The sequence below is a fragment of the Bos grunniens genome, chromosome 14 (genome assembly GCF_055505025.1).
Source record: "Bos grunniens cultivar Pamir isolate PY7600 chromosome 14, Bosgru_T2T1.0, whole genome shotgun sequence".
Taxonomy (NCBI): Eukaryota; Metazoa; Chordata; class Mammalia; order Artiodactyla; family Bovidae; genus Bos; species Bos grunniens.
The window spans coordinates 80,785,268-81,063,227 of NC_141178.1; the positions used below are offsets into that span (position 1 = coordinate 80,785,268).

General features: G+C 57.8%; 5 protein-coding genes and 1 long non-coding RNA gene across 32 annotated transcripts in view; 3 read left to right on the forward strand and 3 right to left on the reverse strand.

The window, feature by feature from the left end:
- The first annotated feature begins 742 nt into the window (after window positions 1-742).
- Window positions 743-51,214, forward strand: DENND3 (DENN domain containing 3). Of its 5 annotated transcripts, none has more exons than XM_086337512.1 (23): window positions 744-1,015; window positions 7,905-8,184; window positions 8,693-8,808; window positions 10,629-10,771; window positions 10,947-11,058; window positions 16,628-16,747; window positions 16,990-17,208; window positions 20,032-20,147; window positions 23,011-23,166; window positions 24,900-24,996; window positions 25,728-25,831; window positions 26,350-26,549; window positions 28,270-28,791; window positions 30,421-30,680; window positions 30,786-30,956; window positions 34,064-34,193; window positions 36,901-37,008; window positions 38,735-38,874; window positions 42,791-42,951; window positions 44,168-44,301; window positions 49,180-49,298; window positions 49,380-49,517; window positions 49,618-51,214. In XM_086337512.1, exons 1-23 carry the CDS (start codon window positions 770-772, stop codon window positions 49,816-49,818), a joined length of 3,993 nt encoding a protein of 1,330 aa, XP_086193638.1. In that variant the 5' UTR covers window positions 744-769; the 3' UTR covers window positions 49,819-51,214. The 5 variants fall into 5 exon arrangements, 3 of the variants coding, with proteins under 3 accessions (XP_086193638.1, XP_086193639.1, XP_086193640.1); XM_086337513.1 differs by having other exon boundaries at window positions 49,383-49,517; XM_086337514.1 differs by lacking the exon at window positions 744-1,015 and adding an exon at window positions 1,893-2,530.
- Window positions 51,215-56,613: 5,399 nt separating this feature from the next.
- Window positions 56,614-123,704, reverse strand: SLC45A4 (solute carrier family 45 member 4). Of its 13 annotated transcripts, none has more exons than XM_086337524.1 (11): window positions 123,458-123,703; window positions 122,635-122,696; window positions 120,188-120,294; window positions 88,035-88,674; window positions 70,391-70,704; window positions 67,249-67,437; window positions 65,818-65,997; window positions 64,288-65,321; window positions 63,461-63,560; window positions 61,978-62,189; window positions 56,614-61,095 (listed from the first exon to the last, which is right to left on the reverse strand). In XM_086337524.1, the coding sequence occupies exons 5-11, from the start codon at window positions 70,410-70,412 to the stop codon at window positions 60,733-60,735; spliced, it is 2,100 nt and encodes a 699-aa protein (XP_086193650.1). In that variant the 5' UTR covers window positions 70,413-70,704; window positions 88,035-88,674; window positions 120,188-120,294; window positions 122,635-122,696; window positions 123,458-123,703; the 3' UTR covers window positions 56,614-60,732. The 13 variants fall into 13 exon arrangements, with proteins under 13 accessions (XP_086193650.1, XP_086193644.1, XP_086193641.1 ...); XM_086337518.1 differs by lacking the exon at window positions 70,391-70,704 and adding an exon at window positions 102,013-102,089; XM_086337515.1 differs by lacking the exon at window positions 70,391-70,704.
- On the forward strand, window positions 122,717-127,324 carry LOC147359732 (uncharacterized). Its single transcript, XR_015141170.1, has 3 exons — window positions 122,717-122,909; window positions 125,742-125,873; window positions 126,373-127,324. It is a non-coding gene; the product is annotated as an uncharacterized LOC147359732 (long non-coding RNA).
- A 28,596-nt stretch (window positions 127,325-155,920) lies between these two features.
- Window positions 155,921-168,994, reverse strand: GPR20 (G protein-coupled receptor 20). The gene is made up of 2 exons (XM_086337528.1): window positions 168,877-168,994; window positions 155,921-160,327 (listed from the first exon to the last, which is right to left on the reverse strand). Exon 2 carries the CDS (start codon window positions 160,301-160,303, stop codon window positions 159,218-159,220), a length of 1,086 nt encoding a protein of 361 aa, XP_086193654.1. The 5' UTR covers window positions 160,304-160,327; window positions 168,877-168,994; the 3' UTR covers window positions 155,921-159,217.
- Window positions 168,995-189,677: 20,683 nt separating this feature from the next.
- Window positions 189,678-221,988, forward strand: PTP4A3 (protein tyrosine phosphatase 4A3). Of its 8 annotated transcripts, XM_086337537.1 has the most exons (7): window positions 211,654-211,763; window positions 212,939-213,285; window positions 214,230-215,171; window positions 217,695-217,787; window positions 218,939-219,069; window positions 219,607-219,681; window positions 221,355-221,988. In XM_086337537.1, exons 3-7 carry the CDS (start codon window positions 215,067-215,069, stop codon window positions 221,470-221,472), a joined length of 522 nt encoding a protein of 173 aa, XP_086193663.1. In that variant the 5' UTR covers window positions 211,654-211,763; window positions 212,939-213,285; window positions 214,230-215,066; the 3' UTR covers window positions 221,473-221,988. The 8 variants fall into 8 exon arrangements, with proteins under 8 accessions (XP_086193662.1, XP_086193665.1, XP_086193660.1 ...); XM_086337536.1 differs by lacking the exons at window positions 211,654-211,763; window positions 212,939-213,285 and adding an exon at window positions 189,678-189,786; XM_086337539.1 differs by lacking the exons at window positions 211,654-211,763; window positions 212,939-213,285 and adding an exon at window positions 204,385-204,450.
- A 2,287-nt stretch (window positions 221,989-224,275) lies between these two features.
- The window catches only part of LOC147359735 (maestro heat-like repeat family member 5), a 60,008-nt gene continuing 6,323 nt past the window's right edge, over window positions 224,276-277,960 (reverse strand). Inside the window, exons 3-30 of one of the 4 annotated variants that reach the window (XM_086337532.1) lie at window positions 277,316-277,461; window positions 276,579-276,707; window positions 274,131-274,290; window positions 272,614-272,666; window positions 265,069-265,176; window positions 264,671-264,787; window positions 263,715-263,834; window positions 262,588-262,734; window positions 261,061-261,183; window positions 259,919-259,998; window positions 259,573-259,708; window positions 257,919-258,014; window positions 256,345-256,449; window positions 254,723-254,858; window positions 254,245-254,417; window positions 248,890-249,039; window positions 247,850-248,004; window positions 236,838-236,994; window positions 235,443-235,624; window positions 229,486-229,626; window positions 228,933-229,047; window positions 228,118-228,261; window positions 226,997-227,173; window positions 226,004-226,159; window positions 225,336-225,458; window positions 225,135-225,237; window positions 224,741-224,815; window positions 224,276-224,507 (exon numbers count right to left, since the gene is read on the reverse strand). In XM_086337532.1, coding sequence (XP_086193658.1) covers window positions 224,410-224,507; window positions 224,741-224,815; window positions 225,135-225,237; window positions 225,336-225,458; window positions 226,004-226,159; window positions 226,997-227,173; window positions 228,118-228,261; window positions 228,933-229,047; window positions 229,486-229,626; window positions 235,443-235,624; window positions 236,838-236,994; window positions 247,850-248,004; window positions 248,890-249,039; window positions 254,245-254,417; window positions 254,723-254,858; window positions 256,345-256,449; window positions 257,919-258,014; window positions 259,573-259,708; window positions 259,919-259,998; window positions 261,061-261,183; window positions 262,588-262,734; window positions 263,715-263,834; window positions 264,671-264,787; window positions 265,069-265,176; window positions 272,614-272,666; window positions 274,131-274,290; window positions 276,579-276,707; window positions 277,316-277,461 — 3,605 coding nt within the window. In that variant the 3' untranslated portion in view covers window positions 224,276-224,409. Of the gene's footprint in view, window positions 224,508-224,740; window positions 225,238-225,335; window positions 225,459-226,003; window positions 226,160-226,996; window positions 227,174-228,117; window positions 228,262-228,932; window positions 229,048-229,485; window positions 229,627-235,442; window positions 235,625-236,837; window positions 240,024-246,159; window positions 247,418-247,849; window positions 248,005-248,883; window positions 249,040-254,244; window positions 254,418-254,722; window positions 254,859-256,344; window positions 256,450-257,918; window positions 258,015-259,572; window positions 259,709-259,918; window positions 259,999-261,060; window positions 261,184-262,587; window positions 262,735-263,714; window positions 263,835-264,670; window positions 264,788-265,068; window positions 265,177-272,613; window positions 272,667-274,130; window positions 274,291-276,578; window positions 276,885-277,315; window positions 277,462-277,726; window positions 277,829-277,960 lie in introns of those variants that run through there. The other 3 variants (XM_086337531.1, XM_086337529.1, XM_086337530.1) reach the window with 3 other exon arrangements.

The following is a 277,960-nucleotide window of genomic DNA, read 5'->3' on the forward strand; positions in this document are numbered from 1 at the left end:
GGGGAGGCTCACGGTCCACTGGGAACAAGCCAGGCCTGCAGCTGGTCGGGGAAGAACTCTGTCCATCCCCCGACTCTCCTCAGTCCTGCGCTCCCTGGATTCTATTCTAGCACCGCCCACCCCGCCCCCTTTCCTGCTGAATTTTACTCAATCTCATAGCGGATTTGGGCAGCTTTAGGTTAAGCAGGCAAAGTTATTAACCGGGCGCCCTTGGCTCGCTGGCCTTTCCTGCCATCCAACGCCCGGCCAGGCCAACTCCACGGCCCTGCTTGCAGGAGGGCTTCCTGGAGTCGGCGGCGGCACGAGGTGGCCCTGGCCTTTTACTCCTTCCAGGGTTGGGCTCAGGGACTTGCAGGAGACTCCCGCACCCTCGGCCCTCGTGGGCTGGTCCGAGCCCACCTGGCGACCCCGCCACCCCTTCCGGGTTTCCCGGCAGCGGAGGCGGCCGGCTGGGAGAGGATAGGCTGACGGATTGGGGAGCTGGGCTCGCAGACGCCGCGCACGCGCGGGAGCCCGCGGAGCCGTTTAGGAAATGACTAGCTCGCGCGCCCGGCCCCGGGCCAGTCCCGCAGGCCCCGCCCCTCTCCGACAGGCCCCGCCCTGCCCGCTTCGCCTCTCCAGGCCCCGCCCCCCTCCGATAGGCTCCAACCTCCCTGCCCCGCCTCTACAGGCCCCGCCCCTTTCCGATAGGCCCCGACCTCCCCTCCCCGCCTCTCCAGGCCACGCCCCCACACCTGGCCCCGCCCCGCGCCCCGCCCAGCGGACAGCGATGTCCGAGGACCAGCCGGCTGCCGCTAGCGCGGGTGCTGGGCAGAGCGGCGGGCGGGGTTGCGGCCCGAAGTCCGGGCCGGGTGGCCCGAGGCGCCCGAGCCCGGTGTGCCCAGTCGGCCTCGGCCGCGGCGGCGGGGCAGCCATGGCGGAGGCCGCGCCGCATCACCCGGCGCTGCCCTCGGGGTTGCTGGAGCTGTGCGCGCTGCTGGGGGCCCCTCGGGACAGCCTTCGCTGCTCGGAGCAGGTGAGGGCGCGGCGCGGTCACGGCGCGGGCGGGGCGGGGCAGCGGCGACGGGCCTGTGCGCACGGAGCCCCAGGCGTCCGCGGGGCTGGGGCGCTGCGCCCAGGTCCGGCGCGGCGGCCGCCTCAAGCCGCCGGTGTGGGAGCAGCTGCCGGCCGGCCCCCCAGCCGCGGTGGAATCGTGAGCGGCTGCGGGCTAGGGGCTCCCGCCCGCTCCCCTCCTTCCGGAAGACAGCTCCGGCGGGACCCGGTGCAGGCGCACCGCGGAGAGCCGGCTGGAGACAGCGCGCGTCCGTCGGCCTGCTTCTTAAGCGCTTCGGCCGCTCGGCTTCTCCGTCTCAGGACGCCCATCTGGGCCAGGTGGAGACGCGGCCGGGCCGCCTGCACTTCCGAGGCGTCCAGGACCAAATCTTTGTCCGCTGTTAAGTGATTTTACTCATTCCACAGATTCTGTGTCTCCTAGGTGCCGGGGCTCTTCTAGGCAGGTCATAAGGATGTTTTTGGTAGATTTAAGGACCGCCTTAATGTATTTTGCATTTAGATGGTAAGCGATGAAAGGAGCTGTTTTTCTCTGTAAAACACTTTACAATCCGCCTCCCCCTGTTCTCCGCTCTGCACCCTGGTAGCCGAAGTGTCAAGCTCCTATCCCTTTCTCTGGGAGGGCAGCTTGGGACATTCTTGTTTCTTCCCTGTGTTCTCACTTTTTCTTAGTTCCGGAGCCCTGGCTCTCTCTGGAGTGGGTCTGCGGCCCTCCCCCTTGTCCCAGATGCCTGTGACGCTGTCATTTTTCTCTTGGTAGTGGCGATGCCCGGTGTGTTCAGAGTCCCTGACCCTGCTGCCCTTACGCCAGCAGGTCCTTTCCTCTGGTTCCAGATGACATTAAGGAAAGGCAGAGAAAGGCATTTGAGTATTTAAGGCAGCCGGGTTGAATGGACATTACCCAGAGGCACTAAATGTTGTAAAATGATCCTGATATATGTCTGGTAATGGCTTAGTGGTCTCTACTCCTTGGCTTTATATAAGGCCAATTTCCACGATTTCTGCATTTCCCTCCTCCTCTCTGTCAACCCTCTCAGTCTGGGTCCCTCTTTGATCTATTGTGTCCTCTGACCCTTGTGGATTGAGTCAAGCCATCTCCCTGCCTCTCAGTGCCAAGTGGCATTCCCCCCTTTTTCTTCTGACGGGAAATGACCTGGTTTCGGTTGTGGTCTTCTCTGCAGTTAGGCTGTCTTGTGTCTCTAGTGATTACAACACTGTCTCTTAGTTGCCATGATGTGAAGGGATGAATCAACTGGAGTAGTTACAGTGGTACTTTCCTGAGCTAAACAGACTACAGCGTTTCCCAAGGCAAGTGGGCAGTCGGCCATTCTGCATTTGAGTCTTCATCCTCTTTTTATACTTTGCTTCTGTTAGGGCTTGGGCAGACGGTGGAAGGAACAGTGGTTGAAGGAGCAGGAGAAAAAGCATTGTGGTGGGATGGAGTAACATCCTCCTTCTAAGACCAACATTAATGTTACAGGTAACCGAACGTAGGATATCATTCATTCAGTTCTATTTTCAGCTGTTATATTATTTTGAATGTTCAAGTCTTTTCAGTTCAGATCACTTGCTCAGTCGTGTCCGACTCTTTGCAACCCCGTGGACTGCAGCACACGAGGCCTCCCTGTCCATCACCAACTCCCAGAGCTTACTCCAACCTATGTCCGCCGAGTTGGTGATGCCATCCAACCATCTCATCCTCTGTCGTCCCCTTCTCCTCCTGCCCTCAATCTATCCCAGCATAGGGTTTTTTCAAATGAGTCAGCTCTTCACATCAGGTGGCCAAAGTATTGGAGTTTCAGCTTCAACATCAGTCCTTCCAATGAATATTCAGGACTGATTTCCTTTAGGATGGACTGGTTGGATCTCCTTGCAGTCCAAGGGACTCTCAAGAGTCTTCTCCAACACCACAGTTCAAAAGCATCAATTCTTCACCACTCAGCTTTCTTTATAGTCCAACTCTCACGTCCAAACATGACTACTGGAAAAACCACAGCTTTAACTAGATGGACCTTTGTTGGCAAAGTAACATCTCTGCTTTTTAATATGCCGTCTAGGTTGGTCATAACTTTCTTTCCAAGGAGTAAGCATCTTTTCATATCATGGCTGCAGTCACCACCTGCAGTGATTTTGGAGCCCCCCAAAAATAAAGTCTGCCACTGTTTCCACTGTTTTCCAAGTCTTTTAAATGAGGTTTAGGTTTTACTTCTTAAAAATCATCGTTTGTCTCTGATTCAGTCATTCCTATTTGGTGACACATGAAAACAGAAACCCAGAGATATGAGCCAGGACCAGTTTGATGTTAGGCTAGTGTAGTGTCCTAACTTTTTGTTTTATTTATTCCTTAGATAGGGTGCTGTTTGTTTTATTGAGGTTAGTGACAAAGAATTCAAGCATGCAGTTCAATCCCTAGTGAGTTATTGTGGTCAGTTACATTTCCCTCCACTCATTGGTTGCTATGGAGACTAGACGCAGAGATGCGAAGGCATCCATCATAAATCCGTCACAGGATGATGGAAAAGTGCTCAGAGCCCCTTTCATAGTGTAGGTGACTGGCGTAAATCTTGTGTATGGAAGCACATTTTTATGTGTTTTTTTTTTTAGAGGTAAGCCTTCTGGCTTTCAATTTCTAGAGCAGCACCATCTGACAGAACTTTCTAGATGATGACAACCAGTACTGTTCACCTTCACCACACAGTGTGGTAGCCACTGGCCGCAGGTGGCTACTGGCTGCCTGAAGTGTGGCTAGTGCCACTGAGGAACCAAATTTTATATTTCACTTAATTTTAATTAATTTAAGTAGTCAGATGTGGCTACTGGTGACTGTGTTGGACTTTCCTGGAGCATTAAAAAAAACAACAACTCTATTTCTGTTTTATTTCACAAATGACAGCCAGTCCCATAGTGAAAATCAATGCCTTTATATCATCTAATGAATTTAGAGTGTTGTGGTTTTTACTTTTTAGTAAGTTCTTGTCTGGGAGACGAGAGCAGGAAACTACCCTGGGTGGAGTCTGTGAAAAAGGACCTCGTCTTCCTCCTGGGGCTGGGGCGGGTGAAGGGCGGTTGCAATATGTATCAGAGAGTAACATGAACCCTTTGGGGTCAAAGGTTGAACTTTCAGGAGTTTAGTGTAATTACAGAGTCGGGGATGCCCGAGCATGTACAGGTAACTGCCCGTTGTTTAGCGTGATGCAGACTTGAGAGCAGCCCAGCTGTCTGTCAGAAGGGGACTGGGCAAAAGCAGTGCTAAACTGTCCACAGTGGGACACCCCAGAGGGTCCACATGGGCTTCCCTGGTGGCGCTGGTGCTAAAGATCCCACCTGCCAGTGCAGGAGATGTAACAGATGCGGGCTTGATCCCTGGGTCGAGCAGATTCCCTGGAGGAGGGCATGCAGCCCACTCCAGTGCTCTTGCCTGGAGACGCGCATGGACAGAGGAGCTTGGTAGGCTCCAGTCTGTGGGGTCACAAAGAGACAGGACTTAGCACAAAGTGTCAACAGGGGAGTCAGCACACTGTATGGTTACATGGGGAAAGGCTAATGAAGTCATTTAAATATGGTGATTGCGTTTATGAAAAATCGTTTATACGTTTAGGAAAGGATCAGCCTGTGTCCCATGCGATGTGGAGCATGGCTTTAGAGGCGTGGGATTGTGGGGGAGGCATTCCCTTCCTGTTGTTATTGTTACTATTTTTTTTTAAATGAGACTGTATTGCTTATCTAATCAGAGAAGACAACAGGGATTTCCATTTTGGGGACAACAAAGACAGATGTGTGAGGAACGGCCAAGTCCAGGTTGGCTGCGTTGTGGCCACATGACTTTCACTGACTGAAGGGAACTAGTGGGAGTTCATGGGCTTGAGCATAATTTTCCGTGCAGACTGAGCACGCCTCCAGAGATCACGAGTGCCAGGGGACTGGATGAACAGCACCCCCACAGGGCCATCCTGTGTGCTGACCGTGGGGCCAGAAAGAGGAGGGCAGCACATCCCCACCCCACCCTTCTGAGGGTGACACAGGACCACTGTGTCGGCAGCGACGCTCTGGGGGTGCTGTGAGAGGGGAGGTGGACTCTGGATGGTGACATTCCAGGAGGTGGTGAGCCAGGCGTGAGGCCGGAGGGGGCGTGCGGCCCTGGCTGCAGGATGAGGAAAGGCCCCCTCCAGTGAGTGTGAGAGAAGAGCAGTCGCTGGTGAGGAGGGGGGCTGAAGCATGAGCTGGGCACTGTCCCACAGAGCAAAGAGCAGGAAGAAGCACAGCATTGTGACAGGCGCGTGTATCGAGGCGACTGAGGACTTGAGCATGACTGAGACATGAGCAGCTTGGGCACCCTGGCTTTGGAAGCGGGCCGGCTGCTGCCTGGGTGCACAAGCAGTGCGGGGCCTGTCTGACCCGGGATACGTGCGCTGTGGGATCCCTGCATGGAGTATGTAGTGAGGATGGTAATGAGTAGAAACAGAGACCTTTTTTTAGGTCTGGCTTCCCAGGCGGTGCTAGTGGTGAAGAACCAGCTTGCCAATGCGCAAGACGTAAGAGGTGCAGGTTCGATCCCTGAGTCGGGACAATCCCCTGGAGAAGGGCATGGCAACCCACTCCAGTATTCTGGCCTGGAAAATTCCATGGACTGTATAGTCCCTGGGGTGGCAAAGAGTCAGACACGACTGAGCAACTTTCACTTTCACTTTTCTAACGACGACGACAACAAAAGCTGTCTCATGCCGTGTGGAGAGGGCCTGTCTATTCCTCTGGCTGTGGACTGTGATCTGCTCCAGGAGCTGTTGCACCCTGAGGGGAGGCGCTCCCCAGTCTCTGTGGATGCAGCATCTCACACGAGGAGGAAGTAGACCAGCACGTGTTCATAGTGGATTGGTCTAAACTGCTGGAGTTTGATAGGAAGGTTTTAGAGAAGGTTTCACGTGTGTGAAGACAAGGTTTCCTTTCATACACGAAGATTTTAAATTATACAGTAAGGATTTCCCATGTTTGGTCTTGGTTCCTACTGATCAAGGACCTACTGGTCCTTGGCATTAACTTTTCCCCCTAAGAATAAGCAAACTTTATCTGAATTCAGATTACATCTCATGAACATGAGCCTGTTGAGCTCAGAGTGTATTTCCTGACTGAAAATGCTGTTATTATAGAAGTCCTTTGAAGTCTAGGTGTCCCCTGTTATACCTCTGATTCTTACTGAAATGTTGTTGCTGGCTGTTCTTCTTTGCCAATCAAGGTCACATTTTTCTGGTGACAGTGGTGTTCTTCCTCATGCCATTTCTAGGCTCCCTCAAAGGCCCTAGGATACCCACTCCCCACCGTGCCCCAGGCCACCTCTTTCCTTCCCTACCTTTTATACCCAGAGAGTCCTGTTTTAAACTTGGCTATCTTTAGCTGGCTCAGCACCCCCACCTCCTCACTCACAGACTGAGGTTCATATGCCTTCCTTGGAAGATCTGACATCAACCTGGTGCCTGTGTTTGTTTAGTCGTAACTCACCAGAAAGAACTCCCTTAGGTATTTAGTTTGATAGGAAAGAGTTAGAAGATGCCTTATGTTATATGGGGGAAGGGTGAAAAGATAAAAGCTTAACAAAATCTTGGACCAAGTTAGAGCTGAAAAGAATTGAGGCTAAAAGAGCCCCTTTTGTGGATGCTGGGATGGCCATGCAGATGGGGGAGGAGGCAGCTGCTCTCTGTGTCCAGCAGGGCCTCCCTCACTCCCCTTTGCGTCCCTCTACGTCAGAGGCGACACAAGCAGCATGCGTGCTGGGCCGGCTGGCATGGCAGTCTTGTTGTTCAGTTGCTAAGTCATGTCCGACTCTTTGTGAGCCCATGGTCTGCAGCACGCCAGGCTACCCTGTCCTTCACTATCTCCTGGAGCTTGCTCATACTCATGACCATTGAGTCAGTGATGCCATCCAACCATCTCATCCTCTGTCGTCCCCTTCTCCTCCTGCCTTCAATCTTTCCCAGCATCAGGGTCTTTTCTTAATGAGTCAGTTCTTTGCATCAGGTGGCCAAAGTATTAGAGCTTCAGCTTTAGCATCAGTCCTTCCAATGAACATTCAGGGTTTATTTCCTTTGGGATTGACTGGTTTGATATCCTTGCAGTCCAAGGGACTCTCAAGAGTCTTCTCCAGCACCACAGTTTGAAAGCATCAATTCTTTGGCACTCAGTCTTCTTTATAGTCCAACTCTCACATCCATACCCGGATACTACTGGAAAAAAGCATCCTACTGGAAAAAGCATAGCTTTGACTCTATGGACCTTTGTCAGCAAAGTGATATATTTGCTTTTAATATGCTGTCTAGGTTTGTCATAGCTTTTCTTCCAAGGAGCAGGCATCAGGCACATGTCAGTAAATGTGTCTGTGTGGATCTGATAAGATGCAGAGCCCTTCTCGGGGCTCACCCTCTGCACCAGCCTCTGAGGGGGCTCAGGAGCTTCCTGGGGGCCCACGGGGGTTGAGCACTTGAACTGGGTCCCTTCTCTTAGTCCCTGAACTCACCTCTTGAAAGGGAAGCTCAGAGGGGCCAAGTAATCTGCTGTGGTTCTCATAGTGCTGGGATCTGAACTCTGGTCTCTATCGTGGTGCCGGAGCCTTGGAGCCGAGGGACCAGTTTGGTGTCCCTGTCAGCAGCTGAACGACCAGGCTCTGAGAGGGTCTGTTGCTCGCCTGAGAGTCCCTAAAAGCAGGTCTTATCATCTTGAGCTGCTGGTGGGAAAAGCCAGGCACAAGCTGCTGAACTCGCCTGGGGTTTGGGGGCTGGAGAGGCCAGAAGACAGGCCATGGATGCTCCCATGAGGGCTGGACAGCAACAGGCCTCGGTGCTGACTCTCATTTCCACCTGCCCCAGGTTGCCCAGAGGAAGGGAGTCAAGGGCCCGTCTTTTCTGGATCCAGAGGTGCTGTCGGTCTTCGTGCCTCCTTTTGTCATGAAGGAGGACAGTCAGCCGGCTGCCTCGAACTGCACGACACCGGGTAAGAACAGGAAGCGCTCCTTCCGGAAGAAGAGAGAGAGGCCCAGAGTGGAGCTGGGGAAGGGCGTCCCCGGTGGCCCCAGGGGCCCAGACCCTGAGGACGTGAACATCCCCAACGGCGTGGACCTGCTTGCTCTGCCGCAACTCTGCTTCCCAGGTACGCATGGGCCGGCCTTTTCCTCCATGAGCCAGTTCCTGCTGATGAGCGGGCTTCTGTTCTGGCTTCACTTTCTCCCCGGTTGTAGAGAACTTGGGTCAGAGGACTTGACAGAAGGGCCTGTCTGGAGGCTCTGCCAAGAAGTTGATGGGGTTTCCTGGTCTTCGGGATTAAAACCGGCAGAGGCAGGGACACCCGTTCCCCGCTGGGCTTGGGACCCAGTCTCTACTCCAGGTGCAGCCTGAAGGTTCTGCCTGGGGTCCTGTCCCCCTGACCCTTCACGAAGGCTTCAGAGCACAGAGCACCCGCAGAGACACTGCTGCTGTGGGGGGTGGGGCACTGAGGAAGGCGCTGCACGGCTGGAGGAGTTAGCATGACTGGCCATCAAAGAGCCACATGTGACCGTGAGGTGGGGGGCACATGTCCTGTAGCTTATGGTTAGCCCAGGCCTCAGGGCAGACCCCACATGGCTGGAGTAAAGCTCCTTCTTCCTTTTCTCTGCCTACAGGGGGCTTGTGTGTGGCCTCTGAGCCCAGAGAGGACTGTGTCCACTTTCTGGTGCTGACCGACATCTGCGGCAACAGAACCTACGGCGTGGTGGCGCAGTACTACCGGCCCCTGCACGTACGTGGTTCACACAGCTTCCTTCTGAAGCCGGGTCTAGGTTGTGGGGTTATTTTGCAGTGAAATACACACTACGTGGCAATCACCATTTTAACCGTTAAAAACGTGTAGTTCAATGGCATCCAGTACGTTCGCCGTGCAGAGCCACCATCCCCACCGTCTAGTTCCGGGACATGTGTGTCACCCCAGAAGGTGGCGGGGTCTCACTGGCAGCACTCGCCAGTCCCTGCTGCCCCAGCCTGGGCCACTGCTCGTCTGCTCTCTGCCTCTGTGGCTTTGCCTGCTCTGGACATTGCATGTCGGTGGAACCATGCGACACGCGTCCTTCTGTATCTGGCTTTTTCCCACTTAGTGTGATGTCTTCAGAGCTCATCCATGTTGGAGCACATGTCAGGGCTTCCCTCCTTTGCACGGCTGTGGGATATTCCACGGTGTATATAAACCACATCCTGCTCCTCCACTCCTCAGCTGAGGGAACTTGGGGTTGTTTTGCCATGTGTCAGGTGCCTGGGCTTAGGTTTTGAGAAGACGACTCAGCCATCAAGCATTTGGGGGGTGTTTTCTGGGCAGGGCCACTGTGTATGACCCAGCTGGCCTTGGGGAGTTTGTAGGGACCATGATGGACTGGAATGTACAGGGTAATCGGCTGCCTACTTCCAACCCTGAAGAATACTCCCCTAAGGCCCAGATGAGAGGTCCCTGATATTTTTTACATAGTTAAAAAAAATTTTTTATTGAGATGTAGTTGATTTACAATATTGTATTAGTTTCAGTGTGTGGCAAAGTGATTCAGTTATATATGTATATATACATACAGTTTTTAAGATCTTTTCCTTTATAGGTTATTATAAGAGGTTGAGTAAAGTTCCCTGTGCTATACAGCAGGTCCTTGCTGTTTATTTTATATGTAGAAGTATATATATTTTAATCCACAAATCCTAACTTATCCCTCCCCCTTTACCCTTTGGGTCACCATAAATTTGTCTTCTGTGAATTTATTTCTGTTTGTAAATGAGTTCAGTGTCTCATCATTTTAGATCCTACATAGAAGCAGTGTCACATGATATTTGTCTTTCTCTGGCTTACTTCGCTTAGTGCGATAACCTCTAGATCCATCCATGTTACTGCAAATGCCATTATTCCATTCTTTTTTATGGCTGAGTGATATTCCACTGTGCATATTCACCGCCTCTTCTTCATCCGTTCATCTGTCGAGGGACACAGCTTGTTTCCGTGTCCTGGCTACTGTAAACAGTGCTGCTGTGGACCTTGGAGGGCATGTATCTTTTGGAATTATGTTTTCTCCACACACATGGTGGGCCCTCCGATATTGTGCCCTTTGTGAGCTGTGCAGAGAGCTGTGCCTTTAGGAATCCCGCTGCTGTGTTCTTTTCTGGCGGACATCCCCCCATCATGGGCCGAGGCCTCTCCTGCCCCCTCCTCAGTCCACGATGCCCACCTGGCTCCCAGCCCTCTTGAATATGGCCTTTTGCCTAAGTGGGGCCCCCTTCTTGTGTCTCACTGTATTCTGACTGTGCACCCCTCTCACTGAAGGCAGCGAGCTTCTCCCAGGCAGGGTCCAGTCTTACTGTCTCTGTAGCCCCAGCACCTCACTCAGAGTGAGCTCCCCACGGGCTTCGTCAGTGTTGGTGGAAAGGTTGGTGCTCTCTCTCGTGAGGCGGTGACGCAGGCGGGACCAGCCAGATGTGCTGTCCAGCCCCCGTCCAGGCTTCTCTCTGGAGATGCAGGCACCATTGAAGATGGAGACCGGGATTTGCCAGGGTTTGACGGGAAGTGACGGTGCGGTTGCTTTTCTCCAGGATGAGTACTGCTTCTACAACGGCAAGACGCACTGGGAGGCGCTGGGGCCGGGCGGGAGCGCGGCCCGCTGCTTCGTGCCCTTCGCGGTGTGCGTGGTCTCCAGGTTCCCCTATTACAACGCCCTCAAGGACTGTCTCTCCTGGTGAGTCTGCACCCTGGGCAGCCGGGCTTCTGGGCTCCCACACCCAGAGGACTCCCCTGGTGGTGAGAAGTCCTGCAACTCCTGGAGCAGAGATTTCAGCTCTAATTAGCAACACAGAAGACGATGATTGGATGCTTGTATTTATTTTGTGATTTGATTTTTCTTTCAATTTCAGTTTATTGACTCATCTGAAGTTCTGTAAAGATTTCGAAGTTGACAATCACATAAAAGATTTTGCTGCAAAACTATCTTTAATACCTAGCCCACCACCTGGACCACTCCATTTGGTAATGAAATCCGAATTATCTTGTTTTTTTTTCTTTGCAAATAGTAAAAGTAAGATGATGAAGATGGTTTATTTATTTTTAATTGACATATAGTTGATTTACAATGTGTTAATTTCTGCTATATAGCAAAGTGATTCAGTTATACATATACATACATTCTTTATATTCTCTTCCATTCTGATTTATCATAGGATAGTGAATATAGTTCTCTATGCTGTACTGTTGGATCCTGTTTATCCATTCTGTATCTGATAGCATCTGATAGTCCCAAATTCCCACTCCAGCCCTCCCCAGTCACTCCCCTTTCGCATCCACCAGTCTGTTCTTACATCCGTGAGTCTGTCTCTGTCACGATAGCTTCATTTGTGTCATATTTTAGGTTTCACATATAACTGATACCATATGGTGTTTGTCTCTCTCTTTCTGACTTAGTCTGACGATCTCTAGTTGCATTCATGTTGCTGCAGAGCACATTATTTCATTCTGTTTTTATGGCTGAGTAGTAGTCCATTATATATAGGTACCACATCAGTGAAGATGGCTTACTCTTTTAAATGCTTTTAAGTTCTAGCTTTGTTTAAATTTTGCTTCTCAAGTTCCTTACAGAAGCATTTTATGCGTTGTGTCCAAAGGTTAGGAAACTAGAAGTAAATTAGAAAATTTGTCTTCTAAAAATTTAAAAATAAAATTTCAGTTTAAAGTCAAATATTTAGGCCTGAGTTTTGCTGAGTGGCTCATGATTAACAGATATTGAGCTAGTAATAGGCCCCTTTGGTGGTTAACATGTTAATTCATTACTGGCTATTCAGAAAACACATCAAATTTACTTACATTACAAATCCCCCCCCTTTTTTTTTGGTCTTGAATATGAGGTTTATATTTAACTTATTGATCTTTTTTCTTGTCCAGTGTAGTTAGTAAAAAGCAAGTGGTTTGGTTTTTTTGTTATTCATAGTGCCCTTGTGTTATTTAATTGATAGACAAGGGTTCCCAAACCGGGCTCTGTGAAACATGCCAGACTGCTAAGCTGTGTGATGAAACCTGTTTGAGTCAACGATTTCCAAACTAATTTAACTGCGGGATGCTTCCTTTTTTTGAAAACAAACATGTATTAAATAAATGTCTTGAAGTACATAGTAAATGTTAATTTCACTCTGGTAGTTCCTTCTGGAAGATTTTACCTATACATCTTGTTTTTTCTATGTTTTGATTATTATGGACAGTTGAGAAATTATTAGGATATTTGTGATTATTATTTATTATTAAAGTATATACATTTTTGTATTACCCTAAACCCAGCAGTCTGCTTGCGAGGGACATCCCACCAAGTACATTTCCCGGCGCAAGGCGGGCAGGATGTCTGTCTGTCTAGGTTCCAGTCTCAGAACCCTTGTGGGGAACGCTTGTTGGATTTCCGTATCAGGCAGTCACCTTTACTATGTGGATAACTGGTACTTTCTTTACATAAACATAAACAAGAACATAGTTTATGTTCTTGTTCTAGAAACTCAACCCCTGCACACTGAGGCCCTGCTACAGCAGTGAACCAAACTCCCTGAGTTCAGAACAGTGTTAGGGTTACTAATTTGTAGTAGTCTGTCTCTGAGCATAGGTCATGTGTAAATAGTACTTAACACCAGTTTTCTGTATCTTCGACTCTTGGAGTAACTAATACTTTGTTCCTACATTTCTACCACCTGGAGTGGGAAAGCTTCCTGGGGAAGTTGTTTTGGGGCAGGTTCGCGGGCATCTTCTGGACGCCTCTTTGCCCCACGTCCACCTCTCAGTCACACCTGGGTCCACCTCCAGCAGCTCTTTGTAGTTCCCCTGCTTCCACTGCCGCCGAGGTTCTGGGCCACCAGCTTCTCCCACCTGCATGACTTAGGGAACCACTGGCCTGTCCACTTCATTTGTTTTTTAAAGTTTTTATTTATGTTCGTGTCTATTTTTGGTTGTGCTGGGTCTCCGTTGCTGCAAGCAGGCTTTAGTTGCGGTCGGCAGAGTTGCCGTGCATGGCCTTCTCTGGTTGTGGAGCGTGGGCTCGCGGCGCTCAGGCTCGGTACTTGTGGCTCCTGGGCTCCAGAGCACAGGCTTGGCAGTTGTGATGCGTGGGTTTTCGTTGCCCCGTGGCATATGGAATCTTCCCAGACCAGGGACTGAACCCATGTCCCATTGACAGTGGATTCTTAACCACTGAAGCACCGGAAAAACCCTCCACTTCCAGTCCTGACCTTGCATTCAGCCTGTCCTTTGCTCAGTGGATAGAGAGATCCTTAAACTCTGTACTTTCCTTTTGGACTTACGACCCCCCACTGGTTTCTCCCTGGCCCCTGCACCCAGCCCTGCCTCTCCGTGTTACCATCCGGCTCCGTCTGTGCCATGAAGTCCTGGCTTGCTGTCGTCCAGCTGCACCGGGCCCCTGTCGTCCCTTGCACAGGACCTTCGCACGTGCTGGCCCCCCTCCAGCTCCTGCCGCTCTCTCAGGCCTGGCTCGGGTGCCAGGTCTCAGCGCTGCCCCTCTCACACTGTCCAGCACGGCCTCTCGCTCTCCTGCAGAGCTCAGCACAGCGGCAGTGTGGGCTTGAGTGTGCCTGTTTTCTGTTTAACATCCACTTCCTCCATCGGACTCTGGGCCACAGGAGCATAGAGGCCGTGCTCAGAGCTGCATTTCCAGCACTTGGCTGCTGCCCCGCAGAGCACTGTTCAGTGAGTGAACGAAAGGATGTTCTGGCATCACCAGCAGTGCTGAGTCAGGGCCTGCGTGCTGGGGCTCGTGGTTTGTCATGGGCTACGTTTGGATCAGACTTGTCCCTGGGCTCCTCCACTAACAAGTCTAATTAGCTGTGGGGTCCCAGTTGGTGTGGTGGCCATCATCTGTTGTAGTGCGAGTTGTAGAACTGTGGCTGTTAACTTGTGAAGAAACCTAAGAGGTCAGTTTCATCTGATGCAGGAGCTGATTAAGCAGTGTTTTCCAGAACCCACTGCAAACCAGTGTCAGACACCCCATCTGCCCATGTAAGAGCCCTTGCTGAGTGTGCCTGTGTGCCTGAGGCCAGGGCAGGCTTAACCCTGCTGTTCCCAGCTCTCCACCTCTTCAGAGGGACCCTGTCTTCCTCCTTCACATCTGCCTTCTGCTTCAACCTTTAACACATAATAAGCATCTTGTGAATGTGGGATTTGAATTTGAAGCATCATTTTAAAATAATATCATTTACTAAGATAAAGTGTCCTTAAAATTTTTTTGAATTCTGTATCTTTAAGGAGCTCTGGGGAGTCCCCGGTGGCTCGGTGGTAAAGAACCCACCTGTGGTGCAGGAGCCATGGGAGACTCAGGTTGAATCCCTGGGTTAGAAAGACCCCCTGGAGGAGAACTTGGCAACACACTCCAGTATTCTTACCTGGGAAATCCCACAGACAGAGGAGCCTGGTGGGCTGTAGTCCATGGGGTTGCAGAGTCGGGCATGAGTAAAGTGACTTAGCACGCTCGCAAGGAACTTTGTTAAATTGCAAATATAAGCAAATATATAGTAAGTAGTAACCACAAATAATGTATACTGGTTAAGATTGGTTTGAACATGCTCGATTAAGAATTTGTGCTAATCAAACTGGATATTTGGGAGGCAGTTTATCTTTGTTTTGTCAATGAACAATTTGCTGTTTAAAGAGTTTAAGGGAGTCTGGGTGAGAAAGACATTCAGTTCAGTTCAGTCGCTCAGTTGTGTCTAACTCTTTGGACCCCATGGACTGCATCACGCCAGGCCTCCCTGTCCATCACCAACTCTGGAGCTTCCTCAAACTCATGTCCATTGAGTTGGTGATGCCATCCAACCATCTCATCCTCTGTCATCCCCTTCCCCTCCCACCTTCAATCTTTCCCAGCAACAGGGTCTTTTTGAATGAGTCAGTTCTTCACATCAGGTAGCCAAAGTGTTGGAGTTTCAGCTTCGGCATCAGTCCTTCCAATGAATGTTCAGGACTGATTTCCTTTAGAATGGACTGGTTGGATCTCCCTGCAGTCCAAGGGGCTCTGAAGAGTCTTCTTCAACACCACAGTTCAAAAGCATCAATTCTTCTGCTTTCTTTATAGTCCATCTCTCACCCCCATACATGACTATTGGAAAAACCACAGCTTTGACTAGACAGACCTTTGTTGGCAAAGTAATGTCTCTGCTTTTTAATATGCTGTCTAGGTTGGTCATAGATTTTCTTCCATGGAGCAAGTGTCTCTCAATTTCGCGGCTGCAGTGATTTTGGAGCTCCAAAAAATAAAGTCTGTCACTGTTTCCACTGTTTCCCCATCTATTTGCCATGAAATGATGGGACCAGATGCCATGATCTTAGTTTTCTGAATGTTGAGTTTTTTTTTTTTTGGCTGCACAGGGTCTTTTGTGGCATATGGGATCTAGTTCCCCCACCAGGGATCAAACCAAGGGCCTCAGCATTGAGAGCTCAGAGTCTTAGCCACTGGACCACCAGGGGAGTCCCTGAATATTGAGTTTTAAGTCAACTTTTTCACTCTTCTCTTTCACTTTCATCAAGAGGCTCTTTAGTGTAGGGAATATGCTATGCATAGGCCTGTACTGTAATTAACAGGGCTTCTTTGAAAAATAAGAACTACTTTCTCATAGCGCCCAAGCAAAGGGCTGGGAGCAATAAAAAGTACATCGTAGAAAAACATCTTGAAAACGAGATGTTGAATTACTGATGCGACTGATGGAAAACCGTTAGTGACTCTTCTCCTTACTGGAGCCTTGAGGGAGTTGCTGAGAAAGGTTGTCACTAGCTGAGGGGCTAAACAGAGTCATGAAAGGCCTGAAGGTTTGATATTGAGGACTGTACGTTGTATGTCTTTATCCCCAATCTGAGATTGTAAAAAACAGATATCTCTAGAGCACCTACAAGGAAGTAGATGTTAGCAATAAAAAGCACGCAAGTATTAGGATCTGGGCTTTTGCCTGCGAGGGGCATCAGCCCCCTGATCCCCACCTTATTTCTGAGTCTTGTTTTCCTTATTCTTCTGCGGTACCACTCCCTCAGGTCGATTCATTGTTGGGCTGGTCCCAACACTTCAGTTCTTCACTTTCTACCATAAGGGTGGTGTCATCTGCATATCTGAGGCTATTGATATTTCTCCTGGCAATCTTGATTCCAGCTTGTGCTTCTTCCAGCCCAGTGTTTCTCATGACGCACTCTGCATATAAGTTAAATAAGCAGGGTGACAATATACAGCCTTGACGTACTCCTTTTCCTATTTGGAACCAGTCTGTTGTTCCATGTCCAGTTCTAACTGTTGCTTCTTGACCTGCATACAGATTTCTCAGGAGGCAGGTCAGGTGGTTGGTCTGGTATTCCCAAAAGACGTTAGGTCCTCAATTTGTCATGAAACGTTCCTGGGAGTTCTGTTTATCTCTAGATGGTTTTATTTCTGTGACATTGGAGGTGACAACATGAGTCTTCGAAAGTGTCTTCTAACTCAGATGCTTTCTGAGCCCAAATGGTGAATTTCAGTGCCTTTCGGCCTCTGCTGGAAGCAGCTCCCTGAGCCAATGATGGAAACTGGTTGTTGCAGATATTTAACATGAAACCACTACAGATCGTGTTTCCCTCGAGAGCGGACCCCGAAAGCCCCCTCATCGACCTGGACCTTCACCTGCCCTTGCTGTGCTTCAGACCTGAGAAGGTGCTACAGGTATGCGCCCTCCACACCTGTGAGCACCTCATGCTAACTGACCTAACGGGACGTCAAAGAGAGGTTCTGCCTTTTTTTGCTTAAAACCAACTTTCACCGCAGAGCACACTGTTGGGGTCAGGGTGGTCTGGGTTCTGGCCCACGGATCGGGGGAGCCAGCGGGGAGCTGCCCTGCGTCCGGCCTCCCTGGGTGGCACCCTCACGACGCTTCAGGCTTGTGCTGTCCCCCGCCTGCCCCCCAGATCCTCAGCTGCCTCCTGACGGAGCAGCGCATCGTCTTCTTCTCGTCCAGCTGGGCTCTGCTGACGCTTGTGGCCGAGTGCTTCATGGCCTACCTGCACCCGCTGCAGTGGCAGCACACCTTCGTGCCCATCCTGTCCGGACAGATGCTGGACTTCCTCATGGCGCCGACCTCCTTCCTCATGGGCTGCCACCTCGACCACTTTGAGGAGGTCAGCAAGGTGAGCACCTGCTGCTGGATTCAGAGCGCTGAGTCACACGACTTTGAGAGGATGCGTGGGGAGCTGCTGGGCGGCGAGGGCGGGCACAGAGGACTGGGGCAGCTCCAGCACAGGGCACCGGCGTGCCCTCTTTGTCCTCGGGGTGTGCTCAGGGCCCGTGCTCTGAGCGTCACACCTGACACCGTGTCTCAGGTTTGCAGGGAGGTGAGGGCAGGCGTCAGAGTCGAGGTCACCTCTGCTGCGTACTAGTTATGAGACCCTGAGTGGCTTACTGGCCTTTGCTAAGCCTCAGTCTCCTCATCTGTGAAGTGGGCACGGCTGCAGCCTCCTGGCAGGGTTCTGGCTCAGGAATATCCCCCCCCTCATGGCCAGGGTTCTGGCTCAGGAATATCTCCCATTCCTCCTGACAGGTTTCTGGCTCAGGAATGTCCCCTATTCCTCCTGGCAGGGTTCTGGCTCAGGAATATCTCCCGTTCCTCCTGGCAGGGTTCTGGCTCAGGAATGTCCCCTGTCCCTCCTGGCAGGGTACTGGACTTGGTGGATGGAAGCCACCATGATGCTGTTCCGTATTTTCCATTTTCACTTTTATTGATTAAGCCTCTGCTGTTCATTAGTACTGTGAACTTACTTCCTAGATGAATGAAGGTGCATGCTTGGTGTCCGAGGGGTCTGTGGGCCTTGCTGAATCCAGTGGCATTTACTCGCTCGGGGGCAGACCTGGGTCCTGATGGGACGCTGCTGGCTGCAGCGTCAGGCTGCATCGGGGCACACAGTAGGTGCTTGATAAGAGCAGCTGTTTTTGCTGCTGTGCCAACGGGATGCATTTCAAACTGGAGCTCAGGCCATGGACATCGCCACCAGTAAGAGCAGATTGGGTTTTCTTAAAATGGTTTTCTTTTCAGATACTATTTACATACCTCAGAGTTTCCTGGACTAAAATGTACAACTCAATGGCTTTTAGTAACTTGGTGGAGCTGTGGTGACTAATTTTAGACTTTTCGGTCAGCCCACAGAGAAACCCTGCCTGTGTCAGCAGCCACCCCACCACAACCGTACCCCCCAGACCCTGGCCACCGCTGCCTGCTCTGTGCTGCTTTAACTTAGTGGTGTGTTTTTGAGGCTCATCCATGTAGCAGCGCTTTATTTTTATTGCCCAGTAGGGTTGCCCTGAATGAGGAGACCACAGTTGTTTATCCATTCATGAGTTGAGGACGTTTGCGGATGTTTCTATGCTTTGACTGTTGTGAACGGCGCGGCTGTGAACACACGTACAGGTCTTCGTGTGGACGTGCGTTCATTTATTTACCTTGGTACACAGCTGGGGGCGAAATCGCAGGGTCCAGTGCTAGGACTGTGTTTAGCCACTGGAGAGATGTCCAGGCTGTTGCCCTCCGCAGCTACCTGGCTCACTGTCCCTCCAGCACGGGGAGGGCTCCGGGTTCCTGCCTCCCCCAGCGCGTGTCACCGGCCTTTCTGCTTCAGCCTCCTGCTGGCCGGTTTGGATGACTGGCGTCGTGGAGGTCTTTTTCTTGTGCTTACTGGTAGTTGGTCCAGGGTGGGTTCTCATGTAACTGTTTCATTTTAATTTTAATTAACATGTAGTTGACTTACAGTGTTGTGTTTGCTATTTCAAAAATGTCTCAGTGTGCGCAGAACCCGAGAGGAGTGGGTTGCTGCGCGGCCCGCTCTGTCCTCGGAGGTCGTCCGGGTCTTCCTGGCGGTCGCAGCACAGCGCAGCTGAGCACAGTGCCCCTCCTGGGGGCGGAGCCGGCATGTCTGTGTTCTTGGCAGACTCGGTGACTCACTCACCGGGGACAAACACGCTGGGAAAAGGCCATTCAGACCTCCTGGAAAGAACGGAAAAACGTCACTCTTGCAAATGAGGAAAAAATAGGCATGCTCTGGAGTTAAAACTGGGTTTCTTTTTTTAGTCGTTAGGGGAAAAACCGCCTTTGTTCGGTCCCTTCAGGAGGGACGCTTGCAGGCACAGGCACTTGACTCTGGTCTGCAGCCGTGAAGGAAGTCCTCCTAGCGGCTGCCTGCTCTGGGAGGCGTCAGGCCAAGGCAGCAGGTCTTGACTGAACGTGTTTGGGGTTTGGATGTTTTCTTGATGGTGCTGGGCATGTGGACAGGGTCCTTGTAAAAGCTGGGTGTTCTCGCCCTGAGGAAGCCTGTCCCCTCCAGCGTAGTTCTCTGCTCTGGGGCACGTGTTTCTGCATACTCCACGTGACACGGAACACGCGCTGAGAGGCCGGCCCGGCAGGAAAGCCAGGGAGAGTTTGGCGGCGTGTTCCCGGGACAGTTGAAGTGCAGAACTTAGGTGTGTGACTCAGTATTTGTATGTTCCGTCACAGATAAGACTTCACAAGTAAGCCACACACATGTCTCAAGAACGCTTGAGTGTGTTGGCTCCCTGAGCCCAGGGCCCACCTGTGCTGTGGTCCTTGGGGCTGGGGAGCTAGCTGGGCAGCCCAGCAGGCACCCTGAGTGTTGAATGTCAGGGTGCTCTGGCTGGAGCTCTGGAATGTCCTCTCCAGGCTCCCTGAAGTAGTCCCCAGAGTGTTTGTACCAGGGTGGGGGAGGCCTGACCTCCTGTGTTGGAATCTTGACTCAAGGCATGTTTAATCACCTTAGCTTATTAACCTGACTCATGGTAGCATTGCATTTTGGAGCAGACAATATAAGGCTTTGTGTGCATATTAAATATACAATAATTTAATTAATGATGATTTGATCTTAATGAATGCAAAATGTAGCTTTGTGTTTTCAAAGATGTATACAAATTCAGATTCTTCCTTTGATCTTTACAAACTTATTTTATAGGAAGCTGATGGTTTAATTCTGATAAACATCGACAGTGGGAACATCACCTACTCCAACGATGAAGAGGTTGATGTTCCCGACATCCCTCTCCTGGCCGCACAGACGTTCATTCAGAGGTAAGGGGAGAGATCGTCTGTGTTTGGGAAGGTCTTGCTCAGGTCTGTACTTGCCACGTTTGAGTATCTTTTCCAACCTTATATTAACAGATGGCTTATGTATTTAATGGGGCTTCCCTGGTGTCTCAGACAGTAAAGAATCTGCCTGCAATGCTGGGTTCCATCCCTGGGTGGGAAAGATCCCCTGGAGAAGGGAATGACTTCCTACTCCAGTATTCTTGCCTGGAGAATTCCATGGACAGAGGAACCTGGCAGGCTACAGTCCAAGGGGTTGCAAAGAGTCGGACACGACTGAGCAACTAACACTTTTACTTTTTTACTTTTTTTTAAAATGTATTTAATAGTTTGGAAATTATTTGTGAATGCTTAAATATAAAAGTTGGTTGTCTTTATTCTGATCCTGTCTAAACACTGAGTGGCCCCTGAACCAGGGGACAGTCACAGCCCCAGGACACCTCCCAGCCCCCTTCTGGATTCATGGTCTCTGAGGTCCTTTCTCCTTCATTCCCTCATTCCTTCATCCATTCACTCACCAGATGTGTGTCCAGTGCGTCGGGCAGAGTATTGTATAGTGAGCAAGCCGACGCGGCCCCCGCCCCGAGGACTGTCAGCTGGGGGACCCTGACGGCGTGACCCCCTGCCCTTCCCTGGGCGGGCAGCTGTCTTCCCCTTTTGGCCCCGCCCCTCCTCCCCCACAGAGCTCTCTCTTAGTGCTGTTATTTTTCCATAACTGTGTTGTGGCCATCTCTGTGACTAAACCTTACTGGCTGAGCTCAGACCTGACACGCTTTTCCCAAAGAGGGCAGGTGATAACTGGTGAGGCTCCGCAGGTCCCATGGCCTCTGTCGTGGTGGGAGAGGCGTGGCAGCGAGGGGCCCCCCCACGAGTGTCTTCGGGGACTAGTGAGGGGAGGTGTGGTCACTACTTATGCCAGGATGAAGGTGGATCCAGGGCGGGCGAGGACAGAGCCGGGCCCCCTCGGGGGGGTCCTGCAGAGGGACGTTCCCCTCTTTGGAACCTGATAAGGTGGTGGTGGGAGAGATCCTGCTTTTGTATTCCAGCCCAGGTGTGGACCGCAGACAGGCCGGGTGTGGAACTCGGGGGCAGACCCTTGCAGGGTGAGGGGCAGGGGTGAGCGTGGCAGCTGCTACTGGCTGTCTCCCATCTGTGCTCACTGGCCCCCTTTATCTTGGCTGCTGTCGGGAGGTCAGACACAGGCAGAGCCGAAGCCTGAGAGCAGGGGAGGGAGCGGGTGGTCCTCCGCTGGCTCCCTAACTTGGCTGTTCTCATCTGTGCCTTGTACTGTGTATCTGTCAGCGGGGGCTGCTGTAACAAACACCTCCTAAGAACAGATATCTACTGCCTCCCAGTCCTGGAGGCTGGAAGTTCAAGGTTCAAGGTCAGCCAGTAGGGCTAGTTCCTCCCTGTGTCCTCACGTGGTCGTGCCCCTGGGGGCGTCGTGTTTTAATCTCCCCTTATGAGGACACCCGTCATACTGGAGTAGGTCCAGCCTCATGACCTCATTTTAACTTAATTGCCTCTTTGAAGGCCCCAACTCCAAACATAGTCACGCTGTGAGGTGTTGGGGGTCAGGACTCCGACATGGGAATTTGGGGAACAAATCGTTCAGCATTGATTATTCCCTCTCCCTGGATGGTCTCCGCAGAGTCGATGGGAGTGCCACCTTTATCAGTGGTCCTCCCATCCTAAACAGTCTTACAGCACCCAGAGCCTGGGCTGCGGGTGTGGAGGCCTGCGTGGCTGCTGGGTCGTGCTCACGGGGCCCGGCCAGGTGGCCCGGTGGAGTGTCTCCCTGTATGAACTCAGAAGGCGAAACCCACATTCCTCACCGTCTGGGTTTCTGATAAGCAAAGTCCGCATTCCCCGATTTTTGAGGACTGATCTTGGCCAGCGTTTGACGAAGCTTCTCAAGTGTTTGCTTGGGTGGAGCATATCCAATAAGATGAGATCTCGCCTCTGCCCACGTGTTACTGTGAGAATTCTAGAACATTCCCAGGGTTCTTGCTTGGTCAGACCCCCAGAGTTGGGATGTGGCATCTCAGGCTCACCACGAGGGGCTGTTTATAAACGTGAACTAACCTGTGCGTGGTTGGTGGCATGTCTGTGAAGGACCCTGGGACCGTCATCCAAGCCATGGCCGTGGGCCTCCTCTCGGGGGCCAGGTGCGTGAGCACACACCCACCGTATTTGGTGGGAAGACGCCCCTGTGCCTGGCCGCCCTGTGCATGCTGTCTTCCTCGCTTTGAGCGGAGTGTGTGTTTGCCGTGTCCCCTTGCCCCGCCGGATCTCTAGACACGTGTCACGTGGGTTTATTTGCATATTTAAAGCCTCCGACTCTCTCCTTGGTGTCCAGGGTTTCATCTAGAAGTGCAGCCGTGGCTGGTGCTGGGGAGGTGGGGGTCCTGTGTGATGAAGACCTCTGGGAGCCCCCATCCCCGAGAACCGCCCCCGAACGAGTGGCCACACCTCGAGCCCCCGCACCTTCCAGGGCAGGGCCTTCCCGCCCAGGCCCACTGGGAACCCTTCGGCCATCGTGGAAGAGGGAGTGTTTAAAAGAGGGGCGGGATGACTCAGCTTGGACAAAAACACCTGTGATCCAAAGACAAGGCCTTTGTGGGTTCCGCGCCAATGAGCTGTTTGTGTTGGGACATGAATAGACTCTCAACCGGAATGTGTTTTTAATGACATCCCCTCTCCACCCCCTACCCCGGTATCGATAGGTGTTCCGAGCATCCTAGGAAGGTCAGTTGAGCTCTCCCTGGAGGATTCTCTCTCCTGCCCATGAGCTGTGGTCATGTGCTGTGGGCTGAGCTGTGGTCACTGTTCCTCTGTTCCTTTCCAGGGTCCAGAGCCTTCAGCTGCACCACGAGCTGGACCTGGCTCACCTCTGCGCCAGCACAGACGTGAACGAGGGCCGGGCCTCCAGGCGGGCCTGGCAGCAGCAGCTCAACTGCCAGATCCAGCAGATGACCCTGCAGCTGCTCGTCAGCATCTTCAGGTATTTAAAGCCCCTCCAAGGTCGTCACCCGGTCCCCAGCCTGCTCCCAGTTCCACGCCGGCCGCAGCCACAGAGCTCAGGAACTGAAATCCAGGACTGACGCGGGAGAGACCCCTGCACCCAGGAGGATCCCTGGGAGTGTGTCGGCCCTGCCCGGGGCCTTCCCACCCACTCCTCTCTCCTGCAAAGGACCACTTTGGGCGGTCGGCCCCGGGTCGAGGGACAAATGGATTGTTTCGGGATCGCAGCCCACCCGAAGGAGAGCCCAGGCTGGTTAGCACCCAGGACTGGCCCCTGTTAGAAGCTTTTCTTCTTTCCCTGCATTGCTGTCACCTCCAGCATCGGAGTCCGTTGTGTGTTGCTGGGACCCAGCTCTGAGCCCAGTCGGTCAAGTGGACGGGGCAGCGTGTTTGCTGCCCCGGGATGTAGAGCAGGATCCAGTGGTTGTTCTGGCCTAGATGTGCAGTGCTTTAAGGGAGGTCCGATAGATCCATGCCGACATTCACGTTAACTGTGTGGCGAAGTTATCGGTAGGAAAGCCTTCAAGCCTTTTTTTCCTTCCAACTCTCTCTTCTCTGCTTTGTCTTGCAGCCTCTCTCTCCCCTGCCTCACCCACTGCTCCTCCTCCCACCCTTGGGTCGTGTGGCAGGGAGGGTGGCAGCTCCAGGTATTCTCCTGATCTGGACGGACCCAGCCTGGGAAGGGTTTAGACCAGAGCTGGCCGACTTGACAACACTGTGTGATTCGACATTTTAATGGTTGTATTTTTTAGCCGTCTTTCCTTACATAAAGCAAATAATCTATTAGGGAAAAAGGGGATGTTACATTATAGATGGGTTGCATTAGCTCTCTGCTTAAGGCACTATAATTTGTGTGGTCGTAGAAACGTTGTCTTCCTTTTGTTCTTTTAATGTGACTTCCCAGGGGCACTAGTGGTAAAGAACCTGCCTGCCAACGCAGGAGACGTAAGGGACGCGCAAGGCTTCAGTCCCTGGGTCGGGAAGATCCCCTGGAGTAGGAAACGGCAGCCCACTCCAGTGTTGTTGCCTGGAGAATCCCCATGGACAGAGGAGCCCGGTGGGCTACAGTTCACGGGTTCACAGTTGGACACAACTGAGCATAAACGTGGAAGCTTGCTGAGTTCAGTTCATTAAAAAGGCACAGTATGATTCTAAAAGTTGACTTCCCCTAGATGAAGTCATGTCTGTCCTCACAGGAGAAGGAAAACATTGAACATGCTGTGTCCTGAATACGTTCTGTGCGGTTATTGATTCTGTTGGTAGCTATCACGTGAGATCTGGGGCGTCGTGTGGCCAAGTCCCCACGGAATGCAGATTTGGAGGTGGCTGGTGGGGGTCCAGCTGGCAGCCAAGCTGGGCTAATACCCAGGGTCTGTCTGCCCTTCCTGTGTCACCACCCTGAACTCAGTCTTATTAGTATGAACAATTATGGACGATCGCATCTTCTGCCTTTGAATAAGGAGCTAAGGGGCTCAACACAGACCCCTTCCCTCCTGCCGGCCCCCAGAGTTTCATTCCAGTTGGAAGAAAGCTATATTGAAGTGGCAGGATAGCCTGACCACAGGTTACACCCAAACCCTCGGGGCTCAATAATCCTTGTGCAGACAGGGCTTTTCAAACTGTGTATTTCTTGCCATCGTTTTTCTGCTAACAGCAATGTGTTGTTCATGTGTTCAAAAACATTTCAACAGTTAGACTGTCTTTCTTCATCAGGGAAGTAAAGAATCACTTGAATTATGAACACAGAGTGTTCAATAGTGAAGAGTTTCTCAAAACAAGAGCTCTGGGGGACCAGCAGTTTTATAAACAGGTGAGAGGCGCATGGGCGTGTGTGCGTGTGTGTACTCCATCCTTTGCACTCTTCTGTGCTTCAGATACTTTTCACATCAGGGTTTCCAGCATCTGTGAGTACTTTATTCTGTGTTTTAGCTTTTCTAGAAGTTTGAGCCTGGGTCCTGCTGATCCTTTGCCCAGCTCTTATTTTCTTAATTGGCTTTTTAGAGTGATATACGTGTAACTCAGTGCACCCACCTTAAGTGTAGAGTGTGCTGAGTTGCGACCAAGGCCCGGGCCCAGTAGCCCCTTCCTCAGCCTGGATCTGGACGCATCCTATCAGCCCGCACAATTCCATGCCCTTGCCATCACCGCCTCCTTCCCTGGGCTGGGCCATGACCGCTCTCCCTGGGAGCTGACTGGGAGGTTGTTCTGTGTGAGTCTGTGGATGGGTGGGCTGGCTGTGAGGTGGGCATGTGGGGGAGGCTGCCATCCCCAGGAGATCCCAGAATTGATGACTCAGCTGCCGTTGTCCTGGGGGGCAGGGTGGTTTGGGCTTTCGAATATTTTGTGATTTTTCAAACGTAAAGAGTGATTCTTTGAGGTTGGTTGGTGAGGGATTGAGGAGGATCTTACTTTAGATTCTGATGAACTAAGAAAGCTGCCTGTGTTGGGAACTTGGGTCTAGACGTGCTGGCCAGAGGCCTCGGTGGGTCGGGGAAGGACAGTGGAGCAGGTGCAGTGACCGCCCCTCGGGGTCTCTTCCAGGTCCTGGATACATACATGTTTCATGCCTTCCTCAAGGCCCGGCTCAGCAGAAGGATGGACGCCTTTGCCCAGATGGACCTCCACACGCAGTCCGAGGAGGACAGGTGTGCATGTTAGGTTCTGAAGGATGCGCCGCTCCCTTGGGGTCTGTCTCTGGACGGATGAACGATAAATCAAATCAGAGGAGTCTGACATTTCGACGTGAGGGAGCTGGCTGGCGGGCCTGGCTCCTCTCATGCAGCCCTGTTTCTGGGGGGTGGGGACACCGAAGTGCCCACAGTGCAGCTCTGGGTCTGCGTTCGGGCTGTTCTTTCCCCGTCTTCCTTCTCACGCTCTCCCTACATCTTCGCCGTTTCCTGCCTCCTCTGTGTTGCTTTTCCTGAACTCCTCAAACATGCATCACCGTCAACGAGGCCCTCGTTTATCCTGTGTGTGAGACCTCTCCTGGGGGGCGTGGCCTGCACTCAGCCTTCACTACACGAGGGAGAGCCAGGCAAGCTCCCGCCACTTCTCCCTTGACAGGGGGATACTGGACACTGGTCACCACACTTGGGAAAATGCCCAGTTGAGCCTGTTCTTGGATCATTATTGTACATGTCAGATGTTGGGATTTTCCACCCAGGATAAACGGGATGCTCCTGAGTCCGAGGAGACCCACGATCGAGAAGATGGCCAGCCGGAAGTCCTCGGCCTCGCACACGGCCCACCGGCGCATGGTGGTCAGCATGCCCAACCTGCAGGACATCACGGTGCCTGAGCTGCCGCCCCGGAACTCATCACTTCGGAAGATACAGACCACGGAGTATGGGAGCAGCCACACAGGTGCGCCGGCCACGCCCCTTCCGTGACCTTTCCCAGTCACGTGATTCTAACGCCGCCAGTTGCTGAAAGAAGTCAGCTCATTCCAGGAGAAGGGAATGGGCTTTTTTTTGGGGGGGGGGCGGTGGGGAGGTTCTAGTAGTTTGATTATTTGAAATATTTTTAGAATATTTATTTTGCAAACTATGTTCATTATAGAAAATGATTTCTTGTCTGCGTGTTCCATCACCTGGTTCCCAACTGCTGAAGACCACAGCTGTTCACGGTTTTCACGTCTGTCGAAAATGTGTGGGTGTGCGTGTATATGCGCATGTGCCTAGGAGACACATGTTTATGTGTGTCAGTGTCTAACGAGGTGCAGCGACTATTAAGCCTTCAGTGATTGCCGACCTTCCTAGGTGTTGGGGTACACAGGCAGCCATTGCCCCCGCCCCCATGGACGGGAAGGAAGGCCGACGATAGAAATGCGTAACACCGGTGGGGGTTGGTCGAGATGTTCAGTGTGGTGACATGGTCGGGGTGGTGACGGGCAGGGCCGTGCCATGGGGGTGGGGAGCAGCGCTGTGGTCTCAGGAGGTGGACGCTGGGGGAGGGGCGTGCCGTGGGAGGCAGCGGCTGCATCCCCACCCACGTGCAGAGCATCTGCTTAGGGTCCCCTTGCTGGTGAGTTGCTGTAAAACCCGTTTGGACGTGTGTGAGCCCACGTGTCCTTCCCACGTGAGCCGCAGCGAAGCCGGTCACATGTGATGCTGCTTGTGGGTGCTTGGGGCTTCTCCTCGCAGCCCCAGGGAGGGGTCTCTGCCTATCCTCAGTGGATGGAGAAGTGGTGGGGAGACGGTGCTGTGGGTGGAGGCGCCAGGTACCAGCTGGCGTCTCCTGTGCATTGCCGAGAGCCAGAGGCTGAGGGAGGAGCATGTCCTCGATGCCGGGAGGGGCTGTGTGTGCAAACGAGCAAGTTTCTGGAGGGCCCTGGTGGGTCTGAGTCCCCCGCGCAGCTGCTGCCGGCTGTGTGACCCTGGGCAGGTCGCTCTGCCTCTCTGGGCCTGCACGCCCTCTCTCGTAGAGCATCGTGGGGCTCCACGCTCTGCACTGGGCCCGCGCGCTGTAGGCAGATGTTCCGCTCCCTCTGCCCCTCCCCCAGGCTCCTCCGCCATCCTCCAGGCTTTGTCACTGAGACCCCACCTCCTTGGGGTGAGCTACATCCTGTGGCCTGGCCTTGTCCACTGGCGCTGCCTGGGAGCCATGGGGGTGAGGTTGTGGAAGGCACTGGTGTGACACACAGCTGGTTAGGCGTGACGTTCAGCAGCTGGTGCGGGGGACCAGTGGAAACCTCGGCCCCCGCACCTGTGAGATGAGCGTGGCAACAGCACCCACGCATGGAGCTGCTGCTGAGGTAAAAGAAGCGGCTGCTTAACAGGGCCTGCCTGCCCGGCAGCTACGGCTCAGCCTAGGTCATTAGCTTAATCCTCCAGTGAAGACTCAGCATCACGTGTTTCAATTTAGCCATCAGCAGTTTTAGCAAATAAAATAATGCCATACTCTCAGGGTGCCACGGGAGGCCGCTGGGGCCCCCCTCAGCACGGGGTTCGTGGAACTTCCTGGAAGATACACCTGGTTCCTGCTCCATGCTGCACCCAGGGCCCAGAAACAGCAGAGTGCTGGGGCGGGAATGCGCGTCGCCTCTAAGGTCTGCGCTTACCACTCACTTCCCCTTCACCCCCAGTTCTGGACGTGCCCCCCAAGTCGACACACACCTTCAAGATCCCAGAAATCCACTTCCCGCTGGTGGCCCAGTGCGTGCAGGCATTCTACGCGGACTGCGTGGCCCAGCTGAGTAAAGCCATGGGCTCGCTGGCCCCCGAGAACTCGGTGCTGCTGGCCAGGTACTTCTACCTGAGGGGGCTGGTGCAGCTGATGCAGGGCCAGCTGCTGGATGCTCTGCTGGATTTCCAGAGCCTGTACAAGACCGATGTGCGTGTCTTCCCCACCGACCTCGTCCAGACGACCGTGGAGTCCCTGTCGGCACCCGAGCGCACGCAGGCTGAGCGCATGCCTGAGCTGCGCCGGCTCATCAGCGAGGTCATGGACAGGCCCGCGGACGTCCCCAAGGCCGACGACCGCGTCAAGAACTTCGAGCTGCCCAAGAAGCACATGCAGCTGGACGATTTCGTGAAGAGGGTGCAGGAGTCGGGCATCGTGAAGGACACCGTCATCATACACCGGCTGTTCGAGGCGCTGACTGTAGGTAGGAGGATGCCCGCGGCCGGGGGCACCCTGCCAGCCAGGGAGAGCCTCGTGTGTGTGGGGGTCACTCAGTTGTGGAGCCCGCCAGGCTCCTTTGTCTATGGGATTCTCCAGGCCAGAATGCTGGAGTGGGTTGCCATGCCCTCCTCCAGGGGATCTTCCCGACCCAGGGATCAAACCTGGGTCTCCTACACTGAAGGTGGATTCTTTACTGTCTGAGCCACCTTTGCCTTCCAGAAAGCCTCATGGGTGGGGGCTTTACCTGCTGACGGACCCAGCAGCTGGCCGAGAGAGGTGGAGGGTCTGGGGAAGCTTGGTGACATCGGTCCTGGGGGACCTGCTCACGGTGTGATGATCCCTCCCTCTGACATGGGGACCCATGGCTGGGATGGGAAGGTTCCTGCATGAGGAGCAGGAGCCCAGCGGATCATACAGACCCACGAACACATAGAGCAGCACAGCGTTGGTGGGGCCATCTGCCTGGCACCTGCCCACCAGCCAGCAGGGCTTTTTCTTCCAGGCCTCAGACTCCCTGTGACAGGGTCCCACGGTGGTTGGGCCTGTGTGGAGGGTAGAGCACAGGAAGTGTTATTAGATGCTGTGAGGAAAGAGCATGCCAGCTCAGGGGGTGTCCAGCCAGGATGACCGCCTTGTCCAGGAAGGCTGCCCATGGGCCCTGTATCTGGGTTTTGAAGGATGGGTAGGAGTTTTCTGGTCTGGGCACTGCAGACCAGTGTGTACAGAGGCATGTTACCGCACGTTGTCACTGTGCTGGGAGGCTAGAGCGTGACCGGAGGAGGGGCCTGACCTTGGAGGAGTCGGCCTCATGAACACGGGGAGCCTCACCCTGGGAATGAAGTGAAGCAGGCCTGCTGGGGGGCACTCCCTGTGCAGGGTGTGAGGGGCCCGCTAAGGATGGAGGGCAGACGGGTCCACGACATGGAATAGAGCCACAGGAGCCAGACACGGGGAAGCGTCAGAATTCAGACGAGCCATTTTTCGCAGCAGCTGAGTGGGAGCTGGGGGTGGTCCCAGCTCCGTGTTATAGATAGGGAAGCAGATTCGCTCCGTATCTTGCCTGTGATCACACTGCGGAATATCAGTGAAGCTGGAGTTTGGACTTGGGTCTTTCTCCAGCTCTAGAGCCCCTGAATACTGGACGTTTGGGAAGGTTACTGAATCAATTAAGATCATCATGCTTAGAAATAATGATGCATTTGTTCACGTAACTAGAGTATGGAGATAAAGATCAAGGCTTCAGGCCAGGCTTGATCCAGCACTGCGGGAGGGTCCGAGGATCTGTAGTGCCAGCTACACCCTCGGACTGGCCCCAGGACGGCTGCCCACCAGTTCCAGAGGTGACACAGCACTCTATCCTTGTCCCAGGGTCCCCACCCGGCGCCCCGGGAGGCACTGAGACTGCCTGCCTAGGTAGGGGCTAGGAGGACAGACAGACTCAGCCCAGATCAGGTGCCCACCCGGGGAACTGGGTGAGACGGGGACTCTTTCCCAGGTGGGTCCTGTCCAGGTAGACTTGGGTGCTGGCGCCACCTGCTGCCTCCTGTGGGTAATGCGCAGCGTCCTGGTGTGCGTGGCTTTAAGAACCTCTTTTTATCTTTATGAAACTAAGGACACGAGAAACAGATTGACCCAGAAACATTCAAAGATTTCTACAACTGCTGGAAGGAGGCAGAAGCAGAGGCGCAGGAGGTCAGCCTGCCTTTGTCGGTGATGGAGCAGCTGGACAAAAGTGAGTGTGTGTACAAGCTGTCGCGCTCCGTCAAGACAAATCGCGGGGTGGGCAAGATCGCCATGACCCAGAAGCGCCTGTTCCTTCTCACGGAGGGGCGGCCAGGCTACGTGGAGATCTCCACCTTCAGGAACATAGAGGTGAGGCCAGGCCTGGGGCCGCCAGCCGTGGGCCCGCCCCACTCGCAGCTGCTGTTCACCCCAGGCCGTCATTTCACTTTCCCTCCTCTCTCGCTGCCTCTGCAGGATGTCAGAAGCACCATGGCCACTTTTCTGCTCCTGAGAATTCCCACTTTAAAAATCAAAACGACGTCCAAGAAAGAAGTCTTTGAAGCTAACCTAAAGACGGAGTGTGACCTCTGGCACCTGATGGTGAAGGAGATGTGGGCCGGGAGGAAGCTGGCCGACGACCACAAGGTCCGTTCTCACCCGCGGCTCCCGTCTCTCGGTGATGCTTAGCACAGGGCCCAGGCACAGCGTCTCGTCAGAGGCACTGAGGAGGCTGTGCTCTGCGTGACTCGGTGCGAGGCCCTGGGGGCAAACACGGGCCAGCCCGCGGGGTGGTATGTGTGGACCTGGGCTTGGCCTCTGCATTCCGCCTCCTCTGCTCCAGGTGGCACCCAGGAGGGCAGCGTCGGGGCTGGACTCTGGCAGGCGTGAGCTCGACTCTCACCTCTTTCCCTTTCCGGGATCAGGGTTCTGGGCGGGGGTGTATTAGGTCCTTTCCACAGGGCTGTGTTTAAAATCCCAGGGGATTTTGTAGCTTCACTGACTTTGGGCCAGACTGATGGCTTTGATTGCAGCAAGTTAAGATTTCCTAGTCACGAAGGGTACCCTGGACAGAGGTAAGACATGAGGGGCAATGTTTGTCTTGTCCGAATGGCAAGATGAGACAGGAAACCCACAACAGAGTGAGCAAAGGGTCCAAATTGGGAACTCATATGGGGAGCAGTTTCTAAGGTTCTCGAGAGCTGCAGCTCACTGGTCACCGGGGAGACGCAGGTCGGGGCGGCAGCCCACCCAGGGGCAAACTTGAGGGGAACGTACGTCCAGGGTGGAAGAGCTGCCCTCTGTGATGGACGTTCTGTCCCTGGAAGAGCCTGAGATCAAGGAAGTGGAAGGAGGCTTCTGTTTAAAATAGGAAAGGGAGGACTAGGTCCTAAGATTCCAATGTTCTGTGACTTTTGGACTCTCTGATTTTACGCCCACTTGGTTATTTAGCACAACGCAGGTGGCTCCATGGTGAAAACTGCCTGCCAATGCAGGAGATGTGGGTTTGATCCCTGGGCCGGGAAGCTTGGAGAAGGAAATGGTAACCCACTGCAGTACTCTTGCCTGGAAAATTCCATGGACAGAGGAGCCTGGTGGGCTGCAGCCCATGGGGTCGCGAAGAGTGGACAAGACTGAGCGACCGAACAACAGCAACAAAGTGGACCACGGCTGCAGGCGCCCGGGACGGCCGCACAGGGGCTGCAGCACGCTGGGCCTCCCCGTCCATCACCAGCTCCCGGAGTTTACTCAAACCCGTGTCCATCGAGTCAGCGATGCCATCCAGCCATCTCATCCTCTGTCGTCCCTTTCTCCTCCTGCCTTCAATCTTTCCCAGCATCAGGGTCTTTCCCAGTGAGTCACTTCTTCGCATCAGGTGGCCACAGTATTGGAGCTTCCCATCAGTCGTTCCAATGAATATTCAGGACTGATTTCCTTTAGGATGGACTGGTTGGATCTCCTTGTTGTCCAAGGGACTCTCAAGAATTTCCCCCAACACCACAGTTCAAAAGCATCAATTGCTTTCTTTATTGTCCAACTTTTCTTTATTGTCCAACTCTCACATCCATACATGACCACTGGAAAAACCATAGCCTTGACTAGACGGACCTTTGTCGGCAAAGTAGTGTCTCTGCTTTTTAATATGCTGTCTAGGTGGGTCATAACTTTTCTACCAAGGAGCAAGTATCTCTCAATTTCACGGCTGCAGTCACCATCTGCAGTGATTTTGGAGCCCCCAAATTAAAGTCTGTCACCATTTCCACTGTTTGCCCATCTATTTCCCATGAAGTGATAGGACCAGATGCCATGATCTTAGTTTTCTGAATGTTGAGTTTTAAACCAACTTTTTCACTCTCTTCTTTCACTTTCATCAAGAGGCTTTTTAGTTCTTCGCTTTCTGCCATACAGGTGGTGTCATCTGCATATCTGAGGTTATTGATATTTCTCCTGGCAATCTTGATTCCAGCTTGTGCTTCATCCAGCCCAGCATTTCTCATGATGTACTCTGCATATAAGTTAAATAAGCAGGGTGACAATATACAGCCTTGATGTACTCCTTTGCCAATTTGGAAGCAGTCTGTTGTTCCATGTCCAGTTCTAACTGTTGCTTCTTGACCTGCATACAGATCAAGAGGCAGGTGAGGTGGTCTGGTATTCCCATCTCTTTAAGAATTTTCCACAGTTTGTTGTGATCCACACAGTCAAAGGCTTTGGCATAGTCAATAAAGCAGATGTTTTTCTGGAACTCTCTTCCTTTTTTGATGATCCAACAAATGTTGGCAATTTGATCTCTGGTTCCTCTGGCTTTTCTAAATCCAGCTTGAACATCTGGAAGTTCACGGTTCACGTACTGTTGAAGCCTGCCTTAGAGAATTTTGAGCATTACTTTGCTAGCATGTGAAATGAGTGCAATTTTGTGGTAGTTTGAGCATTCTTTGGTATTGCTTTTCTTTGGGATTGGAATGAAAACTGACCTTTTCCAGTCCTGTGGCCATTGCTGAGTTTTCCGTATTTGCTGGCATACTGAGTGCAGCACTTTCACAGCATCATCTTTCAGGATTTGAAGTAGCTCAGCTGGAATTCCATCCCCTCCACTCGCTTTGTTGGTAGTGAGTTGTTGTTGTTCAGTTGGTAAGTTGTGTCTGACTCTTTGCAGCCCCGTGGACCGCAGCACACCAGGCTTCCCTGTCATCACTGTCTCCCGGAGTTTGCTCAAACTCATGTGCGTTGAGTCAAATGATGCCATCCAATCACCTCATCCTCTGTTATGCCCTTCTCCTCCCACCGTCTATCTTTCCCAGCATCAGGGTCTTTTCCAGCTGGCTCTTCACATTGGGTGACCAAGGTATTGGCACGTTAGCTTCAGCATCAGTCCTTCCAATGAATATTCAGGATTGATTTCCTTGAGGATTGACTGGTTTCATCTCCTTGTGGTCCAAGGGACTCTCAAGAGTCTTCTCTAACACCACAGTTCAAGAGCATCAGTTCTTTGGTTGTTAGCTTTTATGGGCTGGGTAATTTCATAGGCTAGTAAGTGGGAGGATTAATCCAACTATTTTGAGGAAGGGGTGGAGACAACCAGTATTTGTCTCAACTAAGAGAGCATAAGTATGTGACATGAAATCCAAGTTTAAACTCTGCAGGTGGCTTTGAAAACCACACATTTTTAAAAGCATTGCTGTGTGTAATGGGACAGAGTCTTAGCGGGCCATGATTTCAGAGACGCTGTGCTGAGATGACTGTGCCTCCCACAGGACCCCCAGTACGTACAGCAGGCGCTGACCCACATTCTCTTGATGGACGCGGTCGTAGGCACGCTGCAGTCACCGGGAGCCATCTATGCGGCCTCCAAGTTGTCCTACTTTGATAGGATGAAGAATGAAAGTAAGGTTTTTATCTGGTTGCCTTTTGTCTTATCAGCTGGAACCAACCCACATGTCTCGAACTTCTTTATTCTGCACTTTTCCCTTTTGAACACCACACCGCCCTCTGCGTCTTTCCTTTTCTCACTTGGCCATCCCCTGGAGCTCTCTGCTCCTCAGGATGCACACTGAGGCACCTCAGCATTTCACTGTCTGAGTAACAGTCCACTTTACCCCGTTCGGTGTTGGTCCTGAATCTGAATTACCAATGACACCACAACGGGGTTTCCGTTGAGTGGCTCACAGAATCGCCGTCGCAGTCTCTGGAGCTCTGTGATCAGACACGCCCGCTGCAGAGCCGCAGGGACCCCCGTGCGTGGCTGTCCTTGACTGCTGGACCACACCGCTCGGGCGTGGGGAGACCCCCGACGGCCGTCTCACTTTTCCCCCTTGATTCGGTCAGTTCCTTGCCCCTAGGAATTCTCTGAAGCCATAGAGGTCAGTGGTTAGCTCAGGTTTTTATTTTTAGAAGATTTTTCAAGTCCAGGAAATAGTGAGAAGATAAGAATAGGTTTATGCCACGTTTTTAGCTACTTCTGTTTTGTGTCCACTTTTAAATGATCTCCTAAAAGCAGCTGTCCTGCGCTTTGCGTAAAGAAGCAGAGACTCTAGAGGACCACTTACTCTGTCAGCCGTGCTGCGTGCGGGAAGTCACACGTGCTCGATTAACCCCACCCCGTGAAGCTAATTCATGAAACACAGACGAGCACGTTGTAGGGATTTTTAAAAAATTATTTTGCCGTGCTGGGTCTTTGCTGCGGTGCGGGTGTTCTCCAGTTGTGGCGAGCAGGGACGACTGCTGCGGCGGGCGGGCTTCTCGGTGGTGGCGGCTCTGTGCAGCGCAGGCCCTAGGGCGTGCGGGCTTCAGTAGCTGCAGCGCGCAGGCTCAGTAGCTGTGGCTCCCAGGCTTAGGTGCTCTGGGACACATGGGATAGTCCTGACCAGGGGTTGAGCCTGTGACCCCTGCATTCCTATCCACTGTACCACCAGGGAAGTCCTGTAGGGATGTTTTTCGGATGACAACTAGTTTTGCTTGTATGCATTTTAAAAAACGTAGCAGTCTTATTGAGATATAGTTCACACACCATTCTCTTTCACAGCGTACACCTTACTGGTTTGAGTGTATCCAGAGCTTTACAGCCGTGGGCACAGTGGGTTTCAAACATTTTCCTCACCCCAGTGAGAAGCCCCATACGTTTCGCAGCTGCCTCTCAGCTGCTGAGCAACCCTGAACCTACTTCCTGTCGCTGGGGCTATGCCCCGTTTCTGCCTAGTCAGAGCTCGTCCTACACGTGAGCTCACAGCAGTAGCTGTCCCGCGTGTCTGGCGTCCTTCATGTGGTGTCGCGCTCCAGAGTGCGTCCGTGTGGCAGGGTCACTGCTTCATCCCTCTTGTGGCTGAATGTACTCCGCTGGGTGGATACAGTATAGTTTATCCCTCCCTCCATTGACCGTTTGAGGTTCCCTGCTTCCTGCCTGTTGCACACAGCACGTCTATGAATATTTCCTGTACAAGTTTTTATTTGGACATGTTTTTATTCCTCTTGAGTCAATAGCCAGGAAGAGTCTGTTTAAAATGTCATCCCAGAATAAGCGGAAACAAACCCCGGTTTTGTGTTCATTGCCCTCGGGGCGATTTGCTCTTTGCCGTGTCTTTCACTAACCGTGACATCACTGGTGCTTCCTGGTGCCAGGAGCCCCTCTCCTGTATCCTTGGAACCCACCCCCCAACTGCTGCCACATCCCAGGACCCCACTCTCGGGGAGCAGCCAGGATGCTCCAGTTGCTGGAGGGACTCGGAGGAGCTCTTGTCAACAGTCCTGGAGCCAGATGTTGATGGCAGGGTTTTTTCTCCCCTTTAATTAGGACCCAAATCACATACACACTATACTCGAGCTGTGGCGACCACTCCATGCTCAAGCCCGATCTTTGTCAAGAGTTTGCAGAAAAGGCTTCTCACTCTGGACACCGCGTCCGCAGTCTCCACGGAGGGACCCAGCACATGACACTCACTCTTGATCCCACACTGCAGGGGCGGTCCCCCAAGCTCAGGGTCCCGGATCCCTTGTTCCCAATCAAGGACCGTTTGCTCTGTGTGAAGCGTAACGAGGCAGCGATACGTGATCCCGGGCTTCAGTGATAGCTTGTGGGCCATTCGTGATGGAAGGTCTAAAAATGAAACTTTCTGAAGTTTGCACCCCGTCCCTGGAGGGAGGCACTTGGCAAGCACTGGAGATACCTGTCGTGTGTGTGTCAGAGGGTAGGGGGCGGGCGTTGTTACTGGCACTGACCAGGTGAGGCCCGGAGTGCTGCTGAAGCTTTTGCAGTGCACAGGACTCCCCCGTGGCAGCAGCGCCACGGGCCAGCGTGAGAAGCTGCTCGTGGCTTGGATTGATGAAGTATTCAAGGGCTTCTCCCTGCTGGAGCATCCCTAACAGCTGAGTGTTAGATCATTTAGCCTGACAGCTGTGTTTAGATGACAGGCAGTGTGAGACCTTGGCAGACACTCACCCTCTGGCTGAAACGCTTGGCTTTACTTATGTCCAGTTTAAAGAGAGCTTCATCTTCGCAAATCCCGGCTTTACCCTGGGACTAATATTCTAAGGGAAGCAGCGTGTGTGAGTATGTCCTGGAGTCTGGGGACCTGACCCCCACGTGTCTGCGTTTCAGTGCCCATGGCCGTTCCGAAGACGACCTCGGAAACCCTGAAACACAAGATCAACCCCTCGGAGGGGGAGACCACCCCACGAGCCGTCGACGTGCTGCTCTACACCCCAGGTGAGGCCGAGCCCGGCTGTGTGGCTGCGGGGTTTTGTGGCTTTATTGATGTCTACCTGATTTACAGCATTGTGTTCATTTCTGCTGTGTGGCGAGGTGATCCAGTCAACGCGTATACACATCCTTCTTCATGTTCTTTTCCGTTGTGCTTCATCACGGGACACTGGTTACGGCTCCCTAGCTGTCCAGCAGGGCCATGTTTGTGTCGCTGCTGTTCTTTTCAGCAATCTGGGAGCTGAGACTTGTGTTCAAGGTCAGCACTGAAGTGGAAGGGCAGTGGAAGGATGAGGGTGGACAGGCCCAGGGGGTTTTCTGCCGTTGGAGGCAGAACTCTGGGTGACCAGGTGCAGCTGCTCTGTGGACTCGGAGGCCACAAGGGGCCGTGCATGGCTGAGTCCCCATTCAGCCTCGCCGTCCTCACGTCCAGCGGATAAAGCCCCTGCACGCACATCTTTGGTCGGGGCGAGCTTGTTGTCACTGGGATGGGATGACGGCCCCTCCTGGGCTGATGCGCACGTCTGATGACACGGCTGGCTGTTCCCACCGGTCAGGGACCAGGGGAACACCAGTCAACCCCTCCGAGAACTCTGGGAGCCAGGGAGCCAGGACCCGGGCACTGAGCCTGGCTTTGGAGCATCTCGGGCTCTGGGGGACTGCAGACAGCATCTCAGTGGGCAGATCACCCCAACAGGGCCAGGAGACCAAGGCATGAACACCCCAGAAAGACTGGCAGATTCACACTTCTTGGACTAGGACTGAGGTGGTGCTAGAGCAGGGGTGGGGGAAAGACAGTCTCCATTGTAGGACGTGCTGGGACACTGTGGGTCCATGTGGAGAAGATGGAGCTTAAGCACACCTCAGATCACACATAGCCATCAGCTCCAAGGATGAAGATCTGAACATGAAAGGCAAAAGCAAACATAAGCAAATGAAGCCTGGAGATGATAATATAGATGATAATCGTGACCTTAAGATAAGGACACAAGTCACAAAGCACGTAAAAACTACGGGCCGTAAAGGAACAGGTTGGCGAATTTGACCATATAAAGGATTTTTTAAAGAAACTTTCAAGTGCGTGAAAGTGATGGTCGCAGACTTGGAAAGGATGTCCGTAAGAGGATAGACTTGACTTGGGATGTTTGAAGTCGGTGGTATTTAAAGGGCGGCTACAAGTCAAGGAGAGTAAGAGCCCGATTCAGAAGCGGGCAGGAGGCCTAAACACTTCCCCACGGAGGAGATCCAGACACCCGACTAAAGCCAGCAGCCTCATGAGCGCCAGGGACATGCAGACAAACCACAAGTGAAAAAGCAAAATCTTCTGGAGTCAGAGCGGCCACGACGGGAAAGACCAGTGGTGCTCAGTGCGGTGGCCACGTGGAGACAGCAGGAGCCCGCTGTGCTCGTTGCGGGGGGGCCGCAGACCCTCCCCCTGTCCCTGAGCCCCCTCCCCACTGCCTGAAGCACTGCCCCCAAGAGAACGCTCAGGCCTCCTGCCATCCTGCCTGGGGGAGGGCTCTGTGTGTGTTATTCTCTGGCTGAACCAGCCGGTCCGCTACGCTGAGCTCCAAGGGGCTTGGTGGTTCAGGCTGTGCTCACCTTTGGAGCCTGGGCACCCAGGGTGGCACCTGGCACTGAGCAGGACCTGAGTCTTGGCACAAATCACGAATCCCGTGCTGATGCAGCAGGGGGGTTTTCTTTCAACATGTCGGGTTGCTTTCCTCTTCAGGGCATCTTGACCCAGCAGAAAAAGTGGAGGATGCTCACCCCAAATTATGGTGCGCACTGAACGAGGGCAAGGTGATCGTATTTGACGCTTCCTCCTGGACGATTCACCAGCACTGCTTTAGAGTGGGCACTTCTAAGCTGGTGAGTAAAGTGTGCTGTCCAGTGTGGACAGTTTTCATCAGCTTCTGGGTTAAGTCGCGAACATGTCCACCTGCATAGGCAGCGGATGCTTGAACCCCACGGCGTGATCACTGAGTCCTGTTGAGTTGGGGTCAGGGCTTTCCTTTTTTAAGAGCTTTGTGTTTCTGTCTGTCTACTTTGGGCTGTGTGTGTCTCTGTCGCTGTGCGGGCTTTTCTGTAGGTGTGGTGAGCAGGGGCCGCTCTCTAGTCTCGGTGCTTCTCACTGCAGTGGCTTCTCCTGTTGGGGAGCACAGGTTCTAGAACATTGAGGCTTCAGGAGCTGTGATTCCCGGGCACCAGGGCACAGGCTCAGCAGTTGTGGCACATGGGCCTAGCCGCTCCACAGCATGTGGGATCTTCCCGGATCAGGGATCGAACCTGTGTCTCCTGCATTCGCAGGCAGAGTCTTTATCACTGAGCCACCAAGGAAGCCTGAGGGGTTTTCATTTATCTCGAGCTTTTAAATTGAATGTAAACCTGTTCTTTCACTTAAATAGTCTTATTTAAGTGAGCAGATAATGGATTTAACCACTCCCACACTCTGAAAACTATTATAAAACTGGGTTTCAGTCCTGTCAAGGGCAGGGTGGTATTTTCACATTTCCATTTCCAGTCACCAAAAGTGGACACTGGAATTATTTTAACATATTTGGGGTTGAGACTGAGAACCACTTAAATAAAATTTGCATCATATTACAGTTATCGCGTGCTTGAGAAACCTGAATTGTTTGAGCTTTTAGACTGATAACTTAGTCAGCTTTACTGTATTAAAAGAAAGTTCAGTCCAGGTCAATGGCTCAGTCGAGTCCGACTCTTTGTGACCCCATGGACTTTAGCACTCCAGGCTTCCCTGTCCGTCACCAACTCCCAGAGTTTACTAAAACTCATGTCCGTTGAGTCGGTGATACCATCCAACCATCTCATCCTCTGTTGTCCCCTTCTCCTCCCGCCTTCAATCTTTCCCAGTATCAGGGTCTTTTCAGATGAGTCAGTTCTTCACATCAGGTGGCCAAAGTATTGGAGTTTCAGCTTCAGCATCAGTCCTTCCAATGAATATTTAGGACTGATTTCCTTTAGGATGGACTGGTTGGATCTCCTTGCAGTCCAAGGGACTGTCAAACATCTTCTCCAACACCACAGTTCAAAAGCATCTTCAGCACTCAGCTTTCTTTATAGTCCAACTCTCACATCCATACACGACCACTGGAAAAACCATAGCTTTGAATAGACAGACCTTAGTTGGCAAAGTAACGTCTCTGCTTTTTAATATGCTATCTAGGTTGGTCATAGCTTTTCTTCCAAGGAGCAAGCGTCTTTTAATTTCATGCAAAAAACCACCTCACCCCACCCGCTAGAAACCCAGGGTCAGTGTTAGGTCTGTAGCCGTCAGTGCTACCAGGATCAGCCCACTGGTTTTTGGAGGTTTCTCAAGGCCCCTTACGGCTCTTTGAAAATCATCTGTTTCTGTGTGATGTCACCCACATTCCCCAGGGCCTAACACAACCACACCAGGAACGGGCCTTGTGAATTCTGGTGTTTCCAGGAGAGGGGTGATCGGTGCTTTCTTTCTGGTGGGGTTCAAGTGTCTTTGGTGACACTACCCTGCTGTTCAAAATGCTGTCACACCTGCTCTCTGGTGGGCTTCATCCTGTTCAAGACCCTCAGAGGGTACAAAAGAAGCCACTGTCCCAAGGGGTCTTGCTAGGAAAATTTTCATGCCAACTCCTTTAACATGAAACAACTTTTTTTTTTCCATGTGAAAAGCAAGGTGAAGTGAAGTCTGCATACCTAAGTGTTCAGCTTATCTCCACTTTGATGGTCACGTTCCATCATCTAAAAACAAGGGGACAATCTGTGGCACGGTCTATGCTTCCAAAACTGGGGTGAGACAGAAACACTGTGATTCAAGTCCATGTTGCCAAAGGGTGGGGATCATTCTTAAAGCTGCTAAAAACCATCCCCCTCCACGTTCAAGTAATGAGCTTCGGATGATAAAGGAACGGGATCCAAGACACATTAGAGCAAAATATTTATAGAAGTCTAATAATGCTTTAGATCAAACAAAAAACAAGAAGGAAAAATTAAGGACATCATTCTTACTCTAAAATTTAATTTTTTCCTGTTACAAGTTCTTAGTTACAAGTATTTCAAAGACTGTTTAATAACAGAATAACTTTAAAATCCTCCTGAAAATGAAATCAAATTGCACTTTGTATCAATCTCTATTGATCACCAATTAGGCCAGGTAACATTACTGTGGTGTTGGAGAAGACTCTTTAGAGTCCCTTGGACTGCAAGGAGATCCAGCCAGTCCATTCTGAAGGAGATCAGCCCTGGGATTTCTTTGGAAGGAATGATGCTAAAGCTGAAATTCCAGTACTTTGGCCACCTCATGCGAAAAGTTGACTCATTGGAAAAGACTCTGATGCTGGGAGGGATTGGGGGCAGGAGAAGGGGACGACAGAGGATGAGATGGCTGGATGGCATCACTGACTCGATGGACGTGAGTCTGAGTGAACTCCGGGAGTTGGTGATGGACAGGGAGGCCTGGCGTGCTGCGATTCATGGGGTCACAAAGAGTCGGACACGACTGAGCGACTGAATTGAACATTTAATTAAAGCAGAAAGTTAACAAATTATGTGAAAATATCTTCCCACTAGTTTCATAGGGACATTTTGTATCATTTGACAAGGCAGTAACTTGGGCAATTATCTCTAGAAAATGCTGCCTTCTCTGAAATTTGACGTTCAAAGTGGTTTATCTGAGATATCCTTGGGCCACTAAAGAAAGACATTTTACTAAAATTATAATAATCCTCTGGTAGATGCCACAAAAGAAAGGGCTTTTTTAAATAATTCTGAAATTAGCAAAGTAGCATCTTTCGAGAATACTTATTAGTAAAATTGAAACTATCGGTTTTTATAAGCTCTTTCATGTGGCAACGATAAGTAAAAGTTAAACACCAGATAAGTAATGGTAACCACTAGATAAAGTAACAGTAACCACCATTGATAATGATTTACTGTATTAGATCTAGCCTCAGCCCCTCCAACATGATGTAACTGTTATTCTTATATTTGAAAACCTGAGACATCTGTTCAGTTTCAGTAAAAAGTTGCTAGCGTCATGAAGTCCGACACCAGCTCAGGAAATTTTTAGGGAGGCAGTCGGGTTGGTTGAGACGTACCAGCAGACACACTTACGGTTCACACGTTTACGTGGCTTTTATAACTCTTCAGCGTTTTGGCCCTTAATTTCTAATTTCGGAAACTCTACAGATGGCTGTTGTCGTTCTTGCCACGCCGGCATCCCTGAGCGCTGTCTCCAGCAGCAGGAGCGCGGGCGGTGTCGTTTCTTGCCAGTGTGCAGTCAGTCATCACTGTTTGCAGATTTGCCTCATCGCTCATTGGTTTGTGGCCCCAGAACAAACACTGATGGAGCTTTCGTGGTTGTCCCGTCGTGCTCGTGGCCAGGGCCCGGGAGCTGAGTGCAGGGTCTATCCGAGGCCGGGCGAGGCGACTCTGCCTCTGGGGTCAGCTCAGACTGCGCACAGGTGTCCTTGTCACGGCCTATTTAGCACCACGTCTTTCTCGTTTTTGTGCTTTGTGTGTGTGTGTGATTTTGCTGTTTAAAATGGTGCCCTAGTGTAGAGCTGAAGAGCCTTATGGAGAAGGTGTGGACGCAGTTTGGACCTGTGTCGTTCAAGGATCAAAGGTGTCCTTAAACAGAAACGCACATCAGTGATGACGTGTTGATCGCGTGACAGTGGTGTGACCTGAGGCCAGCGGGAACCTGAGCCTGTGGGTCCCCAGGAGCAGCAGCTCAGCGCAGGACACACGAGCCTCTGACCGCGCTGCTGTCTCCTTGGCTCGACAGAACTGCATGGTGATGGCGGAGCAGAGCCAGGTGTGGGTCGGCTCGGAGGACTCGGTCATCTACATCATTAATGTCCACAGCATGTCCTGCAACAAGCAGCTCACTGACCACCGCTCCAGCATCACAGGCCTGGCTGTGCAGGACGGGGTGCAGGCGCCCAGGTGCGGTGGGCTTTACTGGGTGGGGCGCTGCCTGGCTCGTGGGCCGGTCGGGGTCCCAGACGGCAGGGTCCTGGTGGCCGTGGGTGACGGCTGGCAGGGCCTGGGCTGGGCAGGTGGAGCGAAGCAGGTCTGGCAGGCGAGCCAGGGGACATCCCTGTGTGGCTCTGGTTGTGGGTACAGAGAAGTGATCTGAAGACATGGTCAGAGAAGATGCCCTCCGGGGTGAGCATGGTGGGCACACAGCGGGCCCCTGGCCTCCCGGCCCGTTCCCTGGCTCTGGGGTTGGCCTGCTGTCCTTGGCCTGTGGAGGCATCACCAAAGTCCTCCGTTTTCGCATGGGACCCCCTTGTGCCTGTGTCCAGCTGTGCCCTTCTTATCAGGACGCTGGTTAGTAGCTGGATTAGGATCCACCCTCTTAGCGTCATTTAACTACTTCTGTGAAGACGCTGCTGTGAACTAAGGTGGCATTTGAAGTGCGGGAGGGTAAGGGCATCAACATATCTTTCTTCGGGACCACAGTTCAGCCCGTCAGCTGTTGAACCTCACCTCATTCCTCACTGTCCTTACTTCACTGAGATTGTCAGGCCCTGAGGGCAGCCCCCATCTGTCCTCTCGCTGTGGCCTGGGCCTGGATCAGGGCCTGGCACACAGCAGGTGAGGGGTGGGGGCACTGAGGCGGAGCCCGCTTCCCGCTGTGGCCTGGGAGCAAGTGGACACAGTGACCGTGGTTCCTTTTTGATGGCTCCCTTGGAGCCACCCCCACCCTCCTGTCCCCCGAGTTTCAGGGGTGCCATGTGTCCTCAGTTGAAGGTGACACGCCATCAGAAGGTGAAGGGCACACACAGCACTAGCTGAGCCCGCCCCCTGCAGCTGCCAGTCCCTGAGCCCTGCTGACCCTTGACCTCACGTGTGCAGGGGTGCAGGGAGCACTGGGTTTCTGGCCCCTTGCTGGGGGAGGTAGATTTTAGTGAGGTTCTGCTCACAGTCCCTGATGGAGGGATGGCGAACCATACTGGGAGGTGCTGGGGGCAGGCGTGGGCACTGAGCTTACGCCCACCACCCTGACGTCCCCTTGGGCGGGTCGTGGGTGCTGTGCCTGGTGGCAGCTTTGTTCTTTCTGGATGGAAGGGCCAACTTTCCATCATCAGCGTCATCATCACCGTCATGTGGTCTCCTTGGGACCGCAGTTGAGTGTGTGTGTGTGTTCACCCCCCAGCACCGTGTACTCGTGCAGCACCGACGGGACTGTCCTGGCGTGGAACGCAAGCTCCCTGCGGGTGACCAGCAGGTTCCAGGTGCCCGGTGGAGGGCTCTCGGCCATCAGACTGCACGGCGGCCGCCTCTGGTGCTGTAAGTGCCCCGGCCCTGGCCCCTGCCCCCACCAGGCCAGGAAGAGGCCAGGCCCTTTCTTCCGCTTCGCATTCCAACTGGGGCTTCAGAATGCAGGTTCCTTCTTTGGGCATCTGGTCCCCACATCCCTCAGGAGTGTGCAGCTGCCCGCTGCCCCACCCACTCCCGTGCCCCTCCCCTTCCCAGTGCCCCTCCCCTTCCCAGTGCCCCTCCCCTCCCTGTGACCCCTCCCCCTCTCACTGCCCCTCCCCCTCCCTGTTTCCCCTCCTCCTTCTGCTGCCCCACCCCCTCCCGTGCCCCTTCCTGCCCGTGCCTCTCCCCCTCCCAGTGCCCCTCCCCTCCCGCTGCCCCGCCCCCTCTCGCTGCCCCTCCCCTCCCTGTGTCCCCTCCTCCTCCCAGTGTCCCACCCCCTCCCATGCCCCTCCCCTTCCTGCTGCCTCCCTCCCTCTGCCCTCCTCCTCCCAGTGCCCCACCCCTCCCTTGCCCCTCCCCTCCCTGTGCTCCCTCCTCCTCCCGGTGCCCCTCCCCTCCCAGTGCGCCTCCCTCCTGCTCTGCTGAGCCCTTGGGGCCATGGCCTGAGCCCTTGGGGCCATGGCCGCTCCTCCCGCAGCCCTCCTGGCCCCATCCTCTGTGTGTGGTCCTAAGCAGGCACTTCGCCGAGGGGGGCGGGTTGTGATGGGGAGGTGCAGACGCCTGAGGCGTGGCTTCTGTAGTTAAGGACGTCACAGCACAAAGGTGGCCTGCACTTTGAAGGCTTCGCTAGCGTGTGCCAGATACCACGGATCGTGGTCATGGATACTTTTTAAATCGAAGCTTGTTTTACCCGTGATGAGATGCAGTGTGTGTGTAGTTCACCGTGTGTTGAAAGCGCACACCACGAAACACCTGACACGGGAGGCACAGAACGCTTCCACCAGGGCCGCTGGTCCCGCCGAGCCCCTCTCCAGGGAAACGCCTGTTCTGAATTCTCCCGTGGGTTTGTTTTCCCGGTTCCTGAACTTGCTGCAGATGGGCTCTACAGCGTGCGTTGTTTTCATCTGCTTAGGACAGGCAAGGTGATGTTTTTAGGGTTCATCATCAGTTTGAGTGAACTCCAGGAGTTGGTGATGGACAGGGAGGCCTGGCGTGCTGCGATTCATGGGGTCGCAAAGAGTCGGACAGGACTGAACCGAACTGAACTGAACTGATCCACGGTGTTTGAGGAGCGACAGTGCGTTCGTTCCACTGTGTGGATGCTACAGCTCGGTCACTGGTCCCCCCGTGGGTGGACCTGGGTTAACCATGTTTCACCACCTGAGAAACTGTCGTCTTTTCTGAAGCTGCCACGTCATTTTATATCCCCACCAGTGGTATATGAGGCTTCCAGTTCCTCCCTGTCCTCACCAAACCTCTATTTTTTATTATAACTGTCCTGGTGGGTGTGAAGTGGTATCTCACTGTGACTTTGGTTGCGTTTCCCCTGATGACTCATGGACTGTTGCTTCAGTCGTGTCCGACTCTGTGCGACCCCATATACGGCAGCCCACCAGACTCCCCCGTCCCTGGGATTCTCCAGGCAAGAACACTGAGTGGGTTGCCATTTCCTTCTCCAATGCATGAAAGTGGAAAGTGAAGTGAAGCTGCCCAGTTGTGTCATGGCTGGGTGTAACCCTTTTTTTTTCCCCTCCATTTTCCCATCTGTACTTCTTTTGTTACTCCTTACCTGTCTCCTTTTGGGCTTTTAATATTCAATTTAATCTTCTTTATTGTCTCTTTAGTTTTTTAGGCTTTGTTCTACTTTTTAGCACTGGCTCTAAGGATTTCAATATGCAACCTTAACTTCTCACTACATACCTTCAATAACTATTACACCACTTCATGTTTAATGGACACAGTGCACAGCAGTAAAATTAATTCCATTTACCTTTCTTTCCCCTTCCTGTTGTTGTTAAACGCCATATTTTGTTGCTATGATTGTGATAAACTTCATATTTTAGAAAACTTTGCCTAAGTTCTCAATGGTCTTGCAAAAAAATTAAGAAAAAAATTTACTTTTGTCCATATATTTATCATTTCTGGTAAGCTTCGTCCCTTAAAATTCAGGTTTCTGTCTTGCGTCACACTGCCTCTTAGCCTTCGGATTTCCAGTGGCCTGTGTCTGCTGTAAACGGGGTCCAGGTGTAGTTTCCCTGCACATTAGAAATGCCGTTCCATCGTCTCGCAGCTCTTCTTGCTCCTGATGAGCAGTCGGCCGTCGTTCCCACTGTTCTGCGGAACAGAGTACGTCTGGGGTCAGTGGCTGCTTTTAGGGTCCTGTCTCTGGTTTGCAGGACTTGGAATAGTGTGCTTGGGTGTGAAGGGCTTTGTGCTGATCTTGCTTGCGGCTTACTTTCTTGAATTGAGGGGAACCCCCGGAACTGTGCTGCTCACTGAGTTTTGTTCTTCCCAAGACTATATCCTTCAGCTTTGGTTGGTCTCCGGTGACTGTCAGACGTGTGTGTTCATTCATGGATGCATTTGGGACTAAAAGGTCCCTGTTAAATACGGGGAGGGATATAACAGATTAGAATAAGGATAAAAAACCTCGTTTTCAGGGTGGAATTCCTCATAGTTTTCAAGTTAATGAGTACAGTAAGTAGTTTTCCTATTTAACTATGAGAAAAGCACAAGAGAAAAGCAGGGTTTCTTTGGGTAAAGAGCAGCGTTTCCTGTGAGGTGCTGTTCCAAGTCTTTAAGCAAGGTTAACAAGCTAAAACCTCGATCACTCAGCCGATGCGGTCTGTGGGCACCGAGGTACAGCCTGAAAGGGTGTGAGTGTGGAGGGACCGGGCGACGCCTCTGACTCCCCCACAGGCCCGGGTGAGGCGGGCCTGGGGGCCCCGCCTTCCCTCTCTGGTCTGGCCAGTGTCTCGGACCCTCTGCGCCTCCCCTAAGTCTGCATCTGCTGTAGCACCACCACCCCCCGCAGGCCTGAGCGCCCCTTACAGGACGCGGCTCCAGCGGTTACTGGGAGGGAGTGACCCGGTCCTGCTCCCTGTGGTCGGAGGTGGGCACCGGGAGAGGCATGTGTAGTCCAGGCTGCAGCCTCTGTGTGCATTCAGTGTCAGATCTGGGGTCGTCACACAAGACTGGTCACTTTGGGCTGGTCCCTGGCACCTCAGTCTCTCTGCTCCTCTGAAAAGTGAAGTGGAAATGCCATCATCTTTCCCCTGGAGAGCAGGCTGGCAGCTGGGAGATGCTAGAGGCAGAACGTGGGCCTTGGAGCGTCAGTGACTGTGAAGGTCACTGACAGTTACCCCAGAAGGCGGCCCTGATGGGCTGGGCACCTTGAGGCCGGTGATCAGTTCACCCGCATCTGTGGCCCCACCCCCTGCTCCATGTGCAGCAGGCCCCTGCACGCTCACATAGGCTGGGTGGCTGTGAAGTCTGCCTGCCGCCCTCTGCAGTGTTGGTGGGCAGTGAGCGTGCTGGTTGGCACTAAGCAGGGGGGGTCCCTGGGGGCATTAGCACCTCTTGGCAGGATGTCCTGCTGCCCTGGCATTCCTAACAAGTTGAAGCATCTGAAAGGACCTTCTTAATTAGGCCGAGTGGACGATGGCATCTCGGGATGAAAGCCTTCCTAGAGGGATGCTGGGGTTTCTATTAGGTCTCGGGCAGGAAGGAGAGGCTCTCACCTCCTGTGACTGAGAACCCAGCTGAGCTCCCGAGTCCTGAGCACTGCCAAGTCCTCAGGAGTTGGAGTCCACCCACTGTGACAGGAAGCCGGAGCCGTTTTGGGGGCTTGCACCTCGTCCCTCTGCAACCAGATGGTGCTGCCCGTGGGGCGGGGCTGCGTCCTCCTGTCCCTGTGGCTTCATGAAGGGTGGGAGGCAGAGGGAGCAGGCAATAAAAACCCTGAGAGGACAGCCCTGCAGCTCCTCACCTTATCTTGAACCTGACTCTGTCTCCCCTGGAGCCTTGATCTGATGACGTCGCTGCTGGATAATTTTCATGACCTGTAGCTCTCATGATGTGGAGACTTGGTTTGCTTGAGTGATTAATAGAAGCAGAGAGGAGCTTCAACAGAGAGATGTGTCCCACAAGGCTGGGAACCATTACCTAGAGCTCTGATCTTTACCCACGGGGGTAGCACATGGCGTGGCTGCAAATAACCATGGCAGGAGGAATTCCACCCACTTCCTCGTCGGTAGTGCTAACCGCCCAAGGGTCTCTGAGGGAAGACGAGAAAGCACCATGTGGAGGTTCAGTTCAGCCACTCAGTCATGTCTGACTCTGCGACCCTGTGGACTGCAGCCCGCCAGGCCTCCCTGTCCATCACCAACTCCTAGAGTTTGCTCAAACTCATGTCCATCGAGTCAGTGATGCCATCCAATCATTTCATCCTCTGTTATCCCCTTCTCCTCCCGCCGTCAATCTTTCCCAGCATCAGGGTCTTTTCCAGTGAGTCAGTTCTTCTCATCGGGTGGCCAAAGTATTGGAGTTTCAGCTTCAGTATCAGTCTTTCCAGTGAATATTCAGGACTGATTTCCTTTAGGATGGACTGGTTGGCTCTCCTTGAAGTCCAAGGGACTCTCAAGAGTCTTCTTCAACACCAGAGTTCAAAAGCATCAATTTTTCTGTGCTCAGCTTTCTTTACAGTCCAACTCTCACATCCATACATGACCACTGGAAAAACCATAGCTTTGACTAGATGGACCTTTGTTGGCAAAGTAATGTCTCTGCTTTTTAACATGCTGTCTAGGCCTGTAACACGGCGGCTACAGTTAGAGTGTCTCATGCCGCACTCAGATGTGGGGAAGGGGCTGTGGTCTGCCGGTCACCCCGATCCCTCATGGCCCTTTCGTCCCTGTGCTTCACGTTCACTGTGCCCGCCCCTCATCCTGCTCTTCGGTCCTGCAGGCACTGGAGACAGCATCCTGATGGTGAACATGAATGGATCTTCTTGTCAAAAGCTGAAGATCACTGGGAGCTTTAAAGAGACAGGCACCTCCTTCCTGGGATTCCAGCTCATGCCTGAGGTACTCTGGCGCGTTGGGCTGGGCTAGTGCCCCTGAGCCCTGGGACTGCCACTGTGCTCGCCCTGACCCGTTTCACTTTAGCAGGAGCAGCTCTGGGCGGCCTGTGCTGGGTACCCCGATGTCTATGTCTGGAGCCTGCAGGACCTAGCCCAGCCCCCGCAGAGGATCCACCTCCAGGACTGCTCTGAGATCAACTGCATGATCAGGGTGAAGAAGCAGGTGAGAGGATGCGGGCCTGGGGGTGCCCCTTGCTGCCTGCCCAGGGGCCCCACACGCCTCCCAGCTGGGCTACACATGCGATGCCCACTTCTCCTGGCAGATCTGGGTAGGCACCACGGGGCTGTCGCAGGGGCAGCTGAAGGGGAAGATCTATGTGATGGATGCGGAGAGGAGGACGGTGGAGAAGGAGCTGGTGGCCCACGCGGACACGGTGAAGACACTGTGCTCCGCGGAGGACAGATACGTGCTGAGCGGCGCTGGCCCTGAGGAGGGGAAGATCGCCATCTGGAAGGTCGAGTGACCGAGGGGGTGTGTGCCCTGTGAGCCAGGGACGCGCTTTCGGCCAGCTGCTGGTGCTTCCCAGGGGAGGCAGTCCGAGCCGGATGGGGCCGTCCACCCAGCGTTGGGGGCGGCCCACTGCAGGGCCTCCTGGGCTCTCTGACCGCCATTGTCACACTTCCCCTCCTGGACGTTGGCTGATGAAACTGGACCGTTTCGGCAGGGGGTGGGGTTTCTCAGGCAGCCTCTGCCGAGAAGCCCTCCCGTGCTGTCTGGATGGTTCCAGAATCTATGCCCTGGGCCAGCACCAGGCCAGCCGGGAGCCGTTGAGTCAAAGCACCCATGAGCTGCAGACCGCTGGTCTCTGGCCATGCTTTCCCGCCCACTTCCCTCACTCACTCACCAGACACCAGGCTTACAGGAGCCCGGCGGCCGCATGCTGACCTCTTGTTTCCAGCAAAGCTCACAAGAAGGGCTGCTTTTAAATGACCATGTTGAGGTTGAGTAGGTTTGCACCTGCCCTTGCTGTTGCCCGTCAGAGCAGGTGGCAGAACCTGCCCAGGGAGGGGACAGCACTGAGGTGAGGCTGTCTGCATGGGGCTGAGACAGGCTCTGTGTTTTTTCTTTTTAACAAATGCAGTGTTTTTATAATGAAAAGAGACGCTTTTTTATACCAAAGATCAACATTCTATCTAAAACAGTACAAACAAACCCTTACCGGACACACGTGTCCATTTCTGCTGCATCCGGATCCTGGGTGCACAGAGTGTAATGTATATGTAGACAGTGCCTTATTATTTAACTGAAGATAATCATACTAGCAAAAGACCTTTTGTACAATTTTACTGTAACACTGAGCTTTCGTCCCTGTTTCGGCTTGGCTGCTGGGCGTGGAGGGAGCGCTGCGTCAGGCCCCAGCTGTCCCCTGTGGACGCACGGTGCGCTCCACCACAGGAGGCTGGCTGCCACGCCCTCTGCCCTAGGTTTGGGGAACCCGGTTAGACATCCTGCCAGACCTTGTGAGCGAGGTCTCTGTCAGGCCCCCAGGACACAGCCAGGCTTCCGAGGCGTCTGCAATGACTCCCGGTTGAGAGCTGTGGCCCAGCCTCTGGCTGGGTCGCATAGAACCCAAATAGTTTGGAAGATCTGATCATGTTCTGGATTGTTTTGAGACTGTGGTGCAGAGAAGAGCCAGGTGGCTGAATCGTCCCAGTCCGTCCTTCTGGGGAAGGTGTGTTCCCCTGACTTCTAGGGGGACGACGAGACCAGCAGCAGAGGGCTGAAGGTGGAATTCTGGCATTGTACACATATGAAAAACCAGAGTAAAAGCCCGTCAGAAATCCACATAAATTACTGAATTCCCATCCACGTGCAGCCAGGTATTTTCACCTCATCAGGAATAAATTCTCATGTACTAACACTGCTTCCAGTTTCTGTACTTTAGCCAATGTTAACTTGTGGGGGGGGCTTCTTTAAAATAGTACAGGACTGCTCAACATCACAAATTATCAGAGAAATTCAAATCAGAGTGACAATGAGGTAGCACCTTACAGCAGTCAGAATGGACATCACTCAAAAGTCGACAAATAAATGCTGGCGAGGGTGTGGAGGAAGGGGAGCCCTCCCACACTGCTGGTGGGGGTGTAAGTTGGTGCAGCCACTGTGGAAAACAGCATGAAGGCCCCTTAAAGAACTAAACAGAATCACTGTATGATCCAGCCATCCCACTCCTGGGCATATTTCCAGAGAAAACTATAATTCAAAAAGATACATGCAGGACTTCCCTGGTGGTCTACTGGTTAAGAAGCCACTTTGCAATGCGGGGGATATGGGTTTGATCCCTGGTCGGGGAACTAAGATCCCACATGCCACAGAACAGCTAAGCCCACGAGCCACAGCTGAGACCCGACGCAGCCAAATATTTAAAAAAAACATAAATGCACCCTTGTTCATAGTGGCAGTATACACAACAGTCGGACATGGAGACAACCTGGATGTCCATCAACAGAGTGGACAAAGATGTGGCACGTATGCACGATGGAATACTATCCAACCACAAAAAGAACGAAATGACGCCATTGACAGCAACATGGATGCAACTAGAGCTTATCATACTGAGTGAAGCAAGTCGGAGAAGGACACACCATATGATGGACTGACTTGTGGACTCTAAAATACGGCAGATGAACCTATCCATGAGACAGGAACATACTCAAGGACACAGAGAACAGACTGGTGGCAGGTACGGGGGTTGGGGAGGAATGGGAGCGGAGGCTGGGATTGGCAGGTGTAAGCTTTCACGGACAGAATGGATAGACAAGGTCCAGCTGTACAGCACAGAGAACTACAGTCAATATCCAATGGTAAACATAATAGAAAAGATAAAAAAAGAAAGTATATATGCATGTAACTCAATCACTTTCCTGTACAGCAGAAATTAACACATTATAAACCAACTACTTCAATTTTAAAAATATTAAAATATCTCTGCAACCTTGGTATAGATAAAGATTTTTTTTTAAGAAACAATACAAAAAGTGCTAAATACAAAAGAAGAAATTAATGTATTAGAGTTCATCAAAATACGCCATTAAACGAAAAGAGAAACCACAGATGAGGTGAAAAGACTGACAGTGTTATGTCCGACAAAGACTTCACCCAAAGTATATCAAGTGCTCCTACAAGTCAATACAAAGAGAATTTTAAAAATGGGCAAAAGGTTCTTCACCAAAGAAGGTATATCAATGGCCAGTTTGAAAAGAGGCTTCAAATCATGAGTCATCAGGAGTGTCAAGCCACATTGAAATAACACTTGTATACTTGAGAATGGCTAATGTTAAAGATTCACAACAGCAAGTAAAGATGAGGACGTGGAGCAGATGGAGTGTCCATCCATAACTGGATAAAAACAGCCAACCACTGGCGAGCTGTTAGTTTCTTTTAGACACACACCCACCCTACGACTCCACAGTGCCACACTTAGCTTTTTACCCAAGATAAAGCAAAACGTGTCTACGCAGAGACTCATGAGAATCTCCGTAGCATCTTTATGTGTAATAGCCCTATGCTGGAAACACCCATCAGCTGGAGAATGGATGTAATATAGCTGCAGAATGGAATTCTATACAGCAGTAAAAACAACAACAACAACAACAACGGAATTGAACAGCAATGTGTTTGATTCTCCGAAACATGCTGGGCAAAGTTGACACAAAGGCTGCTATTTTTATTTACATGAAGTTCAAACCAGACAAAAGCAGTCATGATAACTGAATGCGTATCAGTGGGGATTGGCGGTAAGCTGGAAGGCATTGAGAGAATTATCTGAAGAAACCGTTTCATGCAGATTGAGTATTAGGAGTAGGCATATATTAGAACGTTCATAGAACATTGGACCTGTTCATGTCACTGTGTAAATTCACCCACTTAAAGAAAAAACAAGAAAATCACTACTGATTCTACAGATGTTAAAGAATTAGGGAATATTTTGAATTTGATGCCAGTAAATTTGGCATCAAACTTAGATGGAATGGACAATTTATGTAAAAGATCTAAACAAGCATGACTAATTTAAGAAGAAACAGATACCTGAATAGACTTATTTACAATAAAGAAATTTAATCCATAATTTTAAAAATGACAGGAAAGAATGACAAAGGAATAAATAATACAAATTTGCTCATTCTTTTCATGAAAATAGAAGAGTTGAATGCTTCCTATTGCATTAATAAGACTAATGTTACCTGGCTACAAAAAAACAGATATTACAAAGAAAAAAAAAATACCAATTTCCCTCATAAACATTAAAATCTTTTTAAAAAGTTTAGAAAATTAAATCTAGCAATACATAAAGAGGACATTACCTTATGATCAAGGAAATTCAGCACAAGAATGCAAAGTTGGCTTAATATTCAAGATCAGTTGATGTAATTCACCATCTTAACAAATGCAAAAAGAGAAAACACAAGTTCATCTCAATAGATTTAGAAACAATATCTACATGATTCAATATCCATTCATGTTAAGAACTCTCAGCAAACTAGGAATAGAAGGAAGCTTCTTCAGCTGGATAAAGAGCAGCTAAAGCCCACCAACATTGTACTTCATGGTGAAGGCAGTGTTTTCACTCTGAAATCAGAAATAAGGCAGACTTCTTTCTCTTACAGATTGGGAGGAAAATCTTTACGAAATATATGTCAGATAAAGGAATTCTATCCTGAGAAGTCAAAAGTAACAAGGAAAACAACCAAAAAATAGGACAAAAAACTAGGTTAGAGATTTCACCAAAGAAGATACATAAATTGCAAACGCAGGAAAAGATGCTTAACATCTAAGGAAACACAGATGAAAAGCACAGAGACGCCGCTGCATGCCCTTCCGGGCTCCCTCGTAGCCTGTGGGCCTCTGGAAGTCCTGCCGCGTCTCTGTGTGCGTCTGTGTGCGTGTCTATCGTTTCTGAGCACCTGGGAGAGACACTGTGTGTCCACCTTCTAGTATCTCAGAGCTCAGTTTCTTGACCTAAAAATTATTATACAGGGACTTCCTTGGCAATCCAGGGATTAGGACTCTGTGCTTCTACTGCTGGGGGCACAGGTTTAATCCCTGGTGGGGGATCTCACATGCTGTGCTGTGCAGCCAAATATATATAATTATATATATATAATTATATAACATATATAATTATACAATCTCCCAATTTTGTTGGCAGAACCAAGCATGATGTAAACAGAATGATGCAAACAGAACTGTGCAAATGGGAAGCAGATAAAAGGTTTATAATTAATGCCAGTGTGTTCTCTGTAGAGTTTGAAGCCAAATGTGAGATTTCCCACTAAGAATTCAACTCTTTTCACTAATAATTTTTTCTTCCCTCACTCCCAGGAAAATCCTAAGGCATACCTACCAGAAACACAAATCAGTGAATTTTTACAATGACAGATAAGTTACAGACAGGTGATAATAGACAAGATGAACAAAATATAAATACAATTTTTTCTGATTTTCCAATAAAATTTAAAACAACACCCCACACAAAAACTTCTGTTCATATTGTTAAAGGAATGTAGTAGACCAATCTGTGCTAATAAGAAAGATGATCGAATATTTTGCTAAACAAAAAATGTAGATTGCAAACTACGTGAAAGTGAAGTCGCTCGGTCGTGTCCGACTCTTTGGGCCCTCGTGGACTGTAGCCCACCAGCTTCCTCCATCCATGGGATTCTCCAGCCAAGAATACTGGAGTGGTTTTCCATTTCCTTCTCCAGGGGATCTTCCCGAGCCAGGGATCGAACCCAGGTCTCCTGCATTGCGGGCAGATGGTTTAACCTCTGAGCCACCAAGGAAGCCCATACTCTACGTGGGGTGGTTCAATTGTAAAACCCAAACAAAACATTGATTTTGCACTAACAGCGGTGGGACAGATGTGGAGGCTTGCGGGTTGAGACGGGGTCCGGGGTTTTCGTTTTCGGTGACATACCCCTCGAGCCTGCGCACCCTCCTGCAGGAGCCTGGTGCGGCGCCCGGGGCGGGAGGCCCAGTGAGGATGTGCGGCGCCGCCCCCGGCCCGCCCCTTTCTCGCGGGCCCTGAGCACCCCGGGCGGACGCCAGAGGGCGCTGCTACCTCGCTCGGCCGCGAAGGGGACGAGGCCGGCGCCCGGACTCCAAGCTCCGCCCCGCAGGGAGGGCCCGCCTCTCGCGGCCGGCGCAGCCGCAGGAGGCGCGATGCGTGGTCCCCTCTAGTCCCCAGGAGCCCTTTGGTCCCTCCGACCGGGAGGTGTGCTCGGGTTCGCCCGCGGGGCGCTCATGGCACAGCGCAGGACTAGGCCCCGGGGCCTCCCAGCCTCCATCCCCTTGATGACCAGGATGGGTCGCCCTGATAGGCCCCTTGGTGACCACACCCCCTCCCCGACGCGCGCGAGCCGACCCCCTTCTTCCATCCCCCATCCTGGGGCCGGCTTCTGCTGGACCCCAATTAAGGGCCACCCTGCTCCCCACTGGGCTTCCCGTGTGAGGCTAGCGGTAAAGAACCCGCCTGCCAGTGCAGGAGAAATGAGAGATGAAGGTTTGATCCCTAGGGTGGGAAGATCCCCTGGAGAAGGGAATGGCAATCCACTCCAGTCTTCGTAGCCTGGAGAGTCCCATGGACAGAGGAGCCTGGTGAGTTGCATCGGTCCAGAGGGTTGCAAAGAGTCAGACACGACCTAGCACGCATGCACACTCTCCTCCCCGCGCAGGTCAAGCAGACCCTTTTGATCAAGTCAGCCCTCGAGCATCACATCTCACCACCTGTAGGACCTTAGGCAAGCCCCCTCCCGCCTCCTTCCACGGCCCCCACTACCAAGTCAGGGTGGCGGTGACTGGCAGCTGCCTGCAGCCCCAGCCAGGCCCTGTGGCACCCATCTCATGACTGATGGCAGCCTGGCCCCTCTGGCTGGCGAGTGGTAACCAGGGTGGCTCCCGAGCTCCCCTCTTTCCTGGAAGTCAGGACCCCACCACCCACCCACCAGAACAGGCCTTGGGAAGGAAGGGCTGCCAGACATTTGCCCAGCCCGGGGTCTGGCCTGAAAGGGCTGTGCCAGGTCACTGGATGCCAGGTGGGCCTCATCCCCTGCTGGCTCAGCCGGAGCCCACACCGGAGTCAGGTGAGGCAGGGGCCCTGGGGATGCTGGGGACTCAGACACGGGCCCCAGGCTGGGAGCTGGGAAGGCCTGTCAGCACCACCCCAGGAGCCACACCCACTGGCAGGCCCTTCCCGCACTGGGCCCTCAGGGGCGAAGGGAGGGGCTCTGGGAACACGGCAGAGACACCCACACTGGCATCTGGCAGGGAAAGATTTATTAAGCTTCAACCACAGAGTAACAGAGCAAAACAGACGCAGGGGGAGCCCGGTCTACACCGGGAGGTCAGCACGTTACAGATAGGACCTTGTGCGTGGGGGGGAGGGGGGCAGACAGTGCCATGCAGCCACAGCCCCCGGGAGCAGCCGGGAGACCGGGGGCTCGGCGCTGAGACACACAAACACCAGGCCACTTGTGCCCACCTGATATAAAATTCAGTAATGTGCGCTATTACTCTTTATAATCCCTTTTTCTCATAAAACGTTATGTGTTTAACACACACTTATATCACTGCTAAAATCAGCAAGAGCTATTATAGTGCTCCAACTTAATAAGTTGATAAAAAAACGTTGTCCTGTGGCCAGTTCACAATGGAACTAAATAAGTCCTGTTCCGAGACGCCTGGGGAGTTCCTCTGGTAACAAGAGGCATTTCCAATAATCAGGTCATTCCACTACAGACACAGTCCTGGTCCACAGCACACGGAGCCGTGCCCCCGGACGCCGGGGAGGGCCCAGCAGAGGCGGCCACACCGGGGACAGGCTGGGCGAGCGGCCAGGACGGCAGGGCCGGCTCCCCACAAGGAGGTAGTGAAGGAGGCCCCGACGTGCTGCGCGCTTGAGGGCCGCGTCGGGGACACCACTCCCTGGGCAGCTGCGCTCAGGAAATGGCCCCCAGCAGCCCCGTCAGGCCGGCCTGAGCCCCCAGGCCCGGGAGCAGGCAGAAGACGGATGGGGAGTCTGAGCAGCAGCCACTTGCAGATGGAGCATGAACAGTCGCGCGTCTGTCGCCGGTGGCAACATTCCAGGAGGGTCCTCACCTGTGCTCAGGGCGGGGGTGGCCAAGGTAGATGGAGGCTCAGGTGTGAGCCAACAGCTCGAAGGTGCTCTGTGTCCAATGAATGTGGCGTTTGACAGACTCGCTCCAAGCGGCTGTCTGTGTTGCTGGCAGCCCACACCCTTGGCCATAGGAGGGAACGGCTAGGCCCTTCTGGAGTGTTCTTCAGACACACCACACAGGCAGCCCCTTCAGAGGCTCGACTTTGGGGTTCTGGGGGGCAGACAGCTACTTCCCCACATGCTCACGCCTTTAAGAAACACACCTGAGGACTACTTGGAGCCAATGACCTTCTTAGGGCCCAGCCATTGCCTGCCCCCCACAAGAGACAGTGGGGAGCGGCAAGGGCACCCCACTGCCAGCCCTCCCACCCACCCAGAAACATCGCCAACACTGACTGCCGGCAAGATGGGGACAGGGTGCTGCCTGTCTTCACTGAGCTGACTTTTTAGGGAACCAAAGACGCGGATCAGATCCACACCACCCTATCTGGGAAGTCCATCGATATGACCCAGCAACCAGCCAAATCCCTACCAAGCTCTCTGCTCACAGCACCCAGTCCTGACCGGTGCCCATGACCCCCAGGGCCCACGAGGCCAACTCCAGGCTCGACTCCAGCATCGGCTACCCGGCCAGCCCACCCCGGGGGTGGCACCACCCACTGGTCACCTGGGTTGGAGACCAGACAGAGGACCTTTCAATGAGGGGCCACAGCCGCGCTCCTTGGAGTGGCCCGCCAGCGGCCCCCACGGCTACCTGAGGTACAGTGTTAGGAACCAACCACGGCCCCCAGCCACGGCCGGCCACCACCACGTGGACAGCCCGCTCCACTTAAGACACAAGGTGACGCTAGAGCCTCGAGTCAGTGCAACCTGGGAATAGCCTCGCTGCGGGGATGGGGCTGAGGCAAACTCACTCACTCCACAACCCCCCCACAAAGCTCACCACCTCGAGGGCTGGAGGCCGGCTCCATGACTGCTCACTCCTGACCCGGGCCGCGAGGTACCCGCCCTCCCAGATCCACTCCGGTCACAACAGGCATAAGGCCTGGCGGCCTGCAGGACTCGAGATGGCCGCGCACATACTCGCTCCTGCATCAGCCGTCGACACACGCCTCTCCCCAGCGGGCCTCCACCCCGAGCACGTTCCAGGGCTGTTCTTGTCCTTCCGTGTCTTCGCTGTTCCAGACCAGGTTTAAGGCTGGCATCCCTGGGGCCCCGCTTGCTCCTACACAGCAAGCCCCGGCCGGGCTGTGGACAGGGTGGGCCCGGGGGGTGCGGCCCTTCCGGCCGGTTCATCGCAGAGCTTGACTCGGGCTCTCCCCGACACCCCTACATTCTCAGCTCACTGCCCTCCCCCGTTTTCTAGCTGTCAGGAGACCCCCTTGAGGAGCAGAGCAGCTAAACAGAGGCTGCGATCTAGAGAGTCACAGGAGGACTTTCCATCCTAAAGCCACGAAGGCCATCGAACGGCATCAAAGTGCTCTGCCGGGTACCTGCCGGGGGGGCGAGGGGAGAAGCACAGACCGGATGGCGGGCTCAGGAGTGGGAAGGACTTGCCCGTCTGGGCACAGGATCCCCAAGGCCCTTCTCCAGCCGTGATGCACGTTGAAAACGCTCCCAGTTCCCAGTCGGTTCTCCGTGACCCTGGGCTTCCAGGGGAGGACACGTGGCTTGCGGCTGCATCCAGAACGCACAGGCACCGCTGCTCCTCAGGAACAAACTGCAACCTGCACAGTGCCGCCAGCGACGGAGGCGGGACGGGCCAGAGGCCGGGCAAGGACGCGGAGCACGGCTGTTCCTCTCAACACAAGGAAATTCAAGTAGTTTATTTAAAAACTGCGTAGTTTCATCTTGAAATATATATCTATATATATATATATATATTTGCTTTAGAATGATCATATTGCAGCATGACTCTCATGCGTTTTAAAGTACTTTATTTAAAAACATAGCGACTTGAGGCAGCGAAGAGTTACAGTCCTCTCACTTTATCTGGGCGATGTGTGGGAGGCCTCCCTCTTTCTCCTGAGATCAGCGGACTTAAGACTGACCGTCCCAAAGAAGAAAAGCAGAAACTGCTTACTTAGAAAGAGATTGTGGTTTGAAAAGCATTTCCAAACAGCTGCAGCATGTGACGACCGTGCTTCCCCGGGGTGCAAGTTTGGTTCTGCGCTGAAACCGGAAACGCCGCGCTGAGCCAACCTGTGGGGCGGACCGTCCCTGGCCGAGACCCGCTTTCTTCACGGCGGGGTGGTCCTGACTCTGGCGGCCAGCGGCGGTGAGCAGACGCAGAGGTCAGATGGGCGCGGAGTGTCTGGCGTGTGGGCCTGGCGGCGGGCGCGGGTGGCAGTGCCACGCCGGGAGTCCTGCCCCCATGGTCCACAGATGGTTCAAAGACAAAGTGCAGTGAGAGAGTCACAGCGGCTCCCGGAGCTTCGGACAAGACGATGGGCAGGGGGCGGGCACAGATGCGGGCGGGTGCGGGGACAGCTCTGCCAGCTCCAGGGCTGCCCCGGCGGGCGGCCCGGCCCGGCCCGGCCCGGCCCAGCGGGCCTCCCTACCAGTGTTCCGGGGGCCCAGCCTCCTCCCAGCTTTGGTGTCGCAGCTACTGAGGCCCGCCGCCCAGGTACAATGTGTCAAACAGGAAAGCAGGAGATGTGTTCTTCAAGAAAACCACAGTTTTGGAAAATAAAGACAAAAATTTTTTTTTCTAAAATAATCATAGAGAAAAATACTCTCCAATAGCTGCAGCACCAACAAAATGTGACGAGATCTGACAGAACGTCCAAATACCTGTAGGCATCCACAGGGAAAAAATGTGATAAAAAGTGTTTTAGTCACTGACTACACAACCGTTATCTGAAGAATTCAGATAAGATATAGCAAAATACATCAGATACTTTTTTGCTTTCAATTGTAACTTTAGAAATGCAAAAATCTTGTTTTTTCTAAATCACTTCTCTATATGGTAAATTTGGTTTATAATTTTAAAACGTGCAGAATAATATACCTGCAGAACAAAAGAGACAGTTGAAATTAAAAGATCTTTTTTCGATTAAAAAAAAATGATTCTTTTTAATTGTGGAAAAAGTAATTAATGAGGTGTTTTCACCTACTGGCGCAAACCTACCCTACAGCTACTGAGCCTCCACCAGGGTCGATGAAGGGCTCTGGTGCACGCGGCCGCCAAGGCCACGGCAGCCGGCCTGCCGGGCGCCACCCCCGCCTCCCCGCCGCCCTGGAATGTGTGTGCGGCGCGGCTCAGACCATCGACTCGGTCTCAACGAGCCCCTGCGGGGCCTCCTTCCGGGACAGCTTCAGCACCGTGGGCTTCTCAGCGCTGCTGCTCGCGCCTTCGCCCAGCGGCTGGGAAGACAGGCCCTTCTGCTCTTCCTTGGCCTCTTCGGACACCTCTGGGTAGATGACCAGGAAGGCGGCTGTCAGGAAGCCCAGGAAAGAGCCCACGGAGGCCACCATGGGGATGACACGCACGGTCCCCACCGCGTCGACCACGCTGCCCAGGGCGGAGGCCACCAGGATCTGGGAGATGTAGACCTGGCAGGACAGGATGGCGCAGTCGATGCCGAAGCCACGCTTGGAGGTCCCGGGGCTGTGATGCACGTACTGCAAGAGAGGCAGGCACGGCGTGAGGGCAGGGGCCAGACAGGAAAGCCACGCACCGGCATGCCCCGGGTCTGAGGCAGAACTGCCTCCCTCAGCAGCTGCACACCCGCTCGCCTGGCTCTGTGTACCCCGCACCCTTATACTGAACACGGTACTGGGGTTTCCAGCCACTGCAGGAAGGCAAGGAAAATAAATAAAACCCTTAAGAATTAGAAAGGAAGAAATGAAACTCATTACCCATGGAGGATGTGACTGTGTGTGCAGAAAGCCTGGAAGAATCTATAAATATGCTATGACAATTAATACAATATACCATAATTAGAGAATATTATAAAGGCTCAATACTACAAAGTTTTAACTCTCTCCAAATTGATCCATATAATCAATGTGTTTCCAATTAAAAAAAAAAAAAAGTCCAGAAGCTGATTCTAATGTTTAAATAAAAAGGAAATGGTCAAGGTAACTAATTAACAATGTTGAAAAACCAAGCTGGAGAACTTAACACTACCAGGTTTCATTCAGGTCTTCTTGTAAAACTACTTAAGACAGTGTAGCCACTGTGAGCGGACAGACAGAGCCATGGAAGAGAAAACAGACATCCCCCAGCCAGACCCCCACCCATGTCTGTGGCTTGGCAGTGTCGGGGGAGGGGAACAGGACACCAGTCACGTGACCATCCTTACTTGGGGGCACCATAAAGTTCTGATCGACCTTAGACCACACACACGCCCTCTATCCCAGGCAGACCACAGGCGAGGGCATGAGTGCAAGGGAAGACGTGGGCAAGAATGCTCCACGCAGAAAGCGCCAGTGAGAGCTGCAGAGCCGCCCACAGCTGGCGAGCTCGTGCTGGGGCCTCCCCTCCAGCGCCTGCCCACCCACCTCTCTGATGTCGTGGTACTGCCCGAGCAGGGCATAGGGGCAGTAGGAGATGCTCATGGAGACGACGCCCATGGTGCTGATCATGATCATGGCCACGTAGACGTTGGCGAACATGGCCATCACAGCCGTGCCCAGGGAGAAGCCCAGCGTGCCCAGCACGTAGACGACCCTGATGCTCAGGTCGTAGCTGTCCAGGTACTTCTGTAGCAGGGCTGCAGAGAGAGGCCGCGTGGTGACCGGAAGGCACACGGCCTGCTTGCTCCCCGGCCTCCACTGCACTCAGCCTGGCTCAGGAACAGGGACGGGACGCCCCTCGCCTTTCACTCCCTGGCCACCACGCACAGCCCCTGGATGGACCCCCAGCTCACCATGCCCCAATCCACCACCAGGGGCTCCACACTTCAAAAGGAGGTCGACCCTAGTGGTTCCAGACCTGTAACCTGGTTCTATCCCGCAGCCCCGTGGGACTCCCTACCTTGCAGAGCCAGGCCTTCCGACCCTTCCGCCAGTCTAGGCCCACTTGGGGTCCTCTCTGGCCTTGGGCCCTGCCCTGCCTCAGGGACTGAGTTGTGGCTGGTTTTCCTCGCAAGTCCCCACCCCTCTGGGTCAGGCTTTCTGACCCAGCTCTCCTGAGAAGTCCTGTAGTAAAGCAGGCAGCACTGTGACCGTCAGGCTGGCTGTCCGTGGTCACCGGCTGTTATCCCATCATCCTCAGGTAGAGACTGAGCAGGGTCCAGGCCAGGATCAGCCAGAGGCCTGTAACCGCGGCTCTGCCCCATTCCCGGGAGGCACACGTGCGCACCACTCCTGAGCCTGAAGCCTGTCACTCCCACTCTCTGTTCTCCAGGGCACAGTGGACCCCAAGGAAGGCCGCTTGTCTCCTCAGCCACCCCGACCTCCAGCAGGCCCCAGACACACTGCGTGCGCTCAGGCAGAGCCCGGACGCCTGCCCTTCCGGCTCAGCACAGCTGCTGCAGCGCTGCCATCGCCCTGAGCCCGCAGGCCCTCCCTGGGAGCCAGCAGGCGTCTGCGTGGAGGACGGCTGAGGGCTTACAGCGCTGCCTTCTCAGCCACGGTGCGAGCAGCTCCGCCTCCTGGCGGCGATGAACAGTGACACTGCTGCTGCCCCTGAGGCCGGCCCCGGCGGGGCAGGGCCTGCAGCCCACGGAGCAGGACGCCTGTCGGTCTTCGGGGCCGGCCCCGGTGGGGTAGGGCCTGCGGCCCACGGAGCAGGACGCCTGTCGGTCTTCGGGGCCGGCCCCGGCGGGGCAGGGCCTGCGGCCCACGGAGCAGGACGCCTGTCGGTCTTCAGGGCCGGCCCCAGCGGGGCAGGGCCTGCGGCCCACGGAGCAGGACGCCTGTCGGTCTTCGGGGCCGGCCCCGGCAGGGCAGGGCCTGCGGCCCACGGAGCAGGATGCCTGTCGGTCTTTCGGGTCACGGAGCGAGTCCAGGTGCTCGGCTCACCTGGCTGGGGGCCGCTTACCTGAACAGGTGGCACCGGTGGCTGCGTAGATGACCAGGCCCCAGCAGCCCATCTTCACGCCCGCGCTGTAGGCCTGCCATGCTGTCGAGTTGGATGGAGCCTGTTCAGACGCAAGACGAGGGTTCAGGGGGTGGGGCCGGCGTGCTGCGCCTCCAGGTAGAGGAATCATTTACACCGAAATCACTGATGCATCTCAACTGCGGCAGCGTGGGGAGCAGCAGCCACGGCCCAGGCCGCTGCTTGTGGCGGACCCTCTGTACTCTCTCCCAGCCCTGCTCCGCTATCTGGGCCTAGGACGCCTGCCGCTCCTGCCTCTGGCCTCCGGGAGCCCAGTGGCTACACGGAGCGGCCTGGTGGGCCATGTGGGGCAGGGAGGCCTCGGTCTGGGGGCCTGCATGGGGAAGGGAGGCCTCGGCCTGGCGGCCTGTGTGGGGCGGGGAGGCCTCAGCCTGGCAGTCCGTGTGGGGCAGGGAGGCTTGAACCGTGACCACCTTGGACCTCCTGGTGCCACTCTGGGCCACGAGCACAGGTGTGAATCCGCGGACGCCCTGGGGCCTAGAAGCCACACCCACGTGGCCCGGGCACCAGCACCAACAGAAAGCTGCTTCAACCTGCAGGTTCTGGGGCCACCTGTGCATGGAGAGAGCTGGCCCGCATGCCTCCAGCTCCCTGGTGTTCCCGCACTTCCAAAGCCTGGGGTGGGGCGTGGTTTGCTCACCACGGACCCAGGCCTGGGTGCCCTCTCGCACTCATACACGAGGACCCCGACCACGTTCTCAACAGGGGCGCATCTGGGCTGGCTGTCACCCACGCTCCCAGGCACTCACCTTGGGGTCCCCCTCGAAGATGACCTGGCCCATGAAGTCGGTGTAGAACACGGCCTCGGCGATGACGGAGAGCCAGGTGAGCAGGTGGCAGAGGCAGAGGCGCACCAGCTCGGGGGGCATCTTCAGCATGGACAGCCAGAGCAGCCGCACGGTGGTCTCGCCCTCGCCCTCCTCGCTCTCGGAGTCCCCGCTGGACGTGGTGGCCCCGCTCTGGTGGCGGCGGCGGTGCTGCCGGGGCCGCGCCTGCAGGTCGTAGAGGTCACTCATGCTGCGTGAGGGCTTGATGAGCACCACGGCGTTGGCGCGCCGGTGGCGGTAGCGGTGGGAGCCGATCTTGCCGTAGTAGGAGAAGGTGCTGGAGGCCTGCCGGCGGAACACGTGCCGGCGCCGGCGGGCGGGGCCTGCCGTGGCGGGGGCCTTCAGGGCGGCCCGGCTGTAGGTGCAGGTGCCCGGGCCGTCCCGCAGCCCCGCGCTACCCCCGTTCGGGAGCCTGGCGGCGCTCAGGGGCTCCTCCAGCAGGGTCTCATCCTCGCCGGCGGGTGCACGGAGTGGCAGGGGCCGGCGGGGCGGCCGGGCTGGGGCGTGCTCCTGGCTGGTGCTGCGGGGGGTGCTGGGGCAGGAGGCATCGTGGAAGATGGAGGGCTCAATGTCCTGCAGGAAGAGCTCGGGCTCCAGGCCCAGTGCAGCCTCCGGCACGTGCAGCACCGAATCGCTCTTGCTGCGCACCAGGCCCTCATCCAGGAAGTCCAGGGCCAGCTCATGCTCCGACTGCACCTCGTCTGGGAACAGAACGCTGCCGTCCAGCACGCAGGCGTGGGGGCCGGAGGCTGGCGCACTGGCTGGGTCCCCGCCACGCTCCTGCTGGGGGCTGTACTGCTCCTCCTCGATGCTGGACAGGTGCAGGGCCACGGACACCGTGAAGATGATGGCCGCGAAGAAGAACAGCACCTGGTTCTGCGTCCGGAACCAGGAGCCCAGGAAGGTCTGGGTCCAGTCCAGCCCGCCCAGCACGTAGCCGATGGCCCCGCCGAGGCCTGGGGATGGGAGGGGACGGCGCAGACATGAGCAGAGGAGGGGCACGGGCCACAGGGCGGGGAGCCCAGACAGGTGTTCCCAACTGCCCCCACCAAGGGCGCTTCCAGGGGCACTCAGAGAACGGGAGGAGCAGGGACAAGGCACGACAGCTGAGCCCAGGCTTGGAATCCCGACCTGACAGCTTCCTGCTTCCTGAATTAGGAGGGAAACTGGCGGCCACCCGGGACTCTCTCCCCACTGCCCACCGTCCCCGGAGCCCACATTCCCATCGGATGGGAAAGCTGCCCGAATGGAGGGGGCGGCAGCACGGGGCCCTGGCCTCGGGCCAGCAACCTCACGCGCCCCCCACCTCAGACCGGTCACTCGGCCCTGCTGCGTCCCTGCCTGCTGCCTCAGCCACCAGGGTCGACACGAAGCCGCTCGGAGGCCACGAAGCAGCCTCCCCAGGCTCGACGACCCAGGGGAGGGGCTCAGAGCCGGGGCAGGGCCGCTCACCAGCAGAGAAGGCGTGGATGTTGAGGGCCATGTCCTGCTCCTCGCTGTCCACCACGTCCAGCAGGTACGCACGGATGGGCCCCTCCGTGGCGTCAGCGCTGAAATCCAGGACCACCACCCCCAGCACAGTGAGGACGATGCCGATGGGCTGCCGGGTTGGGACATCGCCGAGGGCCAGGCCTGCAGGGGCACAGAGGAGCAGCAGCTCAGCGCCCCCCACGGCTGCCTCGGGGGACTCTGCGCTCCTGGGCGCAGCGTCTCCACACAGGAGGTGGGCTTCGTCTCTCCCGCTGCTCTGAAGCGGGTTATGAGCCGTAGTCACACACCTGCCTCAGGTGAGTCTGCCCCCGAACCCGGAGACCAGCCTGCTCCCTGAAGGCTGAGCTGCTGCCAGTTGTACTGGATGAGGAGCACTCCGGGCACAGAGGTGCTGCGGGGCCTGGGACCCCCCCGCAACTCTGCAAATGGGGGTTCCCAGACAGCTGTGCTCCACACAAGGGCCAGGAAAGGGGCTTCTGACCAGGAGAGACACAGGTACAGGGAGAGACATGGCACCAGGGTGAGGGGCAGGAGCTCCAAATTCTGTGTGTGGGCCACAGTGGGCTGGGGCCACCCCCAAAGACAGGTCCCCGCAAAGACCAGTGTTCCCTCTGAACCGAGCCTGCGGGTGCCTGGAGGGTAGCAGCCTGTGGACTCCTGACCCAGGGACAGCCAGCTTTGGTCGGGGGGCATGGTGCACAGCTCAGGCAGGCCCCTCTTGCACCCCCTACAAGCCTAGGACTGCGCCCACCCTGCCAGCACGCGCGGGCCCTGGAGGAGCTGAGCGAGGCTCTGCTGCACAAGGACCTCTTTGGCCACCTCCCTTCCTGAGCCTCCCAGCGTCTGTGACTGCCCGAGGACTGACGTGGACGCGGGCAAGTTCACCTGCATCAGGACACAGGTTAAGCTTCTGTTTAGCTGTCGCCAGAAAATAAGACTTTTGCTTTTTCACATTTCTGATGGGTTCTCTCAAGACAAAAGGTATTTTCCCACAAATAGCTGCTTTAACTGGAAACAAAACAACAGAAAGAAGCAAAACAAACCCCGAATATGTGAACCAAAAAAACAAGCAGCAAACTAGGTCTGGACATTTTCAATACCAAGTCTGAGAAAAGGAGAAAAAAAAAAAAGAAAAGATAATTTCTGAAATAACGCTGGAAACAGGACGTGGTGTCAGATATGCATTAAAAACAAACGGGTCACAACAGGAAGCGCTCCCTGAGAACAGGTTCCCACGGCATTCCCACGTGGGGCCCGCGGCCTGGCCACCGCCCGGGGGCCAAGGACGCCCGCCAGCGGCCCCAGCCAGGATTGGCGGTCTGGGCTCCTCATACCTGCATGCCCAGTGGAGCCCGGCTCCATGCCCCCCCGACCCCGGGGCAGGACACTCACCGATGGCAGAGCCGTTGAGGAACAGCGCCACTCCGAAGAGCACACCCACGCAGAGCGCCAGGATGAAAGGCCGCCGGCGGCCCCAGCTCAGGGTGCAGCGGTCGCTCGCGGAACCGATGAGGGGCGTGAAGATGAGGCCGAGGATGGGGCTTAGGAACCAGGTGAGGCTGTAGTACTGCTCCGGGAGGCCTGCAACGCACACCGCCGTCACCCTCGGGCAGGCAGGTGGCTGGCAGCACGTGCCGGCTGGAGACCCCTCGGGCAGGCATCCCCCCACAAGGCCAAGAGTCTGAAACCAACCAAAGCCCACCTGGGAAGCATCAACTGGCCCAAGGCCAGACCTGGGCTGTGGAGCCGGCCCCGGGGGCGCACAGAGCCTTTGGAGCAGCACCCAGACCCAGCGGGCCCAGGCTGCCATGCACGTGTAGAAAATGTGGTGTCAGGCCCACGCAGCTGGCACCCGTGGGGGTGATGGCATGAGGGTGAGGCCCTCTCACTCCACTGGCGCTGATCGGGGCCTGGGGTTTCAGGGTTGCTGCTCAATGCCACCCTCAGGGACCGGGCCCACATCAGTCCAGAACACGGCATACGGCAGGGAGCTGTAGCTTCAGAGAGTAGAGGACCCATAATCTTGGGACCCTGGGCCTCACTGGCCAAAATCTATCACCAGGGCCCTACAGAGGGACCTTGCACCACTGGTGCGCTAAACGGCCCCAGCAGTGGGCTTCCAAGCGGCTACTGAGGGCGATGAGAGGGGACACCTCAATGTGTGTCCAGCTGGAGCCAGGGGGTCTGGTACCTAACCTTCCCACCCGCCCAGAGGCAGGGATGACCATGCCCGTTTCACAGATGGGCAATCTGAAGCTCAGAGAGATCAGGTGATCTACCCTGCGTTTACAGAGCACAAAAGCAGAAGCCCCAGCATTTAAACCCAGGGCTGCCTGGTTTCCACGTGTAAGCACGGACCCTGCCCAGCCCCACCCTCCACGCCCGGTTGTGCCCGGTGACACAACCCCGAGGCCCGCCATCCCTGGGACAGAGACGGGTCCGGCCCGCTTATGCCCAGGATGCACCTTGGCCACATCCCGCACACCCCGTGGGTTCCATTCATGCCAGAGACACAGGGCGGAAGCAGCCTCCACTGGCGGGCCCAGGTGTGTGGTCGCCCTTTGTGGGTGGGGACAGACGGCGGCTTCAGGCTGGTGTGTTCTGACCTTGACCTGGACGGGGGTCCCTGGGGACAGCTCACCAGCTGGGGGACGCGGGTCACGCACCTCTGTGTGTCAGCTTCAGTAAAGAGCCGACTTAAAAAAACACAAAGTGCTCTGGCACGCCAGCGCCTCGGTCAGCGAGTGTTTTACACCGCCAAGGGCGCTGAGGAACAGAATACTGTGCTGAACTACCAAGAAAAATAAACTGTGTAGGAGGAGGAAATCATTTTCAAAGGAGGAGGGAAGCACCTTTCAAACTGTTGCTAGCGTGCCCATTAAAATATTGACGCGTTCAGCCTAGAATTCGAGGTGTCGGCCTCGACCTTTCCAGAACCTTAGGAAGGGTGAACTGCACTCCTATTTCTAAGTCAGCAGGATGAGCTGCTGGTTCAGGAAATGGGGAGCTTGTTGAGCGTGCTCCACTGACGCACTGGGGTCTATGCGGCGGGCCTGGGTCCTTGATGCTCACTATCAGGGTCCGGCACAGGGGAGGGCAGGGCTGGGCCGACATTGCCCACCCTCAAGAGGGCGGCGTGGAGAGCAGGCTTCTCAGGAACGACTCCCTCCCCGCACCACTCCTGGGAGCCCATGGTCAGCTTCAGAGACAAAGGAGAGCATCCTTTCCCCGGGGGACACAGTCTCTCTCGCTGGGCTTTTTCAAATGTCACAACTTTACTACTGAACACTGACTAGCCTAGCGACGGGCTGCGTGCAGAGCTGCAGCACGCATGCACACTCACAGGCACACACACTAACACAGGCACGTATGCACGTGCCTGCCATCTCCCCTGGGCGCCTGACCTTCCCACTTCAGGCACCAGGAGACATTCCAGACTCCACACCTGGCGACTCTCACCTCCCAGCCTGGCTCCCGGCAGAACCCTGAGGGGAACACGCCCTGCGGCTGCGACAAGGACCGCCTGCCCACCCCTGCCCTGGACGCAGTGCGGCTGTGGTGTCTGGAGTCTGCCTTCCGGGTCTGTGTCAGTGCAGGAAGAGGGTGTCTCACGGCTCTGACCCCAGGACACAGGCGCCTCACTCTGGAGCCGCCCCTCCCAGCCAGAGCGGTCCTCTGCCCCTCGGGCGAAGCTCCGTCCACCTGAAGTCCCCTATATCTGGGCTGGCACCGCCCCAGCCGACTCAGGCTTCCTGTCCCCACCTTTTCACCCTCAATCCCTCTGGATCACAGTATTTCTGGAGCCAGTGGGTGGGTCCTGCTGTTCGGTCCAGTCTCCCGAGTCTCCTGTGGTGTGCTCAGCCCCGCCTGCTGACAGTGGCTGTCGTGGGGCAATGCTGGGCCCGCCACTCCACCGCCTGTTGTTGGCTGCCTCTCCAGGCGGCTCTGTCCCTCCTGCTCCTGCCTTCTCTTGGTGACTCAAGTCCTCCTTCACGTTCCGTGGTGATCCGCACACTAGCGTTTCAGCATTATTTGGCAGTGGCTGCTCTAGAGACTCGGAGAAGGCAATGGCACCCCACTCCAGTACTCTTGCCTGGAAAATCTCATGGATGGAGGAGCCTGGAAGGCTACAGTCCATAGGGTCGCTGAGGGTCTGAGCGACTTCACTTTCACTTTTCACTTTCGTGCACTGGAGAAGGAAATGGCAACCCACTGCAGTATTCTTGCCTGGAGAATCCCAGGGATGGGGGAGCCTGGTGGGCTGCCGTCCATGGGGTTGCACAGAGTCAGACACGACTCAAGTGACTTGGCGGCAGCAGCAGCTCTAGAGACTACTACATTCACCTTCAGCCTGAGTGGAGACTGCTCCCCTCTGGTGAGACCCTGGCACCTGTCTGTGCCCATCCACCTCAGGTCCGTCTATGCTGAAGAGGCACATACGTTACGTCTGCAGACTCAATACACCCGCTCTGCAGGGAGCTCTGAACAATCACTCATTCTAAAGGAACCAAGACGAAACTGTCTTTCTTCTTACCTGCCCGTCTTACCATCCCCATACCCTTCCTTCCTTCCTCCTCGGGATCCCAGGGTCACGGGGTATCACTTCCCTTTGGCCTGAAGAACCGCCTTCAGCTTCTTCAGCATTTCCTAGAGGTCTGCTGATGACAGTTGACCACAGTTCTCCTCCTTTTGTCCCTCAGGGATATTTCTGCCGCATGCAGGACTCTGGGTCAACGCCTCTGTGGCGAGCTGTGCTCGGTGTGAAGTCCACGCAAGGCGGTCTTTGGGAGCAGGGCTCTCGGGGGCCTGTGCTCCCTCTGTGGGCGCGTCCGTCCCTCAGACGTGGGCCTGTGGGACAGCACGGGGCTGTGGGGCTTCAGGGATATGACCTGGGGAGTTCTGTCAAGCCTTTCTGAAAGGGGTCACGCAACTGAAAGCGAATCCCGGGAAGCTTGTCAAGCTGGGTGCTGCTCAGCAATTCGCCCCAAACCCACGTCCTGCTCGCCCAGGGAAACCACTGCCACACAGCATCAGCCGCCCAGAGCCCTGGCCCCGCAGGAGTGGCCGTGGGTGAGCACGGACCGCCTGCTCGGCTGGTTCCCGGGGCTTGAGCAGGGCCTGCCGGCTCACGACCCGAGGGGAAGGGGAGACCACCCCGGAGTCAGGGGCCCCAGCCCCGCCATCCCTTGGCTCCGCCTCTGCCAGCACCACCTCGTGCCCATCCCGCGGCTGCCATGGCAGCCGGCCTGCGTCTCCTCTGGCGAGGCTGTCACGGTCACCTCCCTCCCCACCTCCCGTCCCCCTCCACCCATGGCAGCCTGGATCCCCCCTTCGGCTCCCCCAAAACTGCCCTCGCAGGTCACCAGGCCGTCTGCCTGCCAGCCCAGCCGGCCTGCATTCAGCAGGCTTGGCTGAAGCCCCACGAGGGCAGAGCGTGTGCCTGGCTCAACTCTGAGCACCAGGACCATTCCCCCAAAGCCCCCGCCTCCTCCCCACCCTGCACGGGACCCCCAGGCCAACCCCAGGGAGGCCTCCTTGCAGAGGCGTCTGGGCCAGGAGCTGGTCAGGCTGGAGAGCCCAGGGGCCACATGGACCATTGGTGGGATCCGTGTCCCGGCTCTGTCCCCAATTCCCCTGAAAGTCACAGAGGGGGTGCAAGTCCCCAGCAGCCGAGTCAGGGGTTGGGGAGGGCTGGGTGAGCCCAGCGCTGACCACAGCAGGGACATGTTTTCGTTTAAACACGGGGGCAACAAAGATGAACATGTCCCATCACGTCCCCGGGGCAGCGACAAGCCTGAGAACACAGCCCTGGGCCGGCCCCCATCTGTCCCCGGCGCGGCTGCCGCTGGGACAGCCGGACGTGGCATTTCCCAGCAAGGCTCTAAACACACACAGCACCGGTGCGTAGTAAATAATTTTTGTTTTCTTCCAGGCAAAAGCGAACAACAATGGTGGGACCAGGAAGGCTGCCGGTTCACAGGAAACGCCGGGGGCGTCGTGGCTCGCTGAGGGCTGAGTGAGGTCACGGGCGACTGCGGCCACGCTTGGTCACGCGCGGCCTCCCATTCAACACAACCGCTTTTTTGATAAACTGGTTCTTCTGGAGGGAGGGGGCCAGGGTACCGGGAAAACGGCCTATAAATTGTTTAACAAAAGATCTGAAATGGGAATAGGAACTTCATTCTTTCTCTCAATAGACAAAGCCTTCCTCATCAAGATACGCTTGTATTGTCAGACAAAAACTTCACGATAACACCAAAGCCATGAGAACCCGCTCTCTGTGGGAACTGCTCAGCAGCCTGGGGTGACCTCGGAAGGATCTACCAGCCCCGTGGGGAGCCGTCACCAAGTGGCCCTGGTGAGGGGTACAGGTGCGAAAGAGCAACAGTCCTGCCTCTGAACACACACGAGACCCGGGGGCACAGGCTGGAGGCAGGGTCCTGGGAGAGGGCCCCCGCTGGGAGGGTCTGCACCAGGCAATACGTCCTCCAGTTGGAGGGAGGACCACAGAGCTGCAAGGAGTCTTCTAGAGCCCCAGGGAGGCAGGGAGAAAGGGGAGGACAAAGAAGCAAGTAGCTCAGGCGCCTCTTCTGGGGCCTCCCCCTTGGGCCAGCAAGCCCTGGTGTCTCCAGGTGGGACGGGCTGGGCCCTGGGAGCCCAGGACTGAACGAAACACCCCTCATCACAGCGTGTAAGCGCCGGGACAGGTGCCTGAAGGTGCAGGGCCCGGAGCCAGGGCCACGCAGGGCCAGTCCCATCAGTGCCGGGGGAGGGCCGTGTGGCGTGGCCGCTTCTGTCCAGTTTGGGCGTATGTGCTCTGTACGCGGGGGACGTGCTCCCTGCGGGGGGACCGTGGTAAAGAAGGAGCTGTTCCGGAGGGAGGTAACCGCTTGGCGACAGCACGATTCAAACATACTGAAGGCACCATTACTTAAGTAACGGAACGTTCTTAACGGTCCTCTGGTAAAAATAAACATCCTCCAGCCCCTCGTGTCGGCCCTGAGGCCGGGCCTGGTTCCCCAGGAATGGACTGGCAGCCCCACACGGGGGTTTCCCAACACCCCGCGGGGGCACTGGTCCTCTGCTGGACCAGGAGAGGCCTCCACAGCCCAGCAGGGTGCTCCTGGCTGGACAGGACCGGACACTGGCCTCTGGGAAACCAGTGGGCACCCCTCCGGGGGCCCTGGGGCCTGGCTGCGGGTGCCTCTCCTCCGGGCAGCTCCCAGGAGCACGGCTCCTTGCAGACAGGCGCACTGGCCGCTCTCTGCCGCCCACCTATCCCGGCTCTGGCACAGATGCTGCACCAGGCCACAGTGCCCAGGTCACGGTCAGGGCATCAAGTCTGCCCCGAGCCTCATGGTGGTCACTCGGCCCCGACTCAGGCTGGTGTCTATATGAGGCCTGGACGTGCTGGCAGCCAAGGTCTCTCCCAGCCCTGAGAGTCCATGATCTGAACTGGGGAGGGACCCCAGGCACCACCCTATATGCTGTGATTCACAGTGCTTTGGTTTTAACAAGTGGAGCTGTGGGGGGCAAGGGGACTCCTGGGGGCGCCAGCAGACTTCCACTGCCTCGGCCAACGGCACAACACCTACATGATGTCAATGAACCAGGAGCTCAGACACAACGCGCCGGGATCGCCCAAGGGCCGAGGACAGTGAAGTGCAGACGAGTAGGCAGGAAGGCACGCGTGTGTGCTACCTTCCTGTCAACACAATTCAACTGTAAGTGTGTAATTAACTTTTAAATAGTGGATGTGCTCAGCCAAGGGCCCCAAGGAGTCCTGGAAGTTTGGGAGCCAGCTCAGGCACGCCCCAGGCTGCAGCCAGCAGGGCCTTTGCAGTCTGCCTCCTGAAAACACGACGGGAAAACTAGCAGGTTGTCTGCCAACTTTAAAAATGGAATTCATACAGAAGGTTGCACCACTTTAACCAAGAGAGATCTTGAGCACTTTTGAAACCCGCTGACCAGGGCTCCCTTTCTCACAGCTGCAGCCAGCACAGCTGGCAAGGCCGCAGGGGGCTGCCTCCCCTGCAAGAATCTGCAAGGTAACGCCATCTCCAGGCTGGTGGGAGGATCAGGTCACTGGACCAGCTGCTGCTGGCATGGTTACTGCGGGGTCCACACATCTCGTTTCTAAGAGCAGGGAACACCTAGCTCTCTCCTAGTTCACGGCAGCCTCCAGTCTGGCCCAGCCAGAAGAAAAGGAGAGGCTCAAACCCTGATTCTACGCTTTCTGGCCATGGAGCCCTGGGCAAGTCACCTTCCTCCCTGAGCCCCAACTCCTGTGGTGCAGAGCAGACCCGTCCAGGGCTCAGAGGAGATGGCCAGGCCCCTGGGGCAGCCCGCAAGTCTTGCTCATGGCCTGTTTGACACCAAGCTTCTGTGCCCAGCCTCGCCTCTCTCCACGCTGCCCACCTCGGTGGTCAGGCAGAGTGCTGCTCTGTCCAACTCTGGGCCTAGACTGCTTGCCTCCGGCACGGTCTCCCCCACAGGCCACAGCCACTGTCTCACCACACTCTGCTCGCATGGCAGGGCCCAGAGCCCCAATGAGGGAAGGCGGCAGCCCGGCCCGGCCCCCATGCCAGGCTCCGCGGTGAGCTGTTCTCCCGGAAGCCGACTCTTGGGGCTTCCGAGCCCGCCAGCAGTGGCCACCCTGCATGCTGACCTTGGAGCTTGGGGTCAAAGGGAGTGTGCTCTCCTTGTGCTGGGCGGCTCTCCCTGAGGACAGGGGCCACGGTGCCCCCGCAAGTGGCGGCGGCGGGGGGGGGTGGTGCCCACCTCCGGCGATGCCAGTGACCTGCGCCCCTGTGCTCTGCTCACCAGACCTGAGGCGAGGCTGGGCCTGACCCATGGGGCCACACCGCTGGCCACCACCCCACACGGAGAAATCCACAGTGTGAGACGTCTACCCTGTTCACTTCAGTGAAACGATTAAACTGCATGAGCTGCACGTGAGGCCCCGTGTATCTGCCATGAGTGTCCGATTACAGGGGCGGGCGCCCGGGGAAGCGTTTCCCAGGCGGCGGCTGCGTCTACTCGGGCTGCGTTTCCTGTCTGGCTCTGGTTAACTCCCGCTTTTCGGTCACACTCTAGCACGACGAAGGTGAAGGAAAGGAATTTCACAGTCTGAGAGACTGCCGGGAGGACGTGGGGACCCAGGGCTCCAGCCAGGCCTGCAGTGGAGCGCTCCGGGCAGCAGAGCCCCAGGAGTGGAGGGAAGGGAGGTGCTCAGGGTCGGGGTCTTGGCCAAGGCAGAGCTTGGGGCCCACACGGAGATGCACAGGCATCGATCAGAGCAGGGAGAGACTCCCACTGACTGTGCCAGTAATAAACGACAGCAAAAGAGACACACATGAACATCTAGAGGGAATTCGAGGACATGTAATTTGGTTGAAACTGATAAAGCCTGACTCTCGCTAGAATCGGTGCCGCCGCCCCCAGCCCTGAGCCGAGCCTGTGCCAGCTGCCTCCATCTCTCCTGCCCAGGGCAGGGCTCTTCCAGCCGCGGTCAACAGCCCAGCAGGCAGGCGTCCAGCCTCACTGCCTTGGAGCGAGACTCAGGGTTTCAGTTTCTGCCTAGTTTTGCAGTGTGAGCTACACCTCCTGGGTGGGAACCACTTTTCCAGGTTTGCAGATAAAGTACTAACACCACCATTCCCAAGTCCTCACAAGGGCTGGCAGTTCCTTCAAGTTCCTTTCTGTGATGCTTCCCTGAAGCTTACAAGCTGTAAGACACACTCACGTGCTCTCTCCAATTCAACAGGGAAAACGACCTACGCTGCCCCAGAGGACAAACCCTATCCGCACGCCGTTCCCGCCATTTACACATGTACGCGTTCTGCACGGGGTTTAAACAGCTGGCTTTTTAATGACAGAACTACCACCATCTGGGACATGTCTTGCGGGTGGACACCCTCTACACTGACTGCTTTAACCGCAAAGAGAGCGTTTGTTCCAAAATTTACCATTAAAAAAATTCCTGTCCGTGATTATAATCTTGTTGCAGGTTTAAGAGAAACACTAAACATTTACAGTGATTCCCTGGAGAGCCCTGCTGTGACGAGCAGCAGGAGGCCCAAGGGCTGGGCTCCCCTGAGAAGGGACCCACAGAGGACAGGTCACCCCGAACCCCGGCTTTCCGGTTCCTTATCATTCCAACATACTTGTAATGCTCTGGTAAAGTTGATTTGACTTCTTTCTGGCTTTCGTTACAAAGAGACATGATCACTTCCTGCAGGAATAACTGACAGCATTTTCTGTCCTTTCACCCAAGTGCACACTCAGCCCTCAGTGTGCACAGAAGGCTGGCCCCAGAACCCTGAGCATTTTCACAGGTGCTCAAGTCCCTGATACAGACGGTAGGTATCTGCACATAACCTACGCACATCCTCCCATATATTTTAAATTGTCTCTGAGATTACTTACCTAATGGAGCAACATAATTGCTCCATTCTTGCTTTACTAAGGCTCATGTGTGCAATATTGGCAAAGGACAGAATTACTCAGATTTCTCTGGAAATCGCCTCCTTGGAGTGGCACCTAAGGCCTTCTGTGATCTGGCCCACCAGGATCAGAGCTTCCCAAACAGGACTTGGCACCAAGCTTGTGCCATTCACTTAGTCACGGCTCCCCTGACAGGCCACACTTCCCTCTGCCCCTCCCTGCCACGCCACAGGCTGGAATGTGGCAATGATTCACCTCCACTCGATGACCCCTGTGTGCTCGGCAACCAGGAGGCCCAGGGCCACCTCCCCAACAAGCCTCCGCCCCTCCTCTCTGTGCCCGGCTGTTCCGCCATCCCCACGCTCGCCTTCAACGGAGAGGGCAGTGGCCTGGATTCCGACTGTTCTTCCTTCTCCAAACCATAAACCACAGCCTTGACCCCAGGCCCCGCAAGCTCAGAGCTGGTATGCGGGACCGGTGACCCCCTCCAGGCCTCCCGGACCTGGGACCCTTTGGTCCTTGAAGCGCAGGTGCCGTCACCTCACAGGGACCCCTACATGCTCAGTCCCTGCACGTGCTTGGCCCCGTCGAAGCAGGAGCCTTGGCTGCTCACCCCGCCCAGGCACCTGGCATAGTGCCCGGCACCTGGCGGGTAGGTGCTCAATAAGCGTTTGATGAAAGAAAAATAGGCATGGAATTCCTTGGGAAAAACGACTGCGGCTGACGTTGCATTGTCTCTAAAATACAATGATCTGAAACACAAGGAAATCCAGACTTCCCAATCCAAACAAAACAGTCCTGCACAACAGTTCTTCAATTATTTCATCAAACTCCAGGAGATTCTGACGACTCCTGCCTGTCCTTCCAGCATGCTGCTGGGGCTCTGAGGGGACTGCAAGGGTCCCCCAGCCCGGGTGGGTGTCACGTCAGGGCCCCCAGGCACGGACACGCGCATGTGTCTGGACCTCCCCTCCGCGGGCGAGCGTGGGCCCTCCGCCACCTCCCAGCCCAGGCCATGTGTCACCCTTCAGGCTTCCTCAGTCTCTCGTCAGCAGGAAATCCAGTTTTCAGTTGGATAGAATAGCCCGTCCAATTTTTTCCCACATTTAATAAGTGGGGGTAAAATATCCATCGTATAAAAGTTGCCTCTCTAACCGCTTTGAGGTGTGTGGTTCAGTGACTTCAGGCACATGTCCCTTGCTGTCCCCACAGAACCTTCACCTGTGAAACTGAAACTCCGTCCCCCTTGAAGCCCTCCCGGGCCCCTCCCCCAGCCCCCCATCCTCCTCCTGGGTCCCAAGCGGAGGTGCAATCACACAGCGCTCATCCTTCTGTGTCTGGACTGTTTCACTCGCACAGACGCCGGTGAAGGCCCATCTCATCCACTCACCATCCTCCTCAGCGCCTAGCCCTATGGGCACGCCCGCCCCTCCCCCGACGGCGCTCTGGGGTTGGGGTGGATGAGGGCCTGGAGCCCAGTGCTCTCTTCCTGGGTGTGCGACCCAACCCAGGGCAGCCTGGGGACCCCTCCCCCAACACCGGGGGACCCTGCCCTCCGGGCCTGCAGACCAAGTATAAGCCCAGAAATGGCGGACAGGTCTCAGGGAAACCCATCTTGAGAGCGGCTCTGATAAAATTCTCCAGGTCTGCACAGCATCAGCTTCCACAGAGGCGAAAACAACTGTCAGATTAGAAGCAACACAAAGACCGCTCCACCGCCCGGAGGAGGATGGCCAAGCCTGGTGGGGTTTTCGCTGCTAAAGATCAATGGAAGCACCAAGGCAGAATTTAAGCGCACGTGCTCTGGGCCGCCCTCAGCCCAGGACCGAAGGCCCGCAGAGGGGAGGCGCCCACGCGCTGAAGAGCAGCGGCCGCCAGCCTGAAAGCCTCCCGCCCAGGGGCAGGAGGGCCTGTGGGCGTCGTCTCGGCAGCCAACGCAGTGACACAGGCTGGGCGGGGTGTCCTCCCCGAGAGTCCCCAGAACCACCACTCCAGCCTCCACCACTTGCCCCTTTTCCTGGCCTCCAGGGACAAGGTCTCTGGCCTCCTTCAGCTGTCCCTCTTTTGGTGACGCAGCAGCCTGATTCTCCGAAATAGCCCTTAAGTGACGCAGCTTTGTGCAAAGAGTGCCAGGTGACCCGCAAGAACCAGACAGGGGTGCCTTAGGAATTGGGTGTTACAAAGGAGACTGAGGGCAGCGAGCTGCCAGCTCTTTGACAAAACAGGAAAACCAACCAGGAGTGCCCCCTGCAGAAGGCTTGAGGGGTCACTATACACAAAGGGAATTCCTAGGAAGCGCATCTGAACTGGGGGAGCACGAGGTGTGACAGCAGCTGCTGGAGGGCCACGTGGGAGGCCTCACGCCAAAGGAACTCATGACCGGCCACCTGCGGCAGCATCCACGCCCACTCGAGAAGGGTGCAGGGCACGCGCGTGTGTTCCAAGGCGCGCCTCCGCTCGAGCCCATCCAGCAGGCAGGCACTCAGCATGCACGCTCCTCACTTTGGATACGGCATGAGCCCACAGCACTCAATTCTCACCCAAGGTGTGTGTGCTCCTGGGCGCCACCCGATGGGTGTCAAGCGCTAGCCTGAGTCAGTGGCACCAGAAGGCACAGGGCTTTAGAGACAGGCACTGAGTTCCTGGGGGTGGGCGGGGGGCTGGATTACAGGGGGTCAGGGCCCCACTCCGCTCCGCAGGTGCTGGCCTCGCTGTCCACTTCCCTCCGCGATCCAGGGAGCGGAGGACAGTGACCAGCGCTCACGGCACCTCGAGCTCGCGTGTTTTCTTTAAGGCCAGCTGCTAAAGGGCAGGATTTTCCCACAGGAGGAAAAGGTGAGGCTCCAGTTCTGACACATCACATCCTTGGAATTCTGATTCACATTAAGTTAGGACCGAAAGCGGGAAGAGTGCTTTTTAAAAAACAAAAAGACAGACATACACGAAATGAACAACGTTTCACCCCTCCTGAATGAGACAGACAAGATTAAACCTAAGCTCGCCCATAAATAAACGTACCAAGCACTTGGTCACGCTGGGACAGCACAGCCCTGCCCCCCAGCTTCCATCAGGAGAGAAACTGGCGTCCGTCAGCTGAGAGGCCACAGGACACCCTTCTAGGACTTTCCTTTTCCTTCAAGGGTGTTTCCGGAACGAAGAGGGAAACAGTGGGGGGCGGGGGGGGGCAGACGTCCCCTTCCCAAGGGAAAAGCTGTGTGGGACCAGACCGCATCAGTCCAGGAGGGCTCCGGAGCTTCACGGGGTCTGCTCTGGCTCTGGGTACGCTATCCCCAGACTCTCCTCTGACAGGGACCCCTCGTTCCCACTTGGCCCTGACTGAGGCCAGGCTCGTCTGGTGCACCTGAGTGCACACACAGCACATGCACACATCACACACGTGTGCACACATACACATGCATGTGCACACGCACAAGGCGTGCAAACCATGGGCACCTACCTGCAGTGCCAGGCTCGCACCAGGCGTTGGTCTGCAGGAGTTCCTGGGCAGCCTCTCCTCAGCCCCCAGACCACCGGCCCTGCAGGAAGCAGGCACGGATGCTGCTACTCCTGGCGGGGCCCATGGGCCCCTGCCCCCTGCATGTCACATTCTCACCCTCTGTTTGGCTGCAAGCTTGTGGGTCTTACTTACCAGAACCCCACTTGGCACTAACAAAGCAACAGTTTTTAGCGGCTACTCTTCCCTCCTTGGCTTCCCAGGTGCCTCAGATGGTAAAGCGTGTGCCTGCAATGCGGGAGACCCAGGTTCGATCCCTGGTGGGAAAGATCCCCTGGAGAAGGAAGTGGCAACCCACACCAGTACCCTTGCCTGGAAAACTCCATGGACAGAGGAGCCTGGTAGGCTATAGTTCATGGGGTAGCAAAGAGTCAGACACAACTGAGTGATTTCACTTTGAGCCTAAAGCCTAAGAACATACGTATCTTTAAAGGTCCCCTCCAGAAGCTGAGATGTTTGACTAACGGTGTGGGGATCTAGGGTGTAAGAGATGCGGCCTCTTAGACGGGTAGGGAGGGGCGATGGTGAGGCTGAAGGCACCTGGGCCAGCCCCAAGGTTGGAGCCAAGGTGGGCAAGCCCACAAGAGGATGCAAGAGCCTGGAGAGACCGACGGGCTTTCTGCCCTGACCTGGACCTGGGTTCTCGTCTGTCTAGGACGCTCTCTGCTTCTGGTGGGGATACCGTGTCTCACATGTCACACGTGTGGGAGACATCCAGAAGGAGGCTCATGAAACCTGCTCCTCCAGGGACAGAACCAGGTGCTGAGGACAGGAGACGGACGGAAGTCTCACTTCCCTGACCTCTGAGTCCTGAACCTGGTGAAAGTGCTTTGGGTCCAAGAAAGCAGAGGCCCGGTTTTTAAAGCCCCTCCTCTGCAAAGGAGGACGGAGAACCAGTGGCTGCCCCAGGCCTGCGCCACGTTCTTCCTGAGCTCCTGGAGCCGCAGTCTCAGGGCTGCTGCCCCGAACCTTCCCGAAGGGGTGGGCGCCACCTGCCCGCACCGCCCTTCTGCCCCCTCTGCGGCCCGGCCAGTGGGACCAGGAGGGGCGGCTGGCCCGGCCACACCCGCCTGCCCCCTGCCGCTGTCCCCAAGGCCTGCTGGCTCAGTGTTGCCCTTCCAGCGCCGAGGGGCGGCTCTGCTGCTGGTCTAGAGGCGCCAGCAGGAAGATGTGCTCATGCGGGGTCAGGGGCCCTCACCGCAGGTCCCGGCCTGGCCAGGCAAGGCCTTCCTGCAGCGGAGCCCCCGTAGCAGGGCCCTGCAGACCAGCGCTGAGGTGTCCTTGATGGCGGGGCGCCCTGGACACCAGGGCCAGCAAACACACACAGACGGCTCACAGTGCTGCGATGTAAACTGCACTTTTCAAAATTATTCACATCTTTACAAAACAGGGTGGTGATCTGACTTTCTATTACACCCCCCACAGGGCAGGTGGCCAAGCAGCCACCAGGGTCAGTGGGTCCAAGATCAGAGAGAGGAGGGAGGAGGGGTCGGGCAGAGACCCTGTCCTCTAACCCCCTTCATAAGAAGATACGAAGACAGAACAGCTCCATCACCCAGAGCTGGAAGCAGACAAGCCCTGCCAGGGCTATATGTCAACACACCTGCCACTAGCTGAGGATCACAGGAGACAACTTGCAACCAAACAGCAAAGCCCCAAGACTCGAGTTTGTGTGAAAGAAACAGAAACGCACAGCTGAGAATGACAACCAGGACTATCGACAATCCGGCTCACGTGACAAACCGAATTTAAGAAACAAACCAAAGTACTGGAATTATAAGTTTTTAGTTCCCCAAACCCAGGAATGCAATAGGCCAGGCCCAGCTGCCTTCCAGGCCACAGCAGGAGGGGTAAGCTTCCCGCTGAGAACGCGAGCCCTTCCTCGGGGAGGTGGACAGGAGTGAACAGGCACCACGGGGTCTGAGTTCTGATCCCCAAGGCCCTAACAGCTTGGGTGCGAGGCCTCTCAGAGCGGGGCCAGAGCTCACCTCCCCTGCCAGCAGGCTCCTTCCACCTGCTTCTGGGCACGTCCCCCACACCCTCACTGCTCAGTACTCCCCAGTGGCGGGCGTCCCAACCCGCGGCCACCCATCGAGGACTGACATGGTAATTTTGTGGCATGCTGAAGGGCAGTGGCTTTTCTAGAATCTGTATTTTCTATTTGGCTGGAATAACTCTCCTCATAATTGCAGGTGTCTCTGGAATCAGCTCCTCTCACAGGCCGGCGGCCGTGGCGGGCAGGCGTGGAGCTTGAGGAGCACATGCCTGGCTTAGAAACCACCACCTCTTCCCAGGTTCCCACGGCCTGGGCAGCCCTCAGCCTGCACCCACCTCGGGGCGGTGGGGTGACAAGGTACTCTGAGGACTGAGGGCTGGCATCAGTATTTAGGTTAGAGTCGACTTCCTGGGCCCATGTGAAAGCTCAGGCCGCAGCCGTGGTGGGGAAGGCACTCCACCTTCCAGCCATTGTTCCCCAGGTCCTCAACGCAGCAGACGTGCGATGTCAGGTGAGGGGCCAGGCAGAGGGCTGGGGATCTGAGCGGAACACAGCCCCCAGCAGACAGGGCAACGAGCTCTGTTCATGGACGGCCATCGGACCAAACCAGAAAGGCTGGGATGCTGAAGCTGAAACTCAGGCCAGATGCTTCAAGGTTTAAACACAACCCACGTGCCCCTGGTGGGCTCCCCCAAGACGGGTGGGCCGGCCCTCCCAGCCTCTGCTTCCTCACGTTGCCGCCAGTAAAAAGCCTGCTGGTGGGAGGGTGCCCAGCGCTGTGTCCACAGTATTTACCTGCGCCCTCGTCTCCACTGGAGACAGGCCTGGTCGTTCACAGAGCAAACACATGTGGCTGGAACGAGAGGCAAAGCACGTGGCTCCGCTGGGGTGGGCGCTGACTGGCTCCCTGGGGAATCCCACAGGCCTTCTGTGTTGCGTGCATCAGTGGGTCCAGAGGCCCCAGGAGCCTGGGGGGGGAGCCGGCTGTTGGGGACCGACTCTGGAAGGCAGGAAACCAGGAGCTGGGCTTTGACGAAGGTGCACGGACACATCAGGCATCTAAGCTGCGTCACCCATTCTCTCCTCCCTCACTCACTCACTGAGCCTCCCCTGGGCCTGCGGCACTGGTGAGCGTCTGAAACTGCGGGGGACAGGGGAGATCGTGCAGAACAGTGATGGGAAGACGGCACTTCAGGTGGCTCCTCGGAGTCTCCCGGGTGGGGAGGACACGCACAGGCTGACCATGAGAGCCCGGCCCTGTGATGGACTCGCCACACAAGTGATGAGCAAGTCGATCACCCCAGGACAGAACTGGATGCCCCAGAGCAGACGTATCTGATAAAGGACTTTTTAATAAAGAACCCTCACAACTCATTAATCAGACAAACCACATATAAGCAAAAAAGTCTGAGCACGCACTCCACCTAAGATACACGAATGCCCAACAGGCATAAGGATAAATGCTTACCATCGCTATTTGTCAGAGGAATGCAAGTGTTCTCAAGGACACTAACCCTAACGGGGAACGGTTGGAATGGTCTCTGCTTGTGAAGTGAACCTGTGCTCACGTGGGACTGCCCGCCCCACTCCTAGGTCTCCACTCATGGGAAACGAAACACAAGTCCACACAGACTCAAAGCAGCTGTATTTAAAACAGCCCTGAGATGGAAACGATGCAGACGTTCTGAGCTGGTGAACGAACAGGGGAAAGGGGGTGTGCCCACTCAGTGGACCACGTAGTGCAGCAGGATGGACGAACCAACCCCCGAAGCACGGCAGAAACCAGACCACCTACTGCGTGATTCTGCTCGTACAAACTTCAGACAGGGCATGATCACGACAGAGGCGACCCCCACCACAAAGGAGCACTCATGCGACGGGCCGCCAGGGAGCCTCCTGGGACGATGGAAAGTGGTGGAGTGTACACCTGCAGACAGCTATCAGGTGGATCCAGCTGTACACACGGAGACAACAGCTTCAGCTACATACACACACACTCTTACACACATACATATACACGTATGTACACACACAACACACATACACGTATGTACATACACAACACACAGCATATACACACATACACATGTGCACACACAACACACACATATGAACACACACTACATATACATATATGTACAAATACAACACATATGTACATAGACAGCACACACACATACACATATGTACATAGACAACATATACACACAAACACATATACACACACTTCAGTTCGGTTCAGTCGCTCAGTCGTGTCTGACTCTTCACGACCCCATGAATCGCAGCACACCAGGCCTCCCTGTCCATCACCAACTCCCGGACTTCACTCAGACTCACGTCCATCGAGTCAGTGATGCCATCCAGCCATCTCATCCTCTGTCGTCCCCTTCTCCTCCTGCCCCCAATCCCTCCCAGCATCAGAGTCTTTTCCAATGAGTCAACTCTTCGCATGAGGTGGCCAAAGTCCTGGAGTTTCAGCTTTAGCATCATTCCTTCCAAAGAAATCCCAGGGCTGATCGCCTTCAGAATGGACTGGTTGGATCTCCTTGCACTCCAAGGGACTCTCAAGAGTCTTCTCCAACACCACAGTTCAAAAGCATCAATTCTTCGGCACTCAGCTGTCTTCACAGTCCCACTCTCACATTCATACACGACCACAGGAAAAACCATAGCCTTGACTAGACGGACCTTTGTTGGCAAAGTAATGTCTCTGCTTTTCAATATGCTATCTAGGTGGTCATAACTTTTCTTCCAAGGAGTAAGCGTCTTTTGATTTCATGGCTGCAGTCACCATCTGCAGTGATTTTGGAGCCTAAAAAAATAAAGTCTGACACTGTTTCCACTGTTTCCCCATCTATTTTCCATGAAGTGATGGGACCGGATGCCATGATCTTCGTTTTCTGAATGTTGAGTTTTAAGCCAACTTTTTCACTCTCCTCTTTCACTTTCATCAAGAGGCTTTTTAGTTCCTCTTCACTTTCTGCCATAAGGGTGGTGTCATCTGCGTATCTGAGGTTATTGATATTTCTCCCGGCAATCTTGATTCCAGCTTGTGCTTCTTCCAGCCCAGCGTTTCTCATGATGTACTCTGCATATAAATAAGCAGGGTGACAATATACAGCCTTGACGTACTCCTACATACACACACATACACATATGTACATAAACACACACACACATATGTACATAAACATATACACACATACACATATGTACATATATAACATACACACAGGCACTTATACACATATACAACACGTACACACACACACACATACGTATGGATGTATTTGGCTGTGCTGGGTCTTAGTCGCAGCATGCAGGATCTTCAGTTTTCATTGTGCCATGCCAGATCTTTAGTTCCAGCATTTAAACTTCTCGTTAAGGGATGTGAGATCTAGTTCCCTGACCAGGGATCGAACCCTAGCCCCCTGCATTGGCAGCTTGGAGTCTTAGCCATTGGATCACCAGGGAAACCCCCGTTTCAGCTTTAATAATTATTAATATACAAAATTCAATAAACATTGTACTTCTGGGTGTGACAGACCACTCTGACCACTACACTGCCCCTAGGTCCGTCTGTGGTTTTCCCAGTGGTCATGTATGGATGTGAGAGTTGCACTATAAGAAAGCTGAGCACCAAAGAATTGATGCTTTTAACTGTGGTGTTGGAGAAGACTCTTGAGAGTCCCTCGGACTGCAAGGAGATCAAACCAGTCCATCCTAAAGGAAATCAGTCCGAATACTCATTGAAAGGACTGATGCTGAAACTGAAACTCCAATACTTTGGCCACCTGATGCAAAGAACTGACTCACTGGAAAAGACCCTGATGCTGGGAAAGATTGAAGGCAGGAGGAAAAGGGGAGGACAGAGGATGAGATGGTTGGATGGCATCACCGACTTAATGGACATGAGTTTGAGCAAGCTCTGGGAGTTGGTGATGGACAGGGAGCCTGGCGTGCTGCAGTCCATGGGGTTGCAGAGTCGGATACAACTGAACTGAACTGAAATTCAGAGTGAAATTCAAGTACAACCTTGAGAAAAGGATCAGGCCTTACTGTCTGGCTCCTATCTAAGCCCATCTCAGAACAACTCTCGTTAAGCTCTGCTCCTTTAGCCCATGGAAACAGCTTCTGCCAGAGTCCTGCTCTCCTGTGTCATGTCTAGGGTCAGTGACAAGGGTCACCTTCATCCCCTGTGGGTCGTCCTGTCACAGTAACTGTGATGACAATCGTCCTGCTTCTCATCATCACTGGTGTATGGTCACATGGAACAGACACACTTGCAACTTTCAGAAGCTGCAGTTAACGCCTAGCCTAGGCGTTATACAGGAAAGTTAGAATGTGCATTATCCTGGATGTCTAAAATGGACCAAGTCTCGGGTAACACGTACACACTCAGAACCACACGGCGAAATGTAAGCTGTGTGGAAACTGAGACGCAGAGCCTGCACAGCGCAAGTGCCAGGGGCTGCGTGAGCACCAGGGCGCTGGGCCACCGTACATGTGACCCGTCACCACGGAAACGCCCCCAAACCTGCACTCCTGCTACCAACCTGCTCCTCAGAAATCAGAGCCTAAACCGTGAGAGATCGTGGAAGTCACCATGGGACCTGGCTCTGATCCCAAGTCTGGCCACACTGCTTTCGTGATGACCTCAACCATGAACCCACACCCTGGCATGTCAGAGGCGCGAAATACACGCTTGGTAAGCTTCCATGCCACCGCACACGGCCCGCCCAGGGTCTGGCCAGAAATGGGCTCCAAGACTCACCCCGCACTCCTGCCCTCTCCCCCCGAGAGGTCTTCCCAGGTCCTCCAGGGGCCGGAATCTCACCCCAGCTCTCCTCCCAGCAAGGCAGCTCTTGCTGGGCTGGTCACTCGCTGGCTCCCAGCACCAGAACGAGGCCATGTGGGGACCGCCAGACGTGGTGTTCCATCTGTCCCCAGTGGCCTGGAGCCTGGGGCCACCGAGGAAGCAGAGCGGGGTGAGTGCAGGGATGGTCCACATGCAGATGGAGGACAGAGCACGGCCCACGTGGTTCACACCCCAGGGCCCCCAGCTCCCCAGGAGAGGGTCTCGACTCGTCCAGGTGTGGGCCGTCCCTCCAGCCTTACGTTATGAAAGATGAGACAGGCAGACACCCGGGGTGTCACAGGGAAAGCAGGCAGGAGCACAGGGACGCAAATGCAGACGGTGACCAGCCTGCCCCTTCAGTCACGGGCCTGATGACGCAGTGCGGGCAGGCGTGGCACCTGCTGAGCTGGGACCCGCACCAGCCCCTGCCCACCGCCCTGCAGGGGCCGGCGCCAGGCAGGCCTGAGCGTGTACTCTCTGAACAAGAATCACGCCGTCATGTTCAGAGAGAGACACATTCCAGGTATAGCCAAAATAAATCAGAGTTTTAAAATATTTTACAGCACACATGTGGAATTCTAGAATGAAGCACGCTTCTGAATAATTTGGCTCCTTACCCAGATCTCTTAGAAAGTTGGGAGCTTAGAGATTTTAAGACTTTCTTAGACAATGAGGAAAATTAAACATTCTGACCATGTTTTTATAGGGCCTGAGACATTTCCCGCGGTAATGTGGAAGTGATGACAGTGTTTTCAGAGTGTATCTTTGAGAATCTCAGTATTTCTGGAAATACCCATCATTCAGGCACCTAACTTTCACAATAAACTCCTATTTAAGTCAATAACAAGATGAAAATAAAGAAAACAGAATTCTTCAGTGTTTTCTACAGCAAGGCCTTGTTCTGAGCAGGTGCCCGGCCTCCCGACCTGACCTGCGATTTACCTCACTCTACGGAAAAACAGTGGGGCTGGGGGCTCGCGGGCTCGGCCAGGATGACACAGCTGGGGGCCGCACTGGAGGTGGGGGTGGGGGCTCATGGGCTCGGCCAGGATGACACGGTTTGAGGGCCACACTGCGGGTAGGGGGGCCCAGGGCTCGGCAAGTGGCACCTCGTGGGAGGCGAGGGTGTGCCAGGTCAGAGGTTCAGAAGGCCAATGAGCCCGGACACCCAATACCCACCTGGCTGGGGCCTCCGACCCCACGTGCGGGTCTGGAGGACCACCCCCACCCGCCCTGCCCCTGCCGACACAGGAGGAAAGCCCATTAGAGGAGGCTGCCGCGAGGGGAGACTGGGGACGTGGTCAGCCCGTGTGCCCACATGCACCCGTGTGCGCTGCTCAGCCCGGGACGCGGGTGGCACTTACCAATCTGTAACAGGACTGGCGTGACCAGCGCCGTCTCCATGGCATAACAGAACTCCCTGCCGAACATCACGGCCCCGTGCATCACCCACAGGCGCACGGGGATGCGGTCGATGGAGCCCTCGCTGACGGTCTCATCCCGCGTCTCCGCCTCTGCCCTCCCTGGCTTCTGGAGGTCTGGCAGGGGCACCGGGAGCTCCTGAACTTGCATAGATTCTGCATCGGCATTCTGCGGAGCCATTTTCATCACCACCAAAAAAATATATATATCTCTTTACTCTATCTAAATAAATAATTCTATCATATATCTTTAAGGATAAATTAAGACGTCTTCGCTTTCTGCTTCAGCTGTGCTCCTCCGGCAAGTAACACTTATATTCCTCTTTGTACAAACAGGTATCTTGAAACTTCTCACAATCGGATGAGACACGCAGCAAAACAGAATGATTTTTGGTTGGATTGAACATATGGCTTTCTGGCTTACTGTGAATTAGAGTTAAAAATCCATAAATGCCATTCAGTTAATACCAGTTTCATCATCATTACTGAAGAGGTGCTGAAGCTCCGTTCCTTGCTGCTGAGAGGCGGGCAGGTGACACACGGACGCAGGCCGCCGGCGCGCCCCATCGAGCGACTGGGCGATCTGCAAGGGAGCGAGAGCCGGTCACACGGGCCGGGGCCGCCCGCCCCCACCCGCCATCCGGGCCCGCCCGGGGCCCTCGGTTCTCTGAGCAGGGGACAGAATCACCTGCGGAGAACACAAATCCAGTCCCCGGAGAAACAACGTTTTCCAGTACTGAATTGGTCCTGGGGGAGGATAGAGAAGGGACAACAACAGGAGATGGGACGAGAGAAAAGGGCACGGAAAGAGCTCTCCGTTTCTGCTCCTCGGCCAGGCCAGGGACCGACCGCGGGCACTGGGCCCCAAAGGGCCAGACGCTGACCACCACGTGGAGGCGCACTCCAGGGGGCGCTGAAACCCGGGCCCTGGTCCTGCATTCCCACCTTCCTGGTACCAGTGACCAGTCTCCACCTGGACGCACATGCCAGGAGCAAGTGCCGACTGCCGAGAACCTGCCTAGAGTCGTCCCCCTCGCCTCTCCCCCGTGAAAGGCCAGACAAGGATGCGCTTACATCCCTGCTCTCTGGACAGGGGCCTCCATTCAAGCTGAAGGGACCTGACATCACACAAGTGACTTTATGTTAAGGTGGGTCGGTGGGTGGATATCTTACAAAAAAATTTCAATTGTTTTAAATAAAAATATTTCTGCTTAATATTCACTTAATCCAAGACATCTAGCTCCTACTTTTCACCCCAGAAAGGACCAGAAGTTGAGGGGTAGTCTTCACTGAGCCCCCTTCTCAGGGAGCCTTGGAGGTGATAGGGGGTCCCTGGCCCAGCTGCTGGCAAAGCTGAGCTGCTGACCCTGGGGGTTCAGAGCCCCTGCCTCACTCTTCCGCCAAACTGAGGCTTTCTCCTGCTCTCTTTCCTGCCACCAAAACTTCTCGGGCAATCATGGGTCCAAGGGATCTGACCAATGAATCTGCTTCTTAAGCCTTCCACTTCACTACAAGCCCACACCTGCAGCCTTCACCTGCGACTTCTACCCAACTCACAAGTCTCCTCTCCAGACAGTCAGCCGTCTCTACAAGACCAGCGTTTCCAAACTGTCACCTTTCTCCAATCCTTTTTAAAAAACACGTTATTATGACACTTCTCATGTATACAATGCAAGCGGAACAGCGCTAAGCACCCAGCGCGAGCCCTTAGCAGCACTCTCTCACTCCATCCTGATCAGCTGAACTCTTGGCAAGAAGGACAGTAAAGCACCCAGCGCGAGCCCTTAGCAGCACTCTCTCACTCCATCCCGATCAGCTGAACTCTTGGCAAGAAGGACAGTAACCAGTTTTCTCTGAGACCCTAAGGACTTAATTATCATCTTCAAACCCATCAGTTCTGTCCCCTCACCCCTGGTCCCACTGTGTATCTATCCTCAAAGTCAGGTTGAAATGAAACTCTGCGAGTTGAAAGTGAAAGTCATTCAGTTGTGTCCGACTCTGTGTGACTCCATGGACTACAGCCTACCAGGCTCCTCTGTCTGTGGAATTCTCCAGGCAAGAATACTGGAGTGGGCAGCCATTCCCTTCTCCAGGGGATCTTCCCAACCCAAGGATCAAACCCAGGTCTCCTACATGGCAGGCAGATCCTTTACCATCTGAGCTACCATCATGAGAAATGCTGGGCTGGTTGAAGCACAAACTGGAATTAAGACTGCCAGGGGAAATATCAACAACCTCAGATATGCAGATGATACCACTCTAATGGCAAAAAGTGAAGAAGAACTAAAGAGCCTGTTGATGAGAGTGAAAGACGAGAGTAAAAAAGCTGGCTTAAAACTCAACATTCAGAAAATGAAAATCATGGCATCTGTCACTTCATGACAAATAAATGGGGAAAAAGTGGAAACAGTGGAAGATTTTATCTTCTTGGGCTCCAAAATCACTGTGGACTGTGCTGCAGCCATGAAATTAAAAGACACTTGCACCTTGGAAATAAAGCTGTGACAACCCTAGACAGCGTGTTAAAAAGCAGAGACAGCACTTTGCCGACAAAGGTCCATCTAGTCAGCTATGGTTTTCCCAGTAGCCATGTACGGATGTTAAAAGTTGGACCATAAAGAAGGCTGAGCACTGAAGAATTGATGCTTTCGAACTGTGGTGCTGGAGAAGACTCTTGAGAGTCCCTTAGCCATCAATCCTAAAGGAAACCAACCCTGACTATTCACTGGAAGGAATGATCTTGACCGGATATCCAACATTTTGGCCACCTGATGCGAAGAATCAACTCCCTGGAACAGATTCTGATCCTGAGGGCAGGAGAAGGAGATGACAGAGGATGACATGGTTCGAGGGCATCACCGACTCAATGGGCATGAATTGAGCCAGCTCTGGCAGACAGTGAGGGACAGGGAGGCCTGGCGCGCGGCAGTCCATGGCGTCGCCAAGAGTTGGACACAACTTGGCAACTGAACAACAGCTGCATGTCGGAGAGTGAAGAGTCATTTCAGCAATAGCTGACACTGAGGCAATGAGGCTCTGCAGTAAGTGCACTAGGATTACTTTAAGGCTGTGAGTCTCAGCCCCGGGGGCACTGGGCGATGCCTGGGGATGTTTCTGGGTCTCATGACTGGAGACAGGGGTTGGTATCATGCTTTGGGGAGAGTCCAGCGATGGGCTTAGCATACTGCAGCCCCAGGGTGCCCCACAGCAGAGAGCGACTATTTCCTAGGGTTATTATTAAACAAGAGGAAAAGTGCTCTTAAAAATGCTGAAACCCTTATCACACTGTGAACCAGTCAACCAGCCAGCCCAGAACTTACAAACTCAACTGCACTTCCTTCCCCTTTGTTTTCTTACGCAGCCTCTGCCCAAAGCAGAAGAGGAAACACAGGGAGCTCAGGACACTGGTTCCCTGAGGAGGAGTCTAGGGTCAGGCTTTTAAGTGGGAAGGGGTGTGAGCTGTCCCCTCCCAGTCAGCCACCCCGACCACAGGAGGTGGCGTTTCCAGGCACTTATTTTCCAAGAGCAGGTAAGAGCCGCCAAAGGGCAGTGAAGGAAGCCCAGCCGGCCACCTGGCCTCGGTCACGTTCAGGCTGTGGGATCCAACCCCAGGCCCAGGGCTGCACCTGCCTAAGGGCCTGTGGAATCAGCTAGAGATGGCCAGGAAGCCCAGGAGGCAGAGGCTGCACGTGGGGGAGCAAAGGGCCTGATGCCCTTAGGAAAGCCGCCCACCGTCAGACCACCAGGCCAGTGCCGGCGCACCCCCTCTGCGGTGCAGAGCGAGTCTCCACACCAGAGACCCTCCTTACATCTGGGGTCCTCACCAAACGTCTAAGAATGGCGCAGCCACGGCCTCTGGAAAGAAAGTTGCGGGGGGAGCCCCTAGTGGTGGCGGTGGTGGCACCTCCCCTCCCAGGACTCTTCCAGGCAGAGGGTCCAGCCACCTGCCGTCTCCCTCATGGTCAGGGGCAGGCGTGGCCACCTAACTGGTCAGCAGAGCCTGCCTCACACGGGGCGTCCTGCTGGCCAATCAGGCAGCCCAGGGACTGTGCAGCCAGACCTCAACTACGGCCGTGTGCACAGTCTTCCCGAAAGGGTGGCCTGCTGGGGTTGGGCTGGTGCTGTGGCCTGTCAGGGGTTCACCCACCCTCCAGATCCGGCCCTGATGCCCCTTCGGGGGGGCAGCAGGAAGGACCCAGGCTTCAGGGCAGAAGGCCTGCCCCCCACTTCCTGCAGCATCCCACCTTCCCAGTGGCCATTTGGTTGCTTCTGCATCATTTATTTACGAACCCACCCCAGCACTCGGAGATTGCGCCTCCCTCTCCCCACATGGACTCTGTCTGCACTTCCATCCAGCGAGCCCAGCAAAGGCTCTGCAGGCACAGAGCCACCAGCGGGTCCTGTGCTGGGGACACGCCTTCCCTCTTGCGCTTCTCCTCCCAGAATCTCGACCCACTCCGGCATGTTTATTTGCAAGAACTCTATGAGCAAATGACCTTTAAGAGTCTGACTAGCTCTGGAGGGAAATGTCAGTATTTTTACCCAGATTTCACTGATTTTATAAATTAGCTGAAGGAGAACTGCCACCCTTAGGGCTGTCTCTGTATATCCGAGTCCAAACCCAGTGCCTTTCGGGAGAATTTCAACACGTTCCTCCTACAGTTTTGCACATTTCTTGTGAAGTTTCTTCCTAGTGATTTCACCTTCTCTGTGGCCCCTGTGGATGCGATTTTCCCTTGCCTTATACCTTCCACGTGGTTGGCTGTGCACGTGAATGGTACCAGGGCTTGCTCACTTCCTTAGGTACTCACACACAGTGAAAAGGTACCACTCAATCAGTTTTGACTAATCTATGTCAACAGGGAGGACATTTCCAACACCCTGGCGGGTCCACGTGGGTCCTTTCCCATCCACTGAAGGCTCACTCATGGTTTTGTATTTTAACTTGATAACCTGGTTCTCTAACTGTCTGAGTGCAAATGGGTGGGGTGAGGAGGCTATGACCAGACTGACAGCAAGTCTAAGCAGCACCAAGATGCGTCAAGTCCCCAGCTCGATGGAGGCTGGGACTCGGGGTCCCCTCACAGCAAGTCTAAGCAGCACCAAGATGCATCAAGTCCCCAGCTCGATGGAGGCTGGGACTCGGGGTCCCCTCAGTCTGAATTATGCACAGCACCTGCACAGGACATGGAGCAGGGACCCAGGCGGCATGAACTGCCCCCTTCCTGGGCTCTGACCTCTGTCCCCTCCCCACCCCCCCAACTCTACTGCGAGGGCCCCTTCTCCTCAGGGCTCTGCTCTACAAGAAGATGGAAGGAGAGCGGCTTTGAGGAGAAAAGGAAGGTGTGAGTGGGGAGGGTGTCTCTCCATTTAGGGGGACAATCGGACACCGTCAAGCCAGATTCACTCCCGTAATGCAGTGCCGTGAAGTACTCGTACAGCAAGCAAACTGCTTTAAGGAAGCTATCTTCTAGAAAGGCTAGAGCTGTTAATTACAACATCTAAAACCATGAAAATGCTTTCCTCTGAAACACCTGATGTAAAAGGCCCGAGCTAAAGTGTGACAACACACTGAAGCAATCCGAGGACGACTAGGCTGCTGCCTCCCGAAAACCTCCTCCTTACTTGCTCGAAGGAGCGGAGAGGCTTCCGTTGTGACCTGTTCCACTAGGATCTTCAGAGCCCAGAGCGACTCTGAAGTCAGGCCTCCCTCTGGAGCCTCCCTGACGACGACCTGGTTGTGATTCGCAGATGCACCGAGACAAGTGAAACTACAATTGTTCCAATCAACAACTTCCTCTATTGTCCTGCTTCTAATTTCAGGGTGACTGATGCCAAAACACGTGACTTCCTACAATCTGCTGTGTGGAAAAGCTGGCTGTAAACTTCACGTCATCAAAAACTTAACTGAAGCATAATTTTTTGACAGGCAGTTCAGAGTCTATGCAAGTCACAGGATTCGATGGGAATACGATCTTGAAGGTCAGGGACCAACATGTGCCGGAGGACGGCTGGAGGGGGGTTCAGGCGCCGTGGCTCCTGTCTTGGCCCCACGCATACGCGCGTGCACACAGCGTTACAGGCACGGGGACGAGCAGCCCATGCTTTGTGGTGTCTGGTTTGTGGCAAGGGCTGTTTGATTTGTACACTCACCATCTAAGACGGGCATCTCTACCCTGGAAAAACTCATCAGAACTGCTAACGTTTTCGTAAGACGTCGTCCACTATTAGCCTCAGATAACCCACTCAACCAAAGCACAGCCCCCCCCACTACCATCAGCCCGCTGTGCCCTCCCTCCAGACACGCACGACAAAGGTGACTGCCCGAGGGCAGCAGCGAAGCCGGCGACACCGGGCAGACGGCTGTGCGCCAGAGAAGGCCAGCTGCTGCACCAGGGGAAACAGGCATAAGATGGAACCAAGCAAAGTCAGAGGACCCTAATACAAATGCGGATGACATTCTGGTAAAAAGCTGCTTACAAAGTTACATCCTTCAAAGCATCAGAAATGCCATTGATTGCCAACATAAAATCAATGCTGTATCAAGAGAATGAGACAGGCCCCAGACTGGGAGAAAATATTGTAAAAGACACAGCGATAAAGGATGCTATCCAAAGCAAAGCTGACGGTGAGGAAATGAACAACTCAGTTATACAGGTGGGCCAAAGACCCGAGCAGACAGCTCACCAGAGAAAACAGAGGAGGCAAGTGAGCACAGCAAAGATGCTCCGCATCCAGCGCCTGTCATCAGGGAAACGCAAATTCAAACAGCAGTGAGACAGCCCCCCACACCTGTTAGAACGGCCCAGGCCCAGAGCACCCACGCAGGCGAAAACGTGGAGCGGCCGGAACCGCACTCACTGCGTGGGGACAGAGTGGTGCGGCCACTTTGGAGGACAGTTTGGTGGCTTTTTACAAAACTAAATATACTCTTAGCATGCGATGCAGCAATCATGTTCCCTGGTATTTGCCCAAAGGAGCGGAAAACTTATCCATAAAAAACCTGCACGTGGATGCTATACAGCAGCTTTATCCACAATGGCCGAGACCTGGAAACAACCAAGATGTCCTTCAGTAGGTGAATTGCCAATCTGTGGCACATCAATGAAATAGTAACCAGCACTAAAAAGAAACGAGCCATCACACCATGAAAAGCCATGGAGGAACCTTAAATGCACGTTAATTCGCTGAAAGAAGCCAATCTGAGACGGCTACGTTACCAGATTCCCAACAACAGGGTGTTCTGGAAAGGCACAACTATGGAAACAGTGCCAGGACCAGTGGTTTCTGCCCCCTAAGGCAGAAAAGCAGCAAGCCTTGGACTTCCCCACATGGTGTCCTGTTATGGGAGCCGAATGGACCGACGCACTGAATCTGTGTGAACCAGGAAGGCCAAGGCAGCATATTTAAAAATGCAGACTTCAGGGCTCCGCTGCGCCACAGAACCACAGCTCTGGGGAAGGGCCTGAGAGTCTGCAGGCCTGCTCGCCCCAGGTGGGAGCCGCTGGCCACAGGCACCTGGCCGACAACCCACTGCCCCTCTAGGTAGAAATGACTGGTCTGACTTCGTAACCTCGCCTGTGTGTGTTCTGTGCCATGAGACCTGGCTGAGAGCACTTCAGACACTGAACACCATGTCGGAGGCGCCTTCTGATTGGCTTGCTGGGAACTTGCAGGCAGAGGGGGCGGGGGAGTAAGGAGGCATGTGACTGCGTGTGTCAAATACTCCGAGTATGCAGACTGAATCAAAGGAAATCTGGAAAGGGGCCCCAGGGAGTGAGGGGATGAAAATATTGCTACACTGTAACAAGCCAGTCTAATTAAAGTGTTTCTCAATGGATTAGTATCCCAGCAACGTGCAGGAGCCAAGGGCCCAGGCACTCCAGCGCGCTTCTCCTGGGCGGCTTTTCTGTGACTCCCCGGCCCGGCCCGGCCCCCTGGTCCCTCGTCCCTCCCCAGACAGTGCCAAGATCTCCCCGTCAAGGGCACCCAGCCTGGGCCAGGCTGCCCACTCCCCTGGGAGGCTGGGTCACAGCCATCACGGCAGGGACGCGGGGATGTGGCCCCTCTCGTGCGTCCTCAGGACAGGAGAAGGTGCACCCTCCTAGAGATGTTTTTTTAAATGCCTGTAAACTGGCATACTGCAACTTAATCTCAAAATACACTCTATTTAAGAACTACTTTCTAAAAGTCATCTCTTAGGAAGGGAGCGTACAGCAAGACGAGGGGGAGCGCAGAAGGCTCAGCTCCCCTCCACCAGCCCACCTCGGGCAGGGGCCAGTCTGCTCTGACTCGGGTGTGCAGAGCCCCCTGCGAGCCCGCACAGCTCCACGCTGCCCCTGCCCTCAGCCCTACGGAAGCAGTCGCTGACCCACCTGAAGCACAGCATCAGGTCAACAATGCTGCCCCTGCCTTCAGCCCTGCGGAAGCAGTCGCTCTGACCCACCTGAAGCACAGCGTCAGGTCAAACACACAGACGGCACACGGAAGCAAACCTGGCAAACCCCAGTGACGGCTTGTGACGGCAAAAACGTGTAATACCGGATCACGTCAAAGCGCACGCCATCTGGACTTCCCCGGTGGTACAGTGGGTGAGAATCCATTGGCCAATGTAGGGGACACGGCTTCGATACCTGGTCTGGGAAGATTTCACAGGCCACGGGGCAAGGAAGCCTGAAAGCATGAACTCCTGAGCCCATGTGATGCAACTACCAAAGGTCGGGTGCCGAGGCCCTGTGCTCCGCAACAAGAGAAACACATGCACCGCAACGAGAGGTGGCCCCTGCTCGCCGCAACTAGAGCACCCCCGAGCACAGCAGAAGACCCAGTGCGCCCCCTCCCCCCAGCTCCCAGGGCATCAGGATGGACACCAAGCTGTTCTCAAACAGCAGCTGCCTTCACTCTCTGCTAAAGGAAACTGCTACCCACACTCGAAGGAAAACTCAGAACGCTCGTGTCGGAGGAAATGGCCCTGAAACAAGGACAAACTGCTCTGTCCCCAGAGAAAACATTCTCCAGGACTTTTACCTTCTGCTGAAAACAAAGACCTGCTCACCTGACTTCTCACCTGTGACCTTCACACGGTTCTTCACTTGCACGTCAGGTGAGTAGGTTTGTTTGTTTTCTAATTAAAAATCTCTGAGAGGTTTTTTGCCTTCCTCTTCTTGTAAATGTTTCTAGCATCAATTTGCCACTTCAGCCACTGGGGTCAGGATGAAGCATTGGCTGCTATGGAAACAGCAACAAGCTTTTAAACCACACTGCTTCTGCCCAACTGGCCAAGGAAAACTGAGCTTCAGGATCAACCTGAAGGCCGAGTGGGCAGCCAGCCACTGCCAACAGTTCCAGAGGAGACTAGCATTTCCCCAAACTCCTCATTTCATCTAGGGTACAGGGCCAGGTACCAACAAACGCAGACTGTCATCTGCAGTGTGTTAGAGACAGGCAAGCGGCTGAAGAGGATGCGTTAACAACCAAACATTATTTAAAAAACATGAAAACAAAGATTCCTCACTTTACATACATACAACCGAGAACAAGGACTTCTGTGGTGGTCCACTGGTTAGAACTCTGCACTTTCACTGCTGTGAGGCTGCGTTCAGTCCCTGGTGGGGGAACTAAGATCCCATAAACCTCAAGGAACAGCCAAGAAAAGAAAAAAATACAGAAACAGACCTCAAGGACAAGGGTATAATTAGGGGCTACCGCTAAAGACTGCAGAGCTGTAATGAAACCTTCTGAGGGCACTTGTATCAGGTCAAAGCAGCGTCCAGGGTCCCCTCTCAGGCAGAAGTTCTGGAAGCCACCCAACTGCCAAACAACACACAATTATTTGAATTACGGTCCATGTGTCAAGTAAACACAAAACGGCCAAATGTTTTTAAAGTGAAGAAGAATGAAATATATTTGAGGAATGTTCAAATCAAAACTAGTTCTCTTAAAAGGTAAACATTTTGGTGAATGAAGGGAACACACACAGCTTTAGTCTGGGGTTACAGTCATTCTTACTAAGACCATAAGACAACCAGCAAAAACATTCTGCAGCTTTCTGCAGTCACTGCCCGCCCCCCCACCCCCAACACACACACACACCTGAAGTCAGCTGAAGGTCAGCGTGCCACACAGGGGATGAGTCATCTCTGCACCATTTACAGGACTGCCAGGCGCTGCTGAGCGACCAAGACCGTGGTCTAGAAGCACACTGCAGACCCTGTGAAGTCTTTCCACCCTCCCTAAGCCTTCCCACTGTCTCAGTCGCCTCCGGTCGTCTTACCAGGAGGAGGGTGTGGTCCTAGGGCGCTGGGGAGCCCCCCTGCAGGCGGGCATAGGGGAGGGCCCGCTCCCCTCTGAGCTCAGGCTGAGCAAACAGGACATCACCCGAGGAGGAGGGGGAGGGATCCTCCTAGAGGGTATCAACCAGACTATCAGCTCAGGAATCTGTCCTGTCTTGAGCAACTCCTTAACCTGAGGGCCCCTGAGGGTCTGTGATGAAGAAGCCCGCTTTGGTACCTGAATCCTCCCGCTGTCTGGAGAAGTCTGCGACTCAGGGCCAGCGCCTTCCTGGGGTCACCGGGGCTGACGCGCTCACAGCAAGTGGCACAATCACCTGTGGGATTAATCCCGGCCATCCTGACTCCGTCAGCAACGATTTCCCACAACTGCAGTCGTCTCGGTAGATGTGGAAAGCCTCAGAATGTAAATACCCTTTGATCCTGCAATTCTGCTCTTTGGAAAGCAAAACTTGTACAGTCTGCGGATCAACACCACTGAGCAACCTGCTCATGTAAAGGAAGACAGATTCTGACACAAACTCCACGGTGTGGGATTACCTGTTGACGTGGAAATGTGCCTAATAATAGGCACAGAAGGCACATTATAAATCAACTACACATAATGGTCCCATAAAGTTTTTTTTTTAAGGTATGGATGTAGAGAGGAGCTTTCTGGTGGCTCAGCCATAAAGATAAAGAACCTGCCTGCCAATGCATGAGTTCAGTTCAGCCACTCAGTCATGTCTGACTCTTTGCGACCCCATGGACTGCAGCACGCCAGGCTTCCCTGTCCATCACCAACTCCCAGAGCGTGCTCAAACTCACGTCCATCGAGTTGGTGATGCCATCCAACCATCTCATCCTTGGTCGTCTCCTCTGTCAACCCCTTCATGCAGGAGACGCGGGTTCAATCCTGGGTTAGAAAAATCCCCTGGAGGAGGAAATGGTAACCCACTCCAGTATCCTTGCTTGGGAAATCTCATGGACAGAAGAGCCTGGTGGGCTACAGTCCGTGAGGTCGCGAGAGAGTTGGACACGACTGAGCGACTAAACAACAACTCTGAATGCGGAGAGAGAGGCATTCTGAGGATTCACCATGATATACATACTGTTAGTGCATCTATATGACCCAGAGTCATTTCCTAATTCAGGTTCCCTATCCAAACTTCACGTCAGAGCCTGATATGTGGAATGACATTCAGGACTGTTCTACAATGAAGCTGAACCTCAGATGCTTCAGAGTGCTGACAGAGGCTTGCAAGGCCAGGCAGCCCAAGAGAGTTGGATGGGGTTGAAGGGTTGGGGAGGCAGGTCTGCAAAGCCAGCTGTGGACTCAGCTCCTGACAGGTCCACTAAAAGACTCAGAGCTGATCACCAAGGACCAGCTCAGAAGCTCTTCCCAATCTGTCTTCAGCAATAAAGTAACTGCAGACCGTTCAGTCACCCACCAGAACGCAGCAGGTCCCTCCCAAACAGTCCAGTACATGAGCGCTACCCCTCTGTCCTGTGTCGCCGGGAGGCCCTTCCTCAGCGGCTACTCCGGTTTCCAAGCACAATCACAGAGCTTTTCACCGACAGCACCTGTCGCCCCTCCTGGAGCCCGGATTTCGCTCTGCTGATTTATTTATTTAGCCTTCTCCCCGCTGGACTGACGTCAGGCACCTGTCCCGAGCTGCACCACCACCTGCTTCATTCATCACGGATTCTCCCACAATGCACTGCACTCAGGGGTACACATGGCCAGCCTCCACTCCCAGGCACAATGCCCTGGGAGTCAGGAGGAGTCAGTGATCAACCCTGTTTTCTCCAGGCCACGAGCAACAAGACAGAAAAGTCCTGCAAGGTCTGAAACAGATTCACCTGGGGTTGAGCAGCTCTCATGCTTATCTAGCACCTTGCCCCTCCTGAGGTCCAGATGGCGCTGGGCTCCCCAGGCCAAAGCCCAAGTTCAAGTTTCTCAGCTGCAAACACCAACAAGCACCTTTCTCTCCCACTCATTAACCCATGAGTGCTGACATCACCCAGGACTAAGTGCTGCCCCCTCCACCCCCCAACAACCCAGGACTGGATTACAGTCTGTGAGCCAGCAGAAGGATGCTGCCTCCAGACAAAACCACAGCACCAGGAAATGGAGTCTGAGTCGGAAAGGAGGCCCAGGGTCTCCAGGCACCTGCCAGCCATGTAAGCACTGAAGGAAGGGCTGGGTGGCTCCAAAGTGTAAATTTATGAACATACAGCACTGACCACAGAAACTTACCAGTGACGATGGGTTTCCAGATGCATTAAAAATAAATGTAAAGGGCCTTCCCTGGTGGTCCAGCGGTTAAGAAAAGTGTTGAAAGTGTCAGTTGCTCAGTTGTGTCTGACTCCCTTGCGACCTCACGGCCTGTAGCCCTCCAGGCTCCTCTGTCCGTGGGAATTTCCCAGGCAAGAGTACTGGAGTGGGTGGCCATTCCCTTCTCCTGGGGACCTTTCTGATCCAGGGATCAAACCCGAGTCTCCTCCATTGCAGGTAGATTCTTCACCGTCTACGCTACCAGGGAAGCCCACCTACCAATGTAGGGGACACAGGTTCGATCCCTGGTCTGGGAAGATCCCACAAGCTAAGCGACCGAGCCCACAAGTCACAGCAAGAAAAGCCGCTGTGACAAGAAGCCTGGGTAACCAGAGGGGGCCTTGCACAGCAGCGAAGACCCAGTGCAGCCAGAGATACATGATTTTTTTTTTAAGTAACAACAAAAAAATGTGTTTCCTCATTGTAAATAAGCTTGTCTTCCTATCCAGATTTCTGTGAACGTGTGTTCTACCAATTAACTACTTCTGCAGTTCTATTTCTTCTTCTTGGTTTTGTATAAAAGGACAAAAATGAAAAAGTTGGAATTCCTCTGAAAAAAATAAGTAAATGTAAGGGGTTCAGAGTTTCTGTTGGGGGAGAAGAAAAAGTTCTGGAGAGGACAGCAGTGGGAGGCACACCTAGAAAATGGCCTGGAGAGTCACGATGGCCAGAAATGGGATTGTTTCCCCTGCAGAAACTCAGTGCATCCCCCAAACAATTCAGCCAGCACCCACAGGGACTCTGGGGCATGGACAGGGTGGGTGTCTGTGTGGCTCTGGTGAGGACAGCGGGAAGATGGGCTCTCGGCTCCACTCATGCCACAGGCAGCTCCGTGCACAGCGCAGGCATGAGTCAGAAAGGAGGGACAGAGAGGGAAGCGCTGAGGCCGCGGAGGAACAGCGAGTCAGCAGCTGGAGGGAGTCAGCTGACCCAGGAGGAAGTGCCTGGTCCGACTGAGGTCTCTCCAGGGCAGAGGCACCGCCCCCCGGGCGCCCGTCCTCGGGCCCCTCCAAGGAGCACCCGTGCCGGCACACATCCCCACATCCTGGCCTCCAGCCCCAGCACAGCCCGCCTAAGGCCCCTCTGACCCCACTGGCCTAGGCTCCCAGCCCCGGGTCACTGAGGCCTAACTCACCTCTGGACCTGCTTCTCACCAGAGCCACACGAGAGTCCCCACGTCTGTCCCTGTACAGAAGCCGCAGCACTCACCTCCACCCCAGACCCCTGGGCAGGAGGCAGGGGCAGGAACTCGAGGGTGCTTGGTGCTAAGGCCCTGGACATCCTCCCACCCCCAGAGGACTTCCCCACCTCCTACCCGGACGCTCAGAGTCGAGAGGGGCTGCCGTGTAGGGAAGCAGGCTCCAGCGAAGACCCAAGAAGCCACTCCTTCCACTGAAAAGTAAGGGCCTCAGTAAAGTTCTTAGTTCATCATCAGAGTGTTTCCCTTTAGACCTGAAACCTCCTGACCACACATAAATAATACCACCTTCTGCACATTCTTGTTACTCCTATCATTTTTTATTTCATGCACACTGCTGAGTCTTTGAAGACTGCATGGTGAGGCAGCTTTCCCTCTGAAAGGCAGCACCTCCACTTTTAAAGGGACGACTCATAAAAACCGAGGGCTCCACGTACAAAGTCCGCGTTCCTGAAAAGCCTGCCAATCATAAAACGAGTAACACCTGAATGTATTACAAAACCAGCGCTGGGCGCCAGGTCTCCCCCCTCCCAGTGCATGCCCGTGACAAACAAAAACACAAGGAGAAAGACCTCTTTACCAGAACACCCAACACCGTTCTGTCTGTTAACAAAAACTAACTGTTGCATTAAAGGTTGCAAGTTCAAACACAATCTGCCTATTGTAAGCAGTGCCTCAGTTTATCAATGTAACAATGACTCTCTTTCAAAGACTGATAAAGCTCTCTGCAAATAACTTGCCCTCCAGCATTTTTAAGATACTTCACAGGATAAATATTAGCTTGGGACTTGCCTACATGAGAAGTGAAAGCTCCCAAAGAAGCAGTTTTACAAAGAAAAAAAAGAAGGAACAGCAGCAGCTGGAGGGGAGCAAGCCGCCTTGCCCTGGGTCCCCAGGCCCCAGGGCCCCTGCCCACCCATCCTGGACCGCAGGGCACAGGAGGGCAGGACCGTGGCTCCTGATCAGGGGTGCAGTGCCAGGCGCTCAAGCAAACAACCCAGCAGGCAGAAGGAACTGGAAACGGAGTTAAAAGGAGTTAAAAGGAGTTAAAAGGAGATTTTAAGATGATGGTTGGGATGAAAGCGAATAAGGAGCATTACTGCTCAAATCTGATTTAAACTTAATTTCTTGACGGACAGGTGAGTCTCCTGGTGACCAGATGCAGGCAGCAGGGGGACGGTGGGCCAAGAGGTGACACCCAGGGACCTGGTCAGTCAGCACCCCGACAGCCAGGCCCGTGACCGGCTCCAGACTGCCCCTCACCCTGACTTCATCTGGGCAGCTTTACGCCTAGTACGTCAGCGTGCGACTCAGCGGGGATGGGACGCCAAGTCACAACAGCAGCTGCCGCCCAGGGGACAAGGGGCCCGCAAGGGGATATGAGAGCCTTGCTGGCAAGCGGGCAGCTCGAGCAGAAGGGTTCCCCGAACCCGGTGGGGAAGAAGACCCACCCAGGGTCCCCCAGACCTGGACCCTGACATCCTGGCTCCTGGGACGCCACGCTTCCAAGATAGAGCACGGCAGGCTCTGCATAGATACGGGGGGTCAGCATCCGTGAGTCCAAACACCCTGGAAGCAGCTGAGCTTCCGACCTCAAGGTGGGAAACGGAGCGGAGACGTGGGTGCCAGGCCTGAAGCACGTGCGCAGCCTCCGCCCACGGCCCCCCCTGGAGAGGGGGTTATACCGCAGCAGCGCAGGCCTCCGGGCCGTGAGGACAGTTCTGGAAACCCCCGCCATGTGTGTGGCAAGGGATGCGCTGGGCAGGTACTCAATCCTAAGGACCCCAACCACCCAACACCGGGAACCAGCTAGCTCCCTGAGAATCTGAGCTACTGGACAGGCTCTACTCTGGGCGTGAACAGCCCAGAACAAGAGGGTGCTCTAACAACGACTACACCGTTAGCTTTACGAGGATTTTGACCCAGGGTTGTCACTAAAAGTGATAAAGTTATTATAAAAGCATAAATTTAGCTTAAGGATTCTACTTGGTTATCAGAACCAAGTGAAGCCCCTCTCTGTAAAGGCAGGCACGGAGCGGCTGACCACACCTCCCCTGCCCGGTACCTGCCCACCGCTAGGATGACCCTGGGATGACCCTTGAGGAGGAGTGGGCTCAGAGAACAGGAGAGCGGGGCAGGCAACTCGCCAGCTGGCCACGGGGCTCCCTCTGACCCCCGCACCCCCGCTTTCAGGTGCCTGGAGGGGAGGGACCTGGCCAAGACCAGGAGGGAGCCTGTGTCCACGCTGCCCGCCTGCCAGGAGCCACGTGCGACAGGGCTAGAGGTCTTAGCCATGGCTGCCACAGGGCAGGGGCTCCCCCATTCCACCATGACCATCCTGTCCCTTCCCCAGCCCTCACAGGGACACCCACACGACACCGGCCCGCAGGAGGGGCTGTGCCTGACCCGCGTGCTCGCCTGTCTCGGCCAGGACAGACCCACGGCGCGGCGCAAACTGCGCAGCCTGGGACCTGTGGCTGGAGCCGGACACGCGGGTGCAGCTGTGGGGCCGGCACTAGTCTCCACACCTCCTCAGGCCCCAGGGCTCCCTGCAAGTGGCACAGGCTGGGTGAGGCGGGGATGAGCGGCCTCCACCCCAGTCCGGATGGCCTTGCCCAGCCTGGCAGGGCAGCCCCGGCGGCGCGAGCTGGCTCCGCGTGGGCCCAGCACCAGGCAGCCAATACTGTGCACCATCGATAAGCCGCCCAAGCTCTGTTATTTTACAGTTTGCTACATCCAAACCCCAAAACCTCACCACCAAATGACCCTCCAATATCCTGAGTTGTATGCAGAGCCTTGTGGGGGTAGGGAGCCAAGCCCAGGACCCCCAAGGACACCATGAGTCTCTGTGCTGAGAAGAGCTGGGGGCACTGAGTGCTTACCCCCTTGAGAAGCGAGCAGCAGTCCCCTCTGAGCAGGCTGAGGTCTAAGTCACCCCATCCCCCGCCAGCCCCGGATTCTGGGCCCCCTCGGGCTTCTCGTGCAGCGTCCTAGGACCGGCACCCCGGGACACACGGGAGAGGCAGCAGCAGGAGAGACAAATGAGGACGCCGAGAAGGTCTCGGGTTCCCCAGAACTGCCGGGTCGATGCCAGCTCTGAGTCTGCCGAGGCATTTAGGGCAATCCCTGGCCCCGACCAAAGAGGGCTTCGTCCCCTCGGTGCTCAGCCACAGGGACCCTCCCAGGCGACCTCTCCGTGGCTTAAAGGCACAGTGAGAGGTGGCGATGCAGACAGGGACTCGCACTCAGTTACAACCCTGGCGGCAGCGCAAGGTCAAGGCAGCCAGGAGGAAAGGCCATGACGCTTGGCGGTCGGCGCCCAGCCCTCACCCGGCACACGTGTCCACGCAAGGCAGCACCTCCGCTGTACGGTCACGCACGTGCTGCCTGCACCTGCGCCAGGTACCACGGCCGAGGAGAGCGGTGGTGGGGCGCCTCCTGTGGCCTCGACGAGGGCTGACGTCACACCCCATCCCCGGCTTTGACTATGGCCACAAGCGCTCTGGGACTCAGTGATGACAGTGACTTTCTACAGGGCAGTCGTGAAAATGCTGAGGTTCGTGATCTATGAAGATCCCAGGAGAGCTGGGCGGCCCAGCGCAGGGCCCCCATGTGGCCGGCGGGCTGCAGGGACGTGGGCAGGTGCCGGCCTCCCAGGCGCTGGCCAGCTCACAGAACACCCCGGCACGCCGGGACGGAAAGTTGGCCAGGGCTGGCGAGGACGTGTGGTGTCTATAAAAATGTTCCTCCCGGGGGAGCCTCTGGAAACAGAGACTCCGAGATACTTTCATTCTTTTCCTTATTTGCCACTCTGAAAAATAAGCTGTTCTTCCTATTCTGAAATGGAATACGGTCAAAACCTTCTCCAGTGATTAGTGACCCAAAGGAAAAGGTCACCAGATCCAAAATATGCCTCGTTTGGCCAGGGGCCCGAAGTAACTCTATTCTGTTTATTTGGTTTCTCTCCTGGGGGATAAAAGCGTAATCCAACGCCAAGTTGGCCTGTGCTCGTCCAAGTCCTGTAAAGACGCCGAGACTCAGGAAGCTTCTTGCTCCCTCCAGCAGGTCCTCCTGGGCGCGGCCCCCGCCCAGGCCCAGGGGCTCATCTCTGTCCCCAGGGGCCTCACAGGGGAGAGAGTCAGCACCCTTTCAGCTGCAGCCATCCGGGGTGTCCACCCTGCGCACTGACCCTCCCGCCAGGACGACTGCAGAGAACAGGTGACCGGAGAGGCAGAACCAGAAACAGGGCAGTAAGCGGGACTCAGGGTCAGCCTGGCTCCACAGCGGGTGTCCCCCACCCCAGGAGGCTGCCTCCAAGCACAAGCTCACCATCCCTGGGGGTCCAGCAAGGGAGAAAGGACCGTGGGTCCCCGCCTACCCCACCCGTGGGACCTTGGCCCGATGGCTTCTGCAACAGCAGCCGCTGGGGCCATGCCCAACACCCCAACATCGCAACAGACCTTCCCAAGTCAGGGACCCACCTATCACTGCGAGCTCAGAGCCACAGCCTCACGCACGGCCGGCCCTGCCGGGGCTGCAGCACAGGCGGTTCCCATGTCCGTCCATCCTTCACTCCAGCATCGCTGACTGCCCCGTCCAGGGCGATGGGCCCACTGTGCGGCCCAGACCCACATCCCGGTGTGGTGCACAAGGACCCACTTCAGAGGACTCGCTCCCAGGCCGTGAAGCCCACCGAGCCGCCGGCCTCCCACTCCGTCCTGCCAGCCTGCGTCCCCTTGGTGCCCTCTGCACCCACGTTCACTGATGGCGCTCCCCAGGACGGGCACACGGGGAGGGCCGAGACAGAGGCTGGCACTGACCGCTGCAGAGGCAGAGGAGCAACACCAAGCGCAAGGGCTTGCACACACTCCCTGAGGCCCGCCTGACAGAGCCCAGAGAGTCTGCAGTTGTGACATTTCTGTCTTCCCAAAACTGTCTCTGAAGACGCTCGATCTTGAGTTTGAGCAACACTTCTAGAACCAGTGAGGGGGCTTTTCAGCCCCTGACGTCAGTCCACAAGCTGGGTGTCCACAGCGTCTCAGGCAAGACACACCCAAGGCCGCCTGAAGGGGTGGGGGTGTCACATGGGGGAAGGCGGGTGGGGAGACCCGGGGGGCCCTCCTTCTGGGTTTCTCCTGAATGAATGCTGCCTCAAAGGCACAAGGGAGCCCAGCTTGGCTTCGGCCCTTTGGGAGCCCCTGGGCTGTGCCCGCTCCCAGCCCAGGGAGGCAGAAGTCTGAGCTCATGGCCCCTCTGGTTTTCAACTCTGGGCCAGAAAGATGCGGCTTGGACACAGACATGGAGGACCCACAGAGGCTAGTGGCAAGTGCCCCTCTGCACTCCCGGGGAGCTCCTAGGCTGGGGTGGGGGGGCAGCCCCCATGGGCACTCACTGGAAACAGACCACAGCAGGACACAAAAGCATGCGAGCTGCAAACGCACCTTACTGCACCTTTACAGACTCCTAGACCAGCTTAGAGCCTTTCCAGAATAAGTCACCGTTCCCAAGCAAGCGCTTCCCCATCGGGCGCAATGCAGTGACTGCACGAATCTGCAGCAGACCTGTTTCCTGCCCACTGTCCCCGCGAGACCCCGCTGTCCCCTTAGCAGCAGTCCTGCCTCGACACTGCTGTCTTCCCCATGCGCACACCTGCCCCCAGCAAACAGAACCAATTGCCTTTCACAGAGCACTCACAGCAGGGTGCGGCTAGCCCTGTGAAGGCACCTCCTGGCCAGCCGCCAGGGGTGGGGTGCCCCTCGTGGGGTCAGCATCCGTCCCTGGACACCGAGAACAGCAGAGAGGCACAGGGCGGACAGGGACCCAGGGCTGCTGCCCGACCTGGGCCAGCCGCTGCCGCTCCAGGCTGCGGGCACTGTCCCTCCTCCCCCATGGCCAGCAGCTCTGATCCCATTCAGAACCGCACACCGAGGGCACCACTATCAAAGGACAAAGGCCTGCAGGGCCTGTGGGAAGCCTGTAAATGACGAGCGAGAAACTCAGCACACCACCTTACTCTCTCCTCGAGACTAATTTTAACAGGGAGAAGACATAACCGCAGCTACAAACCTGCCCTGGCGGATATAATTTACAGCGTCATGACTCAGCTGCCCTGGCGGCTGACAGGTGAGGTCACCTGGAGGCTTGGCGGTGTTTGCACAAGGGAGCCCGCATCCAGCAGGGCCAGGAAAGCCGGCTGCGCACCGCCCCCGGAACCACCCTCCCTCCTGCAAGGCCCGCTGAGCTTCCCAGGGCTGGCCCCCTGGAGAACCCTTCATGGGGCGCCTGCATTTCCCAATGTCTCCCGGGGAGCACGGAACATCCTTGGGAGTGGAAGGATGGCCGGGCTGGCGCAACAGCCAATTAAAGGCAGTTAACTACAAATAGAAAAATTATGTATTTGGTTAAAGAAATTATTCTTTGGGGCATCTGGTTAAGTCTGTCAAGAAAACACTTTGGGGAACTTCCCCAGTGCCTCCACTGCGGGGGGTGTGGGTTCAATGCCTGGTCAGGGATCCCACATGCCAGGCGCTTGTGGGCACCCCCACCAAAAAAAAAAAGAGAGAAAAAACTTCAGACCATAAAAGGCTCACTGTGCGACTCACCGCACCACCCTCCCCGAGGGCTGCAGCGGACTCACGCTGGGCCAGGGAGTCAGGCTGGCAGCAGCCTGGGCGCCTCTGGGCACCAGCTGGCTGCTGCCCGCAGGATCCCAGGCGGGATGAGCCCCTCGGTCCGCACACTGCCCCACTCCCTACCGCGCTCACAGACCTGACCCCACGCTCGTGGCCCAGCACGGGGGACACAGCAGACAGCGGCTCGGCCACCTGCGCACGCTTCTGTTCACACACCGCCTGAGTCCACAGCCCCAGCCAGGACGCGCAGCCAAACGCGCCGGGCCAGCCCAGCTGCCGGCCCCCGCCAGACTCCTGCCCAGCCACACAGCCCCACGCTTGGCGGTGCTGGCTCTGCCCTGCATGACGACACACACTCCTGCCCCAACCCGGGTGTGCACGGGCCCGGGAGGTCCTCTCCTGCCAGAGCGCATCCCTCCCTCCCGGGAGCCGCCAAGCCCCTCCCTAGTGCTGCATTCTCTTGCTTCGTGTGGGTGCGTCACGGCAGCTGAAACTCTGAGCGGACCTCCTGGGTGCCAACTACTGTTCATGGCGCTTTGTGTGTGTGAGCTCGCTCCGTCCTTGCAACAGTCCCATGCAGTAAACGATCTTAGCCCCAGTTTGCAGATGTGAAAACTGAGGCACTAGGTCGCTTGCCCAGAAGCTGCAGGATGGTGACTGCTGGGCCCTCAGGGGGACAAACAGCAGCCCGGCCGGCGATACTGCGTCCCAGCGCTGTTGTGAGCCTGTCAACAGTGTCACTGCTGGGCTGGGAAACCAATGGACACTGGCGGGGAGAGGCCAGAGCCCCATCCTGGTCTTGCTTTTTCGTGGGAACCCTCCGCCAAAAGCAGGGGTCAGGCGGTCGGAGACTGGCAGCTCACAGGGTAGGCCGGGCGGGAGGCGAGGGCCAGGCACGGGGCGGGCTGGTTCCTTTCCAGGCGGAAATTGCAACCTGGCCCGATCAAAAGTCTTTAGTTCAAAACGACCTCTATTTCACCTTTCACACAGGACAGACAAGCATCAGAGTGGAGCATAAAGTCACAGAGATGTGATGTGCCTCATGGCTTCCCATGAGGACGGGATTCTAATCTTCAGGGCTGCAGACGGGGTAGCAGATTGCTGAGAATGATCAGGGACGGCTGTGCGCTCTTCATCTGAAGAGTATGAAGAGGCGGCGCTGTAAGCGGCGGGGGGGACTCCGGGTTTGCCCAGCTGAGAGGAGCTGGGCTGGAAAGGATCACATGGCCGGTCTAGAGAGGAAATAAGTGGCTGCGTGCCAGAGACCAGAGGGGTCCCTCTGCAGAGGGGGCCTGGAGGAGGCCCATGGGGAAGGCTGGAGAACACCCCAGGCCCTCCTGTTCTGTCAGAGCAGAGGAGGCCGCCCCTCACTCCTCTGAATCGGGAGCCCGCCAAGCAGGCCCAGCGGACGCCTGGCACTGTAGCTTCAGACCCTCCATCACGGTCCTAAGAAACACCCTGTCCCTCATGTCATCAATGAAAAGGAGCTGGTGGGGCAACTAGAACCCTAGACATCCTCCAAGGAACTTGAAATAAAATACACATTACGATAGTAGACTGTCATACACATTGCTGCTGCTACTGCTGCTAAGTCACTTCAGTCGTGTCTGACTCTGTGTGACCCCATGGAGGCAGCCCACCAGGCTCCCCCGTCCCTGGGATTCTCCAGGCAAGAACACTGGAGTGGGGTGCCATTGCCTTCTCCAATGCATGAAAGTGAAAAGTGAAAGTGAAGTCCCTCAGTCATGTCTGATTCTTAGCGACCCCATGGACTGCAGCCCACCAGGCTCCTCCGTCCATGGGATTCTCCAGGCAAGAGTACTGGAGTGGGGTGCCATTGCCTTCTCCGGTCATACACGTTACATATGTGTAATTACGTGTGCTATAGCATGTCACACTATGCACTTAGATAAACAATGCTATACACATTGCTTAATACGCACACGAAAGGCAGGGCGCACTGCTCTACCCAGGACCGCCCACAGGCCCTCAAGTCCTTACACCACGGAACTGCAGTGCGGCCGCCCTGGGCTCCATGCACAGGGAACCTGCAGGTGCAGGGGGCCCACTCCCCAAGCCATGCACACATCTGGCTCTAGGGTAACCACATCAGGGGCAGCACAGGCAGAGATCTAACCCCATGCCCCTCTCGAGACCCTCTCGGGGCCGACGCCAGGGCCCGTGAGAGCTGCAGCTGCAGGCCTGACCCTTCCACTGCGGCTTGGCTGGGAATTCCACCCGCCACCCTGAGCCTGATCTCAATGTGACATTGCTCAACGCTCTTGGACAACCTTGACTCTCGGAGGCTCTCGCTGCTAATTTTAACTACCCTACATTCCCCACAAAGTGAACTGGAGCATCCTAACGTCACGGGCACGACAGCATCCCCGGCAGGCGCTCTGCCCACAGCTTCCAGGCTCTCCAGGGCCCAGGATGGATGCCTGAGTCCAACGGGCGGTCACTGCTCGACTCGTCACGGCAGCTGGGAAACACCACCAGCCATCACCTGGGGGCTGATCTCCAGCCCAAGGCCAGAGCTAGCCACTCCAGGAGACAGAGCAGGCAGCCCACCTGGCGGGTCCTTAACCTGGCTCCAGACAGGGCCTTTTGGCCCACATCCTAGGGGTGCCAGGAGAGCTGTGAGTACCCTCTAACGCACAAGTAAGATGGTGTTTCCACATTTTTGTGAGAAGGAGGTCCATAGCGTTCAGCAGTCTCAGAGGATCCATGACCCAACTGGATAGAGAACCACCCTGGCTGGGGAACAGGGAGCAGGGCGTACATACAGTTACTCAACCGGTCAGGGGCATTGTTGCTGGGATATGGCTGTTACATCATCTTCTCATAACTTTTTAAGGTCAGTCCTTCCTTTTGTAATTTCCTTTAGAATGTAGTTGAGCAATTTAGGCAGAAACAAACAAAAGGCAGATGAAACAGAAACCAACAGGGGCCAGCCCTGATTGTTACGGAGCTGGGCATTTATGAGACACACAGACGTGCTGACAGCAGAAAGATCAAACCACCATTACTAGAGTCGATCCTAAAGGAACAAAAAAAAGTACAAACCACTGTAAGTAAAACGACTGTCATCCTATCAAATGAAATAAAGTCAGCCCAGCAAGCCTTGATGTCTGTAGAGGAGTCCTGAGCAAATGTTATATAGTTGGCTTGCTAGGGTGATAATGAGCTTGTTTTGAACCTTCCGTATGTTGTATTAGCTCATTCATTTGGAAAAGTAACCCAGGACAGAGCTGGGAAGGGATGAGTGAGGAAAAAAACAGGTCAGCAAAACACAGGTCTCACGTTTCATAACCAAACACAAGCCGTACTCCAGATAACACTATAATCTGATCTGTACGCCGACTTCAAACGAGGAGTCTGGGCATCGCTGTCTCCCTCAGACACAGTCTGGCTCTTCCTTCCGCGCCCGGCTCCAGGCCGTCTGCCAGGTGCTGCACCCCCAGTTCAGAGCTAACCCAGGCCAGGCTTTCTTCCCTCATCCAGCCTCTCACCGTGCCGCCAGCGCACACGCATCAGCCCAGCGCACATGCATCAGCCCAGAGCACACGCATCACCCCGGCGCACACGCATCACCCCGGCGCACACGCATCAGCCCAGAGCACACACGCATCAGCCCAGAGCACACACGCATCAGCCCGGGGCACAAGCATCACCCTGGTACACACGCATCACCCCGGCGCACACGCATCAGCCCAGAGCACACGCATCAGCCGTGGCACACACGCATCAGCCCAGAGCACACACATCAGCCCGGCGCACACGCATCAGCCCCGTGCACACGCATCAGCCCCGTGCACACATCAGCCCCAGCGTACACGCATCAGCCCGGCGCACATGCATCAGCCTGGCGCACACACATTAGCCTGGCGCATACGCATCACGGGGCTCAAGCTGCCCTCAAGTTGTTCCAAGGCTGCCCTGCATATGAGGGACGGAGCCCGCCTGCAGCGCTGGGGAAGGGGGATGGGACCTGTGCATAAGGGGCCTAAACCCCAAACCCACTAGACTTGGGCTGCTCAGGACGCTGTCCAGAACCCAAGCCACCATAAACCCACAGCTGTCAGCTCCCACTAGGACAGCAGGCGGCAGGAAGCTGGTCCCACAGGCAGGCGCCCACGCTGACCCGTCACTGCAGCTTGACCAGGCCCCTCCGTGGAAGGCCACCCTATCTCCAACAGACTCTTCCCCTCACGTGGCCTGCTCGCTTCTCCCAGTGCCCCTGGGCCCATGAGTGGAAGGCTCCCAGCGGTGGCCAGGCCCGAGGTGGGATGTCACCCCCACTGCTGTGTCCCTGAGCCCCGCCTGCCCCCCCATAGGGACCCAACTCCCTGGCTCTGCCTGTGGATGCCACCTGCTCCCCACCACCAGCAGGATGAGACAGATGCAGCCAGACCACCCACCTGCCATCACCCCAGGGCATCGGAGCTGGCAACCCCTGCGACCTCCACACAAGTACGAAGGAGGGACTCTGAAATGCTTGGTCAACTGATCATCACATCAAGACAAAACGCTTCAGCCTTCAAACTGACCCTCGGAAGCAAGACAGTAAGCAGGAAGTGTAGGCAAATCTGGGTCGTCCGGGTGCCCTCAGGACCCGGAGTCCACCTGAGACATCAGAACCCGGCACTGGGCTCCCAGGCGTGTGGCCACTCTGGTCAGCGTTAGGAAAACGGAGCATAAAAAAAAATAGAAAACGGAGCCTAACGGCAACTCCATGTAAACCGAACACGCAGGCCCTGTTTAATGTAAAAGAGCGACTCACCTACCAGTGTCGCATCTACAACATAGAAGAAACACACAGTGCTTGCTCCAGAGTATGAGATGGAACCGCAAAGGTGCCCGGCAGTGGGCCTTGTGGGATCCCTTGGGACTTAACTTTCAGGGGTGTCAGGAGAAGGCAGTTATGCTGGGAAAGGAATACTGCATGCATAAAAGTCTTGCAATTAAAAAAAAAAGTGTGAATCCAGACAAGATCTTCCTGGGGTGGAAATGTGCAAAAAAAAAAAAAAAGAATGGTTTGAAAAAAAGGTTGAAAAATCCTGGTTTGGGGCTTAAGACCAGATTGTGGTAAAAATAAGACTCAGCCAGGCCAAACTCTGACCAGGGCCCTGGGCCCATGGGCCAGCACCTTTGGGTCTCCCCTGCACCCTGCCGCAGCGAGGCATTCCACCAGGCCAACAGGCACAGGCCTGCCTCCGCCCTTGAAAACACGGGTGAACGGTCAGGTCGGGGTCACCAGACACAGGTCCCAAACGCCCACTACAAAGCTACCACTACCTATCTGCCTTTGCCTACTGTCACTGCCCTTTGTTGGCCTGTGCCCAGCGTGAGGGCAGCTCCCTTGGGAGCCAGTCGTGAAGGGCCCATCTCCGGGAGCAGCAGGGGGATGGGGGGCAGGCTCGGCCTGCCAGGCGGGCAGGACACAGGGGCCCTGCCGGTCCCGGTCAGGACCCATGGAGCCCCGGGGGAGCTTCTCCAGTGAAGGCACGCGTCAGCACTAGTGCCCCCAGTGACCAGCCACCATTCCAGAACGCCTGTCGTGGGGACAGCGTGGCGTGCGGTCGGTGATGAGCCAGCTGGACCCAGGGGCCTCCCTGGACACCACCCCCTACTGCAGCCTCTGCTCCAGCCCCTCGCTGAAGGGCCCAGGGAACAGTATCTAACTACATCTCCTGAGTAGTTGAGCTGTTCTCAGATGTGAACCGCACCCCCCTACCCGCCAAACGGAAGACGTTAACTCCCTAAGCCCATGAGCACACAGCCCCAGCCCTCCCGAGCCTCAGATGATAAGGGTAACCCGAGACATCATCCTGCTCCCTCACGTCAGCCAGTTGGGGAACGAGCCACTCACTCCTGTGACCATCCCTCACCGGGCTTTCAGAAGGGCTGTGCTGAACTGGGAGCTTGGGGTTCTCAGTTAGGGGAGCCATGGCCAGTCCCTAAATAGACGGACTTCTCATGTGAAAAATGAGGCTAGCCACTGAAAGGCTGTTTTAAGTTGAAATGTTAGCAGGAGCTGTGAGTATTAGCGGCCGGGCCCTGAGCCAGGGCTGGGCCTGATGGAGCCCCGCCCAGTCCCCGACCCGTGGCTGCAAGAGGTTATCCAGGGCAGAGAGACAGAGCAGACACCTTCCCTTGGGGACGCGGGGACAGGGCAGGAACTCACCGAGCAGCCTCAACTTGAGCCCGTCTCCTGAACGCCTGGGTGGGGTTGGGGGGAGGCCCACCACAGTGCGAGCACGTGGAGACCCTGAGGAGGGCAGCTGGGAAACCAGGCCAGGAGAGCGGCTGGGTGAGCGGGAGGGGCACACTGACCAGGGCAGGGGGCTCGGGCAGTCCATGGCCAGTCCACGCGCCTCGCTGTGCACGTGCTAAAGGCAGCTCCTCTCCACGGGCCACGCCGTGGTGGGCACGGCACAGAGCCATGAAGGCTTGGCGGGGCCTCCTCCCCCGGCATGTCTCTGTGGCAACCCGGGCAGGTCGTCACTAATTAAAGTGAAGCTGGAGGCCCACTCCACCTCCACCACGCAAGGCCACAGCAGCGTTCTCATGCCCGGACAGTCGGGCTCTTTCTCTTCCTGAGCCAGCCGTAAGAGCCTCCGCTTCCGAGAAGCCCTCCTGAACGGGCTCGGGTGAAGGTGATGACGGCTCCCTGGAGCGCTCGGCCAGCGCTGCGTCCCCTCGTCTGTGTGCTCCCCTTCAGCTCTCGCCTCTCGGCTCAGATGAGAGCTGCTTTTGCATTTCCCGCTGTCCCTAGTACACTTTCCAGCAGAGGCACTCAAAAGACAGAACTCCACGTGGACTCCTTAAGCTCTCTGGGCCTGTTTCCTCATCCATAAAGTGGGGACAGCACCCTCCCGTGCAAGAGTGCTTGGCAAATTCGGAAGTTACCTCCGAATTTTAGGTGGCACCTCGCACAGAACCTGCCCACGGTCCCCACATACAGGCGCCTGATAAAGACGCCCGAGGCCCTTCCAGGGGCTGTGAGCACCCACAAATACTCAGAGGATGGGCGGCACCTGGGCACATCGCTGCCACCCGGTGACCCCTGTTCATCAGGACTACCAAGGAGAGCCCCCCAGGCTCAGCGCGGATGGCCTCGCTGAGGGTCCGTGGTGGCCTTACAGCTGCCCCTGCCCAGGTCACTTAAGTCAACAGCATAGAGGACTCCTGCCAAAAGCCAACAGGGTTGGCAGAGCGGCAGGAGCAGTCCTCCAGCCCTCTCTCATGGAGCCGGCCTGCCACGGGGCAGGCCTGAGACCCCAGGCCACATCTGCTAAAGGGCTCCAAGCCCTGGCTGAGCTGGGTGGACAGTAATAATCCCCAAATGGACAGGTTCTAAGGGGCCACGAGGAAATCCACATTAAAACTGGTAAACTTTCCCCAAGTGGTGTGGAAACCAGCCGGTGCTCCGGGTGCTCCCTGCCGCTCGAGGCAGAACCAAAGGCCTATCTGACCTTCACAACCACAAACCACCACCTTCCACTGGCTCTTATCCGTGCACAGCCTCTCCGCACAGGCGGTTCCTATGGCCAGGGACTAACCAAGGACTGAGAGTCAGCCCGTCTCTGAGACCTGGCCGGCAGCGGCCAGCCCACCTGCCCCCACGCTGCTCCTGCCTCCTCTCCTGTTCACAGCATCGGAGTCACCACTGCTGTTCACCCGCTGGGAAAGCGGTCCCCACCCTCACCTGCATTTGGTGAACGACAAGCATTTCGCCCTGTGAAAATGTACTGATGTTTTCCAAACGCTGTCACAGCACGAGAGAGAAAGTCACGTTCCCCAGACTTCCAGAAACACGTATATTCATATGGGTGGAGGCTTCCTGCATCCCAGGGCTCATAATGCCATGCGGGAGACCCAAGACCTTGGGCCCAGCACCCTCATCGGTGAGGTCCAAGGTGAGCTTGCGGGCTTGGCCACTTACTGTGTGGCTCGGGGTAGGTTGCTTGACCTCTCTGTGTGTGCCCCCTTCTCCTTTCTGTTACACATAACACAGCCCTGGCCGCATGGTTAGAGGAGGAGCCGAGTGCTCTGTCCAGGAGACCCAGCCCTCAGGGCCTGCTAAGTGCCAGGAACAAACCCACATTATGCTCCCCAGGCCCTAACACAGGGGCTGGAGCGCCGAACTGTGGGCAGCTTCTGGGCCAAGGTCACCCGGCCGGGGCCGGCACCAGCACGAGGCGCTACCGTGTCTCTGCTGCAGACGGCGGTACAGGGCCCCTCCCGATCCTCTTAAGAATTGAGAACACTTTCAACATCTGAATAATTCGAGGATGAGCCAGCTCGACGTGTTTTAAACAGCACTGAGCCCTCTCTCAGCTGCCCTGTCCCACGAGGTTTGCTGAGCCCCATGCTGGCAAATCCAAGGACATGCTGGCCTCAACCCCACAACCCCCCCACCCCCGACCGAGTCACGGCTGCCTGCAATGGACATTCGGGGGCGGGGGGCAGCCCTGGAAGGCCCGGCTCCCTCCAGCAGAGGGTGGTGGTGTCCAGGGTGTGAAGGCCAGGCTTCCAGCTGCCGGCTTTTACTGTAAGTGATGCGAGGAAGCCCGCCGGTGACGCCAGCACCCCACCTCCCCGAGCAGGACAGGCATGCCGAACCCCTCGGTGTGGGGTCACCTGGACATCCTGGTTTCCCGCGAGCAGCCCAGGCCTCTCTCTAAGCCCCTACGGCAGGGGCCCTAATCCTTTAGTACTGAGGCCCAAACGGCCATGAAGATGTGAACGTGGATCTGGGCACAGGGGTCTCCACAGGGCGGGGGAGGCGGCACAGCCTGGCCCACCACCTCACCCCTGGGATGCACCCCGGGACCCTCGGATGGGGCCGTGCCTCGCTCCTACCTTCCCTTATCTCGAGAAACCAAGGCTCGGCCTCACGCTCTGAGGACACATGTTGCCCAAGTCCAAGGCGAAGCATTCCTAAGCGGATTGCTAACGGCGGGACGGGACGACGGCAGGCTGACCCACATGACCGGGGTCCACAGAGCTGGGAGAGCAGCCAGCCCTCCTGCCCAGCACGAGCACCAGCAGCAGAGCCCCCTGTCACTTGGAACCTCCCCTATGTCACAGACTGCCCCACAACACGACGTTCTACAGCCTCCAGCCAAAGCCTGTTCCGGGCCAGGGCGGGAAGGCAGAGCAGTCTGCCGAATTTCTAAACTCGCTGTCATATCTAACATCAACCGGCTTTTAGGCTAAACACAGTACATGTTCACGTTTCGAGGGCATCTCTGGCTCACCTAGGAGAAGGCCAGCCCGGACTTCAAGCGGCTCTGAGGAAGGTATGGAAACTGACGCCAGTGCCACCCGCTTCTTAGGGTGAGGCCCTGCTTCCCAAACCCCGACCTGCCAGGCTCCTCTGCACCCCCAGCCCAGGGGCCCTCGCCCTAGAGACCAGCAGCGGGTACACTCTCCTCCCTGCGGACACTCTTCCTGGGCCCGAGAACAGAGCTGGGCAGAGTAGGCTGATGGATTCCCCCAGGGGGAACAAAAACCTCTTTAACTCACAGCACTGGTTCACAGGCTTGCATTTTAACCCAACCGAATAAAAATGCATTGCCACTAACCAAAACACACTCGTGTACGAGATGTACCGTCCTGTGCCCTTTAACACAGTCCATCTAGGAAACCCCAAACACCCCAGCACACGCAGAGGAGCACAGAAGCCACCATCTAACAACAGCCTGCTGCTCCATCCACCAAGCCCGGCCCAGTGACAGAGCAGCACTCTACAGCCCGTGTGCAAACGCCAAGCACCCTCGGGGTTCTCGGGTGTGGGAGACTCTGAGTTCACAGATCCTCAGGGTTATCCTGTCTGTGACACGGCCGGTGGTCAAGTCTACTGGCCCCCACCCCCCTACCCAACTCCTCGCTACCAAGGTCACCTTCACATTCTGCCTTCCTCAGTCCCTGTTGTGAGTCGGGGGGTACCGGCATCAAGGACAGGGGGATAATTACTTTAATGGAGGCACTTTAAAGGGACCCAGCCAGCTCTTTAAGACACATTCTGCCTATGTGTAGTTATCAAGTAATTATCAAGACCAGCAATACATTTCTGCTTCTGTGATCAATTCTGTACTGATATTTACAGTGATGAAAATCTCTCCTGGGGGACCTGCCTGGTGATCGGGAATCCGCCTCCTGGTGTAGGGGGTGTGAGTTCAATCCCTAGTCAGGGAACTAAGATCCCACATGCCGTGAGGCAAGTGGGCCCATGTGCCCCAACTACTGGGCATGTTCACCACAGCCATAAAGAAACAGCACCGAGCCCGTGTACAGAGGCAGTCATAAATAAATAAATACTTTTAAAAAATTTCTTCTGGATTAACACAGCTTCACAATCACAGAAATGTTTTAAACTGCAGTTTAGGTATACTCTGGTGACAGAGAAGTGTGAAGAACGATCAATAAAAGGCTTTCAAGTATAAAAGTGCATGATATTAAAATTCCACAAGGAAACATGAAGCAAGCACACAAGATGAAGAAAAGACACGTGTGTTAAAACTGTTAAAAACAGTCTGCTCCTTTTTGCAAAGGGTGAGGGTGGGCTATCAGATCATTAGAGTGCTATTTTAAGTGAAAAAGTCTAGATGGCAACTTAAAAATGTGTCCACAGTTTTTGTTATTTCACAGAACAGGGGAAGAAAGTCTGAAGATCTCTGCTTTAAGGGAATGTCGCTCTGAAGCACTCCTAACTTAACAGGTGATCGCAATGATGAGAGGGCTGCCTTCCAGCCCCTCAGCTGGTTCCCCCCCTCACCATCCCCCCAGCGTCCACATCCCAAGTTCATCCCCAAACCCCTCCCCTCAAAATAACTGATGGAAAAACACTCCTCTTTCCAAACCAAAAATCACCTCCTCTTTTGGATAAATGTGTTTTCCTAAAATGGTGAGTAAAATGTTGTTTGTCTAAAACTGTACAGGAAAATCTGTATGTAAAATCTCATCAACCATGACATCTGGACCCGAATCCACTCTCTTCCAATCCCTCTTTATCTAAGGGTCTGTTATGGATTTTGCGCTCAAGACCTTCCTTTCTTTCCATTGGGAAGAATTTGGTCACCAACTAATTCAACGAGCTCCAGGATTCAAGGGTGAAGCCCCAGGAGAGACCCTTCAGCAAACTCCAAAAACTGCAAACCAGCTGACAGAGAATCCCAGGCTGGAAGGTACTTCTTGAAGGCAGCACAATAAAGAGCCTCTCGGGCACTGGTTCAGGAATGCGGCTTCCTCACTGCCAGTGAAATCCTGCAACAGGTTTGGGAGGAGGCAAACAACATCGGCCCAGGTGGAACAAAGCCTCCCTCACCTGGGCGCAGGGCCAGCAGAGTGGGGAAGTGAGGCCAGGGCAGCCTTGCACAGGGACTCGAAAAGGCTCTGCAAACCCTCCAGCTGTGGTGGGGGTGGGGGGGGTCCCACTTTGGGACAGCCAGCACCCCACCCTGCACTTGGGGGCAAATGCCTGGCACAGTGCACACCCTCATTTGGGGGCTCCCTGCAGGTCCAGCTATGGACTCTGGCGACCTGTCTTTGCTTGAGGTTCCAAACTAGCAGAAGAGAACTCAGAGCCCTTCTCTCCAACCCTGAGGACCTGTTTCCTTTCCCACCATCTCTAGCAGCAGCAGCGTGCTTACCCCAAGATGAGCAAGCTCAACAGAGGACCCAGACAGACCACCGTCCGCACTTCCGGGCGTCACATCCGCGTCGAGTGTCCGGGCTGTGTCTCTGCGCTACTGCCGACCTGGGTGTGAGGGGAACACTGTCGGTGCCCTGAAAATAGCAGGAATCACACTGCTGCCCTGCAAGCCTGCAGCTCTTAATCTTCTTAAAATGCTTCCTCTGAAAGTCACTTGCCAAGCAGCAGCTTCACAAATACTATGAGGCCCCCAGGGAACGTTTCCAGGGTCACCACTACCTAAGTGGCAGGGGGTTGAAAATGACGGCCGTGTGGTCTGGTCTGAATGCAGGCAGGGAAGCTTCCTTTGTGCACACGTTCAAATGTCCACAATCTCAGAGTTAGCTGGAAGTGCCTTACTTCACAAGGGTTAGCATTTAATACTCTTAAAAAAAAAAAAGCCACTCGAAGCACATTTTGAAACTTCCACATTAAAAAGATCCTTGTTCATTGATTTTGGTGGGATAACTAAGCTAATCTAAACAAGGGGACCTTGTGCGGGCAGGGGTGGGGGAGGGGCGGTGGGCCTGGCCTGGGAGCCCCTGCCCGGGGGTCCTCTCCCACCTCCTTTCTCTATGGCCGCTCTTCCTCTGGGAGGCTTTTCCCCTCTGGTCAGATTCTCACTCTGCAGCGCTAAAATGCTCTCAGGTTTCCTGGCTTGGAGATGAAGGCAACCCTCCTAATGGGGTTTCGCTGAGTGTCTCTTCATCAGCGGAATTATGTTGTGATTAAAAAAAAAGAAAATCTGGGAAACCAGAGGAAGCAAGCGTGGAGCAGCACCCTGGCCCGTCCTCAGCGGGAACTCGGCTTCCAGCGCGTTCTGGCTCCACAAATTACAGACACGGCTCTGCCAGGGGTGTTCCCGGGGAGGGCACTGCAATTTGGGGTTGTCTGCCACCTACTGCGCTCACCAGTCACCCTTACTCCGTGCCAGGCCCACAGGCTGTTAAGTCACGAACCACCCCTGCCGGCTACACAGGACTGGGCTGCTGGGCCCCAGAGGAGGAGCAGGGGAGGCCAAGAGGGTGCAGACGAGGGACGGGGACCAACGGGCACCGCCGTCAGGACATGCCAGCAAAGCCCAGACCCCAGCGAGTCCGTCCACTCTCCTCCCCACCGTCCCTCTGACAACACGGATAAAACCAATCCAACACCAAGCAGCCTGAACGCGGGCGAAAATGCCTGTGTGTGCTCTCTCCACTGGGGATGGGGGAGCAAACGGCCGTTGCCGCAGCCCCTCCTCCCCCGCAGACCTGCAGGGCGGGCTCTCCCAGCTCCGAGAGGCCAGGGTCCTGTTGCCAGGCTCCTCCCGCCCCTGCCCGACCTCCAGCAAGCAGCGCTGAGGGCAGGGAAGAGCCCCAGGATGTTAAAAAAAAAAAACTGCCAGGCACCTTGGAGATCGCCCAGTCCAATCTCTGCTCTGCTTTTCCAATGCGGCACGGGCCGAGGCTGCAGCACGCATCTCAGCCAGGGAAGCAGGCCCACTCTCACAGGCCCGGAGCCCCTGGGCAGCCTCCCCGGGGGGACATCCAGGCCACACATATCCTCCACTCAGGGCCTAATATGCATTTCAAATGCGTCTCAAACTAGCCCCTACTTTCCTTTACAGCTGCTGCCCATGATTTATCAATTAGCCCGAACGGGACTGAAATTCCAGATTTTTAAGACAACCGACTCCTCCCTCCCCGCCACTCCAGAAGCCCCAGCATTCTGCAGCCGCAAGGATCTTCCCACCTGGGACCTACACAGCTCCAGGCCACAGCCGCTGCCTCTCCCCACCTTTAAGTGGATTCTGCAAAACCTCTTGAGCATTCAATAAACTCTTACTGTTTCTCTGAATACATAATTCAGATCCACTAGAAAACTGAGGAAAAGTATTCATTTTTAAAGGCGGCTAGGGTCACTCTTTTGGATGCCCTGCCATTTAATACACCGCATCAGGGTAATACACCAATCCTCCAGCTTTTTATCGTCTTCCTTTTTCTCCTACTACAGGCGCAAAATATAAGAGCTGAAAGATTCCCCCTTACCCTACCACTGAAGTGCAGAGCACACTCACAGAACGCCGGAAGATCGACCTGGCTTTTCCCAGGAGCAGGCTTCGATTCTGACAATCATTTGACCCCACAACTATGGCTTCGATCACTCATTTTCTAAACCCTCATCCCTTCCCAGGCCTCAGGCTAGGAGATGCCCCCCAAACCAGGAGCGACCAGGCCCCTTTTGGCTGGAGTCAGATGAGGAAACCGATGGGGTTGGATCGCTCAGTGCCCCCATTTGGAAAGGAAAAAAAAAAAACTCACACTCCCTAGGAGATCAAGTGTGTACCCCCGCCCCCATCACTAGGAATGATTAACTGGGAGGCTGTGCTTTTTTCAAACCACCACCCCTCCCATTTTGACATACCTCCTCTGAAAAAGCCCTTTGCTGGAAGGTGTTCCCCCGCAGCCCAGTCAAGAGCACACACCCTGGGGAGGAACGGGTTAAGTTCAAGAGCTCTGGGAGGCGAGCCGGCTCGGGAAAGGGAGAGCGGTGCAGAGATGCAGACAAACGTGCGGGGACTTCTGCAGGGCAGGGGCTGGGGACCTGGGTGTACCAAGGCATTGGCCCCTCTTCCCCAGGCACAGCTTGGCTGCGGGAACGGAGGTGTCTTCAAAGGGGCAGACCAGAGGACGGTGCAGGTAAAACAAACAAAACACAGGGGCAGCCCCGAGTGTGGCCGCCCTGCGAGGCCACAGGGGACAGGAGGGTTTCAAGCAGAGGGAACAGTGGCTGAACTCAGAAGTTGGCGACGTCAGGCCGAGGGCGCGGGGCAGGGTCGGGACCGAGGTGGCCGAGGCGCCAGGCTTCCTGCGGGTAGAGTAACCCGAGAAGACTGGGGTGGGGGATGCCGAGGACTGCGGCCGGGGCAGGGTCCAGGGGAAGGCGCACCCCGCGGGGAGGGGCCCGAAATGCTCCAGGAGGCTGGGGCGGGGGTGGAAGGGGACGGAGACGAGGACGGGCAGGTGCACCCCGGGCAGAGAAGGGAAGGGGCCGAAGCCCGGGGCGGCTGTGCGGGCGGGAGCAGGCTCTCGGCCGTGGCGTGGGGGGCCTCCTCCCCGGGGAAGGGATGCCGGAGCGGGCCGGGAGCCGGCCCCGGAGCTCGAGGCCGGGGCCACGCGGGGGCCGGCAGCGGCAGGTGCCGGGAACCCAGGTGCGGCGGGGTCGGGGCAGCGGGCCGGCCGCTCACCTGTCTCCTCCGGCCGGGGCCGCGGGGCGGCGGCGCGGCGGGGCGGCCGGGCCGGGCCGGGCGGGGGCGGCGGGGGGCGCGGCGCTCCGGGGGCGGCGGCGGCGGCAGGGCCCGGCGGCGGCTGCTCCTCAGCTGGCCGGCCGGGCGGTCAGTCAGCGAGAGACGCGGGCGCGAACGGAGCGCTTGCGAGGATGCGGCCAGCGCGCGGGGACAACGCCGCTTTATCAGGTCGGAAACAGCCGCCGCGCGCCGCTTCCGCTGACGCAGCGCCGCCCGAGCTCATGACTATGCAGCAGCCGCCGCGGGGGGCGGGGCGGGGCCCGAGCCGCGCACGCCTATTGGTCTCCCCGGGCCCCACCCACCGTCACGCCCCGCCCCGGACCGGCCCCGCCCCGGACCGGCCCCGCCCCGGACCGGCCCCGCCCCGGCCGCATCCCGCCTCCGGCCTCTGGCGAGGGTCTGCGGTTCGCCCCCAACCCAGCTTCTCCAGACTTGAGTGCAGACCCTAACCGGGAGCCGTGACCCCAGACTCTGGCCGCGCAGGTGCCCCTTGGTAGCCGCGGGAGGGAGAACCTGCCACCCTCGCCCCTCCCCGGTTCACCCCGGTCCTGCCTCTCCGCTAACGCCTCCTGGAAGAGGGTCCTAAGAGCCTCGCGGCCCGCCACCAGCCTGGTCCCTCTGCAGACAGCCTCCTCCCATCCCACTCTCCCTCCATCCCCCGGCCTGACGGGTGAGATGGGTTCCGCCACCAGGTGCGACAGCAAAACCCTCCCCTCGGTTTCCCCTACCTGCCCTGGGCCTTCTTCCCAGCCCCATACCACCCCCAACCCCCACGCTAAGTGTGCCCCCCCGCTGCCCACCCCCTGCCCTTTCCAGCCTTTCCAGGCCTGGAAAGAGGGCTAGAGAGGACCTGGACCAGGGGGCCTCCTACTCGCAGACCGACCCACGCCAGGGGCACCAGTCCGGTATCACCCAAGAAGCAGAGTGGCTATAGTCCCTAGGATGGGACTTCTGGGAACCCCTGGGGACAAGGTCGGAGGAGGCAGCTTGAGAAACGGATGGTAAATTGGGCTGAGGTCAGACAGCCCTGTGCCAGTGCCAGGGTTTAAGTGGTGCTGGAGAAATTACTTCACCTCTCAGAACCTGGGTGTCCTCATCTGTAACGTAGAGATCACAAAATCCTTCTCATGGAGTTGCTGAAAGGATTGAGAAATAAAGTGTACAGCACAGCCTACAGAGCAGGAAAAATGGAGAAATCTGACAATATTAAGTGTTGGCAGGGAAGTGGAGCAACTGGAACTCTCATAACCCTACTTGGTGGGGATGCAAATTGGTGCAGCCACCTTGGGAATCTGCTTAGAAGTACTGGATTCTATGTCAAACCTGTGACCTCCTTGATGCGTACTTTCTGTGATCCTGTTTTTGTGCATAGCAGCACTGTTTGTAATAAACAGAAAGTGAAAATTACCCAAATGCTTATCAATCATAGAATGGATGTATGAATTGCAACATATTCATACAATGCAATGACAATGAATAATCTGTAACAATAGACAATATGGGTGACTCTCACACGCAATATTTTTTCTTTTTTTTTTTTAATTTTAAGGGAGTGTGTTGCCATTTCCTACTCCAGGGAATCTTCCCAACCCAGGGATCAAACCTGCATCTCCTGTATTGGCATGCAGATTCTTTACCACTGAGCCACCCTTACACACGACTTTAAGAAGAAGAAAAAAAAAACAGACCCTAAAGCTTACAGAATTCTATGTGGATAAATCAGTAGAAGTGTACAAATGGTGGTAGAAGTCAGAATAGTGGTTAATCTTGGAGGGGAGAGTGCCAGAGCCAGGACATGGAGGGAATATCTGGGGAGCTGATGAGGTTCTGTTTCCCGATCTGGGTGCTGGTTACATGGATGTATTCAGTTTATGGAATTTTCTCCAGCTGTGCATTCATCATGTGTGAACTCTTCAGGGTGCATGTGATGCTTCAATGAAGAGTTAATAAGAATATCTGGCGTGTATGTAGTAAGAACCCAAAGTTGCCCCTGACACATTGAGGGTGCTCACCACTGTCTATCTATCCTTCCCTGCCGGGTTTTGGCTCCTATGGTCAGAAGATGGAGGTGGAAGCAACTCCAGCTGCATGTCCTGCATGTCCTCCAGCTGCACGGGCACCTTATTTCACGTCAGAGTCATCTGCAAATGAGACTTCTGACAATACCCAACTCACAAGTCATCTTGAGGATTCAAAAATGCTATTTATTTAATTTTGGCTACAGTAGGTCTTTGGAGAAGGAAATGGCAACCCATTCCAGTATTCTTGCCTGGAGAATTCTATGGACCAAGGAGCCTGGTGGGCTACAGTCCATGGGGTCACGACGAGTCGGACACGACTGAGTGACTAACACAGGGTAGGTCTTCATCACTGTGCGGGCTTTTCTCAAGCTGTGACGAGTAGGGGCTGCTTTCCAGTTGCTTTCTGAGGGCTTCTCATTGTGACGGTTTCTCTTGCTGCGGAACACGGGCTCCAGAGCTCAGGCGCAGTAGTCGTGGAGCGTAGCTTAGTTGCCTCGCGGTATGTGGGATCTTTCCAGACCAGCGATCAAACCCCTGTCTCCTGCATTGACAAAAGAATTCTTAACCACTGGACCACCAGGGAATTCCAAATAATGCTTCTTTAAAAAGACTTGAACTTCCCTGGAGATCCTGTGGTTAAGAATCCGCAATTCCACCGCAAGGGACATAGTTCCCAGTCAGGGAACTAAGATTCCACATGCTGTGTGCCATGGCCAAAAAATTTAAAAAGCAGAAACTCGATACAGTAAGAACAGCCTAAGGACTTAATAACTTTGTTTAATTATTCCCTAAATGCTGGTGTTTACTGAATCTTCTTTATTTTCATTCATTCAGCAGGTAATTACTGAGTGCCCGCCATGTGCCGTGTACCATGCCAGGTGCTAGGACCAGAGCTGGCAGCAAGATGTACTGTCTATCCTTAAGGATCCCATGGTGGAATGGGAAACAGATGGCCATCCACCACAGGATGGATGCAAAAACTGTGAGACAGTCCCAGGTGGCGCTAGTGGTAAAGAACCCACCTGCCAATGCAGGAGACATAACAGACACAGGTTCGAACCCTGGACCAGGAAGATCCCCTGGAGGAGGGCGTGGCAACCCACTCCAGTATTCTTGCCTGGAGAATCCCATGGACAGAGGAGCCTGATGGCTATGGCCCTTAGGGCCGCACAGAGCCAGACGCGACTGAGCCACAAAGCACGGCGCACGACGGACTGATAGCACCTTACTAGTGCTGTGGCCACGGAGCCCAGCACAGGATCTGACCTAGAGCAGGCTCTCCATGACTGTTTCTGCAAGAGTAAATAAACGCAATCGCCTCTGTAATCCGGAGCTCCACAGAGAGATTAGACAGAGAACAAAGTTAAGGAAAAGCCCCCAGTGTGCACGGGCCCAACGCTCTACGTGTGCGAGTATGCCTGTGTGCATGTGTACCTGGGCACACATGTGCATGAGGGCCACGGGCAGAGCCACTCTGCCAGCACTCCGATCTAGCCTAACCAGCCGGGTCCTCATCCAGGAGCCACCACCAAGTAAGGTGTTGTGGACTGTGTGTTTGTGTCCCTTCAAAATTCATCGTGAAGCCCTAGCCTCAGCGGGATGATATTTGAAGATGGGTCACGGGGAGTGGGACCTCCTTAGTGGTCCAGTGGTTAGGACTCCCCACTCCCAGTGGAGGGGATTCCTTCCCTGGGCAGAGAACTAGATCCCACATGCTGCAGCTGAAGATCCTGTACTCTGCAATGACGCCCCAGTGCAGCCAAATAAATTTTTTTAGAAATAAGTATTTTATCTGTGGCTGTGTTGGGTCTTTGTTGCTGTGAGTGCTTTCCTCCAGTTGTGGCGAGCAGGGCTACTCTGTAGTTGCAGTTCTCGGGCTTCTGTTGTTGCAGACCACTGGCTCTAGGACACACGAGCTTCAGTGGTTGCAGCGTGTGGACTCAGGAATTGTGGCTCCTGGGCTCTCGATGGCAGGTTCAGTAGTTGTGGCGCACGGGCTTCGTTGCTCTGTGCCACGTGGAATCTTCCCAGATCGGGGATTGGACCTGTGTCTCCTGCATTGGCAGGTGGATTCTTTACTACAGAGCCACCAGGGAAGCCCCCAGATAAATATTGAAAAGAACTCGTCAGGTCACGGGGTAGAGCCCTTCTCGTGGGACTAGTGCCCTTGTGAGAAGACACGGGAGAGCCGGCTCCTGCCCTCGCCACATGCGTGCAGCAAGGAAGGCAGTGTGAGGGCACAGCCAGGGGGAGGGCCCCCAGGACCCTCATCTCAGACCACAGCATCCAGAACTGGGGGAGACAGGTGTCTGCTGCGGAAGCCAGCCAGTGTGTGGCCTCGCAGTAGCAGCCCAAGCTGCCCAAGACGGGCTGGGTGGTGTGTCTACAGCCCATGGCCACAGCATCCAGCTCCCCAGGGTGACCTGGGAACGGGGCCGACGGGGATCCCACCCACCCGGACTCTCCTTCCCCCTCTTGAATGAGTGGACCACAGTCCTGTGAGGACAGAGCGGGCACCAGCCCTCTTGGCCTGGGCTCAGCTGGCCTGGCTCTAGATAAGGATGTGCGTGGGCACCTACCCGTCACAGGTGTGCACCCGGGAGGTTGCAGGGGCCCGCCCCGTGCTCAGAAGGGACCCACGCCTGCCTCCCCGCTCGGCCGCCACTCTGTATGTGCTTACACAAGTGGCGGAGCCAGCCCTGTGTCCTCATTTGGGAGCACGCTGACCTGCAAGGACACCTGCGGAGAGCCCAGGGCCTGACAGTGTCCCCAGTACTGCCTGTGGAACCCTGCCCTCTCCCCCGCTCACCCGGCGGCCGCTGGAGCAGGGCTATGCCCCTCTCATCCGTGGAACCCCCGGGGCCTAAGAACAGAAAACTTTAACCATGACCGTTTCTGGAGGTTTGCCTGGAACCACCTCCTCTGGGAAGCCTTCCTAGATGCCCTGCCTTGGAGGAATGAGTGCCTCCTTCCCATGAGCTCTGAGGCACTCTGCCCCTTCACCAATCATTCGCAGCTGTAACTGGCATTGTCTGCCTCTCTAGTGGTCTGTGAGCCCTGGCCAAGGGATGGGTACCGGGCAAGGTTCACGGATACATCCCAGAGCCTGCACACAGTAGGGCTGCAGACATATTTGGATGGAGAGAGTGACAGAGAAGACAGAGAAAAGGAATTTTTTAATTAGGGCCCATGCAGAGACTCTGGGGAGGGGGTGTCCACAGACCCCTGAAACAACATGAGCCAACCTTGACAGGGTACTTGCTGAGGTACTTGACAGGGTATTTGTTATGACCCACCACTCTGTGTTTCCCACGGTCACAGGCCTATACGGGGTAGGAGTGTTCATCTTGATCTTGGGACCCACTTGGTTCAGGGCACTTGCAGCAGAGGGTATGGGGCCCACGTGACCCCTTTTCTTTGGCCATGCCATGAAACTTGCAAGATCTTCGTTTCCCAACCAGGGATTGAACGTGCACTGTTGGCAGTGGCAGCGTGGAGTTCCAACCATTGCACAGCCAGGGAACTCCCCTCTGTGATGTTTAGCATCCCTGATCCTGGTGCTAGGAGGGGAGCGCAGGCCTGGGAGAGGTAGAAGGAAGGGCAAGGTTTGGGGGCAGGTCAGGGTTTGAGAAGTGGAGGGGTGATGGGCAGACAGGCTCAGAGGGTCGCAGGACCTGGGGTTGAATTTTGACCTCATTATAAATGAGCCTGAGTGTGTGAAATGGAGGGGACCTTACCTGGAGAGGAACTCCCCAGGTGGCGTTAATGGTAAAGAATCCATCTGCCAATGCAGGAGACACAAGAGACAAGAGTTCAATCCTTGGGTCAGGAAGATCCCCTGAAGAAGGAAATGGCAACCCACTGCAGTATTCTTGCCTGGGAAATCCCATGGACAGAGGAGCCTGGCGGGCTACAGTCCATGGGGTCGCAAAGAGTCCTAACCAAATGAACACAAACACTTTCATACCTTACCTGGAGAGGGTGACAGTCAAGACCACACCTAGGAGTCAGCCAGTCAGCCTGAGCTAAACCCTGGTCGTGCTGCTGACCAGCTGTCTGACCTCAGGCAGGTCCCCTCAGTCCCCTGGACCTGGGTATTCTTAGCTTCCAGGAGGTAAGAGTGGCAGTTCCTGCCTCCCGGGGCTGTTATGAGAAATGAATGAGCCAGTGTCCATTAGTGCGAGTGAGCAGCGTCTCCGTGCCTGAGGAGCACTTTCCAGGGGTTGGACCAGGAAGGGAGCTGGTGTGCCCGGAACCGCATGGCCTAGCATGGCTCACATTACACTGTGATTGAGACAATGAGGCTGCTCATTAATTGAGGTCCTACTGTGCGCCCAGCCCCTCGCCTGCCTCGCCAGCTCTCTTTAGGGAAGGAGGCAAGGAGCTCTCTCCTGAGACAAACGAGCGCCAGCTGGACGTACTTACTGGATGCCTCCTCTCGTCTTTGTTTTTTTAAGCAACAAACAGTTTTAAAAACAAACTCGTTTACAGAGTCCCAGGATCTCAATTAGTGTGCTCATTTATCACCACGTATTTCTGAGCACCTGCTGTGAGCCAGGCTGGGTTCTTGGGGTGGTGGCTGGCAGCTGTCCACCTGACAGCCGCCCTCCCTCCAGAGCAGGACACACAGGGGCAGGCATTCCCCCCTCTGCCACTTCCCTGCGTGACCCTGGGAGAAACCTCATCTCTGTGAGCCCAGAGGTGAAACGCAGAGGCTGGGCGCCCCAGGGCGTGGGGTGCAGACTTATAGGGATGCAAGTCGGTGGGCCCATGCCCTACAGGTTCCAGATCTTCAGAGGGGCAGAGCCCCCCAAACGCCCACGACGGATCCCAGGACCTGAGAAGACAGTGCCTAGCCCAGCCCCAAGGGGGACGAATCCATGCGGGACCTCCAGGTGCTGGAGTTGGCTAGAGAGCAGCAGGCTCCCTGAGGTCATAGAGGTGCGTGGGATCACAAGGCTGCCCATAGTCACAGGCTTCCTAGGGTCACATGGCCACTGAGGGCCGTATGGCTGCCCAGGGTCATACAGCCACTGAGATCCTACAGACACCCAGGGTCACACAGCCTCTCGAAGTCATCCAGCTTCCCAGGACTGTACTGCCAAGTGGGTCATATAGCTCTCCAAGGTCATATAGCTTCTTGAGGTCACAGGGTTTCTCAGGGTCATGTGACTGCCTGAAATCATACAGCTGCATGGACCCAAAGGCTGCCCAGCATCATCGAGTCTCCCATGGCCATAAGGCTGCGTGGGGTTCTTATGGCCATCTGGGATCATGTAGCTTCTTGGGGTCACCGGGCTACCTGGAGTCATACAATCACCTGGTCAGACAATTGCCAGGAGTCATATGCTGTCTGGTCAGTGGGTGACCCGTGGCCATGTGTCCACTCAAAGTCACAGAGCTATACACAGGTCATATGGACACCCAGGGTCCAAGACGCATCTTATTGGAAGTTTAGGCACTTTCCAGGCCACCCTCTTGCCTCTGTGTCCTGGGTGAGCACACACAGACACATACACACCATGGCTGGAACACCAGCCTCTCAATTCCCTTCCCCACTGGGGCCTAGGGAATGACCCGTGCCCTTATTAAGGGATCCCTCCTGTCAGATCCCCTGGGGGGCCTGTAGTCCCTGCCGGAGCCCCAGGTAAAAGACAGCCTGGCGGACAGGAACCCAGGAGCCCTCATGTGGGACAGGTGGGCGCCAGCCCGTCTGGGTTCCAGTCCCAACTTTATCCCTTCCTTGCCAGCTTCACCTGAGCCCTATGCTCAGAAGGGCCCCGCACTTGGTTTAACACTCTGCCGCCACTTGTGAACAAAGGGATTTTATTTTTCATGGTACCCAGGGGCCCCCAAATTGTGTAGTCAGTCAGTGTCAGGTATGAACCAGTCTCTGCTTCTCCATCTGTAAACTGGGTGCACGGGTTCAGTGCTAATACCTGGAGCCCAGAGGTGATGAACGGCGGTAACCATGCTGGACTGGACATGAGCTGGGGCTCAGCCAGGTCGGGGTCACCTCATGCCCACAGCAGCCCCGTGCTCGACGTTAGTGTCCCCGTCTGAAAGAAGAGGGGGCAGAGGCACAGAGAGTTAAGGTGGCAGGGGCAAGCGGGCTGGGATTTGAACTCTGAGTCCTGGTGTCCTTTCTTCAAGGTCATGGAGCAGAGAGCCCCCAGGCTGCCAGGGTAGGGAGGGGCCGCAGCCTTGCTCAGCATCTCGAGTCCACTTGTCAGGACGGTGAGAGACAGTCAGCGTCCCTTCAGCTCAGCTGTGAACCAGATGACCAGGTCACCTGAAGAGGAAGTAGGAACCGGCCGCCCACGGCGGGTGGAGGGTGGGGTGTCTGGCAGGACTTGTCGGAGTGAAGGGTGAAAAGCAGGTGATGCGTGGGACCGCCCCGACCTAGGGCCTCTGGCGTGGGCTGCGCCTGCTGATGTCAACAAGGGCAGGGCGGATCTCTGAGGTGCTTCAGCCAGGCCACGGTCCTCAGGTGGAACTCCCACCCTCACCCCCGCACGGTCAGCAGCCCCCTCAGTCCTCTGGGTCTACTCGCTCCTCCTGCCTCTGTTCCTTCTATCAGCAGTGCCCTCCTTCCTCCTTGGGTCTGCCTTTCCATGCTTGCCTCCTCCAGGAAGCCCTCTAAGACCACCCCAGTGCAGAGTCATCCTTACCTTTCTCAGCAGGCAGCAAAAATAAAGCTGGGCTGGGAAATTCTTGGTGGTCCAGTGGTTAGGATCTGGTACTTTCACTGCTGAAGGCCCCGGTTTAGTCCCTGCCTCGGGCTGGCACGAACGCACACGTGGCCACTGCACCACAGCACGGCCGACAAGAGAACGTGTGGGCACCGGGCAGGTCCTGGCCCTGCTCACAGGGGCCCGGCGTCGGGGGAGTGCAGGCCGGGGCCACAGAGGAGCTCATCCCCTCCCAGGCCAGGTGGAAACCAGCACACCCTCTAGAAGCTAGCTAAGTGGGGCCCCCTCCCAGTTCTAAAGCTCCCGAGTCCATTCACACATCCTCACGTCCACCAGTTCACACGGCCACTCATTCAGCAAACAGAACAGATTGTCCACACAATGCCGGGGTCTCACTGAGCCTGTGTGATGCAAACAGACTAAGTCCTCACTCTCAGGGGACTTATATTCTGGTGGGGAGACAGCCCATGGTTGTAAATTCTATAGAGGACAAGAAAGCTGAGGAAGGCGGCCAGGGAGGGGGTGCCGCTGTCTGGGTGATCACAAAGGCCCCCTGAGTGGGTGTGGGAGTCAGGAGGGTCTGGGCAGAGGGGAGCACACAAACTTAACATTTTAAAAGGTCCTTAGGGCAGAGGCAGGGCAAGGGAACTAAAGGGGGCTCCTGAGTGAGTGCAGGGGAGAGCTGCCGTGGCAATGAGGGGAGCAGTGGCTGGACATACCTCAGAGCCACAGGATTGACAGGTGGCCCGGCCAGGAGATGCGGAGTGAAGTCGCCACCCGCGGTGAGTCTGTCAATAAGCCTCCTCAAGCCCCAGTTTTCTCTCCTGGTCAGTGGGGCGCTAGGACCTCACTCCCTGCCCAGGCTCTGGTGCGGAGCAGCCAGGGAGCCTTGCTGAGGTCTGGTCAGTGCTGAGCCCTGCTCTCACCCAAGTGTACAGCAGGGGTGGCGGTGGGGGTGCTGGTGCTGGTGGTTTAGTGGCTGAGTTGTACCCGACTCTTGCGACCCCGTGGATTGTAGCCTGCCACGGTAGGTGCTTTGCAAATGGTGGTTCCTTTATTCATTTTTGACTGTGCTGTGCGTGTGCAGGGCCCCAGTTCCCTGATTGAACCCGGGCCCCTGGCCCAGAATGCTAACCCCCAGGCCACCAGGGAACTCCCGGTCTTCTCACTTCTTTAAAGGATGATAGAGGGCAAAGGCGACGAGGGGCTGGAAATGGGACTAGCTCGCCATGCGTGGCGTGGAGGCAGGAATGTGGGGGACAGGGCGGTAGTCCCGTTTGGTGGCTACCCCCCGCAGGGCAGGTGCTGTCTGACCATGTGGTCAGAGGGCCTGAGAGAAGTTGCCGGGGAATTTTGGGGTCCAGACCCAAGCTCACGGGCTGCCAAGAGTGGTGAGCCCACTTGCCCGGGTGTCTGTGCCAGGCGCCTGTTCTCCATGGCATCTCCTGAGCTCCCCCATCTCCGAGGAGCTCTGAGTGTTGGGGCCAAGGTTCTGGGGTCACCCCTCTGGCAGCCTTCTTGGGGGCAGGGAGCAGAGGGGGTGGCTGAGTCATGCCACCTGGGCCGGTGGAGTCGGGGTCGGGGGCTCTTTGGCCCTTCCTGAATCTGCAGGTCTGGAGACCACCCTCTGATCTGAGCTCAGAGCTGGGGGCTGGGGTGGAACCGAGCGGAGACCCCTTTCTCCAGGCTGCCCGGAAAGGAGGGAGCAGACCGGAGGCAAAGGGGATCTGACTCAGGAAACAGGGACAGGAGTGGTCAGGGGCAAAGACGGCAGGGTTCAGTGGGTAAAACTAGAGCCAGGGTAAGAGATCAGGACTGAATGTATAAGCAGGGTTAGGATTTGATGTCTGACCAAGGTTCTCAGAGTGTGAACAAGGATTAGGGCTCAGTGAGTGAGCAGGGTCAGGATTCAGTCCACGTGCAAGGCCAGCATTCAGCCTGTAAGTGGGATCAAAGCTTCGCGTGTGATGAGGATCAGAGTTCAGCATGGATCAGGGCTCAGTCAGGTACTAGCTTTAGGACGAGTCTCCACGCGGGATCAGTGACCACTGTGGGACTCAGCGTGGGGCTGGTGCCTTGAGGCTGACGCGGCTGCTGCAACTCTGGGGTGGACTCAGGGTTGCCGGGTCTTCTCTGCACAGTTCAGCTCCATTCAGCTTCTTCTCTCTTTCATTTATTGTGTCCGACTCTTGCGACCCCATGGACTGTAGCCCACCAGGTTCCTCTGTCCATGAGATTCTCCAGGCAAGAATACTGGAGTGGGTTGCCATTTCCTTCTCCAGGGGATCTTCCTGACCCAGGAATCGAACCCGGGTCTCCTGCATTGCAGGTGGATTCTTTACCAACTGAGCTATGAGGGAAGCCTGAGAGGCCTCCACTCAAATCTAAAAAAGAGTGGATATCTGTATATGTAAAACTGGTTCACTGAATACCCGAAACTAACACAGCATTCATAGTAAACCAACCATACTCAATCAAAAAAAAGACCTGACCATTATAAAAAAGAGGAAGACTCCTCTGCTCTGTGCCCGGCATGGCTCTACTGCTTTCGGCTCCACTGTCGCTTAGCTGTAGTCCCCGACCCGGTCCGTGTCCCAGTGGCTTAGCCAGCTCTCCATCGAACCAGGTACTCTGGGGCCCAGAGAGGACCAGTGACGTGTTTCTCTCGGGACTCCTGGCTTCCTGGAGAAAGCTCTGACTGCTGGTTCTTTCAAGGGTGGGGGCAGGAGGGCATTCCAGGCAGAGGCCACTGCTTGAGCAAAGGCTTGGGGGCTGCTCAGCTCAGAGCAAAGGAATCTGGCTGCTGAGGAGAGTGCTTGGCCAGTGTCAGAGCCGGGGCCCCGGCTGTGGACGGAGAGGGCCGGGGGCTCAGAGGGCGAGGTTCAGAGTAGCCCTGTTGGGACAGGCAGCCTCGCTGGCTCAGAGGTGGCCCCAGCAGGGTCGCCAAGTGAGAGAGTGGTAGCTCTGTTGGGTGCTCCCCGCCCTGGAGTTTGCACACAGTGGGTGGGCCTGAGGCAGCAGACAATGGGAAGGAATGAAGGTGTGTGAGGCTGACCAGGAAGGCTGCTGGGAAGGGGTGGGAAGGGGCGGAAGGGCGAGGGAGGGAGGGTGGGTGGAGGCCAGGGCGGCAGAGTGGCCAAGGCCACACACCACCTTGGGAGGGCCACCGTCAGCAAGCGACACGTAGCGGGGGCCTGGGACGCCTGTTGGGCCTGGGCATCGTCTCTGGGTGCTCAGTCCACTGGCCGGGTCCTTGCAGCCTCGAGGCCTCCCTCACACCCACCCCGAGTGTGCAGACCCAGGCCTGGGGACCTCCCCCTTCGCTTGTGTCATCTGTGCAGGGGTGTGCAGGACTGGGAGGGGGACCCTGGCACGCTGGCCCAGGCTGCAGCCTGCCCAGACCGTGGCTCTGACCCCTACTCTGGCCCGCTTCATCCCCACCGCCACAGGTCCTGTCCTGCGCGCCCCCTCCCAGTCGGCCTGCCCCCACCCCTATTGCAGGCCACCAGCTTCTCGGGCCCCTTCCCACAGCCTGGCTTGTGCATCCCCACGCTACCCGAGGGCCGCTGGTGTGAGCGGGGCTCTGGGGTGGCGGCCGGGCTGTCAGGGGGCCAGGGGCAGGTCTGAATTCAGAGGTGACTGGGCAAGGGGGGCTGACGGGTCCTGCCCAGCACCCACCAGGCACCTCATGCTGGTGGGCTCGTCACTCTCAAGGACGTAGCATCACTGAGCCTGAAGTAACCACAGCCAGCCTTTGCTGACCGTTTACTCCGTGCTAAGCCCATTCGTCGCCTGCTGGGGTGAGCGCCACCCCACAACCTGGGGCCATGTCCTGAGTGCCACCAAAGGACGTGGAAGAGAGTTTGCGAGCAGTACGGTGGCTCGGCCCCACGCAGGTGATGGCAGAGCGCTGACGTCTGTCCACGGCCCCAGGCCTATCCTCCAGGCCAGGAATAAGGTCACGCTCATCCTGCATGGGTTGGGTACAGGGACAGGACCAGGCCCACCCAGTTCCTGCCCAACCTGCTGGGTTGGTTTGGCCCTGCCAGAGCCCCACGCCTGGGGAGCCCTCCAGGGCCACCCTCCGCACTGGCTGCCTCTAGGAGCGGGGACTTTTACAGCCAGATGTGCCCACGAGGGGTGCGGGTCCTTGGGATGCCCTCCTTAGCCTCCAGAGGGGATGAGTGAGGTTTGAGGAGCCAGGTAAAGCCTCAAGTCCGCCAGCCTGGTGGGTGAGTCCAGGTGAGCCTGGGGGCGGCCCAGGGCCCGCACAGACCTGGAGGCGGCCGTGTCGTCAGAGCCCGGCCCGGGACGTGGACAGCCCCATCTGGACCCAGACAGGTCACCTTGTTGCCCGGGGCCTCGATTTCCGTATCTGCCACTTGAGGCCGTGAACCCCCTCACAGAAGCCCGGGGAGAGGGCCTTGGTTTGGCGGCTCTGAGCGCAGGCCCAGGGCCCAGCCCCCGAGAGGCTCGGCACCCCAGTTCTGGGGTTGGAGCCAAAGGGCGCAGGCTGCTCTCAGATGCAGACGTCCCCGCGCCCCAGCCGCCTCCACCCGCCTGAAGCCAGACAGCGGGCGTCCCGCCCTGTGCCTCGGGGTGCCCGTGGGTGGTGGCACAGGGCACTAGCGCAGGTATTCGGGGGCCTTCGATTCTCTGACGCCTCCCGGGGGTGGGGGGACCCCGGCACCTGACGGGGATCCACGCCACATGAAACACACTCTAGCCTCAGACCCCACAGTGAACATGCTCACACACACGTGCACACTCCTGACGTGGGCACATGTGCGTCCGCATGCACAGAGCCCGCCTGGAGGCCGCACCCGCGGGGAGTGCCTGCCCCCTCCCTCTGCACACCGGCTCACACGCCCGTCCTCTCCCTGCTCGCCCGCGCCCTCTCTCTGTCTCCCCTCTTCTGCTGCCTGATCCCACCCCCACGAGGCCCCCTGGCTCGACAACCCTCCTGGGGGTGGGGGGCGGGTAGCCAGGCAGGATTAACTCATCTGTGAATGAAGAACCAGTGGGGGGGGGTGAGACTCACAGAGGAAGGTCATGGGCCCCTGGCTGAGTTGATGGGGGCTCTTGGCTACCACTTGTGCCTGACTGGGCTCTCTGTGCCTCGGTTTCCTCACCTGTGCAATGGGGCAGGGTTGTAGGGTGGGGCAAGGGCAGGGCCAGAGCTTGCTGCTGCTCGTGAAACTATGACCAGGGCTCAGGGAGGCCGCCCCGTGTGAGTGCTGCTGAGCCAGGTGGTGAGGTGGTCTCCATTAACAGACAAGACAGGGAAAAGCATTCCAACAGAGGGAACAGGCCTGCTCAAGACTGAACAGGCCCCTGGGAAGCCTGGAGCCAGGGGTGGGATGGGGTGCGGGGCTGCTCTGCACCAGGAAGCTGCCCTGAACGGTGGTCAGTGGTCAGCCACACTCCCAATCACACATGCTGTTTCTTCTGCTGCGATGCCACCCGGCCCTGCCCACACTCTCCCCTCCGTCCACCTGGCTCACCAAGGCTTTCCTCTCCACCACCAGAGCGCACGAGCAGGAGCAATGCCAGGCTTGGGCCAGCTCAGGACACACAGTGAGGGGCCTCCTGGAGAGGCTTTCCTGGGGGTGTGACTCCACAGTCCAGGCCCGGGGTCCAGGCCTCCTCTCTGAGCCTGGTCACCGCTAACAACCACTGCTGGTCTGGCAGTCTGCAGTTTTTCTGAGTATTAGGGAGACCGCCTGAGCTCAGTAGAGTTGAGACCACAGTCCACAGTGGGGTTTCCAGCTGCCTGCTTCCCCAAAGCTCCTCAGGACCCTCACTGCAGCCTTTCCTGGTCCTCAATCCTCATCACAGCCCATTCTACAGACAGGCACACCGAAGGGAGGAGACCAGCACCCCAGCCCCGAGGTTGGGCGGCCCAGGCTGCTCCCTGGGCAGGGCGGGACCCTGGCGGTCTGTGGGAACGACTGCCCTGGACCTGGAGGAGAGACATCGATACCCGCCCGGGGGCCCATGGCCAATTAGTCGAGGAGGAGGAGGTTGTTGCAAGGGCCCAGATTTTGAAATTTGACTGTGACAACTGCCCTGGTGAACTTGATTCGCCCACAGGCTGGGAGCCACCTTCTCCCGGGCCTCCCTTCCTGCAAGTGACACCACTGCCCACCGCGAGGGGTCCCGGCCCCCTTCCTAACCACCTCCTCTGGATTGTGGGGTATGGGTCTTCCCTTTTGGGGGTGTTATGGGTTGAATTGTGCCCCCAAATTCATATGTCCAAATCCTAACCCCTAGGACCTCAGAGTGGGACCTAGTTTGGGGATGGGGCCTTCACAGAAGCTGTCACGTTAAAGCCAGGTAGGGCAACCCTAATCCAATCTGACCAGCATCCTTCTAAGCAGGGGAAATTCGCCCACAGCTATGCACCGTCTCTGGAGAAGGAAATGGCAACCCACTCCAGTATTCTTGCCTGGAAAACCCCATGGACAGATGAGCCTGGCAGGCTACAGTCCATGGGGTCGCAGAGTCGGACAGGACTGAGCAACTTTTCTTTATGCACCGTCTACAAGCCGAGGAGGGGGACCTGGAACCGAACCTCCCTCAGGCAACAGGAGGAGCCTGCCTTGATCTCAGACTTCCGCCTTCAGAGCCCTGAGACAATAAAAGTTGCCTTTTCAGCCGCCCCTCCTGGGGCCCTGCGGCTTGGGTTAGGCAGCCCAGCAAACCAACCCAGGGAGGTAGTTATGATTGTCTAGGTTAACATCTGGCAGATGCGCGCCTCCGATAAGTGTGGGCGACTGCATTAACATTAAAAAGCCCATCACTCGACAAAACAAAAAACAACTTAAGATCCGTACTCAGCCACTGGAGGAAAGCCGGGTTCCGGGCTTACCTCTGAGATCCTGGCTGGAAGGGCAGCTGGGAGGCACCCTGGGATCTGCTCCACCCACCCCCACCCCCCCGCCACCCAGGGAGCCCAGTGCAGGACTTGGGAAGTTTGAGAAAATTCCTGGCTCCATTTGGGAGGGTGGCTGGCTCATTGTGGGCTTCCCAGGTGGCTCCATTGTAAAGAACCCACCTGCCAGTGCCGGAGACTGAGGTTCGATCCCTGGGTCGGGAAGATCCCCTGGAGGAGGAAATGGCAACCCACTCCAGTATTTGTGCCTGGAGAATCCCTTGGACAGAGGAGGCTGGTGGGCTACAGTCCGTGGAGTCGCCAAGAGTCAGACGCGACTGAGCTCATGTTACTTACGCATTGCCTCACTGGTTTCCTGACTTTAACACCTCCGACCAAAGGTTCCCAAGCACCTATTATGTGCTTGGGCCCCAATCAAGTATCCGAGCACACTCTCTCTAAGCTGTGCCTCGGCTTGTGAAGGGGCGTGGGGGACACATTCCTTTGCTCCCATTTTACAGATGAGCAAACCGAGACTCAGAGGTGAGTTCTTCAGCCTGACCTTGGCACTGGATACCCACCTCTTTGAGCCCAGTCCAGGGGGTGTGGCAGGGGCTGCTGGAGTGGACTGGACAAGAGAGCTTGTCAGGGAAGTGTCAAGGAAGGGGCGACACTCATACAAAGGGGAGCAGAGATCCAAGAAGGGCATTACCCAGGAAGGAACGGCTCATGCTGGGCCCGTAGGTGGGTGCGGCTGTGGCACAGCTGGGGCAGATGGAAGGTGGGGTTAGCAGTTAGAACAACACTGAGTCACAGGAGAAGTCCACACTGAGTGTGAAGGACTTTCTCTGAGTCCTTTTCAGTCAGAGATTGATTTAGATTTGGAAAGTTCCCTCTGTTGGTGGTGTGGACAATGGTCTCCAATAGGAATTGCATGCCAGACACATAAGCAACTTTAAATTTTCTAATAGTCATGCTGTAAAAAGGTAATCATGCAATTTATTTAAGTAATATATTTTAGTTAACTTAATATAAATAAAAATCATTGAGATATTTTACATTATTTTTCTCACACTTATAGCACATCTCATGTCAGACTGAAGTGTTAGTTGCTCAGTCATGTCTGACTCTTTGTGACCCCATGGACTGTAGCCTACCAGGCACCTCTGTCCATGGGATTCTCCAGGCAAGAATATTGGAGTGGGTAACCATTTCCTTCTCTAGGGGATCTTCCTGATCCAGGGATTGAACCTGGGTCTCCTGCATTGCAGGCAGATTCTTTGCAGGCAGATTCTTTACCATCTGAACCACAAAAACTCAGTAGCCACCTGAGGCTGGTGGCCACAGTCCTGGACAGCACAGGTGTGGAGGAGGGGCTGCAGGGGCTGGAGCGGAGGCAGGGAGACCAATGGAGACCACTGTGTGGAGAGTCATGGCTGGCTCTGCCGCCTCCATGGCAGCCCAGGTGGCGCATGCAAGGACGGACTTGTAACGACGAGTCCCAGATGGCACCAGGTCTGGGCCCTGTCGCGTGTCCAGCAGGCAGGTCACAGAGCAGCACAAGCTGGTTTCAGTCCAGACAGCTGGTGTCCCCAGCTGGCTGGGTCAGTCTGCTGGCCCCGTCTATCCCGACTCCAGATTAATGCGAGGCTTCCTGTCGCGGCTGGAGGGTGACCCGAGGCCTGACCCTGGTGGCCCTGGCGGATGAGCCCGGAAGGAAGGCCTCTTTCTTGATGCACTCCGAGGCAGGCAGCGTGCGGGGGCTTCCCTAAGGACTCCCTCGGGAAGCACTTCACACGCTGGTGGGCGCTGGGCCAGGGCGGCCCCCAGCAGCTGTGAAGAGGCGAGGGCCTCTGGGGCGGGGAGGGCTAGCACCAGCTCCCTCCTGGAGCTCCTGAGGAGTGTCCACGGCACCCGGGTCTGGGGGTGCGTCAGGGTTAACCCCCACAAGACGGCTGGGGCTCTCAGGGAACACGCAAGCAGTCCAGGAGGCCAGCTGCCTGTCAGCCCAGGCCCCTGCCCCAGGAAGTGCGGCAGCAGAGGTGGGGTCAGCAGCACCTCATCACGTGGGGCCCGAATGAGGCACTTCACCTCCCTGGCCTCCGCTTGTTCCTCTGTGAATTGGGGGCATGGGGACACCTCTCTTGTGGGCCAGGGTGAGAATTCAGCGAGCTCACGTGTGAGAGCTACCTGTGACCACATGATGGAAGTTTCGGGCCGCTCCTCATTTCTGCTGTGAGTCCTCCTCTCACCTGAGCTGAACTCTGCTCCCAGCGTGTAAGCCCCACCCTGCTTCCCCAGTTCACTCCCTCACGCTTTCTTGTTCATCCTCCTTCAGAATAAGCACTCAGGGTCCTCCAAGGACCCCACAATGCCCACCCTTGGGGTTCCCCCTCCTTCCTTTCCCTTCCCTCCTCACCCCCGAATATTTATTGAGCACCTACTAGGTGCCAGGTGCTATGATGGGCACTGGGTACTGACCTGGGAAGGAGAGAAAGCCCTGCAATCCTGAAGGTGACAGTTTGGGGGCAGACACCAGTGACTTGCACAGAGAATAAATGCAAAATTGTGACCGTCTTCAGCCCTTTGGGCTTCTCTTGTGGCTCAGGAGGTAAAGAACCTGCCTGCAATGTGGGAGACCTGGGTTTGATCCCTGGGTCAGGAAGATCCCCTGGAGAAAGAAATGGCAACCCACTCCAGTATTTTTGCCTGGGAAATCCCATGGACAGAGGAGCCTGCCGGGCTACAGTGCATGGGGTCACAAAGAGTCAGACATGACCGAGTCAGTAACTCAGTCCTTTGGGGAGATACTTGGCTGGCAGTAGGAAGGAAACAGCAGAGGGATGGATCATTGATAACTGAAAGAAGCATGGAGAAGTGGGTGGGATAAGGAAGGGGAGTGGTGGGGCAGAGCAACCAGTGCAAAGGTCCTGTGGCCAAAGCTCCACTACTGGGCATGGAGAGGAGCTGGAGGCTAGGGCAGGGTCGAGCAGGCAAGCCCCCTGGAGCGGACTGGGGATGTCGGTCTTGGAAGGACTGAGCCGGGTTGGTGTGCTCTGATCGAAAACATCGGCTTGGCTCCTGGGAGAGTCCTCGGAAGGGGCAAGTGTGGGGCCGAGATTGGACAGGAAGGCAGGAGCAGAAAGGGGGAGACGTGGGTAGCTGTGGCCCGCAGGAGGCAAGACCCTCTGCCAGGATGGCCAGGAGGCTGGTGTTGGGGGGCCAAGGGACCGTCCCCTCCACTCGGGAAGTTCTTGCACGTAGAGGGCGCTCTCCCGGGTGCTGCTCCTGGTTGCCAGCACCTCCCGCCTCTCTTTGCCGCCCCCAGACTGATTCTTGTGCGCAAGCTCCCTCCCGCAGGCGGTGCGCCCTCTGCGCATGCCCAGCCTCGGAGCCGGGACCGCAGGTGGCGCGCCCTCTGCGCATGCCCAGCCCGGGACCCCCGCCCCAACCCCGCCCCACTAACTACGGGCGGCGCACCCTCTGCGCATGCCCAGCCCAGGACCCCCTTCTACGGGCGGCGCGCCCTCTGCGCATGCTCAGCCAAGGGACCCTTGCCCGCGGGCGGCGGGGTTTCTGAACTGTTCTTTAAGGCCGCCGAGGTCAGTGGACCCTCGGGGGTTAGGCTTTTTTGCCGCGTCCTGGGGAGGATCGAGAGGGAGCCTACTGTGGCCGTACGCCCGAGGACCCTCTCCAGTATGCGCGGACTCAGAAATAAAGGTGGCGTTGGCTTTTCCTAATGCCTTCCTCTTTTATCGGCTCACTGAGAATTAGTTGGGGCGCGTCGGTGGGGGGTGGTGGGGAGGAGCCGAAATCTAAGTCCGGACCTGGGCGGCAGGTGAGCTGGACGAGGAGGTGGGGTTACTCTCCAGGACTTCGTCTCCCCCTAAAGTTCTAGAGTTGATGTTTCACGTCGGGGACTCGAAGCTGCATCCTGGTGGGTCCAGGCCCTGCCTGCTTACCCTCCCCCCACCCCGCCCTCCCCCTGGGATTTTTGCTTCCAGTTTCAAGTATCTCAGGCTCTTCCATTTCCATTCCCCTATCCTGAGATGTCTTGCCAGGCTGATCCTTTGGGAAAAAATAGTGGAGGAGAATGGATTCACCATTCAGTGGAGAACAACGTTTGACCTGGGATGGGGCTTCGCTGCAGCTGGGGTGTGGGTGTGGGTAGGAGAGCTAGAAGTTTAGGGGAGGGGAGAGGGCCCCACAGGCTTGTCCTCCTGTGCCTGTGAAGCTGGGCACCGGATTTAGCTTCATTAACAGACCCAGACACTGGAGTTTACAGCAGAGAAAGGTTTATTGCAGGGCTAAGCAAGGAGATCAAGTTTGCTGGGAGAAATATCAACAACCTCAGATATGCAAGCCCTCTCATGGCAGAAAGTGAAGAGGAACTCCGTAGCCTCTTCATGGAGGGTGAAAGATGAGAGTGAAAAAGCAGATCATGGCATCCAGTCCCATCAGTTCAGTTCAGTTCAGTTCAGTCACTCAGTCGTGTCCGACTCTTTGCAACTCCATGGACTGCAGCACGCCAGGCTGCCCTGTCCATCACCAACTCCCAGAGCTTACTCAAACTCCATGTCCCTTGAGTCGGTGATGTCATCCAACCACCTCATCCTCTGTTGTCCCCTTCTCCTCCCACCTTCAATCTTTCCCAGCATCAGGGTCTTTTCAAATAAGTCAGTTTTTCGAGTTGGTGGCCAAAGTATTGGAGTTTCAGCTTTAGCATAGTCCTTCCAATGAATATTCAGGACTGATTTCCTTTAGGATGGACATCAGTTCATGGCAAATAGAAGGAGAAAAAGTGGAAGCAATGATAGACTTTATTTTGTTGGACTACAAAATCACTGTGAATGGTAGCCATGAAATTAAAAGACACTTGCTCCTTGGAAGAGAAGTTATGATAAACCTAGACAGCACAGTAAAAAGCAGAGACCTCAATTTGCCAACAAGGTCCGTACAGTCAAAGCTATGCTTTTTCTAGTAGTCATGTACAGATGTGAGAGTTGGGCCAGGCTTCCCTGTCCATCACCAACTCCCAGAGCTTGCTCAAACTCATGTCCATTGAGCCGGTGATGCCATCTCATCCTCTGTCGTCCCCTTCTCCTCCTGCCTTCAATCTTTCCCAGCATCAGGGTCTTTTCCAATGAGTCAGTTCTTCGTATCAGGTGGCCAAAGTATTGGAGTTTCAGCTTCAGCATCAGTCCTTCCAGTGAATATCCAGGACTGATCTCCTTCAGGATTGACTGGTTTGATCTTGCAGTCCAAAGGACTCTGTCCCTTTCCTGATTGACAACTTTGAATCAGTTCCTTGGAATGCAGGGAAGGTTCCTAGGGGGCTGAATGAAGCCTAAGGGACACAGAAAGGCTTTTGGGTCCTGCAGGGCCCTGTGTGTGTGTGTGAGTCACTCAGTCATGTCTGACTCTTTGCGACCCCATGGACTATAGCCCGCCAGGCTCCTCTGTCCGTAGAATTCTTCAGGCAAGGATACTGAAGTGGGCTGTCATACCCTCCTCCAGGGGATCTTCCCGACCCAGGAATGGAACCCAGGTCTCCTACAATGCAGGCAGATTCTTTACTGTCTGAGCCACCAGGGAAGCCCATGCAGGGCCCCATAGGGTCCTGCTAAGCCTCACTGGGTCCCTGTGGCCCAGGACCTGGGTAGGCATGATGGTCTGAAGGGTGAAGCCAGGGGACTGGTTCAGGATGAGCGGCAAGTGGAGGCTATGAGTTAGCCTGTATTTCTGTTCACAGCATCAGGGCTTGATGGAAGAGGGGGCCGTTGGGCTGTGGTGGTGCTCAGAGCCAAGGTTCTGGGGGAATGGCAGGGTGTCACGCCGTGCTGGGAGACAGGCTGTGCCAAGCAAAAATGAGAACTCATTCTAAATTCCCCTGAGTGGAGGGCAGCACTTGATCCGATAAGATCCATCCCGAGGGCCCCATAATCCCCTTAGCCAGCAGTGACAGAGCAGCCGGTGAGGGGCCTTGACATGGGCTTCAGGCCTTTGCAAGTTTTCCCTTCCCTTGACTGCTGTCAGAGCCCTGAAACACCCCCCCATTGGGGTCACATCTGATCCTGTGACGTTCCTGGATTTTCCAGCCTTAAACAAACACTCATGAGACACTGCCAGCAGCTGACACTTATTAAGGGTGTCCTGTGTAGCAGGCTTTGTTCCTTTTTTTGTATTATCTCTTATTTATTCAGGAAATAAATCCTCTTAACAGCCCATTTACAGACTAGGAAACAGCTCAGAGAGGTTAGGCAGCATGCCCAAGGTCATCCTGCAGGGGAGGCAGATGCAGGATGGGACCCTGCCTCTGCTGATGGAGCAGGGAGCACCCTGATCCTCTTTAGAAGCTCTGCCCTAACCCTGGTGGGAGTAGCAGGCCCCTGACGGAGCTGATTAACCAGGCAGCAGAGATGCAGGGGATGGGAGTCTGCTCTTGGAGGCAGGGCGGAGGTGGGGTCCCACAGTCCTGGATTCAGACTCTGCAACGAAAGAGGCCCGGACAGTGACTCCACCTGCCAAAGCCTCGGTGTCTTCCTCTGTCAAACAGGAGGAACAGCGAAAGTGTTAGTAGCTTAGTCACGTCTGACTCTGTGACCCCCTGGACTGTGGCCCACCAGGCTCCTCTGTCCAGAGTACTCTCCAGGCAAGAACGCCATGCCTGATCTTCCCAACCCAGGGATGGAACCCAGGTCTCTTGCACTGCAGGCGGACTCTAAGCTACAAGGAAAGCCTACATGGGTACCGTGCCTGTTTGCTCTCTGTGAACTAGGAGGTGGTCCCCACCCTGTGCCCTCTCCTGGCAAGGCTTTCCTGGGAAGAGCAGAGGTGAGACGACTGGCAGATAAAGGGCACCCTCGGATCTGGGAGAGGTGGAGAGGTCTGTAATTAACATTTCAGCAGCCCTGATAGCATCGCTCCTGTCTTCCAGCCGCTCCCTCTCCCTGTTCATCCACTGCTCTGTCTGTCAGTGATGTCTGACTTCAGACACCCCTCCCTGCCCTCTGCTTTCCCTGTCTCGCCTTCCCTGCTGGTGAAAGCTCAGCAGCTTGTCTTGACTGGCTCACGAACCCGCCTAGCTCAAGAAGGGCTGCTGACCCAGGCCCGCCCAGGGGCTGTGCAGGGCTGAGGACTCTCCGTCTGCTGCTCTCTTGAGTTCTCTGTGTGGTCTGGCTCCTGGACCACAGAGTTTCTGAGGTCCCCTTGGCTCGGGGGACAGACTTCTGGAACATAGGGTCCCTGAGTTCCCAACATCCCGCTGGGGTGTTCTAATATGGGGAGCCATGGCAAGTCCTCCAGGTCCTACCAGGCCTGGAGTCTGAGCTGAAGCTTCCCTCCCTAGGGTGGGTGCCAGCCTGGGTTTCCTCTTTTGTGAGATGAGGTGGGGGGTCCCGCCCTCCTCGAAGAGCTGGAGCAAGATCGCCAAGCCCCCAAACTCTATTAGGAAGGACACCAAGGTGGCCTCAATGTGGGCGGCTGGCGGCTCCTCGGGCTCATGGCACTGTCCCCAGCAGAGGAAGGGCCAGGGGTGGGCAGCCATTGGCAGGGTCTTCTGTGTTCTTATCTGTGAGTCAGCGGTGATGGGAACATTAATTTATTTGAGTGGCTGGCACGGCCGAGGCCTGGGAAGACAGGAAGGCTTTGCCAAGGCTGGGCCGAAGGCACCGGGGTGGGAGCACCCTAAGCCAGCACTGGGATGATGGAGCACTTCCCTGTAGACCTGCCCTCAGGGAGCACCAGTCTGCTGGGGGAGCAACAGGAGACGTGCGCCTGGAAGCAATGGACCCCGGGGCCGGGGGGCAAGGACGGGGTTGGGGGAGAGACAGCATGGGCCTGGGAGCTCTGCTGGCTGGAAGGGACAGGAGGGGCTGGAAGGCCAAGGGATTGCCCCCTGAAGCCTCCGGAGGCAACCAGCCTGCTGATCTCGGGACTCCTGGCCTCCAGAAGCCGGAGAGAATAGATGGAGTTGTTTTAAGCCGCCGATTGTGTCATCATTTGGTGCAGCAGCTCTAGGAGACAGACTGACTTTTCTAGGGCCAGAGGCCAGCCGAGGCCCCGGGCCTGCCCAGCTGCTTTCGTGGGGCCAGGGTGGTTGGCCAGTCCTGGGACCTGCACGGGGAGCGCTTAGCTGGCCCTTGCCTGCAGGCCCATGGAGACAGGTGGGCCTGGGTGGCCCCCAGGTCACATGCAGACTCTTCTGGGGGTACCCAGCCCCCTTCCCGTGTGCTGCTGGGGTCCCAACGGGAATGGCAGGGATGGTGGGAGATGCACAAGTAGGTGAGGTCCCCCAACCACTGTCTGGGGTCCTTTGGAGTCTCCCTGGAGACTCTGGGGCCAGCAGGGAGGTTACACTTCCCTATGCTGACTCACCCCAGCCCTCCTGCCTTCAGGCAGTGCTGGGCGGGTCACACAAGGTACAGATGGTACTTTTGGTTAATCCTGTCAACGGTCTTGTAGGGTGTTGCTCTCCCTGCTTCTCAGATAAGGAGTTTTTAATAGTGTTTTTTTTTTAAATTGAAGTGAAATTCACACAACATAAAATCACCATGTTAAAGTGTACAATTCAGTGGTGTCTGGCACATTCACAACGTTGGGCAACCACCCCTTCCCTCTGGGTCCAGAGTGCCCCATCACCCCACAGGGAAGCCCTGGATCCATTCAGCAGCCCCTCCCCATTCCCAGCCCTTAGGCCCTGGCAGTCACTAATCTCCTGTTTGTCTCTGTGGGTCTGCCTGTTCTGGACATTTCCTATAAACGGCGTCACACAGGATGATTGCTGTGTGCGTCTGGCTGCTTGCAGGCAGCGTGTTTCCCAGGTCCATCCAAGCAGTGGTGTGTGTCAGAGCCTCGTTCCTTTTCATGGTTGAATAATATTCCACCAAGTGGCTGTTTAACTGCTCCCCTGTTGACGGACATTCGGGCTGAAGCTGGGGTCTGAGCTCCTCTTTGCAGGGTCCTGGCCGTGCTCTGTCCCCCATTGCCCACGGCCCCTGGCCTGCCCAATTCCCAGGGCGGGGCCAGGCTGGGCCAGGGTGGGGTTGGCAGGAAGCAGGAGATCTCTCCAGGCTTTTTGAGCATAGGAGAGGCCTGCAGATAACCTTCCTGCCTGAGGTTCCAGAATTGGCAAATCCTACAGTTTCACAGCGGCTTCCCTGGTGACTCGGTAAAGCGTCTGCCTACAGTGTGGGAGACCTGGGTTCAATCCTCTGGAGAAGGAAATGGCAACCCACTCCAGTACTCTTGCCTGGAAAATCCCATGGAGGAGCGTAGTAGGCTACAGTCCACGGGGTTGCAAAGAGTTGGACATGACTGAACGACTTCACTTCACTTCACAGTTCCACAGACTCAGAGCTCTTGGACCTGAAGACTCTCAAACACTAAGCTTCTGAGGGTCCAGGGGCCAGAGTGTTCTGAGCAGACACCTGTCCCCAGCCCCAGCTCCATGGCAGACATCACTAGTCGAGCCGGCTGGGCCTTGGGGTCCCTGCAAGAGCCTGGGGCGGTGACCACCCCCCCAATTGGTATGAGGGCTCTTGGTCCCCGCTTCCAGTAGACTGTCCATCTCCAGCTGACCTTTGCCTCCTCCCTGGCCTCCCACCCTCTTCTCATGCCCACAGGCCTTTCCTGGCCTCCTCCTTCCCTTGGGGCCCTGGTCTTTCCTGCCCCCCATCCTATGCCGCACCACGTGGAGGCAGGGCCTGTGGACCACTGGGGTGGACGCCCCGTCCTGCAGGCTCCTGAGGTGGGGAGAGGCGGTGAGGATGGGGGCTTTGCAGAGGCTGGGGGCGGCTGCCCAGGGTGCCCAGGCGCCTTGGTCACAGGCACAGAGCCTGGCTGGAGGGCAGGGAGGGCCCCCACACTCCCTCCTTGCCCACCTGCCCTCCAGCTGTCGACGCCCCGGGCCTGTCCTCTGGGTTGGGGACGGCCAACGGCGGGCTAGTTTCTGGGAGGGTGGGGGTGGTGGTGATGCCGCACGTGGTGCTGGTCACTCCTCTCGTCCCCCCCTGACATCCTGTGGGCCTCGGACCCCCTGCAGCTGGAAAGCATGGGCTTGGATCTGGAACTGAGTGCCCAGGGCTCTCAGACTGGGTTCCGGGCACCCTGGGCTCCTGCCCATCGCAGGGGGGCGGGGGTCTATTGGCAGGGGGATTCCGTTTCTGCCCCTTGCAGCTCCCTCGTTGTCCTCCTGCCCGGAAGCCCTCCTACCGCAGCCTGGGAAGCGGGGATCATTTGTGGGAAAGGGCGAGCTCTGGCCTGGAAATAGCCAAGTGTGCACAGAAATAACCCTGGCCTCAAAAAAGAACATGGAAAATTAAACAGGGAACAGCAGCGTTCGCCTGTCCCTTTCCACAGCCGTTATCTCAAGACGGCGCTCCTCCCCTCATTTTACAGACGAGGGAATTGAGGCCGGGGAGGAGGGTGACCTGCCTGAGGGCCTCCCGCCAGGCCGCTGGCCTCTGACCCCGTGTTTCCCACGATGGTGTGTCTGCCCGACCCCTCTGAGGCTCTGCTGCCCTCAGCTGCTTCTCTGAGGGTCAAATGCCTATGCATCCCTCAAAACCCAGAGAAGCCTCCTTTTCTCTGGTGAGCCTCCCCAGCTCCCTGGAGGGCAGCTGTGGTCTCTGCCAGGACCTCGCCACCTGGAGCAGGCGGTGGGCTCCTTGGACCGTGGCTTCGTCCACCCCACGCCAGGCAGCACAGTACGTGCTCACTAAGTGCCCGTGGAGTGACTCATTGACGGACTGTTCCCATCAACCTGAGAGTGGAGGTCGGTTGAACCTCTCGTCCCCTTCCCTGCATTTTCATCCCAACAACCTGAGAAGTTCAAGTGAGTATGACCACTTTACCGATGAGGCTCAGAGAGACCAACTCGCCTGCGCAAAGGTCACACAGCAACCAAGGGCTGGATCTGGGATTTGATCCTGGCCCCTCCAAGCACGGATCTTTCTGGAGAGTTCACTGTGTGTCTGGCTCAGGGCTGGGTGGGCCCCTGACCGCCCCACTGTCCATTCCCTTCTCTCCTTGCATCTTGTGGGCTGGCTCTCACTCGTGGCCTCTGAACACCCTTCCTCGCTTCCAGCATCCCCTCTGTGGGGTCTAGCTTGTCTCCGGAGGGCCCCTCCCAGGCGTGGGGGACATCCCATCCTAAGAGCAGTGCAGGGATCCTGTGTGTGTCTCCTGCAGCCACCAGGGGCACCAGGCAAGGTGGATTTTCTCAGGAGGCCCAGGGCTTGGTGCTCCAGCCAGAAGCCGGCTTTTCAGGCCCACAGACTTCCCTCTCTCGCCTCCCTCACCTGGCCCCTCACTTCTCATTCCCTTTGAGTCCTTGGCAGGCACTGAGGCCTGAGGCTACTCCCGTGAAAGGCTGGGGTGGGCAGAGGCCACAGGCAGGGAGGAGGGAGCGGACAAAGGTTCTGGAGCCATGGCAGTGAAGGAGAAGGGGTGCAGGGAAGATGTGGGGGTTCTGGGATAAAGAGTTAGGATTCAGGGTGCCAGGGTTGTTTCCATCTCCCTGGTCCAGCAAAGGCCTGGTATTCGGGGAAACCCGAGGGGCTCTGGAAATGGGTGACGGTCCTGGAGGCAGGAGAATAAAAGGGAATACACGGACGTATGTCCAAGGGAGGGACAGGCCGGCCCTTGTTCCGTGAGGCTTGCCAAGGGTCTCGGCCCCGGGAACCCTGACTGTAGCTTCCTCCAGAGCGCGATGAGGCATGTCGGGAGAGGCTAGTCCACCTGACATCTTGTCTCCAGGAACCCAGACCCTGAGCCACCCCTGGGGGTCGGGCTGCCCTCCTCAGTGAGCTTGGGAGGGGGCGGCTGCCTGCCCTGAGGGGCCGCGGGCAGGTGGGGGCACGGGCAGTGGCACAACCCGGCTGTCAGGCCAGGGCCTAGGGTCACTGCACTCTGTGTCCAGTACAAGGCCTGTGCCCTCTGCCTGACCAGGCAGAGACTTAGACCCAGGGCACGCTCCCTAGCATCCACCTGTGTGTCCATCCTGCTTCCTCCCTGCCAGGCTTTGGGGCTGGTGGCAGCACTATGCTTAGACATGCCCAGTGCTGCTTGTCTGGACAGCCCAGCCCTTGGTTACGATTCTCTTCTCCTGCTCAACTGCCAGGCTGTGTGACTCAGAGCAGCTGTCTGACCCTCTCTGGGCTCATGAGACAGTGAATGAGGTTCTTGACCTGGGGAACCGCATATGGCCTTGAGGAGCTCTCAGCTTCCCTGGATCGCACGCTGGAGGAGGAGGCAGGGTCTCAGGGGAGCCCTAGCTGCCCATAGATGCCAGCATCCCCATGTGTCATGGAGTCGTCGACCTTGTTCCAAGCCCACCAAGAGGGTCTGGCTCACTTCCGCTCCTCCCCGTCCATGACCAGCCTCCCTCCTGGCTGGAATGAGGGGCTGCCTTGAATAGTTGAAGGGGTCAGGGGCTTCCTGGGGCACTGCCACTCTTCTCCCCGGAGGATAAGGGAGCTGCAGCTCCTCCAGGCAGCCTTCCAGGGTTGCCCTCCAAGGATCAGATGGTAGAGACGATCAGGAGGTCCCAGCCGGCCAGGGTCCCGGCGGACGGCAGACACCTCGGGTGCCTCTCCCGGGCCAGCAGTGCCACCTGGTGGCCGCAGCCTCCAGACGCCTCCATCCAACCGGCCCTCCCAGGGAATCGGCCCGAGGGGCTGGGGCCAGCCTGGGAGGCAGTCGGCTGAGATCATTGGCAGCTCCGAGAACCCAGGGGTCCTGCCTGCCTGAGGCCAGAATGTCAAAGACAGGGCTTAACCCAGAGGGATGAGAGGATGGAGGAGTCTCAGTCCCTGTGACCAGTGTGTGCACGCGTGTGTGTGCACATGCACACATGCGTGTGGAAGGGGAGGGCAGGGGTCCTGTTGGGAGGAAGGCCCTCAGGTCACAGATGGCACAGGAAGGTAGGGGACGCTGTGAAGGAATGGAGGGAAATGAGTGGATGTGCTGGGGTCTTCCTCAGGGAAGCCCCATTTCCTGCATTAGCTTGGTTTGTGTTGTGCTTAGTCGCTCAGTTGTGTCCGACTCTTTGCAACCCCATGGACTGTAGCCCGCCAGCCTCCTCTGTCCATGGGGATTCTCCAGGCAAGAAAACCGGAGTGGGTTGCCATGCCCTCCTCCAGGGGACCTTCCCAACCCAGGGATGGAAGCCAGGTCTTCCGCATTGCAGGCAGATTCTTTACTGAGTCACCAGGGAAGCCCAAAAAGGTCTTCATTATTTCTTTTCCCGTGAAAGTGAAAGTCACTCAGTCATGTCTGACTCTTTGGGACCCCATGGACTATACTGTCCATGGAATTCTTGAGGCCAGAATACTGGAGTGGGTAGCCTTTCCCTTCTCCAGGGGATCTTCCCAACCCGGGGATCAAACCCAAGACTCCTGCATTGCAGGCAGATTCTTTACCAGCTGAGCCAGAAAGGAAGCCCTTGGCTCAGTTTAATCACTAATTATTGACTGCTGAGTACTGTGGGAAGAGATACATACATATTACACACACACAATGCACATTCACACTTACATATGTATATATAGACAAAAATATGGACACAACACACGTCTACATTCACACAGATACACACATACGTGCATACAGACACAACAATGCACACACATGTACATATACACACAGACGCACAATGGACACACATACACAAGTACATATGTATACATGGACAAAACACATGGACATAACACACGTGTACATTTACACAGGTACACAGACACCCAAAACACACACAGAGTACACACACACACACACGTACACATAGACAAAACAGATGGGCACAACATGCATTCACAGACACACACATCCAGACGCACACAGACACACACTAATGCACACACACATATTACACACACACACACACACACACCCTTTGGTAGAAGGGAAGGAAACTGAGGCTCATGGACATTGTGTCTTGCCTGTGGCTGGAGAAGCAGGTGTGGCCAAGCAGCCTGACGCAGGTGGGACACCATGTTACCCCTGCCCTAGGGTTGGGCTGTGGCACCCACCCCATCAGCCTCGGGCATCAAGGTCCCAGAAGCTGCACCCCACAGCTTTGCTCTGGAGAAATGGTGGAGCAGGGTTCAGAGCCCTGGACTGCACCCCGGGCCCTAGAACCTGACCCTCAGTCCCCAGCAGGCCACTGGGAGTGGCGCCCATGGGGGTGGGTGGGCCGGGCAGACCCTCGCAGGCCCCGGAACTCCTCCACGGAGCGGGTCCCCAGGCCAATGGTGGCCAGGCCCTGGGGTACACAGGTGCATTTCACCCCCATGGCCTCTGGATGTGAAGGTTCAGCACACTGAGGTCACGCCTCACCCCTACTTCCATCTGGACCCCATTAGGAGCCCCCACTCTGCCATGGGGTGCCCCTGGTGGGTGACTGGGGATCCCAGGCCTCATGAGGTCACCTCTCTGCCCAAGACTGGGCCCCGAGAAGATGAGGAGCTGCAGGGCAGGGCGAGCAGAGCCTCAGGCTAGTTCAGAGACACTGAGCATCTCCCACTTCAGTCCTTTCTGACCTGGGAGCTGAGGGTCTAACACCCCGGGCGCCATTTGTTCTGAGCTCTGGATGACAGACAAGGAAACTGGGGCCTGGAGTGGGCAAGGGGACCTGGAGGGACTCCTAGGCCTTGTCTCAAGCCCGGTGAGAGCTGTCTCCAGTCTCAGTTCTGGGGCACCTGTGGTCTGGGGAGTAGGTTCCTGTTATAGGGGGCAGAGCCGGGGCTTGGAGGAGTCCCAGAGTCAGCAGACTCACGGGTGAGCTGGGCTGGGATGAGTGTGTGTGGTTCCAGTGCATGGGCTTCTGTCCACACACCCGCTGGACCTCAGTTTCTTCATCTGTGACATGGGGCTGAAAGGCCCTGGCCCTGCCAACCTGTCGGGCACTTGATAATTGAAAACTTCCCCAAAACCCCAACCTCAACAGAGGCCCACCTTGGAGAGCTGGAAGCCAGGCCGGCCAGGTGAGGACCAGGAGGGAAGAACCTTGAGCATCTCCTCCTCCAAGAAGCCCTCCAGGCTGCATCTGCTCGGCTGGTCCCATGTGGTGTGGTAGGGGGCTCTGAGCTCCCACCACCCAGCTCTTCCCCTAGGCTGCAGGCTCCCTTGGGCCCTGTGAAGTGCACAGCATTGGCCTTATCTGGGGAACCAGGATGAAACGGGGGTGGGGGAGTTCAGTTCCCGAGGGCTCAGCAAGGGACTAAGGGTGCTGGTGGGCAGCCAGCCACTCTGGAGGGCACAGCTGGGCCCTGTGGTCTGTCCTGCAGCGGGATGGGTGCTGGCCCTGGGGGCCTGGGGGAGGGACCCACAAGGAGGACAGTCGGGGTTGGTCCTAGGCAGACTGGCAGGGCAATGGCCTGTGGAGACTGAGACCAGGAAGGGAACAGGTGCCCCAAGGAGGCCGTGGGCAAGCCCTGTGCCCTCCTCCTGCGAGTGGAGCCGGCGGGGGCAGGGGTGATGGGCAAGCCAGGGAGACAGCAGGGCCCGAGGCTGGTGGCAGGGAGGCAGGGACATTTCCTCAGGCCTGCCCAGCCCCTGAGCACAGGGAGCCCCTCCCCCAGCATCAGGGCGCCCTCCTGTTTGCTGGCACTCTGCTGACTGGGTCCGCCTCCCTGGCCCACAGCTTTCCTGGCTCCTCTCAGGGGTTCAGGAGGTGGTGGTGGGCCCCAGCCCCGGGGTCACGCAGATCCAGGTGGGGAGTTCTAGCTCCGTTTTTAAGGTGGCATTGGATAGCCTTGGACTGCCCCCACTCCATCACCCAGCCTCAGTTTTCTCGTGAACTGGGAACACAGATCCTTGGGGCATGAGGCCTGCCCCACGGGTGGGAGGATATTGGGGGGTGACCAGCCCATGGGTGTCTTCAGCTCATTCAGGGATCCCCCTCACACCCACGGCTGCCTGAGCTCCCCTACCCGGGGCTTGAGGAGGGGAGGGCAGCGGGGGCGGGTGGACACTGAGCCTCTGGAGGGACTCGGAGAGGACAGGGTGTAAGCCAGGACATCGGTGGGACACCCATTTCTGCAGGCCCCCGCCTCTGCTCAAGCACCAGAGGCCTCCAGGAAGCTGGGGCGGGCGCCCAGGGACATTTCCTGCTATTAATGGAGCTTAATCTAAACAGACCCTAATATTTACCTCTAGACGCCTCCGGCCTCCGAGGGTGCCAGACAGCGAGAGTGACGACCCCACCCAGGCAGTGCCCTCCTCACCCTTGCTTCCTGGGCTGCATGTGAGCCTGGAGCTCACGTTCGAGCCCCCTCCTGGACGCCCGGAGCCTCAGTTTCCCTCTCTGGGAGATGGGGGTGAACACCCAGGCTTTGGGGGAGGTTCGGAGGCGCTTGCTTTGTAAATTCGCTCTGGGAGCAGCAACACAGCCCCTCCCTCGTTGTTGACCCACCGACCCCTCCCCTCCCGCACCCTCGTGCCTTCAGGGATCTGGTCGGATGCTATGGACAGTCTGGCTAACCTGCCCAGGTCCGAGTTCTGTCCCTGGGCAGGCAGAGCGTGGGCAAAGGTGGAGTGAGGACGCTCACCCGGCTGGTCTGTGTGTGCCAGGGTGGCACACAGCTACCGTGCCACACGCTGCCCACACCGTACCACCTGTGTCCCCTCCGACCTCACCCTTTAGCGAGGCCCTGGCATCTGCCCCCAGCAGCGATGGCAAAGCCACAACCCCATCATCACCACCACCCAGCCACAGGAGAGTGACAATACTGGGGGCACGCGGGGGCCCCCACCTGGCTCAGGGCCTCTTGGCGACCCCTGCCTGCCAGCCAGGGCGCTGAGTCAAGGGCACGGATTTGAATAAACAGTTTTAATTCAGGATGAGGAAGCTTCGTTGAGGAGACTGTTTACATCAGATATAAATACACAGGCCACCTCACGTCACTTGGGCTTCTCAGAAATCTGGGAAGGGAGGCCGTGTAGAGGACGGTGCGGAGGCTTCACACCCAGCCCTCATGGGAACAAGTCTGGCCTCTGGCGGCGGCCGGAGCCTGTGTCCCGTGGAGGACACTGTAGTGGGAGGGAGCCAGCCGTCAGGAGGAGGGAGCAAGTGTCTGAGGAAGTGGGGGGGCTCAGACAAAGTCGTATGCGGTGAACCTCTCGCCCCCAGCCCCCTGCCCACCAGCTGAAAGCCCAAGGAGGGGAGGGGGAGAAGTGGAAAGTAGGGGAAACTGAGGCCAGTGAGCGAGGGTTCTGCACGAGGCCATCAGACTACTCTTAGGGCGGTGGAAGGCTCGCCTGGGGCCCTGGCCTCCTGCGTCCCCAGGGTCTTCCAGTCCCCGAGGAGCCCAGGCCGGACGGTGGGATTTCACATGTGGGACAAGGGGAGGGGGCTTGGCCACCCCTAATCTGGATCCCAGTTCTGCCCTGGGCTCTTACCTCCACACGTGGTGGGGACTAGCGAGACAATGCGTGTGAAGCGGGGTGGGACAGACCCGGGACCCAGTAGGTGCCCAATCAGTGTCTGCCGAGAGCCCCCTCCTCCTAGAGGCAGGGATTGTCCCAGAAGAATTGCAACCCCTCCACCCCCAAGCGCAAAAGTCACCTAGTTTCAGCCATTTACTCTCTAGTATGAATTAAAGTGAGAACCTGACATCGATCAGGACTCTGACCCTGGAGGAAGGGCCACAGGTGGTGCTGGGCTGGGGCAAGCACTGGGCACGGACCTTCCCTCCTCTGCCGTGTGACTGCCCAGATGCCAGCTCGCAGGCCTGGCAGAGACAGAGCTGTCGGAGCCTCCCTGCCTGGACCCACCATTAGTGCCCCTCCCTGGGGCCAGCATCGCTGTCACCACAGGCTTTGCGGAACAGACAGCCCACTCCCGTGTCCTCCTTTTCCGAGACCCAGGCCCCTCCCGTGCCCCGTGCAGCCCTGGGTCCCTGGGGAGTCACGGGCCTGCTCTGAGCTGGGAGGTGGGGGGAGGCTCCACACTGTTCCAGCACACAGGAAGGGCCAAGGATGTTGGTGCTAATGCTAACAACCATACCCCTTTGCTTCTTGAGCATCTGTGCCCAGCACCCCTACTACCCCACTGAGCAGGCCCTGGATCCCCCCAGGCTCCAGCACCCCCACCCTAGCCTTCCCACAAGGTCCTGGGGTCACAGGCCCTGGCCCCGCGGGGCTCCAGCTGATCGTGCTGGCCGCGCAGTCTGGCCTGAGTACTCACTCTATAACTCTGGAAAGGTCCTTTCCCTCCCTAAGCCTCAGTTTTCCCATCTGATATATGGGGATATAAATGGTCCTCTTGCTTCCCATCCAGGCCTCGCACCAGGGCCCTGATCTTGGGGGACAGGGGACTCTGCCTGGAGCCACTGATCCCGTAGGACTTTGCAGACAAGGGGCAAATCTGGGGCCAAATTCTGTCTCACCTGTTTCACTGGTGGCCGTGTGTGAGGGTGGAGCCTGGTGGCTAGAGGTGCCTGGGAAACTCAGAGCTCCTCTCTCAAAATAGCCATCCTCCCCTGAAACAGCAGTCTAGAGAGGGCTCATGGGAGCTTGAACATTCAACAGAAGGCACATGGAGGCGATCCTGGAGTCCAGCTCAGAGGAGGCGACCAGTGGACCAAGTCAGAGAAATACTCCCTTCTCAGGAAAGGGAGGGGCTTCCCAGGTGGCATTAGTGGCAAAGAACCCTCCTGGCAATGCAGGAGACTTAAGAGACGCTGGTTCGATCCCTGGGCCAGGAAGATCCCCTGGAGGAGGGCATGGCCACGCCAGTATTCTTGCCTGGAGAATCCCTTGGACAGAAAAGCCTGGCGGGCTACAGTCCATGGAGTTGCAAACAGTCGGAGATGACTGAGGCGACTTAGTATGCACGCATGCAGGAAAGGCAGGGAGGCATGATGAGCCAGACAAGAGGGAGAACAAGGGCTCTGTGCGTGGCCAGACGTGGCCTTAGGCCAGCAGGCCTGCATTCAAGCCTGTCTTTGTTCTTGGTTTCGCATCCACAGGATGGGGCTGGGAGTCTACTGCCCTCCTGGGCCTGCAGGCAGGGTCTTCCGAGATGGTCCCTGGAGCGGGGGGGCTTTGGGAAGATGTGAGCTGTGTCCATGGGGCAGGCACAGGGGCGCTGGAAGAGGTGGGGCTGGCTTTTGATTCTGACTTGCCTATCGCCCAGCCAGGGCACCTGCGTGTGCCACTCAGCGCCTCCCCCGGAGTGGGGTAGAAAATAGCGTCTCCTTTGTAGGACGCAAGTGTCAGCCCAGATAGCAGGGGGCTCACAGCGGCGCGCCCCGCGGGGCCAGCCTGTCTTCCTGAGTGACTCACGGGCACCTCAAGTGTGGGCCCTGCAGATGTGAACCCCTCTCGTCTGCGTATGTAACACTTGTGTCCCTTTTCCTTTCTGTTTTAGCTGTTCTGTCTCTGTGGGGCAGGGAGATGACGGGGGACAGGTGGGGAGGGGACCTCTTCAGGTCACCTTTTAAACCCGCTTTGAAATTCCTAGTACCTTAAAAGTCTCTGTCCCTGTTTTGCAGGAACCCTTTCTGGGGGTAGAATGATCCAAGTAGGAAGCCAGCTTCTGGCTCCCCCTGTGGGTCTTCAGTGGACACAACATATACCCTGCTGCTGCTGCTGCTAAGTCACTTCAGTCGTGTCTGACTCTGTGCGACCCCATAGATGGCAGCCCACCAGGCTCCCCCGTCCCTGGGATTCTCCAGGCAAGAACACTGGAGTGCGTTGCCATTTTCTTCTCCAATGCATGAAAGTGAAAAGTGAAAGTGAAGTCCCTCAGTCATGTCCGACCCTCAGTGACCCCATGGACTGCAGCCTACCAGGCTCCTCCATCCATGGGATTTTCCAGGCAAGAGTACTGGAGTGGGGTGCCATTGCCTTCTCCGACATATACCCTAGGGATGGCAAATAACCAGCATTCAGTCCGCCATGTCCTCTCTAGAGCCCGTGGCAGACATTGCCAGTCAATCACAGCACAGTGGCCTTTGACCCTATGTCCAGTCAGAGCACTGGGCAGCCATCACCAATCGATCAAGGTGAACCCAATCTGCCACTCTAGTAGAGCAGGTATCTGTGCTGTCCCCGACCTGGCCTGCCCAGCTCAGTCCAGACCTTTGGCCCCCTTGCAGTGTCCTGCTGACTAAGCATCAGGCCCGTTTGGCAGGGCCTGTGTGACGGCCTGAGCTCTGGCCCTGAGGATGTGATGGTGGGCTGAGCCCTTGGAGCTCTTGTGGACGCTGACCACGTCGCAGCTGTTGGGCTCGCACTCTGCTCCACGCCGGCCACAGAGGCCACGGACAGTGGCCTGGAAGCTGCTGGTGACGAAGCAGTAGACGATGGGGTCCATGCAGCTGTTGAGGCTGCTGAGGGTCACAGCCACGTGATAGGCCACGAGGCTGGCGTGGTGCGGCATGCCGGGCCACAGAGCCACGGCCACCTGGCGAGCGTGGAAGGGTGTGAAGCACACGAGGAAGATGACCAGCACGGTGAGCAGCAGCTGCATGGCCCGCACGCGGCGCTGGCGGCCCTGGTGCAGCAGGCCGGGCCGCGACAGCGCGCACACGATGCGCCCGGTGAACACGCTGATGACTAGCAGTGGCAGCAGGAACTCCAGGACGGTCAGCGCGAAGATGCGGCAGCAGGGGCCGCCGGCGGTCGTCACGCCCAGCACGGACAGGGTCACGGCGCCGGCGGCCAGCCACACGAAGGCACACACGGCCCTGGCGCAGGCCGGCTGGCGCCAGCGGCGGGAGCCGCCGGGCCGCACGATGGCCAGGTAGCGATCCACGCAGATGCAGCTGAGGAAGAGGATGGAGCAGTGCATGTTGAGGAAGTAGCCGAAGACGTGCGGCAGGGCGCAGCGCAGGCAGCCGCGGGCGCCGTAGAAGACGGCGAAGCGCGTGGGCAGGGACAGGCCCACCAGCAGGTCGGTCACCACCAGGTTGATGGTATAGACGACCGACGGCGTCTTGGCCCGGGTGCGGCAGCCGAAGACGTAGAGCGCCAGCCCGTTGAGCACCATCCCTGCCAGGAAGATGACGCCGTGCGCTGCCATCAGCGCCAGCCACAGGCCCGGGAAGCTGGCGTGCAGCTGCTCGTCCAGCTGGGCAAACCGGTGGAACAGGGGCATCTCCGGCAGGCTGACGTTGGTCCATGCCGCCGCTGCCGCCGCTGTGGCATTGGGGGCTGCCCCGGCCGAGGGCCCCGCGGGAGACGTGGAGGGCATGACGGTGGCCAGTGCTCCCCCGGACTGGAAGGAAGGAGACCGGGTTACCCTGGGGTTATTGGAGCCCTGCCCAGAGGCTGGACCCCACCTGGCTCGGCTGCCCACCCAGCACCCCAACATTTCTGTCGTGGTACCTCTGCCTGGCCTGGCCCTGGCACTTGCCAGCATGGAGCTTTAGCCGCATGCTAAACCTGCTCCTCTGAAGCATGGAGCTTTAGCTGCTCTGAACCTGCTCCTCACTGTCACGGGAGATGAAAAGCCTTGCAAGACCGTCACCAGGACTGAGACACGACAAAGGCGGCCAGTGTGGCAACAGGTAATAGGAAGGCCAAGTGTGTGTGCTGTGTGAGGCTTGTCTCCAGACCAGTTCCTCCCTCAATCGCTGTGCAACTTTAGCTAAGTCACTTAACCTCTCTGTGCCTCATGATGAGTCCCCAGTCTATATCACTGGGACTGCAGAGCTTCTGGGAGGGTTAACTGAGCACAGCAGTGCTCAGTGCGTCACTGAGTGAGTGAGTCAAAGTCGCTCAGTTGTGTCCCACTCTCTGGGATCCCATGGGCTGTAGCCCGCCAGGCTCCTCCATCCGTGGGATTCTCCAGGCAAGAACACTAGAGTGGGTTGCCATTCCCTTCCCCAGTGGATCTGCCCAGCCCAGGATCGAACCCAGGTGTCCCGCATTGCAGGCGGATTCTTTACCATCTGAGCCACCGGGGAAGCAGAGCATCACACTGGTGGGTACCAAACAAAGGAAAGTTCTGCTCCGTGAGAGCTGTGCCCATGGCCGGCCCAGCCCCAAGTCCCCACGCCCATGCATCCTGGCCCCTGTCCTCCGGGCCACCCAACCGTTCTCACCTCCTCCACGGCTGGCACCAGGTCAGTGCCTTGGGTGAGGGTCCTCAGATGGGTCTTTTGCCCAAGGGCCTGGGATTGGGGGAGCTGAGAGTCAGCCCCTGGCCGCCCCGGATTCTTCCCAGCCCGGAGAGACGGCCACCTTTGCTGTCTCGGAGACTCACGTGGGGCAGCTTGCTGCGGCTGGAGCCTGGAGCCAGGTCCCAGCAGCAGCAGCAGCAGGGCGTGAGTTAAATAAACGCCGCAATCCTGGCCTGCTGGCCTAGACTCGGGCTTGGGGGTGGGTGGGGGGCTGCAGCCGCCCACTCTGTTTATGTTCCTGCTGAGCTGTTTAACTTGCTGAGATTTATCCCTTTGTTTATAAATGAAGGGTTAACAGGCTCTCACCCCCACCCTGGACCGGGCTGATCCTCCAAATAAGGACATTTCTGGCTTTTTCAGGAGAAAGGAGAAGGCTTTGGGGAGAAACAGGGAGGAGAGGGGGGCACAGGGGAGGTCCCCGGTAGAGTGTGCCTCCCCAACTATAGAGGGAGGGAAGACGCCCCCATCGTGGTGACCAAGGGAAGTGAGGCATCTGCGTGAACAGCCCGCCCGCTGCCCACTCCCCTGGCCGGCTACTACCTGTCCTTGGGCAGCAGGCTCCTTCTGGCAGCTTCCATCCAGCGGAAGTCCAGCCTGCCAGGAGACTGGGGACTGAAAGCCCAGCCCGGAGCGGGTGGGCAGGGCAGGGAAGTGCTTGCTAGTCAAGGCTCAGGTCCCAACCCAGCCTGGAGGGAGGCACTGGCACGGCAGGCCACCTTTATCCTCCACTCTGAGAAGGTGGCACCAGCTGAACCTCCGCCTCTGGGACCCTGGCCCTGGGCATCTGCTGATCCTCGGAGGCGTCTGGAAAGAGTCTGATGCTGCCCAGGACCGTGGCTGGCCCCTCGGGTCCCCTCTGGCATGAGTGGGCCCAGGCCTCCACTCATGGGGCGCTCTGGGAGGACTGTCCTCTGCCTGGGGTCCCCAGCCCCAGACACACAGGGGCCTTGGATGTGTCAGCCCATTGGCAGGCAGCTCGGGGAGTTGGGGAGTGAGAAGGACGTCTGGGGCAGGGAGAGACTGTAGGCACGAGTGGGCAGTGAGGGGAGGTCATGAGGCTGGGCCGTGGGGCTGTGGGCCTCATCCCCAGGACACGGGGGCTCCAGGACCCCAGGAAGAAGAGCGGTGCCCCCAACGTGTCCCTCCTCTCCTGGGAAAAGCCCGAAGCCCTGCCAAGACCCGGGCAGTGCGCAGCTGGCCCGGACACGCGGCAGACCGGTTTTTGACTTCCCCTCCACGTGCTTTCAGTTAGCCGATGTGTCTGCACAGGGTCTGTGTCCGTGTCACGGTCCGAGACAGATAAACATCCCAGGGCGCTTCCTCTGGGAGACAGTTGCAGGGTGACGCCGGCCCCGGGGAGCCCGCCCACCCGGGACAGCCCCCAGGGACAGCTCGCACGCAGGCCAGCAGCTCGCTGCAGGCCACGGGCCGGGACGGCGGGCCCGGGGCTGCAGAGGCAGGCAGGTGGGGATGGAGGGCGTCCGTCAAGCACATGCTGATGCGTAGGTGCGAGAGTCTGAGCGGCATTTGGGCCCCACCCCGGGCACAGACCCTGCTCACACACGGAGCTCCGTCCCGCAACACCAGGAACCTGCGCATCTGTCCCGTGGAGCCCGGGTCACGGCTGCAGCCTGGGCCGTCGGCCCTGGCTTCCTACACCCTCAGCTCCTCCTCTTTGCCCGCTGCCGAGTCTGCCTGTCTCTGTGTGATCTGACCCCCACCGTGCCAGCCCACTCACCCACCTCTGGCACGCACCTCTCACGGTGAGAACACGCAGTGACCACTCTCTGGGGCACCTACTGAGCATCGCTTTTGCTTTGTAAGATGAGGAACTCGAATGGTGAGACCCTGGACCCTGTGGCGGTGGACCAGCTGTGGCCCCATGAACCCACGGCCTGGGGCCCTCCCCGGTCTGGGGCTGGGAAGGGGCCGGGCTGGGAGTGTCTGGGCTACGCAGCCCCTGCCCCACACGGTCTCAGGTAGGACACTTCGTCTCTGCGCCCCTGGTCTCCATTGCCTCAGCTCCCTGTCCTCCTTGAGGTGCCACGGGACGGGCCTCATACCCCCTGAATCCACTTTGGTCAAGTAAGAGTTTTTCCGGCGGATCCCCGAGCCCTGAGCCGAGCGCCCCCTGCATTCCCCACAGGCTCAGCATCAGCCCCGCCTCACCCCACCCCACACTCCTGCCAGCCTCCAGGCTCAGGCTGTCTCACTCTCTCTCCACCACGGCCCCTCACCCCTTTGTCCACACCTGGCATGCGATGTCACAGCTGGTGCTAGACAGCTGGGGGTGGGCAGGTGGGTGGGCACTACAGGGAATAAATGAACAGTAACGGTACTCAGCAGGAGGGCAGGAGGAGAAGGGGACGACAGAGGATGAGACGGTTGGACGGCATCACTGACTCAATGGACACGAGTTTGAGCAAACTCCAGGAGATAGTGAAGGTACAGGGAAACCTGGTGCGCTACAGTTCACAAGTTTGCAGAGTCGGGCGCGACTGAGCAACTGAACAACAAGAAGAGTAACCAGTGGAGGAGGTGCGGGCTGTGGGCCGGTCCCCACTCACCACCAGTCGCCCCGGTGTTGATTAGCCTCTCTGAGCCTCCGCCTCCCTGCCCGCAGTGATGTAGCTGCAGCACCTTCTTTCTGCAGCTTCCAAGTGGGTGCGTGGCATCTGTTCCCAGGCAGAGTGGGCTCTGGTGGTGGTATCTCCTCACCCACTGGCTCCTGGCCTGCTCTACTTACGCAGAGGAAACCGAGGCTGAACACTGCAAAGAGCCTGGGTGCTCAGATACAGCTTAGGGGGAGGCAGGCTTCTGGCCAGAGGCGACCTTGCGGGCCTCCCTCCCGGGCCCCCATGCCCCTCACAGCCCTGCAGGGCCTTGGGTGAGGGTTCTGGCCCTGCAGGGGTTCTCTCTGAGCCTCAGTCTTTTCTCTTGTGATGTGGGGACTGAAACGGCTGCATTACGCTGCCTCTCAGGGCTGTTGTGGGCCTTCTCTGAGACCGAGCCCCTGGTGCAGGTGTGGAGAGGTGGGGCAGGGAGCGGGTGGGGTGCTCTGCTCCCCTTCCCCCCCTGGGCGTACAGGTCTGAGCCCTTAGACCCTCTGGGGAGGCATGGGGGGTGAAGGTCGTCCTTTCCTCCCTGATATGCCCCTACCCCCAGGCATCTGGCCACAACTAGCCTACAGAGATGTGGCTGCGGGGGCAGGGGTCCTTCCTGGGAAAAGCCTGAGGTTCTGAGCAAAGCTAGGGGAACCCCGTCACCCCGTCTCCTTGCACCTCAACCGAAGGAGGACGCCTCAGGCTCCCCCCACCTCCGTGCCCTTCCCACGCCGCCCCATCTCCCGTCCCTGCAGTTTTCCTGACACTTCCAGGGCCTCCTCCAGGCCCCAGCTCCTCAGGAAGCCTTCTCTCTCCTCCTCGGCTGACTCTCCTGGGTGTTCTTCCCCGGCTCCTTCCAGCCCAGGACTGTCCCACTGTCCTGACTGCAAGCAATTCAGGTGGGCCGGTTCCTCCAGCGCCCAGGACGGCTGGGCACAGAGCAGCACCCATCTTTCTCTCTGAGTGAACCCCTGCGGGAGTCTGCAGGGCCAGCAGAGCGAGGCCCCTTTCTCACCCAGGCGTTCGGGGCCCTCCCTGGCTGGCCGAGCCCCTGTGCAGCCCGCTCAGCGTCGCAGCACCTGAACCGGCTTCTGCTCTCAGCTCCGCCTTCACTACCATCAGTCTTCCCAGCTGAGCAGGGTTAACACCTCCTCCAGGAAGCCTACCCAGCCCCCCGACCGTCGGGCCCGTGGGTCCCCGTCATTCTCCCTCCCCCAGCCCTTGGCGCGCATCAGTGGTGTTTGGTTCAAGTCCCAGAGCCTCAGTCCTTCACCTGTGATTCTGGGACTGGTGTTTTAAAGGGACAGGTGAGCATCCAACAAATGGCGTCGTCAGGACCGCTGGGGGTGCTGGGTGGATACACAGCTTCAGGCGCCCCTGCGTGGAAGATGCGTAATGACGACAGTGGCCGTGCTGGAGACCCCTGGGCTCCCACCTGAATGGCGGTCCACCTGGGCCTGCCTGCCCATTCTGGGGAGAGGCCCGGGTCACCCCACGTGCTCAGTGCACAGCCCCTCAGAGCCTTTGTGAAGCTCCCAGGGAATAAGCATCTTTTCCTAAGTTACCTGACCCTGTCCCCTCCTGGGGCTCCCTTTCTATCCAGCCTGACCGTCACCCCAAGTGCCCGCCCAGGGCACTGACGGGGGGTTGTGCCCGCTGCTGCCTCTCACAGCTTTTGCGTCTTTGCTGTGTGTCCAGAAACACAGGCCAAGACCCAGAGGCTCAGGGTGCCAGTAACTGCCCAGAAACTTGAGGGGGGCCCGAGCCTCTCTGACCTCTCACCAGTGTCCCAGGTGGGGGTCCATCCCGACCTCGTCTCGGTTTCTCTTGAATCCATGCTGCTGTCCCTGCGTGTCCTCTAGCCGCCCAGCTGCCTGGCAGATGCCAAGCCCACAGCCTGGCTGCCTCCCACCCTGCCACATATGGGGCCAGGGCAGCCAGGGGCCCTAGCCTTGTCCCCGGGCAACAGGTAGCTGCCTGGGCTTGTGACCCAAGATCCCTTGTCCTTTCTGCAGCTCCCACACCTGGAGCCAGGAGGGGCGGTGTGGAGGACAGGCCCAGCCTTCCCCACCAAGGTGCCTGGGACGCCAGCTATGGGCCTGGGACACCAGCTATGGGCCAGTCATCCTCAGACACTCTGCACCCACGTGGCAGTCCTGGGTTTTATAGACAAGGACGTGGGGGCCCAGAGAGGTGAGTGTCACGCCCTAGGACCCAGCGTGAAACTGACGGAGCGGGAAATCAAAGCCAGGTCCGCTGGCTCCCGGCCCAGCAGGAGTGGGATGAGAGTGGGGTGGGCGTCTCTGGACCTGGGGTCCGTGCGCAATTGTATTCTGGGTACACGCAGTAACCTGGACATGCCTCTGCCCCCGACGGGGTGACCCTCACAACCTCCCAAGGCCAAAATAGCCCTTACTGGAGGAACCACCTGCCTGTTTATTTTGCTGATTATTCTTGGTTTCATGGCATCTGCTCGAGAACATGGCCTGCTGTTTTTGGCTAGTCTGAGCATCTGCTTCTTCCATCCAGGGACGGCTGGGCCCTTACCGAGGCCCCAAGGGGGCCAGACTAGCTCTGGGTTGTCTAGAAGGTCCCAGGGGGCACCAGCTGGAATCAAGGTCCCCATCCTGGTCAGGGCTCCCTCCACCCAGCTCAGGGACAGGGTCACCTGGGGTGGCTGGGCGCTGGGCACCTGGCTCCAGCACGCCCGACTCAGCCTCACACCCCACCGTCTGAGAGCCCTTGGCTGAGGTCTTGGCCCTAATGGAAATGCAAGTTTCTCTGGGCCAGGTGGCCCCAGGCATCGCCACTCGTGGGGGTCCTGCTGCATGTCAGACAGCCCTCCCTGCCACCCTGGTTCACCCCTCACTTCATCCTGATGCTGAAAGAGGTGTAGCACCTGCCTGTCTCCCCCAGGCCAGCCTCCCTGGGGCGGTGGGACAGGATCCGTGGCTGCACCCGCCTGGCCTCTGCCTAATCCCTCGACCTGGCATACCACTTCTGCCTGCATCACCTGCTGAAGGCTCCTGGCACCCACAACACCCTCCTGGGCTCCCGACACCCCTCTACTGGGGCAGAGTCGTAACCCCACAGTTCATGGGTTGTCTCTGAGATGACCCTTTCCAGGGTCTCACGACTCCTGCCAGATGCCCCCACATTGGTTTTGCTGGCCTCATTTTGCCTGTTAGGAAGCTGAGGCACAGAGAGGTTAGGTGGCCCATCTGGGGTCACCCAGCTGGGCGTGGAGGAGCTGGGCTTTGAACTCTGCCCTGCACCTGCTGCATGCTGCTGGAGGTTCCCCAGGGCCCACTGTGCCAGGGGCTCAGAGGTCCAGGGCTCTGGCAGCTTGCCCCAGGCCACACAGCTCACTGGCAAGGTCAGGGGAACTGCGAGAAACACACGTTTCAGAGGCATCAGACCTGGCCTTGAACCTGGTGCTGGGGTCCTGGAGGGCCTCAGGCAGATCTGGTTCCAGCTTGTGGGGCTCACAGCCAGGGGCGGGGTGGGGGGAGGAGGCTAGAGAGTGACTGGTCAGGAGCAGGAGGGGCCTCAGGAGGACCTGGGGAGATAGCGTTCTGGGCGGTGGGATGAGAACAGCAGGTGCAAAGGCCTTGAGGTGGGAGCAGGCTCCTGTGCTCAGAGCACCACGGAGCGGGTGCTGAGAGCCGGCAGGCAGAGCAGGCTTGGCACCCCCAGGGTGCTTCAGGCCCCAGTGCCACCTCCTCCGGAAGGCCCTCCCGGACCACCCAGCCACCTGCACACCTTCACCTTCCACCTGCTTTCTTTCCCTCGCAGCCCTCTCATCACCCGACAGCTTTGAATTTATTTGTTTCTTGCTTTTCCCCTACTGGACTGGCAGCGCCGTGAGGGCCAGGGCCTGGGCTGTGGCTAAAGAAACCAGCGGATGATTTGAGAGCCCTGCAGGGCTCTTCAAGCCTCAGTTTCCTTATCTGTAAGATGGGCATGCACACCTCATCGCATCAGGTCACCCGCGGACAGGCTCCCAACAGGTGCTCAGGACACGTCGGGTTCCCCCCCCCACACGCCAGGCCTTGGAAACAGCAACCTCTGCTGTTCCCGAGGCTCAGAGAGGGGCGGCCACTTGTCCGCGGCCACGCAGATGTGAGGGGACGGGGTGTCCTGGCGACCCTCTGGCTGAGAGTGAGTATATGTTGGCGGAAGACTATGGGGGCCGCCGGGCAGCCCCAGCCGCCCATTCGAGGGCTGTGCACGCTGCCACCAGCCCAGTCCCTTCGGTTCCCAGTGCTGCCCCGGGACGCACAGCTGCTCCTCGTCCGCCCTGCCCAGCGCCCTGGCCACCGGCCAGTTCCCAACCGGCCCTCCCCCCTCGGGACCCTGTTCCTGCTGCCTTCTCAGGGCAGGCGCAGCCGGCGAGCCAGGCGGGGGCAGTGCCAGCTGCAAGGTCTGCGCTGGGGGCAGGGCGGGCCCCGGGCCTCAGTTTCTCCGGCCCTCCAAGGGGAGGGCAGGGCGGGGCTGGGCGGGGGGCACACCCTGTGTGGAGCCTGTCCCCACAGGTCCCTCAAGCTCAGCCCTGCCCCAGCAGGGGGACTGCGGTGGCCACGGTCCCAGGGCTTGTCCAGGGCCTCTGGGGTCCCATGACCCCTTCCTTGGCCCGGCCCCTGGGGCCACCCAGACGGGGAAATCGAGGCTCCCAGTAGATGACCACGAGAGCGCTGAAGCAAGGAAGGAAGGAAGAAAGAAAGTTCCAGAGGAGGGCATCGAACCCCACAGCTCAGAGGGGCTCAGGGCAGCAGGGGTGCCCCTCGAGCTCTCGGGAGCTCCCCTTCCCAACCCTCACCCAGCCTGGCAGCTGCAACACCTTTACCTTCGCCCTCAGTTTTCCCGTCTGTACAATGGCTCTCTGCAGGGCAGGACCTCAAAACCCCTTGCCAGCTCTGAGCTCTCTCCCTCCCAGTCTTTCTCCCCCGCTGCCCCTCTGCCTGCCTGGGGTGTGAGGACCCTGCACTGACAACCTCATCTCAGGGAGGGGAGGCCCCGCCTGCCTGAGGGGGACTCACCGCACCGTCTCCGTCTAGCAGAGGAGCTGGCCTCTCGCTGCAGCTCCGCGGGCCACTTACTCGGGCTGTGCAGCCCGACCGACCGCACCTTCCTGGGGCCTGACGTCAGGCTCTGCTCGGGGCTCCTTTTGGGCAAGGCAGCGGTGGGGGCGGGGCGGGGCGGGGCAGGCTACTTTTCCGCCCCCGCCAGCATCCTGAGGAGCCTGATCCCAGGGCCCTGGGGGAGGGAGCCTTGGGCCAGACAAGGGAGGAGACTGAGGCAGAGGGCAGCGTGGCGGCTGCATCACCTGGGAAGGGCAGGGAGGGCAGCAGCAGCCCTGGCTCCCTGCCCCCGGTGTCCGGCCTGGGGAGCACAGCTGGCACCCACAGGTACCGCGTGTGCTGTGGCGGGGCTCACACAGATGGGTTTTTCTGTTTGGGGGACAGAGGCAGGGTCGTGCCCCCGGCCATCCCAACTGCCCTGCGCGGGTCTGCCTCCGCCTTCTCCCCAGCGCTGTCTGCCTTTCTGATCCCCTGGCGCCTGTGACCGTGACCAAGGGCTCCAACACTCTCTGTCCGGGTCTCTGTGTGTCCACGCGCGTGTGTTCCGGGGGCGGACGTGGCTTCGTGGGGGCACACGCATGCCTGGGTGTGTCCGTGTGGCCGGCACCAGCCTGGGGCCGTGTGTGCCTCGGCTCGACCCCTGTGGGTGCTGTAGAGATGCAGGGTTGGGTTGTGTGAAAGTCCCGAGTGTGCTGAGGGCCGGGGGGTGGGGTGGCCTTTCCTTGGGAGGGGCCTCCCCCAGACAGATGCCCTGGGCAGGGAGGGGGCTGGGGGCCGGGCTGGGGTCAGGCTTTCAGGGTCAAGGCCAGGAAGGGCTCAGGGCCAAGTCTGTGACATGCTGAGCGCCTCCTCTGTTCTCCTGTCCCCTACCCACCCAGACCCCTTGGCTAAGCACCCACTGAGCTGGCTGTGGGTGGGGCGCTGGGCTCACAGGCCTGCATCTGGTGGGGGACATGCTGCAGCGCACCAGCGGGAGGGGGCCTGCTGTGGTCAGAAGGGCAGCCCACACTGGCAGAGGCAGGGGTCACGGGAGGCGGACAGCCTGGGTGGGCCCTTGGGGGGCAGGACCTGCCTGCCAGGGTCCCCGTGAGTGGAGGGCCGGGTGAGCCATGAAGCTGGGAGTGAGCGGAGGACTTCCACACTGGGTCACGGCTGCCCCTCTGGGGACCAGAATGGGGCCCTTGACTCCGAGGGCAGCGGGGAGCTATGGAAGATTCTGGGGGAGGGTGGTCCTTGGAGCAGTTTCCTTGCCACCCTCAATCAGGCTCCCCACTAAAGCAGGGCTGAGCCTGCAGACCGCAATGGTCTCCTTGGAACATGGTCATGTCTGAGGGCCAGAGGGAGGCGGGAGCCCCTGGCCCATCCAAGTCCCTTGCCCAGGGGGTGGTGCTGGCTCCTGGCTGGCAAGGCAGGGGCAGCCTGGGTCTGCTTGGGGCAGTGCGGACTCAGGGCTGTTTCTGTGTGGGAGCAGGTGGGGGGGCACTCTGGAGCCAGCCAGGCTGTGGGGGGTGCGGGAGGGCTGAGCCATCTGAGGGGCAGATTTTATGAGCTGGAGATGGCCAACTGCCGCTGAGTCACCGGCCGGGCTGGCCAGGGCTCGTGCCCGCACTGAGGGTGGCGGGGCTCCCCCGGGCCTGGGCAGGCTGCTTCCCCAGGAAACCTCGGGGAGGGTCTCTGAGCGGAGCGGACGCTGTGGATGGCCGGGGCGCACCCTTTACTTCGGGGAGCTCTCTTCTGTAGGACCCTGGGGTTCTGGGGTGGGGGTGCCAGAGCCCTCGAAGCTTGGGGTGACCCCCTGAGGCCCTCAGTGGAGGTGAGTACACAGGGATGACCTCACCCTTGTCACCTCCTGGCTCAAGGCCAGGCTGTCTGTGTCTGGGTCAGAGGTCACATGTCGGCTGGGTCAGGGGTCGAGACCCCTTCTGGTGGATGGGATGGGACCAGTTTCATGTGTGACTGCCCCTCGAAGTCCAGCCTAGTGAAGAGACCCACCCCCAAGCTCGGAGAAGCCCCCTCACCCTCGCGGCTGGATCGTAAGCTTCTGCAACGGTGTCTTAGGGCTCACGACCCCCAGGGACCCACTGCTCTGAGGGACAAGGTCGCAGAAGCAGTTGAGCAGCCCAGGGGCGGAGGGTCTGGTGGGGGACACAGGGTGACAGCCGGGCCGCTGCTGTCAGCACCTCGGGGCCTGTCACGCCGGACCGCACCTCTGTTCCCTCACCCCAGGCCACGGGAGGACCCACGGGAGGATCCATGGGAGGACCCATGGGAGGACCTTCGGGGTGGGGCCAGGGCGCCTGCGGGGAGGGGTGCAGGCCAGCTGGGCAGGGGTGATCCCGAGAAGACGGGGGCGGCTGGGGCTGGGCAGGTGACCCTTCCTAAGAGGTTGAGGGCCTCACACCCGCTCCTGTGCTCCGGACTCCCAGGCAGGTCCCAGCACCCACAGGGGAGGCCCATGTGGGGCCTTGGGGGTGCTGTGTGGGTGCATGTGTGTGTCTGGGTTGGGGTCGCTTGGGCAGCCCTGGCTTCAAGCCCGGTTGGACCCCTCACTTCGGGCTCTGACCTTTGGTGTCCCCCACTAGGCGGGGACACTAAGGCCTGTGGAAGGCCCCAGGCCAGGTCCCTCTCCTCTCAGGAAGCACCCACTCCTGCCTCCACATGTGGGACGCGGGTGGGGACGCCCCAGGCCCACAGCCGCCGGTGGGGAGCTGGAGAAGCCTGGGCGGGCTCTCAGGGGGTGACAGGGGTGAGGAGGCGGTGTCTGAGATGCCCCACTTCCCCCAGCCCGTGTCCTAAGTAGCGCAGGGCTGCTAGGGCTGGACGGGTGGAACTGGGACACGTCCAGGGCACCGAGCAGGGCCTGGAGCACGGTGAGGATGGGAACGCGCTCTGAGGCGTGGGGACCACCGCCCCCGGCCCCCTTGGTTCCCTGAGCTACTCTTCCAGGCCCCGCTGTTACCCAGAGCCCTTTGGAGCTCATCTCGGGCCGCTTTCGACTTTTACAGGTGCAGAAACTGAGGCCCAGAGAGTGACAGAGACCCTTGCAGAGAATGGATTGCTGCAGGTATTTCTGAGGCCCAGAGAGTGACAGAGACCTTCGCAGAGAATGGATTGCTGCAGGTACTGGCGGGAAGCAGACCTGGACCCCCGTGCGGCAGCCCTAGCTCTTGGGCCAGTCCTGAGATACAAGCGCAGGGGTGGGATGGAAGTGGGCCCAGGGGCACACTGGGGGAGGCTGCAGGGGGACAAGCGGACGAGGCTGGGCTGCCGCTGTATGTGGGAGCTGCCCGCGTGTCCCTTCCAGCCCGCACCTGAGGATTGGCCCATTTCTTCCCCCCACCCCTCAGGGAGAGGCGGCCTCCCCTGGCCTCCCCCAGGTTCACACAGTGGCCCCAGGGAGGCAAGGTGGGGACCAGGGAGCTCCCACCCCCAGAAGATGCTGACGCCTGGGCTGGAGGAAGAGGCAGGTGCTCTGGGTCTGTTCGATGCAGGGGCTACCAGGGACATGGGAGAGGGTGGGAGGGGGTCTCTCTGGAGCTGGAGCCCCGCTCCCTCCCCCACGGCCCCCTCGGGACACTTGGCCCCAGCTGGGAGGGGCTCTGGTGGGGCTAGTGCTGGTGTGAACCCTGGTCCGTGGTGGCCTGGGGACGCGCTGGGGGGCTCTGCCTGTCCCCCGTTAAGTCCCGCACACTGGGATACGGCACATGCCAGCAGTCACCACACTGACCACTGCTGGATCATGACCTGAGGCTTGAAGACAGGTCTAGGGGGTCAGTCATTCAAGCAGTGGTGAGGACACCCAACCGTAGCGGCTGCCGTGTATCTGGAACTTCCGACGTGCCAGCACGGGCGGAGCACTTCTGTGTTCCCCAGCCCCTCCTTGAGGCCCCCTTGTCACCATCCTTGTCTGATGGAGAGGAGTCCATGGCCAAGGTCACACAGCTGGAAAGGGGCAGAGATGGGGCTTGAGCCCAGGCAGCCGGCCAGGTCTGAAATGCGCTGCTGAGCGGGTCTGTGTCCTCTGAGGAAGCTTCTGGAACCATCCACCGGGCACACTGGAGAGTTCCCTACATCCCGGGAACAGGCCGGGGAGTGCGGGTTCCAGGCCTCTCCCAAGCCCAGGGCCCTGTCCTCAGCCCTGTCCACCAAGGCAGCCCCGGGCTGGGCTGAGCGCTGGCTCCCGCGGCAGCGCAGGACCGGCCGCCTCGGGTCAAGAGCCGGCCACATCCCCCGCAGGGCCTTGGGACCTGCTTTCTATTTCGGCCCTTCCCGGCCTCTGGGCGGCCTCGTGGGACCGGCATGCTGTGTCTGTCTCTGCCGGCTCGCAGGACTTAGAGGGTGGCCCTGGACGCTGGCGCTCTGCTCGCCCGCCCTGGAGTGGGAGCAGGGCCGCGAGGGGAGGGCCCCTGCAGCAGCCCCGTCCACCGTCCCGTCCACCGTCCCCCACGGATGGCGGTGAGCTTCCCGTCCCTGTGAGGGGTCAGAAGAGAGCCCGGGCGGGCACGTTCCAGCTGCTGCGTGGTATCAGCGCTGGGCAGGCAGGAGCACCGACGGCCGCTGGGGAGGGGGGCAGAGACCCCAGACCCCAAATATCACCCATCCTAGGATTCTGATTCCGAACTGCAACAACAGAGATGTTGTCCCATCAAAGAGCCTGGGGTCAAAAATTCAAGGCCAGGCCCTCCCAGGCTCCACCCCCTGCCCTGAGACAGAGAGGGGCCTCTCCTCACTGTCTTGTCAGGGGCGGTGGGGGGCAGCAGCGGCGAGCTCTTTGCCCACACTGTTCTCTCAATGTCTCTCTAGGTCCAGATCCTCCCTAGCGTTGAGGCCACCTCTTCCGTGAAGCCTGCCTTGGCTGGCTTCTCTCAGCCCCAGGGTAATGAGGGCACTTGGGGCCTGGGTTGTTTGTCTGGATTCCCGCATCAACTCGGTCTCTATCTGGATGTTTAGCTCCCCTAGATGAGGCCAGAATTTTACTTGTTTCTTTCTCTCTGATGCTCAGTATATGTGAAGGTATATAGTAGGAGATCAATAAATGCAAATGCCCATTCATTTGAAAAATGGGTGGGCAGGCTGGCCTGGCTCCATCACAAGGCACTTGGCCCCCTTTCTTGCCTTTCCCGGCTTCCCCAGGGGGCCTTCCAGGGTGCTTTGCATCCCTCTTATAAACAGAGTGCTCCTCCTGGTGGCTGACCCCTCCCCTTCCACTGCAGCTTCCTCTTGTTCTTGCTGACCGCCCCCCCTACCCCAACCTCTCCTCCAGGGGCCGGGCGGCCGTCTCTGGTCAGTGAAGGGGTTGGGGTGGGGTGGGATGTACAGTCAGTACTGTCCTTCCCTCTTATAGGCAAGGAAACAGACTCCGAGAAGGCAGGGGCCTGAGACCACCTGGCTAACGGCAGGTGGAGCCAGGATTTGAACCAGGCAGTCAGTGGGGGTGACCCCCACATTTCTCCGCACCGAGCCCCTCCTTGCCATTGATGGGGTATGGTGGGTGGTGGGAGCTGGGGTTGGGCCCTGCCTCTTGAGGGTGCCCTGGACACATCCCAGCCTGCCTCCTCCCTGGCGTTGGTCTGTCCACCTGGGCAGCAGGGACAAAGCCCGGCTGAGGGTGGTGGGAGGATGGCAGGGTCCTTGCCCACGGGGCCCCCCCACAACTGCCCACTGCCCCGGGGAGCGGGCAGCTGGTGGGAACGGGAGGAGGGACACTGTTTCTTTTGGCCAGGACAGTGGCTTTCCGGAAAGTTGGTGCCAGTTCTCTGGGTTGGTGAGTGGGGAGGGCCCTGGGGGTGGGGCGCCAGGGCGTGGGCGGACAGTGGCCACCAGGCGGCCGGACAGAGGCGCTAGCGGGACAGTCCTCACAGCCCCCGCTCTAGGGCCTGGAGACCGGTCTGCTCAGAGACGGGCAAACTCGTGGGCGAGTCTGACTCAGAGCCCCTCAGCTGTGACCAGCAGACGGGACCGGGGTCTGAGAGGGTCCTGCTCGGAGTGACCCTGACCCTTCCTGCTGCTCGAGGATCTCAGCGTGCTTGTGTAGGGACAGCCCCAGACCCCACGGCGGTGTCATGTCATAGAGAGTGTGTGTGTTCACTGTCTTTCTAAAGTTGGAGCCAGAAGCATGTGGCCCAAAATGTTCACAGGAACAGCCATGACTGCCGCCTGCATTTTGCAGAGAACTGACCTGGCGCGGGTGGGGGTCTGCCCTGGGGGTGGGGTGTCTGCTCCCTGCCCCACCAGGACCCCTGGCCTTGCTGAGGGGGCGCAGTGAGTCATCTCCCACTAAGGAGTCACCCCCCCACCCCCAATCGCTCTGTCCTAAGCTGTCTTCTCAGAGCCTCCAGGGGAGCTTGGCCCTCTAACCCTGCCAGCCCTAGCCCTCTGTCAGCGCTGGGCACACCCTCTCTGCCCCTGGCCTCAGGGCACTTGCCCAGGAGAGGCTGCCATCTCCTCGTGTGGCCCCCGCAGGGCCCTGGCCGGGCCCTGGGGAGCTCTGGTGGGTCGGAGACAACAGTGCCAGACTCAGAGTCCAGGACTTGGGCTCGGATCCAGGCTCCGCGGCGGACCAGCTGCGGGAGCCAGGGCTGGGGCTCCGCGGCCTGAGCCTCAGCCTGCTCGCCTGTGGTGAGGAGCTGCGAGCCCCTCGCTGCCATCTCATAGGGCTATGCAGGTCAGGGCTCAGGGTGGGACCAGGGTCAGGGCTCAGTGATGACCAGAGCTGGGGCTCATTGTGTGACAGGTGAGGTCTCAGTCTGCGAAGAGGATCAACATTCGTGTGTGACCAGGGTCAGGACTCAGTGTGGGACCAGGCTCGTTCACTGGCGGGGGTCAGTAGTCAGGGCACCCATCCCGCTTACATGCCACCCACCACCTGAGCACACACCACAGCTGTCCCTGTGACCTCTGCGCCCTGCCTCCCTGCGCCCGTCCCAGGGAGGTTTCCCTTTCTGATGGCGAGTGGGGGGAGGGCGCTGGGTCCTAAGCAAGGCCCCTTCCAAGCCCTCCCCTTCCTTCTCATGGAGCTGCGGGTGTCTAGCGCCTGGGAGGACCTGCTGGCTACTTCCTGCTTACAAGCCATGTCAGGAGGACAGAGGCCAGACCTCGAAGGTGTTTAGACGGGCGGGAGGGGCTGGGCGTGGGTTGAAGCTTGAGGAAAGAGTGAGAGAGTCAGGCAGGGTGGGGGCCAAGGCCTGGTTCCAGGCTGTCAGGACGCCTGCCCATGGTCAAGGGTGTTTTCTGATGGCTGAGCATCTGGTTCCCGTCTCCTCCTGGGTGACCTTGGGCAAGTCAGGGGAGGGAACGAGGGTTGAACTGAATGCCTGGCCCGCGCCCTGCTTTCCTTCCAACGAGGAGCCTCCAGGCTCTGGCTCCTGCCTGACCTGCTCTCAGGACACGAGCTCAGTGTCCATCCTGGGTACTTGTCCCAGACCCTCCATGTCAGGCCCTTCTCTGCTGGGGAGTGTGAGAGTGCGCGCTCTGGTGGGGAGGCTGGTCTACAGCCACGGACGCAGGTGGACACGACGGGGATGGTGATGATGACGGTGATGGTGATGATGGTGGTGACTGACCGTCACGGTGGTGGCCACGGGGATGGTGATAATGACGGGGATGGTGATAATGACGGTGATGGTGATGATGGTGGTGACTGACCGTCGCGGTGGTGGCCACGGGGATGGTGATAACGACGGGGATGGTGATGATGACGGTGATGGTGATGATGGTGGTGACTGACCGTCACGGTGGTGGCCACGGGGATGGTGATAACGACGGGGATGGTGATGATGACGGTGACGGTGATGATGGTGGTGACTGACCGTCGCAGTGGTGGCCACGGGGATGGTGATAACGACGGGGATGGTGATGATGACGGTGATGGTGATGATGGTGGTGACTGACCATCGCGGTGGTGGCCACAGCAGTGGCAGCGTCTCTTGCATGGACGGAGCCCAGACCGGCTTCCGGGCCTAGGTGGGCTTCCTCACAAGGACCCGTAATCAAAGAGAAGCAGTTAGGAATGCATCTGTGGCAGATAAAAGCCCCCTCCCCGCCCTGTGGCTGAAAGAAGCAAGGGGGAGTACCAGTCACCACGGAGCAGGGCTGGGTGGGAAGCAGCCTGATTCAGGAGTCACACCCCAGGGCTCTTCTCTGATGACTGGGGACAGGAAGGCCACTGGGAAGGCAGGGCCTCGGAGACTCGCAGCGTCAGGACCCTTGGGTGACAGAACTGTCACTCCCCCCCACCCAACCCTGGGTGAGAAGGGAGCTGGGAGCTGATGCAATGCCGCTGTCCCCCAGCGCCGTGAGCTACAGAATGTTCTGTGCGAAAAACTTACAGGTAGACCTCACTACAGGAAAAGCAGAAGGGGGCTGGCTGCCCCAGAGGCCCTGGGAGAGGAGACCAGAGACCCCCTCCACCTCCTCTGCCCCAAGCCATAGGGGCTGGGCAGAGCCCGGGGGCTCCATGGAGAGCCCCTCCCCAACCGCAGCCATAGTGGGTCCTGGGCAGCACAGAGGCTAAGGTGGGCCCTCCTAGTGGGGAGGGAGGAGAGACCCCACTCGTGAGGTCAGAGCTGACGGTCAGTTCTGGGTGGGGCCTCCCTCACCTGGGGCGGGAGCAAGACGGGAGCTGGGCTCCAGCGGGCCCCATGTCTAGAAGCGATGGCTGCTCTGTCCCGCCTGTGGTGGTTTGGGGAGGGGGCAGGCTGGGCATGGCATGGGTGGGGAAGTGGCCTCAGACCACAGGCAGGGCCTCTAGGTGTGGGCCATCGGCCTAGCCTCTGTTTCCCCCAGGCACCTGACGGAGCAGGTGGGCAATCAGGTAATTCAAATACACGTTCTGTAAGAGGAAGCTCTTAGAATCTTCTGTTCTTCTGGTTGAATCCTCTGATTCAGGGTTCTGAGTCTAGGGTCCTGGGTGGTTTCAGTGGATCCATGAACGCCCAGAATTTGTATGTGAAACCGTCTACGTGTGTCGTGAGGGTCTGTCGGAGCCGTCAGAGGTCCGAGGCCCTGAGCGGGTTAGAGTTGGGTGTAGTCTGGCCTCTCTGCAGATGAGGAGCCCCCCCGGGGGTCACACTGAGAGTCAGAGAGTCAGATCCAGGACAGGCTGGGGTCGCGCTGTGGAGCGCCTCTGCCCCGAGCCTGGGGACCCTCCTCCTGGGGCTGATTTCTGTCCCCCGCCTGGTCCGCCAGGATGTTGGAGAGACGGAGGGCTGGGCCTCAGATGAGGTGCTGGGGACATTTGGGGATGACAGCTTTGAGCTCCAAGCCTCGTCCTTCTGCCTCTCACCTGCGGTCAGTCACTGGGCCTGCCTGGCCCCAGTTTTCCCCTCTGCACAAAGAGGGCAGCAGTGTTTGGTGCTGGGGGAGCATGTGAGAAAACAGATGTGTTTTGAGGTTCGGCTCGTGGCCGTGCGGGGTGGCGTATGCAGGTGTGTAGCAGAATCACCTGGGAGTTTGGAAAGGCTGGCTTCAGTGGCCTGGGTAGGCGCCCGGGCACCAGCATTTTACGAGGTGCCCCAGGATCCTAACGTGCACCAGGGGTGACTGTCATGAGGCCAACCTTGGCTCCTGCCAGCACACTGAGATGCTGGTTAGAGCTGATGCCTGATTGGCAGCCCTCTTAGCTTTCAGTTTTCATCCTAGACTCTGGCTGACGCTTAGCTACTGCCTGAGGTTAGTCTCAGGACGGTGTGATCTCTTCCCTTCCTTCCATCCATCCATCTACCCACCCCTTCCTCCATCCCTGCATCCCTCCATCTATTCAAGAACAGACTTTGTCTGCAACCTTGCAGATAATTATTTTTTCCTTTTTGTAAATCAAATCCTGTTTAAATCCTTCAATCCTTCCAGCCAGAGCCCCCGCCGCCCGCCAGCCTGCTCCTTGTCTCCGGCCTGCCGAGCAGGTTTGTTTAAGGCTGGCTGACACTTCTCCTGAGCCTCCCTGTGTTTACACTGGGCTGTCAGCAGAAACTCCAGGTGCAGGAGGGAGGCCTTGAGCTTACTCTGACCGGAGACAAGGGTTGGAGGGGGGCACAGGGGGCTTCAGGGCACCCTTCACACAGTGTCCCAGCTCTGTCACCATCCCTGCTGCATAGGTGAGTTCTGAGAGGCTCAGATTACCCAGCTGGCCAGAGACAAAGCTGAGTCCTGGCCGCAGGCTTCTAGGTCCCTACTGCCTCAGAAGTGGAGCCCAGGTAGACTTCTTGGAGGAGGTGACATGTGAACTGGCTGTCTGGGAAGACCGAGGAGGTGGCGGGAAAGGCGTCACTAACAGAGAGAGGATGCCGGGCTGTGACCATCCAAGGAAGGGGTGGCCAGAAAGTAGGTAGAGTAGGAAGCTGTGGGCCAGCTTCCTGGCTCCCTCATTTACCTGCTCTGTGGCCTGGGGCATGTTACCTAACCTCTCTGTGCCTCAGTTTCCTCACCCCCTAGAGGGAAGAGAATAGTTGTATTGACTTTCCAGGATCCTCATAGGGATAAAATAATCTAGGAATATAGGTGGGAGGTATGCTCACGAGTTTGGGCTCTGCCCTGCAGGAATGGGGAGCCATGGCGGGTGGCGGAGCAGAGCCAGAGCTGGATAGACTCCTGAGGCTCTGAGCTCCCAGGGCCTTTCTGTGTGGCTGGGTCGGGGGTTTTCACAGTGCAACCCTCTGACCAATCACAGATCACCTGCCCTCCCTCCTAGCCAGTGGTTGGTTCAGGGTTGGGCAGCCTTGGAGGTTCTGGGCTTTCTCCTGCTGCTGGAGAAGCAGGCAGCCTTTTTGTGACCACGAGGGGGGTGCCCCACCCGAGAATGAGGGCAGGGAAGAATCTCAGAGAAGCACAGCGGGAGCCCTGATCCACGTGTGCTGGGAGCTCGGCTTCCCTTCTTATTTCCTGTTAGGTGAGTTAACTTCCCTTCCTGGGGAAGCCCGTGTCATGCTGGTTTCTATCACTTGCTGCTCCAAGTGCCTGTTTCCCACAAAGCCCAGAGCATCTTCCCAGAGCTTAAATCCAGCCCTGCCACTCCCTGTTCGGAACGACGCAGGGCTCCCATTCCTTTAGAGTGACAGCCCCAGGGGCTGTGGCCTCTCACTGCAGTGGCCTCTCACTGCAGTGGCCTCTGGGCTGCCCCCTGCTGGCTCCCTGCCCCTCCCTGACCACACTGGGCACACGTCTGCCTCAGGGCCTTGGCTCTGGTGTTCCCTCAAGTTCCCTGCACTGGCTCACCCCTGGCTTCATCAAGGGCCTGCCCAGATGTGCCCTACCCAGAGTGGATGAGCGGTCAGTGGAGGCTGGGCCCAGCTGCAGCCACGCACAGCCCCGACTCCCAGGGGCCCAGCTGCTGAAGGTGTGTCTCCCACTCACACCACGTCAGGGGAGGTGGGGCAGGGCTCCTGCTTCCTGGAGGCCTGGGGACCCACCTGGAGGGCGACAGAGGCTCCGCCGTCACATGAAGACACCGTGGTCCCCGGTGGGAGGCGTTGGGATCCAGTGGGAGGCTCGCTGGTTCTTAAACACTTCAGCTGGAAGTCCCCCCGTCACCCCGCTCAGGGCCCCAGGGCTGACCTCGGTGTCAAGGCCATGGCTGGTGTCAAGGGGTGGGACGGTGGCCGCCGCCGCCCCAAGCCTGGGAGGGGCTCTCTGACCACTTTCACCTCCTCCACCTGGTCCACAGTGTCCACCTGCTTTTATTCAGGAAAAATTCACCGAACAGAAAATTAACCATGTTGAAGTGTGTAATTCCATGGTGTTTGATACACAGTGTCACGCAACCATCACCTCTGTTTAGAATAAATCCAGACAGTCTGCACCACCCCCCAAAAGAAGCGTTGTACCCATGAAGCAGGCACTCCCGGCTCCCAGCCCTGGCGGCCACTCCCGTCCTGTCTGCGTCTGTGGATTGGCTTGTTCTGGACCCTGTTTGTACAAGGAAGGACACGTGGTCCTTGGCATCTGGCCTCTCTCACTGAGCATGAGGCTTTCAGGATCCACGCCCGTGGTCGCCTGTGTCAGGCCTCGCTCCTTCCGGTGGTGAAGAATGTTCCGCGGCGGGGTGGACCGCGTTGTGTTTATCCTCTGACCATGTGATAGACCACCTGCGTGGGACAGCCGCTGGAAGCCGGGTTTGGTCTGAGTCCCTGGGCTCGGCCTTTGGGGCGCATACCTGGGCATCACCCCAGAGTTCCTTCATCGCACCGATTCTTCTCTGCAGTCACTGTTCGCGCCGGCCTGCGTTTCCCGCCTGAGACCCGGGCATGTTCACAGTCCCTGCCTCCCCCAGGACGTGTGGGAGCGTGAGGGCTGGTTTTTTTTTGGCGTGGAGGGCCTGCCCTCAGCTGGTGCCCACCCAGCTGTCCGGCATCGTCCCCCATCACCGTCTCCTCCTGGCACTGACCTGGCACGCAGCAGGTGTTCTACTAAAGTTTGCTGAGCCATGAATAGATTCGGAGAGATAACTTGAGCTTCCTGGGGAGTTTTATTTGCAGAAAGAAATCCGCTGCTAAAGAAATGATGAGCACCACGCTGTACTGGTCAGTTTCCTCCGCCAGCGCCGGGGGGGAGGGGGTTCCATCTACTGGCGGGCAGCCCCTCCCCCTGGGCCCAGAGCCAGCTGAGGGCGCCCACTGCCAAATGCCGTGTCTGGGCACAGGCAGGGTGGAGCTGGGTGGCGCCTGGTTCTTCCTGTCCCTCATAAATCGTGCTGAAGAAAATTCCCCAAAAGGAGTTTCAGATGTTGCTGTGCCTGGGACAGCAGGCTGGTCTCCCCCCACAGGGGGCATCTCCCAAAAGGCATTTCAGATGCTGCTGTGCCCGGGACAGCAGGCTGGTTTCCCCCATGGGGGGCATCTCCTCCCCCTCTGCTTTCAGAGGAGCCTCCAGAGGGTCACCTCCAAGAATGAGGCGTTCACCGCCTTACCAAGAGTGGGGTCTACTTTTGACGGTTCTTCTCTAAGTCTCAAAGGGATGTGTGAGTCTCCCCACCCCCACATCCCATAATGAACCCACTCGGTTCCTCCCCGCCCTGGGACCTCACCCTGACTCTGTCCCCATCTCTCCCAGGGTGCATCTGGGTGTGTCTTCAACACCCTGGCAGGTGGGTGGCTAAATGAGCATCGGCGTTGGGGATCTGGGGTGCCTTGGTTCCTCTGTTGCCAGGCATGTTCCTGCCGCTCTCTGAGGCTCGGTTTTCTCCTCTGTTAAGTGGGGGATAAGGAGATGCAGCAGGAAATGTGCTTGGCCAGGGCCCGGGACGTGACATCAGAAGATGCCAGCCGCTGTTCTGACCATGCCTCACGAGCCCCTGCCGAGCCCAGGAAGGACATCCTGCGCTGCAGAGCCCGGGCACGTGACCTGGCGTCCGAGGCGTCTGGGCACATCTGACAGTGCGCCCCAGTCCCGATGTGCCAGCTGCCTCATGTCCCCAACCTGCCCCGCGCTTCTGCACCCGTGTGCCTTTGCACCTGCCCTGCCTACCCGGGGGACCCCGCACAGCCTCCTCAAGTCGCCTAGACCCCGAGTGTCTCCACCCTCGGAGGGCGGGGCCTGTGGCACCACCTGCGGGCGGGGCCGGGGGTGGACTGACGGGGGGGGGGGGGGGTCCCAGCTGAGGGTGGCCCTTCCTGCCGCCCAGGGAGCCCAGCTGATGTCCCCTTGGGCTCTCCTGCTAAGTGATGGTGCGGGTGCAGACTCTTGAGCGGTGGGCAGCTCCAGGGTCAGTGAGGGCTCTGCGGTTTGCACCCTCTAGCTGGGAGCCTCAGAGAGGTTCAGCATGGGGTATCTATTTGGGCGGTCTCGTGGCGGGGAGCTCACCACATTGCTAGGCCATACTTTCAGCACTGGCAGCTTCCTGGGGTGCCAGCCACCCCACAGAGCCTCCTGCGCAGCCGTCAGCAGCCCAAGATGGAGTCTGTAATGAGTAGTGGGGGTCTCCCCCCGCCACCCCTGTGTCCTGGGGCTCTGAGAGAGTTGCCCCAGGGAGCTGCAGACAGTCGGGGAGTCGTGCTGCCCCCTGGTGGCCACGGCCCACAAGGCACCGAAGCTCTCCCGGCCCTTGGGCTGGGCTCACACTCCTGAATCGCTCACTCTGAGGACGGAGGCGGGGGCCAGGGAGAAGACACACACCCGAATGTGGACGGTGGGCGTCTTCGGGCTCGGGGAGCCCTGAGGGTGGCCCCCTACAGTCCCTGGATTCATGCAGGCCTCGTCCTGTGTGTGGAAGGCTTCAGGACCCTCGCACTCATCAGGTTCGCTTGGCTCGGACCTGCTGTCTCATGGGAAGTGTCACTGTTGGGGACCCCATGACTCTGATACGGGGCTACCTGTTCCTAGGCTGCCCTCTGTCCCCCAGAGGCTCCCCCGGGGGACTCACTCTGCAGGTCAGGACAGGCCAGGCTTGTGGAGACCTGGCTGGACAGTTCCCACCGCCCTGGGGCCACCACCCCGCTCTTACCCACCTCTGACTTCCTGGATGGCCGGCCAGCTGCCCCGCCGTCCTCTGGGTCTCCTGGGGTCCCTTGGACTCTCTCTGCACCATCCCATTCCCTGAGCCGCTCACCCCAGACTGTCAGGAGCTCCGGCCTTTGAGCCCTGTGTTGAGGGCGGGAAACTGGGGGACCTACCCTGGGGGTGTCCCACATTGGGGGTGAGTTTACTGAGATGCAGCTGGCAGTCTTGCTGCAGGCCCCCCAGCTGTCACTGCTGGCTTGCTGGTGGTCTTCCTCCCCAGGCCTTTGAAGCCCCCATCCTGACCCGGACAAACCTGCCCTCCCACTTCAGGGCTCTGGGGGATGTCTCCTGCTCCAGGAAGCCTCCTGACACAGTCTCAGCAGAGACTGCCATCCTGCCTTCCACAGGCACTGTGCCCCCGTCTCTTGTGTGCTGACTCCTGTGGGGGTGCAGTGACCCTTTCGGGGCCCGCTGAAGCCCCCTGACCGTGGACTGCACCCGAGTGGGCTCCCAGCTCTAGCCACTCTGGGCCTCAGTTGCTGAGGGGGGCAATACATTGAGCCAGGCGTTTCCCACTGTGCCAGGGAGAAAGGGCAGGCCCTCTTGGGTGACTGCTGGCGCTTCGTGTGGCAGGGGTTCTGACGCTCAGACACTGAGCGACTAACTCTTTCACTTTCCCGATGCCTATACCAGGCTGGCCCCTGGGGTAGAGAGGACACAGAGACCTGTCCGTGGCCCACAGGGCTGGTGGGGACAGACTCAGATACATCAGGGACGCTGAAGAACTGGGATGAAAGACCGCCCCAGGGTTGTGCAGAAGCTTCGCAGGGCTGCCAGTGGGCCTTGGCCAAGGTGGCGTCCTGCTCTTCCCATTCCAGTCCCTCCCTGGGGGTGCAGAGGCTCAGCGCCAGCCCCTGGGTGTGTGGTCTGGCCCCTCTGTGCCTCATTTTGAACTGAGTGGTGGGGTTCCTGCCAGCACATTTCATTGCTGCCATCTCTCTGGAGTCCCAGGTCTCCAGGGTGGAGTGGAGGGGCTGGGCAGGACCAGAGACATAATTTCCAGAGCCCAGCATGAAATGAAACTGGGCCTCCAGTTCATAAGCACTACCCTCAGGAACAGCCAGTCAGTCAGTCAGTTCAGTCAGTCAGTCGTGTCTGACTCTTTGTGACCCCATGGACTATAGCACACCAGGCCTCCCTGTCCATCACCAACTCCCGGAGCTTGCTCAAACTCATGTCCATTGAGTCGGTGATGCCATCCAAGCATTTTATCCTCTGTCGTCCGCTTCTCCTCCAACCTTCAATCTTTCCCAGGGTCAGGGTCTTTTCCAAGGACTTTTCAGTTCTTCGCATCAGTATTGGCGTTTCAGCTTCAGCATCAGTTCTTCCAATGAATATCCAGGACTGATTTCCTTTAGGATGGACTGGTTGGATCTCTTTGCAGTCCAAGGGACTCTCAAGAGTCTTGCCAACACCACAGTTCAAAAGCATCAAGTCTTCGGCACTCAGCTTTCTTTATGGTCCAGCTCTCACATTCACACACGACTACTGGAAAAACCACAGCTTGACTAGATGGACCTTTGTTGGCAAAGTGATGTCTCCGCTTTTTAATATGCTATGTCGTGTCGGGGACACTAGAGCACGAAAACCCCTGGGCTGAGCTCAAGCTGCCAGGTCCCACTCCAGAGCAGCTGGCTGTGCCCACAGGCACCACGAGGGGGCGCCCACGAGGTGCGCCTGATGCCTGTTCTGGGCCGGCGCTGGAGGAGTCCATGAGATGGGTGTCTGGGCCTCCTCACTGCTGAGACACCTAGCGGACTGGGTCTTCTGGCCACTGGTTCTCTGCTGCACCTTCTCCGACGGAGGGTACAGCTTGTGCAAAAGCTAGGAGGTGGGCTTGACCAGGTGCCCTGGGACTCTAGGGACTGACCCGGAGGTCGCCAAGTACCCCAGGTGGGCCTGCAGATGATGGCGGCCAGAGTGCCCCTCCCCAGAGAGCCTCGCCCAGAACGGCTCAGATAAGTGTCGGAACTCCTGCCCCACAGACGCCCAGAGAGCACAAGTGGTCTTTGCTGTTTCAAGCTACTAAGCTTGAGGTGACTGTTTCACACGTGTCTGACTCTTTGCGACCCCATGGACCACAGCACGCCAGGCTTCCCTGTCCATCACCAACTCCCGGAGCTTGCTCAAACTCACGTCCATTGAGTCGGTGATGCCATCCAACCATCTCATCCTCTGTCATCCCCTTCTCCTCCTGCCTTCAGTCTTTCCCAGCATCAGGGTCTTTTCCAATGAGTCAGCTTTTCGCACCAGGTGGCCAAAATACTGGAGTTTCAGCTTTAGCATCAGTTCTTCCAATGAACACCCAGGACTGATTTCCTTTAGGATTGACTGGTTGGATCTCCTTGCAGTCCAAGGGATTCTCAAGAGTCTTCTCCAACACCACAGTTCAAAATCATCAGTTCTTTGATGCTCAGCTTTCTTTACAGCTGAGCTGTGCTCAGTCGTGTCCGACTCTCTACGACCCCATGGACTATACAGTCCATGGAATTCTCCAGGCCAGAATACCAGAGTGGGTAGCCTTTCCTTTCTCCAGGGGATCTTCCCGACCCAGGGATCGAACCCAGGCTTCAGCATTGCAGACAGATTCTTTACCAGCTCAGCCACAAGGGAAGCCCATTTAAACGTTGCGTTGTTTGGAGCCTGGTGGGCCACAGGCCATGGGATCACAAAGAGTGACTAAAACAATATATCTTTAATGTTTTATTTTCTGGATATAAGGGATGTCTTCTCTTTTCTCATAAGTTATTTATAATTTATACTAAGTAGTATATTATACCATTGTAAACAGAAATAAAACATTAATTTTTCTCCCCCCAAAAATGTCTTATCATTTAAGCAACTTGACTGTGTTATTGGAAATCTGGGAACGAGAGACACAAACCCTCAAGGCCCTGTTCTCCAAGTCTGGCTTCGTCTTCATATTCGGAACAGCAGAGCCCACGGTGACGACCTGGGTGCAGGAGGGTCACTAGGCTGGCCCCAGGTGAGGGTGGGAGAGCCGTCACACAGGGGCCTTGTAGAGATCTCTCAGTGCCTCCGGGGCCTCGCGGGTGTTCTGGACACCCCGGGGATGGTCTGTCTGCAGGAAGGAGGCTTGGGAGGACCCCAGGAGAGGGCTGTCCTGGGTGTGCACACTGGGGGTGGGGCACCGTCCGGGGTGGGGGGAGAGTCCCACTGGACTCGGGACACGGCACTGCCTCTGGGGGCTAAAGTGGGTGTGATGCGGCCACCAGAGGCCAGTCCCGAAGTTACTCTTCTCGTCCTGCACCTTGCACCCAGCGTTTGCATCTACCTGGCCTAATGTTCAACCAGAAGCTCTTTGGGACTTCCCTGGCTGTCCAGTGGTTGGGACTCTGCGCTTCCACTGCTGGGGACATGCAGATCATGGACCATGCAGGACCATGCCGATCGGACCAGGGTTTGAGCCCTGATCAGGGAACTAAGATCCCACACGCTGTGCGACACAGCCAAATAAACAAACAAAAACCCCAAGAAGCTCTTTTTTTTTCTTTGCTCATATTTGACGCTGGGGCCTGAAGATGATTCTGGAAGGAGAGTCCTAAGAACATGTACATGCCTGTACATGTGCTCCAGGCACTTAGCACCTGCTCAGTGCCAGGAGCAGCAAGCCAGCATCCAGCCTCATCTGTAGAGATGGAGCTGTCCCTCTGACCCCATCACAGATGAGGGGACGGAGGAAGGAAGAGGTTAAGACGTGTGATCTGTCCACTGGTGGGGGCTGCCCACTGACCACAGCTGGCTGCCAGCCCCTCCTCAGGGCCCTGCCTCCTCTGGGGCCAGGCCTGCTGGGCTGGAGGCTGCTTTCTGGAAATCCACTTAGCACTGACCTCGTCTTTGTCCTCCTTGGAGCTAATCTGCTAATCCTGCAGCCCCGGGGGCCCCTCTCCTGTCCTAACCCAGCTCCTCTTCAGGTCCTCCACCCCAGCTGGCAGCCATGCTGGTGGGGGGGGGGCAGGTCCAGTGACTGGGGGTAGATAGTGTGGGACCCTCAATCCCAGGGAGGATTTGGGCATTAGGAGTTCAGGCTGAGATTTCAACTCTGCCTCTCCCTCACTCACCTGTCACCTCTGTGGCCCCGTTCCCATGTAAAGGAGCTCAGTTCTGAGCCAACCCTCCCTACTACAAAGTCACCTGCAAATCATGTTCAGCTCTGTCTCCCTGCTAGCCTCGCCCGTTCCACTCATAGTACTGGTGCCAGCTCTGGTTTCCCCGGACCTGAGCCTGAATCTCGGCTCTGCCTTTATTTTGGCCACATCACGAAGCCAGGATTGAACCCTGGCCCTGACAATGAAAGGGCCAAGTCCTGACCCCTGGGTGGTGGTGCTTTAGTCGCTTTGTCATGTCTGACCCTTGCGACCCCATGCACTATAGCCCATCAGGCTCTTCTGTCTGTGAGATTTTCCAGGCAAGGATACTGGAGTGGGTTGCCATTTCCTCCTCCAGGGGATCTTCCCCACCCAGTGCTCGAACCTGGGTCTCCTGCACTGCAGGCAGATTCTTTACTGACTGAGCTACCAACAAAGCCCCCGACCACTGGACCTCCAGGGAATTCCCACAGCTCTGCCTTACTGAGCTTCGACTTCCTCACCTGCAGAATGAGGGTGGCAGTCCCTCTGCTGCAGGGCAAGGTGTGGGCTTGGCTGGACAGACGGCGTAAGTGCCTCGCAAGAGGCCGGTGTTCAGCGGACATCTGGGCAGTCAAACTCCGGGATCCTCCTCCTCAGGGTCCCACACTGTTGCCAGGAACATGGAGGTGAGAGGGACCCCAGCCTGGGAGCCCACAAGCCATACCCACGGCTCCACACAAACGGCATTGGGGGCAAACCCCCCTGAGACTTGGGACAGGAAGGGAGAAAGCCTATGAAACCTGCGGGATGCAGGTGCTCTGGTGAGGTCAAGATAAACATTAAAAGGAAAATCAATAGTTGAAATGGACCCTAAAGTCCCACAGTGCTATGGGAAATGGGCTGCCTTAGTGGGTGGCCAGCTCTCACTGCAGTGGAGGGCTCCCAGGACTTCCCAGCTGGAATACAGCCAGATGTTGCCTCTCCCGACAACACGGTCTTCCCGCTGCTCCCTGCCCGAAGGCACCAAGGACCAGGAGCCCCAGCTCTGCGGTTCTTATGGCAGGCCTGGACCAGCTGCCCAGGGGGACTTTCTGGCAGAGCTTGAGGCACTGTGGGGCTGAGTGACGGGGAGGTCAGCAGAGACTGAGTTCTCAGAGGAGGCAACAGCTGAGAGGGGCCACATGCGAAAGACAGCACCCCAGGGATGGTCTGGGGCCAAGACTTCCCAGGCAGAAAGAACAGCGAGTGCAAGGGCCCTGCGGTGGATGGACCCTGCCCTCTGGGCGGAGCTGCACGCAGATGTCAGGCTGTGGCAGTGATGGGGGCGGGGAGGGAGGCTGGAGGAGGGAGGCTGTGCCGGGTCAGGTGGCCCAGCAGCCGCCCTGCAGGACTCTGTACAGAAAGATGGGTGCTCACTCTTGTCTTTCGGGGGTCCCGGGGTCCAGGTGTTGTTGCGGGTGGGTGGGTGGTAGGAGGGCATCCTCTTGGGGAATGGAGGCAGGACCAGGGTCTGCGAGGAGAGGCTGGGCATTTGGCTGGGCTGCGGGTCCATGGACTGGTGTGGGGGACACGGTGGGGAGAGTGTGAGGTCCCGAGACCTCCGGCCGGTCCCACGCCCACGTCTCCTTCCCCTCTCTGTGCTGGGTCCCCTCCGTTTGTCACCACAGGTGGAGCCGTGAGCTCTCTAGGAAGGGCTGATCCAGAAGGGGACTTCCCACCAGTCCCCTAGGGGGCACCTTAAGATCTCCTGGGGGTCCCAGCCCGCTGCATGCATTAGAGGCAGCCTGGAGGCCTCGAGACCCGGTCTGACCCCAAGCCTCAGGCGGGGTGACTGCTTTTTCGTGCCCCGTCTTCGGGGCAACCGGCCTGTGAGCGTGGGGCTCAGCCCCAAATGACACAGGGGAAAGTCCACGACTCCAGAAGTTTCCTGGAAGCCTGGGACGCCGGACTCCATCTCTCGACCTCGGCATCACCTCGGGGTCGAGTCGCCCCCCTCCCACTAACCGCCCCGCCGTCCTGCCGCAGCCGGCTTGCTAGGGAGACAGGACCTCGCTCCGAGCCCACGGCCACGCCCCTTCTCGCCCGGGCGGGGCTCCGGGGCCCGTGCGCGCGCGCCCGCGGGTGCCCCCCGGGTGGGGAGCTCTCCCATTGGGCCGTGCCGCCCACGTGACCCAGCGGGTCGGGCCTCGCGCGCCCGGAGCGGGGCCGCGCCTGCGCGTGCCGGGGCCCTCGTGCACGCGCACGCGCGCCCCGAGCCCTCGGCCCGTGGAGCCGGCGCCCGGACCGCCAGGTCAGTCTCCTCGCGCCCGCCCGGGCGGGGGCGCGCGCGGTGCGGGCGCGCGGCGGGGCGCGCGGGCCGGGGGCGGGCCGCCTCCTGGGGGGCCGGGACTCCGCGCCCCGCGGCCTAGGCGGCGCGAGTGAGGGCCCGGCGCCTGCCACGTGCAGCTCTCAGCCCGGGGTAGGGTGGGGGGCCGGCTCGGGGCGCCGCCCGCCGCTTCCCCCGCGTGGCCGGCGGTGAACGCCGGGCTGGGAGGCTTGGTCCCTGCTCCCGATCCTGGGGGCGGGAGACCCTCATCCGGAGTCCCTGTGCCCCAAGCAGCGCTGGGGATCACGTGCCGTCCCCCAGCCCCCTGCTCAGTTTGCTCCTCCGCACAGTTTGGGGGCACTTGGTCTCTAGCGCCCCTGCCCGCCACAAACACCACGGGCTTCCCGGCCCCGCGTATGGCGCCCAGGTTGAGCTCCAGGTCCCAGGGACCTGAGCAAGCCCCGGCTCTCAGATCGCGTGGGCGCTGGTAGCCCGGCAGCGGTTCATTTGTCCAATCAGTACCCCAGCTTAGAGCAGGTCCCAGCCTTGGCCAAGCGGCTCGGGGACACGCTCCTGTGTTCTCCAGGGCAGCTAGCTGGTGGCCGGTGGAGCTGGGGTGGGTGGCATGTCAGCTCCATGACTGCAGAGCAGCTGTCGCCCTGGGCCTGGCCTTCCCCGGGTGGAGGGTGGTGAGTGGGGTCCAGGCCAGAGGTCACAGTGTGCTGGGCACTCTGGCCCTGGCCAGCGGGCAGGCAGTGAGCCTGCCCTGCTGGCTGGTGGGCTCTGTGGTCAGCCCAGCAGGTGGTGGTGAGTAGTGCCTGGGAGCTTAGCATTGGTGGTGTGTAGATTCCAGTGGGTCCTTGGTCCCTGGCTGCAGCCGTGTAGGGCTGTGGACTAGAGGGGGGTCAGTGGACACAGGGTGCCTGTGGCCTTGCCTGGACGGGGACCCTACCTCTGCAGCTCTGTGTGGGCGCCTTGCCTCAGTGACCTCCTCAGATCTGTCCATGGGGTTATTAACCCCGCTTCTCAGATGAGGAAAACAAAGGCCCAGAGAGGTAGAGTCATGTCCAGCCCCTCACCAGGGCCTTTGTTTTCCCCCTTGTGAAGTGGGTGCTGGTGGCCCTGCCCGACAGGCTGCTGTGTGGAGTAAAGGGGGCCGGAGGTGGGCTTGAGGGTCTCTCCACAGCCACCCAGGCCTCCCTCACTGCAGGTATTCAAGAAGAGAGAATGCCCCCCACTGTCCCCTTGGGGAGCTGGCCTCCGCCAACAGCCCCGCAGTGCTTGCCACGCAGTCTGTGCCCCGCGCGGTGCTGGACTGAGGGGTGGGTGATGGTGCCCCGGTCTGTCTGGTGGTGGTCCTCAGTGGAGCCACAAGGTGGCGTGCCCGTCTCACAGAGTCACCAACGCTTGAGCACCTACTGTGTGCTGGGCCTTGATAAGCTGTTATCAGGGCAGACCTGGCCCCGGCCCCGTGGAACTGGCAATCAGGTGGCACTGCCCACACCTGCAGGTGGCGACAGTGCCAGGAAGAAGTGGAGCTGGGCTGGGGGCTGGTGAGGGGCAGAGGGCAGCCTTAGGAGGAGCTGGTGTGGCTGTCCTGTCTTGGGCATGGTGGACCCCCAAGCCCGCCTCAGGTCCCCCGCCTCACCATACACTTCTCTCACTTGGGAGAGTGATACCAAGTGGCCGATGGGGCTGTGTATACCCACAATGCACACGCCCAGGGGCCACACTGCGGGCACCGAGGGCCAGAGGACACGTGTGGCCCTGCTCTCATGCACCCGACCTTCAGGGCTGGGTGTTTGGGTGGCTTGTGGGGTGTGCTGCTGGGCTGGCTGGAGGGTGCAGGGCTTGGCCTGCTGTTTTCCCTCTACCCTGCCGTTTTCCTGGCCAGGACACCAGGCCCGGGGGCCCTCCAAAGGCTGGAGGGAATGAGGGCAGGTCCGTTTCTCTGGAACAAGACTCTGTCCATGTCCCCAGGGCCAGAGCGTCTCCTGTCTCCGGGACTCCGGGGGGCAGGGTTGGTGGCTCCCTTCCAGGTAAGGAAGCCGAGCCTCGGGTGTGTCGGTGCCCGCTTAGTGCCAGGCCCCTTCCATCCGTCCTGGTCTGTCCGCCAGCAACGGGAGTCGTCGTCTGCCCGCCCTGCAGCGAGAGGCCAAAGTTCACTGAGGCTTTTCACTTCCTGAGGTCACAGGGGCTCCAGGCAGTGGTGGCGCAGGAAGGGGAGCCCCTCTGTCCAAGGCCACTTCTGGCCTGGTGCCACAAGTCCCCCTGGGTGCCTGGAAAGGGTTCCTGTTGGGAATCTGGAAGGGCCGCCCAGGCCAGGGGTGGGGGGAAGCCACGGCCAGGCCCAGGACTTGTCACAGTGACGCCTCCACGGCCTAGTGGCCCTGTCCGGCCTGGCCTGGGGTCCGGCCCCTCCCCGGCCTCTGTTAGGAGTGAGAGTCCCCTGCCGGCCCTCACAAGGCAGGTGGTGTGTACACTGGACGTGAGCACCGAGCCGCAATACCCGAGGCCTCGGCGGGCAGGGAGGCGGCTCGAGCCTTGCAGAGACCAGAGCGGTCATTTCTAGAAGGTGGCGATCCTCCAGGATGACTGGCCGGGGGTTCTGCTGTTCTCGGCCATTGCAGCCTCTGGGAGGCACAGCAGGAGGAACTCGACCAGCGGTCAGACCTGAGCCCGGCGTGGCTCCTCCCGCTGTCTCCCCTTCTCGGGCCTCTGAGCCATGAACCCGCTCTCTATCCTGGGTCTTCCCGGCCACCGCCTTTATTGTGCACTTACTGTGTGCCTGCCTGGAGCTGAGTCCTGGATGAATCCAGGGGTGGATGTCACGGCCCTGGGTTTCCATCCTGTGCCCGCAAATGAGGGGCCAAGATCAGATCTGAGGTTGTCAATGGGTGCGGTGCCCCCAGATGCTTGGCGCTCTGTGCGTGCACCCCCCCGCCCCCCAGGCAGGAAGCAGCGTGGCGGGTGCGGGTAGCTGGAAGATTGGGCTGCCTTGTGCCCTGGCTCCATTTCCTGACTCAGATTCTGAGGGAAGGGGCGGCGGGAGCCATGGAGTGTTCTAGAGCAGGGTGGTGGGATGGTCTCTGGTGCAAGGCGGGGAGCTGATGTGCTGGAACGGGGCTCAGCCAGGAGGTCGATGCGCATGGCTGTGGGTCTCCCCAGCACCCAGGCCTGCCTGACCAGAGCCCCCCTTGGTTGATAACAGGTCATTAACTGTCTGGCTCTGAGCCAACTTTTCTCCTCTGGAGTCTCAGTTCCCCTCTTGTGGAAGCTGGGCTCTGACCCGCTGTCACCAGCTCCTCCATCCCCCCAGCCCCTCCTGGGAGCGGCCTGAGCCTGTTCCCATGGCCTCAGTCGCCACACAGACCCCGAAGCTGGGGCTGGCCCAGCTGGAGGAGGCGGGCGGCCCTGCCCTGTCCCCTTCCCGTGGGACTGGTGCTCCTGGCCGCTCTCTGGGCCCCGGGGCCCTCCTGTGACTCAGGCTTCCTGGAAGAGGCGTGGGAGGGCCAGAAGGATTCCCCGCCACCCAACCCGGAGCTCCGCGGCGGCCTCCTGCAGTGGGTTTACCTGCTGCCAGCCCTGCGCCTGCCCCCAGCCATGCGCCTTTCTGCTGCGTCCGCTGGCATCCCTGGGTATCGTCTGCTGAAGCCATGGCGGCCCTCCTCCTCCCTTGCTTAGACCGGGCCCTGCCAAGCCAAACATTCCCTCCGCTTTCATCTCCCCACAGGGTCAGCTGCTGGGCCTTCTCCTGGCCTTCACTTCTCTCTGGCCGGCTGCCCACCGGCGCATCTGCTGGGAATTGCCACGAGGAGCTCAGGGGGTGCCTGAGGGTGCCCGGGACTTCCCACCAAGACCTCGCTGTCCCCTCCACACGGCCCTAGGGAGCCCAGAGCCATGGCCCCAGCTCTGCTGGGCTTCTGGGTGACCCTGGGCCAGCCCCTGCCTTTCTTGGGCCTCAGTTTTCTTGTCTAGAGAATGGGGAGCTCGGAGTAGACCCTGGATCCCACCGCAGACTGGATGGGGGTCAGGACAAAGCTGGTGGCCTTGGCGGTTTAGCCGGAGCCACCTGAGCCAAACGACCCACTTGCAACCGTGCATCTGCCCCGTGTGACCGCCCGCAGACCAGCCCTTTAAGTCTCCAAGGCTGTGGCCTCGGAAGGGGCCGTCTGGGGGCCTCCATTCACCTGTCAAGTTGTGCTCTTGGGCCTGACCCTGTGCAGGGCGTGGGCAGAAAGGTCCTGGGGCCCTACCTTGACGGTACTGCCCGCCCCAGGAGCTCACGTCGGGGGTGGAGCGTCACCCTAACCATGCTCCGTGTTAGTGTTCAGCACAGACTTGGTGGTGCTCCTTATGATGGGGCTCCTCATGAAAAATCAGACCGCCCAGGAGGTTCATAACCGCTCCGAGCACCAGGCTGCTGGGCCTGTGCTGGATTACACAGGAACAGGCTGCTGAGTAACGTGCAGTTATTCACTTGAAATCTCCCTCGCCGCTGACTGTGGGCCTCTCTCCTGGTGGCACCCGGGGGCCTGGGTCCTGGGCCTGGACGGACCCTTTTGTGAATCAGCACCCCCGTGATAGCCTCCTCTCCCCAGGTGCATCCCTCTTGCCTTGTCACCACCAGCTTGGCTGCTGTGTAGTGGGGTAGGGGGTGCAGGTTACAGGCCCCCTACTCCTGCCTTCATGTGCCCCTCGAGGGGCTGCCAGGCCTGTATTGGCCCCGTGGGGGATGGGAGAGGGCAGAGAGAGGTGGTCCTGACCCTGGAAGGGACCACGGGTGAACAGGAGGACCTGCAGGGGACAGCTGTCACCTTCCTGCAGCGTGCGTCCCCCAGACTTTGAGGTTGTGTGGGGACGGGAAATCAGGGAGGCCTTCTGAGAGGAAATGGTATCCCACCTGGGCTTGAAGGATGTGGTCATCAAAGCGGCTGGAGGGGAGCTGGGCAAGGGTGGCTCCCCGGGACTCAGGGCCTGAGTTAAGAGCATCTCCTCAGTGGCCGTCGTGAGGCCGCTGTGGGCTGGAGGGGCGCGAGTCCAGGCGCAGCCATCATCCTCTGGTCAGCTGGGTGGCGGTGGCTGTCGCTGCCCTGTCTCCCAGAACCAAGGACCCCGGTGTGGGAGCCAGACGTGCTGTCGCCGGTGCCTCCCGAGCCAGGGCTGTGCCGTCCTTGTCGAGGGGCCTGGAGCTGGACTGTCGTCCCCCTGTTTACAGATGAGGAGCCTCCAGGTGTGTGCTGAGGTGGGGGCTGACCCGCCTCCGCCCAGCCACTGACTCACTGCGCCCTGGGAGACCCTCTCCTCCCTGGCCTCAGTGTCCCCTGCCTCTCAGATGGGGCGGGGGTCCCTGCCTCTGCAGGAGGGCAGGCTTGATAAGGAAAGGCCATGGTGGGCAGGAAGCCCTGCTTCTGGCCCGCGAGTGGGGCCTGTCTCGCTCCCTAGATGGAGTTGCGCGTGTCGGGAGGTGTCAGAGGGGGCGTCCGGGGAGAGGGGGCAGAAGGTGCTCTGTTGAGGGCGCAGCCCTCCCCTCCTCCATTGCCCCGGGGCTGGCCCGTTCCCACGCTCGCGGGCAGCCCGCAGGAAGCCATCTGGAGGCCTTGTTTACCCCTCCCCCCAGCTTCCCTGGCAGGAAGTCACCGGAAGGGCCGTCCCGAGGGGCCCCCAGGCCTGTGAGGACAGCCAGCGGCTGGGGGTCCCCGAGTGGGGTGTGGGGGGCAGGGAGCGTGGAGGACGGAGCTGGGCAGAGCCTGCGGGGCATGCGTGCTGGAGTGCAGACTGAGCCTCTCATCATAGTGTCCAGCCGTCTGTCCACCTCGTCAGCCGCCCCTGTCCCCAGCCTGAGGTCCAGTGTGGCCACAGCCCACAAAATCATGGTCTCCACACACGCACGATGCCACTGTGGCCTCTGCCCTGGGTGGGCTGGGCTGAGTGCGGTTAGGGGTGGTGGGGGTCCAGGGAGCTGGAGGAGGAGCCCCTAACCCAGAGGGAGACACTTGGTGCCAGCTGAGGGTCAGGGAGGAGGTGGCTAAGCGGGGCGGGGAGAAGGCTGTGGGCGGAAGCGGCCACGAAGGGGCTGGGGCCGAGGGGAGGTAGGAGACGGGGAGAGCGCCGGCGGGGTCTGGGGGCGTGGATGGTGACGATAGGGGTGATTGTGACTTGCCGACCCTTTCTCTCTCCCCTCGCCGCGCCTCCAGCCTTCCCCAGGGCCCCCACGAGACACCCCCTGCCCCAGATCAGCCTGTAGGTCTGGACATGGCTGGGGCAGGATCGGGGCCTGGGCTCCTGCCGCTCGGGAAATGCCCAGCTGCCCCAGCCTTTGCCACGGCCCTGATGCCCACTGACTGGCCCGAGTGTGGCCGGCCGAGCCCGGGCCCTGTTCCCACGGACACTGCCAGGCCTGCCTGGCTTCGGGACGGACGCTGACCCCTCGTGTCCTGTGTTCTTGGCTGCCTTGCTCCTGCCTGGCCTCCTGTTTTCAGAAGGACCCTGGTGGGCTCAGGGTCAGACGCCCCTGTCTGGCCAGCCCTGAGGAGGCGAGGGAGCATCCCCCCCGGGCCTCCTGCCCCTCTCACCCCCTCTTCCTTGTCTCCCGCCTTGTGCTCCCCTGTCCCTCTCCCCCAGCCCCCCTCCCAGTGAAAGGCTCTGGCCCCGGGTCCTTGTGGGCACAGGCTCCCAGAGAGGGGGCTGGGGTTTCAGGGCCTGGGTGAGCGTGTTGTGCCCTGCCCCCACTCCCTACCCCGAGGAAGCGAGCGTGAGAACCAGGGCTTCGGGCGGATCTGGGATGCAGGACCCGCTGCCGGGAGGCGTGGCCACCAGCCAGCCCTGGGCCAGGGTGGATGGTCCAGGGGCATCCATGGGCCGAGGACGGGCAGCCGCGGGCCTGGCCCAGGAGGGTCCCTGACCCTTCTTCCCGAGCACCTACTTCATGCTAGGCCTGCTAGTCTGTGACCCAGCCTTGCAGCCGCCCTGGGGATGTGGGTGCCTCCCAGAGGTGGAGTGCGGCTGACCCAGGTCTGAGCAGCGCTGGCCTTGCCCCACTGCCTCGTAACGAGACACTGAGTCCAGCAGAACACGGGAGGGGGAGGAGGGGTGCTGTCTTTAAGAGACATTGGCGGCGCGCACGTCCAGGAGTTGGGGAGGCGGCAGAGGCTGAGGCTGGGTTCTCTGCTGCTTGTTGAGAGGTTTCTGAAATGGGAGAAGCCTTGACGGGTGCTGGGGAACACTGAGCCGAGAGCCCCAGACTGTGTCTTCCTGGGTGTGGTGCGCTCTGTGATGGCCTGTGAAGCGGGGCTCCAGGCCCTGCCCTTCGGTGAGGGGCCTGGGTGGAAGCTGGGTCAGAGATGGGGGCTTCTCAGTGTGTTGGGAGTCCAGCTGCGGGGGCTCCTTGGCAGCTGAGGGCCTCTCTTCTTGTCTCGTTGTGCTAAGGCTGTGCTCTGGGGGCGTCTGGCCTCTAGGGTCACCCCCCGGCTGCTGTGGCCGAACTCACTGTTGTGCGAGGAACTGAGCTTTGCTCCCTGAGAGTGCCCTTGGGTCCACAGCACAGCCAGGGCACCCGTAGGAGCTCAGCGAGAGCTTGCGAGCAGGTGAGTGGGCTTCCAAGGAGGTGGGACTTGCAGAGGTGCAGGAGGGCCAGGAGGGAGTCCTGGGGAAGTGGCACCCACAGACAGAGGCCTGGTGGTGGTGCAGGATGGCGCGGGGACAGACTCACAGTGGGCGCAGAGAGCCAGAGGCAGGATCTGAGGGTGTGATCCAGTAATAGCGGGAGGGCAGTTGAGGTGGGCTTCCCCGAGGGCTCAGCTGGTAAAGAATTCGCCTGCAGTGCAGGCAACCCAGGAGACGTGGTTTGATCCCTGGGTCGGGAAAATCCCCTGGAGAAGGAAATGGCAACCACTCCAGTATTCTTGCCTGGAGAATCCCATGGACAGAGGAGGCTGGTAGGCTACAGTCCATGGGGCTGCAGAGAGTCGCCTCCAGGCAGCACACAGGTGAGGCTGGAGAAGAGGAGGAAAGAAACGGTGGGGGCCTTCCTTCCAGCCGTAAGCATGCTGTGTTTCCCTCGGCGTGATTCGGCTGAGGCGGACAGGACTGATTCAGCTTTCACCACGTAGGGAGTGGGGGTGGCGTGGGAGCCCTGGGATGCCAGCGGGGGACTGGCTCTGGGTAGATGCTCCCCAGATTCCGGGTCACCTCAGGTGGCCTCAGTTACTGGGCCCAGGTGCTGCCAGCTCACCGCCTATGGCAGTCCTCTCGCCCCCGACCGGGGATTCTGGGGAGTTTCCACTGCTTCACCCTCACCTCACGCTTGGCTCTGTGACATGCCTGGATCTGTGATCGCAGAGACCCCCTCATCCCTCTGGTGACTCCGAGAACCAGTGCCCATCTCAAGCCCGCCCGCCCTGGGGACCCTGCCCTTGCCTGCCTTGAGGCCTCTGCTCAGGCCGTGCCCTCCGCCCAGACGCCCACCCCCGTTCGCCCGTTTGGATCTCTTAAGGCAGAAGGGGGACGGTGTGTCCTTCTGTGTCTGTTGGGTGCCGTCCAGCTTTCTCGGGACGTCTGTACCTGCCCTGGATGTGGGGGAGTCGCCTGGACGTGCCGCTTTGTCTGGCACGGATGGTGGCGTTGCCCTGTCGAACACCTCCCGTCTGTCTCCTCCTCTCTGGTTTTAACGCTTGGAATCGAGGGATTCTCCTCTGAACCAGCACTGCCGCCTGCCAGTGCCATCACAGGTGGAATAGGTCTCAGACCCGTGGTCACTACTTGTGTGACAGTTATGTTTTTAACTTCTAAAAAGGCTTTGACCGACCTTCCCCTTCCTTGAAGGCCAGCCCTGTCCTGCCTGGAACCCTGGAGGCCCCTTCCCTCACACCCAGCCGCTGGGGCCTCTGTCCGCCCGGGACCTGCCCGGGACCTGGGCAGCCTGGTGGGCCTGGGAAGGAGCTGACCAGACACTGCCACATGTGGCCCCCGTGCCACCCGGACCCTCCCGTGCAGCCCTGCTCCCTGGCAACGTGCTGCAGCTCAGTCCCCGTGGGTGAAGTGAGACCAGGCCTGGACACGACCCAGACGTCCTCTGTCCACACTGCGGACATCACTCAGCGTCCTGGTCTACCTGACAGTGTGGGTGAGCCTGGGGGGCGTTGTCCGGAGTGAAGGGACCCCGACGTGATTTACTCCGTTTGTATAAACCGTCCAGAACAGGCAAATCCATCGAGATAGAGAGCAGACTCACTGTAGCCAAGGCCTGGGGCAGGGGGATGGGCAGTGCCTGCTGACAGGTGGGGTGTACCTTTAGGGCGTGATGGAAATGTTCTGGAATTGGTGGTGGTGATGACTACACGACACTCAATGTACTAAAAAAAACACCGAAGCGTGCACTTCCAGATAGCTAAAAGGAGGAACATCACGTTAGGTGAATTTTATCTCCATTAAAAAAAAATAAATTTAAACGGCTCCCCTGCCCTACACAGCCTGGCTTGAGCAGGCTCACAGTTAGTCTGGCAAATAGGATTAACCCAGCTCTGGCCCAGGGCTTCAGCAGGCAGGGGCTAGGTCCGCTCTTGCAGGAGAAAGTGAAGCAGCACCTGCTCGCTGTCAGGACGCAGGGCCCAGCAGGTGCGGGACCACAGGTAGGCATCCTTGCCCCTGGTCTGAGCAGATAGGGGACTGATGGCCTCGGGGCAGATCGATGCCTGCACACAAAGGCCCCTCCCCGGCTCCGGGACCCCTGTCCCCCCGCGGCGTGGGGCCTGTGTTCTCTGTTTGGGATCTGTTGGTGCCTCCCCCGCTTTGGTCCCAGAGCCCAGGCAGCAGGGTGCCCCAGGGGCTTGGGCACAGAGCTGGGCGGGCACTTGGGCAGCCCCCGCTGTGCTCTGCCCCCCAGGTCCCCTGCAGGGGCTCAGTGTCGCCAAGGGGTTAGATGGAGTAAAGAGGGCACCCGCTTGGGGGCCTCTGAAGTGTGCCCCCTGCCTGGTCTGTCTCTGCGCATATATTTCTTTTTACATCGGCCTTGTTGGGTCTGGTGAGGAGCGGCTGCCCGGCACTCACACCCATCTGGCCCTGGGCGTTTTTACTGAATTGATTTACTGTGTTGTGTTAATTTCTCCTGTACAGCAAAGTGGCTCTTAATACATATGTATGTATTCTTTAGTCACTCGGTCATGTCCAACTCTGCAACCCCGTGGACTGTAGTCTGCAAGGCTCCTTTGTCCGTGGAAGTCTCCAGGCCGGAATACTGGAGTGGGTAGCCATTCCATTCTCCAGGGGATCGTCCCAACCCAGGGATCGAAGCTGGGTCTCTTGCATTGCAGGCAGATTCTTTACCCACTGAGCCACAAGGGAAGCCCGCCGCATCCGTGTTCTCTTTTGTGTTCTTTTGCTTTATGGTTTGGCACAGGATATTGAGTAGAGTTCCCTGTGCTGTACAGCAGGACTTGGTTGTCTGACTCTGAGCATCCATGCCCGGCGTGGAGAAGGTGTCGCCAGGGGCCTCCCGGCCTCCAAGGTGCTGGCCGGCAGCGTCCCCTCTGAGTCCTGGCCTGGCTCTCTGGAGGAGGCTTGCAGGCCGCTGCTTCCTCTGACCGAGGGAATGGCTGGCATGATGCTGCCAGGTGGAGACAAGTCCCTGGGCCCTGGGGGCCACCCTCAGGCCAGCTCCCCTGGCCTCTGCCCCCAGCCCCTCCTGGAGGCTGTGGGGCTGTGCTGTGTGGTTCAGAGAGAGGGGCTGAAGTCAGCCGCTGGGCAGGGAGGGGTGGTGTGGCTGAGGCAGCCCGCAGCCATGCCCAGAGCCCCTCAAGGGAGCCGGGGCCTGGTGCAGACCCCAGGCTGGAAGGCACCTCAGCCCCGCAGGAGGCTCAGCCCCAGAGAAGAGGGTTTCCCACAGGTCCTCTGTCCCCATGGGTCCCCGCTCCCTCTCTGGGAGCTGAGCAGGTGCTTAAGCTGGGGGTACAGGCGCCCGGGTCCTGACGCCTGGCTGCCCCGGACATGCGGTGCCGGCCTCTGCTGCCTTCTGTCTGGGGAAGCCGCGCTGCTGGGGTTGGCGGGGCTGTTGGGGGGTGGCGCTGAGCTCCCCTCGGCTGGAGGCTTCCAGTTGCCCTCCCTGGCTGGGTATCCGGGCCGTTCTCATGGCAGGGGACCCCTGCATCCAGGAGCTAATCCTGCCACCCTCAGGTCACTGTTGCCATGGCATGGCCCAGGTGGGGACACGGGGGAGGGGAGGAGTGCGTGCTCGGCCCTCGCCCTGCCGTGATGGCCACGCAGTGACTGCCAATGTGGCCCGCCCGCCGCACCCCTCAAAGCCCTGCCCGCAGTCTTCATCGTCCATCCTCACAGACAGGGCCCAGGCTCAGAGAGATGCTCCCAGACACACAGGTGAGCAGGAGGAGGGTACCAGACCTGGAGGCCCTCGGACCCTTGCGGCTGGGGCCCTTCTCTGGCCTAGCCTGCTGTTGCCGAGGTGGGTTCTGGGAAGCGCCTCGTTGCTAGTGCCTGGCTTCAGAAAAGTTCTGGAAATGCGCTGCTGACTGCCCGCCATCAGATAGCCCTGTGTGTAGAGAAATGAGGGCTCTGAGACACACTGCAGGAAGAAGTCCCCTCAGGTGTCCAAGGAACCCACTGGGAGAATTAGGACCCTGAATGTGGACCCTCCCGGGGATCCCAGAGTCCCATCAGAGCCCCCGTGGGTGCCCAGTGCAGTGGGAGCATCCAGGGACTCAGGCAAGGCTGCTCTGGAGGGGATCATCCTTCCAGACCCAGGAGAACAGCCAGCGGCACCTCCATGCGGGATGAGCTTCCAGTGAACCCGTTTCACAGATGAACAAACTGAGGCACAGCGAGGCTGAGAGATGTGCCCAGAAGCACACAGCTTGCAGTGGGGAAGCCAGGGTGGGAACCGGGGCAGGCTCCCAAGCTCATGCTCTGCTGGGAGGGGCAGGCTCTGTGGACAGAAGCCTGGGTCTGGGGTGATGAAAGGGAACCGTCCCCTTCCCCTCGGCCCACGGAGAACCTGCCTGGCCTGGGAGTTCGAGTGAGACTGCACCTCAGGGCCTCACATCCTCTCTGGGACCCAGGTTCCCATTGGTCAGACGACCACTGGCACCCGCAAAGTTATGGGGGTGGTGGTGTTGACCTGCATGAGGCAGGCGGAGCCCCAGGCTGGAAGCTGTGTGACGAGGTGTTTCTGGGGATGTGGCCCGGCAGGGCAGGGGGTGCCCGTGTGGGCACAGGGGGTTCCTGCCACAGTCAAAGCCTCCCCTGTGCACTTGAAGTCGGAGCTGCTGGAGAGCGGAGCACAGAGCCCCCGCGTGCTGTGGGCGGTTGTGGCGCTTTGTGCGGCCAAGGGCCCAGCACAGGGATTCGTGGCTGAGAAGGCCCAGAACCGCCCGATGAGACCAATGTGACCTGGACATGCTGATGATGCCAATGGGCTTTTTGGAAGGGGGCAGCGTGGGGTCCCCCGGCAGGACCCCCGCCCCAGATAGAGGCCACGCATCCTGCGGCTGGGACCTGCCTCGGCCGCCCCTCTTGCACCAGCTCTTTGGGGGCACTGGGGGGCTGCATCTCGCTGCCAGCCCGGCCCAGAAATAGCCATGACCTTCTGCACCCAGCTTGGCAGTGCCCAGGCTGAGAGGCCTACGTGCGCCTGGCTGAGGGCTGGTTATTTTGGACGTGGCCTCCTGAGGCCAGGTCAGCGCTCTTTCCCGCGGTTCCTGCAGGCCCCTCTGACGTGCGTCCACCAGGGCCTTGGCCAGTGGCCCTGGCCACCTCCGTGATCTCGCGCCCCCTTCCTGCCCGCCTGACCCCCAGCGGCCTTGCGCTCCGGGCACAGGGCGGGGGTGGGGTGGGGGGGGACTGGGCAGGCTCCCGGTGACGAGGCCTCCTGGAGCCCCGACATCTGTGGAGGCTGGGCCCCAGTTTCTCCTCCGGGGCCTGGTTGGAGGAGAAAATACACAGAAATGCCCGCCCTGGGCTGGCCGGGAATGCTGGCTCAGCCCCTCAGAGCTGCCCTGCAAGGCCTGAGCCTCGGTTTCCTGATTCAGATGATGAGGGGCTGGGTGCCTTCCAGCACCAGTTTGGGGATGGATGTGGGGAGGGCCCAGCGACAAGGGCCCCATGTGGGGCCAGTACGTGGAAGGGGCCTCCGGCCTTCTCCCCCTTTATGGGGATGGACCCTGGGTCCAGGGTCGGGATGTGCATGGGAGGTAAGAGGAGGGGTGAGCTGGGCAGTGGCTGAGGGTGGCCTGGGGGTGCCGGGGGGGCCCATGGATCTGGGTTCAGCCGGGCTGCAGGCTCCTGTCTTGTGACCCAGGCAGGGGGTCCTGCTCTGGCCAGGCTCCTGGGTGTGGGAGTGGACAGAAGTGACCATCACACCCTGATGCTCCAAGGTCCCTCACCCCTGGGCCCCCAAGGTCCCTGGCACCCTGCTGCTGGGGTCCTGGAGGAGGAGGGGCCAGCTCAGCTCCCGACCTCCCTGGTGGGTGCAGAGGGTTCGGGTGGGCACAGGGGACTGGCGGCCCTGCCTGAGGATACTGGGGGCGGCCGACCCTGCTCTCCCTTGGGAGGGGGAGCGCCTGCCGCGTGCTGGCTGCTGCTCACAGCCCCTCTCCTCTCCTCAGGCTCTCCTGCCCACCCTCAGGGACCCTGTCCCCTCACTGTCCCCAGAAGTTAGCCATAGCTACTTCTCCACGGAGAGGGGCTGGGGGCCATCGCCCAGCTTGATCAGGATCCATCCTGCACGGTGGGCTTTGCTGGAACCCAATCGTGTGTGCACACCCCACCCCCGCCCGGCAGGCTGCATGGCCGCTCTGTGGGCACTTATGTGGTGCAGTTCTGTTTTCTCATCCTGTGCCTGGCTGCTGGCTCAGAAGGCCCAGAGAGGGGAGGAGATGGGCCCAGGGCACTCAGCAGCCATGGGGGGAGGACTTCTGCGCCGTAGGCACCCATGCAGGCCTTGTCCCCTTGCCGGCTGAGGACCCCTGTGGGGTCTCCAGCTGATCCTGGCGGGCGAGGGCGGCCTCCTCTCGGGCAGTGAGGCTTGTTAGGCCACATGGACCGTCTGTGAGGCCCCGGGTCCCACCCCTGTTCTCTGAGGCCCCAGCGTGGGAGCCCAGGGGTCCCGGATCTGCCTGTTGAGGGTCCCAGTGATGTGCTCATGAAACAGGAGGGGCTGGGGCTCTGCCTGGGGAGCGCTCAGCTCTCGGGAGGCCAGGATCAGGGGCCTCCTTGGGGCTCCGTGTTCCTGGCAGGGGCTTGCGCTGGCGGGGGGCGGTGCGGGGGAGGCGGTGGGGCGGATGGTGCCAGGGCCTCTCTGGGGCATCAGTGTCAAGTGGATCCGTGAAACTCTATGCCCTTCCTGGAGGCCAGGCCCATTCTGGGCATCGGCCTTTAGGGGCCTTGGAAACGGGGTGGCATGGTGCCAGGAGTCAGTGCCAGCCCCATGGGGCCCAGGGGGAGCGTGCCAGGGCTGTGGGTGCAGGTCTAAATCCGAGAGCGGGGCAGGCTTGAAGTTCTTTTCCTCCTGTCTAGAATCCCAGCATGATGGGCTCTGCATCCCAGACAACCAGACCCCCCTCCCCCCGGGGCTGGGGGCTCTCCAAGCAGAGAGTCTGGGGGCCTGGCAGGACCTACAGAACACCGCTCCCAGCCGCCCAGGTCAGCCCAGCTGCCTGTGTGAATACAGATGCCAGGGTCCCCGGGGGGGTGGGAGGCCTGGGCCCAGAACAGTGGACACCCCATTCTGTGTAGGGGACCCAGGCAGCGTCAGGCCAGAGGGCTGGGGGGTTGCTGAAGAGGGCTTTGGGGGTTGGCTGAGGCACTGGGTAGTCACGATGGGCTGAACCTGGGTGACAGGCCCTTGGGGAAGGGCCTCCGTCTGGGGTGGTGGCCGGTGGGGACCAGCGGGGACCTAGCGATGGGGCAGGGAGGGGGAGGTTTTGGGTGGCTTGAATGCATGGCAGAGGGTAGGAACTGCCCCCATTGCTCACCGGGCGGGGTACAAGCAGAGCGTGGCCTCCCTCTGCCCCCAAGAAGTACAGGGCTAGGGGCTGGGCGAGCCTGAAATGCACACCCCACCCCAGCCCTGTGGGTTCCACCCCTCCTGATGTCACCACGACTGGGGCAACATCCTGGTGGGGGAGGGGCGAGTGACCCTGACCCTGGGAAGCAGGAACAGCCCTTCCCCCGCGGGCGGGGGTTCCCACTTCCCTAGTGCTTTTGTGGGCTGGCTCCCAGGCCTGGGTGGGTGGGCTAGCCTGCCTGTGGGCTTTCTCCCCCACTTCCTTGCGGAGGAAACAGGACAACAGGAGGAACTGCACTGAGCTCAGAGGGGGCTCTGGGCAAACCTGGCTGCTCCCTGAGTAGGCTTGGGGGTTTCTGGGGGACTTCTTAGGTGGGGGGCAGACTGCAGAGGGCTGGGCTGTTTCTCTGAAGTTGCAGCGAGCTCCCCTCTGCAAGGAAAGGGCCCCGGGGGCCCCTTTCCAGCCCACAGCAGGCAGTGGGGAGCCAGGCCAGAGACCTGGGAAGCCCCCAGGCTGTGTCTGGGAGCGCCCACCCTGCCAGCCACAGGCCCGGGCTGGGCCTCTGACCCCTCCCCGCTGGCTCTGCTGCCGCCCACCTGCCCCGCCTGTCTCCTTCAGCTCTGCCTGCCGGCAGTTACAGGGCCCTGGGGACTGTCCTGCCCCCAGTGGGCCCCAGAGCCTGGCCCACAGGGGAGGGGCTCTCCTGCCCTCTTCCCGAGACCGGGGTGCCCGCCGTGAACTCTGACTTGTGTCCTGGCCCACCCCGCCTCCCTGCTTGGCCGCCGGGACTGCCCTGGGAGCCCGGATCCTTCCCGGGCTGCCCCTGCCTGAGCCCCCGCCTCCTGGGCTGGCGGGCGGTCCCAGGGCCTTTGACGTGGGGAGGGCGGGAGGCCAGGCCGGGGATAAAGCTGGGCTGGGGGCGCGGCCTCTGCAGGGCTCCAGGACTCAGGACGTGCGGGACAGCGAGTGAGTGTCTGGGGCTCCCGGCAGGCTCAGGTGGGTGGAGACTGGGATGTGGGCACTGTGGGGGCAGAGCCCAAGAGAGCATGGGGCCCCCGGGATCCCCAGGCCTTCCTGCTCATGCTTGTGGCTCAGCGGGGAGCCTCAGTGGTTTCCTCCGTCCAATGGGGCGAGGGGGGCCTTGTCCTTCCAGGCTCTGTGATGTTGCTGTGCGCCCTGGGCCTCTGGGGCGTGGCACCCCTGTCTCAGTGGTACAGGGTGAGGGTGAGCGGGACTGCTGGTCACACAGTCGGCAGAGGGACAGGGTCATGGTGCAGAGCAGGGCCCCAGGGCCAGCTGCGTGGGGGGGGGAGGTTGTACAGCCTGGTTCTTCTGCCCCTTGGGTAGTGACCAAGACCCCCTGCACCCATGTCCTCTCTTGTTAGACGAGGGTCACGACACAGTGGCCACGTGGTTGGTCACGTGTCACCATGCTGGCGAGTGAAAGGAGGTGGCAGTCCTTGCCAGCCGGGGTGAAGGGGGCTGTCTGGGGTCACCCGGTCAGCAGGTGCCCTAGGGGGTGCTCTGGGGCTGGCGACAGCCTGACCCGCGTGCACCCACCATGGTTGGTGCGGCCGTTAATGCGGATTTGGACTCAGCCTCACAGTGACCAGCTGGGCCTCATCCAGCCCCCTTGTACCAAATGGATCAGGGAGGAGGAACCCCCAGCCCGGAAGTGAGGACCTCCTGGCCTTTGACTCCAGCTATCTTAGGGCTTCCTCAGAAAGCAGGTTCTCAACAAGCGGTAACTACCATCGTTAATGTTTACTGTTAACGGATGGCAGCTTAGACTGTCAGCCCTTATTACCTTGGGTTTTAATAACCCCCTGAGGGGTTGGTGCTAACTGTGTTGAGCCCGAGAGCTGCTGGGCTCTGAGTTGAGGACGCGGAGCTGCTGACGCTGATGCTTGCTGCTGGGCCACTGTTGCGGCTGCACTGAAGGCCTCGTCTGTGTTAGCACGCCCCCGGGCCCGGGCTCCCAGCCGTGAGGTTCCCGAGACTCACTGGGGCGAAGAGAAGGAACCCGGGTCTCAGACAGCTCTGCTCTGCGTCTCCGTCTGGCCTCCATGTGGAACGGGGCACTCAGTCTTCCACCTCAGGTGGGGCGTGTGTAGGGTGAAGGCGATGGCGATGGTGGTGGTGGGCAGGTCCTGGACTGGCAAGCAGTGCTAGACGGGGCATGCTGTTCTCGCGGGGCTCAAGGGGGTCTGATGTGACCCCTCTCGGGGACCTGTGCAGTGCATGTGCGTCCTGAGTCTCTGCCCAAAGGCCACGTCCTGAGAGACCTTGTGTCTACCCCCTCACCCCCCGACCAGTGTTCTTTCTAACTCAGTCTATTACCTGGTTGTATGTCCTGCCACCGACCCCCACCCCACCTGGGGTCGTGGAGGTTTGCTCACTTTTGACCCCCGCCCCAGTGTCCACCCCCGGAGGCAAGGGGGCAGTTGCAGGGGGGTGGTGCTCCCCTGGGGGAAGCCAGGGGAGGGGCGGCTGGGCCGTTGGCCGGTGTGGTCCAGGTGGGACCTGGTAGCCCAGTGACAGGTGGCACTGTGAAAATGCCACATTCTAACCCTGCAGGTGACAGCCTGGGAAACAGGCACTGGGGGAGTGAGGTCTCTTTGCGGTGACCCCAGGCTCAGTAATGCCGGCTGCACGGGGTTAGGGGGGCACTCCCAGCCCCTCTGGGCAGCCACCGTATTATCCAGCCCACCTGTGCTGGGCAGTCTGGGAGGTGGTTTCTCAGGGTGGGGGTTGGGGTGCAGAGGGGTGGCCAGACGCCCCATCGGGGTGGGGGTGGGGCAGGAGAGGGCAGGGCAGGCTTTTTGCATCTACTGGTGACTTCTTCCTTGTGTCCCCCAAGCTCAGCCTAGCACCCGGCAGTGGAGGGAGATGCTCAGTGAACGTTTGTGACTTGGGTGAATGAATGAATGAACGGATGCTGGCTCCCCTGTCCCTCTTGGAGGAGTCCTGAGGTCCGGGGTGGGAGCAGGGGAGGCTGCAGGCAGGACCCGGGGGCCAGACTGGGCTCAGAGCCAGGGCTGAGGCCTCAGGTGGGGGAGGGGGTCCTGGTCAGTGGCGGGCGAACAGTAGGGCTTCAGGCAGAGGCAGGCAGCCCCGGGCTGCAGTCCCCTGCGTGCGGGCCACCGGGATGAGCTGCGGCCAGCGTGTCACCATGTGGCGGCACAGGCAGCCTGCCTGGGCAGCTGGAGCTGCCCCTTACACGCGCCACTGACCCTGCAAGTGCCCCCGCCGTGAGCCCCCGCAGGAAGAGCTGACCAGCACGCGGGAGATGGGGCTGGCTCCAGTGGAGGCCGGTGCCGTGGTGGGCAGAGGTGACTCCTGCAGGGCTCCTGGCAGTCCTGCTTCCCTGCTGCCCTGTCCCCTCATCGGAGCTGCCGCCTGCTGGCCACAGAGGCCCCGTTTTCCAGCCATTAGTGCCCACGGGCCCTCGACCCTGCCGGGCAGGGCTTGTCATACCTTTATCCGATGAGGAGCTGGGGCCCCCAGGGGCAGGTGGTCCCAGACAGCGTCGGGCTCAACCCCAGACCCCGTGGGCAGGTCGGCCCTCTGTCCGTCCCCTGCCCTCTCCTCTCGCGCTGGGCCCTTCAGGGGAGGCTCCAGGCCCCACACGGTGAGGCCAGGCCAGCTGAGGCCAAGGTGGGGAGGGCCAGGGCCCCGGGAGCCCGGCTGTGGGGAGGCCAAACCCCTCACCTGGGTGCCTGCCCGGTGGTGCCATTGAGACCAGGGAGGCTTTGGGTGGGCCTGGTGGACTCGGGGTGGCCACGGGGTTCAGAAGACCCGAGGTGCCTGGTCTGAGTCACCTGGCTGCCTGCTCCGTGCCCACCACTGGTGATGGCCAGGCTGGGGCCCAGCAGCCTCACCCACACCCACCCACCTGCTCCTGAGTCCACAGTGGTGCTGTGGCCCGCCTGGGCCATGCTGGGGGCTGATGGCATGTGGGTGCCGGCCACTTGGGTTGACAAGCGTGCACCACGCCCCGGAGGCACCGTTAAACCCGGTGTGGTGAGGGCGGCCCTGTGCAGCGTCTGGGGGCACTGTGTTTGCAGCCCTCTTCTCATCCCCAGATCCTGGCAGAGAACAGGTGCCTTCCCCGGGTGGAAACTCAAGCCTGCTCCTAACAGCTCTGCTTCCAGGTCAGAGCCTGGGCGCCTCTTGACCGGCTTGGAGCTGGCACCACTGGAAAGTGGCTTCCCCTCCTGGCAGTGTCACCACTTACAGAGGAGGTCTCAAGCTCCAGAGAGAGCAAGTGACAGCCCCAGGCCGCACGGAGTCGGGGCAGCTGGTCGAGCCCTGATGGTGAGCTTGCCTGTCGCCCTCCCCGGCCAGTTCTTCCAGGAAGCCTTCCCTGACCACCCGATCCTCCAATTCTGCCCTCCACAGCGCCTGCTGTGCTGGCTTATTCTGCTCTGCAGGGTGCCTCCTGCTGGGCCCCATCCAGGAGGCCCTACAGGGGGCGGACGCATAACTCGGGGAGCTGCCCAGCGTGGAAGGGGCCACCAAAGAGCAGCGAGCCCCCCGTCACCAGAGGTGTGCAAGCTGGTGATGAGCTGGCGTGGGTGACCTCTGAGGTTCCTCTGGACTTCAGGGGCTGCGATCCCGTGATGGTTTCTGGATGGTGCCCAGATCTGGAGCTCTGCCCAGGACGTTGGGTCATTTGTTCCTTCCACAACAAGTGGGGGGCCTCCTGGTGCCAGGTCCTGTGCGGAGGAGGCGGGTGGAGTTGAGCCCCTCCTTCCGGACACACGTTCCCCGGGGGGTGGGGAAACTGCTCTGAAGGGTTTGTGGCTGCAGGGAGGGCAGGTGGCCGAACTTGGTCAGTGAGGGGGCTGGACCCTTGGTGCTGTGGGCGCAGGAGTGGGGGGCTCTGGGGAGATTCCCCGGGGGTGGGCGTGGGCTCGGCCTGTTGGGTCCCCTCCCCTCCCCCAGGCAGCAAGTAGACGGGATTGTCTGGGAGGATTCCAGGAATGGCTCCTGCCCTGATAAAAATAGACTTCTCCGAAGGGCTTGGGATGGTGCCAGGCCAGCAGGTGCCCCCCAGGCCTGGCCAGAGCGGGTGCCCCCAGTGAGGGGGGGGACAGGGGTGCTGGTTTGCGGGCTCAGCAGTCTGGTGGGCTCTGGGTCCTGGGTGTAGGTCCACAAAGCTGATGGGGCCTCTCAGCTTGTATGGATGGGGATGCAGTGTGGCGTGGCATGAGAGCAGCTTGCCCAGGGGTCCTCTCTCCAGAGGGTCAGGGTCTCCGGGGGTCAGCAAAACTCAGCCCAACTTTGGTTCTTCTGCTTGTCGGCGGTGTGACTCAGGTTAAGTCCCTCGACCCCTCTGAGCTGCTATTTTATTAATAGAGTGTGGCTGATGGGCTTTGCTCATGGCATGCAGCATCCAGCACGGTGTCTGAGGGGACAAGCTCTCAGGAAGTCATCCAGGTGCGAGACTGGTGGGGCCCTGAGTGCCCAGAGCTGGCCTTTAGGAAGAGGCTGCTGGAAGCTGGGCCCTAAGAGCACTGGATGGGTGTCCTGGGCCAAGCCCACCTTGGTTCTGGGTGGAGGAGCCCTTGCCCTGGGGCTCCTGAGCTGGTGGCAGGGACCTGGCTTGGCTGGGGCGGGGCTCTGGTCGGCCTTTCTGCCCTGGACACGGCTGTCCTCTCCTCGCCTCTGCCTGCTCGCCTGGCAGGGGTGGGGGAGCGCGGGTTCCCGGGCCTGGCTGACACTCTGGGTATGTGTGTGGGGAGAGCCTGGGACCCGGCCCTGCTCTGGGCTGGGCCCCCGGCCAGTTCCTCCCACCCCGCCCCTGCGGCACTGACCGATGATTGCAGGGGCCAGGCTGGCTGGCTGGGAGCTGGGCTCAGAGCCGGGTTCCCAGCGAGGCAGGGCCTCTGGGGACCCTGTGTGCTGGGGGCTCTACCCACCCTGCTCCACCCCCTTCTGTGGGCCCCTGGGCTGGCCGGGGCAGGTACATGGTTGCCTGTGGTGCCCGGCTGCGCGCTCTCGGGGCTCACAGTCTGGGGAGCGCGTGTACTCCTGAGCTGGTGCTTCCGGGAGGTGAAGCCAGCACCCTGCTGGGGGTTCAGGCCTGGGCCCAGGGGGGGGTTTCCCATCACAGAGCGCCTCCTGGGGAGGGGACATGTGCACTGAGCACTGGAGGATGAGCGGGAGGTGGAGACCCTCCCTAGGTGATGACTGCCTCCTCGAGTGTCCCCCTGCCTCAGTTTCCCCACCTGCATACTGGGGGGTTGGGGGGGAGGGAGTGATGGCAGCACCCCCAGGGGTGTGTCGAGGGTTCAGTGAGGGACAGCAGGGTCGGTCGAACAGTAGGTGCTCAGGAAGTAGAGAGGTCCTGGGGTTTGAGGCTGGAGAGCTGGGCAGGGCTCTGAGCAGGGCCAGACCAGGTGTCGGTCACCATCCTTCATCCTGTGGGCGTCAGCTTCTGGAGCCCACCCGGGCCACGAGGCACCCTCCTTTCCGTAGCTCGCCATCCGGACCTGCACCGAGGTCCCCGCCAGGGCCCCGGCTCCAGCTGAGCTCCTCCTGACCTGGGGCAGCGCCGGCTCCCTGCTGGGGGAGCCGCTGGAGGGTTCAGGGCACGGCGGGAGGAAGGCGGGGTGCGCGGGCAGCGCCCCCGCCCTTGCGTTTCCCCTTCCTCCGCCGGCGCTTCCTCTCCCGGCCCGGCCCTCTTTGTTTGCCCCGGCGTGCGGGCTGGCCTGTGGTTATATTTAGGCGGCAGGTGTGGGAGTCACTACCAGCAGGGTCGCCCGCTGGTCACGGCCACGACGCCCACGTGATGCCCGGGCGCTATAAATAGCCCCCCCGCAGCCCGGCCGCCGGGCGTCCGCGGGGAGGCCGGCGCGCCCCGCGCACTGAGTCTCGGCCGCCGCGCCCCGGCCCTGCCCGGCCCCACGCGAATGGAGGCAGCGGCAGGACGCTTGCCCGCCGGTGAGCCGGGGCGCGAGGGCGGGGGGCGTGCCGGGAGGACCCCAGCCCCGCCCCGGGGAGGAAGCCGTGCCCTCAGAACGAGCCCCTCCCGCACCCACCCTACGGTGCGTGCTGCGGGACAGGGGGTCGCCGCCCACCGCCCCACCCGCGCCCTCCCAGCCCGATCCTGCGCACGGTGCTCCCACACACCCCCCGCTTAGCTCTCCTGGGACCCCAATGAACCCTGGCCCTGCAGCCTTCCCCCATGTCAGACAGGGTCCCGGGTCCACGGAGGCTGGCACTCTGGAAGCCCTCTGGAGTCAAACTCCAGCTCCTCGGTCAGCTGTGCCGCTGGAACTTGAGGCTGGGAACTCCCATGGGGAGCTCTTCCCGGGCCTGGCCTGCTCAGGGCCCTGGAAGGTCCCCCAGCCCGCCCTGGCCTGTTTACTTGTCTGCGAACAGGGGCCAGGCGGGGCCCTCTCCTAATGGGTCTGGAAAGGAGGACTGTCAGGGACATAGCAGAGAACTCAGAGCCTCCTGCTGGGCAGCTGGGGCCCCAGGACAGCCATGTGGGGCTGGTGGTGGGAAGGCAGAGGGAGGGGCCTCGTGCTTCCAGGAGGGCTCCTGTGTCCCGGGGTGGAGGTGAGGGTGGGTGTGAGGGGTACCGGCTGGTGGACTTGGCTCAGCCCTGCCTGGGGGCCTGCTCGGTGACCTCACAGTGGGGGTGGTGTGGTTAGGAAGAGGGGCTCTGCCACAGGGGGAGGCCGCAGGCCTGGTTGAGCCTGGTGGGACAGCCTGGGGGCAGCAAGGGGGCTTTCACTGTTTCCCTCTCACCTGGGGGTGGGGCCCTAGACGTTGAGGAGACAAGTCGGGTGTCTGGCAAGACCCCAGCCCAGCTGGGCCGTGATCTTGGTCCAGCCTCAGCCCAGACCCTGACCCCATTCCATCTAGGGCCCTGACCCCTGCCCCCAGCCAGCCTGACCCTGGGCCCCTGCCTGCAGGTGACAGGTTTCACATGGGTAGGACTGTGGGGTGGCTCTCCAGGGACGCTGGCAGGAGAGCCAGGCCGTTTGCCCTTGCCCACAGGGTCTCCCCAGGTGTCCAGAAGGTTGGGAGGTGGCGGGTTGGGCCCTCGGGAGAGGCCTGTCGTCCTATGGCTTCCCAGGGCCCCTTCCCTCCCTTCCATCTGTAAACAGGCATGCCCGGGGACCTCCCGCAGCCCCAGGAGGCCAGGTTCTCACGTGCTGTTCAGGGCGCCTGGCGGCTGGCTCTTTCCTCGCCTGCACTCGGAGTGGAAGCGCGCTCTGGGATGGTGCTCGGTCCCTTCTTCCTGCCTTTGACCTCCTCCCTGGGGACCCCCACGTAACCTTCCTGAACCGGGCGGGGCAGAGTGTGAGCCTGGAGCATCTGTGGAACCGTCCGCTGCCCCCACCCCACTGTGTCTGGGTCCCAGCTGCAGGCCCGGTCTGCACCCTGGCTGAGGCTCCAGGGGCCCAGCCGGCCTGGTGGGCAGCTGGGGAAGGGGGTGCTGGGCGGGGCAGAGGTAAGAGGTGTTGGCTGGGTGGATGAAGGACCTGCCCGGTAAGCAGGTGTGGATTCTGACAGCGGGGCCAGGCTGAGCCCAGTGGCTGGAGGGGTCTGCTGACCACTGAGTTGTGCCAGAGGGGCATTGGGGGCATCTTCTCTGGCCCCTCAGTTTGCAGATGGGGAAACCGAGGCTAGTGACGTGCTCAAGGTCTCCCAGCCTGTGCGTGGGGGTGGGAGTGGGGCTCATTGCTCCTGTTGGGGCCCCTGGCCCTGGGCTTTTGGGGCCTAGAGAGGGAGAGACAGGCCTGGAGGTGCTTGGCGGCCATCTCTGGGGCCCGGCCATGCCCCTCCTTGAGGCCCTGTCATGGTGAGACCCCAGTCCCGGCACCTGTGTGGTCACCACCTTGGCAAGCACCTGGCGGCCGGCCCCGGCCTGCGGGCTCCTGTGGGCTGTCCCTGCTTCTTTGAGCTCCTGGGGGGCAGTGGCTTGTTTGCTTCCATCGTGTGGTCAGCCCTGTGGGTGAGTGGTGGACAGTGGCCCGGGGCAGAGGCTGACCAGAGCCTCCGGTTTCCATGGGGGAGCCCTTGAGAGACGTGTGAGGTGGCTCGTGTCTGTGGGGGGTGCTGCCACGCCGCCCCCACCCCCCACTGTGCTCTGTCACCGTGGCCTCTGTGCCGGAGCCCCTTCCCCCGAGGACCGGGGGTGCTCCAGAGTGATCTGGGCTCAGAGACTCCGCAGAGGCCAGAATTCCACAGAGGAGGGGGCTGACCGTCTGATGGCGGGGGCGGGGCGTTGTGGAGGGGCCCAGGCTTCGAGGGGTGGCTCTGTCATCACAAATGCCTTGAAATTGTGTGTCGGGGTTCAGCACACTCGTGGTTTCCCTGAGGGGGAAACCGAGGCTCGGTGAGGGAGGGGCACGGGCCGGGACCCCTTTTCATTGCCTTCTCCCCCCTCCCCAGACGCTGCCTGCCGCTGACCAGCCTGGGATTTATGGAGAGGCCCTCGGGGGGCAGCCCTGAGTACTGCCGCGCCCAGCATCCGCACCGTGCCCGCTGCTGAGGCCCCCGCGCCTCCGGCCTCACCATTGCCCTCGCCCGCTCATGGCCCCCGCCACCTGGCCCGGGGCTGGCTCTGCGGCCTGAGCCCCCCGTCCCGTTCCAGGACTTGCCGTACCCCAATGGGGTAACGTGACGGAGGCCCCGTGTCACTGCCGCCCGCTGTCCGCCTGCGGCCGCTGCCTGCCATCCCCACCCCACGGCGGCCCCGTTGGTTCAGTTTCAAGTTCGTTCTGCCTTTAAATCCTTGGCGTCTGGGGCCTTGGAGCAGAGTGGCCCTCTAGCCGTCCACCGATGCCGAGGGGGGTGTCCCCGGCAACAGGCGCAACGCTGGCCACGGCTTCGGCAGCTGGATTCACTTTGGGCTTTTTAAAGTTTTTTTTGCTGAGGTTTTTGGTGGTGGTTATTTCTGCTTTTGCCCCCTAGTAATCCTCCAGCCCTGAGAGGCAGGAGCTTGGACTCGGCCCGTTTTACTTCTGGGGGCTCTTTTGTTCTTTCTGTGTTGTAAAGTGTTGGGTTTTCTTTTTTTAATCATCCACCCGTGATCCGGGCAGCATCCTCCCCCCACCCAAGTATTTGCACAATATTTGTGCGGGGTCTGGGGGGCAGGTTTTTTTTTTTTTTTTTTTTAAGCATTTTCTTTCTCTTGGACAAGCACAGGGATCTCGTGCCCCTCGGGTTCTGGGGGGTGGTGGGCCCTTATTGCGTTCACATCCCCAGCCCCATCTGCGGACAGCAGCCATGGCGCGGATGAACCGGCCGGCCCCTGTGGAGGTCAGCTACAAGAACATGCGCTTCCTCATCACGCACAACCCCACCAACGCCACCCTCAGCAGCTTCATCGAGGTGAGCATCCGGCACGCCTCATGGCCAGGCTGGGGGCCTGCGAGTGAGAGGAGAGCTTGGGATGACAGGCCCCCTGGGAGAGGCACACGAGGGTGTGTGTGGGGCTGGGGTCTGAGGGCTATGGGGGTCAGTGGGGTGGGCAGTGGGACCCGTGCCGCATGAGCAGAGACAGGTGCGGAGGTAGGAGGTGAGACAGGTCTCGCTTCCTCAAGACGTCCCTGTGTCTGGTGCGGTCCCGAGCCCTTTGATGGCTATCTGGCCTCTGTACAGAGGCTGAGCAGGAGGAGAGGGGGGTGGTGGTCCCCCCAGGAGAGGACCGGCTGCTTAAACAGCCTGGAGAAAGCAGAGCGGGGACAGGGCATGAAGGCCAGCTCCACAGCCAGCCCAGGCTGCGGGAAGCCCATGGGCTCCAGGGACTCCTTGGGTTGGAACCCGACTGGGAGCTCTCAGCACAGGTATCTGTGTGAGGAAGGGCTGGGCAGCAGTCCAAGCCAGTCATAGGAGAGAGTGACCACTGTACCCCGAGAGCCAGCTGTTGAACTGTCTGCTGCTCGTGGCCCCGGCAGACGGAACCAAATGTTTGCAGAGCCTGCCGTTCTCCGCGGGGCTCCTGGAGGAGACTGGCCTCTGCAGTGCTCCTTGCTGTTTACAGAGCCTGTGACTGTGTGCTGCGCCTTTTGTGACCTCAGACCTCCAGCTATTCCCTCTGCAACAAGATATAAGCCCCTCTGAGTGCTCCTTATGGTTGAACAGGGGCCCGGACACAGGAGGACTTCAGCAGCTGTGTAGACGCTAGACTATGGAGGGAGGCAGTGGGCATCCTGCCGTCGGGAGACCTGGACTCTAGACATTGAGTCCACAGGGGACCCTGTGGAGGAGGGCTGTCCCCCTTCATGGCCCATGATTGGGGTCAGGGCTCAGAGTGTGACCAGTGTCAGGAGTCAGAGTGTGAGCAGGGTCAGGGCTCAGTGTGAGCAGGGTCAGGGCTCAGTGTGACCAGGCTCAGGGCTCAGAGTGTGGCCAGGCTTAGGGCTCAGAGTGGGACCAGGCTCAGAATCTCAGAGTGTGACCAGGGTCAGGGCTTAGTGTGTGACCAGGGTCAGGGTTCAGAGTGGGACCAGTGTCAGGGCTCAGGGTGTGACAGGGCCCAGAGTGTGACCAGGGTCAGGGCTCAGAGTGTGACCAGTGTCAGGGCTCAGGGTGTGACAGGGCCCAGAGTGGGACCAGGGTCAGGGCCCAGTGTGGGACCAGGGTCAGGGCTCAGAGTGTGACCAGGGTCAGAGGTCAATGTGGGACCAGGGTCAGGGCCCAGTGTGGGACCAGGGTCAGGGGTCAGTGTGGGACCAGGGTCAGGGGTCAGTGTGGGACCAGGGTCAGGGGTCAGTGTGGGACCAGGGTCAGGGCCCAGTGTGCGACCAGGGTCAGGGGTCAGTGTGGGACCAGGGTCAGGGCCCAGTGTGGGACCAGGGTCAGGGTCAGAGTGGGACCAGGCTCAGGGCTCAGAGTGGGACCAGGCTCAGGGTCAGAGTGGGACTAGGGTCAGGGCTCAGTGTGTGACCGGGGTCAGGGCTCAGAGTGGGACAGGTGTCAGCACTCATTCTGTCATGAGGTCTGGACCCAGCCTGGTCTGGGGGGCAGCACCCTCGGCTGCAGGCCCAGAGGAATCTTTGGTGCCCCTTTGGCTCAGAGCCCTGCTCCGCCCCCTGCACTGCTCCTGCCCCGCCCCTGCCCCACCCCTGCCCCTGCCCCTGCCCCGCCCCCTGCTCCCTGCATTCTCAGAATAGCTCTGTGCTCTCCTCTCTGTGTCCAGTGTCCCTGTCGCATGATGAGCAAGGTCCAGTGACTGATTCCTCACTGCTCCTAAAATAGCTGCCGGGAGCAGGTGGGGGTGGGTGCACGTGGACCCCATGTAGCAGAACGCCCCCACCCCGGCGTATAAATATCCCTGCGCTGGCTGTGAACTGCCTTGACCTTTCCCCGGGTAGCTTGGGGCTTCCCCACTGGTGTATGGGGCTTGGCTCCCTCCTGGGCGCCCTCTGGGCAGGTGCCCACCCTCCCCGCCCCGAGGTGCCCCTCCCCTGAGACCTTGAAGGCCCCCGTGCGGGGTCTGGCTCTGCCCCTGGGTGGACCTGTCCCTGCAGCCTGGGCTGGGAGGGCTGCTCAGAGCAGGACCACATGGGGGCTCACGTGTGGGCTCTGGTGTCCTTGCCCTGCCTGGGGACCCGGGAGCTTGGTCTGGAAGTTGCTGGTGTGCTCTGGGGTCCCAAGCATCCGAGAGGAGGGAGATCGTGCTGGAAGTTGGGCTCACAGCTGTGTCGCCTCAGTGGTGATGCGGGTGGGTGGGTCACTCTGCCTGCCACGGGGTGAGCCCAGGGACACTCGCCCCAGAAGCATCAGGAAGAGCTGTCCCACCCCTGCAGGTCCCTGAGCCGCTGGCGATTCACGCTGGGCCCCACCTTTATGTCCCGTTGAGGGCCATGGGGTCCCCCACCCAGCCGCCTCTCCCTCCTCCCTCCCTGCCAGGACCTGAAGAAGTACGGGGCCACCACCGTGGTGCGCGTGTGTGAGGTGACCTACGACAAGGCCCCGCTGGAGAAGGACGGCATCACGGTTGTGGTGAGGGCTGCGTGCGGCAGCGTGGGGGGTGGCTGGGCCCGGGCGGGGAGGCAGGTGTGTGTGGCCTTGCTGTGCGCCCGGCTGCCCCGCAGTGTCTGTGCGCAGGCTGCATCTCTAGAGCGTTGGCGCTGTCTCACCGCGCTGGGCGTCTGGTCCTTGTCGCCAGGCAGCGGGCGCCTCCCGGGGGGTGGGCTGGGTGCACCTGGCGGGTCCCTGGGGAGGCTCTCCCGAGGCTGTGGGGAGGGACCCTTGGGCGGTTTCCTTGGTCCCTGGTAGTGGGGACCGGCGTCCAGGCAGCAGGCCCCGTGGGATGGGCCACGTGGTACCTGCCCTGTGGGGAGGCCCCTGAGCCAGGTGACGGTGACGAAGGTGGTGAGAGGCGCCGGAGCCTTGGGATGGACAGGCCTGCCCCTTCCCCGCTGAATGACCCGGGGTCCTCCCATCTAGAGCGGGGTGCCTGAAGGACTCCAGGTGAACGCTGTAAAGTAGCCCGGAGCACAGGGGTCAGCGCTTTCCCACGCCTCCCCTGCGGCAGGAAGGGCTTTGGGTTAGACACACAGTTGCCAGGCAGACCCTTGTCCTCCAGGGCCCCTCCAGGGGTGCTGAATCTGGAGTCTGGGAACAGGATCAGATGCCTGGGTGCCTGGCCTCGGTGGACACATGGATGCACCCCTGGTGCCAAGCAGTGCTGATTCTGGGGCAGCCCCTCTGCCCCGCGTGAATGTGCTCCGTGGGAAGTGCGCTGTCTCCAGCCTTGGGCCGGCCTGCTCTGTGCCGCTGTGCTGGGGGCTGGGGACATAGACAGGCCTGTGTCAGCCACGTTCATGGACCAGGCCTCTTGGGTCTGTGGGCCCAGAACGGCTCAGGCTGGGTGAGTTCAGAACCACAGCGTGGACTGACGAGAGGGGAGAAGGGCTCCCGGGGCTGCCCCCCAAAAAGAGCAGCGTGTTCTGGGAAGGCTTCCTGGAGGAGACGATGGGAGGAGCCTTGCAGGGGGGGGCGCTCTCTGGGGCCTGTGCCCCGACCGTCACCCTCGGGGGGCTCCCGATATCCTCCTTGCTTGTCAGAGCGCCCATGGGCAGGCTGGCCTGGGCCCCAGCTCTCACCCCACCTTCAAGTTGGGGTTCCTCACGGGCTGCTGCCTCCTGCAGGACTGGCCATTTGATGATGGGGCACCCCCGCCCGGCAAAGTGGTGGAGGACTGGCTGAGCCTGCTGAAGAACAAGTTCTGTGATGACCCCGGCAGCTGCGTGGCTGTGCACTGCGTGGCTGGCCTGGGGCGGTGAGCCAGTGGGGCAGGGCAGCTGGCTTGAACTTGGGGACCTCTTGGCCTGGCTTGCCGTCAGGCGTGGGTGCTGAGCCCACATCATGTGACTTCCTTCTGGGGGTTGGGGGGCGGAAGTTCTTCCCAAAGTCTGACCCTGCTCCCCGCTGCTGTGGCCGGGACTTTGTGCGGGAAGGAGCTGACAGCCCTGCCCCTCCCCAGACACAAAGACCCCACACCTGCCAGCTAGTCATGGGAATTGTGAATGTGGTTCGTAACCGAGAGTCAAGCTCTCATCCACAGGCAGACCCGAGCCCAGCACTTTGCTCTCCCTCCTTCAGCCCTCCCACTTACACGTTTATACATGAGGAGCCTGAGGCACAGAGGTGGCCTTGCCCACTTGGGGCCACACAGCAGGCACAGGCGGAGCCTGTGCCCTCCATGGGGCGGGAGCGCCACTGGGGAAGCCTGGGCCGCCCCAGGCCCCGAGGGGGAAGGCGTCGGGGAGGGCGTGGGTGCCCGGGCCTGGGTGACCTGGCCCTGCCGTCCGCCCAGGGCTCCCGTCCTCGTGGCGCTGGCCCTCATCGAGAGCGGGATGAAGTATGAGGACGCCATCCAGTTCATCCGACAGTGAGTGGCTGGTGGGGAAGGGCGCTGGTGGGTGCAGGGGGTCCTTATCCTTCCCTCCCTACCCCGCAGGGGCCCAGGGCCCCGCCAGGAGGCACTCCTGACCCCTGGCCCCGTGCCATCCTCTGAGGCCTTCCCCAGTTCAGGGCAGCCTCCTGTGGTACCAGCGTACCCCTCAGGCTGCCTAGCCCCGACTGAGGACGGGTCCCTGTGTGTGGTCTGCTCCCCAGACTGGGAGCAGAGAGTGAGGAGAGGCTACATGCAGTGCCTGGCTGGTCCCCTCTCTGGGGCCCATGGCTCCTTCAGCCTGGGGTGCATCAGTCCGCACTGGCCCTGCGGTGCTGAGTAACAGGCCGGTCCAAACCCATCTTTGACACAGGGAGCTGGGGCAGACACCTCTTTAAGCCTCCAGCACTCCTGACGTGGGGTGTCACTCCCCTCAGCTCTTGGGAGAGGAGGAACCCCCAGAAGCCATCCAACCCAGCCCAGCAGTGAAAGGAGCCCCCCCGTGCCACCTGCCCCAGCTGCCCCAACCCCCCCGGGACAGGTGACACCCCAGGATCTTTCAGGACTGCCCTTCTGAAGCCCTGGCCCCTGGGCCCTCTGCGCCCCATTCTCAGCCCCCATGGAGGTCTCCCAACCTCCTCTCCTTGGGGGGAGGGGGCTCCTGTCTGCTGCTGCCCCCAGGAAAGGAGCCCTGGTGGAGCAGGGTCCCGGGGTGGCAGCAGGGACAGTGGGGTGGGCACAGAAGACCTGAGCCCGCCCCCAGCCCACCCACTGTGAGTGTGTATGTGTGAGACTCGTGCACCGTCCGTGCCTGGGTGTCTTCTTGTGCTGCTCCCCCGACGACAGTTCCCAGGGCACAGCCATCTCTTTCTCCCAGAGGCAGGCTTGTTTACCAGTCAGGCGGCCAGCCCTGCGTGCGCCCGCAGGAGCTCTGGCCTCCTCGGGACCCTGGCACGTGTGCACACACACCAGGCACACGGTTTCTCTCCGTGAGCCTGTGTGCAGCTCTGTGCCTTGGCACAGATCTGAGGCGGCCCCAGGGTAAGGGCCAGGCCTTCACCGTCACCTCTGCCCCACTCACCTGAGCCTGCGGTTCCCTAGTTCCAGGCCTGTGACTGGGGGCTGGGCCCAACCTGGTGACTCAGAGCAGCACAGGCTTGCTCCTCCCCGGCCCACGCATCATTGACCAGTGCCAGTCCACAGCCATGTCCAAGGTCTCGGGCGGTGGGGACCTCTGGAAGTGCCTGGTGGGCAGTGCTAGGTACCCCCACACCCAGGCACCTGAGGACCACCTCCTGTCTCCTCTCCTCTCCCTCCCAGCCAGCCGGCATGCCAGGCTCCAATCCCCACAGGCTCTGCTTTCGGGGGGTGGGTGGTGGTACCCAGGTAAACACGCGGGCCTTGGAGGGTGCGGACCTTGGGGTTGGGGAGGTGAGGCGGTCAGCCTGGAGGAGCGATAGCCAGGTGACCTGAAGGTCAGCAGCGGTGGCTGCAGTGACAGTGATTCTGGCGGAAGGAACAGCCCGGGCAAAGGCCCAGAGGTGGGGGGGCTCTGTGGGTCACGGGGACCCACTCCAGCCCCTCTCGCCTCTGGGGCCTGCAGCTCTGGGGCAGGGTGGGCGGCCGAGCCTGGGTCCTACCTGACCCCCACCCCGGTCCCGTCTGCCCAGGAAGCGGCGCGGAGCCATCAACAGCAAACAGCTCACCTACCTGGAAAAATACCGGCCGAAGCAGAGACTGCGGTTCAAGGACCCCCACGCGCACAAGACCAAGTGCTGCATCATGTAGCTCAGGCCCTGGGCACCCGGCGCGGGCTCAGCAAGGCTCCCGCCACGGGCCGCCCTCTGCCCTTTGCTCCCAGCCCCCCGGCACACCTGCCCCCACACCCCTCGCGGGTGTCTTCTGTCTCTGCTCCCTCCCTCTGTCCACCCAGCAGGTGTGTGTGTGTGTGCATGCACACGTGTGCATGTGCGTGCACCGCTGTCTGGTCCAGCCTTCCTTTTGTCTTTGCCTGCGTGTCTGTCTCTCTGTGCCCTGAGCCCTCACTGTCCCTCTGAGGCTTAATCCCCCCCCCAATCTCCCTGCCTTATGTCCCTGGCTGTCCTGTTAATGCCCTGCCCACACCGCCTCCGGGCAGCTCTCCTTCCTGGCCGGTTTGTTTGGGGGCTGGTGTATTTTTTAACCACTGGGCCCAGCCCCTTGTCTGTGGCCCCTCACCCTGACCTGTTCTTGGCACCTTAAATTATTGGGTCTGGGGCAGTCAGGTGTTCTGGACACTCGAAGGCAATAAAACCAGACCCTGTGGCTGTGTGTGCCTGGAGAACGGGGTGTGGGCGGCCTTGGGGGGCTGGCGGGACCCAGGGATGCTGCGGGGCGCGTCCCCTCCTGCCGGCTGTGCTTGGCCGCCCCCTGGCGTCCACGCTGGGTCCCTGCACTCCCTGCCTCAGGGTGGGGCCGTCCCAGATCAAACACATCAGGGGCTGAGGCCCGAGTGGGCTCTGCCCAGTTGCCCTGTTGCTGTGTTGGGGGCCGGGTCACTGGCATTGCCCCCGTGCGGGACAGGATGGGTCACTTGGTAATTATTCTGGGCCATGTGTCCGGCGGGGTGGCTTCCTCATCCTGCCCCCTACTAAGTGTCCTGACTTCAGTCTTAGAAGCCCAGAGAAGGGAGGGGGTGATGGTGCCCACTGGGCTTGGGGTGGAGGGACACGCCGACTCCTCACCCCGGAGCGGGGAGGGGAAGCTGGAGGGGTGGAGGGTGACCCCGGGGTTCCTGGGGTGAAAGGTCAGAGTGTGTTGGGGGCTGGGCCTGCTGGAGGGCACAGATGTTGCCCTGCTCCGTGAGCAGCTCTGCTCTCGCAGAGCTGGGGGCCAGCCCCTCCCTGGGGCAGGTTGGCCGCACCTTCCCGGGTGGGATGGTGGCCCACCCACCAGGTCTCAGGCCCTGTCTCCCGCCCCTGGCTTGCTGTGGCCAGCCTGGCAGTCAACTGTTGCTGCTGGTTATTGGGGCACCTCTTGTGTGCCCGGGTCTAGAGCCTTCCACCCTGCTGGTAAGGCCTGTGCTCCCTCAACTTCAGGCTTCACCTGTCTCAGTTCCCCCTGGGGGTTTATCCAGTCACCATTGGCTGCAGAAGCCTCTGGGGCCCGGGCCTACCCAGCTCCAGGCTTTTACTAAGACCAGACTTCCCAGGGGCAGGATGAACTGGGGTGGGGCAGGGGGACGTGCAGGAGGCCCCACTGCCCACTGCCCACTGTGGGGAACCAGGAAGGCCTCCCTTTTAGGGGAGATGGCACCCCCCCCCAAGCTGGGCTCAGGGGACCCTCTTCCCACCCAGGGGTTGTAGCAGAAGTGGGGTGGAGGGCATCCACAGGGGCCTGTGGACAAAATGGGGAGCTGTGAAAAGCCAAACCCACCCAGAGCCCCTCCTCAAGTGGTGCCATTCAGAGACTCGCAGACGGGCGGGCAGGGGCCCAGCTCTGCCCAGGGTCTTTTACTCCTCTCCCCGGTCATACTGAACAACACCAGTGAGTCTGCAGTTGCTGTATTTTTTTCAACCCACCATCCAAGTTGTGGGGCCTCCTGGGTGCAACCCCAGGCATGTCCCGAGGGGCTCACAGTCTATGGGGGATGGTGGGACAGCCTGACGAGGGGTGGGGGGCCTTGTTTGGCAGGCCCTCGAGGGCCAGGTTACGTGGCAGTCCCAAGGCAGGGGATGTGGGGAGAGCTCTCTGGGTAGAAGCTCTGCCTGGGCCACGTCGGGAGGGCCTGGGAGGGCGCGTGGGGGGAAAGGCAGGGGGTAGGCCGGGCGGGGCTGGACCTCCTGCTGGAGAGCGGCCAGCTGGGGGAGACCCTAGGGAGGACTCTAGCAGGGAGGCGCTCTCAGGCGAGGGAAGGGCCCACCCCCACCATTGCACAAGTGGAAAAACCAAGGCTGGGAGGGGAAAGACCCGCTGAAGCTCAGGTGGGTCTTCAGGGGCTCCCTCGGAGTCTGGGGACCTCTTTTGGACTCAACCTTCCAAGGGGTCTTGGAGGAAGGTTTTACTACCCATTTTACAGATGGGACAGCTGAGGCTCAGAGTGTTGAGATCCTCACCTCAGTCATTCAGGGTGAGCCAAGCCCACCTGGAAGATCTGACTGAGCCAGGCCGGTTCTGCTGCCAACCCCAGGTGCCAGCCCTGACGGGGCTCAGGAGGCTAGAGACGGGGGTGGAGGGTGACTTCGAGTCCCCTGGGCAGAGGGAGACCAGCCAAGGGACCTCTTCCCCACCATCAGCCTCCCAGTGACCACGGAGCTCTAAGCCGGAGACAGACTGAAGCCTGCGGGGGCGCCATGGTGGGTGACTCCACTCAGCCGTGAGCCCCGAGGGCCATGGATGCCTTGGGAGTGCCCACTCAGCACCCAGGACATCGGCGGGCCGTGGTTTGGGCTCCAGTCACCGGAAGCCACCTGGTGGCCACAAGTGGGAGTCCCTGCCCAGACTTCACAGTTTGTCTCTGGGGGACACACCATCTGTGCCCACCCCCTGGCCTGCCAGTGTCTCCGGGGGGCCCATGGGATGGTGGGCAGGGAGCGCAGAGATGTGACGCTTCTTTGTTGAATCTAGATCTTTCTTTCAAATGGAAAAATGTCATGTAGCCAAGCTCTATGCAGACAGGGCAGGGCTGCGCGGTGTGGTGGGCACGGGGGAGGGGGACGGGGGGGCAGGGCGGATGACAGCTGGAGGTCACCGCGGTCTGGCTGCCATCTTCTGAAGGAAGGAGGCCTGCCTGCTGGCGAAGTCTCGGACGCTGGGTTCGGGACTCTTTTTGAGATCCTCAAAAGCTCCAGGAAAGGAGGGACGAATCAGAGGTACCCTCCACGCCCCGTCTGCCCACAGCCCTGGTGGAGTAGCACCCTCCTTCCCACATGGGGTGGGGGCAGTTGGGCACCCAGACCCCACCTCCTCGGCCTTCCAGGCCTGGGCACTCCCTTTCCCTACCCTGCCCGCTGTGTTTGGGGGCCCGTGCTCCCTGCTGACATGGATAGGGGTAGATGGAGTAAGGATGATCCCTTACTGCAGAACAGCAGCTTTGTGTCCACGTCACTGACCATCTGGGACACGGCCCGGGGGTGGTAGCAGATGGTATAACCTGTGTGACAGACAAGGAGCATGCTGGCTAGTGGGAGGGGGCTGCTGAACCTCTCCCCTCTTCCCTCTCTCCCTCTCCCCCTCCCTGGCATAGGGAAGGAGTTCTCCTGTGTGAGGGACCGCTGGAAAGACAGGGCCAGAACACAGAAGGGCCCGGCCCAAAGAACTGAACCCCTGAGACCCCCTCACTTGCCCCTCTCCTCGCTTGCCAGCGGAACCCACGTTCCAGCTGCAGTGGAGGAACGGGTGAGGGTGAGGGTCAGGGTGCTCAGGCAGGGCCGGCCTGGGGGTCCCTGAGCCCGGCCCCCCGCCCTGCTCACCTATGAAGAGTGCCGCCCAGGTCTTGATGTGGTCATGGCGGCTGTGCAGGTAGCTGAGGGCCTGCGCCAAGTGGATGCCAAACTCCTCCTGGCTGTGGCTCATCTGGGGAGCACGTCTCTGTCACTCACTGGGGCCAGAGCTGGCCGGCCCCAGGGACCTGGCGGCCAGCCTCCCGTCCCCTCCCCGCTGCGGGCCCTCACCAGGCAGTTCCAGAGGAAGTGGCGGGCGCTGAGGCCCTTCTCCCAGGCCAGCGCGCAGAAGAGGGTGTGCTGCGGCCGCCACCGGAGCAGCACGGAGCAGCGGTAGAAGGCGAACTTGGCCTGCTGCGGGACAGCAGGGAGGGCCGGGCGTGGGCGGTGGCTCTGAGGAAGCTGCAGTGGGCGCGGCCCTCCTGGGCTCCCCGGCTCCTTCCCGCTGCCTTCAGGCTGCACCCTGAGCCCACCCGCCTCCCTGGCCAGCACCACGGCCCCGCTGGACTGAAGGCAGTGTTCAGTCCCTATCCGCTTAGAAACTGGCTGCTTGTTTATCCCCCCAGTGGCCGGGAGCTGCAGGAAGGCTGAGCAATTCTTAATGGCCTGGTGCGGGGCACTGGCTGGCACACGCAGGGCTCAGCCCATATTTCAAGTTCAATGAACCACCTGCACCCGAGGACATGCCTGGCGCTGGAGACACAGCAGTGAGCAGGACAGACGGTGTCCTGACCACAGATGCACAGCCACACATGGGCACGTGTGTGCACACAGGGAGGAGCAGGAACCCAGGGAGGGGCTGGCCCCGCGGCCCAGGGGGTGTCCCTGGCTCTCAGCAGCACCCTGCCCGCCGTGGGGCCCCAGCCCCGCCAAGGCGAAGGCCGGGCGCAGGCACTGACCGTGACGACGGCGGGGCAGGGGTCCTTCAGGTGCAGGAGCAGGGGCACCATGCTCTGGTGCACCTGGGCTCGCAGCCTGCCCAGCCGCTGGCCTGCCACCGACGCCACCAGGTCCCCGAACAGGGCCATGGCCGCTGCCCGGACCCCGTCCCGCTCCTGCAAGACAGAGGTTTGGAGCCCAGCCAGACCCTCCTTGGGACCCTCCACTCAGGCGGGACGTGGGGCCCAGTACCCTCAGCAGGACTCCTTCATTGGGGCTCCAGACTCCAGGAACAGACCTCAGCCTCCCCCCTCAGACAGGCTCTGGGGCAGGACTCGGCCTCCCCCCTCAGACAAGACTCTGGGCAGGACTCGGCCTCCCCCCTCAGACAGGGCTCTGGGCAGGACTTGGCCTCCCCCCTCAGACAGGGCTCAGGGCAGGACTCGGCCTCCCCCCTCAGACAGGGCTCAGGGCAGGGCTGCACCTCCCCCTCATACAGAGCTCTTGGAAGGACTCAGCCTCCCCCCCTCAGACAGGGCTCTGGGCAGGGCTGCGCCTCCCCCCTCACACACCTCTCGGGGCAGGGCTGTGCTTCCCACCTCCACCAGCCCCTGGGGAGGGTCACAGCCATCCTCAGGGACCTACACTCATTCCTCTCTCATGCCTGTGGTTGCATCCTGACAACCCAGGTGTCACGGATGCTGACTTGGGAGGGCAGGCTTATCCCTCTGACTTGCCCTGAAGGAGAATCTGTTATCCACAGGGGCTCATGAGTCAGGAGGGTAGGGACGCGTGGGGCTGAGATGAAGGTTGGCGTTCAGCTGAAGGTGCAGGGCGAGTGCCAGCGGCAGCCCCTGGCCAGCCCACCTGTGCCACACACGCCACACACCCAGGGAGCTGCCCTGCCCCTCCACCTCCCTGCCCCAGTGGGACAGCGGCCTTCAAGGAAGGGAGCCGGGGAAGGTGCTGGAGGGCCACGAGATGGGGTGCCCGCCCCTCCCGGGCGCACTCACATCATCGAAGAAGGAGCGGGTGTTGATGGCAATGCTGAGGCCCTGGGCCTCCGTGCTGTGTGCGCCCAGACGGTGCAGCACGTCCGACACGGTGCCCATGAGGCGCACCAGCACCTGCCCGCTGCTCTGGAAGAAGCCGTTGAGGAAGGGCGGCAGCTGTCCGCGGAGCAGGCTTCCCTGCGGGGGCGGGTGCCGGTGGGCCGTGCGAGCCGGGGCTGGCTCCCTCTGCGGCCCCTTTCCAGACCCCCATCCATGCCTGGGCACCCACACTGTACCCACCCCACTCCATCTCGCCCTGGCTCTGCCGTCCGGGGACACGTGCTCCTAGCCCTGGTCTGTCCCCCGGGAGTTGTGGACAGACGGGACAGGGTTCCTCTCTCTGAGACCCTGCGGTCCTCCTGGGGTCAGGGGAGCACTAACCCATGTCAGTCGGCTGCCAGGGCCTTCCTGTCTGTCCCCTTTCTGGCCAGAGGGCCCCCCGCCAAGTCCTGGAGACCAACTTTCCCTTCCTCCGCCCTACCCTGCCTTTGCCCCTATTCCTGGCTTCCCCAGGAGTCAGAGGGGTCTTGGGGGCTAGACAAGACAAATTTGGTTGGGTGGGTACCACTGAAGTCACTGGCATCTCACGTCGCAGGGAGGTGGGTGCACCAGTGGTGACCCCAGACCTTCTAAGTGGCAATGACCATTTCCCAGCTTTACATTACTTTAAAAAGGAAAAGCTAAGTTCCTTTTCCACAAGTTCTTTCTGCTCCTCTTGGGTGCAGTGTGAACTGTTTGGATGAACTGTCAGGAAGTGACATGTCAGCAAATGAACAGTTTCTACCATCAAAGACCTTATCAGGGACTCCTTGTGCAAGCTAGGCTGGTTTTGCAACTTTCAAACAAGTTTTCGGCAGCTTCATTGGCTTCCTAAACTCTGTCTGGTTCTACAATATTAGATCTGTTTTCAGCCAGTGAGTCACTTAACAGCACAAACCCTCTCTGAGCACCACCTGGGTGCTGGGATGCAGGTCCGACCACCGACTGGACCAGCAGGGCAGGTTTCTAACGGCAACGACACAAAAGCCCTGTGCACCCAGCCGCTCTCCGGGGCGTCTATCACCGCTCCCGCACCCGCTTACCTTCTCCGGGTGGAAAAGAATGTTCCCTAGGCCCTGTAGGCTCAGCACGCGGATCTCGGGGCTGGGGTCCCTGAGGCTTCGCACCAGCACGGACAGGGCAACCTCTTTGGGGAGCACCTCCAGCAGGGTGGGGCTGTAGAGGAACTGGGAGCCCCCGGGCAGGCGGATCAGGCTTGGCAGCCTCTTGTAGGGGGCCTGTGTCTGTGGGATCCGGGCTCTAGGACCAGGGCTGGGGCTCGGGGAGGGTGGCTGACCTGCCCCTCTCTGGGTATCTTGGTTAATGAGTGTTTGAAACCCAGTGCCAAGCTGCTTCAATCCTTCAGTGCATAACTGGGGAAACGGGCCCAGAGGGGGAAAGGGCCTTGTCTGAGGTCACACAGCGAAGCTGGGAACAACATACTCAATGCAGCCTGGCTCATAGGGCACCTGGAGACCCAGCCCCATGGAGGGAGAGCCAGATTCACTACAGGGGTGGTGTGTGGAGTCACACCAGGCTCTGTCCATTGTGGAAATGACAAAGGCCCTCACCTGTCTGGCCATGGCCCAGCTCTCAGCCCCAGGGCCTGGTATACCCAGTGCCTGTCTGGCTCCAGCCATTGCCCTCTCAGCTTCACCGTTCCAGGGGTGAGACCCCAAGACATCAGGGCTGGGGAGGAGAGAGACGGTCCCCCAGGATGCAGGTGGAGAGGGGCCTAAACCAGGAGCCCCCGACCATGGGCCCCGAGGAGCTGGGAGTGGGAAGGCGGGGTGTGAGGAATCTGTTGGTCAAGGGAGGTCCTAGTGGGTTCAGCTGGAGACAGGGTGCAGGCCCCCACCTCCGTGAAGATGATGATGGCCGTCTTCCGCTGCCGCTCCTCCCGGCTATGCAGGTTGGGCAGCAGATGGAAGGTCAGCGCCTTGATCTGTCTGCACTGGTTCTGCACCATGGCCCTGGGCGCAGGGTGAAGGCGGGCAGGCTCGTGGGCACAGCCCCTGGCCACCCTCCTGCCACCACCCACCCAGGGGCCCGGTGGCCAGAAGCGTTGCTGAGCGGAGTGGGCACGCCTCTGTCTGACCTTCTCCTGCTCCTTCTGCACCCACTGGCGTGGGCCAAGCATGGGATGGACAGAGGAGTGGACCTGGCCCTGGTCCCCTAGGAGCCTCCGGCCAAGACGGGGGCTAGGCGTCGGGCAAGAGGTCTGCATTCTAGGCTCCCAGGGTGTGCCAGTGAGCCGCGCCATCCGTACCCTGGCACCCTGTGTGCACACGTGTGAGTCCTTGGGGCTGTGCTCATGGCAGGTCCTGGGGGTCGCTGCAGTCCGTAGCCCAGCCTCCTGGGCAGGGCTGACCCAGGACGGGCCCCTTCCCCTGGCCCCACCCCGCCCCTACCTGGCGAGGAGGCCCACGCCCTGTGGGTAGGTGTGGATGGTGGCAAAGAGGTCCCAGGCGCCCTGCAGCTCCATGTAGGCGAAGTCCTGCCAGTGCCTGGTGGTGGACAGCAGGCTTTTCAGCGCCTCCAGTGACGTGCTGCTGGGGAGCAGAGGGGTCACTGGGCAGCCTCAGCCCCGGGGAGAGTGCCCACCTGCCCTGGGTGGAAAGGTCCCTCCTGGCTTCCGTCCCTGCTCCGGGCCTGGCAGCACCAAGCCTCCCTGGGGCAGCTTGCTCCTGCCCTCCTTCAGCAGAAATGTTGGGGTGTAGGATCGGCAGGGGCTGTCCTGGGATAGGGGTGGTTCCAGGGGGAAGCTCCAGATAGGCTAGGCGCATGGTCAGTGGGAGATGCCTGCAGCTGGCTTTTCAGGGCTGAGGCTGAGAGGACAGGGCTTGAGAGAGAAGTAGAGATACCAGGGGACCAGTGATTCCCCAAGTTGCAGGGTGGAGGGGGTCTGACTGAGCCTTGACAGACTGTGCTATTTGGATGTGGGACTGAGAATGCAGGGGGAGTGGACGGGGTGGGAGGGCAGCTGGGGGTGTGGCATTACGGGAGCCCAGAGAGTGCTGGGACCCTGAAGATGCGGGAAACCGGGTTCCGCTGGCGGCGTGTTTGTGTGGGCTCAAGACAGTGTGCCAGACTGCAGCAGGGTGAGACCGCCTGTGGGTCAGGGACTGTGCTGCCCGGGGGCCCTGTCCTGCTCACACAGCCCGGCCAGGGCCCGCAGAAGCAGAGCCCAGCCAGGCTCCGGGCTCCACGCCTGCGCAGTGCTGTCGAGCCACAGGCCCAGGGCTGCCCCAGGCCCCGCAGGGCCGAGGGCCCAGGAATAGCTCTCTGGTCTGTCTCCCCGCCCAGCCACCCCGTGCCTGGTGGCTCCCCCTGGACCTGTGAGCGGCCCCCGGAGCGAGGCTGTCAGCTCTGACCAGGGGCCAGCCACTCTGATCAGATTTGCAAAACCTGATGTGAAGGGATGAAATGCCACTCCGTGAGTCCCCGGTGGTGCCCGCACAAATGTCAGCGGGCCTGTCCTCTCGCCCCAAGCCGTGCCACCGAGAAGTGGCTGAGTTTTCGGGGTCACTGGTCTCAGCCGGAGTGACGACGGCTTTGGGGGAAGGGGGCTCCGGGTGGAGTGGCATTTTGTCTGCTCTGTGAGGACTCTTGGAATCTTCTGGTCCCGGGGCACCGTGGGGTCACTGTGCCCCACAGCCGCACCAGGGCATCCTTGGGGCTCCCTTGCTGATTCTCGGGGTGAATGACCTCCCTTGTGGGGACCCCTGGCCTTGCACCAGGACCTGTGTCACCTGAAACCCACGCAGCCCCGTGACCAGCAGACGGCAGAGCCCCTGGGGTCCAAGGCCAGCCGCGCAGGACTCCCCTCCCTTCCTGCTTCGCCCTGGGAGGCCAGGGGCAGAGGGCCCTGAAGATGAGGCGGGGCCTGGAGGGCAAGGTGCGGAGGTGGGGAGCCTGCGGGGTCCGCCCGGAGCTGGGGCTTCCTGTGCGTCAGCACCCTGGGAGCGTCCCCAGGCTGATGAGGGACTGGGGCGGGACTCTTCCTCTCCAGCTGGAGCCCCGCCGCCGGACGCGAGCCTCCGGAGGCAGTGTGGGGTCTCCTCACGCTTCCACGTCTCTCCAGTGCCTACCAGGTCTTGTCACTCCCTCGGCATGGAGCCCCCATGGCTCCCCCCGCTTCAGGGTCCCCTCCTTCCTGTCTCTCCACTTTGGGGTCCCCCTGCCTGGAAGGCTGTCCACCCTTCCTTCCCCACACAGTGACCTCTAACCATCTTTCAGATCTGTGCTCAGAGCCCGTCCTCAGAGACCCACAGGTAGGGGCACCCCTGTGTCTTCCCCTGCGAGGCTCTGCCTCACCTCGTGGCCCTCTCCAGGCATCGTCACTGGGCCGTCACCGGACCCTGTCTGCATTTCCATGGGGCTGAGCTCCTGAGCACATGGATGCCTCCCTGCTGACAGCACGCTCAGGGGCACAGCACACACCGTCTGTATTCATTAGTAAGAGTGGGGCCCCCAGTACACTTAGCAAGTTTCGACCGAATGATCCACGGTCTGTTAATCCTTTCTTCTTTTCGACCTCAGAGCGGGAGGGCGGCCAAGGCTGAGGGCAGGAAAGGAGGCGGGTCCGAGCAGGACTGTGGGGACTCCAGGCTGGGGCATAGCACCTCCCCATCCATCCCTCCCTGCTCAGGGATCCCAGCTCACTCCCTGTGATGTCACAACTCACCGCGAGTCTGAGGAGTCAGGGGGCCCCCAGGGCCCGAGACCACAGCACCCCAACTGGACAAATCCAAGAGAAGACAGGTGGGCTGGGGTCCTGACTTCCAACCCTCAACTGAGGCCCAGAGTGTCGGCCGCTCACCCAGGGTCGCCCTAGCATAGAGGCTGCCCAGTCCTCTGTTGCTCCTGACCCTCCCAACACCTAGGGAGGGACCAGCCCCTCCCACAGAAGAAGAAACCAAGGCTGTGAGACGAGCGACCAGCCCGGAGCGCTCACAGCAGGGTTAGGAGGCGATCTTGGATCTCAGATCCAGGTGGCACACAGCATGTTATTATTCATTGCTGATTTGTTACTTGTCAACTGCCAAAACCTAGGGCTGCGAATACAGTTTTAAATAAGAGAGCTTTAAATTAAACTTAAAGCTTTAAGTTGAAAAGAAGACTAATCAGGAAGTAAGAAACAAAAGGAAGCACCTTGTGTCACAGTGAGAGATTACTCAACAGTAACTTCATATACTCTCAAGAGAGTCTCTTGGACTACAAGGAGATCAAACCAGTCCATCCTAAAGGAATTCAGTCCTGAATATTCATTGGAAGGACTGATGCTGAAGCTGAAGCTCCAATACTTTGGCCACCTGATGCGAAGAATTGACTCATTGAAAAAGACCCTGATGCTGGGAAAGATTGAAGGCTGGAGAAGGGCCTGACGAGGATGAGATGGTTGGATGGCATCACTGACTTGATGGACATGAGTTTGAGCAAGCTCTGGGAGTTGGTGAAGGACAGGGAAGCCTGGCCTGCTGCAGTCCATGGAGTCGCAAAGGGTCGGACACGTCTGAGCGACTGAACTGAACTGAACTTTATTTACAAGCTTCCTGGCAGCCAGGGCAAAAAGGGAAATATGTTGGCTTATACCTCTAAGTGGTTGATGGGCATGTCTTTGGAATGAGGAGAAATGAGATGCTCCATTAGAGTTAAAGAGACTCAGCCCATAATGGATGAAACAAGAGGAATGAGAAGTCCTTCGTAGGGTGGGATGGACATCGACTTGAGAAGGAGCTGGCTGAGAACTGACCAAAGCAGGAAATGTCTCTACAAGAAAGGGGTTCTGCTCATCAGAGATGCACAGGAAGGGGAGGGTCCCACAGTCAGGGCTGGAATGGGTGCTTGTGTCCTGGCAGGAAGTGGAACCAAACCCTCACTTGTTGGTCCCAGGGGCCAGCCCAGCTCAGCAGGATGCCAGGAACCTCAGAGGCCCAGGACTAGCCTGACTCTGCCTTGAGTCTTGCATGGCTGTCAGAGGTACGGCTGCAACCCCTCCCCACAGTGCTCTCGGGGGCAACCACAGGCCAGTGGGCCTCTCAACAGCTGCGCCCAGATTCCTCCTTGGCACCCAGCTCCCTCGATCCTCTGCATCCTCCAGGCGTCAGACTTGGGACTGCAGTGCTCCGCTTACACTCTGAGGCCTCTCCCGCCCTCTGAGGCCTGGGAGCGGCTGCAGACCTCCTCAATGTCCTTGACGGCTGGCCAGCATCGCTGCTGACTGGCCTGCCCCACTCCCGGGTCCCTGGGGATGGTACCAGTACTGTAGCTGTCCTCTGGGGAAGAGGGCCCAGGTCCCATCCTAGCTCCAGGGAGGGTGTGGACCCAGACCTGCTTAGTAGGAGTCCTACCTGCCCCTGTGGCCAAGGCGATTGGTTCAGGGGTGAGTGTGTGAGCTAAGCTGGGCCCATCAAAGCTGAGGGACTGAGACCAGAGTGCCGGTCTGTTCTGTGGTTGCTGGACCCCCACCCTTCTCTTCAGAAGAATCAGCCCAGAGAGAAGCCAAGACCCGAGAGATGGAAGGGGAGGGCTGATGCTGCTGGAGCATGTTGGTACAGCTGGCTCTGAGCAGAAGGCCCCTGACTCCCCAGTGAGATGACAGACACCCTTGCTCTCCAGGGGAGAGCCCTACATGAGACAGACAGACGTCCCTGCTCCCCAGAGCCTCCATCATACGGGGCACAGATGACAGCTGTAGATGGGAGAACATAACAGTGAGGAGCAGGACTGCTGTTGTACGGAGGTGGTTGGGAGCCACAGGAGGTGAGGCCGTCGGGAAGAACGTCCCAGGAAGAGGGCACAGCAAGTGCAAAGGCCCTGAGGCAGGAGCGTGGGCTCCGAGGAACGGTAGGAAGACGCTGAGGCTGGAGCAGAAGGTTCATGTAGAGGATGACGATGTGTGGCAGGAAATGAGGTTCTGGAGGTGATGGGGAGCCAGATGCAGGGCCACTGGACTGCTGGAAGGATTCAGCCCTTCTTGGAGTTAAAAGAAGGGGAAGAGGAAGGGAGGGTTCCAAGCACAGGTGAGGCCTGATCTGACCTGGGGTGGAGGGCAGCAAGGAGGGGGCAGGGGAGGAACAGGTGGAGGCTGGCCCCATGGGGGCAGGGGAGGGAAGCTGATGGATGGAGGCGGTTCATCAGAGCTTTCTCCTAACCCTCCTATTTCGGGGAGGAGAACGTTTTATTAGCTTATTAGGGAAGATTCATGCATTTTGTATGGTTGATTTGAATAAAAAAGAACTTTATGCACATTCGAATTCAGAAGCAATATGAGAGAAGTGACATTTTTTTTTTCAGTGATGTGCCTTGGGGAGAGCTGTTCAAACTGACAAATTGTGTGAAGCACATCGTAATACAAACAAATGAAAAGAGTCAGCCCCAGCGGTTTTTAAAGACTCGCTTAATGGATTTCTCAAGATGCACCCTCGTGCAGGGGAAGGCCAGGCGGCCAGCCAGTGCCACCACCCGAGTGAGGCGTGGGGCATGGACCCTCCCGCACAAGTCCTGTCCACATGGTCAAGGTGCGGGCGTGGGGGAGGCTGACAACTGTCCACGACCTCAGAGCCAGAAGGTGTCAGGGTCGAGCACCCTGTGCAACAGCATCTGGTGGGCATCTGCCTGCAGGGCCAAGTGGTCGCTGGGCAGACACCCCTGCCATTCTATGGGCTCTAGGTCGGCAGCACACAGACACTCTGTGTGGCTTGGGGAAGCCTCTGGCTCGCTCCGAGCCTGTTTCCTCATCCGTCAAAGGGGAAGGCAATATTCGTCTCAGAATCCCCGCAGGGACCACATGTGGGTAAGATCCGGTGCACTGTGCCGGCCCTGGGAGTCCCTGTGGGCCAGCTGCCACCGGGCATCCTGGCTGCCAGGCACCCACAGTCCAAGGAAGTGGGACACCCACCTGCCCTCCACGCTGACTGCTGGAGGCAGCCGTGTTTGGAATCACATCTGTTGGGGATCCAACTGTGTCCCCAGAAACCATCCAAGTCCTGACACCGGGTACCCAGGAACATAACCTCATTTGGGTCTTTGCAAATGGAATCAAGTTACGATGAGGTCAGGGTGGCCCTAGTTCACCAGGACTGACGTCCTCATAAGAAGAGAGCAATCGAGACAAGAGACACACGGTGAAGCTGGAGGCAGAAACTGGAGGAGGCCATCTACAAGCCGGGAGCACCCAGGAGGCGGGAAGGAGCCTCCCCTGCAGGTTTCGGAGGCGTGCGGCTCTGCCAACCTTGGATCTGGAGCGCCAGCCTCTGGCACCGCGCGAGAATACCCGCCTGCGGCTCTAAGCTGCCTGGCGGTGGAGCTCTGTCCTTCAGCCCTGGGAAGCCCGCGCACCGCCTCTCTGGGGCCCGGGCCTTACCTCTGGGGGCCGAACAGGGCGGTCTCCTGGGCCTCCTTGCCGGGCTGGGGCTCCTCGGGCAGGTTCAGCTCCAGGAGGTAGTGCGTCTGGGAGAGGAGGGCCAGGAGCAGCTCGGGAAAGGCCTCCTGCACAGCCTGCTTGAACTCGCGGGCGAACTGCAGCTCGTGCAGCGTGTTCATGGCCTGTGGGGGTGGCAGGGGACGCTGAGGGGCCGGGCTTCCCACAAAACCCACTGCCGACCTCACCTCCCTGTGCCTGCCTGCTGTCTCCGGGACCACAGCCAAGTCCCCGTGTGAGACGTACCTCTGGGGGTCGCGGCCTGCTCTCTGGACCCTGCATGCTCCCCGCCCGCCCCCTCCCATTGCCGGCCCTGCAGGTGGGTCCTCCAGCCCACCATCCCCGTCTGCTCTGCCCTCCACCCTTAGTCACTGCCTCGTGCCTGGCCCCTCCGCCCTGTGGGCTGTGCTCCCTGCAATGCCCCCAACACAGAGCCTGGCACATGCCCGTGAATGAATGCTGGGTGGGGGACACACGGTCCTGGAAGGGGGAGCTACCAGACATCAGCCCCAGGGCCTCCCACACCTGGAGAGGGGCCTTGGGTCCAGAATATTCTCAAGGTGGGGGGGATGACAAGAGGAGGGCGGGACCCAGGAAGGCCGCCCTGCTGACCCCATGCTGAGTCTGGTCTCCAACAGGGAGGTTCCGGGTCTGGGGGTGTTGAGGAGCCAGGCTGATGGAGGGCTGGCATGGAGACAGGGTGGGCTTCCCCGAGCACCGAGTGTGGCTGTCACACCCCTCGGCTGGGGGCAGCAGCTTGCCTAGGAGGCTCTGCCCACTGCTCAGGGGGCTAGGGGGTACAAGTGGGTTCTCAGCCCTGGATCAAACAGGGCTGGGGCACAGCTGCAGCCCTGTCAGAGTCCAGCCCAGGTGAGGCATGTTAGGAAACAAGCCTCCTGCTCCGGGGGCTGTGCAAGCAGGGTCTAGGCTTGTGGGGAAAGCTAGGGGGTGGGGTGGGGAGTGGGTGTGGACTTCTACAGGAGGGTGGGAGCCACTGGAGGCAGCCTACAAGATTCCTCCAGAACCCTATTATGGGGGCAGATTCACGAATCTCTCCATGCCCTTCCTCACTGCCTACACCTGGCGGGAGGGGTCCAGGGCCCTCGGTCGGGAAGTGGGGAGCTGGGCCTGGACCCAGGGTCAGCTCCCGGCTGGGGCCACCTCGGAGGCCCCCTTGTCCAGGCCAGGCTGGGCAGGCCAGGGCTTTCACAGCCTGAGTATGGGGCTCCCCCTCCCTGGGGCCTGGCACACGTGGTGGGTGCCTCACACCCATGTGTGACTGAACACACTCGAGAAGGCAGCTGGGATGGCACCTGGGGTGGTGGGGCAGAGACTCACGGCCAGGGAGCGCAGGTAGGCCTTCTTGGGCTGGCGGCTGCTGCCGCTGGTCCTAGTGGGCAGGGGCCGCTTCTGCAGCCAGCCCAGCAGCACGGCCAGCACCAGGTGGCTCACGGGTTGCTCGGCACCCAGGGCCCTCCACAATCGGAAAGCGTGGCTGCAGGCAAAGGGTGGTGTGAGGGCGGCACTGAGACTCCAGCCTGCCCAGCCTAGGTCACAGCAGCAGCCACCGTGCTCAGGGCTCAGGTGCCTGCAGTGGGGTGCCTGGGAGGAAGCCAGGCTGGTCCTGAGCTGAACCCTGGCAGGATGGGTGGGTGAGATGGGGGAGGGGCGTGAGGGCTGGGGCCTGGACAGCGGTGTGTGCGGCCCGGGGGCTGCACAGAGGTGGGGCTGGCTGCCCTGGCCCGTGGTCCCCGGTCTTCCCTCTTTCAGGCCCCTCTCATCCCAGTGGCAGACTCTGTCACCCTCCATGGCGCCTAAGTACAGTCAGGATAAGTCTAGCTGATACCCAAAGCTATCACTCTCTGACCCCTGCCCTCTGACCTCCAGCACCTGCCTGCCTTCCCTCCTCTCCTGCCTCTGGGCCTCCTCACAGGGCCTGTTCCCGCGCAGCCTTTAGGGCTTGCCATACAGTGGACGTTTCCTTCTAGGCCTGGGTTTGCTGGGGGCCACCAGCTCCCTGGGGCCTGACCTGGGCCAACTTAGGGGCCATCACTGGTGTGTGTAGGGCTTTGCAGAGTCCTTGTGCCCATTTTGCATGTGAGGAAACTGAGGACTAGAGATAAGGTGTGCCCTGATCAGGGCCCTGCCTCATAACCGGGAGCTGGTATTGGAGGTCAGGTGTGTCTAGTCCCATGGCCTTTCTGCCTGGTCTTGGGGTGTGGCCATCAGGGAAGGAGTGTAAGTGGAGATGAGGCCTGAGGTCAGCCCTTCAATCCCCGAGCTAAGAAGTCAGGGGACAGGCGGGAGCAGCCAGGAGGCTGAGCAGTAGCAGCCGGGGAGGTGTAGGGAGGGTCAGGCAAGTGTGGGCCTGGAAGCCACGTTAAGGAAGCGTTCCCAGCCCAGAAATAAGCCCACACAGACGTGCTCAACTAATTTACGACAAAGGAACTAAGAACATACAGCAGGGAAAGACAGTCTTTTCAACGAATGGTGTTGGGAAAACTGGGCAGCTTCATGCAAAATAATAAAATCGGACCTCTATCTTACCCCAAATACAAAAATTAACTCTAAATGATTGAAGACTTGCATGTAAGACCTGAAACTGTGTAACGCCTAGGAGAAAACATAGGCGGTAAGCTTTTGACGTCAGTCTTGGCAATCAGTTTTTGGATCTGACACCAAAAGCAGAGGGAACAAAAGCAAGAATCAACAAGCGACGGCATCAAACTGAAACGCTTCTGCCCGACAATGGAAACCATCAGCAAGATGAAAGGCGACATAGTAAACAGGAGGAAATATTTGCCAGTCATACTTATGAAAATGGGTTTTAATATCCAAAACATATGAAACACACACACAACTCAATTTCAAAAATAAACAAAAGCTCCCCACGCCGTCCAATTAAAAAATGGGCAGAGGATTTGAACAGACACTTCTCCAAAGAAGGTATACGGATGGCCAACAGGTCCATGAAAAGATGCTCTGCGTCTCTCATCATCAAGGACACGGGAATCAAAACCACAGTGAGCTGTCAGCTCACACCTGTTATCAAGGCGGCGGGGAATAATGAGTGCTGGCCAGGATGTGGAGGAAATAGAACCCTCACACTCTATTGGTGGAAATGTAAATTGGTGCAGCCATTATGGAAAACAGTATGAAGATTCATCAAAGCGCTAAAAATCGGACCACCACATGGCCTCACTTATGCGAATTTATATGAAGAATATGAAAACACTAATTTGAAAAGATATGTGAGCCCCCATGTTCATAGCAGCATTATTTATAATTGCCAAGACATGGAGAAGAAATAATTGCCCATCAACAGACACACGCAGGCTGTTGTTGTTCAGATGCTAAGTCATGTCCAAGTCTTTTGCAACCCCTTGGACTGTAGCCTGCCAAACTCCTCTGCCATGGGATTACCCAGGCAATAATACCGGAGAGCGTTGCTATTTCCTTCTCCAGGGGATCTTCCCTGACCAGGGATTGAACCCACGTCTCCTGCATCAACAGGCAGATTCTTTTCCACTGAGCTACCTGGGAAGCCCTATATGTGTGTATGTGTATGTGTGTGCATAAAATGAAATATCATTCAGCCATAAGAAAGAAGGAAATCTTGCCATTTGAGATAACGCGTATCAGCCTTGAGGGTATTATGTTCAGTGAAATAAATCAGAGACAGGAAGACCAATACCACATGATCTTGCTTATACATGGAATCTAAATGAAACCAAAATCCAACCCAAAGAAACAAAACCCAAGCTCCTCTCTACAGAGAACAGGTTGGGGGCTGCTAGAGGTGAGGAGTCGGAGGTACGCGAAATGGGGAAGTAAACCACAGGGACGTAATACAGTGCAGGGCGACTGCAACGGTCAGCATTGTCCTGCGTATTTCCAGCTTCTGCCACGTTACAAGTTCTCGTCACAAGGACAGAGATCTGTAACTAGGAATGATGACGACTAGACTTACTGTGGGGATCGTTTCACACTCCCGCCCCCAACAAAAAAGAAATGAGAAAGAGCTCCTAGGGGGTGAGAGTGGTTGACATGAACACATAGAAGAACCTGAAAGCTTATCAGAAAGTGACAGAAGCTAACCTAAAAAGGCTGCACAGGATGATTCCAGCTCTATGACATCCTGGGAAAGGCAAAACCATGGAGACTGTCAAAAGATCAGAGGTTGCCAGGGGTTTAGAGGAGGGAGGGATGAACAGACAGCGCAGGGGGCGGGGGCCACGAAGCTATTCTGTTTGATACTATGATAGTCAATACCTGTCATTGCGCATTTGTCCCATAGAATGTACATCCCCAAGAGCGGGCTGTAATGTAAACTATAGACCTGTTAATAATAATATAGCAATATTGGTTTATCAAGTGTAATAAGCCTACCACACTGAGGCAAGATGTTACCAAGAAAAGAGCCTGGCAGGAGAGGGAAGTAGATGGGAACTTTGCAACTTCTGCTGAATTTTTCTGTAAATCTAAAACAGCTCCAAAAAAAAGTCTATTTAAAAAAAAAAAAAGTGGAAAGAGACATACAATACAATCCTAAAGAAAGAAGAACTGATGTTACTAGATTTAGGTTAGATACAGAATCTAGACCTAAAAATCTACATTAATATAAGGCCAGTGAAAAAAGTCTTCAAAGACTATATGCATCGTGATGCTCTTTATATAAATTATAGAAACTGCAAATAAAATGTTTTAGGAATGTGTTTGGATGAAACACAGTATATAAAATGAAAGAAGAAGAATGGAGACCCTTGGGTGGGTGAGCAGGGGATGGAGCCAGTGCGGGCGGGCAGCCTGGTCCTCAGGCGCAGCTCGTAACCAGGGCCCCGGCTTCTGTCCCGACGAGGGCCTCCCAGGTGTGCATCTGATTGCCGAGAAGAATCCCTGTTCTACCTAAAGAACTAAATTAAAGAAAGCCGGCCACACCCAGAGCCAGGGTGGGTGAGCCAGGGTGACAAAGCAAGGGTTACTCCCGGTCCAGCTCCGAGGGCCGGTCCAATAAAACGGTCGCCCTAGGGTGGGCGAGGAAAAAGAGAACGAGGAAGCTTGGCGATGATTCTGAAGTTTACGGAGAAAGGCAAAGGGCCACGAATGGCCAGGACAGCCTCGCAGGAGGAGGAGGAGGAGGGGGCGGGGGAGGAGGAGGAAGGAGAGGCTTTCTGGCTCAGGGAGGTGAATCGTTCTAAAGTTGTAGGAATGAGAACGTTGGGTGCTGGCCTGGCCCAGGCAGCAGTGCCGGGCAGAGAGCCTGAGGGCAGGGCCCTGCACATGGCCCTCAGCTGGGCGGTCGGCGGGATGAATGAGAAAGGCAAAGCCCAGGGCTTTTTTTTTGCCTGGCCATGTGACATGTGGGATGGTAGTTCCTCGAAGACAGATTGAGGGCCCCCTGAATTGGGAGAGCAGTCTTAACCACTGCACCACCAGGGAAGTTCCCACACTCTAGAACTTTTATAAGGTAACGTCTGAGAATAAATGATGGACCTGGGAACTCCTCTTCATGAAAGGACCTAGTGAGGGAGAGACAGGAAAACTGCAAAGTGGAGAAGATATGTAATATAATAATCAACAGAGCCCTTGTACCCAGATTACGTAAAGAATTCCTAGAAATTGATAAGAAAAAGAGGGACAACCCAACAGAAAAATCTGTAGGATACTTGAACAGGCATCCCAAAGAAGATGCCCCAATGGCCAAAAATTGCATGAAAAGATGTACAATCTCATTATTTAATCAGAAAACTGAAAATTAACATGGAAATATGATTAATACCACTCACCAGACTGACTAAAAGTTTGATGGTTGGCTAAAAGATTGATGTTAAGTGTCAGTGAAGACGTGGAGTAACAGGAACTACATACATAAAAATACTGTGGGTGTGAGAGGTGGTTTAAACATGTTGGGAGTATCTTGCATCGTGAGATAGCATATTGAAAAGCAGAGACATTACTTTGCCAACAAAGGTCTGTCTAGTCAAGGCTACGGTTTTTCCAGTGGTCATGTATGGATGTGAGAGTTGGACTGTGAAGAAAGCTGAGCGCCGAAGAATTGATGCTTTTGAACTGTGGTGTTGGAGAAGACTCTTGAGAGTCCCTTGGACTGCAAGGAGATCCAACCAGTCCATTCTGAAGGAGATCAGCCCTGGGTGTTCTTTGGAAGGGATGATGCTAAAGCTGAAACTCCAGTACTTTGGCCACCTCATGAGAAGAGCTGACTCATTGGAAAAGACTCTGATACTGGGAGGGATTGGGGTCAGGAGGAAAAGGGGATGACAGAGGATGAGATGGCTGGATGGCATCACTGACTTGATGGACATGAGTTTGAGTGAACTCCAGGAGATGGTGATGGACAGGGAGGCCTGGTGTGCTGTGATTCATGGGGTCGCAAAGAGTTGGACACAACTGAGCAACTGAACTGAACTGAACTGAGGTGAGTAACATGACTGCACAGGGAAATTGAGTGTGGGTGTGTCTTAGGACACACGTATTTGCAGCTTCACAGCAGTGTTAAGCACAGACCCAAACTCAAACGTCCATCCACACTACAGGGGTAACTGGTGTTTACCAAGATGGGACAAGACACAGCAACTCAAAGTGAATGAACTCCAACTGTGTGTAACATAACGGGATGAATCTTAAACACACAATGTTGAGGGAAAAAAAAACAGACAACAAAAGACTACTGGAAGGGCATGAATCACACACTTCTGTTGGCACTTTTAGGACACACCACCGTTATTTCATGTGCTCCTAAGAAAGGGAAGCTATCCAAGACGGGAGTCTAATAGGGACCCCATCACAAAGGCGGGACCCCATGGGCTGTGTGTACACGGTGAGCGGGGTAAAACAAGAGAAGATAAAGAGCCTGTCCTGCAGGAAGAAACAGCGAGAAGACCCGGTGCTTGCTCAGCCTGTGAAGGGAAGAAGGAGGGTGCGCCTGAGAATCTGAACCACGAAACCTACACAGGGCTCTGAACTCACACCACCAGTGTGGCCCCCCCAAAAACCCTCCAGCAGGGACTTTAAAATTTGCACTGGTCTCCGGCTGAGAGTCCCCCCAGGTGACTGAGAACCCCCCACCCCCGTCAGCCCAGGTGAAGGTGCCGTCAGTATAAAATGTGCTTCCACGGCATAGATGTTGACGTGTGAAAAATGTGCTTCTTAGCACTGAGGAAACAAGATATAAATTCCAGTATGGGTAAAACTGATCTATAGACCTGAGCAGCTGAGAGAAGTGGCTGCCGGGGTCCCCTCGCCTCTCAAAATGTCCTTGAGAAACCATACAGCGAGAAGAAAAGTGAAGCTACTCCACACCACGGTGTGCCGTGAGGGGCGCTGCGAGCAGGAGAGAGCTATGCCAGCCCCGCCCGCAGTGCCTCATTCTCTCACCCACCCCTGCTCCTCCACAAAGCTCTGCGGCAGATAAAGGCAGGGTGAGAGAAACCCTGGAGAGGAGAGGAGACGGGAGCTGCTCACAGGGCTCGGAGCCGATCTAAATCATCTTCAGGAAGACGAGGTCCATCTTAAGTCTGAGACTATGAAACAACAAAAAGAAGGAGAATAAGTAAACCAAAGCATGGATCCCAGGAAAGGGACCGAAAAGGATGCTCATCTGAAGGGCAGCCTCCGAGACACGCAGCTTTGGGGAGGAAAGAAAGGGCAGAAAAGAAAGACGTACCCTTTGAAACCGGTTAGTGAAAGGTAAAGGTGTGAAATAGGAAAAATTCACAGACCTGCACGAGAAAAAGAGCACCCCCGAAAGTGGAGGACACACAACCCTCCCACCTACCACCAAAACTAAAAATCTGCTAAGTTATCTGGTCTTTGTTATGCTGACAGAAGAGGGTGCCATTGAACTTGAAATCCTACAAAACACTCCAATAGTGTTTTATATTGGAGAGGGCAATGGCACCCCACTCCAGTACTCTTGCCTGGAGAATCCCATGGACGGAGGAGCCTGGTGGGCTGCAGTCCATGGGGTCGCTAGAGTTGGACACGACTGAGCGACTTCACTTTCACTTTTCACTTTCCTGCATTGGAGAAGGAAATGGCAACCCACTCCAGTGTTCTTGCCTGGAGAATCCCAGGGACGGGGGAGCCTGGTGGGCTGCCGTCTATGGGGTCGCACAGAGTTGGACACGACTAAAGCGACTTAGCAGCAGCAGCAGCAGTGTTGTATACAAACAGGAGAAAAATTAACAGATTCACAGAGTTATTGCAACCCTTCCCTGGAAAACAGAAAACACAGATCCAATAAGAAAATTCCTCCCCTGATAATCATGATGCAGAAAAAAAGTGTAAGACAACACCTCTCCTGCAGGTCGATATACTCAAGCAAGCATTTAAAGACATGAAAAACCACCTTGAATTATAAATTCAAAAAGGACCAAGAAACACCCTCTAATAAGAAAGGAAAAAAAGAGTTGACTGAACTCAGAAGTGAATAAAAATTATAAGGTGCTCAAGAGAGATACAACTCGAGTGAAAATTTAGAAAGGAACATTGAGGAAGAGTAGAGAGACCACCAAGACAATAAAGATGAATTTAAGAGAAGCTCTAATGGTCACAGAAAAAGAAGCGGAAATGGAAGACAGGCAAGGAAAGAACAGCATGTGAATCTCTGGAGTCTCTGAAAAAGGAAAAAAACAATGGGACGGAACCAATATTTAAAATTATAACCAAGAGAGAAGTGGGCGAGGGAGACTAAGAGGCAGAAACTTTCAGCTACAAAATAAGTCATGGGGATGGAATGTACAGGGTGGGGGATACAGTCAGTGATAAGGTAATGGCTTTGCAGGCTGACAGCATTTTGAAAAGTACAGAAGCACAGAATCAGCATGCTGTGCATCAGGAACTGGCGCAGTGTGGCAGGTCAGGGAGAAGGCACTGGCACCCACTCCAGCACTCTCGCCTGGAAAACCCCATGGGTGGAGGAGCCTGGTGGGCTGCAGTCCATGGGGTCGCTAAGAGTCAGACACGACTGAGCGACTTCACTTTCACTTTTCACTGTCATGCACTGGAGAAGGAAATGGCAACCCACTCCAGTGTTCTTGCCTGGAGAATCCCAGGGACGGGGGAGCCTGGTGGGCTGCCGTCTATGGGGTCGCACAGAGTCGAACACGACTGAAGCGCCTTAGCAGCAGCAGTATACTTCAAAACAAACAAACTCACAGAAAGAGAGACCAGAGGTGAGGGGTGGGGATGGGGGAATCAGATGAAGGTGGTCAAAAGGACTTCCAGTTATAAAGAAGACGAGGGGCGCCACGTACAGCATGATTAATGAACACCGCTGCGTGTTATACGTGGAAGTTACAAAGAAAGGAAAGCTAAGAGTTCTCATCACAAGGAAAAATACTTTTTTTTCTTTTGTATCTATATGAGATGATGAATGTTCACTAAATTACTGTGGTAATCATTTCATGATATATGTAAGTCAAATCATTATCCTGTACACCTTAAACTTAACCAGTGCTGTATGTCCAATTATGTCTCAATAAACCAGAAGAGAAAAATTACAACCTAGAGAACTTTCTAGAAACGTAGAGACTTAAATCTACATATTCAAAAGACTTATCAGGTACCTGAGAAAATGTACACAGAATGGTCTAATCTAGACATTTCTTAGTAAAATTGTTGAATTTCAAAGATAAAGAAAACAATTTCCAAAGTCTCCAGGCCAAAAGATAACTTATAAAGACAACAAAACAAAACCAAACAAAACAACTGTCGTGGGGCTTTTCAAAAACAAAGCAAGGCAACAACTGAGCAGCACTAAAAAAAATTACTTAGAGACTTCCCGGGCAGTCCAGTGGTTAAGACTCCATGCTCCCAAAGCAGGGGGCTTGGGTTCAATCCTTGCAGGAGCTAGGATCCCGCATTCTGCATGGTGTGGCCAAAAAAAAAAAACCACCAAAAAACAAAAGTTAATAAAAGAAAATGTGAACCAAGGATTTTATATTCAGCCAAGCCACCTTTCAAGTAAACAACTTTCAACATAAAAGAAGCTAGGGCTTTCTGAATCCACGAGCCTTCTTGAGGAAACTGTCAGAGCATTAACTTTGTCAAGCTAAGGGATGGCCTAGACTCTCTGGCAAAGGACTTAGGGGGTGTGTGTGTACTCTCTAGAAACCAGTGTGGGAGGAGTACAGTGCAAATTTTGACAAAGCACTGTGCAAATGAAAACACAGCTGGATGGGGATGAATAATCTCACTGGTTGTTCCACGGGCATGGCTGGGAGTTTCAGGATATCAGCAAAAATGGCTAAGCCAGACGTTAAAAAGTTAACAAGGGAGTAAGGACACTAAAGTAGGTGAGGATACAAAGGTAACAATTAGAACAAAATTACAACTCTTCCTAAATAAAAAAACAGCCAAAGATCAAAGAATACGCATCTCATGGAAGAATATGTAGCAAATAAAACACAGGCAATTACAAAATATTATGACAGAACTGAGATTTGACACGTCAGTCGTATCAATAAATGTGAATGGACTTAGCTCATCTATTAAAATAAAAAGATTTTCAACCTGATCATAGGTCAAGACGGAACTGTGTGCTGTATATACGATGACACCTAAAACAGATGAATTCTGAAAGGTTAAATGAAAGCACAGACAAATGAATACTGGGCAAATGGGGGAAAACAGGGAAGTGGGGGACGTGATTCTGGTAACAAAATGGAATTCAAGCCCTTCAGGCATTAACTGTGACAAGGCAGGGCACTTTTTACTGCTGAAAGTCACGATCCATAAAGAAGATGTAACACTTATGAATATGTATACACCAAATAACATGACAACCTTATGAAGTATTAATAAAAACCACAGGAGATGGAAGGATACATAGATAGAAGCGTATTAATAACAGGAAACTTTAACACACCACTCTCAGTACAAGACAGATCAAATAGACACAGGTTAAGTAAGGAGGTAGACCTAAGCAACAGAATCGATAAAGTAAATCTTTATAGCAAGTCCTATACCTGATAATAGAAAAAAAAAAAAAAAAAAACAACACCCTTTCAGGTGCCCATAGAATATTCACAAAAATTGTTTAAAAGATCAGTAAATTACATAAACCAGAAATATTTGATGACATTCTCTGATCACAATGCAATAAAACTAGACATTGCTAATAAAAACTAAAAGTCCCTTCCACATGAAAATTAGAAATCTTCCTGGAAAACAGGGTCCTGGGAGCTGGGAGCTGGTGAGCGTTCTCTTCTGGTGGCTTCCGATTTTTCAGGGGTTGGAAGCAAGGTCGGTGGCCGAGTGTGAGGCGGGGGCAGAGGTGCTGGGGCTGAGGGGAGGGGAGGGGTGGGGAAATGTGGTTTCTGGGCCGCCCCGAGGGCTCCGTGGAGATGCGTGGCTGGCAATTTAGGGGTGGCGGCACGCTTTCCGGCACTTGCTGCACGGGTGCAGGTGTGAAGCAGACGGAGCCAGTTGAGTTTTGCAAGCTGAGTGTGACAAAGGGGCCAAAGGGCTTGGGGTGTGCTCAAGGGGGTTCCTTTGACACCAGAAGGTAGGTTCTATGCTGGCAAGGAGGGAGGTGAGGACAGGGGAGGGGCCATGAGCAGTGAACATGGAGGTCCCGGAGGGCAGAGGCTCACTGGTCGGGGGGTGGGTACCAGATGGAGTGAGGCGGGAGGGGGTCAGGCCAGGGGACAGATGCTTGAAACCGAAGGTGGCTGAGCCGAGGCTACGACTGTGGGAGGGGGAGGCTGAGGGAGATGGGAGAGGAGGTCCCGGTGTTGAGGCATCAGGGTGAACGAAAGATGCTGGCGTCCCCAAGATCAAGCCAGTGGGAGTGAGCGAGAGGGTGTCGGCGACCAGGAGCTACAACCTCAAGGTTCCAGGAGTGACCCAGGGCAGGTGCGTGGTGGCTGGGTAAGCAGGTGGTATAGACTGAAGACCTGGGATTCAGAACTGGGATTTTAGAGATAAAGTACTGTCTCCAGGCTCAGGGGCCTGGGGACTGTGGTGCCACTGGGATGTGGGGGCAGGGTGAGGGTCCCTGGAGGAACAAGAAGGGTAGAGAGGGTTTGGTGTTAACAGGGGTCTTGCCGGAAGCAGCCAGGATCCCGGGCTCCTCTCTGCCAGGTGATGGGTGGTGGTGGCTGGGTGGGGTGTTTTATGGGGTCACCGAGAGAAGGGACGGTGTGTGGTGCCTCCCCAGGGATGGCCCCAGGAGGGGCACAGTAAATGAACAGATAAGTACTCCTTCGGGGCTTGCAGCCCTGTTCATGGGCAAGCAGGAGGGCAGGCAGGGTGCAGAAGTCCTGCCCTTTGCCTGGGGGAGGATGGACGGTGGGCACTGGGGTGGGGAGGGAAGGAGGGCTGAGCACCTGTCCAGCGGAATGGAGAAGTCCAGGAAGGCGGCCACCAGCTCGGAGGTGTGGTTCCGGGCCAGCAGGGTGATAGCCTGCAGGGCATTTTCCTTGGCTTGGGGAATGCGGACGGAGCAGAGCTGCAGGTGGATGGCCCGGCCCAGGCTGGCAACCTGTGCGGGGAGGAAGAGTATGGGGAGAGGGCTGGTCTGGGCAGGGGGCCAGACCCCACCCCGGGGAGCCTGAACGGGGAGGGAGGAGCTGCCCTGATGGGCATGGAGCCCCTTCAGGTAGAGTGCTCTCCTGAGGGGGACACACAGCCCTGCCCTGGGGGCTCTAAGAGGGAGGTCTGACGGGGGAGGCTCTTCTCTGCCCTGGACACGAGTCAGAAGGGGACCCCAGGGCTGGGGGACAAGCACCATCTGTGCAGCATTTGGGGTCATCCAAGTCTGTCCAAACATTGCCCAATTGCTGAAGGTTCAGACACACCCAGGGGCTAGAGCCTCTAGCCCGTCTTGGGGCTGGGGGGACATAGGGTGTCTGCCTTATGTTCAGATGACGTCGTGTCCTGGTCATCACTTTGGTACCTGCTGCTCTGATGTCTGGCAGGCCCCTCCCCTTCCGCTTTTGGGTTTCATTACTCATCCATTCATGCCTGGTTCCGAGAGCACCCCCCTGAGACATCAGTCATCTTCTATCTGGGAGTGCCCCCAGGGCCCTGCGTTGCTCCTCCTCATCAGTCTGGAGTCAGATCCAGAGCTCCTGGAGGGTCTGGGCTGGGCCTTCCTCCCCCCAACTCCCATCCTATCCCTGTTTCATCAGCCCATGTCTGCCCCAGACCCTGCAAACAGCCCCCAGGGCCCCGGACACCTGTGTGGGCCATTCTGTCCTGCATTCACTCACCCATCAGAGGGTGGGGCCTGGGTCTCCCCCTCAGGCCCAAGCTTGCGGATGCCGCCTGGGACCCGCGGCTCTAGCCCCTGGGTGCTGATGCTGGGTCTGCCCCCCTGCCCTCTGCCCCGTCATGGTGGACCCTCTGGGGGCCCCACTACCCTCACAGTCTCCAGCTTGGCCCCGTGCTCCTGGATGGCAGTGAGCAGCATGTCAGCGGCCGCCTGCACGCGGAAAGGGCTGGCGGAGCCCAGGCCATCGATGGCCGTCCAGATGAGGTCGGTCAGCTCTGCCATCGTGAGATGCTTCATGACCTCCTGTAGCGGTGGGAGGGAGGCACCGTCACCACGGTCCCTGGTGCTGGGCGCCCGCCTGCTTGGCTGCACTCATACCCCATCCCAATGCTCAGGCTCCCCAAGTCTCCAAGCACTGCCAGATGCCTGAGCCCCATGCCTCTGGGGCCCCAGCAAGAGCACCCATCTTGCAGTGTGCTCTCCTGCACGTCTCTCAGAGCCAGCCACAGCCCAGGGGCAGGAAGAGAGGGTGTGATGACCAGCAGAGGGGCGGGGACATGGTGCTCTTCTTCACTAGGCCTCAGGGCTGTTCTGGGGCACGCCTGACCTGGCCAGCCTTGACCTTTCTCTTCCTCTGCCCAGTCATCACCTCATCTGTTAGCCTCCGCCCAGGCAGCTACTCCCTACTCCCCTCCTCACAGAGCTTTAATCAAGAGCAACTCAACTTCAGATCTTCAAAGGACCTTCAGGGTCACCTTCACCAAGCCCCAGGCCTGGGAAGGCAGGTGAGCTGCCCTCATTCACGGCGCCCGGGAGGGCTAGGCAGGGCCAGGCTGGGTCCAGAACCCAGGGCTCCCATGCCCTAGCAGGGCTTGCCAGGGAGCCTGACTCTGCTTGCTGCCCACATTCTCCTGGGAGGGGGCGTCCAGTGGGGTGGGTGTCACCTCCTACCCCAGACCCTGAGCCGCTCTGGAGGGATGAGGGTACTCTCAGGGAATGCAAGGTCAGGGGGTGGGATCCCTGCTCCACAGCCTCAGACCACAGTCTCCAAGAGGGAGACTGCCCAGGTGGAACCTTCTGGAAAGACTTAGAGCAGTGCTGCTCAATATGGTAGCCACCAGCCATACCCAGCTGTTTAAATTTAATTACGAAAAATTCAAGGAATCCCTGGTGATCCAGTGGTTAGGACTCTGCACGTTCACCGCCTAGGGTGTAGGATTGGGAACTAATCGTACGTAGCTCGAGCTACGTGGTGAGCCCATAAAAGAAAATGAAGCAAAATTTAAAATTCAGTTCGTCAGCTGCACCAGCCACTTTTTTTTTTTTTTACTTTGGCTGTACTCGCTTGGCTTGAGGGATCTTAGTCCCCTGACCAGGGACTGAGCCTGGGGCCCAGCAGAGAAAGCACTGTGCTCTGACCTCTGGATGTCCAGGGCACTCCCTGCACTGCTACATTTCAAGAGCTCAATCGTCACACAGGGACAGTGGCCACATGTACAGTGCAGATACAGACACTTCATCGTTCTAGAAAGTTTCCCACAGGGACAGCTCTGACTCTGAGCAACTGGTAACCAAAGGAAGACGGAATGCTGGTGGTGAAGTCATACTTGGGAAGGCTGACGGAACACTAAGGCTTGCGAAGATGGTCAGATGATAAAATGTTCCTGGGCATGTCAGAGTATTTGTTGAGATGTCTGACAGTCTGTTAGGATGTTTGCATGTACATTAGATATAAAAATATATGAATGTTAGAATATTTATTATTAACAGAATCTTACTGTTCTAAAATTTTGGTAGTGTTTGTGAGAATGTTAGTTTACCAGTTATTGATTAGGAGGTGAGGATAATTTTAATGGCATATTTGTTCAGTTCAGCTCAGTCTCTCAGTCATGTCTGACTCTTTGTGACTCCATGGACTGCAGCACACCAGGCTTCCCTGTCCATCACCAACTCCCAGAGCTTGCTCAAATTCATGTCCATCAAGTTGGTGATGCCATCCAAACATCTCATTCTCTGTTGTCCCCTTCTCCTCCTGCCCTCAATCTTTCCCAGCATCAGGGTCTTTTCTAGTGAGTCAGTTCTTTGCATCACGTGGCCAAAGTCTTGGAGCTTCAACATCAGTCCTTCCAATGAATATTCAGGACTGATTTCCTTTAGGATTGATTGGTTTGATCTTGCTGTTCAAGGGACTCTCAAAGTCTTCTCCAACACCACAGTTCAAAAGCATTAATTGTTCAGCCCTCAGCTTTCTTTAGGGACTTCCCTGGTGGCTCAGACAGTAAAGTGTCTGCCTACAATGCAGGAGACCCAGGTCCGATCCCTGGGTCAGGAAGATCCTCTGGAGAAGGAAATGGCAACCCACTCCAGTACTCTTGCCTGGAAAATCCCATGGACGGAGGAGCGTGGTAGGCTACAGGGGTGGCAAAGAGTTGGACACAACTGAGCGACTTCACTTTCACTTTCAGCTTTCTTTATGGTCCAACTCTCACATGCATACGTGACTACTGGAAAAGCCATAGCTTGGACTAGACGGACCTTTGTCGGTAAAGTAATGTCTCTGCTTCACAATATGCTGTCTAGGTTTGTCATAGCTTTTCTTCCAAGGAGCAAGCATCTTTTAATTTCATGGCTGCAGTCACCATGTGCAGTGACTTTGGAGCCCAAGAAAATGAAGTCTGTCACTGTTTCCATTGTTTCCCCATCTATTTGCCATGAAGTGATGGGACTGGATGCCATGATCTTCGTTTTCTGAATGTTGAGCTTTAAGCCAGCTTTTTCTCCTCTTTCACTTTCATCAAGAGGCTCTTTAGTTCCTCTTCACTTTCTGCCATAAGGGAGGTGTCATCTGCATATCATTATTGATATTTATCCCTGCAATCTTGATTCCAGCTTATGCTTCATCCAGTCGGGCATTTCACAAGATGTACTCTGCATATAAGTTAAATAAGAGAAGACAATATACAGCCTTGACGTACTTCTTTCCCAATTTGGAACCAGTCCATTGTTCCATGTCCGGTTCTAACTGTTGCTTCTTGACTGGCATACAGGCATACTTGTAGCTAAAAGTAACTTTTTGTGTTAGAATATTAGAGTACTATATAAATCTGGTTAGATCATTTGTTTTAAGATTGCATTTAAAATTGTTTGCTAAAATGGTAAACTTTGGTTAAAGTTCTAGTATTAGAATGTTTTTGAAGAAATTCAATCTGGAATGATGGTTAGACTCTCAGAATCCCAGAATACTACAATCTCAGGTTTGCTAAGTACTTGTGAATATTTTATTTTAGCCCAGGGCATGAAAAAATGTGAGCTGGAGGTGGCAGTGACGGTGGTTCTGTGGTTATGGTGGTGGTGTTAGTCATGGTGGTGGTGGTGGTGGTGATGGTGATGGGGATGGTGCTGCTGTTAGTGATGGTGATGGTAGTGATGGTGATGGTAGTGATGGTGGTGGTGGTGGTGATGGGGATGGGGATGGTGCTGCTGTTAGTGATGGTGGCAGTGATGGTGATGGTAGTGATGGTGGTAGTGATGGTGGTTCTGTGGTTATGGTGGTGGTGTTAGTCACGGTGGTGGTGGTGGTGGTGGTAGTGATGGTGGTGGTGATGGGGATGGGGATGGTGCTGCTGTTAGTGATGGTGATGGTAGTGATGGTGGTGGTGTTAGTGGTGGTGGTGGTGGTGGTGTTGTTAGTGGTGGTGGTGATGATGGTGGTGATGGTGATGGTAGTGATGGTGGTGGTGTTAGTGGTGGTGGTGGTGATGGTAGTGGTGATGGTGATGGTAGTGCTGGTGGTGGTGGTGTTGTTAGTGGTGGTGATGATGGTGGTGATGGTGATGGTAGTGGTGGTGGTGCTGTTAGTGATGGTGGTGTTGGTAGGGATGGTGGTGACAGGAATGCTGTTGGAGGTGGTGGTGAAGGTGGAGATGGCTCATGGTAGTGATGAAGTTATAGTGTTTATAAGACCACATGGGGAATTCAGGACAGACTTGGGACAAGAACCCAGGTCTGTTCTCCAGCCCAAACCTTCTCAGAACCATCATCCCTTGGTCAGCAGACCCTCCCATCCTCTCCCCTTTCTGTGCTCTGTCCATCACTGCTTCCTGTTCAGAAGCTGAGCTGAGTGCCCCGTCCCTGTGTGCTGGGGGCCATGCAGAGTGGGGCAGACTGCTCTTCCCAGGTCCTGAACCCTATGTTCCTAGTCACTCTGTCCACTTGAGAACCCCAGTGCTCCAGGACCCCTTAACTCCTGGGCGCCTCTGAGCTGGCCCTTGGGAACCCTCCCTCCAGCCCTGTCTCTTCCCCTAGTCCAGGTCCTCAGGTGTAAACAGAAGCCCTGCCTGGTTTCCCCATCCTGGCCCTGGACAACTGATGCACTGGCTCCAGGGCTTTAAGTTTTTCCCTGCTAAACTTTTCCGGATTGGCCTCAGTGGGCTGACAGCCACTACAGCTGCAGAGAGCACAGTTCTGGACTCAGACAGGGCTGGATTCAAAACCCACTGGGCACCTACTAGCCAGGTACTGCCCCTTCATCATTCGGTTCAACCTGACTCCACTGAATGGGTGTTTACTGAAGCCTGGTTCTACCACCAGAGCCTGTGCTGCGCCCAGGTGGGACTCCACTTCTGGCCTGGAGGTCTAATGGGGAGACTGACAGGCACACCCCATACAGGGGTCTTCATTAGTCATAGGTTCAACAGCAAGAGGGGCCACCATAGAGGAGACATCATGAACTGATCACTCCAAACATGAGGCTCTAGGAAACTCGGCCAGTCCAGCCAATGCCAGCATCCAGCCCACACCCGGGATCCCAGCCTCGCTCATCTTCAGAAAAGGCACAGTTCACACAGATATGGATGGTCCCAGAGACTCGGGATCTCACTGAGATGACGAAAGGGAGCCAGGGAGCTGCTGGACACCCCAAGCCACTGACTAAGGAGGGCCTGCAGGAGGTCAGATGACAGCCGAAGAGGGGAGACATGCTATGCCTTCAAAGGAGGAGGTTTGGCTCTCAGAGGGTGGGGAGAAACCTCGGGCAAGTGAGGAAATCGAGGCTGTATCTGCAGAGGGTCACCGAGAAGGACACTGTTCAGTGCCTCAGAGGACGCCCACCTTGGGAGCTAGCCAGCCAGCGCCGTCTATTAGGAATTCCTGGCGGCTGGAACTTCATTGGCATCACTCTGCCCATTTCACGAGGAAGACTGAGGCTCAGACAGAAGGAGCTTGTTCAAGATTGCACAGCCGTGAGAGACAGAGCTGGGACTCAAGCCTGCGCTGCTGACTCCAGCATCTATCTCCAGCCCCTCCTCCCCCAACTCCTCGTTCCCAGGAGACATGGTCCTCCAAAGCTCTAGTTAATCACCAGAGATGCAGGTGAGATCCTGGCCTCAGTTTTAATATTCACACCCTGGCCCCAGGGGGAGCCCCGGGAGAGGGTTAGTGGTAGGGGTCGGAGCAGAGCATGGCCACATCCCCCCACCCAGATCTGCCCAGGATTCTAAAGGCTTTGACCTTGATGACTTGGGAGCTGCCGGGGTGCAAGATGTGGTCCTTCAAGAGTGCCACCTCCCGGGGGCTGGGGGGAGCAGCCTCCTGGTCCCCGCTGCTCCAGAGCAGGGCTCCTTCCTTGCTGGCCTGGGGAGGCTCCTGGGGGGCTGGTGCTTGCTCCTGTGAAGCTTCTCCTCCTGGTCAGGGATGGGATGGGGCAGGGGTGAGGGTGGGCAAAGGCAGGCTTGTGGTCTAGGGCGGGACCTGCAGTGGGTGCAGTGGGGTCATCTGAAGTCAGGGTCATGCCTGGGTCCAAGTTTAGGGTGGGGAGTCAGTGGGTCTGCAGGTCAGGACAAAGCCATGACTGTGCTGACGGCTGAGGTTAGAGTCTGGGTCTGGGGGAGGTCTGGGGGGAGTTGGGTTCAGGAGTGCTGGCATGGGTTGGGCTGAGGCTGTGGCTGTGGTGGGAGCAGGTCCTCCGTGGGGACCCTCAGAGGCTCACTTCTCTGGTGCAAGAGGAGCTTGTAGAGATGGCCCAGCCCTTCCAGGCTGGAGCACTGGGTAGTCTTGTCCGGGTCCTGGCACAGAATCCCCAGCATGCCCACCAGCTGCCCAATCCGTTTGAAGTCCTCTTTGGGCTGTAGTGAGAGTGCAGAGAACCACTTATGCAGATCCTAGCAGCCACGCACTCACCCCAGCACGGCTGGCGTCGGAAAGGATCCCTTCAAACTCTATGCAGGACCGGGATTCAGGTCTGGACAAAATGTTTCTGTTTAGTTGCTCAGTTGTGTCCTACTCTTTTGCGACCCCATGGACTGGAGCCCGCCAGGCTCTTCTGTCCCTGGGATTTCCCAGGCAAGAATACAGAAGTGAGTTACCATTTCCTTCTCCAGGGGGTCTTCCTGACCCAGGGATCGAACCTGTGTCTCCTGCATTGGCAGGCAGATTCTTTACCACTGAGCCACTGGGGAAACTCCCCAGCCAAAATGTTAGGGGATGCCAAAAAAGCTCAGGACACAACAGAAAACTATCTTAATGCAATATTTATCAAAATCAAAGTGAATGCTAAAAAATCTGTCATGAAAACGTTCCAAAATTTTAAATAAAGACAGGATCTGAGCTTGCATATCCATGACCTTGCCTCACTCACCTCACCCTAATCCCAGCCCTGGTTCTAATAAAGCTTTATTCACAACAGGTGGCCAGCCCAAGGGCCAACGTTTGCTGATTTGTTTAAAACATCCCATTAAAATATTTCTCTCTCTTGCAGAGTGTTTTGGCGCCTCCACAAGTGTGCCCTAGGCAAGTGCCTGACTTGCCTCTCCCAGACCAGTCTTACGTTGCAGAAGTTGATTTTGAGTAAACGGAAGACCCTTTGAACCCCTGCAGAGGGGTCCTCCTCACCAAAGGAGTGCTGGAGCTTGCCTGGAACACTGGAAGCTTGCCTTTGGCAGAATGTGGCCGTTTCCCAGCCGCCCGCCTGCCTGTCCACCTTCATTAGAAAGGCACGCCCGTCAGGCACCAGGCCGAGGAAGTAATTTCATCTCCCTGTGAGTCTCCCTGAGGAATCGATGCTGATTTTGGCTGATAAATGCAGAACCACTCACTCCCTGAATGCGTGCTGATGTTCACTCAACCCAAGGGCGTTAGTGACAGATGGCGGTTAAGCTGTGATCCGTGAAACGATGGGGATGGTGATGGACGAGGGCAGAGGGACAGTGGCTGCTCCGCGCAGAGCTGCCTGCCCTAGTCTGGGGCAGGGCGGCACTCTCACAGTCTCCCATCTGACGCCCACTGTGTCCCTCCGAGGAGGACTCCTTTCCTCCCACTGCCCTGAGAGACAGGCTCAGGGTGGATAACCTGCCTGAGGCTTCAAGCTGTGTTGGCAAAAGCCCAGTGTCCTGGGTCAGGCATCAGGGAGCCTGGGTTCAGCCTTCAGCTGGGGCCCCCCAACCCCCAACTCCGGCTGTTTCCTTGTGTGTGAGGAGGAGGAGTGCCTGGCCAGGCCACAGGGGACTCGGGGATCCTGCCTGTCCTGGGGGCAGGGACCCCATGCGCCTTGGCAGCTTGGGGAGAAGGGCGGCTTGGCGGGTGTGGGCCTCGGGCCGGAGAGATGGTACTCACGTCTAGGTAGAAGTTGTGGCTCAGGAATTTGAGGAGGGCCATGCAGCTGTGGACAGCCCGTTGCCGCTCGTGGGCCTTCTCCGACTCCAGCCAGACGTACAGGTGCTGCAGGTGGTGGGGGAAGGGAGGGGAGCGGCCGCTGAGACCCCAGCTCCCTACAGGCCCCGCCCCCAGCCCGGACCGCACCCTAAGCCACACCCACTCAAGGCCAGGCCACACCCTCAGCTCAGGTCCCTCCCAGTCCCAGCCCCAAGCTCGGTCCGCCACTCGCCCTATCCAGCCTTCCTCCTCTCTTTTCACTGCCTCGGCTAATCCCTCTGCTCCAGGCCAGCGTTGCTACCCAAGTGAAAGTGAAAGTGAAGTCGCTCAGTCGTACCCGACTCTTTGCGACCCCATGGACAGTAGCCTGCACCAAGCTCCTCCGTCCATGGGATTTCAAGGCAAGAGTACTGGAGTGGGTTGCCATTTCCTTCTCCAGGGAATCTTCCCAACCCAGGGATCGAACCCAGGTCTCTCGCATTGTAGACAGACAATTTACCGTCTGAACCACCAAGCAAGAGGAGGTGTTAATTCTTTCTCTTGTAGCTGACACGCCCCTCCTGCTGAAAGTCTTTTGAGGCGCCAGGTTCTTAACCCGTTTCTCTGCAATGTATATCTTTCCAGAACAATGCTTTTCTGTGCACACCATAAAGGCACAGAGTTACAAAGAAATACAAACGCATACTGAGACAGGTTGAACACTTCTTAAGCCGCATTTGAGCCTCTTTGTTACGGATTGGACGATCTGACGCTGCGTGAGGATGAAGAGCTGGGAGACTCTGTGACTCGGTTGTGTCCTGTGACGTTTTCTCCTGGCCGGGCTCACACACCCCACCCTGACGTCCATCTGTGCACCCCAGGTCAGCAGTCCCTGCAGCAGTCCCCTCAGCTCCACTGGGCCCCGAGCCTGAGATGGCCTGGCCCCTGCTGACCTAACCTCACTCTGACCCACTGCCCCCACCTCTGCGCCCACCCCAGGCTCCAGCCATGCAGAACCTCCCTCCATTCCGGCCCAGTGTGCTCGCTGGGGTTGCTCAGCTTTGCTCCTGTGTGCCCTCTGCCCCGGGGCCCTCTCTGCCCCTCCTCTGCAGAGGCCTGCTGGCCCTGACCCCCACCCTCCCAGCAGAGGCAGCCTCCCCTGTCTGGGCCTCCCCTGACTCTGTTGGCTTCTCTCCCTCCTATCAGGGAAGGACTCTGGAGGGCAGTGACGGAGTGGGGGTGGTAGGCTTGGGAGACGCCCTCAAAGCAGGGAACCTGCTGCAGGGGCAGTTCTCTCAGTGGGAAGGAGGGCAGGTCCCTCCAGGGCAGGGCCACGGCCTCTTCCCTCACCAACTCGCTTTGCTGTGGCCTACCTGGCCCACTTGCCACCAGGCTGTGCTCACTGCACCTGCCCGCCCCACTTGTCCTAAACCACGGTGATCTCTAGAGACGGACAGCCCTCGTCTAGACCAGTCCCAAGCCTGGCTCAGGCCCTGCGTCCTCTGCCCCCCCCCCCCCAACCGCCATCCCCTCCCCGCACTACCCTGCGCCCTCACCGACAGCAGGAAGTGCAGCTCCTCGGCTGTGGGGTTCTGCATGATAAAGGTCTGCAGCATCTGCTCCAGTGCCCCCGCGGTCTCCTTGTAGAGGGTCTGTGTGGGGCATGGAGCAGGTCAGGGGGCAGCTGAGCCCCAGGGCCAGAGGGATGGTTGAGGCCTCCTGGGGGCCTGTGTGTGTCAGCCTCTCGGGGCCCGCTCCCTGCACGCTCCCCAGGATGGGCTGCACACCAGCGAGCTCACATCATGCCCAGGAAGGGCCCCCTAGGACCCGCACTGGGCAGCCGTGGAGCATGGGTGGTCTGGGGCCTGCCCCAGGGCACAGGATTCTCAGTGGCCGAGAAGATTCACGAGTGTGTAATCCGCTCAAGACCTGGCCCGGAAGGCTCTCGTGTCTACTTGAATGCTCTGCCATTGCCATCTTGAAATTCTCAAAAAAGGTTTAAACAAAGGCCCCTCATTTTCATTTTGCACTGGTCCTGCAAACACAGGAGACCCTCAATCTTGGCCGCTTGGCGAGTCAGGCTTGCCCAGGGAGGGAAGGGCCACAGGGAGTATCCACTGGAGGAGAGCCCTGTGGCTCTGGCCGTCATCTCTCTGGGGGCCACTTCAGCTCGATGAGCCTACCTTTGTCACCTGAGAACTGGGCTGGAGCCAGACCCCCGTCAGGGTGGACGTGGACACAGGGTGAGAAGGAACAGGAAGCCCCAGCCCCGCGCCTGGCTCCTGGCTGCACTCGCTGAGGGTCTGGCCATGGGGTCATCACGTGGTAACCCGGGCACCCTGGACTCCCACAGGGTTGGAGTCTAGGCAGACATCCCCCTTCTGGAGAGCCACTGCAGTAGTGTCGCCCTGGGTCTAGGGGGCCCCTCACTGTCACCCACACCCAAGCTGCCTGTCTGCCGGCTCCATCCTGGACTCAGCCTGGGGAGGTGGCCTGAAGAGCCTGGTCCGGGGGCATGGGGCGGAGATCAGCCCTGCCTCTCCCTCCCGACACCTCCACTTCTCTGAGCTGGTTCCCTCCGCTCTCTGGACGGGTCACTGCTGGGAAGCTGAGCTAACGCAGATGGGGGTGGGCCTGGCGCCCGGCGGGTGCTCAGCACCGGCTGCCTGCCCTTTGCAGTGGGCGGGGCGCCTGGCGGGGCGCGGCCGCTTGAGGCTGCACGCGCCCCCCGGTGGCGGCTGCCCGCAATGGCCGGCATCTCCCCGCAGTGCGGCTTCCCTTGCACAGAACTTGAGGGTGGGCGGCCGGCCAGGGCCGTGGAGCGCACATCAGAGCTCCTTCTTGCAGCCACTAGCGCGGGCAGGACCAGACCAGCTGCAGTAGCGGCGTGGGTGACACTGAGCTGCACGCTCTCAGTGCCGGCAAGAGGCAGGGAGGCCACCCATTCTATGTACAGAGCGCTGCTTTGCCCCACACGTGGGACATCCAGGGTTTCCTTTCAGCCTCAGTGCTAAGTGGCACTAGCTCTTGGATCATCATCCCCTTTTTACAGGTGGGCTCAGAACAGTTAAAAGAAACACCCCCAGCCCTGGCCTACGGTGCGAGGCGGGTGCCTCAGCGGCCCCCTCCCAACCCTAGAGCAGTACGTGGGACTGGACATTCTTCCCCGGGGGCCCCCCTCCGGAAGGGGTGCAGGTGCCAGCCTCGCACCTGTATGTTGGGCGGCTCCAGAAAGAGGCAGGTGTGTTTCTCCAGGACCTCCAGCAGCGGCAGGGACATCACGCTGCGGAGGCTGATGGACAGAAGCCGAGATTTCTTCTCCAGGTCCAGCTGTGGCCTCAGCTTACTGTGGGGACAAGTCAGGGAGGGCGGGGGCCTCTGTAAGACAGCCAGCCGCCTCCCACGGTGGCCTGCGCTGGCTCAGGTCCCTGGCCCTGCCCAGGAGGGCCTTGAAGCCTGATGTCTCCCACCTCGCTGTCCTGAGGGGCGCCAAGCCTGAGCTGTGAGGCTGATGGTGGATGCTGAGCAAGGCACTGCGTGGGGCCGGGGAGCCTACCAGAGACTGGAGATGATGCGAATGGTCTGCTGGCGAGTCGGGGTGCACAGCGTGTCCTGGGGCTCCTTCTCCATCAGAAGCTGCAAATCCCAGGTGAAGGCTGTCTTTCCACATACCTGGGCCTGTCCCCTGACACCAAGTCTCCTTCCCGCCTAAAGGCCTGGGTGCCCAGCACCCCTCTAACCTGCAGGATTCTGCTTCTGCTCTGGATCTGCACAGGGGGGCCTCTGTGATCTGACCCCCCCACATCCCCCTGCCACCTCAGACAATTAGAACATAGACTTTAGAATCAGATGGATCATGCCTGAATCCTAGCTACCCACACATGAGCTCGCATGACCCTGGGCACACCTCCAAACTGCTCTGAGCTTCGTGCATTCACAAGTAACATGATGCCGTTGCCCTTGTGTTAGGTGGGAAGCAAGGCATGCAAAGCAGTGTGTCTGGGTCACAGGAGGGGCTCAGAAAATGCGCCTGTTATTTTTGTTATTGCTGCTGCTAAGTCACTTCAGTCGTGTCCGACTCTGTATGACCCCATAGTCGGCAGCCCACCAGGCTCCCCCGTCCCTGGGATTTTCCAGGCAAGAACACTGGAGTGGGTTGCCATTGCCTTCTCCAATGCATGAAAGTGAAAAGTGAAAGTGAAGTTGCTCAGTCGTGTACAACTCTTCGTGACCCCATGGACTGCAGCCCACCAGGCTCCTCCGCCCATGGGATTTTCCAGGCAAGAGTATTGGAGTGCGGTGCCATTGCCTTCTCCTTGCTACTGCATAATTATTTATCACTTGTGAGTTTCCTCCACTATCCCACAGGTTCTGCGAGGCCCAAACCCCTAGTAACTGGTGGTGCAAGCTAGGTCAGTATTGGCAGAATGGATGGACGGTGCTGGCCTTCCTGGGTCTCAGCCACATCAGCTGTGCAGTGGATGTCCTTGGCCAGCTCAGGGTCACTGTAGGGAGCGAGTCACTTGAGGGCTGTGGATGTGCTTCCAGGTGTGAAAGCCTACGAGGGGCTTGTCCACGCTCTAGAAGTCCAGCTGGCCCATCTCTCCCACTGGTGTCTCTCGTGAGTGCTGCTGTTTGAGGGGGGTGCCTGGTCCATCCCTGGGGAGCCCTTCCCCTGCCCAAGGACCTTGCACTCACCATCAGACACTCGAGGAGCTCGGACACCTGCGAGAACTCGTAGCTTTGGGCACCCTCGTTGCGGTTGATGGCCCCCACCAGCATGGGTATGGCCGTGAGGAAGCTCTGCTTCAGGGTCTCGTCCTGGGGTCGGACAGTGGAGCAAGGGGGCAGGTCGGGGAGTGGAAGTACCAGAGGGGTGGGAGAGCAGGAGGGCCACTGTCACAGGTGGTGGCAGGGCCACTGCCGATGGGGGAGACAGCAGAGAACTCCGGCCGGGGCTGCACAGGCTCCGGGATGGGGGCGACCCATGTGATTTTTTTTTTTAACAATGTGAATAGTTGATGATGCTTAAGCATCAGGAGGTGCTGTAAGAAGCCCAGTGTCCAGCTTCTCATGATATGCGGCTACCCCAGGCCCAAAGGATCAAGTGTGCGGTGGCCTCACAGGGCTGCCTGGCCCCTCACTGTTCCCGGGGTGCAGGGTCAGGGGGCTGTCATCATGGGGCATCCAGTTCCCCCAAGTGAGAACCCAGGGCTTGCTTTCTGGGGGAGGCAGAGGGCTGGGATCCTCATGAAAACCCATGAAGCACTAGGTGGGAAGGAAGGCCAGGCCCACGTTGGGGTGGGGTGGGGAGGTGGGCTCTGGGGCCCTGGGAGGTCTAATCCTGACCCCGCTCTGGTGGGCTCCCGGGCCCTGGGAGGTCTAATCCTGACCCCGCTCTGGTGGGCTCCCGGGCCCTGGGAGGTCTAATCCTGACCCCGCTCTGGTGGGCTCCGGGGCCCTGGGAGGTCTAATCCTGACCCCGCTCTGGTGGGCTCCGGGGCCCTGGGAGGTCTAATCCTGACCCCGCTCTGGTGGGCTCCCGGGCCCTGGGAGGTCTAATCCTGACCCCGCTCTGGTGGGCTCCCGGGCCCTGGGAGGTCTAATCCTGACCCCGCTCTGGTGGGCTCCGGGGCCCTGGGAGGTCTAATCCTGACCCCGCTCTGGTGGGCTCCCGGGGCCCTGGGAGGTCTAATCCTGACCCCGCTCTGGTGGGCTCCGGGGCCCTGGGAGGTCTAATCCTGACCCCGCTCTGGTGGGCTCCGGGGCCCTGGGAGGTCTAATCCTGACCCCGCTCTGGTGGGCTCCGGGGCCCTGGGAGGTCTAATCCTGACCCCGCTCTGGTGGGCTCCGGGGCCCTGGGAGGTCTAATCCTGACCCCGCTCTGGTGGGCTCCGGGGCCCTGGGAGGTCTAATCCTGACCCCGCTCTGGTGGGCTCCCGGGCCCTGGGAGGTCTAATCCTGACCCCGCTCTGGTGGGCTCCGGGGCCCTGGGAGGTCTAATCCTGACCCCGCTCTGGTGGGCTCCGGGGCCCTGGGAGGTCTAATCCTGACCCCGCTCTGGTGGGCTCCCGGGCCCTGGGAGGTCTAATCCTGACCCCGCTCTGGTGGGCTCCGGGGCCCTGGGAGGTCTAATCCTGACCCCGCTCTGGTGGGCTCCCGGGCCCTGGGAGGTCTAATCCTGACCCCGCTCTGGTGGGCTCTGGAGTGGGCCGGGGGTCGTACCCAGGAGCTGTAGTGGAAGAAGAAGATCATCCGGGACAGGACGTTGTCCACCCACGGCAGGATCTGGGCCTTGGCCTTGTCTGCCATCTGGCCGTAGGCGAGGAGGATGGTGCTGCTCGCCCACTTCCACCGCAGGTCCCCCGAGTTCTGGGCACAGTGGGGTGGGGGCGGGGCAGGTCAGGCGCATGGGGGCCCTGCTGAGCCTTCCCCTGGGGGTGTGGTGACGGGAGGTACCCCAGCCACTAGCGGGGTCCTGGAGGCAGGGCGGACCTCAGTGTATCTCACAAGGAAATAGGGGAGATGGGGCTGCCTCCCTAGGGGCAGTGGGCTGGGTCTCGTGGGGTCACTTGGAGGTGTACACGGGGGTGCTTGTCTCTGCTAGAACAGGCTAGAATCTAAGCCCCTCACCCTTCCAGCCTTGGGGTGGCCCCTCCCCAGGGGCCCAGGACCTGGCCCCCTTCTGTCCCACCTCAGGCTGCAGGGGGCCTGGGAGGGCGTGTCTGGACCTAGACAGACAGTGATGGGGTACCCGGCACGTTGGCTCCAGGTGAGACCCAGAGAGTGGGGGCCCTCGATGGCCCTGAGGACACTGTGATCCTGCGGTCTGTCAGTGACTAGACCCTCTCTGGGGGTCTGAGCCTCGGGTCCCAGCTGCTGCTCTACCACCCGCCACGTGCGGCACTGCGAGGAGGAGGCCGGACCTCGGCCGTGGTCCTGGTTCTCACTCATCCCCCCTCTGTCCTATCCTGGCTCGCCTCCTGGGGTTGCTGCCACTGCTTCCGCCTTGGGAGCTCCCCGGGGCTGGCCTCGGGCCCTTGTCTCCTGCTTTGGACGAGGCCCAGGATCAAAGAGCCACTAACCACCACGCGGCAGGCAGGCAGCCACGCGGGAGCTATCCTGTGTTGGCCTCACAGCTGGGCTCCCTGCAGCCCGGTGGGAAAGAGGGAGCACCATTGAGGAGGGGGAAAGTGCGGCACAGGGGCCACGCCGCTGCTGCAGAGGTGGGCCGGAGGCCGGGGGCCGTGGCCCACAGCCTTTCCCCCTAATTGGCCCCGGGAGCCCCCACCCCACGGAGGCCCAGCATCCCTGTCCGCAGTCCAGGCCTCCAGCGGCCGGAGAGCCAGCACCTTGGGGGAGAAGCTGTTCAGGCTCCACCTGATGGGCGTGCTCCGGCCAAACTGCTCCAGGACAGCCCAGACGTGGTCCAGGTGGCGGGTGGCGGCCAGCCCCACGGTGAGCGCGATGCCCTGTCGGGGCAGGGGGCGGGGGGCAGGGCTCACTGACGTGGGCTGGTAGGATCCGGCCTACCCCTCACCTGGGTGTATGGAAACTGAGGCCCAGGAAGGGAGGAGATTTATCAGAGGGCACAGGGCACCTGCCTGCCACCAGGCTGGGAGGACACACACATCTGAGCCGAGTATTATGGGGCGTCTCTTTATGGGGGCTGGAGGCGAGGGTAGGGTTGGGGGAGAGGTGACTCTGTGGAGCCCTGCTACTGCTGCCTCCCCACCCCCAGGTCTCAAGCCCTGCGCCAGAGTGCAGAATGCAGGTCCAGGTGACAAGGAAGAGGACACAGTTGTGATGGGCTTGGAGTGGGACCAGGGTCAGGGCTCAGAGTGTGACCGGGGTCAGGGCTCAGAGTGTGACGGGGGTCAGGGCTCAGTGTGGGACCAGGGTCAGGGCTCAGAGTGTGACCAGGGTCAGGGCTCAGGTCAGGGCTTGGAGTGTGGCCAGGCTCAGGCTAATCCTGTGATCAGGGTCAGGGCTCAGAGTGTGACCAGAGTCAGGGCTCAAAGTGTGACCAGGGTCAGGGCTCTGAGTGTGACCAGGGTCAGGGCTCTCAGAGTGTGACCAGGTCAGGGCTCAGAGTGTGACCAGGGTCAGGGCTCAAAGTGTGACCAGGGTCTGGGCTCTCAGAGTGTGACCAGGTCAGGGCTCAGAGTGGGACCAGGGTCAGGGCTCAGGTCACAGCTCAGTGGGACAAGGGTCAGGGCTCAGGTCAGGGCCTAGAGTGTGGCCAGGCTCAGGCTAATCTCGTGGTCAGGGTCAAACAGTTGGCACTGAGTGGCCGCCACAGCCTTACCTCCCTCTGCTTGGGCCACTGGTGGGACGTTTCCAGCAGGGTTTTCAGGTGTGTCCTGACGTTGGTGCCGTTCTCTTCGGCTTGAAGCATCAGCCCATAGTAGATGAACAGGAAGGCCTGGGGAAGCGTTCAGCTTCCTGTCTTGAGCCTGAACCCCCTCTCTGCACCCCTGTCCACTGGGCAGGCTGCCACTTCCCCCGTGCAGGCCCCCTCACCCCTCTGCTTTGTGACCAGCAATCGCTGGCCTGGTGGTGAAGCGTCAAGGGTGTGGCTGCAAGTCCTACCGCTTGGCCCCCGCCCTCTGTTTCTTTCGGGGGCCTGGGGCTTGCGCTGGGTGTGGGCCCATGGACAGAGCCCCTGGGCCTGTGCGGTGCGCACCAGGGGTGGGGGTGGCCCACCTTCTCCGGGGGCTGCTCCTGTTGTGTCCGGTCGGGCCTCGTGAGTGCCCCCAGCAGCTCCTTGGACCACCCTTCCTTGTTCAGAAACGGCACCGACTTGATGGCCATCTGTAAGCAGACGGGTGGGCGGGCAGAGGGTCTCTGTCTCCATCTTGTGAGTCTCCCCCAGCCTGGCCCGCCCCTAACCACTTGGGGTCCTGACTCCCCGTCCTCCTCCCTGCTTCCCTCTCCTGAGGCTCCAGGGCCTGCTCTCTGACTTGTTTGCTCGCTGTTGGGGACGAGAAACTCATTCTTCAAGCTGCCCCTCCCTGAAGATTCTCAAGGAGGGGCTAGAAACCAGGGGCCTGACCATGTCCCCAGGGCTGGGCCGGGGCTCAGCTGTCATAGAGGCCCAGTGGCGTGTCCCCTCAAGGTGGCTGCACCAGAGTGTGGGTGCCTGGGGGCAAGGTTGGTCTTGTTTCCTCATGGATGTCTCCCCAGTACCTAAAACAGTGCCCGACAAGTAGTTGACACTCTTAGTATTTTTGAATGAAGGAATGAATGAACCAATGATCAAATAAATGAATGAGAAGTCCCTTCTAAACATAAAGTCCTAAAAGCCCTAACATTGCATCATTTTATGATGATAAATACACAGCCTCTCTATTGTCAGTGTTCCTGGTTTCCACAATAGAAGTCGTCTAAGATTTTGGTCCTAAGATTTTTTTCTGATGGAGAGACTCCTTTTAATTATGCTCCCAACACAAATACCTTAAAAGAAGGATTGGTAAATGTGAAGATAAGAATTTCAAGAAGTTTGTTTAGCCAAATCACCATAAAGTTGAAAGACACAGTAATTTTTTTTCTTTCTGTGATCTGTTGCCAAGAGTTAATATCATTGATAAAGAGCACTTTATAAACCAATAAGAAAAAGATGACAATCCAGTTAAAAATGGAGATATACAAACTCAACCTTACTAATATTTAAGAAATGGAAATTAAAGATGATGTATCATTTTGGCCAAGATTGAGAAATAGTAAAAGCATCACATTTTGGAGGTGATTGGATCACGTTAAAGCGCAGGTTTGGGAAATGGTAACTAAAATTTATAGTTTATATGCATCCATTTCCCCAATTAATTCCGTTTCTGGGATCTACCCTAAAGGAGCAGTAGCAGGGCCATACTCGGAGACAAGGGCGCCCTCTGCAGGCAGGACTGTCTGCACCCCCTCTGGTGATGCACCCTTGGACCTGGAAATGGAAACTGCTCTAGCCTAGGGCTTCCCTCGTGGCTCAGATGGTAAAGAATCTGCCTACAATGCAGAAGACCTGAGCTCTATCCCTGGGTTGGGAAGATCCCCTAGAGAAGGGAATGACTACCCACTTCAGTACTCTTGCCTGGAAATTCCTATGGACAGAGGAGCCTGGCGGGCTACAGTCCATGGGGTGGCAAAGAGTGGGACGTGACTGAGTGACTAATGCTTTCACTGCACATTGGCCAGCTCCACTCCTCCAGGGCTTCCCAGTGGTGCTAGAGAACCAGCCCACCAATGCAGGAAGCATGAGATGCGGGTTTGATCCCTGGGTTGGGAAGATCCCCTGGAGAAGGGCATGGCAACCTACACCTTCTTGCCTGGAGAATCCCATGGACAGAGGAGGTTGATGGGCTACAGTCCATAGGGTTGCAGAGAGTCAGATACATGACTGAAGCAATTTAGCTTGCACGCACACCAGGGCAGAATCCAGAGGAACCTGTCTGCCTCAGTCGTGCCCCACATCTGGTCCATTTGCTAGGGTGCAGCAAGACCTGGGTGGCTCTCCCATATGCCCACAGGACGGGTGTCTGCTGAATGCCCAGGGAACCCCAGCCTCCCGGAAGCTCCTAATTTCTCCAGAAGCACCAGGGGCTTCTGTCCCCTCCCCCAAACCTTCGGTGTCTCTTTTTTTCATGGCATCATGTACCAGCATTTGGTGGCCAAAGCGGAGCCCAAACTGCTACAACACTATGGGAATTAGTGTGAATTCTGCATGTTTCTGTAGCAGAGATAGTCATCTATCTGATTCTGCATCAGTCCTAGACCCTGCTAAGAATGTTTACAGAATATATAAGGCGGGCCCCATATTTCTTTTTATATTTTGAAATATTTTGAAATTTGAAACACATCTGTTTCCAAAATTTTCTTTAAAGCTTTAAATATTTTAATTGGAGAAGGCAATGGCACCCACTCCAGTACTCTTGCTTGGAAAATATTTTAATATTGAGGTCTATTTAACGTACAGTGAGACACGTGTATCATCAGTGTGTAGTGCAATGAATTTTGACAAACGTACATATGTCTCAGTTCAGTTCAGTCGCTCAGTTGTGTCCGACTCTTTGTGACCCTGTGGACTGCAGCATGCCAGGGTTCCCTGTCCACCACCAACTCCCGGAGCTTATTCAAAGTCACGTCCATCGAGTCATCGATGGACATGAAGTAAATGTCATGCCATCCAACCATCTCATCCTCTGTTGCCCCCTTCTCCTCCTGCCTTCAATCTTGCCCAGCATCAGGGTCTTTTCCAATGAGTCAGTTCTTCAGATCAGGTGGCCAAAGTATTGAAGCTTCAGCTTCAGCATCAGTCCTTCCCATGAATATCCAGGACTGACTTCCTTTAGGATGGATTTGTTGGCTCTCCCCGAAATCCAAGGGACTCTCAGGAGTCTTCTCCAACACCACAGTTCAAAAGCTTCAATTCTTCGGCGCTCAGCTTTATGGTCCATCTCTCACATCCATACATGACTCCTGGAAAAACCATAGCTTTGACTAGACGGACCTTTGTCGGCAAAGTCATGTCTCACCCCGTCAATATCTGGACCATTTCTGACTGCCCCAGAAAGCTCTCTCATGCTCACTCCTAGTTAATCTCCATCCCACAAGGCCGGTTTGATTTAGTTCGCCTGCCATAAGGTTAATTTTGCCTCTTCTAGCATTTTGTACGACTGGAATCGTGTGACGTGTGCTTTTCTGTGTCTGATGTTTCTTAAAGAGACGTGTTGATTCATTTTTTGGCTGTGGTCTTCGCCGCTGCGAGCGGGCTTTCTCTAGCTGAGGGCTCCTCTTAATTGTGGCTCACGGGTTTCTCACCACACTGGCTTCTCTGCTTGCGGGGCTCGGACTCTAGGAGCTTGGGCTTCATTCCATAGCTACGGCTTGCCGGCTCGAGAGAGGAGTCTCAGTAATTGTGGCACTTGGGATTAGCTGCTCCTGGGCATGTGGAATCTTCCCGGACCAGGGATCAAACCAATGCCCCTTGCATTTCGAGGCCATTCTTCACCACCGGACCCACCGGGGAAGCCCTGTGTCTGGTGTTTTTCCCTCAGTGTGTGTTTGAGATTCGCCGTGCCGTTGCACGCTTGTTCAAGTTGACGCCTCTATTTCTGCTCTGACTTTTGTTATTTCTGCTGCTCAGCTTCAGTGTAACTCGCTCTCCTTTCTCCAGTTTCCTCGGTGGGTGAGTAAGTAATTGATTTCAGGTCTTTGGGAGGGGATGAGTCTGCCTAGTACAGGTTGTTCCTAGTCTGAGGCTCTTAGGAATAAGGCTGCTGGGAACATGCTTCTGTGCGTAATTTTGTGTATGAGTGTTTCGTGCCTCTGGGGTTAGTACCTAAAAGTAGAACTCCCAAGTCCTAACTGTATAAGAAAATGCCAGTTTTCCAAGCAGGTTTCCCCATCCCACCTACAGCGGGCACTTCCCCACCAGCATTTGGCTGAGCCTTTCTTTCTCCTATGAGGTCTGTCCGTGGGTGCGTAGAGGCTGCTCCCGGATGTTAACTGACATTTCCCTGAGGATTCAAGATGCTGACGGTTGTGTCTTTGGCTTTTGGTCATTCATCTGCCTTCCTCTGTGACATGCCTACTTAAATCTGTTCACTTTTGCAGTTGGGCTGTTAGTCTTTTCTCCCTGATTTTTGGAAGAGTTCTTCATTTATTCTGGATACAATCTCTTGTCAGAGATATGTCTCGTAAATATTTTCTTTGTGTCTCTGATTTCCCCTTTTTCACTTTCCTCATAGTATTGTGGGATGAGCAGAAGCTTTAATTCAGATAGAATCCAATTCATCCATTTAAAAAATTTTTTATGCTGAGTGATTTCTGGGTTCCAAGAAATATTTACCTGCCCCTGTGTTTTCCTCAAGAAGCTTTTTTGTTTTTTAATATTTAGGCCTTGGGCCCATCTCAAATTAACTTTTGTGAATGGTTCGAGGCAGGCATTAAAGTTCCTTTTTACCCCCCAGATAGGTGATTGTTGCAGAGCCATTTGTTTAAAAGACCTTCCCTATTGAATTGCTTTGGTACCATGAATAAAAAAGTAATCGATCACGTAAGTGTGGTTTTATGTTGGCGATTCTATTCTATCTCTGTCAATTCTCACTATCTTGTTGATTGTAGCTATATAGGAAATCTTGAAGTCAGCTAGTGTAATTCTTGTAATTATGCTCTTTTTCAAGATTGTTCTGGCTATTCTAGGTCTTTTGAAATTTCCATATAAAATTTTAAATTATAGATTTTATTTAATTCTATAATGAAGTTGGTTGGCATCACACTGGCAATACACAAATCAATTTTTAGAATTGACATCTTAACATTATTGACTCTTGTTATCCATGATCATTTATCTGCATTTATTTAGGTTTTAATTTCTTTTTGCAGTGTTTTGTAAAGATCTTGCCCATATTTTGTTAAATTTGTCTGAGTCTTTCATGTTTTAAATGTGACTGCATCATAGTTTTTTAGAAGTTTATTTTCCAATTGTTTATTGTTAGTACACAGAAATTCAGTTGACATTTGCATATTGATTCTATATCCTGAGATCTTGCTAAATTCAATTATTAGTAATTAATAGTTCCAGAATTTAAAAAACTGAGATTTTCTGTGTATGCAATTATGTTGTCTGCAAAGAAAGTTTTTCATTTTCCACTGTAATCCGTACATCTGTTTTCACCTGTCTCTTAGCTTACTGCCCTGGTTAGGACTTCAGTGCAATGTTGACCGGAAGTGGAGACCGTGGGCCTCTTTGCCTCATTCTGATCTCAGTGGGAAGGCGTCACTCACTCATCATTAGGTGTGTGAGTGGCTGGGCTTCCACAGACGATCGTTCCCTCCTATTCCTGCTCTGTGAAGGGCCTTCCTCAATGTGACGCTGGGACTTATGATAAAAATATACACGTGGTCTTCATCTTCTTCTGGCACAGAGCTTCTGAAACCCTTTCCTAAGTGATGAGAGCAGTAAAGGTCTTTTGTTGTTCACAAGAAGCCTGGTTCCACTTCTGGAAAGCCCCTGGCTCTCCACCCAGGATGAGGGCGAGTTGCCAGGAGAACCCATCCTGGATCGACGGTTGGAACTCTGACCCACCTCTGCACCTTCAGAGAGGGTGACAGGTGGACTTTCATTATCAGCTGTCGGCGGTTTCGTGAATCACACCTATTAACAAGGTCTCTGTAAAAACCCCAAAGGGCTGGGATGCGAGAGATTCCAGGCGGGTGAACAAAAAGGCAGATTTTTCTTGCTAATCTTTTGCTAAATATTTTTGAGCTCATCCTCATAAAAGATATTGGTCTGTAGCTTTCTTGTAATGTTTTCTTCCGGCTTTGGTGTTGGAGTTGTGCTGGCCCCATCAGATGGTTTCAAGAGTGTTCCTTCTTCCTCTATTTTCTGAGAGAATTTGGACAGAGTTGGTATTATTTCTGCATTAAATTGTGATGGGCTTCCCTGGTGGCTCAGACGGTAGAGAATCTGTCGGCAAAGCAGGAGACCCAGGTTGAATCCCTGGGTTGGGAAGATGCTCTGGAGAAGGGAATGGCAACCAACTTCAGTATTCTTGCCTGGAGAATCCCGTGGACAGAGGAGCCTGGCAGGCTACAGTCCTTGGGGTCCCAAAGAGTCAGACACGACTGAGCAACTGACACTTTAACTTGTGATAGCATTAACCAGCGAAGCCTGTGGGAAGGTTTATAAAATATGACGCCAATTTCTTTTATCCAGGGCTACTCAGATCCTCTGTTTCTTCTCTTGTCAGTTCTGTGGTTTGTGTTTTCTAGGGAATTTGTTTATTCAATCTAAATTGCCTAATTTATTGGAATCATATTTTATTACCCAAACATTCTCCAGATGTTTTAAGGTTGTTCACTGATATTCCACCTTTACTGATAATGAATATTTTTTATTTTCTTGATCAGCTTATCAAAGAGCTTATCATTTTATTAATATTTTTGAAAAACCCACTTTTGGTTTTATTCACTCTCTATTGTTTGTCCATTTAAAAAAATTTGATTTTTCCTCTACTTTTTATTATTTTCTTTCTTCTACTTTGGGCTTAGTTTGCACTTTGGGGAATGGCTCCTTAAAATGGAGTTTAGATGATAGATTTTATCTTTTTTCTTTTCTAATATGGGCACTACAAATATAATTTTCTTCTAAGCATTGTTTTTTGTTGAGTCCCCCAAATTTCCAAATTTTCATATTGTGCTTTCTTTACCATTCATTTCAAAATATTTTCTAATTTTCCTTGTGATTTCTTCTATGGTTTGTGGGTTACTTAAAAGAGTGTTGTCTAATTTCCAAATATTTGGAATTTCTCCAGACATATTTTTGGTATTGATCTCTAATTGACGTTCTGGGCAGAGAATGTGCTCCGTTTGATTTCAATCCTTTTAAATTTATTGAAACCTGATATATGGCCCAGCAAGCGATCTGTCTTGGTGAATGTTCCATTTACATTCGAAAAGAACGTCAATTAGATCAATTTGGTTAATTATGTTGTTGAAGTCTTCTATGTACTTAGTGATTTTCTGTCTTATTTTTCTATTAATTACCTGTATTGCTGCTACTAGCGGTGTTATTTCCACTAAATGCTACTTAATTACAACTGTTCTGCTGCTACTATATGATAATAATAACTAATGCAGTGAGTGAGGGCTTCCTGTCTGTCACACCCAGTGCCAGACACCATGTAGATCACTTCCTGTCATTTCACAGCAAGCGCTGGAGGTTGGCACTTTCACCCCCATTTGATAGAGGAGGAAATAAGGTACAGAGAGGCAAAGTAGGCACCCAGGACACACAGCTGTGGTTGGCTGAATCTGGACTTGAATCCAGGCCTGCCAGGGCCCAACGTCCCTTCTCCCAGCCACGTGGTGTGTGGTTGGAGTGGGAGCAGTGTGACACCCGTCCTCTCTGTGACAACTTCAGTCCCCACCGCCCTCCTCCTCATCCCTCTGCTCTCCCGTCTGGCCTCCGCATCCTCTCTGGGCCCCTCAGCCATGGACCCAGACCCCAGGGCGGGCGGGAAGGGCCTTGTGTGGCGGGAAAGGCCTTGTGTGCGCTGGACACTTGCTCTGTGCCAGGTGTCTAGAGACAAGTTCACGTCCTGACCCCCAGGGACCCTGCTGCTCCTCGGTACCAGCCTTGCCCACCCTCCGCCTCCCATCCTGAGCCTCCTCCACCCTCCCAGGGCTGAGTGGGTGCCCACCCTCGCCCCCCATCCATCCCTGCAGAAGGCCCCCGTGGCTGGGCTCCCTCCCTACCTTGGCCAGCTGCTCTTCCCAGCCAGCCTTTTCTCCCTCCTTGAAGACAGTCTCTGAGGGAGAGAGTGGAGGTGGTGGTCACTGGAGGCCAGGTCCTGTGTCCATGGCTGGGGCTGGGTCTTGGGCTCCATCTCCCCCATCCCTTGGACATGACTGAGTCAGGACTACATTGTCCTGTGTTTGTCTGGCTCCTTGGGGGAGGTGAGCTCCAGGATAGTGAGCTGGACTTGGGTGTCCAGAGCGCTGGGCTGGAGTCGTGGTCCTGCCATCCATCCTGTGTGACCTCAGATGGGTTAACTTCCCTCTCTGGGCCTCAGGCTCAGACAGTGGTACAGAGGGCTCCCTCTGGGCATGGTCCCCTGGGACGTGCTTGGGTCTCCTCAACCGTGGGAAAACAAAGCCCAGGGAAGGGCACACTGGGGCGCTGGAAAGCCTTTATGCTTGAGGCTGGAAACCCAACCTCAGAAAGAGGGGCCACTTAAGGGAATGTTCTGGGGGGATCTCAGAGTTGACCCAAGGCACAGAGGGACCTCCACCCAGCCTGTCAGCTCCAGGGGAGGGGTGCAAAGCCGAGCCAAGCTAACGCCTGCCTCCTCCCAGCCTTCTTCCCAAGCGCAGCCTCTGAGGCCTCCCCTCTGGGTCGCCCTGGAGACAGCAGAACCGCCACACCCATTTCTCCCCCTGACCTCAACTCTCTGGCTAAGGCTGTTGACTAGCTCCTCCCTAAGGCCCCAGGGTGTGCTCACACCATTTCCTCCTCAAACCCCTACTCATGGCATGCAAGGCATGGCTCAGAGTTGGCTGCCTCCTCTGGGAAGTCCTCCCTGATGGCCACCAGGGCAGAAGTACCCCCACAGCTGGGCAGCAGTGAGCTCAGCTCATGCTTGTGAATGAATGAATGAGAGGTGGAGTTTGCCTCCCTGGCGAGGCTGTGAGCTCGTGATGGCAGAGCCGGGCACACGACAGGAACTCAAAGAGTGTTAGCTGAGCCTCATCCTGGTAAGACCTCCCCACATGAGTCCTCCCCAGGGGTCCTCAGAGACCCCCCACTATCCAAGGTGGCCCTTCCAGTGGCTCAGAGGCAGCAGCTACGGAGGAGGCACAGAAATATGGACCTCCCGGGCCTGCGATGTGCAGTTGGGTGCCCAGGCCTGTTGCACAGTCTCTGTGAGCTCGGCCTGTCTGTCTGCCGGGAACCAACGGACCACGGCAGGGCAGCCCTTCCTCCTGAAACCTCCTTGCTCCGCCCTGGTTGTGTCCAGGCAGGCAGCTGAAATGCCAAGGGCAGGAGCGTGGCCTCGTCGGGACGGGCAGCACAGATGCCGTGGGGGTGTCCGGGCCGTAGCTTGGGGCCATCTGGCTGGCTTCCCTGTTGTGCAGCTGATGCTCAGTCCCGAGTGTGTCCCACAGGTCAGCAGCCCTGCCGGCCCCCTCCTGCTCTCTTCACGGCCTGCCCCGCCCCCTGCTAGCCTGCGGACAGAGGGTGGCTGGGCCCAGGCCCCGCGGGCAGGACATACCATCAGAGGTCATGATGCCCATCACGTAGAAGAGACTGCGGTGCGGGAAGACGCCCGACAGGACCTCAGTCTCCAGGTGCCGGGCCACCACCTGCCACGAGTGCCTGCAGATGGCCACCAGCACGTTGCTGGCCGCGTCCTGGTAGGCCTCCTCCAGCTCCTGGGCGGGGGGCGGAAAGGAAGAGTGGGTGGTCAGATGGAGCCTTGACATCTCACACACAGGGTCTGGTTTGGTGGGCAAGATAGCTACTGTCAACCCAGGTTTTGGATGGAAAACTGAGGCTGAGGAAGCCCGACTCGCAGAGCGGGCGGGTGAAGGTGAGGCTCGTCCCCAGGGCTCAGGATCACACGTGAATGTCCACATCCCTGGGCCTCTTCCTGGTCCAGCAACCCATCATCATTATCCCTGCTGCTGAGCCTTTGCACATATGCTGTGTCTCCCACCTGGAACACAGTGCCCACTCGTCCTGTCTATCCAAACGCTAGTCCATTTTGAAAGCTTGCTCCAACACCTACATTCTAGACATGCATCCTGAAGGCTCTACTCGATGTCACCTCTTTCCGGAACTCCTGAGAGCTCAGGACAACATCACAGCCTTGGAGTCTTAACCACCAGGGATTCAGAAACAGAGTCTCTGCTTCGGTCCCGAGATCTCTGGCCTGAGGAGTCAGTGTCAGCGTCTTGGGGGCAGAGGCCCAGCTGGCCAGCCCCCTCGCCCTCCCTGCACCCCAACCAGGCCCACCACACTCTACTCGAGGGGCAGCATCAGACTGTCCGGCGCTGTGTTGCCACAGCCAGGGCTTTTCTCAGTGCTGTCTGAGTCATCATGTGAAATCGTTATATCATTTATGATTTGTTGAAAGGGTGACTATGAGGGATTCTTGTTAAGATGGTGGGTTGAATCTGATTTTGCTCTTTCAGGAAATAGACCTCAAGTACTCTACATTTAGGAGGTTTTTACCGAGGGTGATAGTCACCCCTCTGGGTGAGGTAACTGGGCTGAGCCCTAAGCTGGAGGTAGGGCAAGCTGAGAACCGGCCTCCACCGACACCACACATGGTCTGGTAGAAATCCTGGGGCGTGTGTCTCCCAGATGCTTACAGCTAGGGAGGCCAGGGAGAGGGCGGAGTGTGTGCGAAGTAGTCAAGCGCCCAGATCTCCACCCTGCACACCCACAGGGTCTCTGGAGAGGCCAGGCTGAGGGTCTCTGGCGGGGGAGGACAGGCCTGCAAGTGCAGGGGACAGACACTTCCTGGGTCAGGTTCTCCACTCTGGTGCGTGGGGCTGAGCCCCAGATCAGGTCTTCCCTGGGAGATCTGGATGGCCCGAGAGGAACGTCACTGAGGTGCTGATATGGGGACAAGGGACACGTGGAGGACAGTAGAGGGCTCACCTCATAACTCTGCGGTGGACCCCCAATCTCATCACCCACCTGTGTGCCCAGAGCACCTCAGCAGCTCCTAAGCACAGGCAGATGGCCACACAGAGAAGGCCACGGATATGATAGGGATCAAAACCATAGCCACAACCACAAACCTGATGAAACCCAGAGAAAAGCTACTCAGAGGAAATAGAGGCCAAACAGAGAGAGAAAACTGGAAGCAAAACAGTCCCTTTAATATCCTGAGAGATAAGAGAAGACACTGCATCTGTGAAGCTATTAACAGGATGAAATGGGAACTTTCTGAGGACAAAGACCAAGATCTCTTGAAAGTTAAAGGCTCATGGATATGCATAGAAAATGCAGTCAAAGATTTGGAAGATGATGGCTCCTCAGAGAGGAGAATGAAGGACAGAGAGGTGGAAAAAGAGAGGTGGGATGAGAGTATGGGGAACTATAGAGAGCTCTAGGTCTGAGAGTCAGGCGTTCCTGAAGCCTAGTACAGAGCAACACAGGGGACGATGTCCTGGGGAATCAGGGAAGCGTCTTCCAGAAGCAAAGGACCCAAGCAGTTGGACTGAAAGGATGCAGGACCACCCAGCAGAGCCTAAAATGGAGCCAGGCATGTGCTAGGCGTCATGCAGGATGGAGGCGCCAGGAGGCACTTGCTCTCCCTGTGAGTCCTGGACCAGCTTGTGCACCCAGAGAAGCGCCTGCCCCCACCTGCTGGAGGATGTGCGGTCCAGGTCCAAGCCTGTGGTCTTCAATAGGCGGGGACCCAGAGCCAGGCAGCCAAGGGCTGAGGTACTGCCTGGGGAATGGGTGGGACGCACAGACCGGCCAAGAACTCTCTGAGACTCACCTTTCTCTGCTGTAAAGTGAGTGCATGAGGCTGTCCCTCTGAAGGGGCTGGTGGTAAGAAAATGAGAAAATGGGCAGAATCGCTTGGTCAGCCACAAGGCTGGGCATTCCCAGCATTCTTTGGGTCCCTGGGGCAGCTGCCTGCACCTCAGAAGCCTTTGTGGAATGGCCTATTTGCTGGGGGTGGGTGGTGGGGAAGACTCACCGTGGACCTGGTCATGTTCTCCAGGGCCAGCTGCATGAAGGACTTCTCCCAGGTCTCCTCCAGGGACTCAGTGGCTCCAATGACTGCCCCTAGGACGTGGAATAGCTGGAACTTGTGCCGGGTGGAGATCTGTGGGTGGCAGGGTGGACACAGGCTCAGGGACAAGTTGGGTCTAATTAAGTGGGGAGTCGCCGTGGGAGCAGCAGTTAGGGGGCGGCGCGTAAAGAGGCCAGCGAGGAGATAGCATAGTGGACACATTTGGTCATCCATGCAGCAACACCGTTGTGAACAGCCCTGAACTAGGTTCTGCAGAGACAGATGAATAAACACTTGTCCCCATCCTCAGGGAACTACCAGGGGTCTAAAGAGCATTCTACCAGTTCATCCATTTATTCTTTTATCTATCCATTCATTAAAAAATCCAGATAGAGCTTAACCCTAATCATCCACCCAATCATCCCTCCCCTGTGACTTTAGGCGAATTACTTCCCTCCTCTAAGTTTCAGCCTTCTCATCTCTGAGAATCATGATAGTCTATAGAGACTGTTCAGAGGATGATCCACACATGTTGGTCTAGTTTCCACCCTCCCCCTGCTGGCTCGCTGGACACATGGGGAGACTGACTTGCCCCAAATCACGGCTCTGCTGTCCGGAGGAACCAAGGTCTGAACCTGCTTTGGGTCTAGCCCTGCCCTCCCCTCCCCACGCCCGCCCTGAAGAGCCCTAACAGCTCCCACCTGCTGGTTGTTTACAAAGTAGTCGTGGATGGTTTCTAGCACCAGGTTGGGGGCCCCGTGCGCCATGCTCTTGATTTTCTTGATGATGTATCTCAGGTGGAGGGAGTCTGAAACACTGAGGTCCCGGAGCAGCTTGAAGCAGGTGGCTGAGGTAGAAGGAGTGAGGGTGGGTGCGCCGTGGGGGCCACGGTGCACCCGCAGGGCTGGGCGGGCAGGGGAGGGGCGGGGCGGGGTGGGCTGGGTGGGCAGGGGCGGGGCGGGGCGGGGTGGGCTGGGTGGGCAGGGGCGGGGCGGGGCGGGGCGGGGCGGGGCTGGGTAGGGCAGGCACGGGCGGGGTAGGGCAGGCACGGGCGGGGTGGGGCGGGGCGGGGCTCGGCTGGGGACACGCTGGGCGATCCTGGGGCTCCTAACCGCTCTGCCAGTCCTTCTGAGGTTCAAGGGAAGATCAGAAGCAAGAAAGCAAGCAGGGAATGCATTCTCGCTCGCTCGTGCAGTACTCGATCCATTCATCGGTTCACTCCTTTTCACCCATCCATTCACCCATTCGTCTGTCATCCATGTGTCCGTCGATCTGTCCATGCACCCATTTATCCATGTCTTTCTATCCATCAATCCACCGGTCCACCCACCTGCCTGCTCATCCTT

What these genes read in the sequence shown, in the direction of transcription:
- DENND3 (XM_086337512.1), top strand. Translation starts at nt 770, where the DNA reads ATGTCCGAGGACCAGCCGGCTGCCGCTAGCGCGGGTGCTGGGCAGAGC. An exon ending in GCCGCAACTCTGCTTCCCAG is followed by an intron (nt 8,185 to 8,692) that starts GTACGCATGGGC and finishes CTCTGCCTACAG; the next exon opens with GGGGCTTGTGTGTGGCCTCT. An exon ending in CTCAAGGACTGTCTCTCCTG is followed by an intron (nt 10,772 to 10,946) that starts GTGAGTCTGCAC and finishes TTTCAATTTCAG; the next exon opens with TTTATTGACTCATCTGAAGT.
- SLC45A4 (XM_086337521.1), bottom strand. Translation starts at nt 88,278, where the DNA reads ATGAAAATGGCTCCGCAGAATGCCGATGCAGAATCTATGCAAGTTCAG. An exon ending in GCCAGTCCTGTTACAGATTG is followed by an intron (nt 67,438 to 88,034) that starts GTAAGTGCCACC and finishes TGTGCGTTGCAG; the next exon opens with GCCTCCCGGAGCAGTACTAC. An exon ending in AGTACCACGACATCAGAGAG is followed by an intron (nt 61,096 to 61,977) that starts GTGGGTGGGCAG and finishes CCTCTCTTGCAG; the next exon opens with TACGTGCATCACAGCCCCGG.
- GPR20 (XM_086337528.1), bottom strand. Translation starts at nt 160,303, where the DNA reads ATGCCCTCCACGTCTCCCGCGGGGCCCTCGGCCGGGGCAGCCCCCAAT.
- PTP4A3 (XM_086337536.1), top strand. Translation starts at nt 215,067, where the DNA reads ATGGCGCGGATGAACCGGCCGGCCCCTGTGGAGGTCAGCTACAAGAAC. An exon ending in CCCTCAGCAGCTTCATCGAG is followed by an intron (nt 215,172 to 217,694) that starts GTGAGCATCCGG and finishes CCTCCCTGCCAG; the next exon opens with GACCTGAAGAAGTACGGGGC. An exon ending in AGGACGGCATCACGGTTGTG is followed by an intron (nt 217,788 to 218,938) that starts GTGAGGGCTGCG and finishes TGCCTCCTGCAG; the next exon opens with GACTGGCCATTTGATGATGG.